At 44.6% G+C, this 288,358-nt stretch overlaps 1 protein-coding gene across 1 annotated transcript; it reads left to right on the top strand.

The window, feature by feature from the left end:
• The first annotated feature begins 82,377 nt into the window (after positions 1–82,377).
• LOC121005625 (E3 ubiquitin-protein ligase DTX4-like) lies at positions 82,378–184,541 on the top strand. Its single transcript, XM_040438399.1, has 9 exons — positions 82,378–82,433; positions 82,910–82,971; positions 83,082–83,234; positions 91,939–92,000; positions 94,362–94,463; positions 103,979–103,996; positions 179,726–179,887; positions 180,193–180,282; positions 184,329–184,541. Exons 1-9 carry the CDS (start codon positions 82,378–82,380, stop codon positions 184,539–184,541), a joined length of 918 nt encoding a protein of 305 aa, XP_040294333.1.
• Positions 184,542–288,358: the final 103,817 nt, after the last annotated feature.

Genomic DNA, 288,358 nt, shown 5'->3' with positions numbered 1-288,358 from the left:
TAGATTTAAAGTAGGCCTGATATAGCAGAAACTACTAATTTTGAGAATGTCAAATTTGGGAATAGTTTTTCAACCCAGAACAAAAACTGTGCTTTTACGGTCACTACAAATAATTTGACCAGCTAAAACAGTACAGATTTGGTTGAATATAAATGTGAGGCCTATTTTTTACGCGCTGTGTGACAGATATACCTTTAATCACAGAATTAGACTTGTATCTGCACGGTAGCGTGTGTGTTAAGTTTTTCAGAATGACACTATCAGCACCTTGAATCTAAGATATCCTTTTTGGGATAGATTTAAAGTAGGCCTGATATAGCAGAAACTACTAATTTTGAGAATGTCAAATTTGGGAATAGTTTTTCAACCCAGAACAAAAACTGTGCTTTTACGGTCACTAAATATAACTTGACCAGCTAAAACTGTACTGATTTGGAGGAATAGAAATGTCAGGCCCATTTTTTAGGCGCTGGGTGACAGGCTCAACTTGCCCCTGATGTAGTATATGGCCAAAAAATAACCACACTATTGATGGTTAAATGCACTTGGGTGACACAGGCTCAGCCTGCACCTGATGTAGTATATGGCCAAAAAATAACCACACTGTTGATGGTTAAATGCACTTGGGTGACACAGGCTCAGCCTGCACCTGATGTAGTATATGGCCAAAAAAATAACCACACTGTTGATGGTTAAATGCACTTGGGTGACACAGGCTCAGCCTGCACCTGATGTAGTATATGGCCAAAAAATAACCACACTGTTGATGGTTAAATGCACTTGGGTGACACAGGCTCAGCCTGCACCTGATGTAGGATATAGCAAAAAATACCCACACTATTGATGGTTAAATGCACTTGCCACAAAATGGCCGCCGATCACCCCAGAAAAAAGTGATATAAAAACGCTCTGGGCAGCCAAAAAAATTGAGCAATTCAATATCAGCACTTCAATGATCCACAGCTGGAGATCGATCACTGAATTAAGTCTTTTGGAGGAGTTAATCACTGCCTAATATCGCCCTAACGTCCCAGCAGCAACCTCTCCCTATGCTTGAATCAGCAGAGTGACGTGCGATCCCCGCCCGAATCCCCTTGAATAATCGTTGGCATCTAGTGGGTATACCAGGGTGCCAGCACATTGCTGGCACCCTGGTATAAACGGCTGACATATGCGATGCGATGTCAGCCGTTTAACCCTTTCCATACAGCGGTCCATACGGAACGCTGTATGGAAAAGGTTAACAGCTCAGGGAGCTCCCTCCCTCTCCCATCGGGGGGTTGCAGTGCCTTTGAAGCCCCCCGATAGAGAGGGAGAGAGCCCCCAGACAGCCCCCCGCAGCCCCGTGCTCAACCTTCCCCGTCTGCGAAGTTCTGAACACTACTGAGCAGACGGGGAAGGTTCCCATGGCAACAGGACGCCGTCTCAGGCGTCCTGCTGTCCATGGTGCTGAACAGATCTGTGCTAAAAGGCATAGATCTGTTCAGAAAAAGTGTAAAATACAGTACAGTACAATATATATTGTACTGTACTGTATTATACAGACATCAGACCCACTGGATGTTCAAGAACCAAGTGGGTCTGGGTCAAAAAAAAAGTGAATAAAAGTGAAAATAAAGTAAAAATCAAAAAACACATTTATCACTGATTAAAAATGAAAAAAATAAAATTCCCTACACATGTTTGGTATCGCCGCGTCCGTAACGACCTGATCTATAAAACGGTCATGTTACTTTACCCGAACGGTGAACGCCATAAAAATAAAAAATAAAAAACTATGATGAAATTGAAATTTTGCCCACCTTACTTCCCAAAAAAGGTAATAAAAGTGATCAAAAAAGTCGCATGTACGCCAAAATTGTAACAATCAAACCGTCATCTCATCCCGCAAAAATCATACCCTACCCAAGATAATCGCCCAAAAACTGAAAAAACTATGGCTCTTAGACTATGGAAACACTAAAACATGATTTTTTTTGTTTCAAAAATGAAATCATTGTGTAAAACTTACATAAATAAAAAAAAGTATACATATTAGATATTGCCACGTCCGTATCGACCGGCTCTTTAAAAATATCACATGATCTAACCCCTCAGGTGACCACCGTAAAAAAATAAAAATAAAAACGGTGTAAAAAAAGCCATTTTTTGTCATCTTACGTCACAAAAAGTGTAATAGCAAGCAATCAAAAAGTCATATGCACCCCAAAATAGATGCCAATCAAACCGTAATCTCATCCCGCAAAAAATGAGACCCTACTTAAGATAATCGCCCAAAAACTGAAAACACTATGGCTCTTAGACTATGGAGACAATAAAAAAAAAATTTTGTTTTCAAAATGAAATCATTGTGTAAAACTTACATAAATAAAAAAAATTGTATACATATTAGGTATCGCCGCATCCGTGACAACCTGCTCTATAAAATTACCACATGATCTAACCTGTCAGATGAATGTTGTAAATAACAAAAAAAAACGGTGCCAAAAAAGCTATTTCTTGTTACCTTGCCGCACAAAAAGTGTAATATAGAGCAACCAAAAATCATATGTACCCTAAACTAGTACCAACAAAACTGCCAACCTATCCCGTAGTTTCTAAAATGGGGTCACTTTTTTGGAGTTTCTACTCTAGGGGTGCATCAGGGGGGCTTCAAATGGGACATGGTGTCAAAAAAACAGTCCAGCAAAATCAGCCCTCCAAAAACCAAACGGCACACCTTTCACTCTACGCCCCGCTGTGTGGCCGTACAGTAGTTTACGACCACATATGGAGTGTTTCTGTAAACTACAGAATCAGGGCCATAAATAATGAGTTTTGTTTGGCTGTTAACCCTTGCTTTGTAACTGGAAAAAAAAATATTAAAATGGAAAATCTGCCAAAAAAGTGAAATTTTGAAATTGTATCTCTATTTTCCATTAAATCTTGTGCAACACCTAAAGGGTTAACAAAGTTTGTAAAATCAGTTTTGAATACCTTGAGGGGTGTAGTTTCTTAGATGGGGTCACTTTTTTGGAGTTTCTACTCTAGGGGTGCATCAGGGGGGCTTCAAATGGGACATGGTGTCAAAAAAACTGTCCAGCAAAATCAGCCCTCCAAAAACCAAACGGCGCACCTTTCACTCTACACCCCGCTGTGTGGCCGTACAGTAGTTTACGGCCACATATGGGGTGTTTCTGTAAACAGCAGAGTCAGGGCAATAAAGATATAGTCTTGTTTGGCTGTTAACCCTTGCTTTGTTAGTGGAAAAAATGGGTTAAAAAGGAAAATTAGGCAAAAAAATGAAATTCTCAAATTTCATCGCCATTTGCCAATAACTCTTGTGCAACACCTAAAGGGTTAACGACGTATGTAAAATCAGTTTTGAATACCTTGAGGGGTGTAGTTTCTTAGATGGGGTCATTTTTGGGTGGTTTCTATTATGTAAGCCTCGCAAAGTGACTTGAGACCTGAACTGGTCCCTAAAAATTGAGTTTTTGTAAATTTCTGAAAAATTTCAAGATTTGCTTCTAAACTTCTAAGCCTTATAACATCCCCAAAAAATAAAATATCATTCTCAAAATAATTCAAACATGAAGTAGACATATGGGGAATGTAAAGTCATCACAATTTTTGGGGGTATTACTATGTATTACAGAAGTAGAGAAACTGAAACTTTGAAATTTGCAAATGTTTCCACATTTTTGGTAAATGAGGTATTTTTTTGTGCAAAAAAAAAAAATTTTTTTACTTCATTTTACCAGTGTCATGAAGTACAATATGTGACGAAAAAACAATCTCAGAATGGCCTGGATAAGTCAAAGCGTTTTAAAATTATTAGCACTTAAATTGACACTGGTCAGATTTGCAAAAAATGGCCTGGTCCTAAGGTGAAAAAAGGCTGTGTCCTTAAGGGGTTAAGGACCAGGCCATTTTTTGCAAATCTGACCAGTGTCACTTTAAGTGGTGATAACTTTAAAATGCTTTGACTTATCCAGGCCATTCTGAGATTGTTTTTTCATCACATATTGTACTTCATGACACTGGTAAAATGAAGTAAAAACTAATAATTTTTATTTATAAAAAAATAAAAAATGTACCCAAATTTTCTTTTAAAATGGCAAATTATCAAGTTTCAATTTCTCTACTTCTATAATACATAGTAATACCTCCAAAATAGTTATTACTTTACATTCCCCATATGTCTACTTCATGTTTGGATCATTTTGGGAATGATATTTTATTTTTTGGGGATGTTACAAGGCTTAGAAGTTTAGAAGCAAATCTTGAAATTCTTCAGAAATCTTCAAAAACCCAATTTTTAGGGACCAGTTCAGGTCTGAAGTCACTTTGCGAGGCTTACATAATAGAAACCACCCACAAATGACCCCATTCTATAAACTACACCCCTCAAGGTATTCAAAACTGATTTTACAAACTTTGTTAACCCTTTAGGTGTTCCACAAGAATTTATGGAAAATAGAGATACAATTTCAAAATTTTAAATTTTGGGCAGATTTTCCATTTTAATAATTTTTTTACAGTTACAAAGCAAGAGTTAACAGCCAAACCAAACTCAATATTTATGGCCCTGATTCTGTAGTTTACAGAAACACCCCATATGTGGTCGTAAACTGCTGTAGGGGCACACAACAGGGCGCAGAAGGAAAGGAATGCCATCCGTTTTTTGAAAGGCAGATTTTGCTGGACTGGTTTTTTTGACACCATGTCCCATTTGAAGCCCCCCTGATGCACCCCTAGAGTATAAACTCCAAAAAAGTGACCCCATTTTAGAAACTACGGGATAGGTTGGAAGTATTGTTGGTACTAGTTTAGGGTACATAGGTTTTTTGGTTGCTCTATATTAAACTTTTTGTGAAGCAAGGTAACAAGAAATAGCTGTTTTGGCACCGTTTTTATTTTTTGTTATTTACAACATTCATCTGACAGGTTAGATCATGTGATATTTTCATAGACCAGGTTGTCACGGATGCGGCGATACCTAATATGTATACTTTTTTTTTTATTTATGTAAGTTTTACACAATGATTTCTTTTTTGAAACAAAAAAAATCATGTTTTAGTGTTTCAATAGTCTGAGAGCCATAATTTTTTCTGGTTTTGGGCGATTACCTTGGGTAGGGTATGATTTTTGCAGGATGAGATGACGGTTTTATCGGCACTATTTTGGGGTGCGTGTGCCTTTTTGATCCTTTGCTATTACACTTTTTGTGATGTAAGGTGACAAAAAATGGTTTATTTAGCACAGTTTTTATTTTAAATTTTTTACGGTGTTCATATGAGGGGTTAGGTCATGTGATATTTTTATAGAGCCAGTCGATACGAACGCGGCGATACCTAATATGTATACTTTTTATTTATATATGTAAGTTTTACACAATAATATCATTTTTGAAACAAAAAAAAAATCATGTTTTAGTGTCTCCATATTCTGAGAGCCATAGTTTTTTCAGTTTTTGGGCGATTATCTTAAGTAGGGTCTCATTTTTTGCGGTATGAGATGATGGTTTGATTGGCACTATTTTGGGGTGCATATGACTTTTTGATCGCTTGCTATTACACTTTGTGATTTAAGGTGACAAAAAATTGTTTATTTAGCACTGTTTTTATTTTTTATTTTTTACGGTGTTCATCTGAGGGGTTAGGTCATGTGATATTTTTATAGAGCCGGTCTATACGGACGCGGCGATACCAAATATGTATAATTTTTTTATTTATGTAAGTTTTACACAATAACAGCTTTATTAAAACAAAAAAAAAATTATGTTTTAGTGTCTCCATATTCTGACCCATAGTTTTTTTATTTTTTGGGAGATTGTCTCAAGTAGGGGCTCATTTTTTGCGGGATGAGGTGACGGTTAGATTGGTACTATTTTAGTGGGCAAACGCCCTTTTGATCGCTTGCTGTTGTACTTTTTGTGATGTAAGGTGACAAAAAATTGTTTATTTAGCACAGTTTTTTTTTTGTTTTTTTTTACGTGTTCATCTAAGGGGTTAGGTCATGTGATATGGTTATATAGCCGTTCGATACGGATGCGGCGATGCCTAATATGTTTACTCCCCCCCCCCCCTATTTTTTACCAATTTTTTTTTACTTTATTTGGGGAAAATGACGTTTTTGTTCATATTTACTTGAAACTTTTAATTTTTGGGGGGGAAAACTGAATTTTTTGAACTTTTTTTTTCACTTTATTTTTTGTCCCACTTTGGGACTTGAACTTTTGGGGGTCTAATCCCTTTACAATGCATTCCAATACTTCTGTATTGGAATGCATTGGCTGTATGAGTAATACAGTGAGTATTACTCATACAGCTTCCGGCCTGTGAGATCCAGGGGGCTGGATCTCACAGGCTCGTCACCGGAAGGCAGCGCGATGCCTTCCTTAGGCATCGTGCTGCCTTCCATGCCATCGGGTCCCACCTACAGCCTCATGGGGACCCGATGGCACTGCCCGCCGCCGCCAACACAGGGAGGGGGGTCACAGGACCCCCCCGGTCATTTAGCCAAGGTGCCTGCTCAATGATTTGAGCAGGTACTTTGCTCCGATCACCGCCCGCCGGGCGGCGGTGATCGGAAATACACATGACGTTCCAGTACATCATGTGTGCTTAAGTACCAGGACAACATGCTGTACTGGTATGTCATGTGTCCTGAAGAGGTTAAGGAAAGTGCGGTTTGATGCATCCAGTTTTGGGGTGTATTAATAGCAAATATAAGTATGTCCACTCGCCATTCTGCTGTGAAATTACATTGTGATACAGCCAGTTTTGGGGCTTATTTAGTTTATATACAGTTGTGTTCAAAATAATAGCAGTGTGTTTAAAAAGTGAATAAAGCTCAAAATCCTTCTAATAGCTTTTATTTCCATACACAAATGCATTGGGAACACTACACATTCTATTCCAAATCAAAACATGAGGAAAAATATATCAAATTTGTGTTGTTCCTCTAACAAAATTGAATAAAAATGAATATTAGCCTGTTCAATAAAATAGCAGTGTTTGTATTCTTCTTTACAAACTGAAACATTCACTATATAAACTGAAAAATGTTTGAAGATTTTGCTTTCCTTTGAATCACTTAACTAATATTTAGTTGTATACCACTGTTTCTGAGAACTGCTGTATATCTGTGTTGCATGGAGTCAACCAACTTCTGGCACCTGTGAACAGGTATTCCAGCCCAGGATGATTGGACTGCATTCCACAGTTCTTCTCTTTTTCTTGGTTTTGCCTCAGAAACTGCATTTTTTATGTCACCCCACAATTTTTATATTGGATTAAGATCTGGGGATTGGGCTGGCCACTCCATAACGTCAATCTTGTTGTTCTTGAACGAAGATGCTGCACGTTTACTGGTGTGTTTGGGGTCATTGTCTTGTTGGAACACCCATTTCAAGGGCATTTCCTCTTCAGCATAAGGCAGCATGACCTCTTCAAGTATTCTCAAAGGTAACTTTAGACCCTCTTTGATCTTCCTGGAGCTGATTGTTGGCTGAGTCCTTGCCATTTTAATTATTCTTCTATCCATTCAAATGGTAGTTTTTCGCTTTCTTCCACGTCTTTCAGGTTTTGGTTGCCATTTTAAAGCATTTGTGATCATTTTAGCTGAGCAGCTTATCATTTTCTGCACTTCTTTATGTTTTCCCCTCTCCAATCAACTTTTTAATCAAGGTACGCTTCTTCTGAACAATGTCTGGAGAAATGCACTGTAATCAGCATGTACAACATTTGCTGCCTTCCTTCCTTAAATAAGGGCAATAATTGCCACCTGTTTTTCAAAGAATGGATGACCTCACTCATTGAACTCCACACTGCTATTATTTTGAACATGCCCCTTTCAATAAGTGATTGAATGACAGAGAATCAGCAGCATGCACCTGCTAGTAAATTATTTTCCATGTAGAAATATAATTTCTACAAACCGGATTCCAAAAAAGTTGGGACACTAAACAAATTGTGAATAAAAACTGAATGCAATGATGTGGAGATGGCAAATGTCAATATTTTATTTGTAATAGAACGTAGATGACAGATCAAACGTTTAATCTGAGTAAATGTATCATTTTTAAGGAAAAATACGTTGATTCCAATTTTCACGGTGTCAACAAATCCCAAAAAAGTTGGGACAAGTAGCAATAAGAGGCTGGAAAAAGTAAATTTGAGCATAACGAAGAGCTGGAAGACCAATTAACACTAATTAGGTCCATTGGCAACATGATTGGGTATAAAAAGAGCTTCTCAGAGTGGCAGTGTCTCTCAGAAGCCAAGATGGGTAGAGGATCACCAATTCCCACAATGTTGCGCAGAACGATAGTGGAGCAATATCAGAAAGGTGTTACCCAGCGAAAAATTGCAAAGACTTTGCATCTATCATCATCAACTGTGCATAACATCATCCGAAGATTCAGAGAATCTGGAACAATCTCTGTGCGTAAGGGTCAAGGCCGTAAAACCATACTGGATGCCCGTGATCTCCGGGCCCTTAAACGACACTGCACCACAAACAGGAATGCTACTGTAAAGGAAATCACAGAATGGGCTCAGGAATACTTCCAGAAAACCATTGTCAGTGAACACAATCCACCGTGCCATCCGCCGTTGCCAGCTGAAACTCTACAGTGCAAAGAAGAAGCCATTTCTAAGCAAGATCCACAAGCTCAGGCGTTTTCACTGGGCCAGGGATCATTTAAAATGGAGTGTGGCAAAATGGAAGACTATTCTGTGGTCAGACGAGTCACGATTCGAAGTTCTTTTTAGAAATCTGGGACACCATGTCATGACCAAAGAGGACAAGGACAACCCAAGTTGTTATCAACGCTCAGTTCAGAAGCCTGCATCTCTGATGTGAATGGGGTTGCATGAGTGCGTGTGGCATGGGCAGCTTGCATGTCTGGAAAGGCACCATCAATGCAGAAAAATATATTCAGGTTCTAGAACAACATATGCTCCCATCCAGACGTCATCTCTTTCAGGGAAGACCCTGCATTTTTCAACAAGATAATGCCAGACCACATTCTGCATCAATCACAACATCATGGCTGCGTAGGAGAAGGATCCGGGTACTGAAATGGCCAGTCTGCAGTCCAGATCTTTCACCTATAGAGAACATTTGGCGCATCATAAAGAGGAAGGTGCAACAAAGAAGGCCCAAGACGATTGAACAGTTAGAGGCCCGTATTAGACAAGAATGGGAGAGCATTCCTATTTCTAAACTTGAGAAACTGGTCTCCTCGGTCCCCAGACGTCTGTTGAGTGTTGTAAGAAGAAGGGGAGATGCCACACAGTGGTGAAAATGGCCTTGTCCCAACTTTTCTGGGATTTGTTGACACCATGAAATTCTGATTCAACATATTTTTCCCATAAAATGGTACATTTTCTCAGTTTAAACTTTTGTTCCGTGATTTATGTTCTATTCTGAATAAAATATTAGAAGTTGGCACCTCCACATCATTGCATTCAGTTTTTTCCCAACTTTTTTGGAATCCGGTTTGTACCAAAACAGTGATTGATCAGGTTAGTGATGTCTGACTGCTATTATTTTGAACAATTGTATAAGTACTTGCGGTCTAGCATGCTGCATGGGTGAAGAAAGCACACTCCTGGGTCTTAAGAAAGGGAAAAAAAAGATACTAGAGGTGATCACACCATAAAGGCCAAGAACAAAGGGTTAGCTGCCAAGGCCAGAAAACTTCTCCATACACTTAGGGTGGTCAAATTATTTTTAGGGTGGTCAGATTTGATGCCTCAATCAGTAGTTGTGGAGTTGGTGTGAAATAGTGGCCTGATACTACACACTTCAATTATTTGATCAGTTACTGTATTACTATAATTTTTGTGAGCCAAAAGCAGATAAGGTGTAATGCATAGATCTGCACCTGTCCTGTGTTTTTGACCCAAACCTGGTTTGATACTACACATTTTAGGGTATTCAAATTCTTTTACACTTAATTCGATGTGTCAATCAGTAGTTGCAATTGGTTGCGAAATTTCGGCTTGATACTATTTCTCTTTTACCCTTGCAGTTAATGTTACAGTACAGTATGTCAAACAGACAGGTGAGGAGAAGAGATCCACTGCTTCCTCCGGTAGGCGGGCATGTAGCAACGATGATAGAGCTGGGTGAAGAGGGGGCTTCATCATCATCAGGAGATAAGGGTGGCAGCTTGTGCGTGAGGCAGCGGCTGAGCCAGCAGGATGATAGCGTGTCCGTGAGTCAGCAGGGTGGCAGCAGTGTGAGATCTGTAGCCAAACGTGCCCGGGGTAGACTGCCTGCTACGCAGGAGCCTACCTATCCGGAAAGAAGTAGCGGTGCATGGGTTCACGGAGGCAGCGGTAGCAGGCTGTCAGCACGGAGTGGTTGGGGGAAAATGCCATACTCGGCGGTGTGGGAATTTTTTATCAAGCCACTGGAGGACGATCAGCATGGCCCACTCTGTGACTGGGCCACTGTGTTGAAAACCAATGCGATTCCACATGCAATTCCTCATGCGATTCCCACCCTCACCACTCTGTGACTGGGCCACTGTGTTGACGACTGATGCGATTCCTCATGCTATTCCCACCCTTACAACTCTGTTACTGGGCCACTGTGTTGCCATACTCGACGTTGTGGGAATTTTTATCAAGCCGCCGGAGGACAATCAGCATGGCCCACGCTGTGACTGGGCCACTGTGTTGACGACTAATGCGATTACTCATGAGATTCCCACGCTCGCCATTCTGTGACTGGGCCACTGTGTTGACGACTCATACAATTCCTCATGCGATTCCCACCCTCCCCACTCTGTGACTGGACCACTGTGTTGACCACTTATGCGACTCCTCATGCGATTCCCACCCTCACCACTCTGTGACTAGGGCCACTGTGTTGATGACTCATGCGATTCACAACATCACCACTCTGTGACTGTGTTGACTCCTCATGCGATTCCCAACCTCACCACTCTGTGACTGGGCCACTGTGTTGACTCCTCATGCTACTTGTTTCAGCGTGTAACAGAACAGGTTCTTTAGAAATCTATGTGGAATCAGCTGACGACAGTGTAAACGGAGTGCGCATCTTCTTGACGCTAACATTGACCTGTTAAGCTAAGCTTAAACTTGAATTCTTTGGTCAGTTTTAGCCCCGTAACTGATCAAATAAGTGAAGTGTGAAGTTATTCTAAGAGTGACACCTGTAATCTGCGTGTCATACTGACTAAAATGTACTGTTTCACTAGCACAGCGGACTCTCTATGCATGTGTCTGCAATGCAGTGTTCTATACTACTATGCAGGCTCTCAGCAGCCAGGAAATAGCTGTTTTTTAATGCAATTTTTTTTAGAAATTTGCTCATCTCTAGTTTGAATCTCCATTGTTCATCAGTTTCTGGATTAAGTTCAGTGAATACTGAGGTCGATGCCATCATGAATGATCTGTGCACAGTTTGGGCTCAGGCATGAAAGAGCCTGGAAAAAGCTCAAAGCATCGATTATAAACAGGCCAATAAAAAGCGAATTTACTTCAGGTAGAACTTGCATGGCTTTCCACTAAGAATTTGTGCATTCACAAATATCTTTCCACCTTCAATTACCATCCTCATTCACGGTACATAATGTTTTCCATAAATCATTACTTAAAGGGATTCTGTCACCTTCCCTAACCCAAGCACAGCTTACCTTTAATCGGCTGTGCTCTTCTATCTTGTAATCCGTCCAGTAGTTTATGAGAAAAACTACTTTTATGATTATGCTAATTAGCCCTGAAGGTGCCCAGAGGGGCGTTTTGTTCCCCTTAGTGTGCCCAGTAACGCCCCTCTTACAGTGCCCAAAACGCCTTCCTTCCGACTGCCTAACCGCCCACAGCCTCTCATCCCTCTCCTCCCCCTCCCTCACGGCCGAACGAACTCTTGCGCAGGCGCAGTACCCACTGAGGGCTGCGCCAGTGCGATTTGCTGGAGACTGAGGGAAGAGCAAGCATCGGACGTCACTGGGCTCGGCGCATGCCCAGTGAGGAGGATGAAGCTCATGCCCTCAGTCTCCTGCAGATCGCACTGGCGCAGCCCTCAGTGGGTACTGCGCCTGCGCGAGAGTTCCTCACCCGTACGCCGATCACGTGCCTAAACCCTGGCTTTCCCTAAGATGAGCCCTGTGTAGTGAACAGGGCGGTGGGATCACTAGTCCGCACCACTGACACTAAGAGGAAAACACCAAGGAGAGGACAGACAATACAGACAAACATATAATCCCAGGTGGGCGACAACAGCAGACCCCCAAGGCCCAACAGGGATCCGGAGGGTAACACTCTGGAACAACAACCAGGGATCTCAGCTACTCAGCTCCAGTGGGTCAGTATAGAAGTCCAGGCAGGAAGCTCTATATCTAGCAACCAGAGAAGTGGGAGATGGGAATATAAGGAGGTTGGGATTGCTGGACAAGAAACAGCTGAGGAGGAGAAGCTACGGATCCCTGAGTGAGCCAAAAAGGATTGCAAGGCAAGCCCAGAAAGCTACCATTACGAAACAGCACTGTCTTTGTACATCGAACGCGCAGCCACCCGCTGCGACTTCCTGACCCCGGGTATAACGGAGTCAGACGTGGCTCTTGACACCCTCGTGACAGTACCCCCCCTTCCACGAGGGGCCTCCGGACACTCAGGACTAGGTCTCTCAGGATGAGAGGCATGAAAAACCCGAACTAACCTGTCGGCGTTTACCTCAGACGCTGGAACCCACATTCTTTCCTCGGGACCGTGACCCCTCCAATGCACCAGATATTGAAGAGAACGGCGGACCCGACGAGAATCAACAATTTTGGATATTTGAAACTCTAGATTACCATCCACAATAACAGGAGGGGGTGGCAGCAGTGATGGTTCTAGAGGACATACTTTTTGAGTAACGATTTATGGAAGACGTTATGAATTTTAAAAGTCTGAGGTAGCTCCAGGCGAAAAGCCACGGGTTAATGATGGCTACTATTTTGTAAGGACCAATAAACCTAGGACCCAGTTTCCAAGAGGGAACCTTTAATTTAATATTCCTAGTAGATAACCACACATAGTCATTCACTCCTAGGTCTGGACCTGGCGACCGTTTCTTATCAGCCATGCATTTATATTTACCTCCCATATTTTTCAAATTAACTTGCACTTTCTGCCATACAGATGAAAGAGACGACGAAAACCGTTCCTCTTCGGGAACCCCAGAAGACCCCCCTCTTTGAAAGTACAGAATTGGGGATGAAAACCATATGCACCAAGAAATGGTGACTTGCCAGTAGATTCCTGACGGCGATTATTTATGGCAAACTCGGCTAACGGTAAATATGATGACCACACCTCTTGGTTTTCAGACACAAAACATCTTAGATATGTCTCAAGGTTTTGGTTGGTACGCTCAGTCTGTCCATTCGACTGAGGATGGAAAGCTGAGGAAAAGGACAATTGTACCCCCAAACGGGAACAAAAAGCTTTCCAAAACTTAGAAATAAACTGGGTTCCCCGATCTGAAACAACATCGGAAGGGACCCCGTGAAGCTTCACGATTTCACTGATGAATACCTGAGCAAGAGTCTTAGCATTAGGTAGTGCGGGTAACGCAAGGAAGTGTACCATTTTGCTAAACCTGTCCACTACTAGCAAGATAACTGTTTTACCCGCAGACAAAGGTAAGTCAGTGATAAAATCCATTGACAGATGTGTCCATGGCCTATTGGGAATGACAAGTGGCAATAAAGACCCTGCAGGACGTGTATGAGAGACTTTCGCGCGCGCACAAGTAGAACAAGAAAACACAAAATCCATTACATCCTGACGCAACCTTGGCCACCAAAAACGACGAGACAATAGCTCCAAGGTTGCTTTACTACCCGGGTGCCCAGCAAGTGCCGAATTATGATGTTCCTTTAATAATTTGAGACGCAGGTTCAACGGTACAAACAATTTCTCTGAGGGGCAAGAGACCGGGGCGTCCCCCTGGGCCTCTAACACCTTCCCCTCCAGAACAGAGTGTACCGCAGAGACAACCACTCCTCTTTGTAGAATGGGTCCCGGATCACTCACATTACCCCCTCCAGGGAAACAACGAGATAATGCATCTGCCTTGGTATTTTTTGCCCCAGGACGATAGGTAATCACAAAGTTAAACCTGGTAAAAAATAGCGACCACCTAGCTTGTCTAGGGGTGAGACGCTTAGCTGAGTTGAGGTACAGAAGGTTTTTGTGGTCCGTAATCACAGTGACGGGGTGGATTGCCCCCTCTTAAAAGTGACGCCATTCTTCAAACGCTAATTTAATAGCTAATAGTTCCCTATTGCCAATATCATAGTTCTTCTCTGCTGCAGATAGTTTTTTAGAAAAGAAAGCACAAGGACGCCATTTGCCAGGAGACGGACCCTGAGACAGCACAGCCCCCACTCCCACCTCTGACGCATCTATTTCAACAATAAAAGGCTGGGAGACATCAGGTTGAATTAGTACAGGTGCCGAGGTAAACCTCTCTTTTAGAGAGGAAAAACAATTTTAGCGGCGTCAGACCATTTAGAAAAATCAGTCCCCTTCCTAGTCATGTCAGTAAGGGGTTTTACAATCACCGAATAATTTTTAATGAATTTTCTATAGAAATTTGCGAAGCCCAAGAACCGTTGCAGTGCTTTGAGGTTCTCAGGAAGATCCCAATCTAAAATTGCCTGGACGTTCCTAGGATCCATACGGAAACCTGAAGCAGATAATAAATACCCTAGGAACTGTATTTCCTGAACGGCGAAAACACACTTTTCAATTTTAGCATATAATTTATTCGTCCGTAGGACCTGCAGTACCTGTCTGACATGCACCTCATGTGTTTTCAGATCCGATGAATAAATTAAAATATCATCTAGGTATATCACCACAAACCTGCCGATAAGATGACTAAAAATGTCATTAACGAAATGTTGGAAGACAGCAGGAGCATTGGTCAGACCGAAAGGCATGACTAGATTTTCATAATGCCCCTCAGGGGTGTTAAAGGCTGTCTTCCACTCATCCCCTGTCACGAGGGTGTCAAGAGCCACGCCTGACTCCGTTGTACCCGGGGTCAGGAGGTCGCAGCGGTTGGCTGCGCGCTCTATGTAAGATAGGGCTGTTTCCTTATTGTAGCTTTCTGGGTTTGCTTTGCAAACCCTTTTGGCTCACTCAGGGATCCGTAGCTCCTTCTCCTCAGCTGTTCCTTGTCCAGCACTCCCAAACCTCCTTATATTCCCCTCTCACACTTCTCTGGTTGCCAGATATAGAGCTTCCTGCCTGGACATCTATTCTGACCCTCTGGAGCTGTGTTACTGCGTTCTCTGGTTGTTGATCCAGAACGCTACCCTCCGGATCCCTGTTGGACCTTTGTGGACTGCTGTGGTCGCCCACCTGGGTGTATGTGTTTGTCTGTGTTGTCTGTCCTCTCCCTGGTGTTTCCCTCTTAGTTCAGTGGTGCGGAGTAGCGATCCCACCGGCCCGTTCACTATCTAGGGCTCATTTCAGGGAAAGCCAGGGTTTAGGCACGTGATCGCCGCACGGGTGAGGAACCCGTCTAGGGACGTCAGGGCAGTCAGGTGCCAGCTGCAAGGTGAGTCGGGGGTCACTACCTTACCGTCTCCCTTGGGCAGGGCTTTCCCTTTTCCCTCCCTGTGCGTGACGCCGGTCATTACATTATATCTGGCCCTTATTTTTATGTAGGTAAAAAAATTTTTTTACCTTCTTAGAATCCAGTATGGATCAAATTGCTGCTCTGTCCAAACAATTTCATGGCCTGTCTTTGGAGGTGGCAGGATTGAAGGCGTCGGTCCTCCAGCAACAGCAGCAACTACAACTGACCGCAAGCCCAGCGGTTGCTACTGGTAACCAGGTTGTTGCGGAACCCAAGGTCCCTCTTCCTGACAGATTTTCTGGGGGAAGGGACAAGTTTTTGACATTCCGTGAGGCCTGTAAATTATACTTTAAACTGCGCCCTTACTCCTCTGGTAATGAAGAACAGTGGGTGGGGGTTGTTATTTCCCTGCTGCAGGGGGACCCGCAGTCCTGGGCGTTCTCTTTACCTACTGATTCCCAGGCGCTTCGGTCAGTGGATGAGTTTTTCGGGGCCTTGGGTCTCATATATGACGACCCTGACCGAGTCGCACTGGCTGAATCAAGATTACGGAGACTCCTACAAGGAGAGCGGCCGGTAGAGGAATATTGCTCTGACTTCCGTAAGTGGGCTACGGATACCCAATGGAACGACCCGGCTCTCAGGAGTCAGTTCTGCTCTGGGTTATCCGAAAGGGTTAAGGATGCGCTTGCATTATATGAGACCCCCTTTTCCCTTGATGCGGTTATGTCCCTTTCTATCCGAATAGATAGACGCCTTAGGGATAGGTTGAAAAAAATGGAGCCATTGGTAACCCCTCCCAAGCAGCAGTTAGTCTGTACGGACTTAGACCAGCCTATGCAGCTAGGAGGAACTACTCGTCAGGTCCGTCCTCCTGTGGCTCGCCGTAGGCGTGGGGTTTGTTTTTTTTGTGGGGAGAGGGGTCATTTCATTAATGTCTGTCCTTCTTTCCTCAGAAACAAAAGACCGTCGGAAAACTACTAACCCCAGGCTGTGTGGAGGATGTCAGTCGGGGGGTATACATTTCCTCCATACGTACATCGCAATTTGTGTTGCCAGCGGTTATTGTTTTTGGTGATAAGGCAGAGACTATTTCTTTCTTTCTAGACAGTGGAGCAGGGGTAAATTTGATAGATGCCCATTTTGCCCGCACTATGGGTTTGTCTCTCTGTACGCTACAGAGACCTATTCCCATATTTGCTATTAATTCTGCTCCTCTGTCTCAGAGAAACCTCACTCACATTGTCCCTAACTTACACCTTCGGGTAGGGGACCACCATAACGAGTTGCTTTCATGTTATGTTCTGGAGGGGCTTCCCACTCCAGTGGTGTTGGGTCTTCCCTGGTTGGTAGCGCACAATCCAGTGGTGGATTGGCAGGCCAGGGAGATATTGGAGTGGAGTGAGCAGTGCAGAGAAAATTGCTTAAATAGCAATTGCTTAGTCGCCTCCATAGCTACCCTACCTACATTTATTTCGGATTTTGAGGACGTTTTTTCTGAAAAGGGTTGTCAGAAGTTACCACCTCATCGTCCTTATGATTGCCTGGTTAACCTTATTCCCGGCGCAAAATTACCCAAGATCAGGTTATATAATCTTTCAGGTCCAGAGAGACAAGCCATGAAAGATTATATCTCCGAGAGTTTGGCTAAGGGACACATCAGACCCTCTTCTTCACCCGTGCCTGCAGGGTTTTTCTTTGTTAAAAAGAAAGATGGGGGCCTGCGTCCTTGCCTAGATTTTCGCGAATTAAATCGGATAACCATCCGAGACCCATACCCTCTTCCTCTCATTCCTGACCTGTTTAACCAGATTGCAGGTGCTAGGTGGTTCTCCAAACTTGATCTTAGGGGGGCCTACAATCTGATTCGTATTAAGGAGGGGGATGAGTGGAAGACAGCTTTTAACACCCCTGAGGGGCATTATGAAAATCTAGTTATGCCTTTCGGTCTGACCAATGCTCCTGCCGTCTTTCAACATTTCGTTAATGACATTTTTAGTCATCTAATCGGCAGGTTTGTGGTAATATGCCTAGATGATATTTTAATTTATTCGTCTGATCTGAGAACACATGAGGTGCATGTCAGACAAGTACTGCAGGTCCTACGGACTAATAAATTATATGCTAAAATTGAAAAGTGTGTCTTCGCCGTTCAGGAGATACAATTCCTAGGTTATTTTTTTATCTGCTTCAGGTTTCCGTATGGATCCTAGGAAGGTCCAGGCAATTTTGGATTGGGATCTTCCAGAGAACCTCAAAGCACTACAACGGTTCTTGGGTTTCGCGAATTTCTATAGGAAATTCATTAAAAATTATTCACTTATTGTAAAACCCCTTACTGACATGACTAGGAAGGGGACTGATTTTTCTAAATGGTCTGACGCCGCTAAAGTTGCTTTTTCCTCTCTAAAAGAGAGGTTTACCTCAGCACCTGTACTAGTCCAACCTGATGTCTCTCAGCCTTTTATTGTTGAAGTCGATGCATCAGAGGTGGGAGTGGGGGCTGTACTGTCTCAGGGTCCGTCTCCTGGCAAATGGCGTCCTTGTGCTTTCTTTTCTAAAAAACTATCTGCAGCAGAAAAGAACTACGATATTGGCAATAGGGAACTGTTAGCTATTAAACTTGCGTTTGAGGAGTGGCGTCACTTTTTAGAGGGGGCAGTCCACCCCGTCACTGTGATTACGGACCACAAAAATCTTCTGTACCTCGAATGAGCTAAGCGTCTCACCCCTAGACAGGCTAGGTGGTCGCTATTTTTTACCAGGTTTAACTTTGTGATTACCTATCGTCCTGGGGCAAAGAATACCAAGGCTGATGCACTCTCGTTGTTTCCCTGGAGGGGGTAATGTGAGTGATCCAGTGCCCATTCTTCAAAGAGGAGTGGTTGTTTCTGCGGTACACTCTGTTCTGGAGGGGAAGGTGTTAGAGGCCCAGGGGGACGCCCCGGTCTCTTGCCCCTCAGAGAAATTGTTTGGACCGTTGAACCTACGTTTCGAATTATTAAAGGAACATCATAATTCGGCACTTGCTGGGCACCCGGGTAGTAAAGCAACCTTGGAGCTATTGTCTCGTCGTTTTTGGTGGCCAAGGTTGCGTCAGGATGTATTGGATTTTGTGTCTTCTTGTTCTACCTGTGCGCGCGCAAAAGTTTCACATACACGTCCTGCAGGGTCTCTATTACCACTCGTCATTCCCAATAGACCATGGACACATCTGTCAATGGATTTTATCACTGACTTACCTTTGTCTGCGGGTAAAACAGTTATTTTGGTAGTAGTGGACAGGTTTAGCAAAATGGTACACTTCATTGCGTTACCCGCACTACCTAATGCTAAAACTCTTGCTCAGGTATTCGTCAGTGAGATTGTGAAGCTTCACGGGGTCCCCTCCGATGTTGTTTCGGATCGGGGAACCCAGTTTATTTCTAAATTTTGGAAAGCTTTTTGTTCCCGTTTGGGGGTACAATTGTCCTTTTCCTCAGCTTTCCATCCTCAGTTGAATGGACAGACTGAGCGTACCAACCAAAACCTGGAGACCTATCTAAGATGTTTTGTGTCTGAAAACCAAGAGTTGTGGTCATCATATTTACCGTTAGCTGAGTTTGCCATAAATAATCGTCGTCAGGAATCCACTGGCAAGTCACCATTTCTTGGTGCATATGTTTTTCATCCCCAATTCTGTACTTTCAAAGAGGGGGGGTCTTCTGGGGTTCCCGAAGAGGAACGTTTTTCGTCATCTCTTTCATCGGTATGGCAGAAGGTGCAAGCTAACTTGAAAAATATGGGAGGTAAATACAAATGCATGGCTGATAAGAGACGGTCGCCAGGTCCGGACCTAGGAGTGAATGACTATGTGTGGTTGTCTACTAGGAATATCAAATTGAAGGTTCCCTCTTGGAAACTGGGTCCTAGGTTTATTGGTCCTTACAAAATTGTAGCCATCATCAACCCCGTGGCTTTTCGCCTGGAGTTACCTCAGACTTTTAAAATCCATAATGTCTTTCATAAGTCGTTACTCAAAATATATGTTCCACCTCTAGAACCGTCACCGCTGCCACCCCCTCCTGTTGTCGTGGATGGTAATCTAGAATTTCAGATATCCAAAATTATTAATTCTCGTCGGGTCCGCCGCTCTCTTCAATATCTGGGGCATTGGAGAGGTTACGGTCCCGAAGAAAGAATGTGGGTTCCTGCGTCTGAGGTAAACGCCGACAGGCTAGTTCGGGTTTTTCATGCCTCTCATCCTGAGAGACCTGGTCCTTAGTGTCCGGAGGCCCCTCGTAGAGAGGGGGGTACTGTCACGAGGGTGTCAAGAGCCACGCCTGACTCCGTTGTACCCGGGGTCAGGAGGTCGCAGCGGTTGGCTGCGCGCTCTATGTAAGATAGCGCTGTTTCCTTATGGTAGCTTTCTGGGTTTGCTTTGCAAACCCTTTTGGCTCACTCAGGGATTCGTAGCTCCTTCTCCTCAGCTGTTCCTTGTCCAGCACTCCCAAACCTCCTTATATTCCCCTCTCACACTTCTCTGGTTGCCAGATATAGAGCTTCCTGCCTGGACATCTATTCTGACCCTCTGGAGCTGTGTTACTGCGTTCTCTGGTTGTTGATCCAGAACGCTACCCTCCGGATCCCTGTTGGACCTTTGTGGACTGCTGTGGTCGCCCACCTGTGTGTATGTGTTTGTCTGTGTTGTCTGTCCTCTCCCTGGTGTTTCCCTCTTAGTTCAGTGGTGCGGAGTAGCGATCCCACCGGCCCGTTCACTATCTAGGGCTCATTTCAGGGAAAGCCAGGGTTTAGGCACGTGATCGCCGCACGGGTGAGGAACCCGTCTAGGGACGTCAGGGCAGTCAGGTGCCAGCTGCAAGGTGAGTCAGGGGTCACCACCTTACCCTCTCCCTTGGGCAGGGCTTTCCCTTTTCCCTCCCTGTGCGTGACGCCGGTCATTACATCCCTTTCCTTGATACGAATCAGATTGTAGGCCCCCCTAAGATCAAGTTTTGAGAACCACCTAGCACCCGCAATCTGATTAAACAGGTCAGGTATGAGAGGAAGAGGGTACGGGTCTCGGATGGTTATCTGGTTTAATTCACGAAAGTCTAGGCAAGGACGCAGGCCCCCATTTTTCTTTTTTTTTTGTAAACTTCTGTTTATTGAAAAGTACGGGTTAATACAATGCTCAAGTAAAAGAGAAACAACTCTCAATATACGATTAGAATAACATGCATGGCTTTCACAGTACATAGTTCCTTAATCTGATGGTATAAGTATACATGTTAAAGACACTTCTGTTCTTTCCATTCCTTTTCTTTTTTTTTTATAACCTCCCAACATGATCCCTCCCCCTCCACCCCCCTCCCATCCCCCTTCATCTCAGATACTTACTTATTTGTCAGAGTTTTGTTAAACATGTGCCTATTACCATGTACCTATCGAATTCCCAAAACTAACTTCTCACTTTCTACAGTTATGAGACATGTTTCGTATGAATTTGGTACCATTTATCTGATGTTCCCAATTTCAAGTACCACTCTGTATATATGAACGGTCCAATGTGAGTGACAATATCTTGGTCTAGTAAGAATGCTTCTATATATTTTCTCCATTTTTTGAAGAATGTTTCCGTGAGTTTCGTTTTCTTTTGTTCAGTTTCTATCCTTTCTAAAGTCAGACAATTATTAGTCTGCTGAATTACCTCTCCTATACTCGGCACCTTTGGGACCAACCAGTGATTTAATAGGCATCTCTTTTCAGCCAAAAGTAAAATATGAAAAGCTGGTGGGATCTTTGGAAGTAACTCATCTCTCCCCATATGAAACAGTATTATTTCTGGATTCATTGTTAGTTTCAAGTCACCCTCCATGTTTAGCTCATCTAGGAGGGCCTTCCAGAAGATTTGTATCGAAGGACACTCCCACAGCCCATGTGTGACATCGGTATTTGGTGTATTACATTTCGGGCAATGTGTCAACTTTTCTGTCGACATTTGGGAGATTGATTTCGTTAAATGAAAACCATATATTGCCCTATGTATAAGTTTAAAGTATGTTTCCCTCCATACCTCACTCCCTATCACTTTCCTAATAAGATTCCAGCCATCCAGAAGCTGATCCGGTAACATCATATCTGGGAAGAACTTGAGCCAGGATTTAAAAAGTGAGCCATCCCCCAACTTAGAATCAAAATCTATCAAAAGACCATAAATGGTTGACAGATCCTTCTTCGATCCTGCAGAAAGCAAGAGAGTGTCAAAAGCATTGGTCGAAAACTCACTGGACAAATCTCTGACTCTAGATGACACAAATGACATCAACTGACGATATGCCAAGAATTGAGATGTCTCCAGTTGGAATTTCAACCTCAGATCCTGAAAAGAAAAGTATGTACCACTTTCTCGGTTCCAAATATGATCTACTGTGGTTATCCCTTTGTCTTTCCATTTAACAAATTGAGCATTAATACTAAAGGCTTTAAATTCTGGATGATCCCAGAGGGGCATGCTCTTGGACACCTGAAAAGGAAAATTGAACATTTTTCTTACTGTTTTCCACGCTGCTATTGTGTCTCTAAATAATACTCTATGTTTAATGTTGCTGGGTAATTGTGTATATTTGGTGTGAAGGAGGGCAGCAAGACTCCAGGGACGCGCCATTTCCCTCTCGACCTGTATGACCGAGTAGTGAGAAGTATTGTGTATCCAATCCACTCCATGTCTCAGTAGGCTAGCCAAATTGTATCTCCGGATGTCTGGAAATCCCACCCCTCCTCTATCTTTTTGCCTACATAATGTCCTCATCGCTATCCTACTCCTTTTAGATTTCCAAATGAATTCCCTAAACACTTTCTGCAGGTTTTGGATGTCTTTGTGCTTCAGAAGAATAGGCAGCGTCTGCATAGGGTATAATAATTTGCTGAAACTCATCATCTTAACTAGAGAACACCTACCTAGCATTGAGATGGGTAGCTTCGACCAGTTGAAAAGTTCCGTAGTAATTTTTTTAAATAAATGGGGATAGTTAAGTGAGTACAGAGTATCAGGTGTCCTTCCAATCCTTATGCCCAAATATTTAATGTACGTATCCGCAATTTTAACTGGAACGTTACTCAGCATTATCGATGTCCTGCCGCAAGAGGGAGACAAGCTCAACAACTCACATTTGGATTTATTAATCTTAAACCCTGACAGATACCCAAAGTCCTCGAGCAGTTTGAACACAATTGGGAGTTCAGACTGCGGTTGTGATAGAAATACTAAAAGATCATCCGCAAATAATGCGTGTTTGACAGGCTGAGATCCGATACTAATGCCCTTAATGTTCGGATCTTGGACGATCGCCTTGGAAAGTGGTTCTAGAGCAATATTGAAAAGGAGGGGTGAAAGTGGGCACCCCTGCCTTGTTCCCTTTTGAAGTATAAACTGTTCAGAAAGGAATCCCGGAGTTGATATCCTAGCTATTGGGGAGCTATATAATTTGTCTATATATGTCCTAAAAGCGCCACTAAACCCCATCACATCCAATACCTCGTTCAACCATCTCCAGCTTACATTGTCAAACGCTTTTTCCGCATCAATGGCCAGGAAAGCTGGAGATGGGTGACACTGTGGTCTGCCTTTGATGTCGTCCAGGATTGCCAACACTTTGCGGATATTGTATACCGCCGACCTGCCCTTGACAAAACCGACTTGGTGTGGTAAGATAAGTCTAGGTAGAAAGATGGCCAGCCTATCTGCCAAAATCTTGGAGATATATTTTAAGTCGTTGTTGATCAGGGATATTGGACGGTATGAAGAAGGCAAAGTACCATCCTAACCTTCTTTCGGTAGGACTTTAATGTACGCTGTGTTCATGTCCTGCGGTATTTCCTGCCCTTGTAGGATCTTATTATATACTGTCACCAGTATCGGGGCAACTTTCGGATTTAGTGCCTTGTAGAATTCATTAGTGAACCCATCTGGCCCCGGTGCCTTCCCATTACTGGAATTCCCAATGACCCTTTGAACTTCCTCCTCCGTTATCTGGCTGTTCAGAACCTCCAACTCGTCTCGGGATACTGACGGTAAGGATAAGGTATCCAACCATGACTTTCCTTGGATATTCGGATTCATGGTGGAGGCATACAATTCGGAATAGAATGTCTTAAACTTATCTACTACTTGTTTGGGCTTTGTAAGTAATCTACCTGCTTTATCTTTTATTGCTGTTATTTGATTGGAGGGTGTAAATCCCTTTGCTATATTTGTTAAAAGCTTTCCCGCTTTGTTTCCATACCTATAGTATTTTGCTTCCCTCCTTTTCCCCTCTAATTCCTCCTGAGCCAACTATCATGATCCTCTTTGGCCTTCAACCACAGGGATTTATTGGACGGGGAGGGTTTCAAGATAAATTGTGTGTAAGATTTCCTGAGTACTTCGGTAAGTTCTTTCAGCCTATCATTTATCTTTTTCTTCCAGCCTGCAACATGTGCTATTATCCTGCCCCTTAGTACTGCTTTCCCCGCTTTACAAGCTAATTGGATGTCGCTGGAAGGTGAATTTTCATTCCAGTATTCCATCCACCAGTGATTCATCATCTCCACAACATCTTTCTTTTTAACGAAGAAAAACCCTGCAGCCACGGGTGAAGAAGAGGGTCTGATGTGTCCCTTAGCCAAGCTCTCGGAGATATAATCTTTCATGGCTTGTCTCTCTGGACCCGAAAGATTATATAACCTGGTCTTGGGTAATTTTGCACTGGGAATCAGGTTAACCGGGCAATCATAAGGACGGTGAGGTGGTAACTTCTGACAACCCTTTTCAGAAAAAACGTCCTCAAAGTCCAAAACAAATGTGGGTAGGGTAGCTATGGAGGCGACTAAGCAATTGCTATTTAAGCAATTTTCTCTGCACTGCTCACTCCACTCCAATATCTCCCTGGCCTGCCAATCCACCACTGGATTGTGCGCTACCAACCAGGGAAGACCCAACACCACCGGAGTGGGAAGCCCCTCCAGAACATAACATGAAAGCAACTCGTTATGGTGGTCCCCTACCCGAAGGTGTAAGTTATGGACAATGTGAGTGAGGTTTCTCTGAGACAGAGGAGCAGAATCAATAGCGTATATGGGAATAGGTCTCTGTAGCGTACAGAGAGACAAACCCATAGTGTGGGCAAAATGGGCATCTATCAAATTTACTCCTGCTCCATTGTCTAGAAAAAAAGAAATAGTCTCCGTCTTAACGCCAAAATCAGCAACGGATGGCAACACAAATTGCGATGTTCGTATGGAGGAAACGTATACCCCCCGGCTGACATCCTCCACACAGCCTGGGGTTAGTAGTTTTCCGACGGTGTTTTGTTTTTGAGGAAGGAAGGACAGACATTAATAAAATGACCCCTCTCCCCACAGAAAAAACAAACCCCACGCCTACGGCGAGCCTCAGGAGGATGGACCTGACGAGTAGTTCCTCCTAGCTGCATAGGCTCGTCTAAGTCCGCACAGACTAACTGCTGCTTGAGAGGGGTTACCAATTGCTCCGGATTTTTCAATCTGTCCCTAAGACGTCTATCTATTCTGATAGAAAGGGACATCACCGCATCAAGGGAAAAGGGAGTCTCATACAGCGCAAGCGCATCCTTAATCCTTTCGGATAACCCAGAGCAGAACTGACTTCTGAGAGCCGGGTCGTTCCACTGGGTAGCCGTAGCCCACCTATGGAACTCTGCGCAATACTCCTCTACTGGCCGCTCTCCCTGTAGGAGTCTCCGTAATTTTGATTCAGCCAGTGCGACTCGGTCAGGGTCGTCATATATGAGACCCAAGGCCCCAAAAAATTCATCCACTGACCGGAGAGCCTGGGAATCAGTGGGTAAAGAGAACGCCCAGGATTGTGAGTCCCCCTGCAGCAGGGAAATAACAACCCCCACCCGCTGTTCTTCATTACCAGAGGAGTAAGGGCGCAGTTTAAAATATAATTTACAGGCCTCACAGAACGTCACAAATTTGTCCCTTCCCCCAGAAAATCTGTCAGGAAGAACAACCTTGGGTTCCGCAACAACCTGGTTACCTGTAGCAACCGCTGGGCTTGCGGTCTATTGCAATTGCTGCTGTTGCTGGAGGACCGACGCCTTCAATCCTGCCACCTCAAAAGACAGGCCTTGAAGTTGCTTTGACAAAGCAGCAATTGGATCCATACTGGATTTTAAGTAGGTAGAAATAAACATTTAAAAAAAAAAAAAAATTTACCTACACAAAATAAGGGCCAGATATAATGTAATGACCGGCGTCACGCAAAGGGAGGGAAATGGGAAGGCCCTGTCCAAGGGAGAGGGAAAGGTGGTGACCCCTGACTCACCTTGCGGCTGGCACCTGACTGCCCTGACGTCCCTAGACGGGTTCCTCACCCGTGTGCCTAAACCCTGGCTTTCCCTAAGATGAGCCTTGTGTAGTGAACAGGGCGGTGGGATCACTAGTCCGCACCACTGACACTAAGAGGAAAACACCAAGGACAGGACAGACAATACAGACAAACATATAATCCCAGGTGGGCGACAACAGCAGACCACCAAGGCCCAACAGGGATCCGGAGGGTAACACTCTGGAACAACAACCAGGGATCTCAGCTACTCAGCTCCAGTGGGTCAGTATAGAAGTCCAGGCAGGAAGCTCTATATCTGGCAACCAGAGAAGTGGGAGATGGGAATATAAGGAGGTTGGGATTGCTGGACAAGAAACAGCTGAGGAGGAGAAGCTACGGATCCCTGAGTGAGCCAAAAAGGATTGCAAGGCAAGCCCAGAAAGCTACTATTACGAAACAGCACTGTCTTTGTACATCGAACGCGCAGCCACCCGCTGTGACTTCCTGGCCCCGGGTATAACGGAGTCAGACGTGGCTCTTGACACCCTCGTGACACTACTGGACGGATTACAAGATAGAAGAGCACAGCCGATTCAAGGTAAGCTGTGCTGCATGACTGCTTTAAAATCCGATTTTGGATTAGGAGAGGTGACAGAATCCCTTTAAGAAATACTTTCCTCTGATGATTCCTTCTTCTAAATCCCCTGATCCAGTTATAATCCAAGGTGAATTATAGTATGAGGTGCATAAAGTTCTGGACTCTTGGACGGTTCAGGGCTGCCTTTAATATCTTATCCATTGGAAAGGATATGGTTTTGAGGAGAGAACATGGGTCGAAGCTCGAGATGTCCATGCTCTTCATTTTTAAGAGAAAATGTAATCTCTAATTTCCCTCTAAGCCTGCTCTCCCCATTGAGGGTCCGTTGGCCGCTTCTAAAAGGGGCGGTAGCATAATAAACTTACCAGTCCGGGCTCCAGCAACACTATCCTCAGCTTCAGTGCAGCCACGGCAGGAGAGATGCGTTGTTGAGCCACTCCTCCTGGTGACGCAGCCGCATCCTTAGCAAACTTGCACGATGATCTGTTTCTCCCTGCATCGAGCGTGCGCATAGGGAGATAGGAAATGGACTTATTAACAGTCAATCTGCTCAGTCATGTTTAGTTTTCTGTCTGACCTTTATGGAGTGCCAGGCCACCAGACCAATCAGGTTTTGGTGCAGGGACCTAACAATCTATTTTAATCCCCTTCTGCCAGTGATAATCTATTGTGGCTCACTCGCGTGTTCTCCTTTTTTCTGTGTTACTAATTTTCTGATTGCTTCCCAGTGTTTATGACCTTGGCTTGGTTTTGACCATTCTCTGCCTTACGTTTGGTACCTTGCTGCCTTCTGGTTTTGATCCATTTTCTGTCAACTCTGCTTATTGTGTTTGTCTGTCAGCACGTTTGTTTGTCTATCTCTAAGGTAGTGTAAGGACCGTCAACCTGTTGTGGTCTAGCCAATTCGGGCTTGTACTGCAAGTAGGTAAGGACAGAGTAGCGGTTTCAGATCAGAGCCTCAATGTCCTTGTACTTAGTTACACAACAGTCGTAACAAAGGCATTGTTTTTTCTGATACCACAGTGTGTGTATAAACATGGGCAGGCATAACAAATCCGACAGTGCAGTGTGTTTTTAAACAGACTGTTTGTTAACATGCTTTCAGCCATAGCAATATATATATATATATATATATATATATATGCCAGTGTCACTCTACAGCAATTTTCTGGCCACTTGGAGTACGTTTAATTAGATAGAATTGATTTGGACCCAAATCATTTTTTTTACTGATTCGGGTCAAAATGAATTTCAAGAAATTATCTAATCTCTACTTCCTATGGTTTGAAATTTTCATCATGAACAATATTAGTTGCAGTAGAAAGATATCCTAGGCAATTCTTTCCCAAGGTTTTTGTAATGAGAGATGTTCAGGCAGACTGAGAATAATCACAATAATGGAATGAGGGCAGCAGGAGGCATGAGGGGTCATCTGGGTGTATTGTAGTGCTATCCTGGGATCCTGGGATCCCAGCTCAGAATAGCAGGTCAGACAGCCCACTAGCTCATTAAGGATTTTCAGCTTCTTTTACAATTGAATGAGAGGGGGAGGGGAAGAACAGAATGAAAGGAGTTAGCATGGGGAACAGGAGACAAAGCACAAAAGAAGCAGAAGAATCATGGGAGTGTGTGAAAACCTGCTTGTGTATTCAGTATGCATTTAAGAAACAGTGATCCTGCTAACATAAATTAAGCAAAAATAAGGAAAACTGGAGGCTTGGTTCTGGAGACAGATAAGTGGTGAATGGGTCAAGCACTGATTGGTCATTAACTGCACACAAAGGGACCCATAGGTTTGAAAAATCTGTCCCCAAGAGAAGGAGGAGGGGTACTGAACAAAGTGTTTTGCAAGAAGACTGAACAACCCCTGCTACTCTACACTAATCCCCCCCCTTCTTCCTCTTTTCTTGGATATTCCGCCCAACACCCAGCTACATGGGAAACACAGATCAAGCCACTATTACTAAGAATTGGCCCAGGACTGCAAGAAGGAAGGTGCTACAGAGAGGAAAAGTGAAGAAAGCTTGTTTAAACAGAGGGAAAAGTATTGATGAGAGTCTTAAAGGATAAAAGAAAGAAGGGTAGGAAAGTGATATTAGAAAGAAAGATATTGGAGAATATGCAGAAGACTGACAACATGGTAGGATATGGAAGATCAGCCATGAAGACTGTAACTTGTATCTAAAAGACTGAAGATCAACATTTAGAAGACAGGTGTCTTTCATCAGGAAGGATTCTTAACATCCAGAATATGACTAAAACGGAAGTGTGAATTTTCTCAAAGGGTCCTCAACTTGGAACTTTGTACCCTATTTTTATAAAGAAAAAAAAGAAACTTCAAGCATGATGCTAGACAGAGGAGCAGTGCTGGTTTGGGAATGGCAAGACGAGGCGTCGCTGTGGCATCCCTACAGCCCACAGGTGGCTGGTTACATTGAGCAGGTGATAAGGGAAAACCCAAAAGCCTCTTCAGTGAGTCTAGGGGAAGCAGATGCCTCCCTGACACCTTACATCCTGGATTTTATCTCGATGAACCAATTTCGTCTAGATACTGGTGAGTGATCATCAATTATATTGTACTTGCATGCTCTAATGGGACAGAGCACCTTCAGGGGTGGGGTAGAGGCTTCAGCAGGTTTCGATCGACAGGTGTATTGTGGAAGATGAGATAGTATAGAACAGTTATAATGATGCTTTTAGCCAACAATCTGATTTATATCAACAGCTCTAGAAAACCTGTTATTGAATCCCAAGCATTTGTATAATAAGCCACTTGGCTCTTTAAACGAGCATTATAGAGGTTTTGGAACATATTGTGGGAGATTTATCAAAACTGGTGTAAATGAAAACTGGCTTAGTTGCCTATAATAATCAATCAGATTCTACCTTTCACTTAGAGCTTCTTTGGAAATTGTAAGGTGGAATCTGATTGGTTGCTATGGGCAACTAAGACCGTTTTCCTTTACACCAGTTTCAATAAATCTTCCCCATTGTTCTATGTATTCATCGTCACAAGTATGTAAAATAAGTCAACATCCAGAGGCATATATTATAATTACCTATAAGAACCTTCAGGTATAATGATTATGACCAGCTTGGACTACTTTCACATCTGTGTTTATCTTTCCGGTTTTGAGATCTGGCAGAGGATCTCTAAACCAGAAGAAAACGCATCAGTTTGAATAATGCAACCCGCTGCATCCGTTTAGAACAGATCCGGTTATATAATATCAAAAACTACCTGATGACCCGGCGTTGCTCAGGTATTTATTTATTGCAATTTTATATTAAATAACAGTGACTTTAACAATGGCTGTCCCTTTAACAGTGACTGCCCCTTTAACAGTGACTTTCACAGTGGCCGCCCCTTTAACAGTGACCGCCCCTTTAACAGTGACCGCCCCTTTAACAGTGATTTTCACTGTTACCGCCCATTTCACAGTGGCAGTCCCTTTAACAATGACCGTACTGTTAACAGTGACTTTCACAGTGGCAGTCCCATTAACAGTGACTTTCACAGTGGCCTCCCCTTTAACAGTGACCGCCCCTTTAACAGTGATTTTCACAGTGGCCGCCCCTTTAACAGTGAATTCTACAGCGCCTGTTTGTTTAATAGTGGCCCCTGCCCCCCATGCATGTAGCAGTGTACTGTATTTTTCGCCCTATAAGACGCACCGGACCATAAGACGCACCTAGGTTTTTGAGGAGGAAAATAAGAAAATAAATATTTTTAACCAAAAGGTGTGCTTTTGGTGGGTTTGAACTAATGGCGGTCTGTGCATGACACTATTATGGGGGATCTGTGGATGATGCACTGTTATGGGGTGGGGGATTTGTGGATGGCACTGTTATGTGGGGGATCTGTGGATGGCATTATGATGGTGGGGGGGATCTGTGGATGGCATTATGATGGTGGGGAAGATCTGTGGATGGCATTATGATGGGGGGATCAGTGGATGGCACTGTTATAGGGTGGTGGATCTGTGGATGACACTGCTATATGTGTCATCCACAGATCCCCCCATAACAGTCCCATCCACAGACCCCCCCACCATCATAATGCCATCCACAGATCCCCCCCCACCATCATAATGCCATCCACAGACCCCCCCCCATCATTATCCCATCCACAGATTCCTAGGGAGGGACTGTAGTAGGCGGGGAGAGCGGCGGGGCAGTGCAGGCACTGTACTTTATCCCCACCGCTCAGTATGTACTGTATTATACGTAGTGTTAATCATCATATCTAAACTGAATAATGATGCGCTCCCCATGTACTTACCGGTACACATGTCACGCTCCTGTAGTAAGCACTAGCAGCTAGCAGGCAGGCCGGGCGGCCGCAACTCACGGAGTTCACGTGCCTGCACCACCTGCTTCATTCATAAAGTAAGCGGAGCAGGCACGTGACCTCAGTGAGTTACGGCTGCCCGGCCTGCTTGCTAGCTGCTAGTGCTTACTACAGGAGCGTGACATGTGTACCGGTAAGTATAGTACACATGTGGAGCAGGGGGAGCGCATCATTATTCAGTTTAGATTTGATGATTAACACTACGTATAATACAGTACATACTAAGCGGCGGGCCCAGAGTACAGTGCCTGCACTGCCCGCCGCTCTCCCCGCCTCCTACAGCCCCTCCTCCCTTCTAAATTGCCAGCATTCGCCCCATAAGACGCAGGGGCACTTTTTCCCCACTTTTGGGGGGGGGGGGGGGAAGTGCATCTTATGGGGCGAAAAATACAGTAGTTGTGACGTCATACGTCATATGACTGAATATTTAAGGACCTGTGAACTGCTAAAACCTGTGATCAGTTGTTATGGCAACCTGGAGTAGGACCTGCAAGCTTCTATTGGCTGATAAGGGACATGTGACCGTGTGTATGGCAGTTAGGATTTAAGTGAAAGGCTGGCAGGCTTGTATTGGCTAATGCAGGTTATTTTTTTGGGAATATCTCAGGAACTGTACGTCCTAAAGAGCTGAGACCCCCGCAAGATTTCTATCCAGGTAGCAAGGGATGTGTATGCCAAGGTTCGTTGAAATGGATGGTTGCGTTTTTGAGTTTTCGCGGAACATACACACATACATACATACATACACACATACATACATACACACATACATACATACATACATATATTTATCCTTTTTTTTATTTATATATATATATATATAGATAGATTAGCATACTACTCTATGCTAATAAACTATGCTCTGTGTTAGTGTGCCCTAACAGAAGGCTCACAGTGCAGATCACAGCCCAATCACAGGTGGAGTTCCCTTCGATCATGCCACAGTGTAGATTGCTGCATGATCAAAGGGTTAACAGCTGGGGTCAGAACATAGACTCTTAACACTGGAGCACTCAAGCAGCCATTTAACCCATTCATCTGCAGCAATGCCAAAAGACGTCTCCCTCAGATTGAGGACCTGCACCAGCCACCCTCAAAAGACAGTGGGATGTTGTTAAGGGGTTAAGAGATTTGCATTTCCCCTCTTCTTAAGAATCACCAGCAGCAGATGGGCCAACTATAAAGAAAAACTGGGGAAATTGCTGTACTACTTGTTATATTCACATTGAGAACAGTGCCAGTTTCATTAGTAGACAATTAGATATGATGCGAATCACATGAAGTGAGGGAAGTGTTCTGGATAGCTTATTTTTGAAGGGATGCTAGGACATCCGCAATATCCAGTCCCCAAAGCTCTGTGTGCTTTTATTGTTTAAAAAAACGATTTTATACATATGCAAATTAACCTGAGATGAGTCCTGTCCCTGACTCATCTCAGTGACAGGACTCATCTCAGGTTAATCTGCATATGTATCAAATAGTTTTTTTAAACAATAAATGCACACAGAGTTATGGGGACTGGATATTGCGGATGTGCTAGCGGCCATCTAGCAACCCATGTCCTCACAAAATCCCGGTGACAGGTTCCCTATAACCTCTTAAGGACACATAACGTATCGGTACGGCATGTTGTCCTGGTACTTAAGGACACATGATGTACTGGTACGTCATGTATAGTTCCGATCACCGCCGCGGTGATCGGAACCCGATGCCTGCTCAAATCATTGAGCGGCCACCTTGGCTAAATGCGCCGGGGGGGTCCTGTGACCCCCCCATGTCGGCGATCGCAGCAAACCACAGGTCAATTCAGACCTGCGGTTTCGGAAGTTTCTGATCCCCGCAGTCTGTGACAGCGGGGATCAGAAACTTCAAATAAGCTTTATTTTAATGTTTAACCCCCCCCCCCCCCCCCCCGATGCCCTCTTTGTTATCTGCCTGCGGGCGCAGCGGGGGGGGGGGGGGGTGCGGGGAGTGCGGCAGGGAGGGCGGGCTAGGCATGCGATCATCGGCCCGCCCCCTCTCTCAGGATAGCCGAGCGGTTTGCAGAGTGTCAGCACATTGCTGACACTCTGCTTGAAACACCTGACATCTGCCATGCGTTTAACCCCTTCCATGCCGCGGTCCGTAGGGACCGCTGTATGGAATAGGTTAAGAGGGAGGGAGCTCCCTCCCTCTCCCATCGAGGGATGCTGTGCCTTTTCAGCCCCCGATGGGAGATGGGGGGGCCCCCCTCCCTCCCCATCACCCACTGCTCTGCTGTGGCAGCGAGTGATGGTTACCATGGCAACCGGACGCCTTCACAGGTGTCCGGCTGTCCATAGTACTGATCAGAGGCTGTCCATAGTACTGATCAGAGGCTGTCCAAAATGCGTTTCTAATCAGACTTTGTAAAGTGAAAATACTGAACAGTACACTATATAGTGTACTGTACTGTATTATACAGACATCAGACCCACTGGATCTTCAAGAACCAAGTGGGACTGGGTCAAAAAAAAGTAAAAAAAAAGTAAAAATCAAAACATTTATCACTGATTAAAAATGAAAAAAATAAAATTCCCTACACATGTTTGATATCACCGCGTCCGTAACGACCTTATCTATAAGACAGTCATGTTACTTTACCCGCACGGTGAACGCCATAAAAAAAAAAAAAGCTATGATGAAATGGAAATTTTGCCCACCTTACTTCCCAAAAAAGGTAATAAAAGTGATCAAAAAAGTCATATGTACGCCAAAATAGTACCAATCAAACCGTGACCTCATCCCGCAAAAAATGAGACCCTAGCTAAGATAATCGCCCAAAAACTGAAAAAACTATGGCTCTCAGAATATAGAGACACTAAAACATGATTTTTTTGTTTTTGTTTAAAAAATGAAATAATTGTGTAAAACTTACATAAATAAATGAAAAGTATACATATTAGGTATCGTCGCGTCCGTAATAACCTGCTCTATAAAAATATCACATGACCTAACCCCTCAGGTGAATACCGTAAAAAAAAAAAAAGTGTAAAAAAAGCTATTTTTTGTCACCTTACATCACAAAAAGTGTAATAGCAAGCGATCAAAAAGTCATACGCACCCTAAAATAGTGCCAATAAAACCGTCATCTCATCCCACAAAAATCATACCCCACCCAAGATATTTTCCCAAAAACTGAAAAAACTATGGCTCTCAGACTATGGAGACACTAAAACATGATTTTTTTTGTTTCAAAAAGGAAATCATTGTGTAAAACTTACATAAATAAAAAAAAGTATACATATTAGGTATCGCCGCGTCTATAAAAATATTACATGATCTAACCTGTCAGATGAATGTTGAAAATAACAAAAAATATAAACAGTGTTAAAACAGCTATTTCTTGTTACCTTGCCTCACAAAAAGTGTAATATAGAGCAACCAAAAATCATATGTAATCTAAACTAGTACCAAAAAAACTGCCACCCTATCCCGTAGTTTCTAAAATGGGGTCACTTTTTTGGAGTTTCTACTCTAGGGGTGCATCAGGGGGGCTTAAAATGGGACATGGTGTCAAAAAACCGGTCCAGCAAAATCTGCCTTATAATACCGTATGGCATTCCTTTCCTTCTGCACCCTGCAGTGTGCTCGTACAGCGGTTTACGACCACATATGGGGTGTTTCTGTAAACTACAGAATCAGAGCCATAAATATTGAGTTTTGTTTGGCTGTTAACCCTTGCTTTGTAACTGGAAAAAAAATATTAAAATTAAAAATCTGCCAAAAAAGGGAAATTTTGAAATTGTATCTCTATTTTCCATTAAATCTTGTGGAACACCTAAAGGGTTAACAAAGTTAACCTTAAGGGGTGTAGTTTCTTAGATGGGGTCACTTTTATGGAGTTTCTACTCTAGGGGTGTATCAGGGGGGCTTCAAATGGAACATGGTGTCAAAAAAAACAGTCCAGCAAAATCTGCCTTCCAAAAAACATACGGCGCACCTTTCCCTCTACGCCCTACTGTGTGCCCGTACAGTAGTTTATGGCCACATATGGGGTGTTTATACAAACTACAGAATCGGGGCAATAAATATAGCATTTTGTTTTGGCTGTTAACCCTTGCTTTATCCTGGAAAAAATTGATTAAAATGGAAAATTTGCCCAAAGATTTTAATTCTCAAATTTCATCTCCATTTGCCAATAACTCTTGTGCAACACCTAAAGGGTTAACAAAGTTTGTAAAATCAGTTTTGAATACCTTGAGGGGTTTAGTTTCTTAGATGGGGTCAATTTATGGAGTTTCTACTCTAGGGGTGCATCAGGGGGCTTCAAATGGGACATGGTGTCAAAAAAAACAGTCCAGCAAAATCTGCCTTCCAAAAACCATACGGCGCACCTTTCCCTCTACGCCCTACTGTGTGCCCGTACAGTAGTTTACGGCCACATATGGGGTGTTTCTGTAAACTACAGAATCGGGGCAATAAATTTAGCATTTTGTTTGGCTGTTAACCCTTGCTTTGCTACTGGAAAAAATGGATTAAAATGGAAAATTTGCCAAAAAAAATCAAAATTCTGAAATTTTGACACCATTTGCCATTAACTTTTGTGGAACACCTAAAGGGTTAACAAAGTTTGTAAAATCAGTTTTGAATACCTTGAGGGGTGTAGTTTCTTAGATGGGGTCAATTTATGGAGTTTCTACTCTAGGGGTGCATCAGGGGGGCTTCAAATGGGACATGGTGTCAAAAAAACAGTCCAGCAAAATCTGGCTTCCAAAAACCATACGGCGCACCTTTCCCTCTACGCCCTACTGTGTGCCCGTACAGTAGTTTACGGCCACATATGGGGTGTTTCTGTAAACTACAGAATCGGTGCAATAAATATAGCATTTTGTTTGTCTGTTAACCCTTGCTTTGTTACTGGAAAAAATGGATTAAAATGGAAAATTTGCCAAAAAATCTAAATTCTGAAATTTTATCACCATTTGCCATTAACTCTTGTGGAACACCTAAAGGGTTAACGACGTTTGTAAAATCAGTTTTGAATACCTTGAGGGGTGTAGTTTCTGGAATGGGGTCATTTTCGGGTGGTTTCTATTATGTAAGCCTCACAAAGTGACTTCAGACCTGAACTGGTCCCTAAAAAGTGGGTTTTTGAAAATTTCTGAAAAATTTCAAGATTTGCTTCTAAACTTCTAAGCCTTGTAACATCCCCCAAAAATAAAATATCATTCCCAAATTAATCCAAACATGAAGTAGACATATGGGGAATGTAAAGTAATAACTATTTTTGTAGGTATTACTATGTATTATAGAAGTAGAGAAATTGAAACTTGGAAATTTGCTATTTTTTACAAACTTTTGGTAAATTTGGTATTTTTTTTTAAATAAATTTTTTTTTTTTTTACTTCATTTTACCAGTGTCATGAAGTACAATATGTGATGAAAAAACTATCTCAGAATGGCCTGGATAAGTCAAAGTGTTTTAACGTTATCACTACTTAAAGTGACACTGGTCAGATTTGCAAAAAATGGCCTGGTCCTTAAGGTGAAATAAGGCTGTGTCCTAAAGGGGTTAAAGGGACTGTGTCATGTCTTATATAAAAAAAAAAATTTGATTTATTTGTAACAAAGCTCACATGGATCACATGGATCCAGAGCTATCCCCAAATCATTGCTTCAAATACTCTGCTAGATTCTCTGCAGACTGGCAGCTCAGGGAGCATGTCCTTTCTGGGGGGGATGTCCTGCTGCAGCTCTTCTTCTGGGTGGTGGCAGTTAGGCTACTTTCACACTAGCGTTGTTTAAATACGGCGTTCAATTCCAACACCGGAACTGCCCGCCGGATCCGGAAAAACGCGTGAAAACTGATTACATTTGAATCCTGATCAGGATTTTGATCACAATGAAAAAATGCTTTTGAAAAAACGGATCCGCCATTTATGGACTTTAACTTTTTTTTTCAAATTTTTCAGTTTTAACATGCAAAAACCGGATCCGGTTTGACTGAACACACGGCGCCGGATCCGGCGTTAATGAAAGTCAATGGGAAAAAGACCGGATCCGGCGTTCAGTCAAAGTGTTCAGGATTTTTGGCCGGAGGTAAAAATACAACATGCTACGGTTTTCTTAAAAGCCTGATCAGTCAAAAACACTGAACTGAACACATCCTGATGCATCCTGAACGGATTGCTCTCCATTTAGAATGCATTAGGATAAAACTGATCAGTTCTTTTCCGGATTTGAGCCCCTAGGACGGAACTCAGCGCCGGAAAAGAAAAATGCTAGTGTGAAAGTACCCTTAAAGGATGGAACTGAGCATGTATGGCCACCTCAGTAGAAGGACCTGCACATTAATTTAACAGATTAAACACCAGGAGGTCCCTGTCGGGAATAAGGACCGCCTTATCCCTAGTTATTATAATGTTTGCTGTGATATTATATGTTTTATGGTTATATGTCATAGTGTAATATACTCTCTGCAGACTCTCTGGAACCTTTTTTTAAGGGGCTTCCTAACCAGAGAAGGAACAATAATTTGTAGTCTTTCATCACTTGTTCAGGAGGGCGCGGATGTCCCGAAAATCCAGCTCATCACCTCTGGTACGATGAGGGCATCGCATGGACACCAGACATGGCATATCGAATCGCCTTCATCTTATTAAAAGAAGGATCTCCCCTTCCGGGCGTCCTGGACGTGTCGTGTTTGATATGCTAGGATTCGGAACGGTGAGATATAAATTGTGGAAAAGGGCTGGGGCCTGTATCTTCACCAGGGAAACTGGGAAAATATCTTTTGGATATTTTCATACCTGTTCCCTAGATGGCCAGGGGGGCAGGCTGCATGTGTAATGAAGCCCAGCCCAGAGGGGCTGAGTCAGAGGTGTGAGGGAGAATCCCCCTTAGGCCTGCCCCTGGAGGAAAGACATAAAAATTAAATCTCTGGGATATTTGGCGTCCACTCCCCCTCTTCTGGGCTGGCATTAAATGACCCACAAAACACTTTAGGGTTGATAGCTCCAGACCAGAGCGTCACAGGGGGATGGTTTGGTTCTGGGACCAACAGATCCGCCTGGGTTCCAGCTACAAGTAGAGTCCAAACATGGTACCGTTATTTGGTTTCTGTGGTGAGATATGTATATCTCCCTTTCCTGGCATCCCACCACCTAACTAAGACCATGGGCATGTTCATTGTGGCCACCAGGACACAAATATGTATCCGGTTTGTGCCTGTGATGGCCGGGCGATTCATAATTCCTTATAAATTGCCGGTTCCATGCTCTCTGCTAGATTTGATTGAACTGAGGAATGGCTTAGACCCCTTGCAGGGAGGTTTTCCTGCAGGATCTATACTGAATGGGGTGTGAAATTGTAAACAAAGGTGGTCTGCAAAAAGTTCCCTGCCATATGGCTGGGGCTTTGAAGCAGGGCCCTCCTGTGGAGTTCACTACCTCTGCTATCTTTCAGCAAATGGTAGGTTGGGGGACATGGCTGACAGTAAATATTAATCTCTATTCCTCACACCTCCCCTTTTAGAGGGCGCTAGGGGAAGCACATTCCCGCGTACCCACCTCCCATTCGTTCCTGACCCATGGAGTCACCCGGACTGGACTGAGATTGACACTGAGGCCACAATTACTGGTATCAGTCGGTAGTATAAATGGCCGCATGAAGTCGGTTGCCTGTAGTACGCTGGAAAGGGCGTCCTTCAGCGCCTGGTAGGCCGTCTCGCAATCGTTTGTCCAATCAACTCCGGAGGGCAGCTTTTTCCTGGTGCAGTCCGTCAGGGGCCTCGCCAGGCTACTATAGTGGGGCGCGAACCCCCTATAGTACCCAACGGTGCCCAGGAAGGTCATCACCTGGTGCTTGTCCCGGGGGATGAGCCAGGAGGCGCTGGCATCCATTCTCCCAGGAACCGGTTCGAAAGCTTCCCCGCCTGCCCGGGGCCCATCGCTTATGCCCAGCTGGCACTTTCCTGGCGTAAGGGTCAAGCCTGCCTGGCAGATCTGCCCGAGCATCTGCGCCAGACGCTCTCGGGGATCCTCCCATGTAGGACCGAAGACGGAAATGACCTCCAGATACGAGGCCGTGTACCCTTCAAGTCCCTTAAGCAGCTTGACCATCCGCTTGGAAGTGGCAGGGGCATACTTCATGCCCAACAGCATCTAGGTGGACGCTGTCCTTCCGGGCATTTTGGTGAAAAGTTCCTGGAAGGGGCGGCATTCCGGGAGGGCATATCGAATCGCCTTCATCTTATTAAAAGAAGGATCTCCCCTTCCGGAAGTGGCAGGGGCATCAGTTTCACGGTGAAGGCCTTCTGCCTTCCCCGGGCGTGGTCCAGGGTTACCAGGTACATCCTGGCATTGAGCCGCTGGTGCGCAAGGTACGGGCCCTCCCAGGCCGCCTGAAGCTTGTCCTGAGGTATGGAAACCAGTATCCACGCTTGCTGACCAACCTTGTGGGTCCTCTCACAAGCCATATGGTCGTACCCCCGCTTCTGGATGGTCTGGGCCTGCCCCATACTGTCGTGCACCAACCGCGACAAGGCCTGCTCCTTTTCCTGGAAGCGCACAACCCACTCGATGACCGACACCCCCGTCCAAGCCTCATTCTTAGCGGCCCCTTGGTATCTGGCCATCGGAATCCCATGTGCAATCCACAAAAACTCCGCCCTGAACAGATAATGTACCACGAATTGTTGGTCCCTAGGCCACACCTCCTGTGAGCCCTGCTGGACCGTTTCCCGGCACAACCATCCTTGGTCCCAGACCGCCCTCCGGAGGTCTGAATCCAAGGGAGGACGTGCCACCTGCTCCGTGACCTCCATCTGACTTGGCAGCCACTTGGTTGGAAGGAGAAAAGCCATCAGACCTCTAAGGGGCCCCTAGGGCCCCAACACTCCCACTGCGCGTGACAGCAGCTATGGTCGCTGCCACCGCTGGTAGTGCCTGCTTCCCCTTGGCTTCCGACCAAGTTGCCAGTCCAGACGGACTAACCTGGCCCTCTAACATCCCAGTTGTGGAGGAACCCTGCACTGAGGCTTTACCTGGCAGCCCTACTTCTCCTGGGACAGCCCTGACCTCCTTTGCATCCTCCTCCTCCGCAGTTGTCTGCCCCCTGCTTGTCCCCTCAGTAGCCACACCTGAGGACAACAGGTCCCAGCATGCTTGCTGGCCACACCCTTGGGCCTCAGCACAGCTGGCTTGAATGACCCCCTCCCCCTTGAGGGGAGAGGCACACATTACATCCCCCACCCCCACATCCCCATCAGCAGGCATGTTATGAACAATAACAGTGGTGGACATGACATCACATTCTGGGGGATCGGACCTCAGGGTGTCAGCGGCCACGCACTTAGACACAAGCCGCCCCAGGTCTGTCCCAAGCAAAACACTGGCAGGGATATAACATAGTGAACGGTTTCCGGGTTGATGACTGGGATGGGTCCCTCGGGCGCTGGGGACACATGGCTTTGAATTGTCCTGGCTGCTTACACAGGTGGCACAGTCGGGGTTCCCCCACTGACGTGGAAACTGTAGCAGGGGCTGGTGCCAACTTGGGCCTAGGGGCAGGGGTAGTAGGTGCAGTCTTCGTCTTACCCCCTCTCAGCCGAAAGGTTTCCGGGCCTCTGAAGTCCTGTTGTTGGTGTATTCATCGGCCAGGCCTGCCTTGCGGAGGCCCCCTTTGGCTTCCGGTCGCAGAGGTACTGCTGTAGATCCTCCGGGCAATTCCACAAGAACTGCTCTGTGGCGATGAACTCCTTCAGCTGCTGGACAGTGGTGAGCTCCAATACTGTGGTCCATTTGTCGACCGCTCTCAGCAAGGCCCGCATGTGATCGGCCCAGCTCTGGGTAGAACACCGCTGCAAACTCCTGAGCTTTTTCCGGTATGTCTCAGGGGTCAAGTTGTACTGCAGACCAGAGCCTGTTTGATGTCCTCATAGCTCAGTATGGTCTCGCTGGGCAGGTACCCAAAGATTTCAAGGGATTTTCCCCTGAGACGTGGCGTGAGGAATCTGACCTGCACGGTGTGGGGTTTGTCCCTCAAACAGATAAGTTTTAAAACAGCCTGCTGTTGTTTACCCCTGGCTGTGCTGAAGTTGGTGGTGAAGGTGTTACGCTGACCGGATGAGGAGCCGGTAGAGGATGAGGAAGCGGAGTAGGAGGAGGAAGCAACAGGAGGCAAACTGAAGTGCCCTGGAATCCTCGGTGGTCGAAGGACATGCGCAAAACTGCTATCCGCCTCAGGCCCAGCCGCCACTGCATTTACCCAGTGTGCTGTTATGGAGATATAACGGCCCTGACCGTGCTTACTGGTCCACGTAGCCGTAGTCAGGTGCACTTTGCCACAGATGGCGTTGCGCAGTGCACACCTGATTTTGTCCCCCAGTTGGTTGTGCAGAGAAGGGATGGCTCGCCTGAAAAAGTAGTGGCGGCTGGGCATGACGTACTGTGGGACAGCCACCGCCATAAGGCCTCTAAAACTATCCGTCTCCGCCAGACGGAATGACAGCATTTCAAAGGCCAGTAATTTTGAAATGCTGGCATTCAGGGCTAGTGATCGTGGGTGGGTAGGGCGGTACTTCCTCTTCCTCTCCAGCATTTGGGAGATGGAGAGCTGAACGCTTCCGTGGGACATTGTGGAGATGCTTGGTGACCCAGGTGGTGGTGTTGCTGGAAGATCCTCTGTTTGCGGGGTGGCAGGTGGCACTGTCACTCCAGAGGTGGGTGAAGAGGCCGAGACTGCAGCAGAAGAGAAAGCAGGAGGAGCCAGAGACCTTTCTTAGTTTTTGAGGTGTCTACTCCACTGCAGCTAATGGACTCTGCAGGATACAAAAACGTGGAGTGCTGCAAATTTGTATACATCAAACCGATCGGAAATAAAATTTCTATAGGCTCCAGCAGGGCACATTTTTGAGAGTTTCCCTTTAAGACACATAAAAATGGCCCCTGATTAAAATACATGTGTGAGAATTTTTGCCAATGATCCCCCTCTGGTATGTCACTGTCCATGTTGTGCGACTATTTGTGCAGTCATAGTTTGTATTTGGTGGCTGAAAATATGACCTGAAGGTTTTTCAGGTTCGCTAGCTATTAAAGTCAATGGGCGCGATGTGAACGCACGATTCGCGAACATTTGATTGCAAACGCGTGTTCGTGATTTGTCCCAGCCGATGTTCGTCCATCACTATCAACCATAAATTACAAAAATTAGAAGTATACTGTGGGGTTTGCTCTGGTAGACAGGCTAGTGGACGCAGTATAGAGGCAATCACAAAGTCTTTAACTTAAACATGTAACGGTCACGTACACACACACACAGGGGGGAGGGAAGTGACCACTGCGCTCCACCCTTACCCCTGGCCCTGCCTACTTGCCTCGCGAGTTCTAATGACAGGGGACAACTGGACGGCAATCCCTAGCTTGGACTAAGTGCAGGGATGACAGACAGACAAACAACAGAACGTGAACGGACCGAGTCAATACCAGGAAATCTACAAAGTACAAATGGAGCAAGCAGAGAATAGTCAGGAGAAGCCGGGGTCATAAATACCAGGAGAGTCGTAAAGTACCAAAGGAGTCAGCAGAGGATCGTCAGGAGTTCAGCAGGGGGTCAGTACGCCAGGAAAGACAAAATCGCAGGTGGAACCTAAATAACAGGCAATCTGTGGCCAGCAGATTGCCTGTTTATATAGGGAGCTAGAGGGGTCATGTGACGTGGCCAGCGTCACATGACTTCACACAGACTACACAGCTGAGCACCGAGTGATCAGCTCGGTGCTCAGCCCTAAAACCATTAGCATGAATGCAGATAGATGCACACATAGTATTATCAGGAGCGCGGGTGACGCTGGACGCACTGATGATGCGCGCGCGCGCTCTGGACGTGCCCGCCTCCTAGACGGCGCCGTGACAAAACAGTTCGGTGTTTATTCACACATAAGGAAACACAAAATGACCGTTTACAGTCTTGGTGTTGGTTCACACTATGCAATGTCCATAGAAAAAAAATCTTCACCTGATTAGCAGTCTTTCCCCAGCCGTCCACAGTAGTCTTTAGGTGCCTGTTTTCTTAGCATGCAGCATTCAAGCCTTACTTAGACTGCTGGCTGGGTTTTATATAGGACAATAAAGACCCGGCCTGGAGTGTGGGGAGAAGCCACCCACCCAGCACTTTGGCTACTCCCAGTAAGAGTCGCCCCGGATCGGCTTTACAGCCATACTAACAAACAACAGTGTCAACCAGCACTAGCTGCCACTCACACTTAAAACTAGCTGCTATTACCTCATCCAAGGCCGGGAATCTCGGTGACACATATATTCCATCAATGATGGCCCCTTGCGTCTTCCTACATACCTCCCCCCTTTGATCAACCCTGAGGGGGTGAACACTCGCCACACAGTGTACATGGGACAGGGCATCTGTGTTTCCCTGTAACCTGCCAGCCCTATGTTTAATGGAAATTTAAAGTTTTGTAATGACAAGAACCACCTGGTGACCTGAGCATTACTCTCTTTGGCCTCGGTCATCCACTTGAGAGGGGAGTGGTTAGTCACCAGACTGAACTTTCTCCCCAACAGATAATAGTAGAGGCACTCTCTCTCCACAATACTATACCTAGTCTCAGCTGGGGAAAGCTTTCGGCTCAGGAAAACAACAGTATGTTCTTCCCCATTGATGTCCTGAGAGTACAGCTCCGAGGCCTATTTTAGAGGCATCGGTCTGTACCACAAACTCCCTCTTGAAGTCCGGCGTCACCAATACCGGGGACCCACACAGGGCAGTCTTCAAAGTGGAGAAAGCCTTTTCCGCCTGCTCATTCCACTGAACCGTCACTGACTTGCGTCCCTTCAAAACGCCTGTCAATGGTGCGGCGACTGTAGCAAAATTAGGGACAAACCTCATATAGTACCCCACCGGAGAGGGGGAGGGGTTTGTCTTTATGTAAAGTCCTGTCTAAAGCCCACATTCCATGAAGATATAAGTGAGGGACATGAACATGTGGAGTCACTGTGGGTAGAGATACATGGAGCTAAAAACAACAATAAATTACTAATAGGAGTTTACTATAAACCACCTAATATACCAGAGTCCACAGAAAATCTACTACTAAATGAGATAGACAAGGCGGCAAATCATAATGAGGTGCTTATTATGGGGGACTTCAACTACCCAGATATAGACTGGGAAACTGAAACTTGTATATCTCATAAAGGAAACAGATTCTTGGCAATAACTAAAGACAATTACCTCTCCCAACTGGTTCAGGACCCGACTAGAGGGACGGCCATACTGGACTTATTATTAACCAATAGACCTTACAGAACAACAGACGTGCAGGTTGGGGGACACCTGGGAAATAGTGACCATAAAGTAATAACCTTCCAATTATCATTCAAAAGAGCGTTTCTACAGGGAGGAACAGAAATACCAAACTTCAAAAAAGCTAAATTTAGCCAACTAAGAGAGGCCATAGGCCTAACTAACTGGGACAAAGTCCTCAAAAATAAAAATACAGCCACAAAATGGGATATCTTTAAAAACATCCTAAAATCTCATTGTGAGAGGTACATACCGTATGGAAATAAAAGGTTAAGGAACAAAAATAAACCAATGTGGATAAACAGAACTGTAAAGAAAGCAATAAATGACAAAAAGAAAGCATATAAAACACTAAAACAGGAGGGTGGCACGGAAGCACTGAAAAACTATAAGGAAAAAAACAGAACATGTAAAAAACAAATAAAAGCGGCCAAACTAGAGACCGAGAGATTAATTGCCAAAGAGAGTAAAACTAACCCTAAAATGTTCTTCAATTATATAAATGTTAAAAAGTATAAATCTGAAGGTGTCGGCCCTTTAAAGAGTAATGAGGGGGGATTCGCAGAGAGCGACGAGGAGAAAGCAAAGCTGTTAAATATTTTTTTCTCCAGTGTATTCACTGAGGAATATAAACTGTCAGATAAAATGCTAAATGTTGAAATAAATTCCCCATTAAAAGTGTCCTGTCTGACCCAGGAAGAAGTACAACAGCGACTTAAAAAGATCAAAATAGACAAATCGCCAGGACCGGATGGCATACACCCCCGTATCCTAAGGGAATTAAGTAATGTCATAGCCAGACCCTTATTTCTGATATTTGCGGACTCTATACTGACAGGGAATGTTCCACAGGATTAGCGCATGGCAAATGTGGTGCCAATATTCAAAAAGGGTCCAAAAACAGAGCCTGGAAACTATAGGCCGGTAAGTTTAACATCTGTTGTGGGTAAACTGTTTGAAGGTTTTCTGAGAGATGCTATCTTAGAGCATCTTAACGGAAATAAGCAAATAACGCCATATCAGCAAGGCTTCGTGAGGGATCGGTCATGTCAAACTAATTTAATCAGTTTCTATGAGGAGGTAAGTTCTAGACTTGACAGCGGCGAATCAATGGATGTCGTGTATCTGGACTTCTCCAAAGCATTTGACACTGTACCACATAAAAGGTTAGTATATAAAATGAGAATGCTCGGACTGGGAGAAAACGTCTGTAAGTGGGTAAGTAACTGGCTCAATGATAGAAAACAGAGGGTGGTTATTAACGGTACATACTCAGATTGGGTCACTGTCACTAGTGGAGTACCTCAGGGGTCAGTATTGGGCCCTATTCTCTTCAATATATTTATTAATGATCTTGTAGAAGGCTTGCATAGTAAAATATCAATTTTCGCAGATGACACTAAACTGTGTAAAGTAATTAACACTGAAGAGGACAGTATACTACTACAGAGGGATCTGGATAGATTGGAGGCTTGGGCAGATACGTGGCAGATAAGGTTTAACACTGACAAATGTAAGGTTATGCACATGGGAAGAAATAATGCAAGTCACCCGTACATACTAAATGGTAAAACACTCGGTAATACTGACATGGAAAAGGATCTAGGAATTTTAATAAACAGCAAACTAAGCTGCAAAAAACAGTGTCAGGCAGCTGCTGCCAAGGCCAATAAGATAATGGGTTGCATCAGAAGGGACATAGATGCCCGTGATGAGAACATATTCCTACTACTTTACAAATCATTAGTCAGACCACACATGGAGTACTGTGTACAGTTCTGGGCTCCAGTGAACAAGGCAGACATAGCAGAGCTGGAGAGGGTCCAGAGGAGGGCAACTAAAGTAATAACTGGAATGGGGCAACTACAGTACCCTGAAAGATTATCAAAATTAGGGTTATTCACGTTAGAAAAAAGACGACTGAGGGGAGATCTAATTACTATGTATAAATATATCAGGGGTCAGTACAGAGATATATCCCATCATCTATTTATCCCCAGGACTGTAACTGTGACGAGGGGACATCCTCTGCATCTGGAGGAAAGAAGGTTTGTACACAAACATAGAAAAGGATTCTTTACGGTAAGAACAGTGAGACTATGGAACTCTCTGCCTGAGGAGGTGGTGATGGTGAGTACAATAAAGGAATTCAAGAGGGCCCTGGATGTGTTTCTGGAGCGTAATAATATTACAGGCTATAGCTACTAGCAGGGCTGGGACAAGGCCATTTGGTGCCCAGGGCGAAGATGGCAAACTGCGCCCCCCCCGTTTTTAAGAAAGAATCAATGTTGTTTCAAAACAAGAATATACTTAAAGCAATAGAACAAAGGACTGTGGGACTTTGAAAGTCACAGACACTATAAAGTTCCCCCCCATCATCATGTGCCAGTATAAAGTCCCCCCCATCATCATGTGCCAGTTTTGTAATAAGCCCCCCCAATGTGCCAGTAACACTATTGTAAAAAAAAACAAAAAAAAAACACTTATACTTACCTAAGTGTCAGCGATGCGATGCAGCCTCTTCCTGTGTCCCACGCTGTAATGTAAGGCTCAGGCGGCACGATGACGTCATTGCGCCGGCCTCTGATAGGCTGCCGGCCTAGTGCCTGCAGCCAGGGGCGTACATAAAAATCACTGGGCCCCATAGCAGGAATCTAAATTGGGCCCCCATTCCCCTTTTATAGCCCCTCCCTTTGTTCCATGAACTATTCTTGCTGCTGCGTTTTATAATTTATGCCATCAGGGCCGGAATGGGATTACAAAACAGCCCTGGCACACAAAAGAGGTATAATAGATGCACATGTATATTATATACAGCAGTGTACAGTTATGTGAGGTACGCGGTATAATAGATGCAGTGTGTACAGGTATATAGTATATTCCCTAGTGTTCTGATATGTGAGGTACAGGGTATAATAGATGCAGTGTGTACAGGTATATAGTATGTACAGCAGTGTACTGATATGTGAGGTACGGGGTATAATATATGCAGTGTATACAGTATATACAGTAGTGTAATATGTGAGGTACGAGGTATAATAGATGCAGTGTGTACAGGTATATAGTAAATACAGCAGTGTATTGACACCTCGTACCTCACATATCAGTACACTGCTGTATATACTATATATCTGTACACACTGCATCTATTATACCTCGTACCTCACATATATAGTATATACAGAAGTGTACTGATATCTGTACACACAGCATCTATTATACCTCATACCTCACATATCAGTGCACTGCGGTATATACTATATATCTGTACATATTGCATGTATAATACTGTGTAATATATGCAGTGTGTGTGCATGTATGTGTGTGTATATATATATATATATATATATATATATATATACAGAGCAGTGTATTGATGTGACACATAGAAGGTATAATACTGTAGATGCAGTGTTTATAGAAATATGTGGTCAGTTATGCATTATAGTCACTGTGAGGTACATGAGGTAGTGGTAACTGTCTGAAGTAGTATACATGAGTGAGCAATGAGTAAAAACAGGGCATGGAGGGGGGGGGGGTAAATGATGAAAAGTGGAGGACCTCCTCTTACCTCTCCATTCCAGTCTGTATGGATCAATACAGAGCTGTTTGTGAACTTTTAATACTTGCTGTTAGGGGTTGAAGGACCTGTGATGATGTCATCACAGGTCCTGGCAGATATACCTTTGAAACCTAGGAACTACACCATTTTTGGTGCAGTTCCTTTGCTAGATTCTGCAGGACCTGTGATGTTGAAGATGATGTCATCACAGGTCCTGGCAGATGCACTGTTCTAACCTGGGAACTACACTTTACACTGTGCAGTTCCCTTACAGGACCTGTGATGACATCATCAAAGGTCCTTTAGCTTTAGAAAGGTAAACAGGAGTAATTAGGGGGCGGGGCCTCTCCTCCACTTCGGTGCCTGCCTGCAGCCTATCAGAGGAAAGGGAAGGGACACGCCTCTCCCTCCCCTGCACCTCCGCTGGCACAGACAGTTTACAATGGAGATGAGCGCAATGGAAGCGCTCATCTCCCTGTGCCCGGCGGCGGCTGCTCACTTGGGGGGGGGGGGTCATTTTAGTTGGGGGGGCACATGGGGGGGCACAGCATGATGTAGGGGGGGCCGTGGCCCCCTCTGGCCCCCCCCTGGCGACGCCACTGCTGCTGGCACTTCACCTGCGCCCCCCTCCTGTCCGCAAATGGTAGCGCCCAGGGCACCCGCTCCTTCGGCCCCTGCCTTGTACCGGCCCTGGCTACTAGAGAGGGGTCGTTGATCCAGGGAGTTATTCTGATTGCCTGATTGGAGTCGGGAAGGAATTTTTAATCCCCTAAAGTGAGGAAAATTGGCTTCTACCTCACAGTTTTTTTTTTTGCCTTCCTCTGGATCAACTTGCAGGATAACAGGCCGAACTGGATGGACAAATGTCTTTTTTCGGCCTTATGTACTATGTTACTATGTTACCATACCCAGGAACTACTTTACTTGCCGAGTAGTGACAGGTCGGAGCCAATTCCTAATTGCCTCAATTTTCTTCACCTGAGGTTTGATAATTCCGCGCCCAAAGACATACCCCAGGTACTTGGTCTCTTCTAACCCTATTGCGCACTTTTTGGGGTTAGCGGTTAAGTCAGCCTTCCTAAGGGAGTCCACTACAGCCTGTACTTTAGGTAGGTGACTTTCCCAGTCGGTGCTGTGCATACCGACGATGTGGACGGAGTACAATGCCCATTAGCCTTTGAAACGTGGCGGGAGCGCCATGTAGACGAAAGGGTAATACCTTGTACTGATACAGCCTCTCTGGCGTGATAAAAGCCGTTTTTTCCTTGGCAGCCTCCGTCAAGGGTACCTGCCAGTACCCTTTGGTGAGGCCAACACAGAAAAATACCGGGCTTGGCCCATTTTTTCAATAAGCTCATCCAATCGGGGCATGGGTTATGCGTCAAACTTGGACACCTCATTCAGTTTGCGGAAGTCATTAAATAACCGCAATGTCCCATCCGGCTTGGGTATTAAGACTATCGGACTGGCCCATTCACTTTTTGACTCCTCAATGAGCATTAGCTGCACTTCCTCCATGATGGCTTGTCGCTGAGTCTCGGGTACCCGGTATGGTTTTAACCAGACTTCTGCCTGAGGCTTAGTAATAATGTCATGTCGGACTATGGAAGTGCATCCACGAAGGTCTGAGAACACATCCGTGTTCCGACTAATGAACTCCCTGGCTTCCTGAGCCTGTTAAGAGGAGAGGCTGTCAGCAATTTTCACTGTTTTCACTTGCTTCAGACAGAGGGGTCGAAACCGCTTCCCTTAGTAACCCTGATCGTGGGCTGTCTTCCGTACAGGTTTTCCTATCTTTCCAGGTTTTTAGCAGATTCCCATGGTACACCTCCCTGGCTGGTGTACCTTGTAATCTACCTCTCCAATTTTTTTTAAGCACCTTGTAGGGCCACTGCCACCTGGCTAGGAACTTACTGTCTACGGTTGGTACCAGAACCAATACCCGATCACCGAGGTTAGAGGTTAAAGGTTTGGACCCGAACCTGCCGATTATAGATCCTACTCTGGGCTCGCTGCGCTGCCTTCATATGCTCCCTAACCAGAGGTAAAACTGTTTGCATCCATCCTTGCATCTGGGTGACAAACTCAACAACACTTTTGTGCAGTGTGGGTTGTTGTTCCATAGTTAATACGGTTGAAAAAAGACAAACGTCCACCAAGTTCAACTAACTTGATGATACTCGGACGTCCGTAGCTGTTTAATGTGGAGCAACTTACAGAGTTCCCTCATGATTTTGGACATAAACGGGGTCCCTTGGTCAGTCAGAACCTCCTTAGGCAGATCCACGCGAGAAAACATCTCCATTAACTCCTTAGCTATGAGTTTGGCCTTTGCATGCCACAGTGGCACCGCCTCCAGGTACCGAGTGGCGTAGTCGAGGACGACCAAGATGTGTTGATGCCCTCTAGCAGACTTCGGTACCGGGCCTACGAGATCCATAGCGAATTGCTCGAACGGGACCTCGATAATTGGGAGGGGTACCAGGGGACTACGGAAATGTGGCTGGAAGCTCATTATCTGGCAGGTTGGGCAAGACTTACAATATTCTTCTTCCTCTCTGGACACACTGGGCCAGTAAAACCGCTGTAGAATCCGGTCCTGCGTTTTTTGCATTCCCAGGTGACCCCCGAGAACATGCTGGTGGGCTAACTCTAACACGAGTTTGCGATAAGCCTGGGGCACCAACAACTGTTCAATGGATTAAATTCGCAGCTGGTTTACTCGATACAAATTATTATTATTTTTTTATTAGTTCCACCATAAAAGAAAAATACAGGCTTTAGTTACAAGTCTAGTAAATAGGTGTTACAATTTTTCATTTTTCATACAAACAGTGATAACGGAAAATACAGAGATTTTGAGCAGCTCTCACCTGCCAGGGATTCCACTGTTGTAGCACGGAACAGCTCCTTCACCCGAATCAGGAGAAATACGGAAGTATGAAGAAAAAGAGGTTTTTGTCCAGCTTGTAATTGTGGTAATCCAAAAGGCTTCTTTATTAAATATTCAGTATAAAATCCAGGTACAGAAAGCAGAGTCTACATGTTTCGGGCACAATGCAATCTTAGCCCTTACTCATGACTGTTTCAAATACACTGTTGAGTTACTTTTGTAGAGAGGAGGGGGAGGCTCCCTCACCTGGGATAATCAGGTTGAAATTCAACCCCTCCCTTCCACAAATGTGTACCGTTCAACACAGCGCCAGGAACATTGAGTTCCTGGATCTCCGCCTCAGGGGAGACTCCGCCACGGCCTCCATATACACCAGCACTCACAGAAAACCAACATCAGGCAATACAATATTACATGCACAGTCATGCCATCCCATGCATACCATTAGAAATATACCAAAAGGAGAACTGATTAGGGCTAGAAGAAATTGCAGTGATGAGTCGACCTATGAAACAGAGGCGCGAAACATCATAAGTAGATTAACACATAGAGCATATTCAGAAAAAAAGATGGAGAAATGCAGCAGAGATATCTGACATATGAACAGGAACATATTATTGAACACACATGTAGAAACAAAGAGACAAAAAATCAGAGAGACATCTAACCATGAAAGAAAAAATATTTTTGTCACACAATATAGTAAGGAATACACCCAAATCTGTAACATCGTTAAAAAGCACTTCCCAGTGCTAGCGTGTGACAAAATATGGGCATCCATGGTACACAATGGCATCAAATGCGCAGCCTGAAAGGCACCTACCATAGCCAGTTCCGTGAGCCCATCTCTCTTTAAAAATGACAAGTCCCGAACAACACAAACACATGGCTGTCAACAACAGGAAATTATAAATGCGGTCACTCCATTTGCATTTGCTGTAGATCTGTCAAAATTTTGAATCCAGTACCAACGGCCAGGTTATCAAAATAAAATCCTTTTTAAATTGCAACACTACCTATGCGATTTATTGCATAACATGCACAAGTTGCAAGCTACAATATGTAGGATGCACAACAAACGCAATAAAAACACGCATTAGAAAACATATATCAGACATATCGCACCATGAGAACCGCAATATATCTGCGGCAAGTCTCCATTTTGCCATGGTACATGGTGGTGATGTCTCCTATATGTCAGTACAAGGCATTGAAAAGGTTAAAAAACCAATAAGAGGTGGCGACAGAAAAAGGAAACTCTTAAACAGAGAATCATATTGGATTTTCCGACTTGAAAGTCGCCAGCCCCAAGGTCTAAATAAAAAACTGGATCAAATTTTGCAGTATTAATCAACAAATTATTTCTCTTTTTTTCTTCCCTCATTTCCCATTCTCTTTAATCTATTGTTTTATGGACCATATGAATTGTTTTTGGCATGTTTTTACCTATGTACACATTTGTGGAAGGGAGGGGTTGAATTTCAGCCTGATTATCCCAGGTGAGGGAGCCTCCCCCCTCCTCTCTACAAAAGTAACTCAACAGTGTATTTGAAACAGTCATGAGTAAGGGCTAAGATTGCATTGTGCCCGAAACATGTAGACTCTGCTTTCTGTACCTGGATTTTATACTGAATATTTAATAAAGAAGCCTTTTGGATTACCACAATTACAAGCTGGACAAAAACCTCTTTTTCTTCAAACAGTGATAACATCCCCCCCAAAACCCATCCCACCCACACAACATTTCTTAATTAGAGTGGATGTTCGGGTTCGAGAAGTTCGGCCGAACTTCCCGGAAATGTTCGGGTTCGGGATCCGAACCCGACCCGAACTTCGTCCCGAACCTGAACCCCATTGAAGTCAATGGGGACCCGAACTTTTCGGCACTAAAAAGGCTGTAAAACAGCCCAGGAAAGAGCTAGAGGGCTGCAAAAGGCAGCAACATGTAGGTAAATCCCCTGCAAACAAATGTGGATAGGGAAATGAATTAAAATAAAAATTAAAAAAATAAAAATTAACCAATATCAATTGGACAGAGGTCCCATAGAAGAGAATCTGGCTTCACGTCAGCAGAGAATCAGTCTCTTCATGCCATAGCAAAGAATCTGGCTTCATGTCAGCAGAGAATCAGTCTCTTCATGCCATAGCAGAGAATCTGGCTTCATGTCAGCGCAGAATCAGTCTTCATGTCATAGCAGAGAATCAGGCTTCACGTCACCCACCACTGGAAAAGGGCACTGTCACATATTTAGGCCCCGGCACCCAGACAGAGGAGAGAGGTCCCGTAACAGAGAATCTGGCCTTATGTCAGCGCAGAATCAGTCTTCATGTCATAGCAGAGAATCAGGCTTCACGTCACCCACCACTGGAACAGGCCACTGTCACATATTTAGGCCCAGGCACCCAGGCAGAGGAGAGAGGTCCCGTAACAGAGAATCTGGCCTTATGTCAGCACAGAATCTGTCTTCATGTCATAGCAGAGAATCAGGCTTCACGTCACCCACCACTGGAACAGGCCACTGTCACATATTTAGGCCCTGGCACCCAGACAGAGGAGAGAGGTCCCGTAACAGAGAATCTGGCCTTATGTCATCGCAGAATCAGTCTTCATGTCATAGCAGAGAATAAGGCTTCATGTCACCCACCACTGGAACAGGCCACTGTCACATATTTAGGCCCAGGCACCCAGGCAGAGGAGAGAGGTCCCGTAACAGAGAATCTGGCCTTATGTCAGCACAGAATCTGTCTTCATGTCATAGCAGAGAATCAGGCTTCACGTCACCCACCACTGGAACAGGCCACTGTCACATATTTAGGCCCCGGCACCCAGACAGAGGAGAGAGGTCCCGTAACAGAGAATCTGGCCTTATGTCAGCGCAGAATCAGTCTTCATGTCATAGCAGAGAATCAGGCTTCACGTCACCCACCACTGGAACAGGCCACTGTCACATATTAGGCCCAGGCACCCAGGCAGAGGAGAGAGGTCCCGTAACAGAGAATCTGGCCTTATGTCAGCGCAGAATCAGTCTTCATGTCATAGCAGAGAATCAGGCTTCACGTCACCCACCACTGGAACAGGCCACTGTCACACATTTAGGCCCCGGCACCCAGGCAGAGGAGAGGTTCATTCAACTTTGGGTTGCCCCGCAATATAATGGTAAAATGAAAATAAAAATAGTATTGAATGAGGAAGTGCCCTGGAGTAGAATAATATATTGTTAAGGGGAGGTAGTTAATATCTAATCTGCACAAGGGATGGACAGGTCCTGTGAAATCCATGCCTGGTTCATTTTTATGAACGTCAGCTTGTCCACATTGGCTGTAGACAGGCGGCTGCGTTTTTTCTGTAATGACGCCCCCTGCCGTGCTGAATACACGTTCAGACAAAACATAAAAGGCTAGCTCTGGCCACGTGGACAATTTGGAGACCCAGAAGTTGAATGGGGCCGAACCATCAGTCAGTACGTGGAGGGGTGTGCACAGGTACTGTTCCACCATGTTAGTGAAATGTTGCCTCCTGCTAACACGTTCCATATCAGGTGGTGGTGCAGTTAGCTGTGGCGTCGTGACAAAACTTTTCCACATCTCTGCCATGCTAACCCTACCCTCAGAGGAGCTGGCCGTGACACAGCTGCGTTGGCGACCTCTTGCTCCTCCTCTGCCTTCGCCTTGGGCTTCCACTGGTTCCCCTGTGACATTTGGGAATGCTCTCAGTAGCGCGTCTACCAACGTGCGCTTGTACTCGCGCATCTTCCTATCACGCTCCAGTGTAGGAAGTAAGGTGGGCACATTGTCTTTGTACCGTGGATCCAGCAGGGTGGCAACCCAGTAGTCCGCACACGTTAAAATGTGGGCAACTCTGCTGTCGTTGCGCAGGCACTGCAGCATGTAGTCGCTCATGTGTGCCAGGCTGCCCAGAGGTAAGGACAAGCTGTCCTCTGTGGGAGGCGTATCGTCATCGTCCTGTGTTTCCCCCCAGCCACGCACCAGTGATGGGCCCGAGCTGCTTTGGGTGCCACCCCGCTGTGAACAGGCTTCATCCATATCCTCCTCCACCTCCTCCTCATCCTCGTCCTCGTCCTCCTCGTCCTCCAGTAGTGGGCACTGTCTGGCCACATTTGTACCTGGCCTCTGGTGTTGCAAAAAACCTCCCTCTGAGTCACTTCGAAGAGACTGGCCTGAAAGTGCTAAAAATGACCCCTCTTCCTCCTCTTCCTCGTGGGCCACCTCCTCTTCCATCATCGCCCTAAGTGTTTTCTCAAGGAGACATAGAAGTGGTATTGTAACGCCATGTTGGTGGAGTACTCGAAACAGCGCAACAGGGCACACAGGTCTCGCATGGAGGCCCAGTCATTGGTGGTGAAGTGGGTCTGATCCGCAGTGTGACTGACCCGTGCGTGCTGCAGCTGAAACTCCACTATGGCCTGCTGCTGCTCGCACAGTCTGTCCAGCATATGCAAGGTGGAGTTCCACCTGGTGGGCACGTCGCATATGAGGCGGTGAGCGGGAAGGCCGAAGTTACGCTGTAGCGCAGACAGGCGAGCAGGGTGTGAACGCCGGAAGCGCGAACAGACGGCCCGCACTTTATGCAGCAGCTCTGACATGTCGGGGTAGTTGCGAATGAACTTCTGCACCACCAAATTCAGCACATGCGCCAGGCAAGGGATGTGCGTCAAACCGGCTAGTCCCAGAGCTGCAACGAGATTTCGCCCATTATCGCACACCACCAGGCCGGGCTTGAGGCTCACCGGCAGCAACCACTCGTCGGTCTGTTGTTCTATACCCCGCCACAACTCCTGTGCGGTGTTGGGCCTGTCCCCCAAACATATGAGTTTCAGAACGGCCTGCTGACGTTTACCCCGGGCTGTGCTAAAGTTGGTGGTGAAGGTGTGTGGCTGACTGGATGAGCAGGTGGAAGAAGAGGAGGAGGAAGCTGAGTAGGAGGAGGAGGAGACAGGAGGCAAAGAATGTTGCCCTGCGATCCTTGGCGGCGGAAGGATGTGCGCCAAACAGCTCTCCGCCTGCGGCCTAGCCGCCACTACATTTACCCAGTGTGCAGTTAGGGAGATATAGCGTCCCTGGCCGTGCTTACTGGTCCACGTATCTGTGGTTAGGTGGACCTTGCCACAGATGGCGTTGCGCAGTGCACACTTGATTTTATCGGACACTTGGTTGTGCAGGGAAGGCACGGCTCTCTTGGAGAAGTAGTGCCGGCTGGGAACAACATACTGTGGGACAGCAAGCGACATGAGCTGTTTGAAGCTGTGTGTGTCCACCAGCCTAAATGACAGCATTTCATAGGCCAGTAGTTTAGAAATGCTGGCATTCAGGGCCAGGGATCGAGGGTGGCTAGGTGGGAATTTACGCTTTCTCTCAAATGTTTGTGAGATGGAGAGCTGAACGCTGCCGTGTGACATGGTTGAGATGCTTGGTGACGCAGGTGGTGGTGTTGGTGGTACATCCCATGTTTGCTGGGCGGCAGGTGCCAACGTTCCTCCAGAGGTGGAGGAAGAGGCCGAGGCGGCGGCAGCAGCAGAAGAGGCCGAGGCGGCTGCAGAAGCAGAAGAGGTAGCAGGGGGAGCCTGAGTGAGTTCCTTGTTTTTAAGGTGTTTACTCCACTGCAGTTCATGCTTTGCATGCAGGTGCCTGGTCATGCAGGTTGTGCTAAGGTTCAGAACGTTAATGCCTCGCTTCAGGCTCTGATGGCACAGCGTGCAAACCACTCGGGTCTTGTCGTCAGCACATTGTTTGAAGAAGTGCCATGCCAGGGAACTCCTTGAAGCTGCCTTTGGGGTGCTCGGTCCCAGATGGCGGCGGTCAGTAGCAGGCGGAGTCTCTTGGCGGCGGGTGTTCTGATTTTGCCCACTGCTCCCTCTTTTGCTACGCTGTTGGCTCGGTCTCACCACTGCCTATTCCTCCGAACTGTGAAATTCAGTGGCACGACCTTCATTCCATGTGGGGTCTAGGACCTTATCGTCCCCTGCATCGTCTTCCACCCAGTCTTGATCCCTGACCTCCTGTTCAGTCTGCACACTGCAGAAAGACGCAGCAGTTGGCACCTGTGTTTCGTCATCATCAGAGACGTGCTGAGGTGGTATTCCCATGTCCTCATCATCAGGAAAAATAAGTGGTTGTGCGTTAGTGCATTCTATCTCTTCCACCCCTGGGGAAGGGCTAGGTGGATGCCCTTGGGAAACCCTGGCAGCAGAGTCTTCAAACAGCATAAGAGACTGCTGCATAACTTGAGGCTCAGACAGTTTCCCTGATATGCATGGGGGTGATGTGACAGACCGATGAGCTTGGTTTTCATGCGCCATCTGTGCGCTTTCTGCAGAAGACTGGGTGGGAGATAATGTGAACGTGCTGGATCCACTGTCGGCCACCCAATTGACTAATGCCTGTACCTGCTTAGGCCTTACCATCCTTAGAACGGCATTGGGCCCCACCAAATATCGCTGTAAATTCTGCTGGCTACTGGGACCTGAGGTAGTTGGTTCACTAGGACATGTGGCTGTGGCAGAACGGCCACGTCCTCTCCCAGCACCAGAGGGTCCACTAACACCACCACGACCATGTCCACGTCCGCGTCCCTTATTAGATGTTTTCCTCATTGTTCCCGTTCACCACAATTTTGAGAATGGCAAATTTGGGAATAGTTTTTCAACCCAGAACAAAAAGTGTGCTTTTACGGTCACTACAAATAACTTGACCAGCTAAAACAGTACAGATTTGGTTGAATAGAAATGTGAGGCCTGTTTTTTTTTGCGCTGTGTGACAGATATAGGTTTAATCACAGAATTAGACTTGTATCTGCACGGTAGCGTGTGTGTTAAGTTTTTCTGAATGACACTATCAGCACCTTCAATGTAAGATATCCTTTTTGGGATAGATTTCAAGTAGGCCTCATATAGCAGAAACTATTTATTTTGAGAATGGCAAATTTGGGAATAGTTTTTCAACCCAGAACAAAAAATTTGCTTTTACGGTCACTACAAATAACTTGACCAGCTAAAACAGTACAGATTTGGTTGAATAGAAATGTGAGGCCTGTTTTTTTTTGCGCTGTGTGACAGGTATAGGTTTAATCACAGAATTAGACTTGTATCTGCACGGTAGCGTGTGTGTTAAGTTTTTCTGAATGACACTATCAGCACCTTCAATGTAAGATATTCTTTTTGGGATAGATTTCAAGTAGGCCTCATATAGCAGAAACTAGTTATTTTGAGAATGGCAAATTTGGGAATAGTTTTTCAACCCAGAACAAAAACTGTGCTTTTACGGTCACTACAAATAACTTGACCAGCTAAAACCGTACAGATTTGGTTGAATAGAAATGTGAGGCCTGTTTTTTTTTGCGCTGTGTGACAGGTATAGGTTTAATCACAGAATTAGACTTGTATCTGCACGGTAGCGTGTGTGTTAAGTTTTTCTGAATGACACTATCAGCACCTTGAATGTAAGATATCCTTTTTGGGATAGATTTCAAGTAGGCCTCATATAGCAGAAACTAGTTATTTTGAGAATGGCATATTTGGGAATAGTTTTTCAACCCAGAACAAAAAGTGTGCTTTTACGGTCACTACAAATAACTTGACCAGCTAAAACAGTACAGATTTGGTTGAATAGAAATGTGAGGCCTGTTTTTTTTTGCGCTGTGTGACAGGTATAGGTTTAATCACAGAATTAGACTTGTATCTGCACGGTAGCGTGTGTGTTAAGTTTTTCTGAATGACACTATCAGCACCTTCAATGTAAGATATCCTTTTTGGGATAGATTTCAAGTAGGCCTCATATAGCAGAAACTAGTTATTTTGAGAATGGCAAATTTGGGAATAGTTTTTCAACCCAGAACAAAAAGTGTGCTTTTACGGTCACTACAAATAACTTGACCAGCTAAAACAGTACAAATTTGGTTGAATAGAAATGTCAGGTCTATTTTTTAGGCGCTGGGTGACAGGCTCAACTTGCCCCTGATGTAGTATATGGCCAAAAAATAACCACACTATTGATGGTTAAATGCACTTGGGTGACACAGGCTCCGCCTGCACCAGATGTAGTATATGGCCAAAAAATAACCAGACTGTTGATGGTTAAATGCACTTCGGTGACACAGGCTCAGCCTGCAGCTGATGTAGTATATGGCCAAAAAATAACCAGACTGTTGATGGTTAAATGCACTTCGGTGACACAGGCTCAGCCTGCAGCTGATGTAGGATATAGCAAAAAATAACCACACTATTGATGGTTAAATACACTTGGTGATAGGTTGTGCTGGCGCACCACAAGCCACAAAATGGCCGCCGATCACCCCAGAAAAAAGTGATCTAAAAACGCTCTGGGCAGCCTTAAAAAAGTGAGCAAGTCGATATTAGCACTTCAATGATCCACAGCTGCAGATCGATCACAGAATGAAGTCTTTTGGAGGAGTTAATCTGCCTAATCTCGCCCTAACGTCGCAGCAGCAACCTCTCCCTATGCTTGAATCAGCAGAGTGACGTGCAGCGCTACATGAGCCAAGCTTATATAGAGGCTGGGTCACATGCTGCACTGGCCAATCACAGCCATTCCAATAGTAGGCAAGGCTGTGATGGCCTCTTGGGGCAAGTAGTATGACGCTTGTTGATTGGCTGCTTTGCAGCCTTTCAAAAAGCGCCAAGAAAGCGCCGAACACCGAACCCGGACTTTTACGAAAATGTTCGGGTTCGGGTCCGTGTTACGGACACCCCAAAATTCGGTACGAACCCGAACTATACAGTTCGGGTTCGCTCATCCCTATTCTTAATGAACCACAAAACGGGGAAACACCGACTCTGCCCCCGGTTGTTGTGGTTCCCTATCTATTATTAATACATTTTCCCAGGCTCGGGATAGAGTTGGGTTCCGGTGTTGTGTAGTACCAAAATTATCCCCGGAGATATTGAGGTCGGCTATCTCTGGACCTGGCGGCAAGTCCTCCCTGTCTCCCACCATCACACTTAGCGGGGTTGTCTCCTCCTCTTCCACCGAAGTGGAGGTCACCCCTACCGCTGGCCCTTCGGACGCAGAATCCCAGGGTTCTGGTTTCCTCCTGCCTGAGCCAGGCCACTCGGCTAGGGTTACATCTGTCTCCCGGGTATCGGTAACTTTCATATCCGGCCACAGTGCCGGGAAATTGGGGAAGTCTCTCCCAATTATTAGTTCATACAGTAATTTTGTGGCGACGGCCACCTCATGAGTCCACCTGCCGGCCACCGTTGATAGAGAGACCAGGGAGGTGGGATTGTCTTTTAAGTCCCCATGAATTCACACAACGCTGACCTTTCGGCCAGTATACTCGATGGGCCGTACCAGGGCAGCTCTTACCAGGGTCACCAAGCTCCCTGAATCCAGCACTGCCACTGCCAGAGTGTCCCCCACTTCCACCTGGCACAGGTGGCTATTGTCTACAGTCTCGGAGTGGTGGTCGCCATAGTTGGTATCCATGGGTTCACCCCGATGAAGACAGTCGGCCAATATGTGTCCAGGCTTGTGACACCACCAGCAAACCACCGGGGCTGGGTCTTCAGGGGATACATCCCGGGCGGGTTTGGCTGGCACCGGCCACCCGGTCTGGGGTGGAGATTTCTGAAGTTTGATTGGCCCCCTCCCAAAAGAACCCCCCTGCACATTTCTGGTGGCCTCGTAGCGCTCCACCAGGTCAACCATCTAAGGCATTACCAGGAGACACCTGGCCGATCCAGTGCTGGAGAGGGTACCGCAAAGCCCTCAAAAACACATCCGCCAACAGACGGTCCAGCATAGCAGTGGGAGTCAATATGTCAGGCTGCAGACATTTCTGCAACCAGTGTAGCAAATCATATTATTGTAGTCTAGCGGGTTCAGCCGAGTTAAATTCCCACTGGTGCACCCGCTGTCTCGCCAGGATCTCACTTTTTACGGTAGGGTAGTCGGCCGCTTGATCATCGGGGAGATCAAAAAACGCTTGCTGGGGTCCAGACGCCAGGAACAGAGCGACGACCTCAGCCCACTAGTCTCGGGGTAATTTCTCTCTCACGGCCACCTTTTCAAACATCACCAGATAGGTCTCGACGTCATCTGAGGGGGACATCTTAGGGATCGCCGCACGGGCAGCTTTCTGGGCATCGTGGACGTTCTGGGACGATCCGGCCGCTTGCAACGTCATTACATGTTGTAATAGCAGCTGGTTAGTTTCCGGCTGCTGCTTGTTAGCCTCCCGCTGCTGCAACATGCACTTGTGCAGGGAAAAACTAAAAAACTTTTTGGCCTTCAGGCCTGCCTCACCTGGTTAGCAGTCTTTCCCCAGCCGTCCACAGCAGGCTTTAGGTGCCTGTTTTCCAGCATGCGGCTTTCAAGCCTTTAGCACGGCACCAATTCACAGATCCCAAAACAGAGTCTTTACAGCTTCCCTGTCACATTGAGGATCATCCACACCCAGCTGAGACTGCTGGCTGCCGAAAAACAATATCCTCAATTCCCAATCAAACCTGTCTGGTATCATCTACCTAAAATTCATAAGTCACTGGTAAAACCCCCCGGGAGCCCAATCGTAGCAGGGATTGGCTCGGTCACCGAGCCACTATCCCAATATCTCGATTGGTTATTGCGCCCTTTGTTGGAAGGGATACCCTCTTTTTTGAGGGATACCAGTGACTTTTTGACAGCAATAAAAGAGATAGAATGGCATGAGGAATTCCTTTTAGCATCTATTGATGTTGAAAGTTTGTACACCAGAATTCCTCAGAAACTCGGAGTAGAAGTGATTGAGGTATATGGGAAAAAGTGATATTCTTGTGGATTTTATCACAGACTCCCTTTCCTTCATACTTACACACAACGCTTTCTTATTTAATGATTTGTGGTACTATCAAAAATCTGGTACAGCAATGGGGACCCCCATTGCATGTACCTTTGCAAATTTATTTTTAGCACATTTTGAATCTAAATTAGTGTTTTCAGTCAAAAATCCCTTTGTCAGATATATCAAGGCATTTTTTAGATATATCGATGACGTGTTCATCGTTTGGGCAGGTAATGAGGAAAGCTTTGCAGCCTTTGTGGATTACCTAAACCGCGAAAACGATATGAATATGCTGTTTACCAGCAAAATCAATTCCTCAGAATTTGAGTTTTTGGATGTCTTGGTGAAGGTGGTAGAGGGTTCCCTGGAAACCACCATATTCAGGAAACCCACCTCCACCAATGCATTATTGCACTTCAATAGTTTCCATCCCCCACATGTGACTTCTGCCCTCCCCTACAGTCAATTTTCCCGTTTAAATAGGATCATATCTAGCGATATCGAGTTTTTAAAACAATCTAAAACAATGAAAACGAGGTTTCTAGAAAGGGGCTACTCAGAATCCAGCATTGATCAAGCCTTCCGTAAATCTGCAGATAAAAGATCTGCAGGTGACTTTGATCTGAAGTCTATCCGCAGGCGCAGAAATATAGAGCCACAAGAAGTAAAAAATCCCGTCTCCGACACGGTTCCTAGTAGATCAGTGTTCACATTTGATTTTTCACCCATGGCGCAGCAAATAAAAAATGCCATATTAAATAACTGGCACTTTTACAAAGGGATCCCACCCTTCAAGAAAAAGTGGCTAGTAGACCTGTGGTGGGCTTCAGACGAAGCAGAACCATAGGGAGCATGATCACACAGAGCCAGTTTAAATGTAATGTGAACAAAAATTGGCTTGAACGCTGCGTCCCTGAGGGCAATTTCAGGTGTGGACACTGCTCAATGTGTTAACAGATGCGGAGAGGTGCACATTTAAAAATCAGAACCATAAAACACAGAGTGAGGGACTTCATTAATTGTAGGTCCACCTTTGTAGTTTATGCTCTTTTCTGCCCCAGCGGCCAATTTTATATTGGACAAACTTTCAGACCCCTTTTCGTTAGTTTCAGAGAGCACAAGTATAGCCTTAAAACAGAATTTGGAGCCACTAGATTAATCCAACATATGAAAGAATCGCACCAAAACCGCGAGGACCTCCTACAGATTGCAGGTCTAGAAATAGTGAAATTACCGCCTCGTGGCGGAGACATAAAAAAGCTTCTCCTAAAGAGAGAAGCATTATGGATCATCAAGACAGAAGCGATGGGACCATTAGGTTTTAATGATAGGAATGATTTATTTGTTTTTGTTTGACACACTGTGATTTTTTGGTGCAATAGAGTATTGAATGAGTTAACACTGTGTTCCTCTATGTGATGCGGTGGGGGGAGTGGCCTGACCTGACCTTTATAGGTCGGTCACTCACCTCCACAGCATGAAAGGCATGATGAAGCGCTCTTAGCGTGAAACAGCTGTAGCCGTACCTCCATTTGACCTATGTGCACAGACCTGCCTGTACCCTATTTTATAGAAGCCTAATAAACTGGACGTTTTATCTTGGAATTGGTGAGTGCCGCTGTCTCCTTTTCATCTCTCCTCTGAATACACCATCGTGTCTATCTCAGCAGAGCACCACTGTATCCATTTGCTGAATCGCATTACCTGTGTCTTCCTTGCAATCCTGCATACTGGTCAGGTGTAGCAGTACCGGCAGCGCTTTCTCCTCTTGATTGTTGCTTCCTACAATACATTTTTTTTTTATTTGCACAAACAATAAACACAAAACTTAATTTATAATATTGCATAAAAGCTAGCTTGCATTTCTCAAATTCTTTAGCCAGGACTGAAAGTGAGGGAGGCCATGGCTGAAGAATATGATACATTGTGTGCAATTTTTAATCAGATTAGTGGGACATTAGCAAACTTATATTAATACAGAATCAGAGCTTTTTCTGGCACTTAGATATTGGTGGCCTATTGTCAGTATAGGTCATAGAACATAGAAACATAGAAACATAGAATGTGTCGGCAGATAAGAACCATTTGGCCCATCTAGTCTGCCCAATATACTGAATACTATGGATAGCCCCCGGCCCTATCTTATATGAAGGATGGCCTTATGCCTATCCCATGCATGCTTAAACCCCTTCACTGTATTTGCAGCTACCACTTCTGCAGGAAGGCTATTCCATGCATCCACTACTCTCTCAGTAAAGTAATACTTCCTTATATTACTTTTATACCTTTGCCCCTCTAATTTAAAACTGTGTCCTCTTGTGGTAGTTTTTCTTCTTTTAAATATGCTCTCTTCCTTTACCGAGTTGATTCCCTTTATGTATTTAAAAGTTTCTATCATATCCCCTCTGTCTCTTCTTTCTTCCAAGCTATACATATTAAGGTCCTTTAACCTTTCCTGGTAAGTTTTATCCTGCAATCCATGTACTAGTTTAGTAGCTCTTCTCTGAACTCTCTCTAGAGTATCTATATCCTTCTGGAGATATGGCCTCCAGTACTGCGCACAATACTCCAAGTGAGGTCTCACCAGTGTTCTGTACAGCGGCAAAAGCACTTCACTCTTTCTACTGCTTATACCTCTCCCTATACATCCAAGCATTCTGCTGGCATTTCGTGCTGCTCTATTACATTGTCTTCCCACCTTTAAGTCTTCTGAAATAATTACTTCTAAATCCCTTTCCTCAGATACTAAGGTCAGGACTGTGTCAAATATTCTATATTCTGCCCTTGGGTTTTTACGCCCCAGGTGCATTATCTTGCACTTATCCACATAAAATTTCAGTTTCCAGAGTTCTGACCATTCTTCTAGTTTTCCTAAATCCTTTTCCATTTGGCGTTTCCCTCCAGGAACATCAACCCTGTTACATATCTTTGTGTCATCAGCAAAAAGACAAACCTTACCAGCGAGGCCTTTTGCAATATCACTTATGAAGATATTAAACAAAATCGGTCCCAGTACAGATCCCTGTGGAACCCCACTGGTAACATTACCTTGTTTTGAATGTTCTCCATTGACTACAACCCTCTGTTGTCTGTCACTCAGCCACTGCCTAATCCACTCAACAATATGGGAGTCCATGCTCAATGACTGCAGTTTATTGATAAGTCTTACTAAAATCTAGATATGCGATGTCTACTGCACCTCCACCGTCTATTATTTTATTCACCCAGTCAAAAAAATATCAGAGCAGTGGGGGTGACACCAATCAGCTTTTTGGGTAGCCTCCCAGCACCAGACAGTAAACAACGGATGGCGCTGAAAGCAGAAGACTCAATCCATTGTGTACTGGCTGTACTGGGGTACTGCAGTTCAGCTCCCAACACTGGAAACACATACTTATGTCCATACAGTATATATAATAAATAGAGTATTTCACTAAAATAGCAAAGGGTTTCTCCACCATGAATCTGTGGTTAGGTTTTTTACAAAATGACATTTGGAAAATGTTGGCATTTGGCATCTTTTGACATTGTAATGTTTGAAGTCACTGGGCTAGCTGTTCAGTATGAATGCATTGCATTCACTAAAATAAACAGAAAAGGGTGTTGTCCACCATTGATCTATGGTTAGTTTTTAAGCATCATGTGAAATGCGACAGAACATTTTGCTAAATTGAAGCACAAGAAAGTGACTGATAGCATCCTCAGATCATCATAAATCACTTATGAAGACAACGGTGTGTAATTACAGTGGGATGCGAAAGTTTGGGCAACCTTGTTAATCGTCATGATTTTCCTGTATAAATCGTTGTTTGTTACGATAAAAAATGTCAGTTAAATATATCATATGGGAGACACACACAGTGATATTTGAGAAGTGAAATGAAGTTCATTGGATTTACAGAAAGTGTGCTATAATTGTTTAAACAAAATTAGGCAGGTGCATAAATTTGGGCACCACAAAAGAGAAATGAAATCAATATTTAGTAGATCCCCTTTTTGCAGAAATTACAGCCTCCTAAACGCTTCCTGTAGGTTCCAATGAGAGTCTGGATTTTGGTTTTGAAGGTATTTTGGACCATTCCTCTTTACAAAACATCTTTAGTTCATTCAGGTTTGATGGCTTCCGAGCATGGACAGCTCTCTTTAAGTCACTGTGGCAAACCCAGCCACTGTATATTGTCATTCCTGTATGTACGATGTTATTGCATATGTGTATACCACTTTAAAGACCAAGCGTATATATGTTTTGTGTAATATGGTTCAGGTGGGCTGTACGTTCCTATGCTGGCTGCATGAAAACCGCCAGCATTCATGCAATTGTATGTTGTTATGTGAGGGCACCCCAGGATAGCTATTTTATTGTATTTGTGTATTCTGAGTGCCATTCACCTAATGATATGCCCTCAGACTTGAGCTATCTGGGAATATGTTAAATGTCTGTGTTTGCTGGGGAGGGTGTGTGATATTGTGTGTTTGGGTGGTGATTTCTGTCCGGTTGTTACCACATGTGTATTGGTCCTGAGAGATAATTGGATTACATCCTCGGGTGTCTCCAGGGCAGAGAGGAGGAAACCATGATGCATTGTGGGGATGTGTTGTGTCGGTGTATCCTGAGTTGCTGCATATCTGTCCTGTGTCGCAGTCTTCCTTCTGGTCCACTAGGGGCGTGTCCACCAGATGGGGAGCTGCATAAATACGGGCGGGTAGCCCTCAATAAAGTGTTCCTGTTTTACATTCAACATAGAGCCTCGTCTCATGTGTATGGGGATTGCTATACGCTGTATACTCCCCTGGCTATAACCCCTAGTTCTTGTAAGAGCTTGCTCCTGGTTCCTGTCTCTGGATTTAAGAGAGGTTCACCCACTGGAGCCTGGAGCCTTGTCATAGGTCCAGGGTGGGTAGGAGACGGCGAGACCTCCACCAAGCTTCGGCGGTTTCGTGGGGTCTGCAGTGCTGAGGTGTCAAGTGGAGTGCTTGGAGTCCTCTGGAAGCACTAGGAGCATTATCGACGGAGGGTACCCGGTCGGGGTGCTAGGCGTTCCGTTACAGTTCTTGGGAGGGAAGGATTGTATGCTGTACCGGCCTATTGGATCATTGCCTGCTTTTCCTGTCTACCAGCGGGAGACCATGTGGATCGTGCTACCCCTCCGCTACAGTCACACCACAGATTTTCAATTATATTCAGGTCTGCGGACTGGAGATGGCCATTCCAGAATGTTGTACTTGTTTCCTCTGCATAAATGCCTTAGTGGATTTTGAGCAGTGTTTAGGTCGTTGTCTTGTTGAAAGATCCAGCCTCGGCGCAGCTTCAGCTTTGTCACTGATTCCAGGACCTTGGTCTCCAGAATCTGCTGATACTGAGTGGAATCCATGCGTCCCTCAACTTTGACAAGTTCCCAGTCCTCTGCACTGGCCCACACAGCCCCCACAGCATGATGGAACCACCACCAATATTTTACAGTAGGTAGCAGTGTTTTTCTTGGAATGCTGTGTTCTTTTTCCTCCATGCATAACGCCCCTTGTTATGGCCAAATAACTCAATTTTAGTTTCATCAGTCCACAGCACCTTATCCCAAAATGAAGCTGGCTTGTCCAAATGTGCTTTAGCCCACCTCAAGCGGCACTTTTTGTGCTGTGGGCGGAGAAAAGGCTTCCTCTGCATCACTCTTGCATACAGCATCTCCTTGTGTAAAGTGCACCGAATGGTTGAACGATGCACAGTGACTCCATCTGCAGCAAGATGATGTTGTAGGTCTTTGGTGCTGGTCTGTGGGTTGACTCTGACTGTTCTCACCATTCGTCACTTCTGTCTATCTGAGATTTTTCTTGGTCTGCCACTTCGAGCCATAACTTGAACTGAGCCTGTGGTCTTCCATTTCCTCAATATGTTCCTAACTGTGGAAACAGACAGCTGAAATCTCTGAGACAACTTTCTGTATCCTTCCCCTAATCCATAGGTGAACAATCTTTGTCTTCAGGTCATTTGAGAGTTGTTTTGAGACCCCCATGTTGCTACCTTCAGAGAAAATTAAAAGAGGAGGGAAACTTACAATTGACCCCCTTAAATACTCTTTCTCATAATTGGATTCACCTGTGTATGTAGGTCAGGGGTCACTGAGCGTACCAAGCCAATTTGAGTTCCAATAATTAGTTCTAAAGGTTTTGGAATCAATAAAATGACAACAGTGCCCGTGCCCAAATTTATGCACTGCTTATATAGCACACTTTCTGTAAATCCAATAAACTTCATTTCACTTCTCAAATATCTATCACTGTCGGCGTGGCTATCACATACGTGACACAGAGAGAGGGAACGAGGAAGGCCCTGCCCAAGTGAGAGGGAAGATGGTGACCCCTGACTCACCTGGCGGCTGGCACCTGGCTGCCCTGACGTCCCTAGACGGGTTCCTCACCCGTACGCCGATCACGTGCCTAAAGCCCTGACTTTCCCTGAGCTGAGCCCTAGGTAGTGAACAGGGCGATGGGAACACTAGTCCGCACCACTAACTCTAAGGGAAAACACCAAGGGGAGGACAGACAACACAGACTCAACATATATTCCCAGGTGGGCGACAACAGGAGACAACAATAAGCCAAACAGGGATCCGGAGGGTAGCACACAGGAACGACAACCAGGATTAACCACTCCAGTGGGTCAGTATAGATGTCCAGGCAGGAAGCTCTATAACTGGCAACTAGAGAAGTGTGAGGGGAGAATATTAGGAGGTAGGGAGTGGCAGACAAGAAACAGCTGAGGAGGAGAAGCTACGGATCCCTGAGAGAGACAAAAAGGATAGCAAGGCAAACACAGAAAACAATCACTAAGAAACACCGTGATCTTTAGATATAGAGCGCGCAGCCACCCGCTGCGACTTCCTGACCCCGGGTATAACGGAGTCAGACGTGGCTCTTGATACCCTCGTGACAGTACCCCCCCTTTCACGAGGGGCCTCCGGACACTCAGGACCAGGTCTCTCCGGATGAGAGGCATGGAAAGTCTGAATTAACCTGTTGGCGTTTACCTCTGACGCTGGAACCCACATTCTTTCCTCGGGACCGTAACCCCTCCAATGCACCAGATACTGAAGAGAGCGGCGGACCCGACGAGAATCAACAATTCTGGCTATTTGAAACTCCAGATTACCATCCACAATAACAGGAGGAGGTGGCAGCGGCGATGGTTCTAGAGGTGGAACATACTTCTTGAGTAACGATTTATGGAAGACGTTATGGATCTTAAAAGTCTGAGGTAGCTCCAGGCGAAAAGCCACAGGGTTAATGACGGCTACTATTTTATAGGGACCAATGAACCTAGGACCCAGTTTCCAAGAAGGAACCTTCAACTTAATATTCCTAGTAGACAACCACACATAGTCATTCACTCCTAGGTCCGGACCACTAACTCTAAGGGAAAACACCAAGGGGAGGACAGGCAACACAGACTCAACATATATTCCCAGGTGGGCGACAACAGGAGACAACAATAAGCCAAACAGGGATCCGGAGGGTAGCACACAGGAACGACAACCAGGATTAACCACTCCAGTGGGTCAGTATAGATGTCCAGGCAGGAAGCTCTATAACTGACAACTAGAGAAGTGTGAGGGGAGAATATAAGGAGGTAGGGAGTGGCAGACAAGAAACAGCTGAGGAGGAGAAGCTACGGATCCCTGAGAGAGACAAAAAGGATAGCAAGGCAAACACAGAAAACAATCACTAAGAAACACCGTGATCTTTAGATATAGAGCGCGCAGCCACCCGCTGCGACTTCCTGACCCCGGGTATAACGGAGTCAGACGTGGCTCTTGATACCCTCGTGACAATATCACTGTGTGATATATTTAACTGACATTTTATATTTAACTCCTATATGATATATTTAACTGACATTTTATACGGGAAAATCATGCCGATTAACAAGGTTACCAAAACTTTCGCATCCCACTGTATGTAATAAGCTCACAGCTCACCTGTGTTTAACACATTTTCCCCTTAAACAAGAGAAGTCCGGATGAATGGAAAAATGTGGCACATGGTTGTAAGAACTTCCATAAAGCTATTACAAATGCTAGTAATCAGGAGCAGACTAAGACTACCATAAATAAATGTCTGTGAAGCTCTGTGGAACATGCCAGCACTATATAAAGGAGTATGAAGACAAAAAACACCACTCAATGAACAAAAACGGAAGGAGCAAAAAAAAAATGTATGTGTCATGCATTTCATATTTCCCGTAAACAGGGCCAAAGCTAAAGGCTCATGGCCCCTGATGTAAGCGTTCAGCTTGGGCCCCCCAAGTGCTTTGAACTTTCCTGCGGCCTGAGGCAAAAATTGAAACGGCAATCCCCCCTCCCAATGCCAAATTCTTGACCTAACCCCTTCCCTCCATTCAGAGGACTAACTTGAACATTCTGGGCCCCAGTGCAAAATCTATAACAGATCCCTCCTAGCATGCACTTTCTATAATACCGGTGTCTTCTTAGGTGGCACAAGCGTCTTTGGTTCCCTCAGGCCCCTGGGCCTGGTACCTCTGCACCCGTTATAGATACGTCACTGCCCATAGACCTTCATCTAACACTTGGAGCTATTGTTATTATGAGAAAAAAAAACACAGGTTCAAAAATGGTTTGGCCAGCCATAGGCCCCCTGAGAGCCCTGGGCCCCAGACAGACACATATGTTATAATCTGCCATTGCTAGTAGTCTCTATGCCCTAATTTACCACTATCGGGCATCCATTCCTGTAACTATAGTTTCAGCATTAAAGAGGTTATGCCATGACTGATGTAAAAAATGAAATAATATATTACATGACAATCTCTTTCTAACAAAGCTAGAACCAACGCTGTACAGCAAATGGATCCAGAGCTCCCCTCGTTCCTTGCCCCAGTTGCTCCACTACATTCTCTTTGGGCTTATTGCTCGTGGGGCTTATTGCTCGCTTTATAAGACGCACCTGATGATAAGACGCACCTAGGTTTTTGAGGAGAAAAATAAGAAAAAAATATTTTGAACTAAAAGGTGTGCTTTTGGTAGGTTTTGAACTAATGGTGGTCTGTGGATGCCGCACTGTTATGAGGGATCTGTGGATGACGCACTGTTATGGGGGATCTGTGGATGATGCACTGTTATGGGGGGATCTGTGGATGACGCATTGTTATGGGGGGATCTGTGGATGACGCACTGTTATGGGGGGATTTGTGGATGACGCACTGTTATGGGGGATCTGTGATTGATGCACTGTTATGGGGGGATCTGTGGCTGACACTGATGGGGGATCTGTGGATTACACTGATGGGGGATCTGTGGATTACACTGATGGGGGATCTGTGGATTACACTCATGGGGGATCTGTGGATGACACTTATGGGGCTCTTTGGATGACACTTATGTTATCCACAGATCCCTATAAGTGTCATCTACAGATCCCCCATCAGATGCATCAGTGTGGAGGGAGGAGGCGGAGACACTCATGGCGGAGCCCGGTGCAGTGATTCTACTCTAATACACCGGGCCCCGCAGCTGTTAAGTACATTCAATCCGATCCATATCTTAATGTATACCGCACTGTTCTGTACTTACTGTAGTACAGTATGTATAGCATTAAGACGACGCAGACCGGCAGCTCCCTCAGTCATGCGCCGCCTGCCGCAGCTCCCTCCTCATGCGCCGCCTGCCTGCTTATCTCACTTTATGAATGAACAGGCAGGCGGGGCAGGCGGCGCATGAGGAGGGAGCTGCGGCAGGCGGGGCAGACGGCGCATGATCGAGGGAGCTGCCGGTCTGCGCCGTCTTAATGCTATACATACGGTACTACAGTAAGTACAGAACAGTGCAGTATACATTAAGATATGGATCAGATTGAATGTACTTAACAGTTGCCGGGGCCCGGTGTATTCGAGTAGAGTCACTGCACCGGGCCCCGCCTCCACCCTCCACACTGAAACTTCACTGGCAGCACTGTACAGCATAGCGGCCAGCGAATTATCCGCTTTATAAGACGCACTGCCATTTTCCCCCCACTTTTGGGGTGGGGGAAGTGCGTCTTATAAAGCGAAAAATACAGTATTTGCTCTAAACTATTGTGGCCTTTCCTATGACACCTTCTTTTTCCATTGTCAACACTGTTGAAAATAAATCCTTTATAATATGCAGTAAAGTAAATCAATAAGAATGAAACAGAGCAGAAATATAGAAAATATGTGTGGTGCACTAAACAAAACATAACTGATAGACCCTATAAATTAATATGCTTTAAATGTTACCACAAGTCAGGTAATTTGTAACCTAGATTGTTGAATAACAAATGATTTTTAACTTTGCCTTGGAAGAATATACTTGATTTCTCTCTGATGCCCTTCAGGGTAGGCGCCATCTTGGATTCTGGGACACAGTATGGGTAACAGCAATTTTTTTTTAACTATATTTGATTTGTTTTACCACTTGCAGATCATTGTATTAGGCTTGTGATTTTCTTTGCACTTTATGATTATCCTTTTATTTGCATAGTGGAATCTCTTTGTTTACATACATGCACACAGCTAGTATTGCCAGTCCTGTCTGTGTCCCTCTTCTTCCAAAGATGTCACATTTCTTGCAAATCCTCTTTTTAACTGTTTTTAACTGTTTTAGGTTTGTGTATGTAACCATAACCATAGACATGAATAATTGTTTGGTCTAAAAGTAATAATGCAACATATGGTATGGTTTGTTGTTGTTTTTGGTTTATGTAGGAATTAGTCTTTCTTGTATTGCTGCAAGTTTAATAAACAAAAAGGGGATAGATCTTTTCAAAATGGAGTGTTCTTAACGACAAGTTTTCAAGGTCAGAAATCTGTCAGCAATTTGTCATGAATACCCTAACAAAAAACAATATTCATGGTTTTCAACCAATATGCTTTATAAAAAAAGAACAGTTCAATCAAAACAGGTGGTTGCGCTTCCAGGTACAAGCTGTAGTTTTCAAGTGTGTATAGGAAGATGCAGCAATCTCTTCCAGTGCAGCCGAACATCAGAGTTCCACTAAGGAGTAGTCTTGATCAACAACGACCCTTCTGTGGCTTTTAGAGTTTGCAGCACATAGTGAAGACCCACCAATTTTCCATAAAATAACACTTTTTTATTATATTCACAAAAGTATAAAATCAACAGGCTTTGAACAATCGTCAGTACACGTCCATATTCACAAGACTGCCCAACCCAGGTCTCGCCAAGAAAGCTTCATCAGGGGCGATTATGACTCCCTCTTTTGGGCGTTCTATTTATATAGGGGGAGGGGGATTGTCAAAAAAAGGGAACACTCCCCTCCCACTCCCCATCACATTATAAATAAAGTAAATTTAAAACAGCCTATTTTTCATATAAAAACAATACATTTCTAGTTTTTCTCCAAAAACTTTATATATCGGATAGAACATTGTATTCCTAAATAACTGCAATATAGCATTTATAGAGTCCCAAAGACAACTCTTAATCCCTACTCTCCTATTCTTTCAATGTTACCTAACTATAGAGCGAATCATTTCACTAACTTGGTCAACAAACATTCATTGCCTGTGTTATGTGATTTTCTCTATTCAGTCATGTTCACATAATGCAGCTTGGCCAATAAAACATCTCCTCCCATCCAGCGTATTTCCCATTCATAAAAATACTATCATGTGAAATCAGTCAGCCAATACTCTTCCACTATCAGCTACTCCCACTACTACTATCATTCAATACCAATTCTTATTCACAAAAATACCACGTGGTGTGAAGCAGCCAACAAGAGAAGCCTCTCGACGCATTTCTCCCATACTTCAGCAGCATAGCTCAAAACTACATTTACATCACCGTTATTCTACCAGACAAGGTTTTAGATCAAAATCAATATTCAAACCAAGGGGTTGCAGAGTTTTCATTTGATATATCCATTCAACTTCCCACCGATTGATATTCATTAGCGGGTCTCCCCCTCTCCAGTTAGATTTAACCTTTTCGACTCCCGCAAACCACAGACCCCTTGGGTCTTTTCCATGCATTTTTTTAAAATGCACGGACACTCTGTGACTCTGCAGACCCTATTCTATATTATTAATTTGTTCTTGAATCCTTGTCTTGAGCTTCCCCCTGGTTCTTCCTACATAATATAATCCACAGGGACAATTAAGGAGGTATACTACCCCCATATACTCACAAGTAATTTCACGCTTAATAGCATACTGCACACCACATTTAGATGTTACTTTCTGTATATGCCTTATCTTTTTATCTTTCTTGGTGCGATTTCTGCACGCAATGCATTAACCGCACCATGTGAATTGATTTCTTTTCTTTCTTTCAACCTTAGTGGGGATATAATTATATACCAGAGTGTCTAGCAAATTAGGAGCTTTTCAGTAGATTACTTTTTTTTTTTTTTGGGATATGCGCCCCTAGGGTCGTTCTTTAGAACTGACCAATTCTTTTGTAATGTATTTTTCATCGGCCCTGTGTTTGCACTAAACTGAGTAAACAAAGTAAACCTATAATCCCTTTCTTCCTTATTTTCTCTCCTTTTTATATCATTTGCTTTCATTTCTACAGTGTCACTAATTCTTTTTAACTCACCTCTATCATAACCCTTCTCCTCAAAGCGCTCTTGTATAATTTCACTTTTTTCTTTAAAATCCCCATGCTGCTGTATTTCCTCCGTCCAAAACGCCGTTAAGTGACTGAACTGAAAACATCCTGATGCATCCTGAACGGATTTTTCTCCATACAGAATGCATGGGGATAAAACTGATCAGATCTTTTCCGATATTGAGCCCCTATGACGGAATTCAGTGCCGGAAAAGAAAAACGCTAGTGTGAAAGTACCCTTAGAATTGGTATTGAATGATAGTAGTAGTGGGAGTAGCTGATAGTGAAAGGGTATTGGCTGACTGATATCACATGATGGTATTTTTATGAATGGGAAATACGCTGGATGGGAGGAGATCTTTTATTTGCCAAGCTGCATTATGTGAACATGAATGAATGGAGAAAATTGCATAAGATGGGCAATGAATGTTTGTTGACCAAGTTAGTGAAATGATTCGCTCTATAGTTAGGTAACATTTACGGAATAGGAGGGTAGGGATAAAGAGTTGCCTTTGGGACTCTATAAATGCTATATTGCAGTTATTTAGGAATACAATGGTCTATCCGATATACAGTCAGGTCCATAAATATTAGGACATCGACACAATTCTAACATTTTTGGCTCTATACACCACCACAATGGATTTGAAATGAAACGAACAAGATGTGCTTTAACTGCACACTGTCAGCTTTATTTTGAGAGTATTTACATCCAAATCAGGTGAACGGTGTAGGAATTATAACAGTTTGCATATGTGCCTCCCACTTGTTAAGGGACCAAAAGTAATGGGACAATTGGCTTCTCAGCTGTTCCATGGCCAGGTGTGTGTTATTCCCTCATTATCCCAATTACAATGCTATTTGCATTTGGAATCTGTTGCTGTCAACTCTCAAGATGAGATCCAAAGAGCTGTCACTATAAGTGAAGCAAGCCATCATTAGGCTGAAAAAACAAAAACCCATCAGAGAGATAGCAAAAACATTAGGCGTGGCCAAAACAACAGTTTGGAACATTCTTAAAAAGAAGGAATGCACCGGTAAGCTCAGCAACACCAAAAGACCCGGAAGACCACGTAAAACAACTGTGGTGGATGACCGAAGAATTATTTCCCTGGTGAAGAAAACACCCTTCACAACAGTTGGCCAGATCAAGAACACTCTCCAGGAGGTAGGTGTGTGTCAAAGTCAACAATCAAGAGAAGACTTCACCAGAGTGAATACAGAGGGTTCACCACAAGATGTAAACCATTGGTGAGCCTCAAAAACAGGAAGGCCAGATTAGAGTTTTCCAAACGACATTGTAACGGGGTGCCGAAGGCACACTCGGTCTCCCATCAGCCGCAGACCTGCTGCTTAGCTTCGGGAGCGAGGATCTGTTTTTGACCTCGTTCCCAGGCCGGCTAAAGACGAATGGAAGACGGCGTTCAATACTCCGGCAGAACACTTTGAATATCAGGTGATGCCTTTTGGACTCAGCAATGCCCCAGCTGTGTTCCAAAACTTCATGAATGACATTCTTAGGGAGTTCTTAGGTAAATTTGTAATTGTCTATCTTGACAACATTTTGATATTCTCTCCTGACTTCGAATCCGATGTGTCTCATGTTAAACAAGTATTAGAGGTGTTGAGGGAGAATCAGCTATCCGCTAAACAAGAGAAATGTGTCTTTGGTCTACAGGAGATTCTGTTTCTAGGGCATGTTCTGACTCCTCACACCTTAAAGGCCTTACAACGGTTCTTAGGTTTCGCCAATTACTATCGTAAATTTATTATGAATTTTTCCGTAATTGCTAAACCGTTGACCGACCTTACTAAGAAAGGGGCGGATTTGGAGAATTGGTCTACTGAGGACATTTCTTCATTTGAAAAATTAAAAAAGGCATTCAGTAGCGCTCCCATTCTGATCCAGCCTGATCAGGAGAGACCTTTTATTGTGGAGGTGGACGGCGCAGGGGACGGCGCAGAAGCAGTCCTTTCACAAGGTCCTGCTAGCCTCACTAACCTGAGACCATGTGCCTTCTTCTCCAGGAAATTCTCTCCCACGGAGAGAAACTACGACATAGGGAATAGGGAGCTGCTGGCCATTAAATGGGCATTTGAGGAGTGGAGGCATTTTCTGGAGGGGGCAAGGCATTGTGTAACTGTTGTCACTGACCATAAAAACCTTATGTTTCTCAAGTCTGCTAAGAGGTTGAATCCCCGTCAAGCCAGATGGGCTCTGTTTTTTACTCATTTAGATTTTTCCATTACGTTCAGGCCGGGAAGTAAAAATGTGAAGGCGGACGCATTATCTCGGAGCTTCCATGCTTTTCAACCTACTGAGGTACCACCTGAATCCATCCTACCAGCAAAAATCTTCATAGCAGCTCTAACCCAGGATATCTCGGCTCGCATTAGTTCTGAACAACATCTGGCACCGGTATCCACCCGAACAGATAAGTTGTTTGTTCCCGTACTATTTTGTCTCCAGCTGTTGGGTGAGTGTCACGATTCTGCCTTTTGTGGACATCCGGGTGTTGAGGGCACTAAGGATCTGGTTTCTAGATCTTATTGGTGGCCCACTCTAACTAGGGATGTCAAGTCCTACGTGTCAGCCTGGGAGGTTTGTGCCAGGTCCAAGACACCTAGGACTCACCCTGCTGGTAACCTACGACCCCTACCCATTCCCAGTAGACCCTGGTCCCATATCTCAATGGACTTTATAACTGACCTACCGCCGGCGGAGGGTAAGACTGTAGTTTGGGTAGTGGTCGATAGGTTTAGCAAGATGGTCCATTTCATTCCCCTGTCTAAACTCCTGAATGCCAAAACCCTGGCGTCTATTTTTGTGAAAGAAATTGTTCGATTGCATGGTATCCCGGAAAATTTTGTTTCTGACAGGGGTGTGCAGTTTGTGTCCAAATTCTGGAGGGCCTTCTATCAAAAATGTCAAATTTCATTGTCTTTTTCCTCTGCCTACCACCCTGAGAGTAATGGGCAGACTGAACGCCTTAATCAGTCTGTGGAACATTTCTTGAGGTTGTATGTTGCTGATGACCAGCAATTATGGGTGAAATTTCTTCCATTGGCTGAATTTGCTTTGAATAACCGTGTCAATTCTTCTGCTGGGGTTTCACCTTTCTTTTGTAACCATGGTTTCCATCCCCGTTTTCATTCTGGGTCATCCGTCTCCTCCTCTAACCCTGAGGCGGATAGGCTCTCCTCTGAACTGTGCACAGTTTGGGCCCGGGTTCAATCAAACTTAGAAAAGGCTTAAAGTTCTCAGAAACTCAAGGCCGATAGGAGACGTTCAAGGGGGTGAATTTTCAGGTTGGGGATAAGGTATGGTTGTCCTCCAAGAATCTCTCTCCTAAGGTAGTTTCTAAAAAGTTTGCTCCTCGTTTTATTGGACCATATACGATCACGGAGGTGATTAACCCGGTATCATTTAGGTTGAAGCTGCCCGAGTCATTCCACATTCATAATGTGTTCCATAAATCTCTACTTAAAAAATATTTTAAACCGGTAGTACCATCGAAAGCCTCGCCTCTGCCGGTTCTTGTTAATGATGCTGTCGAGTATGTGGTGTCTAAAATAGTGGCTGTCAGGAAGGTGCGTAATTCCTTGCAGTACCTGATTCACTGGAAGGGGTATGGACCTGAAGAGAGATCTTGGGTACCTGCCAGGGAGGTTCATGCTCCTAGACTTGTTCGAAAATTTCATTTAGAACACCCTGAAAGGCCATCGCCTGAAGTCTTGGGTCCGGTGGCCCCTCGTAAAAGGGGGGGGTACTGTAACGGGGTGCCGAGGATCTAACGGGGGAGCGAGGATCTGTGTTTGACCTCGTTCCCAGGGCGGCTTTGCTAGCTGGGAGGCTCCTTCCTTGCTCCTTGGTCTGCCTTGAGCGCCGAGCTGATCACTCGGTGCTCGACTGGTTGGTCTGTCGGTCATGTGACGCTGGCCACCGGTAAGCTCAGCAACACCAAAAGACCCGGAAGACCACGTAAAACAACTGTGGTGGATGACCGAAGAATTATTTCCCTGGTGAAGAAAACACCCTTCACAACAGTTGGCCAGATCAAGAACACTCTCCAGGAGGTAGGTGTGTGTCAAAGTCAACAATCAAGAGAAGACTTCACCAGAGTGAATACAGAGGGTTCACCACAAGATGTAAACCATTGGTGAGCCTCAAAAACAGGAAGGCCAGATTAGAGTTTTCCAAACGACATTGTAACGGGGTGCCGAAGGCACACTCGGTCTCCCATCAGCCGCAGACCTGCTGCTTAGCTTCTGGAGCGAGGATCTGTGCTTGACCTCATTCCCAGGGCGGCTTTGCTAGCTGGGAGGCTCCCTGCTCCTAGGTCTGCCTTGAGCGCCGAGCTGATGACTCGGTGCTCGACTGGTTGGTCTGTCGGTCATGTGCCGCTGGCCACGTCACATGACCCTCACTCACCACTATAAATACAGGCAGCCTGCTGGCCACAGGTTGCCTGTTAATTTAGGTTCCTGGCAGTTGTTGGATACCTGTCTACTTACCTGATCCTGTTCCCTGACGATCCTTTGCCTGCTCCTCCTGTACTGTGCATCCTTCCTGGTATATTGACCTCGGCTTCCACCTGACTATTTTTTGCGGACTCCTTTGGTACTTCTCGACTCTCCTGGTATTTATGACCCCGGCTTCTCCTGACCGTTCTTTGCTTATTCCTCTGTACTGCGTTGTCCTCTTGGTTTTGACCCGGTCCGTTCACTATCCGTAATTTGTCTTGTCTGTCCTTCCCGCACGTATACTAAGTTAGGGACTGCCGTCCAGTTGTCCCCTGTCATCAGGACTCGTGAGGCAAGTAGGCAGGGCCAGGGGTGAGGGTGGAGCGCAGTGGTCACTATCCTCCCCCCTGTGTGTGTGTGTGTGTACGTGACCGTTACAGACATCTAAAAAAGCCTTCACAGTTCTGGAACAACATCCTATGGACAGAGGAGACCAAGATCAACTTGTACCAGAGTGATGGGAAGAGAAGAGTATGGAGAAGGAAAGGAACTGCTCATGATCTTAAGCATACCACCTCATCAGTGAAGCATGGTGGTGGTAGTGTCATGGCATCGGCATGTATAGCTGCTAATGGAACTGGTTCTCCTGTATTTATTGATGATGTGACTGCTGACAAAAGCAGCAGGATGAATTCTGAAGTGTTTCGGGCAATATTATCTACTCATATTCAGCCAAATGCTTCAGAACTCATTGGACGGCTTCACAGTGCAGATGGACAATGACCCAAAGCATACTACAAAAGCAACCAGAGAGTTTTTTAAGGGAAAGAAGTGGAATGTTATGCAATGGCCAAGTCAATCACCTGACCTGAATCCGATTGAGCATGCATTTCACTTGCTGAAGAGAAAACTGAAGGGAAAATGCCCCAAGAACAAGCAGGAACTGGAGACAGTTGCAGTAGAGGCCTGGCAGAGCATCACCAGGGATGAAACCCAGCATCTGGTGATGTCTATGCGTTCCAGACTTCAGGCTCTAATTGACTGCAAAAGATTTGCAACCAAGTATTAAAAAGTGAAAGTTTGATTTATGATTATTATTGTCCCATTACTTTTGGTCCCTTAACAAGTGGGAGGCACATATGCAAACTGTTGTAATTTCTACACCATTCACCTAATTTGGATGTAAATACCCTCAAATTAAAGCTGACAGTCTGCAGTTAAAGCACATCTTGTTCGTTTTATTTCAAATCACTTGTGGTGGTGTATAGAGCCAAAAATGTTAGAATTGTGTTGATGTCCCAATATTTATGGACCTGACTGTATAAAGTTTTTGGAGAAAAACTAGGAATGTATTGATTTTATATGAGAAATAGGCTATTTTAAATTTACTTTATTTATAATGTGATGGGGAGTGGGAGGGGAGTGTCCCTTTTTTTTTTACACCCCCCCCCCTATATAAATAGAACGCCCAAAAGAGATGTGTACTGACGATTGTTCAAAGCCTGTTGATTTTATACTTTTGTGAGTATAATAAAAAAGTGTTATATTATGGAAAATTGTTGGGTCTTAACTATGTGCTGCAAACTCTAAAATCCACAGAATGGTCGTTGTTGATCAAGACTACTCCTTAGTGGAACTCCGATGTTCGGCTGCACTGGAAGAGATTGCTGCATCTTCCCATACACACTCGATAACTACAGCTTGTACATGGCAGCGCGACCACCTGTTGTGATTGAACTGTTGTTTTGATGTGAATTGGGCCCACTTCACACAGAGGTCTGCGACGCCATTGGAGATCTGAATAACGCAGTGGTGACTTTTTGATTTGAAATTTGTTTTAATTTGTTTTTATATTGATAAAAAAAGAAGACTGAGTATACAGGTACTGTATAAAACCACATGTAGAAAATACGGCAGGTTACTATGTTTATGATATGGTGGGATGAAAGACCCTGGGTGTCCCTGCGCTGTCAGAGGATGCGCTTAATTTATGACGAAGCTCATGCAAAGATGACCATGCACCTGATAAAGCTGTAAACCAAGCAACCATTTAACCTTCCTGTTCATTCCATACATATGCATGCTTGGCATGTTCGGCAAATAAAGATATAATGTGTATGGCCAGGTTTAGAGGTGTCACCACAACATAGCATTTGGAAGAACAGTTTGATTGTAACACCTACTACAAATAATGCTTTCTCCTTTTGCTTTTACAGAGTGTGTTGAATGTTTATGCTATTAATATTGTTATTAATTTACATACTCACCATTATTTTATTTTTATGCAGGTACTCTCTTTCCAGCAAGAAGAGTGAGTTTTCCTCCTTCCAGCGCACCTGGGAAAGGCATAGTGTGGGAAAGGGAGCGGCTCCCTGGACAATGGTTCCCTTTTGAAACCCAGTTATCAGTATTGATCCAAGAAGCTTTTGAGAGACAGCAGCCAGGTGTTCATCTTGGAGAGCTCTGCAGTAGCTCCCATATATGCTTCAGAACCATGACTCAAGTAGAATTTTCTTCACAGAAGAGAATAAGAGTCCGTGCTCGAGCTCAGACTCCCTATCCTACAGCTGGAATCGTATGTAATTATGATAATTTTCAGCCTGTGATGCCCCAGCTTATAAATGGAAATTTAAAATGTGGGTCATATTATACTTACAAAATCCCTGTGAATCATAGTCAGGAGGTACTAAACAAATTGCTGATGAACACCAACCATGGTCGTGTGAACTCTGATAGAGCTAAACCTAGATCCAACAAAAAACTAATGAACATCGACGATGCTATTGTGAACACAAGCCAGACATTAGCAAATTCAAACAATGTGTTACTTAACTGCAACCAGGTGAATATGAACTCACACCAACTGACCGTTAACTCCAGACATGACCCTATGAGCTACTATTATGGGATGGCCGATACGGGACACATGTTGGGTAATTCAAATCATGAAATCACAGACTCTGATCAGATATTAATGAACTTCAATTCTGCAGTGGTAAATTATAGTAATGGACCATTACAATCCAATTATGGACCTGGAAAGTTTAGTGATCCTTTAGTAAAATGTAACCGAGATGTAAAAAATACCAGTGATGAATTAATTAATTTTGAAGCTAGCATAATAAACCCAAATTCTCATTCCTCTAATTGTAATACAAAGCTACCTAATTATAGTCCTTGGTCAGAGAAAACTAATTTGCTGCTTGACTCTAATGCAGGCAGTCAACCACATTGGGCACCCATAAATCATGATAATTGTAACCCTGCATTAGTCAGATCTAATTCTAAAAGAGAAGATTCTAGACCTGGACTTGTATGGCCAGATTCAAAGCACAAAGACGTAAGAACAGAACAAGTAATGTCAGAGTCCTTAAATACTTCAAATTCTAGAACTGAAGAATATAGAAATGAAATTTGCAGATCAATATCTAAACCAGAAGAAACAAGACATGAATTTCTCCAATCAAATTCTAAACCTTATGAAATGTCTTTATTTACTGGGGCTAATTCTCACCCCCCTGATAGTAGACCTGTATTGGTCAGGTCTACTTCTAAGCCTGGATATGACAGATCTAACTCAAGACAAACAGAATCTAGACCAGTGCTAACTAGATCAGAATCTTGGCATGATGATTCTCACTCTGCTATACAGAATTCAGAGTGTAGAATTATAGGCTCAAAACTGAGGTTTGTGAGATCTCAGTCAAGATCTACTGACGCTACACCTTGTCTACCAAGACCCTATCTTGGCTTCAGACACTCTAAATCTACTTCAGCTGGCAGAGGTATATCTCAATTAACTTCACTGAGAAGAAGTAAGAACCTCCCATCCTGTAAATGTCCACGGTGTTTTCTGGTACAGAGTATAAAATCATCCAGTTGGCCACAATGTCAGTTAGAAATGAAGGGATCATTGCATGATGGTCATCAAAGTTCAAAGGTCAAGAACTTCACTAGGTAATGTTTCGTTATTTCTTAGATGTCTTAAAGGGGGTTTCCGAGATTTTGATACTGATGACCTATCCTCAGGATAGGTCATCAGTATCTGGTCAGTGGGCGCCTGACACCCAGGACCCCCGCCGATCAGCTGTTTGTGAAGGTATCAGCGCTCCTGTGAGCGACACAGCGTTCTCCGAGCTTACCAAGTACAGCCACTATGCAATGTATGGTGCTGTGCTTGGAAAGCATGGAGAAGGCCATGGCGCTCACATGAGTGCTGGTGCCTTTTCAAACAGCTGATCCTCAGGGGGTCCCGGGTTTGGACCCTCACGATCAGATACTGATGACCTATTCAGAGGTCAAAATCTTCGAAAACCCCTTTTAAGTATTATTTATATATATATATATATATATATATATATATATACACATACTAAATCTAAGAGTTTGAGATGTTCATGGTAAAGGATTTTTATATGTTTTTCAATTTTCAGGGCACCATCACTGCCTCTCTGTAACGTACTAGGCTCGGGAATTGTCCCACCGGCTCTGGCAGGTAACAATATTATGGAAAAGCTAAAGTTTTTAAAACATGCAGAAATAATAAAATAAACGCAATACACAGCTCAAAGCATCACTAATAATTCTTTATTGCTTTTATACTAGGCATTAGTAGTCTTCTGATGAGTGCAGCAGGACTTCCAGTCTGTCTTTCAGTTCCTGCTTCTCCTATTTTCCTTCCACCGCCAGTAAAAAAAAGAGATTTACGCCCAGTTCCTGGAATTCAAGGGACCAGTCGAAAAATCACTAATAAGAAAGGTGAGGAGCATCTTCAAAATGTTTTCTTGTACTGGAAATCTTTTATCCACACAAATGTTGTTAATAGTAAAGGTTGTACAGTAAAAAGGACTCTAAATCAAATAACATAAGGGCTTGCACAAGAAGTTTATTGGAAACAGAAAAACTTCTTCTCTTGAGCAAAATGTGATTCTGTTCAATTTGAGCATAAACTCAGCATCATTATCTTGTATAGTTTTCAACTGTTTCAAAGTGTGCTACAAGCAATCCAAGGATTATTGTCTTAAGTGGAGCAAAAAAGTTTAATAAAAATTAAATGAAAGTCTCCTCCCTCCCCCCCAAAATTACTGTTTTTCATTAAAATAAATGTTATTTTTTAAAATATGGTTCAATAATATAAAAAAATATTTGTTACTGCTGCAATTGTAATGACAGGTGGAATATAGATGACTATTTATACTGCACAATGTATTTGATGTTTTATTCCATATCTCCTTCAACAAAAGATAAATATAGTATTTTAATATAATAGTCAATAAATTATATATAGCCCCAAAATACTAACAATAAAAACTGTAACATAAAAAATACATAAAAAGCCCTCACATCAACAGTGAGATAAAAAAAAAAAGTATAACTAACCAAATGCAGTTTCTCCATAAAACATGTTTTTATTGTGCAAAACTACTACATCTTAAAAAATACATATTTGGTATAAGTACCTTCTTACCACTCCAAAGAATAAAGCTAACTTATTTTAACAACACAGTAAACATTGAAAAAAAAATCCCAAAGAACAGAATTGGCAGTTGCTGACTTTTTTACATTCTTGCCTGAAAAAAAGTCAAAGCTAATTAATAAACTATTAGTCCCCAAAGTGGTGCAACTGAAAAATTCAATCACTTGATCCCAAACATCTGGCCAGTAAGTGGTTAAAGGGGTTGTCTAGGTTCTGAGCTGAACCCGGACATATCTCCTTCTTAAAGGGTGTTCCAGGGGCAGAATATTGATTATCTGTCCTCAGGATAGGTCATCATGATCTGATCGGTGGTTGTCCAACTCCCGGCACCCACACTGATGAGCTTTTTGAAGAGGCCTTGGTGGTCTAGGCTGGAGCTGCAATACCAGGCCAACACTTGGGATCACCTCTGGCTAGGGGAAACAGCCATACTGCAAGGGTTTGGACTGGTAGGTCCCACTACCAAACCTACCCACCAGTCCAAAGAAATCCAGCCTAGGACAGAATCTAAACAAACCCGTCTCAGCAAACTACACTTTGCTGAAATCACTGCAGCTTTCTGGATTGCATTTATCTCACCCAGGATTGTGGGTGAAATATACATGCCTTCCGGTACTTTACCGTACACTTTATCATAATGGTTATCCATGCAACATACAGTGACATGCAAAGGTTTAGGCACCCTGGTTAAAATTTAGGCTACTTTAACACTAGCGTTTTTGCTGGATCCGGCAGGGTTCAGCAAAAACGCTTCCGTTACTGATAATACAACCAACTGCATCCGTTATGAATGGATCCGGTTGTAATATCGTTAACACTGCCAAGACCGATCTATCATGAACTCCATTGGAAATCAGTTTTCTATTGTGTCAGAGAAAACAGATCCGTCCCCATTGACTTGCATTGGGGGTCATGACGGATCCGTCTTGCTCTGCATCCCAGGACGGAAAGCAAACTACAACATGCTGCCGTTTGCTCTCTATGAAACCCAACTAAACCGAACGGAATGCATTTTGGAGCATTCCGTTCTGTTCAGTTTAGTTTTGTGCCCATTGACAATAAATGGGGACAAAACTGAAGCTTTTTTTCCGGTATTGAGCCCCTATGACGGAACTCAATACTGGAAAACTTAAACGCTAGAGTGAAAGTAGCCTTACTGTGAACAGTTCAGCAATTTGAAGATGAAGTGATCTCTAAAAGGCATAAAGTTAAACATGAAACAGGCTTTTCAACATTTTAAGCAACATAAGGCTACACTGACGAGCAAAAGGGTAGCAATATTTTGAACTTTTAACTTTTAGGCTCACCATCTCACCATCAACTACAGCTTTGAACGAGAGACTACCATCATTTTATAGACAATCATCTTGGCTATCTCATACATAAATTGGACTTGCAACTATTCAGCAAATGATTATTTATGTAGATTATTGTCATGTCAAAGTTCAAACTATTGTTACCCTTTTGCTCATCAGTGTATTATACTTCTTTCCGTGTTTGTGTGGTCCGTCATGGACGGATCCATTCAGATAATGCAACCGTCTGCATCCGTTCAGAACGGATCCGTTTGTATTATCATTAAACTATCCAAGACGGATCCGAGTTGAACACCATTGAAAGTCAATGGAGGACGGATCAGTTTTCTATTTTGCCAGATTGTGTCAGTGAAAACATTTGGCTCAGTTTTCATCAGACGGGACACCAAACTCTGCAAGCAGCATTTTGGTGTCCGTCTCCAAAGCGGATGGAGACTGAACTGATGCAAACTGATGCTCTGTGCGATTCCTTTTCAATTTAGAATGCATTAGAATGCAAATTGATCTGGTTTGGACCGCTGTGAGAGCCCTGAATGGATCTCAACAAATGGAAAGCCAAAACGTGAGTGTGAAAGTAGACTTATTTAGATTTTGTGAAAAAAGGAAAGGAGTACCATGCAAAAGTATGGAAACCGAAGGAGATTTCAGCACTCAGACAGCTTTGACTGAGGCGTCAGATCTTCAATAGCCTGTTAGGGTTAAGGCTTGTTCACAATCATTGTTAGGAAAGGCCAGATTATAAATACCCAGGCTCCCTCCACCTTGTCCCAAAAAAGAGCAATCATGGGTTCTTCTAAGCAGCTGACTAACATTTGAAAATTAAAATGGTTGAGGCCCACAAAGCAGGAGAAGCAATAAGAAGATAGCAAGAGCTTTTTCGGGTTGCCATTTCCTCAGTTTGAAATGTCATTAAGAATGGCAGTTAACATAAATAGGATGAGCGGACCGCTGATATTCGGGTTCGACTGGTTTGACCTTAACTGAGTTTCGAAGTTCGGTTCAGGTCCCGAACTTGACCCCGAACACCAAACCCCATAGAAGTCAATGGGGACACGAACTTTGGGGCACTTAAATGGCTGTACAAAGTCTAGAAAAGAGCTAGAGGGCTGCAAAAGGATCCAAAATGGGGATAAGAGCAGTACAATTGCCTCGTAAACAAATGTGGATAGGGAAATTACTTAAAATAACATAAAATACATAAAAATAAAAAATTATAATCTTGAACCAGGAGGTAGAGGTCCAATTGGAGTAGGAAGTTGAGGAGGCGTGGATGTGGCAGTGTAGGTGGAAGAGGTAGAGAAGATGGAGGAAGAAGCCAACACGGTTTCTGTTTGTTTAAATGTGTCTATTATTTCTGTGCTTTGATTTCTAGCCATTGTTTGGGGTTTGGCCAGTATACTTCTCTACTCTGCCAATATAAGACATAATATTGAGCCAGGAGTTGGAGGTCCAAGTGGAGAGGAAGGCGGACGTGGGCAGTAGATGGCGGGGGAGGAAGCCAACAATGTTTCTGTTTTGTTTTTTTATCTGTACCTCTCCCTCCAGCACTGGATAGTGCCATTTCACATAGGTGTTACATCCTAATATAGAACACTTCGACTTTTTAATCTCAACTGCGGCACAGTGTCTGATGAAGGCGTGCAAACCAAAAACGTTCACACACTGCCGTTTAATTGAATGTACCAAGCAATTAATATACTGAGAAAATTAAAGACAAACTCAAGAATGAAAACAAAAATTCTGCTGTGATTTTATGTCCACTTTATTTTTTACATGTGTCTGTTAATTTTGTGTGCGACTTTAGCAATATTTTTGTAGTGCGACAGGTAAACTTCTCTACTCCAATATAATACATAGTATAAGACATAATAATCTTGAGGCAGGAGGCGGAGGTCCGAATGGAGAAGGCGGACGTGTGCGGTTAAGGCGGACGTGGTGGTGCAGGCGGAAGAGACGGAGGAGGTCACCAACTTTTTTTGTTTTGGTTTGTGGAGGCCCCAAAACGTTGGGAAATAGCAAAGAGAACACACAAACTGCTCTGAGTATAACAATAGCTGGGTTGCGGCCAGGTGGGGAATGCCATCAGTGGCGCATCTACCAGCGTGCGCTTGTACTCGCACATCTTCCGATCACACTTCCAGTGGTGGAAGTAAGGACGGCACGTGTCCTTGTAGCAGGGATCCAGCAGGGTGGCCACCCAGTAATGGTAAGAATGAGGGCATCTCATCGGTCGTTGCGCAGGCACTGTAGCATGTAGTCGCCCATGTGTGCCATGCTGCCCAGAGGGCAATCGACTGTCCTTGTTGGGAGGTGTATCGTCTTGTGTCCTCTGTATCCCCCCAGCCACGTTCTAGTGATGCCCATGAGCTGATTTGGGTGGACAGTTTGGGTACACTGGCCGCTGTGGTGCAGGAACCCACCCTTTGAGCCACCTGTGAACGACAGGCCTGATAACCGTGGAAATGATCCCTGTTTCTCCTCCTTTCCTCCTGTGGCCACATCCACATCCATCAGCGACAGAAGTGTTTTTTTTCAAGGAGACATAGAAGAGGGATATTGACGCTGATGATGGCGTCATCACGCTGGTCATGTTGGTGGAGTACTCGAAACAGAGCAACACAGCACACACATCCCGCATGGAGGCCCACTCGTTGGCATAGTGACTCACCATATGTGCTGCAGCTGAAACTCCACTATCGCCTGCTTCTGCTTGCACAGTATTTCAGCATATGCAAGGTGGAATTCCACCTTGTGTTTACGTCACTTATGAGGCGGTGAGTGGGAAGGCAGTAGTTATGCTGCAGCGCAGACAGGTGAGCAGCAACAGGGTGAGAATGGCGAAAGTGCACACAGATGGCCCTCAATTTCTGCAGCAGCTCTGACACATCGGGGTAATTTTCAGGAACCTCTGCACCAGCAAGTTCAGCACATATGCCAGGCAAGGGATGTGTGTCAAACCGGCTAGGCCCAGATCTGCTATGAGATTGTTGTCCATTGTCGCACACCACCAGGCCGGGCTTGAGGCTTAGCACCACCAACCACGCATCAGTCTGTTCTCTCATGCCCGCCTACAGATCCTGCGCAATGTGGTTTTTTTTCCCCCAAACATATGAGTTTTTAGAACAGCCTGTTGTCGTTTTCCTCTGGCTGTGCTAAAGTTGGTGGTCCAGGTGTTGCCTGACGTGATGAGAGGGCGGTAGAGGAAAAACAGGAGAGGAAGCGAAGTAGGAGGCAATAGGAGGCCACCACGAAATGTACAGCAATCCTCCGTGGCTGTAGGACATGTGCCAACCCGCTTTCCACCTCAGGCCCAGCCGCCACTACATTTACCCAGTGGGCAGTTAGGGAGGTATAACGTCCCTGCCCATACTTATTGGTCAACGTATAAGTGGTTATGTGAACCTTGCCACTGATGGTGCAGCACACACCTGATTTTTTACGCCACTTCTTAATTTTGTCTGGTGAAGTAGTGACGGCTGGGAACCATGTACCGTGGGACAGCTACCATCATGACGTTTATAAAACTGTCTGTCTCCACCAGATGGAATAGCAGCATTTCAAAGGCCAGGAATTTTGAAATGCTTCATTCAGGGCTTGCCGGTGGGTAGGGAGTACTTTCTCTCCAGTGTTTGGGGGATGGACAGCTAACCGCTTCCATTGGAGATTGTGGAGATTGCTCAGTGATGGTGGTGTTGTTTTTGTGATATTTTCTCTTTGCGGGGTGGCAGGTGCCCCTTGTCGCTCCAGAGTGGGAGGAAGAGGCCAAGACTGCAGCAGAAGAGGCAGCAGGAGGAGCCTCAGATCTTTGGGGTTCTTTCAGGGTCTATTCCACTGCAGCTGTGCTTTGCAGTTAGATGCCGGATCATGCAGGTGGTGCTCAGGTTTGGAAAATGTATGCCTCGCTTCATGCTCTAACTGCACAGCGTGCAAACCACCTGTGTCCTGTCGTCAACACACTGCCTGAAGAACTGCCCCACCAGGGAACTGCTTTGCACTGTCTTTGGTGTGCTAAGTCTCTGGGGCAGTTGGGCAGTAGCAGGCGGCTAGGGGATGGCCGCTCTGCTTTTGCACCTTGTTCCCTCTATTGCTGTGCAGCTGGTGCTGTGTGATCCCCACGTCTTCCTCCAAACTGCACACGTCACTGGCATGACCTGGATGTCATGTGAGGTCTAGGACCTAATCATCCTCTACATCATCTTCCACCCACTCCTCACCCCTGCCTTCCGGACCATTCTGCACACTGCATAAAGCCGCAGCAGTTGAAACCTGTGTTTCGTCATCGTCAGAGTGGTGCTGCGGTGGTTCTCCCATGTACTCATCCTCAAACGTAAGTGGTTGGGCATCAGTGCACCCACCAAAACCCACCAAAACCCCACCAGCAGTCTTTAAAAAACATAAGTGACTGCTGTATGACTTGGGGCTCAGACTGCTTGGCTGATGTGCAAGGGGTTGAGGCGAAAAACAGATGCCCATGGGCCGCAGGTGCCAACTCTGTGCTTTCAGCAGTGGACCGGGTGGAAGACAATATGAAGAAACTAGAGGCACTCTCAGCCATTCAATCTTTCACCGACTCTACTTGTTCTGGCCTCACCATTCTTAAAACGGTATTCTGGCCTGCATGCAACGGAGGAAGGTGTTTCATTTGGGCGTGTAGCTGGCACAGATCGACAATGTCCTCTCCCTACAGCAGGAGCTCCACCAGCAGCACCACGACAACTATTATATTTCCCTATGACTGTAACAAGTAAAGGGTTTTGCACCAAAAAAAGTAGGCATGTCTCACCAACACAATTAAAAGACTGATTAACTATTATATTTCCCTGTGATGGTGGCAACTAAAGAGTTTTGCACCCCAAAAAAAAATACATATGTGTCACTAACACAATTAACAGACTGATTAACTATTGGATTTCCCTGTCACTGGTGCAAATGTGTTGCATTGCACCCACATAAATGCCTAAAGATTACCCACAGAGTTATCTAAAATAATAAAAGCCAAACACTGTCCCTCAGTGCAGCAGTGTCTTGTCCGTACACTAGTCAGAGCAGAATGGCGGTGCACCATGTGATCCGGCATTCATGCATGCAGGGTCGCAAGGTGCACCAGCCAATCACAGCCATGCCAATACTAGGCAGGACTATGATGGCTTCCAAGTGCCCACAGCTTGAATGCTTGTTGATTGGCTGCTTTGCAGCCTTTCAACAAGCTTTATTTTAACTCTGACACGAACACGAAACACAGACTTTTGTCCAGGTACCCCGGGACATCGTAATGTTCGGGTACTGACCCGAACCGGTTTGCTCTCCCTAAACAGTACCATTGGAGGTCAAGAGATAGTCTGGAAAGACCAAGAATACTTTCAAGAGGACAGCTGCTCATATGATTGGTAGAAAGGCAAATGAGAGCCCACCCCACTTGATTGCCTAAGACCTTCTGTATATATTTAGCAGATTTCTGGAGTGTGGTACATTGTTCTACTGTTCAGCAAAATCCTGCACAAATATGGCCTCCATGGAAGAGTCATCCGAAGAAACCTCTCCTGTGTTTTCACCACAAATTTTTGTATCAGAAGTTTACAAAAAGAACATCTAAACAAGCCTAATTGCATTTTAAAAAAAGTCCTGTGATCGATGAGGGTTAAATAGAACTCGTTGGCCAAAATGAGCAAAGGTATGCTTGGAGAAAAAAGGGCTCAGAATTTCACGAAAAGAACACTTCTCCAACCATAAAGCATGGGGGTGGATTGAATCATACTTTAGGGTTGTGTTGCAGCCAATGGCATGGGGAACATTTCACGGGTAGAAGGAAGAAGGGATTCAATGCAATTCCAGCTAATTCTGGAAGCAAACATAACACCAGCTGTAAAAAAGCTGAAGATGAAAAAAGGATAGCTTCTACAAATAGATAATGATCCTAAACATAACTCACAATCCACAATAGACTACCTCAAGCTGAATATTTTACCATGGCCCCTGATCTGAACATCATTGAAAATCTGTGAACATCTCCAGTATGCAGAGTCAGTCTATCCTTTCCATTTTTTGTATACATCCTCCTTGTGAGAGCATATTTGTCGTTGTACTTTTGTTCTTTTATTAATAACAACAGATTTGAATTTTTTTTATCTGTGAACAGACCTCAAAAGAGCAGTGCATGCAAGACAACACAGGAATCTAATCTCACAGAACTGGAATACTTTTGCAAGGAAGAATGGATGAAAACAAGAATTAAAAGACTCTTGGCTGGCTATAAAAAGTGTTTACAAGCTGTGATACTTGCCAAAGGGGATGCTACTAGGTGCTAACCATGCAGGGTGGCCTTTTTGTTTTTTGTTATTTTGAAAATGTAAAAGATGAAAATAAAAAATTGTTTTGCTTAAAATACAAAGGGAATGTGTCATCTTTAACTTTATGCCTTTTGGAGTTCATTTCATCTTCAACTTGCTTCACAGTAACAGTATTTTGATCAGGGGTGCCCAAACTTTTACATGCCACTGTAAATGCATAAATATTCCAGTTTTCACATTATCTGCTGATGCATAAACCAATAGGCTGGCCTTCTCTTTATTCTGTAGCTTTGCTGTTTAAACTGGGTCATCACAGTGTGGGAAATTTATGGAAGGTCACTTTTTTCTTTTGCCAATGGTATTTCTTCATTTTTATATAATAGCAAAAAAGCCGGAAGAAATCATAAAACAGTTCTTGCAAAGAGTGAGGAATTCTCCATTAGAGGTATGAATTGTTTCGTTGATGTAACTCTTTCTGTTCTTAAAGGGAAACTGCCCCCAGTGTTATGCTGCTCCAGCGCATGTCATGAGCTTCTGACTTTCTTCACCCCCTGCCACTGATTGACAGTTTTATTACCAACTAAATCAGAAACTCATAAATATTCATGACTAATCGGCTATATTCATGACTATACAAGATTTTAGCAAATTTAAAGGGATACAACATTTTGCTAAGGGGGCCTGTCACTAGTTTATTTTGCCCTTAGTTATTATTGCATTCTACTTATTTTGGGCTAAAAAAAACATGTTCCAAATGGTCTTCTATAGCCTTCAGTTGCCACTGACTATGCGGACTGTTCTTTCTGTTTTTTTTTTTTTTTTTACTGAAATCCATCATATAGCTCAGATGGCTCAATATGTAGTCATTGGGGGAGATTTACCAAAACTGGTGCAAAGGAAAACGGGCTTAGTTGCCCCTAGCAACCAATCAGAGTGAGCCTTTCCATTTCCATGGGAGCTCTGAAAAATGAATAGTGGAATCTGACTGGTTGCTATGGACAACGAAGCCAGTTTTCATTTGCGCCAGTTTTCATTTGCACCAGTTTTGATAAATCTCCCCCAATATTTATAGTGTCCTGACAGCCCATAAACACTCATTTAAGTTATTTTCTTACCAAACTAAGACTGTAGCTTAAAGGAGTGTTATGAGCTGTCAGTAGAAAAGGACTACAGATCCAGATGCCACAAACAATATTGTACAGTTTTCAAACCAGCACCTGGATCTGAATTATTTAGTATTTGCATGTAATTAAAACTATAGTACAGTCACTGAGTTATTTAATAAAATGTATCTGTATAGTGCCACCTGCTGTCGTTTTTTTTCCTCTTATTTGTTTTTCCTGTTCACTGAAATGGCCGCACACGCTTAGCTTCATCCTTAAGGCCCCTTGCACCATGTTATAAGGGAAAATAATAAAATATACAGAACACCTAACCCAAACCCGAACTTCAGTGCACCCGCACGATAAAAACTGAACATCGGAACGCAATCGCAGTCAAAACTGACTGCAATTGCATACCTACTCGCACGATTTTCCCTGATCGCACTAGTCTGCGATCAGGGAAAATCGTGCGAGTAGGTATGCAATTGCAGTCAGTTTTGACTGTGATTGCGTTCCGATGTTCAGGTTTTTATCGTGCGGGTGCACTGAAGTTCGGGTTTGGGGTTAGGTGTTCTGTATATTTTATTATTTTCCCTTATAACATGGTTATAAGGGAAAATAATAGCATTCTTAATACAGAATGCTTACTAAAATGTGGCTTTAGGGGTTAAAAAAAAAAACTCACCTCATCCTGTTGTTCGTGCAGACGGCATCTTCTTCTTTCTTCTTCTATCAGGACCTGCCAAAAGGACCTTTGATGACGTAATCGCACTCACCAAGTGGTGAGCGCGGTGACGTCAGCGCAGGTCCTGTTGAATGAAGATTCTATCTTCATTCAGCAGGACCTGTGCTGACATCACCGCGTTCACCATGTGGTGAGCGCGGTGATGTCAGCGCAGATCCTGCTGAATGAAGATTCTATCTTCATTCAGCAGGACCTGCGCTGACATCACCACGCTCACCATGTGAGTCATCAAAGGTCCTTTGGCAGGTCCTGAAAGAAGAAGATGTCGGCTGCGTGAGCAACAGGATGAGGTGAGTTAATTTTTGTTATATTTTTTAACCCCTAAAGCCACATTTTAGTAAGCATTCTGTATTAAGAATGCTATTAGTTTAGGTGCATTTTTTGTTAGCCTGAGCTACTAGTGTTTGCACCAGGGTCCCTCCTGACCCCAATAGGTCTGCTACCAACTACACTGAGACTATCCCAGGAGCTAGTGGGCTGGATTTTTCCCTGCAGCAAAGTCCAGATCCCTGTACAGAGGTTAAAGAGTGAATAACAGGGGAGTACCAGAATAATGACCTAAGGCACTGTCTACAGTCACTGATCCGTGACAAGTAAAAGGGGGATGACAGTGAAATATACAGTCACATTAATAAGCAGTGGTAAGGTTTGCCCCCTTTACACACTTACTGATTAGTCCCATGGGAGCCCTTTTTTGTGTCAGATCCATAAATTTTAGATTGATAATGGAACCTAACAAAATCGGCAAAATCTACTGACAAAATTCAATGTTTGTGGCTACCTATAGTTTTGTAGTTTGTACTGATGAGGTCTATCAAGTTCAAATAAATAGTTATATTAATGATAATATTGAGTTTGCAGTGGCATTATGTATGGTTTTGTATTTTACATTATTTTATACTTTTATACAATTTTGTTAATTTATAGCATACTGTACTTGTGTTTTTTTTACTACTAGGACTGTACTCTCTGTAGAAAGACTTTGACAGAAGGAGTAGTTGGCAGATTATACCGATGTGCTCATGCGTACCATGTGTGCTGCTTGGCATCTCTGTACAAGGTATGAGACCACTAAATGGCTGTTGCTAAAGTTATAAACTATACAGTAAACTTGGCCAGATGTACTACAGTCAGAAGAGGACTATTATTGGCAATAGACTTTAAGTGGTACTAGATACGACGTACTTCCATTTGTTCTAATATAGTCACAATGTGTAATGTATCTGTGAAATACCTAAGGGTTATTTTTAGAGATGAGCGAATTTTTTAAAAATTTGATTCAACCGGTTGGCTGAATTTTTTTTTTAAATTTGTTTCAATCCGAATATATTCGTGGCGAATTGCTTTAAAAAAACGTATATTTCCTGGCTGCAGAGAGCCTATATAGTGGTGTAGAACACTGTGCCTTGCAGTAACACACATAGGGAGTCTGCTGTGGTAGTGAAATAATAGTCAGTATGACATGCAGATGACAGGCGTTGCTCTTAGAATCACTGCACACTTCACTTATTTGAGCAGTCATGGGGCCAAAACTAACCAAATGACTCAAGTATGAACTCAGCCTTACAGGTCAATGTTAGCGTCAAGAAGAAGTGCACTCCTTTTACACCGTTGTCAGCTGATTCCACATAGATGTCTACAGAACCTGTTCTATTAAATGCTTATACAAGTAGACAAACTGAAAAAAAAAAGTGCTTCATCAACAAGTATGGATTGACGACCAGTGTCGGGGTGACCACGATGGTAATGCATATTGATCATGAAATGTATGGGGATATGGCTGATACTGGAGGAACAGTCCAGCAAACAAGCTGACTCCAGCTCATTCCTACAGTGCAGGCTACACAAATACAGCTGGTCGGGACAAGCAACACCGGAAAATCTTCATAAATAAGCCTTAGTATGTGCAGGTCTCACAGCCGCTGTAACAGAAAGGTAAGAAGCGGTATAACATGTAGTAAGCACTGCACGGATCATGTCTAAAACATGTAAGACATTCAGGGGGTCCCGAACATTGTGGACAAGGTCCGAGATGAGAGTCGTCCATGTGTTCAATACTGGATGTTATTGATGGCCAGCTCCGTGATGAATCTCAGCACTTGGATTAGTTAGTCCTTACTGAGGAACTTCACTTTCCTTCACAATGCGCTAATGCCACAGATGCGGTTACCTTGAAGAGCTGGGTTGCTGATAAGTGGATTCTAAAGTGTCTGAAGAAATGCGAGTAAAGACATTGGAATAAATTGTCCACTTCCTCCAACGTGACCTCGTCCTTTGATCCTATGAATATCATTTCATAAAGTCTTGAAGTCCTCTGCGTGGATGGCATAAGAAAATGTCCATGCGAGGTTCGATGGGCACAGAGAAAACAAGCTCTGTGGCCGACACTGATCCAGACACGTCATACCTGGTCCACATCGCTGCTAGCCAAGTAAGGTCCTGAGAACTGATCACTAGCTTACCGAAACAACAGTCAAAGTTTATTTGGAACCACGTCCCTATGATAGCCGTGTGCGCCTCAGAGCCATTATACAGGAAGAGTGGGAGGCTAGTAAATGTCTCTGGTAACACCTCCAATAGATTGTCCTCTTTGTATGTCCCGTAGAACCAACCTGTCCACACAATACGGTCTTGCCTTGGTGAGTGGAGGCTTGGAGGAAATCTGTATGACCACAGCCAGTGGATCTCTGTCCTTTCCTTTGAGTCCAGGTAAACAGGAAAATTTGGCTTTAAGGTTCAGCTCTGAGCCCACTTCAATGGCAAGACCCTTCTGCTTCTTGACAGCTATGTGGGCAGTCAGGTGCTTGGAATACTCTTTCAGTCTGGTGTATGACAAATTATACATCGGTGTCACACTGTACAGAGTCCATTGTTTTTGAAGGAGCGAAGCAGCCTGTGCCGGATCAAGAGTTTCCTCCAAGGGGGTGCACTGCGTGATTTTTCTTTTAGACAAGCTTTGCGATGCAGACCGTCAACGTTCAGAGGTCAAGCTTCCGGATACCTCGAGCTGTAAAAATGACTGCTCCTTCGTGCTGATGACCTACTTCTGGGGGTTAACACCCCATTGGTAGGTGTTTGCATATCCTTGCGATAAATTATGTTCCTGTTCATTGACTGTAAACAGAGATTTTGACAGACAAATGTATCAAACTCTGCCGCCATCTTTCTAGGTGCCTTGTCGACAGTCCCCTGAACAGCCAGATTTACCAGCATCTCTTCCAGGACATGAAGCAGTGGAATGACGTTGTTCATCTGTAGTCCTGGTGACTGACAAATAACGTGGCCTCCTCAAAGGGCCTGAGCAAACGGCAGGTGTCACGCATGAGCTGCCACTGGCTGACATCGAAGTTACACAGGGGAGTACTCCTGTCCGCTTGGATCATCAAGAAATCGTTGATGGCATTTCTCTGTTTGTATAGTCGGTCCAGCATATGGAGGGTAGAATTCCAATGGGTGGAAACGTCACATATCAGCCTATGTTGGGGGATGCCGTTCTGCCACTGCATCTCAAGGAGGGTGTGCTTTGCGGTGTATAAGTGGCTGAAGCGCATGCATTTTAAGGATGTCTTGCAGATGTGTCAAAGACTTCAGGAACCGCTTGACAACCAGATTGAACATGTGTGTCATGCAGGGCACATGGCTCAGACCTCCTTGACGCAGCGCCGACACCATGTTCTTCCCGTTGTCGGTTCCCATGGTTCCCATTTTGAGTTCTCGCAGAGAAAGCCAGGATTCGATTTCTTGATGAAGGACATGGAGCTGTACCTCCCCTGTGTGACTCTGTCCACCCAGGCAAACGAGGTATAGAACAGCATTACACCACCGTGCCCTGCACATGTGGTGCACTGTGAATTGTCCCTGCAGTGAAGGATGAGGAAACGGTGGAGAATGAGGAGGTAGAGGCGGACATTGTTGCAGGACCAACGGCGTGAGAACATGCAGGTGGAAGAGCGTCACCTTGCCAAGTTGCTGGTGTGGCTGGGCAGGAACCACATTTACCCAGTGGACCGTAAAGGACATATATTGTCCTTGACCATAGTTACAGCTACCGACCAATTTTCCCAAAATAGGCTGTATAACAAGCAAATTTCACCACTGAATGGCTAATCGACATAATTCGGTTCATACAGAAGATCTACAATCACCCATTAATTTTCCCCATAAAGACTGTTTCACAAAAACATTTCACCAATGAATGGCTAATCGACGTAATTCGGTTCATACAGAACAAAGTCTACAATCACCCATCAATTTTCCCGTATTCTTTTTCCTATTAATACACCCCAAAAAATAAATATAAAAATCACAATTCACTGCAGAACGGCTGATAGGACGTACGTACAGTATCTATCCTATTAATACACCCTGTAAATAGCTGTAGTACAATGGAACTTCACCGCTGAACTGCAAATATTTTTTCCCACTAATACACACCAAAAAGGGCTGTAAATTTCTCACTTCAACACTGTTAAGGGAAATATTAATTATTGATATTTTGGATAATACCAATAATTAATATTCATAAATAGGCGTAAGTCGTCTAGTGATGACTCCACCTATTTATACCTTAAATATAAACTAACTATGTTAGTCAGCCAATTGTCTAACTAACTGACTACCTCTGATTGCCTATATACTACACTGAACTGCACTATACTAAATGCGCCTTACTACTATACTACGGCGGCGACTACTAAAAACACTATACGCTGTATTATTGACAATAAGGAATATTTATTACACGATACAATTATACAAGTCTAATAATATGCTATATCTATATATATTTATAGATCAATGGATATAAATATATATACATATAGGCGTACACACCTGTCACGGATGATGTTGCAGATAGCTGTAACTTATGAATAAACGTCCGACTGGCTTGATCCCAAACAAAGGAGCATATAGGTGAGCCCTATAAAACCCTAAGAGCTCTCCCTGACTGCTATGCCCATGCAAGGGTCTCAATGGTAGACGATTGCATGCCCCACGTACCTAAGACTGTGTGACACCTGAAAACCCTATAATAGTGAGGGGACACGACCACCGGCTCCCTGCACTTAATACGGACAGAGTCAGGGTCACCTAGAATCAAGCCAGCAAGGAAACACAATACATGAAAAGACTTATCTGAGTAAACAGCAGCAGCAGCCTCCAGCAGTGAACACTTCATCCAGGAAGTAGTATAAACCGCAAAGTAAGGCAGTATGGGAGGGAATATAAAGGGAGGCGATTAGTCTAAATAGGTGACACCTGGGAGAAGGAAAGGAGATAACAAAGTGAAACCAAAACAAAGAACATCATGCAAAAGGTAGAGAAGGACGTCTACCAGAGCTTCTCACAGAACTGGCGGTGACAACACCGCAGTAAAGTAACAGTACTACAATAAACACAGTATTATTAAACACAATCCTAACTACACTACCCTATTCCCAATTCCACCCCACACACTATCTATACATTACACTTACATACACACAAATATCAGCAACCCACCCGCCTGGCTACTCACTGTCCCTATGGGGCAACAAGGGGATAAACACAATTGTGGCACTGCAGGGGTTAATACTTGCAGGCCAGGGAAACAGGGATGTAGCTGGACAGCAAGGGCTAACTGTGCAGGGGTAACCTAAAAAAAAGGGTTAACAATGTAGCCGCAGTGAAGGGGTTGACACACTGCTGTAGGGGTACAAGGCAGCAGCAGTGAAGGGGTTACTGCTGCAGCTGTTAATGCTGGGGCTACACACAGGGAATGCAGGGGTTAATGCTCTGCAGGGACAGGGCAATGCAGGGGTTAATGCTCTGCAGGGGCAGGGCAATGCAGGGGTTAATGCTCTGCAGGGAATTGCAGGGCAGAAACTGCAGCAGCAGGGGAAAGCGTACTGCAGGGTTGATGCAGGGGTGTCACAGGGAGAAGGATTGCAGGGGTTCAGGGCAGCAGGGGTTAAGAAGGAAGCAGGGCAGGGAAAACTTGCAGGGGCTGTCTTAGTGCTGTCTGGAATCTTCCTGTTCTCCTGCCTCTAACACAGCGCAGCCTGCCTCCTCAGCTCTTCTGCTTCTGGGAGGTAGGTCGGGACTCAGCTCTTCTGAGCCCCGCACACGCTCTCCTCCTGACCGCTGCCAGGTCCACGTGGGCTGGCGCGGAGATATGACATCACCGCACCAGCCCGCGCTCCCAGGATCCTTTGATCCTCCCGCCTGTGGAGATATTGCATACCCCTGGCATGGTAATTACAGCGCCGGAGGTAAGCGGCACAAAGGGGCATGGGAATTCTTTGTTCCCATGTCCCTGTTTAGGCATACCATCTCCGGCACTGCCGGAGATGGTGACAAAGGGCAGAGGATCTTTATTGATTCTCTGTCCTTTAAGTGGCCGAAACTGGACATAATTGTCCAGTTGTCGGCCTCTCCTCAGCTGGGGGGGCACCACGATTGGGGGTCATTCTCCGGCCAGCAATATCTAAGTATACACATCTATATAGATACTTGGGGCATATCTATATACATGTATATACACATACACCAACCTGGGGCAGTATTTGGCCACATTTAGGTATATACAGTACAGACCAAAAGTTTGGACACACCTTCTCATTCAAAGAGTTTTCTTTATTTTCATGACTATGAAGGCATCAAAACTATGAATTAACACATGTGGAATTATATACATAACAAACAAGTGTGAAACAACTGAAAATATGTCATATTCTAGGTTCTTCAAAGTAGCCACCTTTTGCTTTGATTACTGCTTTGCACACTCTTGGCATTCTCTTGATGAGCTTCAAGAGGTAGTCCCCTGAAATGGTTTTCACTTCACAGGTGTGCCCTGTCAGGTTTAATAAGTGGGATTTCTTGCCTTATAAATGGGGTTGGGACCATCAGTGGCGTTGAGGAGAAGTCAGGTGGATACACAGCTGATAGTCCTACTGAATAGACTGTTAGAATTTGTATTATGGCAAGAAAAAAGCAGCTAAGTAAAGAAAAACGAGTGGCCATCATTAATTTAAGAAATGAAGGTCAGTCAGTCAGCCAAAAAATTGGGAAAACTTTGAAAGTAAGGGCTATTTGACCATGAAGGAAAGTGATGGGGTGCTGCGCCAGATGACCTGGCCTCCACAGTCACCGGACCTGAACCCAATAGAGATGGTTTGGGGTGAGCTGGACCGCAGAGTGAAGGCAAAAGGGCCAACAAGTGCTAAGCATCTCTGGGAACTCCTTCAAGACTGTTGGAAGACCATTTCAGGGGACTACCTCTTGAAGCTCATCAAGAGAATGCCAAGAGTGTGCAAAGCAGTAATCAAAGCAAAAGGTGGCTACTTTGAAGAACCTAGAATATGACATATTTTCAGTTGTTTCACACTTGTTTGTTATGTATATAATTCCACATGTGTTAATTCATAGTTTTGATGCCTTCATAGTCATGGAAATAAAGAAAACTCTTTGAATGAGAAGGTGTGTCCAAACTTTGGTCTGTACTGTATACAATATAATTCTGGGGCATAAATGGGCAGCAATAAGCTTCACCAGGGAAAGAATTCTTTGGTCATCCACCACAGTTGTTTTCCGTGGTCTTCCAGGTATTTTGGTGTTGCTGAGCTCACCGGTTCGTTCCTTTTTTTTAAGAATGTTTCAAACAGTTGTTTTGGCCATACCTAATGTTTTTGCTATCTCTCTGATGGACGCACAGCCAGAAGAAGCGCATGTAGCGCGAAACGGCCGCGCTGTTCAATGCGTGTCTCTGAATTGTCCGCCCCCTGCCTGATGTAATACTGGATTAATAAAGCTGCTGATTCTTTGACTACACACTGGTGAGTGCCGCTGCTTTTGTTCTGCTCTACATTACCTCTATTTCGCATCTTACCTGCACAGCTGAGCACCTCCGATCGTGTGTGTCCTCTCCAGCCACGCACAGCGCTTGATTCATGTGCGCTCAGCCGGAGTAGTGGTGCCGCCCCCTACTTCACTTGTTACAATCTCTGATGGGTTTGTTTTGTTTTTTCAGCCTTATGATGGCTTGCTTTACTGATAGTGACAGCTCTTTGGATCTCATCTTGAGAGTTGACAGCAACAGATTCCAAATGCAAATAGCACACTTGAAATGAACTCTGGACCTTTTATCTGCTCATTGTAATTGGGATAATGAGGGAATAACACACACCTGGCCATGGAACAGCTGAGAAGCCAATTGTCCCATTACTTTTGGTCCCTTAACAAGTGGGAGGCACATATGCAAACTGTTGTAATTCCTACACCGTTCACCTGATTTGGATGCTGACAGTCTGCAGTTAAAGCACATCTTGTTTGTTTCATTTCAAATCCATTGTAGTGGTGTATAGAGCCAAAAACATTAGAATTGTGTCGATGTCCTAATATTTATGGACCTGACTGTAAATGCACCGCTGAACGGCAAATAAGCCCTTATTTTTTTCCACTTATACACACCACAAAAGGCTTTAGAACATATAACTGCACCGCTGAACAGCAAAATATTTTTCTTTTGCCACTAATACACGACAAAAAGGGCTTTAGAACATATAACTGCACCGCTGAATGGCAAATAGGCCCTTATTTTTTTACACTTATACATACCACAAAAGGCTTTAGAACATATAACTGCACCGCTGAACGGCAAATATATTTTACTTTTACCACTAATACATGGCAAAAAGGGCTTTAGAACATATAGAGTTGTGTTCAAAATAATAGCAGTGTGTTTAAAAAAGTGAATAAAGCTCAAAATCCTTCTAATAGCTTTTATTTCCATACACACAAATGCATTGGGAACACTACACATTCTATTCCAAATCAAAACATGAATAAAAATATATCAAATTTGTGTTGCTCCTCTAAAAAAAAAATTGAAGAAAAGGGAATATTAGACTGTTAAAAAAAAATAGGAGTGTTTGTATTCTTCTTTACAAACTCAAACATTCACTATATAAACTGAAAAATGTTTGAAGATTTTGCTTTCCTAAACGAATATTTAGTTGTATACCACTGTTTCTGAGAACTGCTGTACATCTGTGTTGCATGAAGTCAACCAACTTCTGGCACCTGTGAACAGGTATTCCAGCCCAGGATGAATGGACTACATTCCACAGTTCTTCTCTATTTCTTGGTTTTGCTTCAGAAACTGCATTTTTGATGTCACCCCACAAGTTTTCTATTGGATTAAGATCTGGGGATTGGGCTGGCCACTCCATAACGTCAATCTTTTTGATCTTGAACGAAGATGCTGCACGTTTACTGGTGTGTTTGGGGTCATTGTCTTGTTGGAACACCCATTTCAAGGGCATTTCCTCTTCAGCATAAGGCAGCATGACCTCTTCAAGTATTCTGATGTATTCAAACTGATCCATGATCCCTGGTATGCGATAAATAGGCCCAACACCTTAGTATGAGAAATATCCCCATATCATGATGCTTGCGCCACCATGCTTCACTGTCTTCACAGTGTACTGTGGCGTGAAGTCAGTGTTTGGGGGTCATCTGGCAAACTGTCTCCGGTCACTAGATCCAAAAAGAACAATCTTACTTTCATCAGTCCACAAAATGTTTCTTTAGGCCAGTCAATGTTCTCTTTGGCAAATTGTAACCTCTTCAGCACATGTCTTTTTTTCATCAGTGGGACTTTGCGGGGGCTTCTTGCAGATAGCTTGGCTTCACATAGGCGTCTTCTAATTGTAACAGTACTCACAGGTAACTTTAGACCTTCTTTGATCTTCCTGAAGCTGATTGTTGGATATTGAGTCCTTGCCATTTTGGTTATTTCTCTATCCATACGAATGGTAGTTTTTCGCTTTCTTCCACATCTTTCAGTTTTTGGTTGCCATTTTAAAGCATTTGCGATCATTTTAGCTGAGCAGCCTATCATTTTCTGCACTTCTTTATATGTTTCCCCTCTCCAATCAACTTTTAAATCAAGGTACGCTGTTCTTCTGAACAATGTCTGGAGTGACCCATTTTCCTCCAATTTCAGAGAGAAATGAACTGTAACCAGCATGAACAACATTTGCTGCCTTCCTTCCTTAAATAAGGGAAATAATTGGCACCTGTTTTTCAAAGAATGAATTACCTCACTCATTGAACTCCATACTGCTATTATTTTGAACATGCCCCTTTCAATAAGTGATTGAATTACAGAGAACTAGCAGCATGCATGTCATGACTGTTGGGTCTGTTGGGTTTCTATTACTCCACTACATCTGCTAGCAAATTATTTGCCATGTAGAAATATCATTTCTACCAAAAACAGCGATTGATCAGGTTAGTGATGTATGACTGCTATTATTTTGAACACAACTGTAACTGCACCGCGGAACGGCAAATATATTTTACTTTTGCCACTAATACACGACAAAAAGGGCTTTAGAACATATAACTGCACCACTGAACGGCAAATATATTTAACTTTTGCCACTAATACACAACAAAAAGGGCTTTACAACATATAACTGCACTGCACAAGGCCAAATAAGACGTATAAATATTTCCTTGTAATAAACCCTGTTAATGGCTGTATCAGCACTTGCACCCCAATAACAAAAGCAGTTTGCTGAAATGACAGAGCTGTATAATGGCAACAAGGTGTAATAAGATTGTTCCTATTACCCAGGCTGTAACTTCCCCTACTGAAATTGAACCCTGTTCAACATAAATGCTGTGGAATGATTCCTCCCTATCCTTTCCTTACACTTTGGATAATCTTTTCCCTGAACTTGTAAATGAAGTGTCCCTAGCGCATGCTGACATCTCTCCCTTCACTAAGTACACTGGAAAATGGCAGAATCCAAAATGGCTGAGGCTATTTATAGGGTTGTGACATCACAGGGCTGGCTGGTTGCTGATTGGCTGCATGCATGGCATTATGGGTGATCCCGCCTTCCCAGAGTTCCTTGCTCCATGTCCTCACACATGCAGCAGCCATTTTAGGAAAAAATGCGATTAGTTACCACGAAGCGTGAGGAAATTCAGATTCGGTGCGAATCAAATTTTTCCTGAAATTCGGATCGAATTCCACTTCGTCAACTTCGATTCACTCATCTCTAGTTATTTTACTAAAGGTTGAAAATGTTGATCTATATACTTAGAGAGATTTTATGTCAACGATCCTATCCCTGATATGATTGGTCTTCCAGGTGAATTAATCAAACTTTTTTGTATCTTTGGGATACAATAGAAAACATGTGTCTGTTTCTCTGTTCCCAAAATAAAATCATACTCCTGTTTGTTCAGAATCCCCTTATGTAACACTCCTATACACAATTGAGTTAAGTTTCCACTATATTGATTAATGGGGTCATGATTTACGGTAACTTCTTGTAATTGTTAGTGTCCAATAATTATCTGGAGCATTCCTGTATATACGGTATTTGTCCATGTCTAAGATGACAATCTCTCCTCCTTTATTGGCTGGACAGATTGTGATCCCCTTATTAGACTTCGTGACCAGTCTGTTTTAGGCCTTACTGACCAAGCATTTTTCTTCCTTTTTTCATCATCGCGTTCCAAAAGCTATAACTTTTTTATTTTACCGTCTATATAGCTGTATTCGGCTTGTATTCGGGACAAGTTGTAGTTTTTAATGGAGCCATTTTGGGGTACACATAACTTTCTGATTCACTTTTATTAACTCTTTCTGGGAGGGAGATGGGAAAAACAGCAATTTTGCCACCTGCGTTTTTCCGTTATAAATTTTTCGGTATTAATAACATAATACGATTACAGTGATACCAAATACATATTTATTTATTTTTTACGTTTTACTACTTTTGTGCAATAAAACCCCTTTTTTAAAATAAAAAAAAATACACTGCTCAAAAAAATAAAGGGAACACAAAAATAACACATCCTTGATCTGAATTAATTAAATATTCTTCTGAAATACTTTGTTCTTTACATAGTTGAATGTGCTGACAACAAAATCACACAAAAATAAAAAAATGGAAATCAAATTTTTCAACCCATGGAGGTCTGGATTTGGAGTCACACTCAAAATTAAAGTGGAAAAACACACTACAGGCTGATCCAACTTTGATGTAATGTCCTTAAAACAAGTCAAAATGAGGCTCAGTAGTGTGTGTGGCCTCCACGTGCCTGTATGACCTCCCTACAACGCCTGTGCATGCTCCTGATGAGGTGGCGGACGGTCTCCTGAGGGATCTCCTCCCAGACCTGGACTAAAGCATCTGCCAACTCCTGGACAGTGTGTGGTGCAACGTGACGTTGGTGGATAGAGCGAGACATGATGTCCCAGATGTGCTCAATTGGATTCAGGTCCGGGGGAACGGGCGGGCCAGTCCATAGCATCAATGCCTTCGTCTTGCAGGAACTGCTGACACACTCCAGCCACATGAGGTCTAGCATTGTCTTTCATTAGGAGGAACCCAGGGCCAACCGCATGTCATGCCCCACTCTGACGATGTGCGGAGGTCGGCCAGGATAGCAGCACGAGTTTAGTATTTGTTTTGGTGCCGTGCTGGATCCGCCTCTCATCAGGTGCACTGGGTGGAGTCATTAGTTTAAATGGTCTCCAGCTAAGTGCTCTGAGTGGATTATACTAATCATTTTGGTCAGGGAAGTTTGGAGGGAAGGTTGGCTGTCAGTTCCTGCTCTCAAGAGATAAGTGTCATTTCTAGTTTGGTTGTTGGTGTCATCTTTTCCCATCCAGGTTCTGTGCGAGCAGGCTGCTCCTATCTCCCCACTTCACCATCTCAGGGAGTTCAGGGTTTTGTCAGTCCAGGCTGGAGGACACAGCACACATTGAAGGGTCTGCCTGTGGGCTGAGCAGTGCAGGGAAAGAGGTCAGGGATAAACTAGGAGGTGACCCTTCCCCTGTCTCTCGTCCAGAGCCTGGTTGGTGTGTTATCTTTTATACTGTGCACGTCCGCCGTGACATTATAATCCGCCATACTGTGACTGCCATTGCTCAGCGTTTAAGTGATGGCGTCAATTGATGTACTGGTTGACCGCATGCAGGGTTTGTCCCTGGAGGTTGCGGATCTGCGTAGTACGGTCACACAGTGTCAGAGGGTGTTGGCTTCAGGTACAGGTCAAATTGTTGGAGAGCCTAAAGTCGCTCTTCCTGAGAAATTTGCAGGGGGTACTGATGATTTTTTCCGTTTCAAAGAGTCATGTAATTTGTACTTTCGATTGTGCCCATTTTCATCAGGTAATGAGGATCAGAGGGTGGGTATCGTCATGTCTTTGCTTAAAGGGGACGCGCAATCCTGGGCTTTTTCTCTGCCGCCCGGGTCTCTGGCCCTCCGGTCGGTGGAGGAATTTTTTAAAGCCCTGGGATTGATTTACGATGACCCAGATCGAGTTTCGGTGGCAGAATCAAAATTACGTAACTTACTACAGGGTAAACATACTGCTGATGTTTACTGCACAGAGTTTAGGAGGTGGGCTACTGAGTCGGGGTGGAACCACCCCGCGTTACGTAGTCAGTTTTGTCAGGGGTTATCTGAAAGGTTGAAAGATGCTCTGGCTTTTCATGAATACCCAGATACTTTGGAGAACGCAATGTCTTTGGCTATACGTTTGGATAGATGTATCAGAGAGAGGTGTAAGGGTCCCTCCGTGCAGGGGATTCCTCCCGCGTCTGGTTTTGTTTCACCAGCTGCCCAGGGTGATATTGCTTGTTACTCTGGGGTAGGGGAGGAACCCATGCAGTTAGGTCAGATATCTTGCCATTCGGATAGTAGAGACTTTCGTAAAGTGCACAATCTATGTTTCTATTGTGGGAAGAGGGGTCATTTTGTTTTTTCTTGTCCGTATATTGAACCACAGGGGGAAGAGATAAAGAAAAAAGAGAAAAAAAAAAAAACTCCCCTCACACTTAGTAGTATGAATGGTGTGGTGGAGCAGACTGGTATGCAAGTTCCCTGCAGTTCCCGTTTTCTCCTTTCAGCTATGGTGGCGCTAGAGTCTAGAAATGTGTTTGTTGATGTTTTTCTTGATTGTGCTGCTGGGGTTAATTTAATTGACTTTCTGTTTCTTGAGGGTCTGGGACTAAGTACTTGCACGTTAGAGAACGAGATTCGTGTTTTTGCTATTGATTCTTCCCCTCTTTCTCAAGGGAGCCTTACTCACGTTGTTCATGGTATTCATTTAAGGGTGGGTGATTCACATGCTGAGATTATTTCCTGTTTCGTTATGAAGGATTTGCCAGCTCCAATAGTTTTGGGGTTGCCATGGTTGTTCAGACATAACCCAATTATAGACTGGCAAGCGAGACAAATCATTGGTTGGAGCAAGTTTTGTTCGGATAATTGTCTTGTCACATCTATTTCTCAAGTGTCCGTTATGGCCTTACCTCAGTATCTCTCTGATTTTTCGGATGTCTTTTCGGAGGGTGGGGCTCAGGAATTGCCCCCTCATCGTGACTATGATTGTCCAGTGAATCTCATTCCGGGGGCTAAGTTGCCTAAGTCTCGGCTCTACAACCTCTCTCAACCCGAGAGAGAGGTCATGCGAAAGTATGTCGCCGAGAGTTTGGCAAAGGGTCATATTAGACCATCTAAGTCTCCAGTGGCTGTAGGTTTGTTCTTCGTGAAGAAGAAAGATGGATCACTGAGACCGTGTTTGGATTTCCGGGAGCTGAACCGTATTACAGTCCGGGATCCCTATCCCCTGCCTTTGATCTCTGATCTTTTTGATCAGATTGTGGGAGCCAAGGTGTTCTCCAAGTTGGATTTGAGAGGAGCATACAATCTGATCAGGATCAAGGAGGGAGATGAGTGGAAAACGGCCTTCAATACGCACGAGGGTCATTTTGAGAACTTGGTAATGCCTTTTGGGTTGACGAATGCGCCAGCGGTATTTCAGCGATTCGTCAATGATATTTTTCATCACTTGGAGGGGAGGTTCGTAGTAGTCTACCTAGATGACATTTTAATTTATTCTCCTGATCTGAAGACCCATCAGGATCATGTGAGACAGGTTTTGACGATCCCTCGAGAGAATAAGTTATATGCCAAATTGGAGAAATGTTTGTTTGCGGTGCAAGAGCTTCCATTCTTAGGATACATGTTTTCTGATTCCGGTTTTCGTATGGACCCCGAAAAGGTCCGGGCGGTTCTGGAGTGGGACCGACTGGAGAATCAGAAAGCTTTGATGCGGTTTTTGGGGTTTACGAATTATTATAGAAAATTTATTTTGAATTATTCCACGCTAGTCAAACCTCTTACTGATATGACCAAGAAGGGCGCTGATGTCTCTGTCTGGTCAGATGAGGCATTGCAGGCCTTTTCGGCTATTAAGGAGCGTTTTGCGTCTGCTCCCATTCTGGTGCAGCCGGATGTATCTCAGCCATTCGTGGTCGAGGTTGATGCATCAGAGGTAAGGGTTGGGGCGGTGCTTTCGCAGGGTCCTTTTCCTGGCAAGTGGGTCCCGTGTGCCTTCTTCTCCAGGAAGCTCTCGGTCGCCGAGAGGAATTATGATGTTGGAGATAGGGAGTTGTTGGCTATCAAGTTGGCCTTTGAAGAATGGCATCACTGGTTAGAGGGGGCTTCTCATCCTGTTACTGTGTATACAGACCATAAGAATTTGGCTTACCTGCAATCTGGCAAGCGTCTGAACCCTAGACAGGCCAGATAATCATTGTTTTTTACCAGGTTCAATTTCGTGGTTACCTTTCGCCCAGGGGTCAAGAACGTCAAGGCAGATGCCTTGTCTCGCAGCTTCCCTGGGGGAGGTGATTCAGAAGATCCAGCGCCGATTTTGGCGGATGGAGTGGTGGTCTCCGCTCTGTACCCTGAATTAGAGATGGAGGTATTGGGAGCTCAGGAGGGGGCTCCTGGTTCGTGTCCCCCAGTGAGGTTGTTTGTTCCTGAGGGCCTACGATACAAGGTGTTCAAGGAACATCACGATACTGTTCTCGCTGGACATCCTGGTGGTAAGTCCACCTGTGATCTGGTGTCCCGGAGGTTCTGGTGGCCAGGGTTGCGTAAGAGTATTGAGAATTACGTGACAGCTTGTGAAACCTGCGCTCGGTCAAAGGTTGCTCATACTCGACCGCCTGGTTCACTTCTTCCATTGTCTATTCCATTTCGTCCTTGGACGCATTTGTCCATGGACTTTATTACGGACCTGCCGAGTTCCTCCGGGAGAACAGTGATTTTGGTGGTAGTCGACCGTTTCAGTAAAATGGCTCACTTTATACCACTAACAAGTCTGCCTAACGCTAAGACTCTTGCGCAGATTTTTGTGGATAATATTGTGAAATTGCACGGTATTCCTTCGGATGTGGTCTCTGATAGGGGCACGAAGTTTGTCTCCAGGTTTTGGAGGGCGTTCTGCTCTCGACTTGGCATTCAACTTTCTTTCTCGTCGGCTTTTCATCCACAGTCGAATGGTCAGACGGAGCATACCAATCAAAACCTGGAGACCTACTTGAGGTGCTTTGTGGCTGAGAATCAGGAGGACTGGTCCTCATTCTTGTCCTTAGCAGAATTTGCATTGAATAACTGTAGGCAGGAGTCCACGGGTAAGTCGCCATTTTTTGGCGCATACGGTTTCCATCCTCAGTTTGGTACCTTTTCTGGGTCTGGTTCCTCTGGGGTGCCAGAGGAGGAGAGATTCTCTTCTGCCTTGTCCTCTATCTGGCACAGGATTCCACGGAATTTGGAGAGGATGGGTGAGAGGTATAAACGAATGGCTGACAGGAGACGTGTGACTGGTCCGGACCTGTGTGTGGGTGATCTGGTGTGGTTGTCCACTAAGAATATCAAGTTGAGAGTGCCATCTTGGAAACTGGGTCCAAGATTTGTTGGTCCATATAAAATTTCTGCGGTGATCAATCCTGTGGCGTTTCGACTGGATCTGCCGCAGACTTGGAGGATGTGGGTTCCGGCGTCAGATGTCAACGCCAGCCGACTGGTGAGGGCCTTTCATAGGTCCCATCCGGATAAGGTTGGTCCAGGGTGTCCGGAGGTCACCCGTAGAAGGGGGGGGGTACTGTCATGCCCCACTCTGACGATGTGCGGAGGTCGGCCAGGATAGCAGCACGAGTTTAGTATTTGTTTTGGTGCCGTGCTGGATCCGCCTCTCATCAGGTGCACTGGGTGGAGTCATTAGTTTAAATGGTCTCCAGCTAAGTGCTCTGAGTGGATTATACTAATCATTTTGGTCAGGGAAGTTTGGAGGGAATGTTGGCTGTCAGTTCCTGCTCTCAAGAGATAAGTGTCATTTCTAGTTTGGTTGTTGGTGTCATCTTTTCCCATCCAGGTTCTGTGCGAGCAGGCTGCTCCTATCTCCCCACTTCACCATCTCAGGGAGTTCAGGGTTTTGTCAGTCCAGGCTGGAGGACACAGCACACATTGAAGGGTCTGCCTGTGGGCTGAGCAGTGCAGGGAAAGAGGTCAGGGATAAACTAGGAGGTGACCCTTCCCCTGTCTCTCGTCCAGAGCCTGGTTGGTGTGTTATCTTTTATACTGTGCACGTCCGCCGTGACACCGCACCAGCATATGGTCTCACAAGGGGTCTGAGGATCTCATCTCGGTACTTAATGGCAGTCAGGCTACCTCTGGCGAGCACATGGAGGGCTGTGCGGCCCTCCAAAGAAATGCCACCCCACACCATTACTGACCCAATGCCAAACCGGTCATGCTGGAGGATGTTGCAGGCAGCAGAACGTTCTCCACGGCGTCTCCAGACTCTGTCACGTCTGTCACATGTGCTCAGTGTGAACCTTCTTTCATCTGTGAAGAGCACAGGGCGCCAGTGGCGAATTTGCCAATCTTGGTGTTCTCTGGCAAATGTCAAACGTCCTACACGGTGTTGGGCTGTAAGGCCAACCCCCACCTGTGGACGTCGGGCCCTCATATCACCCTCATGGAGTCTGTTTCTGACTGTTTGAGCAGACACATGCACATTTGTGGCCTGCTGGAGGTCATTTTGCAGGGCTCTGGCAGTGCTCCTCCTGTTCCTCCTTGCACAAAGGCGGAGGTAGCGGTCCTGCTGCTGGGTTGTTGCCCTCCTACAGCCTCCTCCACGTCTCCTGATGTACTGGCCTGTCTCCTGGTAGCGCCTCCATGCTCTGGACACTACGCTGACAGACACAGCAAACCTTCTTGCCACTGCTCGCATTGATGTGCCATCCTGGATAAGCTGCACTACCTGAGCCACTTGTGTGGGTTGTAGACTCCGTCTCATGCTACCACTAGAGTGAAAGCACCGCCAGCATTCAAAAGTGACCAAAACATCAGCCAGGAAGCATAGGAACTGAGAAGTGGTCTGTGGTCACCACCTGCAGAACCACTCCTTTATTGGGGGTGTCTTGCTAATTGCCTATAATTTTCACCTGTTGTCTATCCCATTTGCACAACAGCATGTGAAATTGATTGTCACTCAGTGTTGCTTCCTAAGTGGACAGTTTGATTTCACAGAAGTGTGATTGACTTGGAGTTATATTGTGTTGTTTAAGTGTTCCCTTTATTTTTTTGAGCAGTGTATATATCTGTTTTGCATTGCCGCTTCCCAAGACCCATAACTTTTTTTTTTCTTTCTATGGAGTTGTGTAGGGGCTTGATTTTTGTGGGATGACTTGTATTTTTCATTGGTATCATTTTAGAGTAAATGACGCTTTTTGATCGCTTGTTATTAAGTTTTTTCGGTGGCAACTAAGAATAAATTAGCAATTCTGTCTTTTTTTACAGCGTTGACCGTAGGGTATAATTTACATGATATTTATGTAGTCCGGGTCATTACGGATGCAGCAATACTAAACATATGGGGGAACTCTTTTTTTGCAATTTTTTTCATTAAAAGCGTATTTTCAATGGAAAAAAATAGCGTATTTTTTAATGGAATTTCATAAATGTGTTTTTTTTTCTCTTTTTTTCTCACTTAATAGTGCCACAAGGGGACTATAACAAACAGCATTTTGATTGCTTTTAAAATGCATTGCGCTATCCCTATAGTGCATTGCATTTTAATGGCAATGATGTTCTAACATTGACCAGCAGGCTGCGCCAGAGAGGCGCAGCCTGCTGGAAATTACTCAAGGCTTTACTGTACCTTCATAGGGGTTTAGAAGTATAATAGGAAATTGTGTTTAAAAAACATTATTTTAAAATAACCATTTGGGAAACTGTTACAAGCAAGCAAATTTAAAACCCCAATTCTAAAAAAACTCCCTAAGCAGGAAATAGGCCAAGAGATCACAGCATTCAGAGGGCAGTGAATGCAGATATACTTAGGTTGAAAGTCCCTAAAAATATAGTTGAAATTAGTAATGAGCGAAGTATTTAAAAATTATATTCAGCTGCTTCGCCGAATTTTACTAAGTAGTTGGTGCAGACAGTCATTGCACCCCTCAGACTTCACGCTCATAAATGATCTCGACATCTGATATAAATAAGAGAGTGCAAAATAAAAAAAGAATACGTAACTAATACATTTGCTCGCGACTGGCTGGCCGCCGCCATCTTTCTTGAAGGTCTGGTGCGAAATCTCGCGTGTCCCGAGATGACGTTATCATGCTGGCCGGCGTGACATCATACGGCACTGCCCACTGGATTTTTGCCAAGATCTTCAAGCAAGATGGCGGTGGCCGGCCCATCACGAGCAAATGGATCAGGTAAGTATTATTTAGTTATTCATATTTTTCGCCCCATAAGTCGCACTTACCCCCACCCCCAAAATGGGGGGAAAATGCCCCTGCGTCTTATGGGGCGAATGCTGACATTTTTACATCGCTGGCTGCGATGTATGCGAGAGCGGGGAGGGACTGGGGGCCGGCAATTGCGGCGGGGCGGTGCAATTACTGTAGTCCGGCCCCGCCGCTCCAGTGCTGCACTATACAAATATAAAATCTCTCATTCAATTAAAAGTGATTACACATGCCCCCCTACTCCTAATATTACCGTACATCCTAACAGCTTCTGTAGAATGCAGGCAGGCAGGCCGGGCGGGCGGCAGCGTAACTCCTGATGTCACGTGCCTGCGCCACCTACTTTATGAATGAAGCAGGCGGCGCAGGCAAGTGAGTGACGCGCCAGCCGTGTGGCCTGCCTGGGTTGTACAGAAGCTGTTAGGATGTACGGTAATATTAGGAGTGAGGGGGCATGTGTAATCACTTTTAATTGAATGAGACATTTTATATTTGTATACTGCAGCACTGGAGCGGCCGGGGGGGGGGGGATCTGTGGATGACAGTTTTATGGGGAACATCTGTGGATGGCACTGTTAAGGGGTGGGGGGTCTGTGGATGGCACTGTTATGGGCTGGGGGGTCTGTGCATGGCACTGTTATGGGGTGGGGGGTCTGTGGATGGCACATATATAACAGTGCCACCCACAGATCCCCCATAACAGTGCCACCCACAAATCCCCCATAACAGTGCCACCCACAAATCCCCCATAACAGTGCCACCCACAGATCCCCCCTGTAACAGTGCCACCCACAGATCCCCCTGTAACAGTGCCATCCACAGATCTCCCCTGTAACAATGCCATCCCCAGATCCCCCCATAACAGTGTCCGTCACAGATCCCCCATAACAGTGCGTCATCCACAGATCCCCCATAACAGTGCATCATCCACAGATCCCCCCATAACAGTGCGTCATCCACAGATCCCCCCATAACAGTGCGTCATCCACAGATCCCCCATAACAGTGCCATCCCCAGATCCCCCCATAACAGTGTCCTTCACAGATCCCCCCATAACAGTGCCATCCACAGATCCCCAGTAAAAGTGCCATCCACAGATCCCCAGTAATAGTGCCATCCACAGACCACCATTAGTTCCAAACCCACCAAAAGAACACCTTTTGGTTAAAAATATTTTTTTCTTATTTTCCTCCCTAAAAACCTAGGTGCGTCTTATGGGTTGGTGTGTCTTATAGGGCGAAAAATACGGTACAGTATTTCAGTTTAAATTGCTACCGTAAGGCATGAGGAAATTTGGCTTTGCGGCAAATCGAATTTATCCTGAAATTCAGAACGAAGTCCACTTTGTGGACTTTGATTCGCTAATCACTAGTAACATTCTTTCTCAACTGAAATTAAATCCATAAAACAATTACAGTCCAATAAGGGGATAACAATCCATCCAGCAGATAAGGGGGGAGGGATTTAGATCTTAGACACGGACAAATATATACAGGAATGCAGGCAGGAAATTACTGTTTAGAGATAAACAGATGTGAAAGGCGCACTATAGAGTGAGTACAATAAAAAACTATGAATTACAGACATCCCTGTGAATTGGAGGCTCACCTTTTGTGGTTGTGCTAGTTTAGCCACGGGTCTAATTTTCTGTTGTATCCCCAAGATGCACTGAAGTTTAATTAATCCACCTGGAAGACCGATCATATTGGGGAAGTATATAGATCATTCTTTAGTAAAAACCAATTCCTAGCTGTTTGAAAGATACATTACAATTAGTGACTGCATTAAAACAAATGGAAGTACAACAGGGTTGGGTGCTGGGTACATTGGACGTTAGCTTAGACAGTAGTATACCAGTGTCCAACATTATCAAGGCATTGAGGTGACAAATGGGAAGCTTTCAGTTAGAAGAACTTCACTTTATTTTGGAGGGGATAGATTTAATTTTGAATCATAATTATTTTTGGTTTAAATCTAAGCTTTATCATTAATGTGCCGGGAACACCATGGGCACAAGATTCAGGACCAGTTATGCCAATCTGTTTATGGCCTCCTGGGAACAGAAGACCATATTTCCTAGGCTGGGGGTGGGTCTCCCGCTCTGGTGCTGGTACAATTGTTGGGTTTTTGGATTTGGTGGTGACTATAGTGGGGTAGAAATTGATCTTCGAAACATTTCAAAAACCAACACTGGAAAATAGCTTCATTTTTAACTCTAGCTGTCACTTACCTAAATGGCTTTTAAGTGTGCCTGTGAGCCAATTCAAGTGACTCAAAAGAATTGTATAATGGCAGTCCGGTTTGAAGATGAAGCAGCAATTATGAGATAAAGGTTATTTGGAGAATAAATTAGATGAAGCATTGGAGAAGGTACAGGGGATGAATCGACACATATTGAAGGAAAAAAAAACAAATTGTAAGAGCTGGTAAAGGAACGACCAGAATAGTCCTACTGTTTAAGATACAATATAAACAAAGAGCAAAAAATCCTAAACAGAGACTGGCAATTACTTGGTCAGGATAAACTGTTGGGGTCTTTTCCCCCAAAATATCCAACAGTGATATACATGAGAGTGCCAAATTTAGGTATCACAGTGCACCCACAGTAAGGCAGCCAGTAAGAAAACAGGATATGGCATCTTGGATGAAAGCTTTTTTCAAATGTAGAAGATGTAATAACTGTAAAGTGACCAAATTTTGCAGAAAAATAGAGGATATACTGTACGTTCTTTCACATCTGTGTTTATATGGAAAATTGAGGAACTATTAACATATGATGAAACCGATGTGATATATCTAGCACAGTGCCCGTGTTCAAAAAATATATATAGGTCGTACATTACAGACCTTAACTGCCCAACTCTCCTGCCTGAGCTCAGCTCGGCTGTGGGAAAAGTACTTAACTGATCTGCCTGAAGTGGAAGGGGAGGGCTGCTGTAGCTGCTGATATCTCTTGAATGGTAAAAGTTAGAAGCATGTGCATGGTCTTGTTTGAAAGCTGGCATTTCAGGCTTTCATTCAAGACCATACAAGCTAAAGGGGTTAAAAATGTAATTGTGTGCCCTGAGTTGTGCACCAACAAGATTTACAGCAGACAAAAAATGGAGAGCTCATCAGGGTAAAGCCCGACCTGCTATCAGCCAATAGCTCTTGCAGTAAATATCTAGAACGATGGTCAGCTCACAAGTAATCAATACAGTATTTATTACTATTACTAGATTCACACAAAAACTTAAATAAAATTAATACGTATAAAAATGTATAAATTAAGTCACGGTCCCTCATATACCTGTCCCTCACGCAACCTAAAATTAATATGCTGTAATTCATATGCTGCGATTTTTCCATATCCCGCTCCTGATTTATCAGGTAAATAAGTATTTAATCTTGGGTTTAATCCTCTTATTATAGAGCGTACTTGTGGTATGTTCATACAGAATGTCATGCGATAGTGCGCTTTTTACTAAACTCCAGTGCAATTATGTATAGAGCTGGTCCTATGTCATCACTAGTAGAGTTGAGCGAACACCTGGATGTTCGGGTTCGAGAAGTTCGGCCGAACTTCCCGGAAATGTTCGGGTTCGGGATCCGAACTCGACCCGAACTTCGCCCCGAACCCCATTGAAGTCAATGGGGACCCGAACTTTTCGGCACTAAAAAGGCTGTAAAATAGCCCAGGAAAGGGCTAGAGGGCTGCAAAAGGCAGCAAAATGTAGGTAAATCCCCTGCAAACAAATGTGGATAGGTAAATGAATTAAAATAAAAATAAAATAAATTAAAATTAACCAATATCAATTGGAGAGAGGTCTCATGGCAGAGAATCAGGCTTCATGTCATAGCAGAGAATCAGGCTTCAAGTCATAGCAGAGAATCAGGCTTCATGTCATAGCAGAGAATCAGGCTTTACGTCACCCACCACTGGAACAGGCCATTGTCAGATATTTAGGCCCCGGCACCCAGACAGAGGAGAGAGGTCCCATAGCAGAGAATCAGGCTTCATGTCATAGCAGAGAATCAGGCTTCAAGTCATAGCAGAGAATCAGGCTTCATGTCATAGCAGAGAATCAGGCTTCACGTCACCCACCACTGGAACAGGCCATTGTCAGATATTTAGGCCCCGGCACCCAGACAGAGGAGAGAGGTCCCATAGCAGAGAATCAGGCTTCATGGCATAGCAAAGAATCAGGCTTCACGTCACCCACCACTGGAACAGGCCACTGTCAGATTTTTTTAGGCCCCGGCACCCAGACAGAGGAGAGAGGTCCCATAGCAGAGAATCAGGCTTCATGTCATAGCAGAGAATCAGGCTTCAAGTCATAGCAGAGAATCAGGCTTCAAGTCATAGCAGAGAATCAGGCTTCAAGACATAGCAGAGAATCAGGCTTCATGTCATAGCAGAGAATTAGGCTTCACGTCAGCCACCACTGGAACAGGCCATTGTCAGATATTTAGGCCCCGGCACCCAGACAGAGGAGAGAGGTCCCATAGCAGAGAATCAGGCTTCATGTCATAGCAGAGAATCAGGCTTCATGTCACCCACCGGTGGAACAGGCCATTGTCAGATATTTTTAGGCCCCGGCACCCAGACAGAGGAGAGAGGTCCCATAGCAGAGAATCAGGCTTCATGGCATAGCAGAGAATCAGGCTTCACGTCACCCACCACTGGAACAGGCCACTATCAGATATTTTTAGGCCCCGGCACCCAGACAGAGGAGAGAGGTCCCATAGCAGAGAATCAGGCTTCATGTCATAGCAGAGAATCAGGCTTCAAGTCATAGCAGAGAATCAGGCTTCATGTCATAGCAGAGAATCAGGCTTCACGTCACCCACCACTGGAACAGGCCATTGTCAGATATTTAGGCCCCGGCACCCAGACAGAGGAGAGAGGTCCCATAGCAGAGAATCAGGCTTCATGTCATAGCAGAGAATCAGGCTTCAAGTCATAGCAGAGAATCAGGCTTCATGTCATAGCAGAGAATCAGGCTTCACGTCACCCACCACTGGAACAGGCCATTGTCAGATATTTAGGCCCCAGCACCCAGACAGAGGAGAGAGGTCCCATAGCAGAGAATCAGGCTTCATGTCACCCACCACTGGAACAGGCCATTGTCAGATATTTTTAGACCCCGGCACCCAGACAGAGGAGAGAGGTCCCATAGCAGAGAATCAGGCTTCATGTCATAGCAGAGAATCAGGCTTCAAGTCATAGCAGAGAATCAGGCTTCATGTCATAGCAGAGAATCAGGCTTCACGTCACCCACCACTGAAACAGGCCATTGTCAGATATTTAGGCCCCGGCACCCAGACAGAGGAGAGAGGTCCCATAGCAGAGAATCAGGCTTCATGGCATAGCAGAGAATCAGGCTTCACATCAACCACCACTGGAACAGGCCATTGTCAGATATTTAGGCCCCGGCACCCAGACAGAGGAGAGAGGTCCCATAGCAGAGAATCAGGCTTCATGTCATAGCAGAGAATCAGGCTTCATGTCACCCAACACTGGAACAGGCCACTGTCAGATATTTTTAGGCCCCGGCACCCAGATAGAGGAGAGAGGTCTCATAGCAGAGATTCAGGCTTCATGTCATAGCAGAGAATCAGGCTTCATGTCACCCAACACTGGAACAGGCCACTGTCAGATATTTTTAGGCCCCGGCACCCGGACAGAGGAGAGGTTCATTCAACTTTGGGTTGCCCCGCAATATAATAGTAAAATGAAAATAAAAAAAGGATTGAATGAGGAAGTGCCCTGGGGTACAATAATATATGGTTAAGGGGAGGTAGTTATAAATGTCTAATCTGCACAAGGGATGGACAGGTCCTGTGGGATCCATGCTTGGTTAATTTTTATGAACGTCAGCTTGTCCACATTGGCTGTAGACAGACGGCTGCGTTTGTCTGTAATGACGCCCCCTGCCGTGCTGAATACACGTTCAGACAAAACGCTGGCCGCCGGGCAGGCCAGCACCTCCAAGGCATAAAAGGCTAGCTCTGGCCACGTGGACAATTTGGAGACCCAGAAGTTGAATGGGGCCGAACCATCAGTCAGTACGTGGAGGGGTGTGCACATGTACTGTTCCACCATGTTAGTGAAATGTTGCCTCCTGCTAACACGTTCCGTATCAGGTGGTGGTGCAGTTAGCTGTGGCGTGGTGACAAAACTTTTCCACATCTCTGCCATGCTAACCCTGCCCTCAGAGGAGCTGGCCGTGACACAGCTGCGTTGGCGACCTCTTGCTCCTCCTCTGCCTTCGCCTTGGGCTTCCACTTGTTCCCCTGTGACATTTGGGAATGCTCTCAGTAGCGCGTCTACCAACGTGCGCTTGTACTCGCGCATCTTCCTATCACGCTCCAGTGCAGGAAGTAAGGTGGGCACATTGTCTTTGTACCGGGGATCCAGCAGGGTGGCAACCTAGTAGTCCGCACACGTTAAAATGTGGGCAACTCTGCTGTCGTTGCGCAGGCACTGCAGCATGTAGTCGCTCATGTGTGCCAGGCTGCCCAGAGGTAAGGACAAGCTGTCCTCTGTGGGAGGCGTATTGTCATTGTCCTGCGTTTCCCCCCAGCCACGCACCAGTGATGGGCCCGAGCTGCGTTGGGTGCCACCCCACTGTGAACATGCTTCATCCTCATCCTCCTCCACCTCCTCCTCATCCTCGTCCTCCAGTAGTGGGCCCTGTCTGGCCACATTTGTACCTGGCCTCTGCTGTTGCAAAAAACCTCCCTCTGAGTCACTTCTAAGAGACTGGCCTGAAAGTGCTAAAAATGACCCCTCTTCCTCCTCCTGGGCCACCTCCTCTTCCATCATAGCCCTAAGTGTTTTCTCAAGGAGACATAGAAGTGGTATTGTAACGCTGATAACGGCGTCATCGCCACTGGCCATGTTGGTGGAGTACTCGAAACAGCGCAACAGGGCACACAGGTCTCGCATGGAGGCCCAGTCATTGGTGGTGAAGTGGTGCTGTTCCGCAGTGCGACTGACCCGTGCGTGCTGCAGCTGAAACTCCACTATGGCCTGCTGCTGCTCGCACAGTCTGTCCAGCATGTGCAAGGTGGAGTTCCACCTGGTGGGCACGTCTTATATGAGGCGGTGAGCGGGAAGGCCGAAGTTACGCTGTAGCGCAGACAGGCGAGCAGCGGCAGGATGTGAACGCCGGAAGCGCGCACAGACGGCCCGCACTTTATGCAGCAGCTCTGACATGTCGGGGTAGTTGTGAATGAACTTTTGCACCACCAAATTCAGCACATGCGCCAGGCAAGGGATGTGCGTCAAACCGGCTAGTCAAAGAGCTGCAACGAGATTTCGCCCATTATCGCACACCACCAGGCCAGGCTTGTGGCTCACCGGCAGCAACCACTCGTCGGTCTGTTGTTCTGTACCCCGCCACAACTCCTGTGCGGTGTGGGGCCTGTCCCCCAAACATATGAGTTTCAGAATGGCCTGCTGACGTTTACTCCAGGCTGTGCTGAAGTTGGTGGTGAAGGTGTGTGGCTGACTGGATGAGCAGGTGGAAGAAGAGGAGGAGGAAGCCGAGTAGGAGAAGGAGGCAACAGGAGGCAAAGAATGTTGCCCTGCGATCCTTGGCGGCGGAAGGACGTGCGCCAAACAGCTCTTCGCCTGGGGCCCAGCCGCCACTACATTTACCCAGTGTGCAGTTAGGGAGATATAGCGTCCCTGGCCGTGCTTACTGGTCCACGTATCTGTGGTTAGGTGGACCTTGCCACAGATGGCGTTGCGCAGTGCACACTTGATTTTATCGGATACTTGGTTGTGCAAGGAAGGCACGGCTCTCTTGGAGAAGTAGTGGCGGCTGGGAAAAACATACTGTGGGACAGCAAGCGACATGAGCTGTTTGAAGCTGTCTGTGTCCACCAGCCTGAATGACAGCATTTCATAGGCCAGTAGTTTAGAAATGCTGGCATTCAGGGCCAGGGATCGAGGGTGGCTAGGTGGGAATTTACGCTTTCTCTCAAATGTTTGTGAGATGGAGAGCTGAACGCTGCCGTGTGACATGGTTGAGATGCTTGTTGACGGAGGTGGTGGTGTTGGTGGTACATCCACTGTTTGCTGGGCGGCAGGTGCCAACGTTCCTCCAGAGGCGGAGGAAGTGGCCGAGGCGGCGGCAGCCGCAGAAGAGGTAGCAGGGGGAGCCTGAGTGAGTTCCTTGTTTTTAAGGTGTTTACTCCACTGCAGTTCATGCTTTGCATGCAGGTGCCTGGTCATGCAGGTTGTGCTAAGGTTCAGAACGTTAATGCCTCGCTTCAGGCTCTGATGGCACAGCGTGCAAACCACTCGGGTCTTGTCGTCAGTACATTGTTTGAAGAACTGCCACGCCAGGGAACTCCTTGAAGCTGCCTTTGGGGTGCTCATTCCCAGATGGCGGGGGCCAGTAGCAGGCTTTCGTCTCCCAATCCCTAGATCCTCCGGAGTCTGTGAGAGCCCATTCTACTAGGGCTGTCTCCACCTCTGTTGCGGAGAGAAGACTTCTCCCCTCAGAGTTGATCTGTAAGGCGGCCTCCTGGAGCTCTGAGTCAACCTTCATCTCCCATTATAGGATAGATGCTAGGATGGCAGAGTTTTCGGCTTTTGGGCAGACAGTTCTTAGTTCTGCCAGGCATAAGGACCCTCCCTAGGGGATTCTCCTTGCTATCTCCCCATCTGTGCTGCTGGTAGGACGTAAGGGAATCGTTAATTTCTAACGATAATTTGTTTTCCCTTAGTCCTAACAGCAGCACACAAATATCCCACCCTAAATACATTATGCTTGTTAAAAACTCGTTGGGCTGGGGGGTGATCTCCTCCCTTTCAGGGAGCTGAAGATCGTTTATTGGTTCTTGGGCTCATTAAAAATTCCGCCGGTCCTACCAGTCCACAGGGGCAGTTAACCCCATCTGTGCTGCTGTTAGGACTAAGGGAAAACAAATTATCGTTAGAAATTAACGATTACCCACCCCCATTCCGTTCTGAATGAGCCAGGTTAACTTCAGTCCTGGTTCTCTCTCTTAGCATTTCCCCCTCCCTGCCAACCCCCAGCCCGAATACCCCTCAACTCCTTATGTTTTCTTTAATCCATAGTTGTACCGCATGCACTTTATCAAAAACACCGTTTTTACTTTCCCATTCAATCCTGAGTTTAGCCGGGAACATCGAGTATTTCACATTATTTAAACGCAAGTTTTTTTTCACATCAATAAAACTACTTATTTCCTTTATCGTCTCTTTTGCACAGTCCGAAAATAGCATTACTATTGCGCTCGAATATTTTAGTTTCCCTTTTTTCCTTGACCTACACAATATCTCCTCCTTATCCCTAATCGATAACAAATTAAAAAGTATAGGTCTCGGTCTCATTCCAGGTGCAGGTGGCTTTGACGGTATCCTATAAGCCCGTTCCACAAAATTTTTATAATCTGAGATGTCCTGGCCCAGTTGTTCCGTCAACCATGTTTGTATAAAAGCGCAGAAGTTGATTTAATAACAGAACTTCATGATTATAGAACCAGCAACCAAACAATTAGTACCATAAAGTCAGTGGCAAATGCTTAACCCCTTCAACCCCGGGCCTGTTTTCACATTCCTGCCCAGGCCATTTTTTTCAAATCTGACATGTGTCACTTTATGTGGGGATAACTTTAAAACACTTTTACTTATACGGGCCATTCTGAGAATGTTTTCTCGTCACATATTGTACTTCATGACAGTGGTAAAAATAAGTAAAAAAAAAACTTTATTCATAAAAAAATACTAAATTTACCAAAAATTTTGAAAAATCAGCAAATTTCCTAATTTCAATTTCTCTACTTTTATAATAGATAGTAATACCTTCAAAAATAGTAATTACTTTACATTCCCCATATGTCTACTTCATGTTTGGATCATTTTGAAAATGACATCTTATTTTTTGGGGACGTTAGAAGGCTTAGAAATATGGAAGCAAATCTTGAAATTTTTCGGAAAATTTCCAAAACCCACTTTTTAAGGACCAGTTCAGATCTGAAGTCACTTTATGATGCTTACATAATAGAAACCACCAAAAATGACCCCATTTTAGAAACTATACCTCTCAAGGTATATAAAACTGATTTTACAAACTTTGTTAACCCTTTAGGTGTTCCACAAGAATTGATGGAAAATGGAGATGAAATTTCAGAATTTCACTTTTTTGGCAGATTTTACTTTTTAATCCATTTTTTTCCAGTAGCAAAGCAAGGGTTAACAGCCAAATAAAACTCAATATTTATTACCCTAATTCTGCGGTTTACAGAAACACCCCACATGTGATCGTAAACTGCTGTACGGGCACACGGCAGGGCGCAGAAGGAAAGGAACGCCATATGGTTTTTGGAAGGCAAATTTAGTTGAACTGGTTTTTAGATGCCATGTCCCATTTGAAGCCCCCCTGATGCACCCCTACAGTAGAAACTCAAAAAAGTGACCACATTTTGGAAACTACTGGATAAGGTGCCAGTTTTATTGGTACTATTTTGGGGTACATATGATTTTTTTATTGCTCTATATTAAGTTTTTTGTGAGGCAAGGTAACAAGAAAATGGATGTTTTGGCACCGATTTTATTTTTTATTTTTACAGCGTTTACCTGAGGGATTAGGTCATGTGACTTTTTTATAGAGCAGATCGTTACGCACATGGCAATACCTAATATGTCTAGTTTTGAAGCAAAAAATAATCATATTTTAGTGTCTCCATAGTCGGAGAGCCATAGCTTTTTTATTTTTTGACCAATTCTCTTAGGTAGGGTCTAATTTTTTGTAATATGAGGTGACGGTCTGATTGGGGGGGCATACGCCTTTTTGATTAGTTGATGTTGCAATTTTTGTGATGTAATGTGACAAAAATGGCTTTTTTTTTACAGTTTGATATATTATTTTTTTACGGTGTTTACCTGAGAGGTTAGGTCATGTGATATTTTTATAGAGCTGTTTGTTACAGATGTGGTGATACCTAATATGTATACTTTTTTTATTTTTTTTCACTTTAGCACAATAATAGCAGTTTTGAAGCAGAAAATTATCATATTTTAGTGTCTCCATAGTCTGAGAGCCATAGCTTTTTTATTTTTTGACCGATTCTCTTAGGTAGGGTCTCATTTTTTGCGGGATTAGGTGACGGTCTGATTGGTACTATTTTGGGGGGTATACCCCTTTTTTGATCACTTACTGTTGCAATTTTTGTGATGTAATGTGACAAAAATGTCAATTTTTTTTACACAGTTTTTTTTTTTTTACGGTGTTCACCAGAGTGGTTAGGTCATGTAATATTTTAATAGAGCTGTTTGTTACGGACGTGGCGATACCTAATATGTATATTATTTTTATGGATTTCACTTTAGCACAATAATAGCAGTTTTGAAACATACGCCTTTTTGATCGCTTGGTGTTGCACTTTTTGTGATGTAAGGTGACAAAAATGCCTTTTTTTTAGGCCTCATGCACACGTGTGCATCCGTGGCCGTTGTGCCGTTTTTTTTCGCGGACCCATTGACTTTCAATGGGTCCGTGGAAAAATCGGAAAATGCACCGTTTTGCAGCCGCATCCGTGATCCGTATTTCCTGTCCGTCAAAAAAATAGGACCTGTCCCATTTTTTTGACGGACAACGGTTCACGGACCCATTCAAGTCAATGGGTCCGTGAAAGAACACGGATGCACACAAGATTGGCATCCGCGTCCGTGATCCGTGGCTGTAGGTTACTTTCATACAGACGGATCCGAAGATCCGTCTGCATAAAAGCTTTTTCAGAGATGAGTTTTCACTTCGTGAAAATTCAAATCCGACAGTATATTCTAACACAGAGGTGTTCCCATAGTGATGGGGACGCTTCTAGTTAGAATATACTACGAACTGTGTACATGACTGCCCCCTGCTGCCTGGCAGCACCCAATCTCTTACAGGGGGCTGTGATCCTCACAATTAACCCCTCAGGTGCTGCACCTGAGGGGTTAATTGTGCATATCATAGCCCCCTATAAGAGATCAGGGGCTGCCAGGCAGCAGGGGGCAGACCCCCCTCCCTCCCCAGTTTGAATATCATTGGTGGCCAGTGTGCGGCCCCCCCACCTCCTCTATTGTAATATCATTGGTGGCCAGTGTGCGGCCTCCCCCGCCCCCCCTCCCTCTATTGTAATATCATTGGTGGCCAGTGTGAGGCCCCCCCCGGGCCCCCTCTATTGTATTAATATCATTGGTGGCCAGTGTGCGGCCTCCCCCCACCCCGATCATTGGTGGCAGAGGAGAGTTCCAATCGGAGTCCCAGTTTAATCGCTCTGGGGCTCCGATCGGTAACCATGGCAACCAGGACGCTACTGCAGGCCTGGTTGCCATGGTTACTTAGCAATATTACAATATTAGAAGCACTTACCTGCTGGCTGCTGCGCTGTCTGTGACCGGCCAGGAGCTCCTCCTACTGGTAAGTGACAGATCATTAAGCAATGCGCCACACAGACCTGTCACTTACCAGTAGGAGGAGCTCCCGGCCGGACATAGACAGCGCAGCAGCCAGCAGGTAAGTATGATGCTTCTAATATTGTAATATTGCTAAGTAACCATGGCAACCAGGTCTGCAGTAGCGTCCTAGTTGCCATGGTTACCGATCGGAGCCCCAGAGCGATTAAACTGGGACTCCGAATGGAACTCTCCGCTGCCACCAATGATATTACAATAGGGGGGGCAGGGGGGGCCGCACACTGGCCACCAATGATATTAATACAATAGAGGGGGGACCGGGGGGGGGCCGCACACTAGCCACCAATGATATTACAATAGAGGGAGGGGGGGGCGGGGGAGGCCGCACACTGGCCACCAATGATATTACAATAGAGGCAGGGGGGGGGCGGGGGAGGCCGCACACTGGCCACCAATGATATTACAATAGAGGGGGGGCCGGGGGGGCCGCACACTGGCCACCAATGATATTACAATAGGGGGGGCAGGGGGGGCCGCACACTGGCCACCAATGATATTACAATTGAGTCGGGGGGGCGGGGGAGGCCGCACACTGGCCACCAATGATATTAAAATAGAGGGGGGGCAGGGGGGGGCCGCACAGTGGCCACCAATGATATTACAATAGAGGGAGGGGGGGGGCGGGGGAGGCCGCACACTGGCCACCAATGATATTACAATAGAGGGGGGGCCGGGGGGGCCGCACACTGGCCACCAATGATATTACAATAGGGGGGGCAGGGGGGGCCGCACACTGGCCACCAATGATATTACAATTGAGTCGGGGGGGGGCGGGGGAGGCCGCACACTGGCCACCAATGATATTACAATAGAGGGGGGGCCAGGGGGGGCCGCACAGTGGCCACCAATGATATTCAAACTGGGGAGGGAGGGGGGTCTGAAGGGTTAATTGTGCTGATCACAGCCCCCTGTAAAAGATCGGGTGCTGCCAGGCAGCAGGGGGCAGTCATGTACACAGTTCGTCGTATATTCTAACTAGAAGCGTCCCCATCACTATGGGAACGCCTCTGTGTTAGAATATACTGTCGGATCTGAGTTTCACGATGTAACTCAAATCCAATGGTATATTCTAACATAGAGGCGTTCCCATGGTGATGGGGACGCTTCAAGTTAAAATATACCATCGGATTGGAGAAAACTCCGATCCTATGGTATATTAACTCCTGACTTTACATTGAAAGTCAATGGGGGACGGATCCGTTTGAAATTGCACCATATTGTGTCAACGTCAAACGGATAAGTCCCCATTGACTTGCATTGTAATTCAGGACGGATCCGTTTGGCTCCGCACGGCCAGGCGGACACCAAAATGACTTTTTTTTCATGTCCGTGGATCCTCCAAAAATCAAGGAAGACCCACGGACGAATAAACGGTCACGGATCACGGACCAACGGAACCCCGTTTTGCGGACCGTGAAAAAAAAACGTTAGTGTGCATGAGGCCTTACACTGTTTTTATTTTTTTATGGTGTTTATCGGACAGGCTGGATCATGGGATATATTTATAGAGCCGGTCATTACGGACGCGGCGATACCTAATATGTGTGTTTTTTTTTTTTTTTTCTGTTTTTTATTATAAAATAAGTTTTTTTTTTTATTTTTACTTTATTTTTTACTTTTTTTACTTTACTTTATTTATGACATTCACTTTTGGGGGTCTGATCCCCTCTGCAATGCATTACAATACATACACTAACAGGTTGCCTAGGAGACCCAGCCTGAGGCTGTATCTCCTCGGCTCCCGTAGAAGGCAGATCCGATGCCGTGCAAGGCATTGGGCAGCCTCTGTACGGCATGCGGGGGCTCGATGCGATCGTTCACCTGACACAAACCTCTTCTATGTCGCAGTCAGCGCGGACCGTGGCATAGAATGGGTTAATCCGCCGGCATCGCTTTTACAGCGATGCCGGCGGATACAGCAGGGGCCCGGCTACCACGGACTGCCGGGCCCCTGCAGTGATCATGCGCGCACCGCTCCAGTGCCCGTGCGATCACTATGACGTACTATTACGTCAAATTGCGGGAACTCAGTGCTTCCCATGACGTAACAGTAAGTCAAAGGTCGAGAAGGGGTTAATTAGTAGACCTATGTTATTTTATTAGTTCATAATATCCATAATGGCCTATAGTTAGTTAATTCAGTTAGTAAAGTTACTTCATAACATGAATTCCAGCATAGAAAAATAAACCCCTAAAATAACACTTTAATGGTATACGTTAACCACCTCAGCCCCCAGTGCTTAAACACCCTGAAAGACCAGGCCACTTTTTACACTTCTGACCTACACTACTTTCACCGTTTATTGCTCGGTCATGCAACTTACCACCCAAATGAATTTTACCTCCTTTTCTTCTCACTAATAGAGCTTTCATTTGGTGGTATTTCATTGCTGCTGACATTTTTACTTTTTTTGTTATTAATCGAAATTTAACGATTTTTTTGCAAAAAAATGACATTTTTCACTTTCAGTTGTAAAATTTTGCAAAAAAAAACGACATCCATATAGAAATTTTGCTCTAAATTTATAGTTCTACATGTCTTTGATAAAAAAAAAATGTTTGGGTAGAAAAAAAATGGTTTGGGTAAAAGTTATAGCGTTTACAAACTATGGTACAAAAATGTGAATTTCCGCTTTTTGAAGCAGCTCTGACTTTCTGAGCACCTGTCATGTTTCCTGAGGTTCTACAATGGCCAGACAGTACAAACACCCCACAAATGACCCCATTTCGGAAAGTACACACCCTAAGGTATTCGCTGATGGGCATAGTGAGTTCATAGAACTTTTTATTTTTTGTCACAAGTTAGCGGAAAATGATGATTTTTTTTTTTTTTTTTTTTTTCTTTCAAAGTCTCATATTCCACTAACTTGTGACAAAAAATAAAAAGTTCTATGAACTCACTATGCCCATCAGCGAATACCTTGGGGTCTCTTCTTTCCAAAATGGGGTCACTTGTGGGGTAGTTATACTGCCCTGGCATTCTAGGGGCCCAAATGTGTGGTAAGGAGTTTGAAATCAAATTCAGTGAAAAATGACCTGTGAAATCCGAAAGGTGCTCTTTGGAATATGGGCCCCTTTGCCCACCTAGGCTGCAAAAAAGTGTCACACATCTGGTATCCCCGTACTCAGGAGAAGTTGAGGAATGTGTTTTGGGGTGTCATTTTACATATACCCATGCTGGGTGAGATAAATATCTTGGTCAAATGACAACTTTGTATAAAAAAATGGGAAAAGTTGTCTTTTGCCAAGATATTTCTCTCACCCAGCATGGGTATATATAAAATGACACCCCAAAACACATTCCCCACCTTCTCCTGAGTACGGAGATACCAGATGTGTGACACTTTTTTGCAGCCTAGGTGGGCAAAGGGGCCCATATTCCAAAGAGCACCTTTCGGATTTCACTCGTCATTTTTTACTGAATTTGATTTCAAACTCCTTACCACACATTTGGGCCCCTAGAATGCCAGGGCAGTATAACTACCCCACAAGTGACCCCATTTTGGAAAGAAGACACCCCAAGGTATTCCGTGAGGGGCATGGCGAGTTCCTAGAATTTTTTATTTTTTGTCACAAGTTAGTGGAAAATGATGATTTTTTTTTTTTTTTTTTTTTTCATACAAAGTCTCATATTCCACTAACTTGTGACAAAAAATAAAAACTTCCATGAACTCACTATGCCCATCAGCGAATACCTTGGGGTCTCTTCTTTCCAAAATGGGGTCACTTGTGGGGTAGTTATACTGCCCTGGCATTCTAGGGGCCCAAATGTGTGGTAAGGAGTTTGAAATCAAATTCAGTGAAAAATGACCTGTGAAATCCGAAAGGTGCTCTTTGGAATATGGGCCCCTTTGCCCACCTAGGCTGCAAAAAAGTGTCACACATCTGGTATCCCCGTACTCAGGAGAAGTTGAGGAATGTGTTTTGGGGTGTCATTTTACATATACCCATGCTGGGTGAGATAAATATCTTGGTCAAATGACAACTTTGTATAAAAAAATGGGAAAAGTTGTCTTTTGCCAAGATATTTCTCTCACCCAGCATGGGTATATATAAAATGACACCCCAAAACACATTCCCCACCTTCTCCTGAGTACGGAGATACCAGATGTGTGACACTTTTTTGCAGCCTAGGTGGGCAAAGGGGCCCATATTCCAAAGAGCACCTTTCGGATTTCACTCGTCATTTTTTACTGAATTTGATTTCAAACTCCTTACCACACATTTGGGCCCCTAGAATGCCAGGGCAGTATAACTACCCCACAAGTGACCCCATTTTGGAAAGAAGACACCCCAAGGTATTCCGTGAGGGGCATGGCGAGTTCCTAGAATTTTTTATTTTTTGTCACAAGTTAGTGGAAAATGATGATTTTTTTTTTTTTTTTTTTTTTCATACAAAGTCTCATATTCCACTAACTTGTGACAAAAAATAAAAACTTCCATGAACTCACTATGCCCATCAGCGAATACCTTGGGGTCTCTTCTTTCCAAAATGGGGTCACTTGTGGGGTAGTTATACTGCCCTGGCATTCTAGGGGCCCAAATGTGTGGTAAGGAGTTTGAAATCAAATTCAGTGAAAAATGACCTGTGAAATCCGAAAGGTGCTCTTTGGAATATGGGCCCCTTTGCCCACCTAGGCTGCAAAAAAGTGTCACACATCTGGTATCCCCGTACTCAGGAGAAGTTGAGGAATGTGTTTTGGGGTGTCATTTTACATATACCCATGCTGGGTGAGATAAATATCTTGGTCAAATGACAACTTTGTATAAAAAAATGGGAAAAGTTGTCTTTTGCCAAGATATTTCTCTCACCCAGCATGGGTATATATAAAATGACACCCCAAAACACATTCCCCACCTTCTCCTGAGTACGGAGATACCAGATGTGTGACACTTTTTTGCAGCCTAGGTGGGCAAAGGGGCCCATATTCCAAAGAGCACCTTTCGGATTTCACTCGTCATTTTTTACAGAATTTGATTTCAAACTCCTTACCACACATTTGGGCCCCTAGAATGCCAGGGCAGTATAACTACCCCACAAGTGACCCCATTTTGGAAAGAAGAGACCCCAAGGTATTCGCTGATGGGCATAGTGAGTTCATGGAATTTTTTTTTTTTTGTCACAAGTTAGTGGAATAGGAGACTTTGTATGAAAAAAAAAAAAAAAAAAAAATCATCATTTTCCACTAACTTGTGACAAAAAATAAAAAATTCTAGGAACTTGCCATGCCCCTCACGGAATACCTTGGGGTGTCTTCTTTCCAAAATGGGGTCACTTGTGGGGTAGTTATACTGCCCTGGCATTTTCCAGGGGCCCTAATGTCTGGTAAGTAGGTAAATGACCTGTGAAATCTGAAAGGTGCTCTTTGGAATGTGGGCCCCTTTGCCCACCTAGGCTGCAAAAAAGTGTCACACATCTGGTATCTCCGTACTCAGGAGAAGGTGGGGAATGTGTTTTGGGGTGTCATTTTACATATACCCATGCTGGGTGAGAGAAATATCTTGGCAAAAGACAACTTTTCCCATTTTTTTTATACAAAGTTGGCATTTGACCAAGATATTTATCTCACCCAGCATGTGTATATGTAAAATGACACCCCAAAACATATTCCCCAACTTCTGCTGAATACGGAGATACCATATGTGTGACACTTTTTTGCAGCCTAGGTGGGCAAAGGGGCCCAAATTCCTTTTAGGAGGGCATTTTTAGACATTTGGATACCAGACTTCTTCTCACGCTTTGGGGCCCCTAAAATGCCAGGGCAGTATAAATACCCCACATGTGACCCCATTTTGGAAAGAAGACACCCCAAGGTATTCAATGAGGGGCATGGCGAGTTCATTGAAAAAAAAAAATTTTGGCACAAGTTAGCGGAAATTGATTTTTTGGATTTTGTTCTCACAAAGTCTCCCTTTCCGCTAACTTGGGACAAAAATTTCAATCTTTCATGGACTCAATATGCCCCTCAGCGAATACCTTGGGGTGTCTTCTTTCCAAAATGGTGTTATTTGTGGGGTGTTTGTACTGCCCTGGCATTTGAGGGTCTCCGCAATCATTACATGTATGCCCAGCATTAGGAGTTTCTGCTATTCTCCTTATATTGAGCATACAGGTAATGAGATTTTTTTTTTCCGTTCAGCCGCTGGGCTGAAAGAAAAAAATGAACAGCACAGATTTCTTCATTCGCATCGATCAATGTGGATGAAAAAATCTCTGCCAAAAAAAGAAAAAGGAGGGGAAAGGCGTCTGCCAGGACATAGGAGCTCCGCCCAACATCCATGCCCACTTAGCTCGTATGCCCTGGCAAACCCGATTTCTCCATTCACATCAATCGATGTGGATGAATAAATCATTGCCGGGATTTTTTTTTTTATATATACAAAGTGTTTGCCAAAGTATATGAACACCGCCACCTCCTCAGCTCATATGCCTCGGCAAACGTATCTTTTACTGCAGAGGAGAAATCTCGTCTTGCAGCGCCGCATACACCGACTTGCGTGTAATCTGACAGCAGCGCAATGCTTCTGTCCGAATGCACATCAGTGCTGCAGCTAGTCGATCGGTTGGTCCACCTGGAAGGTAAAAAAAAAAAAAAAAAAGAGAAAAAACCAGGCCGCAACACAATAATTTTATTAACTTTGGAAGAGAACATAGAAACTTTAACTTTTTGAACTGAACATTAACCTTTTTGCTTACTGGTGTTTTTTTTTTTTTTGTTTTTTTTTTACCTTTATAGAACAAACCTCTCCTTCCCCATGGGTCAATGTGCAAAGCGCAAATCGCCCAAAGATGTGGCGAAGTACGTTATGCACTTTGTCCCATGTGAAAGGAGACGTTTGCAGCAGCTGTGAGTGAATGGGCCCTAATAGCCCTGTGTGCCTGTCCTGGTGAGATGTGATCCCTATGCTAGGTGTACCTGTGTGTGGTACTTCCGGAAACACTCTCCTAAGCATAGGGCAGGGTGGTCAGGGCAGTCAGGACAGAAATAGCGGGTGTCACGCCTTATTCCACTCCTGCTACAGACACGACATCTTTTTCGGGGTGACGGTTGGATTGAGGTACCAGCAACGACATTGGGGAAATGTCGCTCGTGTAGACGGCTAACTACACTGGTGGATGGGGCCACGGAACCTTCTGGATACAGGAGGTTCTCGATGATCTCTTCCTGGAATTTGAGGAAGGATCGTGTTCTCCCAGCCTTACTGTAGAGAACAAAACTATTATACAGCGCCAATTGAATCAAATATACAGACACCTTCTTATACCAGCGTCTGGTTCTGCGGGAAACTAAATACGGAGACAACATCTGGTCATTGAAGTCCACCCCTCCCATGAGCAAATTATAGTCGTGGACTGAGAGGGGCTTTTCAATGACACGGGTTGCTCGCTCAATTTGGATTGTCGTGTCTGCGTGAATGGAGGAGAGCATGTAAACGTCACGCTTGTCTCTCCATTTCACCGCGAGCAGTTCTTCATTACACAAGGCAGCCCTCTCCCCCCTTGCAAGACGGGTGGTAACAAGCCGTTGGGGGAAGCCCCGGCGACTAGGTCGCACGGTGCCACAGGCGCAAATCCGTTCTAGAAACAAATGCCTAAAGAGGGCCACACTTGTGTAGAAATTGTCCACATAAAGATGGTACCCCTTGCCGAATAAGGGTGACACCAAGTCCCAGACTGTCTTCCCACTGCTCCCCAGGTAGTCAGGGCAACCGACCGGCTCCAGGGTCTGATCTTTTCCCTCATAGACACGAAATTTGTGGGTATAGCCTGTGGCCCTTTCACAGAGCTTATACAATTTGACCCCATACCGGGCACGCTTGCTTGGGATGTATTGTTTGAAGCCAAGGCGCCCGGTAAAATGTATTAGGGACTCGTCTATGCAGATGTTTTGCTCGGGGGTATACAAATCTGCAAATTTCTGGTTGAAATGGTCTATGAGGGGCCGAATTTTGTGGAGCCGGTCAAAAGCTGGGTGGCCTCTGGGACGGGAGGTGGTGTTGTCGCTAAAATGCAGAAAACGGAGGATGGTCTCAAATCGTGTCCTGGACATAGCAGCAGAGAACATGGGCATGTGATGAATTGGGTTCGTGGACCAATATGACCGCAATTCATGCTTTTTAGTTAGACCCATGTTGAGGAGAAGGCCCAGAAAAATTTTAATTTCGGAAACTTGGACTGGTTTCCACCGGAAAGGCTGGGCATAAAAGCTTCCCGGGTTTGCGGTTATAAATTGTGTGGCATACCGGTTTGTCTCTGCCACGACTAAGTCCAAGAGCTCCGCAGTCAAGAACAGCTCAAAAAATCCCAGGGCCGAACCGATTTGAGCCGTCTCAACCCGAACTCCAGACTGGGCGGTGAAAGGGGGAACTACAGGTGCGGCTGAAGTTGGTGACTGCCAATCAGGGTTTGCCAGCACCTCAGGGACTCTAGGGGCTCTACGGGCCTGTCTGTGCGGTGGCTGCGACGGGGTAACTACTGCACGTGCCACCGTACCAGCTTCAACTGCCCTTCTGGTGCTCGCTACTTCACCATGTTGTACGGCAGTGCTGGTACTAGGTCCAGGAAGGGCTGCGCTGCTGGTGTATGCCTCACCACGTGATCCGGCAGCGACAGCCCCACTCTGCTGCTCTTGAAGCGGATCCTGCGTAACCTGTGGTCTAGCGACACGGGGCCGGGTACGCCTGGTGCTATCAGGGACCTCAGCCTCCTCGTCCGAACTTTGGGTCAGAGAGCCACTGCTTTCCACAGGTTCATATTCTGACCCGCTAGATTCGTCAGATGAGGGTTCCCACTCCTCATCCGACTGGGTCAGAATCCTGTAGGCCTCTTCAGAAGAATACCCCCTGTTTGACATTTTGGACTACTAAATTTAGGGGTATTCCCTGAGACTACCCAAGAAAAAAAGCAAACCTGTCTTACAAAGGGGAGGCTAGCGAAGTACCGGAGGCCGCTGCGGTTGATAAAAAATATCAAAACTGATTTTTTTATCGCCGCAGTGCGTGTACAGTGAATGTGCAGTGATCAAAAAACAAAAAATTTTTTGTCACTGCGGCGGGGCGGGCGTGGGTGAACGCACGTGTGGGCGACCGATCAGGCCTGATCGGGCAAACACTGCGTTTTGGGTGGAGGGCGAGCTAAGGTGACACTAATACAAGTATAGATCTGACAGTGATCAGTTTTGATCACTTACAGATACTATAAAAGTACAAATGCTGATTAGCGATACGCTAATCAGCGAATAAAAGTGACTGCGGTGCAGTGGGCTGGGCGCTAACTGACGCTAACTACCTAACCAAGGGGCCTAAACTATCCCTAAAACCTAACAGCCAATACTAGTGGAAAAAAAAAAGTGACAGTTTACACTGATCACTTTTTTTCCTTTCACTAGTGATTGACAGGGGCGATCAAAGGGGTGATCAAAGGGTTAATTGGGGTGCAGGGGGGTGATCTGGGGCTAAGGTGTAGTGTTTGGTGTACTCACAGTTCAGTCTGCTCCTGTGCTGGATCCAACCGACGAAAAGGACCAGCACAGGAGCAGACAAGCCATATAACAGATCATATTTACTAATATGATCTGTTATATGGCTTGTGATTGGATTTTTTGAAAATCGCCAGCCTGCCAGCCAATGATCGTTGCTGGCAGGCTGGTGACGAAATTGTTCTTTAACTTTTGCCGGCCCGCGATGCGCATGCGCGGGCCGGCAATACCCGAAATCTCGCGTCTCGCGAGATGACGCACGGATGCGTCCAGGAGGAATGAATCAACCACCTTCCGGACGCATCCGTGCGTTAGGCGGTCGGGAGGTGGTTAAAAGGATCCCATTAGGGTCCACTATATGCAAACTAAATAGTATACAAACAAAATAATGTGACCGATACCCACATCCAGCAAAAATTGATCACCTGGGGTGCGGGAATAATTGTCCCTATATCTACCCCTATCCTAATACCTCAGCCCAGGGAGGGCTCCTGATGGTGGAGGCCCCCTGTCCACGTACCTAAACTACTACCCCTTACAGGTCCCTATAAGGGTGTCGCAGGAATGGTTATAAATTGTCCCAGGTATGAGGTATGGATATTGAATTACCATATATATAGGTCAGCTGGATGGAGAAAAAAGGAAAACACAAAACATATAGTACAGACACATACAGAACATATGATTAATCAGGGTTGACGTTATAGTCATACGCCTTAGCTACCTCGACGCGTTTCCCCCTAGACAGTGCTAGGGGATCATCAGGAGGTGTAATAAAACTATTGGTCTATACAAAAATAGATGTAACTAGATAAATGCTGGCACAAAGCCAGGTCACAAGGAGAAAGTGCTCCAGGATAAATGCCGGCACAAGTGAGATAATCGCTCTACATTCAATTGATACAGGGGGATATGATCAAGCTCATAGATATACTTGATGACATAATTACAGGCCAGTGATATGCATATTGTTGGTACTCGTGCCTGCTTCAGACTCCATCCAAGACAGATAGTATTATCCGCATCCTATATGGGGCAGAAAATAATCATAAACCAGGGTCAGTTCAGTGTTTATCACCTAGATATATAAAGAGTCATTGGTCAGTGCAGACTCACGATTCAGTAGATGGGGAGGATCCCAGTAAGATATTGTTTCTGTTATTCCCCTGTCATAGTTTCATGATAAGATCCACACTGAAAACAAGATTCATCATCACCAATGATACTAACACTCAGTAACCACTAACGGGTCAGAGACTTCTGGTTGAAAAGGACAAGGTATCTTAAACTTACATTTTGGAGTCTTCCCTCTGCTCTGATTCCCCCTGGTAGGCGATTTAAACACTGGTGCTACGGCTGTATTTAAAGAGCTACCACTTCGCGCCATTGGTGGCTAACTTGGTTTCCGATTTAGCCCCATTTCCTGTTGTTGGAACGCATATGCGTTCCAACAAGCGCATGTTCCGATTACTGGAGGCAGAGCTATGCAGTCAGTGCTGCGCCGCCCTTCTGGTCTCTGGAACGCATATGCGTTCCAAGGAGCGATTTCCGGTCTTACAACCTCCCTCCAGTTCCTGTATGAATAATCCTGTGAGACGCATTGCGCTCCATATGGTATTCTCGTCCCGATTTTCAAAACTATGTCTATGTCGATCCAATTGGGCCCTAACTAAGCATGGAAACTTTTATTTAGAGCTATAGTATATTTTAATAAGCCTATAATTATATATTGTACTATAGTGCTTACCCTGATTACTCATCTATATAGATAGAGGCGCACCTTACATGGGCATATATGTTTAAGTTGCCCACGTCCTATCCAGCACACCCAGAGTTTATTGGGATATATAAAGGGATAGAATGGAGGGGACATAGTATTGGGGGGAGGGTAGAGACAGTAATCATGAAGCGCCCTTCATTTACTATAACGGCAATCATATGGATATATGTGTGGTATATCATAGTGAGAAGTCTCAAAATACATTGCGGCATATTTCACAATTAATCCCGATGTATACATTCTTAAGGAGAATAACCACGATTTGTGGTTATCTCAGGACAGTGATCTGGTAGTGAGTCACTAATGTCCAAATTAATATAACATAATATTTCATGCTTTACGCATGTGGTCTAATTTTCAGTACATTTTATTCGATCATATGATGCTCGGCTTATGGGAACGGAATAGGGATAACACGGACGAGGCCACATCTCATAGGAAACAGGCAAACGTCAGCCTTTCATTAATGCCTGAAGGTGCCTGAGATCTGAATCTATGGATCCAAACACATTCCTTCTGCAGTATTTTGTTGTCCCAGTTCCCACCTCTAGGTGAAGGTGGTATTAACTCCAATACAGAGAATTTTAGACATAGAGGATCCCCCCCATGTACATCGTTGATATGCGAGGCTACTGGAGTGACTTTTTTGTTAATAACATCGTTAACATGTTCACAGATTCTCCTACATAGCTCTCTTATCGTCTTCCCTATATAATCTTTAGGACAGGGACATTGACAGATATATATGGCCCCTTTACTGCGACAACTGCAGAAGTCCCTGATGTCAAATACCTGTCCGGTGGCTGTGCACGTTATTGTTTTGGCAGTAGAGATGTATTTACATGCCTTGCACGCCCCGCATTTGAACATGCCTAATGGTTTGCGGTCCAGCCAGGTACCCTCCCTCATAGGGGGAGCGTAGTGGCTATGGACCAGACGGTCCTTGAGGCTTTTGCCTTGCCTATAGCTGACACATGGTTTCTCCGTTAGGATACCTGATAAATCTTGGTCCATTCGTAGTATGGGCCAATATCTATTAAGCACCTTCATGACTTCTTGGTTAGCTGAGTCATAAGTGGAAATAATACGGGGTGGTTGCATCTTATTTGGGTCTCTTGGTTTCGGGACCAGGAGCTTAGTGCGATCCTGGACTGCTGCATGCTTAAAGGCTTGATTCAGGTGTTTCTGCGGATAACCCCTCTCTTTGAATCTTAATTGCAATTTCCTTGCTTCACTAAAGAAAGCTTGATTGTCCGAGCAATTCCTTCGTGCACGGAGATATTGTCCCCTCGGTATCCCTCGTTTAAGGGGAGCCGGATGGTGGCTATCCCAGTGCAGGAGGGAATTGGTAGCGGTCGTTTTTCTAAACATGTTGGCCGTTAGCCTGTCACCATTAATCGTGACACGTACATTCAGGAAAGCAATTGTCTTCGGGTCAATCTCTGATGTAAATCGAAGACCAATATTGTTCACGTTAAGCTCAGTGATGAACCTAATGAATTCGTCCGACCTACCTCTCCAGACCAAAAACACGTCGTCGATATACCGTGTCCAGACCAAGATTTTGTCTGTCCACCACATGTTCTGGTCTGGAAAGATATGTGTGTCCTCCTACCAGCCCAGGAAGAGGTTGGCATAAGAGGGGGCACAGGTACTCCCCATTGCCGTCCCCCTGAGCTGGTGGAAGAACCGCCCATTGAATAAAAAATAATTATGGGTCAGCACGAATTCAAGAAGCCTAAGTCCAAAGGCGCTATGTTCCCTGCAGAATATCCCCCTAGTCCTTAGGAAATACTCAACTGCATGGAGCCCTTTATCGTGAGGTATAGAACTATAAAGGGACTCCACGTCAATGCTGGCAAGGAAACACCCTGGGTCCAAGTTGATAGTGTCAATCTTATTGAGAAAGTCCATCGTGTCCCTAGTATATGCAGGTAGGGACACGACGAACTGACCCAGGACACGGTCAATAGAGATACCATTGTTTTGAATAAGGGAATCAACCCTTGAGATAATTGGTCTACCCTTTAATGGACTAGTCCCCTTGTGGACTTTGGGGAGCCCATAGAAGGTAGCGGTACAAGGAAACATCGGTAGGAGAAAATCATATTCCGCAGGGGATATTACTTTTTTGAGGATACCCTCATCTAATATACTTTTCAGTTCGGTTTTAAAGTGGATGATAGGGTTAGAGGATAGGGTACCATACCCCCCCCCCCCCCCTGTCTTTCAGCAGGTCCATGCACATCTGCACATACAGTGACTGGTCCAGGATCACCAAGTTTCCTCCTTTATCGGAGGGCTTTATAATTATTTATTTGTCCCGTTCCAGTGACTGCAGTGCAGACATCTCCACCCGTGATAGATTATATTTTGTGGGCCGCATATGCTCAAGTTTCTCAAGATCTGATATTACCATCTGAAGAAAGATCTCTATGCATTCGTAGTTAAAAGGGGGCGGCGTACTTTTGCTCTTTTGTTTAAGATCCGTATATGGACCATGTCCTGGGTTTCTTCTACCCTCTTCCTCAAGATCCATCAATATCTGAAAGTCAGCGTAATCGGAAACGTCAAGTCCCAGACTGTCACAGGTTTGTTTGTTAGATTGTTTAAAGAACTTCTGCCACTTCAGGCGCCTACCAAATAAATGTAGGTCGTTGGTCCAACTGAAAAGGCAAAAGTTTGTGGTTGGTACAAATGACAAACCTTTTCTCAATACCTCAGTTTCAACCATATTCAATTCACGGGAAGTAAGGTTAATAATTTGAAGACCATCCGTTACATTTTGTCTGTTCGTCCCCGCTCCCGCAGTTGATAGGGAGCCTGGGCCTTCTCTAAAAAAGAGGGTACAGACTGAGAAAGAGATGGCAAACTGGAAGAGGGAGATAGGGGTAAAGACAGAGGCACGGCGGAGTATTGAGACCCTCCACGTGGCCATCTCCTACCGCGTCTCCTTACACCGAAAGATTTACCTCTACCGTAGGTACGGTATTGGGGTTTAGTGTCTGATGACTCAATGTCAGAGGAGGAAATTTCCTTTTAACGTATACCATTAAAGTGTTATTTTAGGGGTTTATTTTTCTATGCTGGAATTTGTGATATATATACACCCCACTACATCAATGTTTATTGATTCTGCTGGAATTTGATACTTCATAACATGGCATAGTATCAGTTCCTCCTTCCACTTCAAAATAGAAAGTAGCGAGGCTCCCAGGCTGTTTCCAGCTCATATACCTCCCGCTTGTCTCGATTTTTTTAATTTTTTCCGATTTCCCTCCTTTCCTCCTTCCTTTAAAGCAGACGGGGTAACAAAGCTGTACTTTAGGTCACTCGCCTCAATCCCCCTTCATTAGAGCCGTCTCTGGCTCATCCCCCCAACCCCCAGTCCAGACCAGCAATTAATACACCAAGCTCTTACACCTCCTGACTTATTTTTCCGCAGCAGATAACATTCCTCCTTCTCTGTCCTTTTCCCACTTTACACAGGCTTTCAGGGGGAGGGGTGCCCCACCTTCCTGAATTCTAAATATAAAATATATATATATATATATATATATATATATATATAAATAAATAACTTACCCGTCATTTAATCACTACTTTTGTGGATGCGTTTCTCTCCAGGAAGCTGCATTGATGTGTGAGATACAATAACTTTTTAAGCTGCAGTCCCATGTAAATCCGTAGATATCACATTATGGGCTAATGAACAGCTCCACTCTGCTACATCTAATAAACCTAACCCTGATTTATCTAACACATATCTCCATTGAACAGGACCTAATGAGGTTGATTTCAGTCTTGGGCTGTAGATTGTGTGCCTCGTTCATTTGAAACACAAGTGCTAGTGTATTGTACATTATAATGGACATAAATAGAGAGATAGATAAATATATATATAGATAAAGTAGATAGATACATAAATAGATAGATAGACTGATAGATAGACAGATAGTTAGCAAAGAGGAGGAAGGAGAATAATGTACAATAATGTTATACTGCCGCTCATCGCGAGCTACTTTAGGACTGTGATGGAAGAAGGGGGATGAAAGGGTTAATGGGCATTATGACAGGAGGTCAGGGGGACGCTCCAGAACATCCAGGGTCAATAAAAAAAAGAAAAAATAAAAGAAGGAAGTATCTCTGCTTCCTAAAGAATGAGGACTGCCATTTTCTTTTCCGACTGGTCCTTATACACCCAGAGTTGTGTTGTCATTGGTTCCAGGAGTCACATGCCCTCCCCTGGCTATTCACATAAATAAAACTAGGTTTCATTCAAAGAATACAGCATAGCCAGCCAATGAGCTAAATGTTCCCACGGTCATGAAAGCCAATCACAGGGCAGTTTTATTAATGTGAATGGCCAGGGGAGGGCATGTGACTCCTGGAACCAATGAAAACAGGCAGGCAGAAACAGTGCCTTTTTTTTATTTATTTTTTTGACCCTGGATGTTCTGGAGCATCCCCCTGACCTCCTGTCATAATGCCCATTAACCCTTTCTTCCATCATAGTTCTACAGTAGCTCGCACTGAGCGGCAGTATAACATTATTGTACATTATTCTCCTTCCTCCTCTTTTCTATCTATCTGTCTATCTATCTATCTATCTATCTATCTATCTATCTATCTATCTACTGTATCTATATATATATTTATCTATCTATGTATCTACTGTATCTATGCATTTATCTATCTCTCTATTTATGTCCATTATACTGTACAATACACTAGCACTTATGTTTCAAATGAACGAGGCACACAATCTACAGCCCAAGACTGAAATCAACCTCATTAGGTCCTGTTCAACGGAGATAAAGTGGGTTAGGTTTATTATATGTAGCAGAGCTGAGCTGTTCATTAACCCATAACATGATGTCTACAGATTTACATGGGACTGCAGCTTAAAAAGTTCTTATATCTCACAGATCAATGCAGGCAGCTTCCCGGAGAGAAACGCAGACTCAGCTCTGCTACATCCACACAAAAGTGGTGATTAAATGATGGGTAAGTTATTTATTTTTAATATATATATATTTTATATTTAGAATTCAGGCAGGTGTAAATATGCATATACTGTACGTACACAAAAATGTGCATCTTCATATACATATGTGCACAAGCATATAGAGGGACACTCACATCTGTATTCACCTTAGATTTTAATATTTGAGGCAAACCATGTTAGGCATGATAAACAGATGATACCTCATTGCAATGATTAAAAATACTGATAAGCTGCTGTGGATAGGTGGGTTAGGAGGAGGTGACTTGGATTGACAGCCTGGGGAAGCAGAGTGTGAGAGCGGAGGATTCACAGCGCTCCAGAGGAAGATATCAGATTGCTGATGCCTGGTTATAAGAGGAGAGTTTGTTGTGATGTTAGCTTACTGATGCAAGGTTGTATTGGAGCATGAAATGGAGTAGTGATATTGCGGTGAAAGGGAGAAGAGTGATGAATTGATGGACTGTTGATATATAAATAATAATAAACCTATAACGAGACCTAAAAGGGCCCGCATAGAGACAACTAAATACCTATTCACACACTGCGTACTTGCCCACCAATAATCAATCACAGACTAGAAAGTACACAAAATATACATATATCTTTATTAATTGTCACCATAAAAATTACATAGTACATTCTAGAAGATTATAACATAGAAATCCACAAAGTACATGAAAGAGGGACACTCGGAAGGGAACTGGCTGCGTGGGAATAATATAGAACAATCAATAATGGGTAGGTATTTCATTAAACAATACAAAGAGTGTACATATATGTATACACTGCCCCACTTAAAAAAAAAAGTGGCTAGACCAAAGGGCCCCTACAGGCACCCTGAGGTGGAGTGACACCCTTTTTTAATTTTCATTTGTTGGGTATATACAATCTATTAGTCTGTTAGGCTGTTGGACAATGGTGATAAATATGTGGTGATATGGCCTGTAGGGGCCCTTTGGTCTAGCCACTTTTTTAGAAGTGGGGCAGTGTATCATATATGTACACTCTTTGTATTGTTTAATGAAATACCTACCCATTATTGATTGGTCTATATTATTCCCACGCAGCCAGTTCCCTTCCGAGTGTCCCTCTTTCATGTACTTTGTGGATTTCTATGTTATAATCTTCTAGAATGTACTATGTAATTTTTATGGTGACAATTAATAAAGATATATGTATATTTTGTGTACTTTCTAGTCTGTGATTGATTATTGTTGAAATATACAGTAGATGCATTGGGGAATGATAGTGAATTAACTATATGGATGGATGGTGACTGTTGCTGTGAATAGCGGATGGTGATGAAATAGGGTGGCTGATGTAGATAAATTAAACTGGTATTAGGAAAATGGGATGGAGATAAATATTGGAAGGATGAGAATTTGATGAAATTAAAGTATCAGGTCGCTGATGTTTGATGTGGGGGGGAAAGGTATATGGCATTATTGGTGCTGGTTTGTAGCAAAGAAATTATATGGTAAAATGCAAGGGCTTTAAAAGTGGGTAATAGTATGGCTGTATGAATGGAAAATGAGGGAGATGTATGAATGGAAAATAAGTGGTGAATGAATTTGGATGGCTGATGTAAATATATGAATTAATGAAGAGAGGAATGTTGAATCAATGGGCTGTTGATATATTGTAAGTGTGCAATATTATATTAATAATATTTTATATTTATGTTATTATAAATGTGAACTTAACATCAAAAACAGTGTGAACCTTATTGTAGGGGGTCATGGGGGCTACCCCTGGACTCCTAGGGGTGCTTGTGTCAATGAGATGAGTATGAACATATGAACTCCTACACTTGCGTCTGCGCAAGGGACCAGTCGGTGGGGCCACATCTACATGCTGCATAATCAACAAAAGGAGTACTTAATAGAAGGGATCAGCTATGTCTGTGCAGATACAGTACTCTAAATCTAGGAGATTCAAACCCAGCGGCATACTGTTGATCGGCTGAATTTGCGCTTATAATCAGAGATTATTGGATATTTGTTCTACTAAGCAGCTGAATAATCAACAGAATAATTATTTTACTTTATTTATTTATTTAAATCTACATACCTTTATCGATTTCTTTTTTTGCTAGCAAGATTGTGGATAATAACATTCATCTACGTATTTAATACGGCACAATAGTGATTGCTATTCCTCTGCTCAGTGCAGAAGTCACTATAGGATTTATAATATTGCACACTTACAGGATAATAGGCTTTGCCAGTTATACCTGTGAGTCTGCAATCTGTTTAGCATAAAGTAGATCTATGTTATACTGTAGCTCCTAGATATTTTTACCATTTATGATTATTAATATCAGTGATATTAATATGGCACAATAGTGATTGCTATTACCGCATTAAACCAGTAGGGAAATTATATATATTTTTTTTATTTAGTGGCCACTAAAAGACTAACTAATCGGAGCGCGATGTTAAATCAATGGCCGGCTTCCTATAAAACGCAAATGTCACTTTAATTAAAATACATATACCATACAAGTATCACTAAATCTGGTTATTGCCACCTATTATTTCAGTCCCATATAAGACGCGATTGTATTGCACAGAAAGCGGGTGTAGTAATTTGTTTATATGGTTATTCTGTTCATTTTTATGATTTTGTGATGCTTGTATGGTATATTTATTTTAATTAAAGCGACATTTGCGTTTTATATGAAGTCGGCTATTGATTTAACATTGCACAATACAAGCTAAGCAGGTGTAGTGTAGTGTAATGTAATTTCGTACGTTAACACTGCCATCTATTGGCCTTGTTGTGTATTGCAGTTACAGTTCAGAGTGAAGTAGGAGAACTCGCGCTTAGTAAGTAACGATATGCGAAAATTAGGAGCGCAAGCGATACTACATCTGTATGACATACAAGGCCTTTCACAATTTGTCCCCTCCATACATCTGTGACCTGATCTCCCGATACCTTCCCACATGCAATCTCCGATCCTCACAAAACCTCCTTCTCTACTGTCCTCTTTTCTCCTTTTCCCACAATAGCCTCCAAAATTTCTCCTATGCATCACCCATACTGGAACCCATGGAACTCTGTACCCCAACATATCAGACTCTCACATACTGTGGAAACCTTCAAAAGAAACCTGAAAGCCCACTTCTTCAGATAAGTTTACAATCTACAGTAATCCTGCTGCTACTATACTACCATGACAAGCTTTAACCTCACCTACTGTATGTTTCTCCAGTCCTCTCTCCTTCTGTACCAGTTTGTAACTCATCTAGTTCATGCTTATTGTACTTGTTTTTGATTATTTATTTATACCTGTTTTCACATGTACAGCACCATAGAATGAATAGTGCTTTAATAATAGTTAATAATAATTAGTAGTAGTAGGCCACAGATCTTCATGGCTCCCAAAGAGTAAAACATTATTATTGGGGAAGAAGAGGATGAGATTGTTGACTGGATCGCTCACTTCTGCTATTCCGATCACAGCTGTCACCGCCAGTTCTGTGAGAAGGTCTGACAGACGTTCTTCTCTACCTCTTGTATGATGTTCTTTGTTTTGGTTTCACTTTCTCATCTCCTTTCCTTCTGCCAGGTGTCACTTATTTAGACTAATCGTCTTCCTTTATATTTCCTCCCATACTGCCTCACTTTGCGGTTTATACTACTTCCTGAATGAAGTGTTGACTGCTGGAGGCTGCTTCTGCTGTTTGCTCAGATAAGTCCTTTACTTTATTGTGTTTTCTTTCTGGCTTGATTCTAGGTGACCCTGACTCCGTCCGTATTAAGTGCAGGGAGCCGGTGGTCGTGTCCCCTCACTATTATAGGGTTTTCAGGTGTCACACAGACTTAGGTACGTGGGCATGCAATCGTCTACCATCGAGACCCTTGCATGTGCATAGCAGTCAGGGAGAGCTCTTAGGGTTTTTTAGGGCTCACCTATAAGCTCCTTAGTTTGGGATCAAGCCAGTCGCTCGTTTATTCATAAGTTCCAGCTATCTGCAAACTTCACCCGTGACAACAGCAGGATGATGTGGAGGTTGCACATGACACTGTGCCTTGGAGCCAGGGGTCACAGCATTCCTTCTGCTCCTCCTCCTCCTTACATCCCCAAAGAAGCCTTTCAGTTGCCTTCTCTCTGTCACTACTGTCTCCTCCTAGTGGGATGCCTTCTTTTTACCTAAGAAGAGGCAACAAAACTCCACCACGCACTATGGGATATAGTCAAGAGAGTCTCCCTGTTGATGAGGTTTGTGAAAACAGTCAGCATTTGGACTGCCATGAGAAGTGGGTTCAGGAGGAGGCAAGGGACCCCATGAATAACTGTGTTAGTAGCGGCTGTAGTGGCAGCTTTAGTCATGGTGGAGGTGGTAGGGACAGTGGTAGTGATAGTAAATACAGAGGCAATACAGGGCCAAGTATAGAGCAAGGAATCTGAAGGGAGGCCAAGGAGCTCACAATGACAAATCGCAGTCTGAGAAAAGTGATGGGGAGGGTGATGTCTCTGATAATGACTGTGTGTTACATAGGACCTGGGAGCCAGATCGGGGTGCTGAGGGGGAAGTAACATCAAAGGAGGAGCGTGGTGGTAGCAGCAGCAATAAAGAGTAGAGGTAATGTAAGGCCAGAACATCCCAAAACACTGCCAGATCTGCTTCTATTGTGGTAGGCTCGGGAACTGGAGATGCCACTGATACTGTGGGCACAGACCCAAAATGTGCCATTCCTAAGCCAAACTCAGCTGCTGCTATGTCTGTGGGAGTTTCTTTCTTCACACTGTCGAAGAGAAAAGCATTGCCATCTGCAAGATCTGCAGGATGAAAATAAGCCATGGGAGTTCAAACACAGGCAGCATAGCTCTATTGCAGCACATGATGCAGCATCACCTGTTACTGTGGGAAAAAAAGAAGTGGCCAACAGCTAGTGCTCCCGGTCTCCTTTGTGGAAGCCAGGCCACATCCACTTGCAGTACAGAGTCCTTGTCATCCTCATAATCACTTACTGCTTCTCCCAATCAGATTCAAAATCCGCTCTAGTTATCGATAACAGTATGTGTGAACAGGAAACAATTCTACACACCCAGCAATCCGCTGGTGCACAGGAGTAGTATAGCCTCTGGATGGTTCGTCAAACTAAAAGTGACACGCCCTTTTCCCAGCCCATAACCCAGGCCACTCCGCCCACAGACCCTCCCAAATGCCACCCATTGACCTCCCCAAACCACACCTAAACACCGCCCATTCAATGCCCCCTTATTCTGTTAGATCTGATATCACGTCAGTAATTCAATTAAGTTTTAATATCTTTAAAAATAAAATGATATTAAGTTTGTATTAACATCTCACTAAGCCATTATAAATATTGACAATGGCTAATTGATCCGTCTATCTTCCTAAAGCTAAAGTAGCTTTGATGATGTCACGACAGGTCCTCGAAGGGGAACTGGTGCAGTCCCTTTGTTAGATCCTGCAGGACCTGCGATGGAAATTAGCTTTAATTATATACGATCGTGTTTAATAAAATTAAAGGCGCCTGTGATTTAAGCAAAATATTTGATCACTGCATTTAACACAGATATGTAGCATTTATAAATATTAACAATAGCTAATTGCGGCACCAAACTTTCCCAGGTGCCGATAACACGTTGAAGCTATATTCGTCCTTAGCGTCTTAATACAGATTTGTCTTTTGTCCTGTCACAGACGCAGCAGCTGTGGCAGAAACAACAGAAGGTGCGGGTGCCGATTCTGTCTTCCCATTTTGCCCTATATAATAGCCGCATCTATCACAGATATTCAACATATCTATCTAACACAGACATGTAGCATTTCTAAATATTAACAATAGCTAAATGCGGCACCCAACTTTCCCGGGTGCCGATAACACGTATCTATCTTCTAATAAGCCATCTGTCCATCAATTTGTACAAACACCTACCAAATTTAGAAGTCCACAATGTTTATACATGTGTTACGAGACATAGTCAACCTAATGTACGGGCAGCTGTGACAATAGCAAACAGTTGTCAAAACATGCTCGGACACGTCCGAATATCTTTAAAAATAAAATGACATTAAGCTTGTATTAAACTCTTTATCAGGCTATTATAATTCTAATAATCTCATCTATGAAATTTATAAAACCTAAGCTATTATTAATCTCGTCTATGAATCTTATGAAAGCCTAAGCTATTATTAATCTCTTCTAGGAATCTTATAAAACCTAAGCTATCTCTTATCTATCTAGCACATCTATCTAAATAGGGGTTATTCACATTTGTTTGTAATTAATGAATTATGGATCACTTATGAAATCTGTGATTTTGTACATTCAATTATTTGCACATTTTGGATATTTCATATATGAATGTATACACATTATATGTATTATATTATACACTCTTTTATATGTATTTTTAATATTATAATTATGCACTTTTAATATTATTTTACTCGATTGTTTAAATTATCCAATAATCACATGTGTGGTATAAAAATATGTAATTTGCACCATGAATTTGTCACTGCTTGAGAAAGGTTCCAGAGGGAGAACCAAAACGTTGCATCTAGTGAAATAAACACGTATCTATTTTTGGGAAGTGCCGTGTAATTTCCTTTTTTATTTATGGTTTCACGGGAGAATCACCGCCACAGCTGCTGGCACCCCTTTTTCTACTTTGTTCTACTATTGTTTGCAGTGCTGCCCAGCCGCTTTGACTTATCTATCTATCTATCTATCTATCTATCTCGGTTCTATCTACAGTTGTGTTCAAAATTATTCAACCCCCAATGCTGTAAAGGGTTTTAGGGAATTTAGTGTACATTTGTAATTGTGTTCAGAATGAAATCTTACAAGGACTTTTTAAAGAACCAAATGCAACTAAAATGACATCAATTGTTTTTGTAATACAATATTAAATGTTTTTTTTGTGATTTCTTCATTGACACAATTATTCAACCCCTTAAAGACTACCACTCTTAAGAACAGAGGTTCATTCAAGTGTTTTCGATCAGGTATTGAAAACACCTGTGGATGTCAATGAGCAGCAATCAAGCATAATAAGCACCAATTAGGCAGATTTAAAAGGACTGTGATACTCAGCTCCTTCTAGACATTTACTGGTGTGTTTACAAACATGGTGAAGTCAAGAGAATGGTCCAGGAAGACAAGAGAAGAGGTGATTTCTCTTCACAGGAAGGGCAATGGCTATAAGAAGATTGCAAAGATGTTAAACATACCAAGAGACACCATAGGAAGCATCATTCGCAAATTCAAGGCAAAGGGCACTGTTGAAACGCTACCTGGTCGTGGCAGAAAGAAAATGCTGACTTCGATTGCTGTGCGCTACCTGAAGCGCAAAGTGGAGAAAAGTCCCCGTGTGACTGCTTCGGAACTGGAAAAAGATTTGTCAGATGTGGGTACTGAAGTTTCAGCTCAGACAATAAGGCGAACACTGCGTAATGAAGGCCTCCATGCCAGAACTCCCAGGCGCACCCCCTTGCTGTCTCCAAAGAATAAGAAGAGTCGACTGCAGTATGCCAAAAGTCATGTGGACAAACCACAAAAGTTTTGGGATAGTGTTCTGTGGACTGATGAAACAAAATTAGAACTGTTTGGGCCCATGGATCAACGCTATGTTTGGAGGAGGAAGAACAAGGCCTATGAAGAAAAGAACACCTTGCCTACTGTGAAGCATGGTGGGGGGTCAATCATGCTTTGGGGCTGTTTTGCTTCTACAGGTACAGGGAAGCTTCAGCGTGTGCAAGGTACCATGAATTCTCTTCAGTACCAGGAGATATTGGATGAAAATGTGATGCAGTCCGTCACAAACCTGAGGCTTGGGAGACGTTGGACCTTTCAACAGGACAATGATCCCAAGCATACCTCCAAGTCCACTAGAGCATGGTTGCAGATTAAAGGCTGGAACATTTTGAAGTGGCCTTTTGCAGTCACCAGACTTAAATCCGATTGAGAACCTCTGGTGGGACTTAAAGAAAGCAGTTGCAAGGCGCAAGCCTAAGAATGTGACTGAACTGGAGGCTTTTGCCCATGAAGAATGGGCGAAGATACCCATAGATCGCTGCAAGACACTTGTGTCAAGCTATGCTTCACATTTAAAAGCTGTTATAACTGGAAAAGGATGTTGTACTAAGTACTAAGATTGAATGTCACTTGGGGGTTGAATAAAACTGATAATGATGTGAGCACAGAAAAGATATTTGTGGTTATTTCATTATAAATGTTATGTTATATTTGTCTGACTTACAAGTGCCTCTTTGATTTAATTGTAAACAAGATGACTGAAATCAATGTCAAACTGGCCAAAACACTCAATTTCAGTGGGGGTTGAATAATTTTGAACACAACTGTATCTATTTACATAGTAACATAGTATATAAGGCTAAAAAAAGACATTTGTCCATCCAGTTCGGCCTGTTATCCTGCAAGTTGATCCAGAGGAAGGCAAAAAAAAAAAAACTGTGAGGTACAAGCCAATTTTCCCCACTTAAGGGGGAAAAAATTCCTTCCCAACTCCAATCAGGCAATCAGAATAACTCCCCGGATCAACGACCCCTCTCTAGTAGCTATAGCCTGTAATATTATTACACTCCAGAAATTCATCTATCTATTTATATATTACCGTATATACAGTATAAGACGAGTTTTTTGGCACATATTTTTGTGCTCAAAAAGCCCCCTCATCTTATACTCGAGTCTAGGTCTGTATTATGGCAACTTACATTCCCATAATACAGACCATGGCATGTTGGGGGCCGGAGAAGCTGTTACTTACCTTTACAGCTGCTCCGGTCAGCTCCCAGCACGTCCGCGCGGCACCTCTGTTAAGCTCCCAGTGTAAATCTCGCGAGACACGCGGGCCGCGAGATTTACACTGGGAGCAGACCGCGAGATTTACACCGGTTTTTGTACTGTTAAAGTTATTGTTGATACCATATTGTTTTTCTTTGAAATAAATATTCAAAAACCTTTAACCTACTGATGCCTCAATTAATGTAATTTTTTTGGTATCTATTTTTATTTTTGAAATTTACCAGTAGCTGCTGCATTTCCCACCCTAGTCTTATACTCGAGTCAATAATTTTTCCAATTTTTTGGGGGTAAAATTAGGGGCCTCGGCTTATATTCAGGTCGGCTTATACTCGAGTATATACGGTATCTATAATAATATTATAAATATTGACACTATCTAACATCTAATATCTATCTATCTTTCTATGTATCTGGCTATCTATCTATCTATCTATCTATCTATCTATCTATCTATCTATCTATCTATCTAATATTTATCTAATATCTATCTATCTAATATTTATCTAATATCTATCTATCTAATATTTATCTAATATATATCTAACTCATACCCATATCTATCAAACTAGCTATCTTTCTATCTATGTTATATTAGGAAATTATGTTTAATTATATATGTAACGAACTCGATTAGGGGTAGCGTGTCGTTCGTTTGCTTTTTGCCGAACGGACCTTGGTTGCAGTAATTCCCTAGTCCCTAAAATCCCTCAGAGTTAGGCCTCATGCACACGACCGTTGTGTGCATCCGTGGCCGTTGTGCCGTTTTCCGTTTTTTTTCGCGGACCCATTGACTTTCAATGGTTCCGTGGAAAAAACGGAAAATGCACCGTTTGGCAGCCGCATCCGTGAGCCGTGTTTCCTGGCCGTGAAAAAAATATGACCTGTCCTATTTTTTTCACGGCCAACGGTTCACGGACCCATTCAAGTCAATGGGTCCGTGAAAGAACACGGATGCACACAAGATTGGCATCCGTGTCCGTGATCCGTGGCCGTAGGTTAGTTTTTATAGAGACGGATCCGAAGATCCGTCTGCATAAAAGCTTTTTCAAAGCTGAGTTTTCACTTCGTGAAAACTCAGAACCGACAGTATATTCTAACACAGAAGCGTTCCCATGGTGATGGGGACGCTTCTAGTTAGAATACACTACAAACTGTGTACAAGACTGCCCCCTGCTGCCTGGCAGCACCCGATCTCTTACAGGGGGCCGTGATCAGCACAATTAACCCCTTCAGGTGCCGCACCTGAAGGGGTTAATTGTGCTGATCACGGCCCCCTGTAAGAGATCAGGGCTGCCAGGCAGCAGGGGGCAGACCCCCCCCCCCCCCCCTCCCCAGTTTGAATATCATTGGTGGCCAGTGCGGCCCCTCCCCCCTCCCTCTATTGTAATAAATCGTTGGTGGCACAGTGTGCGCCCCCCCCTCCCTCCCGCTATTGTAATAATTCGTTGGTGGCACAGTGTGCGCCCCCCATCGCCCCCCCCTCCCTCTATAGCATTAACAACATTGGTGGCCAGTGTGCGGCCTCCCATCTCTTCCCCCCCCCCCCCCCCCCATCATTGGTGGCAGCGGAGTTCCGATCGGAGTCCCAGTTTAATCGCTGGGGCTCCGATCGGTAACCATGGCAACCGGGACGCTACTACAGTCCTGGTTGCCATGGTTACTTAGCAATAGTACAATAGTAGAAGATTCATACTTACCTGCTCCAGGCTGCTGCTGCGATGTTCGTGTCCGGCCGGGAGCTCCACCTACTGGTAAGTGACAGGTCTGTGCGGCGCATTGCTAAATGAACTGTCACTTACTAGTAGGAGGAGCTCCCGGCCGGACACGAACATCACAGCTCCCAGGTAAGTATGAATCTTGTACTATTGCTAGTAACCCGCTGCCACCAATGATCGGGGGGGGGGGGGGGGGGGGCGCAAGATGGGAGGCCGCACACTGGCCACCAATGTTGTTAATGCTATAGAGGGAGGGGGGCCAATAATTGCCACCAACGATTTATTACAATAGAGGGAGGAAGGGGGGGGGGGCCGCACACTGTGCCACCAACGAATTATTACAATAGAGGGAGGAAGGGGGGGGCGGGGGGGGGCACACTGTGCCACCAACGAATTATTACAATAGAGGGAGGAAGGGGGGGGGGGCGCACACTGTGCCACCAACGATTTATTACAATGGAGGGAAGAAGGGGGGGGGGGGGCCGCACTGGCCACCAATGATATTCAAACTGGGGGGGGGGGGGGGGGTCTGCCCCCTGCTGCCTGGCAGCCCTGATCTCTTACAGGGGGATATGATAGTACAATTAACCCCTTCAGGTGCGGCACCTGAGGGGTTAATTGTGCTGATCACGGCCCCCTGTAAGAGATCGGATGCTGCTAGGCAGCAGGGGGCAGTCATGTACACAGTTTGTAGTATATTCTAACTAGAAGCGTCCCCATCACCATGGGAACGCCTCTGTGTTAGAATATACTGTCGGAAATGAGGTTTCACGATCTAACTCATATCCGACAGTATATTCTAACATAGAGGCGTTCCCATGGTGATGGGGACGCTTCAAGTTAAAATATACCATCGGATTGGAGAAAACTCCGATCTGATGGTATAAAAGGGACTCCGGACTTTACATTGAAAGTCAATGGGGACGGATCCGTTTGAAATGGCACCATATTGTGTCAACGTCAAACGGATCCGTCCCCATTGACTTGCATTGTAATTCAGGACGGATCCGTTTGGCTCCGCACGGCCAGGCGGACACCAAAATGACTTTTTTTTTCATGTCCGTGGATCCGCCAAAAATCAAGGAAGACCCACGGACGAAAAAACGGTCACGGATCACGGACCTACGGACCCTGTTTTTGCGGACTGTGAAAAAAAACGTTCGTGTGCATGAGGCCTAACATGCAGCATCCACAGGAACAGTATAAATCCCACAACGATCACAGATACCCAAACACCAGCCGAAACATAATGAAGGGTAGAAGAAGACTGCCTGAGCTGCCAGATGCAGCTCTTTTTATTACGTGCTCCCATGCAGGGGAGGGACACACACATTATCTCACAGTAGCCAATAAAACAAGGGTTACAGCCCACACAAAATCCTCCCCTCTGCCTGGGATACAATTTCCCTACACAATGGGAAATGTAATTATCACAGGCAGAGAAATACAGTTTTTACACATATACTATAACTTTAAAACTATTTATCACATTCCCATAAAAATTACATATTCACAATCAATCCATTCAGGGGAACAACATATTAAAAAAGGGCACGAATCAGACCAGGGGTTCCGAAGTTAGTAAAAGTATTTTTGGGGCCTGGCTGTAAGCATGCTATCCGGCCCAGACCGGTTTTACAGAGCACTCTATCCTGGAGACAATTGAGAAGTAAGTCAATTATCTCTCAGGACAAAGGGAAATCGCCAATACACACAGGGATTGCTATACGCTGAAGATTTGCTATACTCCCCTGGCTATACTATTAGCTCTTGTAAGAGCTGTTCCTGCTCTCTGGATTTAGGAGAGGTTCACCCACTGGAGCCTGGAGCCTTGTCGTAGGCCCAGGGTGGGTAGGAGACGGTGAGACCTCAACCAAGCTTCGGCGGTTTGTGGGGTCTGCAGCGCTTACGGTGTCAAGTGGAGTGCTTGGAGTCCTCGGGAAGCACTAGGAGCATCCATCGATGGAGGTACCCGGTCGGGGTGCTAGGAGATCCGTTACATTGGTGGCAGCAGTGGGATGGCATCCTAGTGAGAGGAGAAGCAGCTCGGAGACACCGTTCGTGGATTGACAAAATTGAGGGCAACGCTAGTATCCATACAGCGCCCCTGGCTACAGCAGCAGGATGGAACCAGCAGTGGCATACGATGAGGAAGACCTGGATGGCCGGGATGCATTAAGGAAAGGCATCTGGTACCAGGCCCTGGGTAATGTACAATACCAGCGAGGTGAGAGTCTCCCCAGTGGAGAGCAGCGATTGCAGAAGCGACGGCGGCTCGTGGGGTCTGCAGCGCTTACGGTGTCAAGTGTAACTTGGAGTCCTCGGGAAGCAATAGGAGCATCCATCGATGGAGGTACCCGGTCGGGGAGCTAGGAGATCCGTTACAATATACAAACGGAAAATACAAATGTGATAGCACTCTGCATCCAGCATTCAGCCCTGCCTCCATGCTGGATGAGGCATTGGTGTACATTTTGGCCAAAGCATAATAAGCCACTCACCACGTCAAGGTCGCCTCTATTGAGTGGTCCCTAACACTAGTTCCTACCTGCTTATGGACCATGACAGCCACACAAAGTCCAGGGAATGCAGGTCAGCATGCACGCCAAGCACACTCTGCTTTTAACCCCGTCCGGTGCCATTACAGCTTTCATCGGATCCAGGGATGCAAGTACCAACATGCATGCTGAGCCCACCATATACTTCTCCTGGAGCCAAATGGCTACTGGTAGGTTCTATATAAGCAGACTCAGTTTTATACTGACTTTAAAACCAGCCTCCAGGACAGATTGACTGGTCAGGTGTGCATGACCCCAAGGAGATCGCCACGCCTCCAATATATACTACAAAGAAAAAATGTGGGGGATTGAGTCAGCACAACCTGTATGTAGGTGCACATCACTATAGCGAAATACATATACAAACGGAAAATACAAATGTGATAGCACTCTGCATCCAGCATTCTGCCCTGCCTCCATGCTGGATGAGGCATTGGTGTACATTTTGGTCCCTAACACTAGTTTAAAGTCAGTATAAAACTGAGTCTGCTTATATAGAACCTACCAGTAGCCATTTGGCTCCAGGAGAAGTATATGGTGGGCTCAGCGTGCATGTTGGTACTTGCATCCCTGGATCCGATGAAAGCTGTAATGGCACTGGACGGGTTAAAAGCAGAGTGTGCTTGGCGTGCATGCTGACCTGCATTCCCTGGACTTTGTGTGGCTGTCATGGCCCATAAACAGGTAGGAACTAGTGTTAGGGACCACTCAATAGAGGCGCACCTTGACGTGGTGAGTGGCTTATTACGCTTTGGCCAAAATGTACACCAATGCCTCATCCAGCATGGAGGCAGGGCAGAATGCTGGATGCAGAGTGCTATCACATTTGTATTTTCCGTTTGTATATGTATTTCGCCATAGTGATGTGCACCTACATACAGGTTGTGCTGACTCAATCCCCCACATTTTTTCTTTGTAATATACAATCGTGTTTAATAAAATAATATTATAAATATTGGCAAGTAATAAAAATTTCAAAACCATGTTTTGCTATGACGTGTAAAAACAGCATCGCTGTATGTAACTATTTGTAACAGAAAACAGTATTTATAAAACTTTGAGAAGAAGTACTGGATGTGGCGCACAGTACTCACTAAGACCAAACTGAGGTGCACTCAGAAAAGAGGACTCACCCTATCCTCTTGAATTCAGATACGTAAAACAAAAAAGAACCTGGGCACTCTCTAGATAATCGGACCACAAATAATTTATTAATACACAAATAAATTAAAACACAAGTTAATTAAAATGTCCGCTTCCTATACTATAATTTAAACGTCCTATAGATACTCCTAAGAGACAGGAATATTACATATCATCGAAAAAATCCTAAAAGTACAAATAGTGTGGAGGCAAATGCAAGATCAAATAGCCACAAGTAAAAAATAATATTCAGAAAAACAATAATATGAGGTGGATGGGTTCCAATTGATAAATAGTCCCAAATATACTTAATGCTGTAAAAAATATCCCGGGGAAAAAATCAATGAATGTTCCTGGTATAATGTCACAAATAGTATCCTGTATGCCAAATGGAAACAATGTGTACATACACACAGAGGTAGCGGCGTCCCGCTATATAAAATCGCCAGCGGTGTCCCACTGGGGAAAACTTTCTTGTGCTCCTTGTGACAGCCTGCTGAAAGAATAAGAACAGTCTTACCATGTAAATGAATGTCCTACAACTGCTCAGCTAGATGGTCCTATGTCTGTCAGACCAGTGTTCACGAGCGTCTCTCGTCCCCGTTCTCCCGCGCTGGTGGTTTGTTTGGCACGTGCAGCTAGACTCCGGCTTGTGTGGTTAGTCTTGCGCGGTATTGTTCAACCTTTCATTCGCGCGGCGGACGGTATTTTAAATATAAGGCAGGCTAGTCACATACATCGGATGGCCATACAATTTGGGGTCCTGGCTAAACGCGTTTCGGGGTATCTGGTCACCCCTTCCTCAGTAGCTATCAGACCCCTTGGATAATCCTTTCCTTTATAGTTCGTGGGCTACTTCAAAACCCAACATGAATTTTGGGCAAATAGTTGGTCTTTCCGCTTATTTTTGTGCTTCATATTCTTGAGTATTTGTAAATCTTCGTTTAAAAAGATACTCACCCCATAGTAAATTATCACCTAGGGGATGTATCTGATATTCCACCTCATGATAATCATATGTGTCTATCCCCAAAAATAGCATGAACGCAACCTTCTGTATAAAGAACCTCCCATACACCTGTTTATGGGTATCCATTACCTCCATATTACTCAAAAACGCATCAGAGCCTATGCGGCACCAATTCGATTCTGTTGCGGTTTTTCATATCTTCATGCTAAAGTCAATCCTATATCCATTTGGTGTTATATTAGGTAATACATAAAAAATAGATTAGGAAATAAATACCTTTTTTTAAAAAAAATTCAACAAATTGCTCATAAAACTTTCTCATAAAATTTTTTCCATAAAAATTTCATAGTTATGAAAATATACGTGTATAATTCCTAAATCTAAATACAAAACTGGATGAATGACTAAATAAAAAAACTGACTATTTATACTTTTAGGATTTTTTCGATGATATGTAATATTCCTGTCTCTTAGGAGTATCTATAGGACGTTTATATTATAGTATGGGAAGCGGACCTTTTAATTAACTTGTGTTTTAATTTATTTGTGTAATAATAAATTCTTTGTGGTCCGATTATCTAGAGAGTGCCCAGGTTCTTTTTGTTTTATTTATAAAACTTTGATTATGTATCTATCTATCTTTCTTTGTATCGGGCTATCTATGTATCTATTATCTATCTATCTTTCTATGTATCTGACCATCTATCTATCTAGCTATCTAATATTTATCTAATATATAGCTCATATCTATATCTATCTATCTATCTATCTATCTAATCTGTCTTTCTATCTATTTATCTATTACCTAACATCTATCTAGCTATCACATATCTATTTATCTATCTATCTATCAAGCTATTTAGCCATATATCTATCAATCATCTATTTATCTATCTATTTATCTTCTAATATGCTATATATCTATCAATTTGTACAAACACTTTCCAAATGTAGAAGGCCTAACCAGACCACCCCACACTGTTTGGACATGTGTTCTGACGCGTCAAAAGCCCCAAAAAACTGAATAACCGTCCTAATTAAATTTAAACATTTGTCAAAGCATGCCAGGACACATCCTAATATGATATAGTCAGAACACACGTTTTAATATCTTTAAAAATAAAATGATATTAAGGTTCTATCAAGCTCTTTTTATCACACTATTAAAACCCTATTAAACCCCTTTTTATATCTTTTTAGATTTTATTTTAGCACTTTTTATTTTGACATTAGATAAATTTTATTGTAGCGCTATTTTTCAATATTTTTGCACTTTATTTTAACATTTTTCATTTTACCAAAACATTAGACTATTCATATTGTAGAACTAATCTTCAATATTTTTTATATTTAAATTTTTATATCTTTTTTACATTTTATTTTAGCATTTTTATTTTAGCATTAGGGTACTTTCACACTAGCGTTTTTCTTTTCCGGCACTGAGTTCCGTCATAGGGGATCAATACCGGAAAAGAACTGATCAGTTTCTTCCCCATGCATTCTGAATGGAGAAAAATCCATTCAGGATGCATCAGGATGTCTTTAGTTCAGTCACTGAACGGCGTTTTGGATGGAGGAAATATCGCAGCATGCTGCGGTATTATCTCCGTCCAAAATTCCGGATCAGTTGCCGGAATGCCGGATCCGGCATTAATTTACATAAAAATGTATGACTTATATCAAGGAGTAAGGTTTGTACACAAACATAGAAAATGATTCTTTACGGTAAGAGCAGTGAGACTATGGAACTCTCTGCCTGAGGAGGTGGTGATGGTGAGTACAATAAAGGAATTCAAGAGGGGCCTGGATGTATTTCTGGAGTGTAATAATATTACAGGCTATAGCTACTAGAGAGGGGTCGTTGATCCAGGGAGTTATTCTGATGGCCTGATTGGAGTCGGGAAGGAATTTTTTATTCCCCTAAAGTGGGGAAAATTGGCTTCTACCTCACAGGGTTTTTTTTTGCCTTCCTCTGGATCAGGCCGAACTGGATGGACAAATGTCTTTTTTCGGCCTTATGTACTATGTTACTATGTTAATCTGGCTACTTAATGACTGTTGTTGAGGCGCTATTACGCCCTGTATGTGTAATTGTAGCACATTTTTTTTGAAAAAATTTCAATAAAAAAAACTTTTGTGATAAAATTTACATAGAAATGTATTAGTGCGAGATCCGGCATGCGCAGACCGGTAAAAATGTGAAAAAATATATAACGGGTCCGTTTCTCCGGATGACATGCGGAAAGACGCATCTGTTCTTGCAATGCATTTGTAAGACGGATCCGTCTATAAATGCTTTCAGTTTGCATGCAGATTGCGACGGAACTGCTTGCCAGATCACTCTGCCGCAAGTGTGAAAGTAGCCTAAGAAGAATTTTATTGTAGCGCTATTTTGCAATATTGTTGCACTTAAAAAATTAAAGAATTCTAGCTATAACCGAAAGCAGGGCCGCTCACCCAATATCACGTTGTGACTAGTAAGATTTACTGCATATTTGACCTCCAAAACTGCCATATGAAAAATCACCCTAGATACAGTATAAGCACTGAAGATACATGACATAAAGTAGAGATCATTGGGGGAGCACAGTGGTTTCTGCAATACCTGTAATTCATCCACCTGAGAAACACTACAGTTAACATTTCCAAAGCCTGAAATGACTGATAACTGGTAACAATAGACTATTCTCCTGCCCCACAGTCATCTTATCACCTGAAATAACTGGGGATCAATAGCTTGTATTTACAAAACACATGGTGAGAAGAGAGTCTGCAAGGTTAGTGGCCCTTTAAGGGGCTGGTGTGATCAACAGCCTCATTACTACACCTGTGGACACTGGAGCTACCATTTTTATTTTAGATATATTTATTTTATTATGTATTTTGTATTATATATTTTTATTAGGTACTTTTAATACTTAATATTTATTGTTTATTTTTATATGTATTATTGTTTACATATTATTTATATTTTAGCTTTATATTTTTATAAAAAATTTTATTATGCAGCTTTTATTTTTTATTTTAGGTATTTTTATATTTATTTATAAAATGTTTTTATTTACTGTTTACATTTTTTATTAATATTTTTAACATTTACTATTTAGACTTAAATATTTTACAATAAAATTTTAGATTCATATTTTTCTATATTTATTATTTATATTGCAGCTTTATAATTTGTATTTAGTCTGGACTTTTTGTATGTTATATTTATTTTTATATTTATTATTTTAAATAATTTTTAATTGTTTTACATTTTTATATTTAGATTATGACATACACTCACCTAAAGAATTATTAGGAACACCTGTTCTATTTCTCATTAATGCGATTATCTAGTCAACCATTATCTAGCAGTTGCTTCAATGCATGTAGGGTTGTGGTCCTGGTCAAGACAATCTCCTGAACTCCAAACTGAATGTCAGAATGGGAAAGAAAGGTGATTTAAGCAATTTTGAGCGTGGCATGGTTGTTGGTGCCAGGCGGGCCGGTCTGAGTATTTCACAATCTGCTCAGTTACTGGGATTTTCACGCACAACCATTTCTAGGGTTTACAAAGAAGGGTGTGAAAAGGGAAAAACATCCAGTATGCGGCAGTCCTGTGGGCGAAAATGCCTTGTTGATGCTAGAGGTCAGAGGAGAATGGGCCGACTGATTCAAGCTGATAGAAGAGCAACGTTGACTGAAATAACCACTTGTTACAACCGAGGTATGCAGCAAAGCATTTGTGAAGCGACAACACGCACAACCTTGAGGCGGATGGGCTACAACAGCAGAAGACCCCACCGGGTACCACTCATCTCCACTACAAATAGGAAAAAGAGGCTACAATTTGCACGAGCTCACCAAAATTGGACTGTTGAAGACTGGAAAAATGGTTTCTTGAACATGACAATGAGTTCACTGTACTAAAATGGCCCCCACAGTCACCAGATCTCAACCCAATAGAGCATCTTTGGGATGTGGTGGAACGGGAGCTTCGTGTCCTGGATGTGCATCCCTCAAATCTCCATCAACTGCAAGATGCTATCCTCTCAATATGGGCCAACATTTCTAAAGAATGCTATCAGCACCTTGTTCAATCAATGCCACGTAGAATTAAGGCAGTTCTGAAGGCAAAAGGGGGTCCAACACCGTATTAGTATGGTGTTCCTAATAATTCTTTAGGTGAGTGTATTTATTCTTTTAATATTTTACATTTTATTTTTGTTTTTGTTGTTGTTTTTCCACATTTATTAGTTATTATTTATATTTTAATGATATTTATATTTTTCCACATTTATGATTTATTATTTACATTTTTATATTAGTATTTTTCCACATTTATTATTGTTTACATTTTTATTCACTACTGTTACCTGCGTTTTATATTTATTATTGTTTACATATTATTTATATTTTAGCTTTATATTTTTATTAAAAAAATTTATTATGTCGCTTTTATTTTTTATCAACTCCAGTGTCCATAGGTATAGTTACATACAGCGATGCTGTTTTTATATGCCGTGGCAAAACATGGTTTTGAAATTTTTATTACTTGCCAATATTTATATTACTTTATTAAACACGATCGTACATAATTAAACATAATTTCCTAATTTGCTAATATAACATAGATAGATAGATAGGTAGATAGATAGATATGGGTATGAGCTAGATATATATTATATAAATATTACATAGATACAGAGGAAATAGATAGAAAGATAGATATATATGAGATAGATATTAGATAGATAGATAGATAGATAGATAGATAGATAGATAGATAGATAGATAGATAGATAGATAGATAGATAGATAGATAGATAGAGATATTAGCTCCTACTATTAGGAAACGAGAAAAAACATCCATAACTACACCTTGGATGACCCTAAAGGGGTTCTACAGGTGTGGTACCTGTGGGAGTTGTAAAACAACTAAATTCCCCAGGAAAACCACATAAATAACCTCCCGAACCAACTCAAACGAATGAGAGATAATTTAAATATTGTCATGACAGTGAAGCCGTTATTTATATGTGGAGTGTCCATGTGCGAAACAGTACGTGGGTCACACTAGCAGGACCCTCAAAATCAGGGTCTCCGAACATATAAATAACATTAAGAAGGGTTATGATAAACATGTGTTGTCTAATCATTTTAAAATACATCATGCCAGTGACCCAACAGGCTTAAAGTACGCACCTCTCCAGATTGTTAAGAAAGACTGGAGGGGAGGCGAATTCATATCTAAAATGTCCAGGTACGAGTCTAAAATGATTTATGAACTTGGAACCATAACACCTAGGGGACTAAATTCTGAACTCGAAATCTTCGGATTTCTATAGATGGTTCGGTGGCAGGGTTACATGACGTGTCGATGCCAGGCTGTATTACCAGCGCATTGACACGTCCTGCATCCTCCCACTGAATCCAGTCATTCCATCGGTGGAAGTCAAACCCCGCTGGATTAATGTGTATTGATTTTGCCTATGATACCGCCATAATGTAATATTACCATCAGACATAATGCTGCTAGCATATAGTGTGCAACACTAATATATCTGAGAAGAATAATGTGTATTTTATGAACCAACGTGAATTTGATATAGCATTGCTCAGTATATAGAAATGTTAGTCACGGTCCGGTCCAGGTTTTGATTCTAACTTAGACTCCTTATAAGGAGCAATATGTCCCCCTTTCTCCATTCAATAGTTTCCCACTAAGGAAGAAACCCATGTGGTATTGAAATGCGTCTGGCTAGAAGACTGCACCCCATCACAATTTGTGATATACCTCCAGAACAGCAAAATCCAGAATATCCATTCTGATGATTGAAAAGTGGAAGTGCGCATGCGCGAAGTTCTGAACATCGGAGCAAAACAACTTGTGGTGCTGGGAGCGTCCGGAAATCTGCATTGCGCAGACGCGCAGTGTCGTCAACCGCTGAAGGACACACGTGGAGCTGTGAGCGTCCGGAAATTCGTACTGCGCAGGCGCGCAGCGTTGCTAGTAACCAGAAAGTATCTGTGGAGCTGCCGATGTACGAACTGCATACTAACAGTCGTCACCTTGCAGATCATTACCAACATTGGGTAAGAAGCGCATAGCGCTACAAAAGAAAATCACCCACCACATTACTGTCACGAGGGTGTCGAGGACCACGCCTGACTCCGTTATAACCGGGGTCAGGAAGTCGCAGCGGTTGGCTGCACGCTCTATTTAAGATAGGGCTGTTTTCCTTATGGTAGCTTTCTGGGTTTGCTTTGCAAACCCTTTTGGCTCACTCAGGGATCCGGAGCTCCTTCTCCTCAGCTGTTCCTTGTCCAGCACTCCCAGACCTCCTTATATTCCTCTCTCACACTTCTCTGGTTGCCAGAGATAGAGCTTCCTGCCTGGACATCTATTCTGACCTTCTGGAGCTGTGTTGCTGCGTTCGCTGGTAGTTGGTCCAGAACGCTACCCTCCGGATCCCTGTTGGACCTTTTTGGTTTATTGTGGTCGCCCACCTGGGTGTATGTGTTTGTATGTTTTGTCTGTCCTCTCCCTGGTGTTTCCCTCTTAGTGATAGTGGTGTGGACTAGCGATCCCACCGGCCTGTTCACTATCCAGGGCTCATATTAGGGAAAGCCAGGGTTTAGGCACGTGATCGCCGCACGGGTGAGGAACCCGTCTAGGGACGTCAGGGCAGTCAGGTGCCAGCCGCAAGGTGAGTTAGGGGTCACCACATTTCCCTCTCCCTTGGGCAGGGCTTTCCCTGTTTTCCTCCCTGTGCGTTACGTCGGTCATTACATTAAATTTTTTTACCTACTTAGAATCCAGTATGGATCAAATTGCTGCTCTGTCCAAACAATTTCATGGCCTGTCTTTGGAGGTGGTAGGATTAAAGGCGTCGGTCCTCCAGCAACAGCAGCAATTACAACTGACTGCAAGCCCAGCGGTTGCTACTGGTAACCAGGTTGTTGCGGAACCCAAGGTCCCTCTCCCTGACAGATTTTCTGGGGGAAAAGACAAGTTTTTGACATTCCGTGAGGCCTGTAAGTTATATTTTAAACTGCGCCCTTACTCCTCTGGTAATGAAGATCAGCGGGTGGGGGTTGTTATTTCCCTGCTGCAGGGGGATCCGCAGTCCTGGGCGTTCTCTTTACCTACTGATTCCCAGGCTCTTCGGTCAGTGGATAAGTTTTTCGGGGCCTTGGGTCTCATATATGATGACCCTGACCGAGTTGCCCTGGCTGAATCAAGATTACGGAGACTCTTACAAGGAGAGCGGCCGGTAGAGGAGTATTGCTCTGAATTCCGTAGGTGGGCTACGGATACCCAATGGAACGACCCGGCTCTCAGGAGTCAGTTATGCTCTGGGTTATCCGAAAGGGTTAAGGATGCGCTTGCATTATATGAGACCCCCTTTTCCCTTGATGCGGTTATGTCCCTTTCTATCCGAATAGATAGACGCCTTAGGGACAGGTTGAAAAAACCGGAGCAATTGGTAACCCCTCCCAAGCAGCAGTTAGTCTGTACGGACTTAGACGAGCCTATGCAGCTAGGAGGAACTACTCGTCAGGTCCGTCCTCCTGAGGCTCGCCGTAGGCGTGGGGTTTGTTTTTTTTGTGGGGAGAGGGGTCATTTCATTAATGTCTGTCCTTCTTTCCTCAGAAACAAAAGACCGTCGGAAAAACTACTAACCCCAGGCTGTGTGGAGGATGTCAGCCGGGGGGTATACGTTTCCTCCATACGTACATCGCAATTTGTGTTGCCAGCGGTTATTATTTTTGGTGATAAGACGGAGACTATTTCTTTCTTTCTAGACAGTGGAGCAGGGGTAAATTTGATAGATGCCCATTTTGCCCGCACTTTGGGTTTGTCTCTCTGTACTTTACAGAGACCCATTCCCATATTCGCTATTGATTCTGCTCCCCTGTCTCAGAGAAACCTCACGCACATTGTTCATAATTTACACCTTCGGGTAGGGGACCACCATAACGAGATGCTTTCAGGTTATGTTCTGGAGGGGATTCCCACTCCGGTAGTGCTGGGTCTTCCCTGGTTGGTAGCGCACAATCCAGTGGTGGATTGGCAGGCCAGGGAGATATTGGAGTGGAGTGAGCAGTGCAGAGAAAATTGCTTAAATAGCAATTGCTTAGTCGCCTCCATAACTACCCTACCTACATTTATTTCGGACTTTGAGGATGTTTTTTCTGAAAAGGGTTGTCAGAAGTTACCACCTCATCGTCCTTATGATTGCCCGGTTAACCTTATTCCCGGCGCAAAATTACCCAAGACCAGGTTATATAATCTTTCGGGTCCAGAGAGACAAGCCATGAAAGATTATATCTCCGAGAGCTTGGCTAAGGGACACATCAGACCCTCTTCTTCACCCGTGGCTGCAGGGTTTTTCTTCGTTAAAAAGAAAGATGGGGGCCTGCGTCCTTGCTTAGATTTTCGCGAATTAAATCAGATAACCATCCGAGACCCATACCCTCTTCCTCTCATTCCTGACCTGTTTAATCAGATTGCGGGTGCTAGGTGGTTCTCCAAACTTGATCTTAGGGGTGCCTACAATCTGATTCGTATTAAGGAGGGGGATGAGTGGAAGACAGCGTTTAACACCCCTGAGGGGCATTATGAAAATCTAGTTATGCCTTTCGGTCTGACCAATGCTCCTGCCGTCTTTCAACATTTCGTTAATGACATTTTTAGTCATCTAATCGGCAGGTTTGTGGTAATATACCTAGATGATATTTTAATTTATTCGTCTGATCTGAAAACACATGAGGTGCATGTCAGACAGGTACTGCAGGTCCTACGGACGAATGAATTATATGCTAAAATTGAAAAATGTGTCTTCGCCGTTCAGGAGATACAATTCCTGGGTTATTTTTTATCTGCGTCAGGTTTCCGTATGGATCCTAGGAAGGTCCAGGCAATTTTAGATTGGGATCTTCCTGAGAACCTCAAAGCACTACAACGGTTCTTGGGCTTCGCGAATTTCTATAGGAAATTCATTAAAAATTATTCACTTATTGTAAAACCGCTTACTGACATGACTAGGAAGGGGACTGATTTTTCTAAATGGTCTGACGCCGCTAAAGTTGCTTTTTCCTCTCTAAAAGAGAGGTTTACCTCAGCACCTGTACTGGTCCAACCTGATGTCTCTCAGCCTTTTATTCTTGAAGTCGATGCGTCAGAGGTGGGAGTGGGGGCGGTGCTGTCTCAGGGTCCGTCTCCTGGCAAATGGCGTCCTTGTGCTTTCTTTTCTAAAAAACTATCTGCAGCAGAAAAGAACTACGATATTGGCAATAGGGAACTATTAGCTATTAAACTTGCGTTTGAGGAGTGGCGTCATTTCTTAGAGGGGGCAGTCCACCCCGTCACTGTGATTACGGACCACAAAAATCTTCTGTACCTCGAATCAGCTAAGCGTCTCACCCCTAGACAGGCTAGGTGGTCGCTATTTTTTACCAGGTTTAACTTTGTGATTACCTATCGTCCTGGGGCAAAGAACACCAAGGCTGATGCACTATCTCGTTGTTTCCCTGGAGGGGGTAATGTGAGTGATCCGGTACCCATTCTTCAAAGAGGAGTGGTTGTTTCTGCGGTACACTCTGTTTTGGAGGGGAAGGTGTTAGAGGCCCAGGGGGACGCCCCGGTCTCTTGCCCCTCAGAGAAATTGTTTGTACCGTTGAACTTACGTTTCGAATTATTAAAGGAACATCATAATTCGGCACTTGCTGGGCACCCGGGTAGTAAAGCAACCTTGGAACTATTGTCTCGTCGTTTTTGGTGGCCAAGGTTGCGTCAGGATGTATTGGATTTTGTGTCTTCTTGTTCTACCTGTGCGCGCGCAAAAGTTTCACATACACGTCCTGCAGGGTCTCTATTACCACTCGTCATTCCCAATAGACCGTGGACACATCTGTCAATGGATTTTATCACTGACTTACCTTTGTCTGCGGGTAAAACAGTTATTTTGGTAGTAGTGGACAGGTTTAGCAAAATGGTACACTTCATTGCGTTACCCGCACTACCTAATGCTAAGACTCTTGCTCAGGTATTCGTCAGTGAAATCGTGAAGCTTCACGGGGTCCCCTCCGATGTTGTTTCGGATCGGGGTACCCAGTTTATTTCTAAATTTTGGAAAGCTTTTTGTTCCCGTTTGGGGGTACACTTGTCCTTTTCCTCAGCTTTCCATCCTCAGTCGAATGGACAGACTGAGCGTACCAACCAAAACCTTGAGACATATCTAAGATGTTTTGTGTCTGAAAACCAAGAGTTGTGGTCATCATATTTACCGTTAGCTGAGTTTGCCATAAATAATCGTCGTCAGGAATCCACTGGCAAGTCACCATTTCTTGGTGCATATGGTTTTCATCCCCAATTCTGTACTTTCAAAGAGGGGGGGTCTTCTGGGGTTCCCGAAGAGGAACGGTTTTCGTCATCTCTTTCATCGGTATGGCAGAAGGTGCAAGCTAACTTGAAAAATATGGGAGGTAAATACAAATGCATGGCTGATAAGAGACGGTCGCCAGGTCCAGACCTAGGAGTGAATGACTATGTGTGGTTGTCTACTAGGAATATTAAATTGAAGGTTCCCTCTTGGAAACTGGGTCCTAGGTTTATTGGCCCTTACAAAATTGTAGCCATCATCAACCCCGTGGCTTTTCGCCTGGAGTTACCTCAGACTTTTAAAATTCATAATGTTTTTCATAAGTCGTTACTCAAAAAATATGTTCCACCTCTAGAACCATCACCGCTGCCACCCCCTCCTGTTGTCGTGGATGGTAACCTAGAATTTCAGATATCCAAAATTGTTAATTCTCGTCGGGTCCGCCGCTCTCTTCAATATCTGGTGCATTGGAGAGGTTACGGTCCCGAGGAAAGAATGTGGGTTCCTGCGTCTGAGGTAAACGCCGACAGGTTAGTTCGGGTTTTTCATGCCTCTCATCCTGAGAGACCTGGTCCTGAGTGTCCGGAGGCCCCTCGTAGAGAGGGGGGTACTGTCACGAGGGTGTCGAGGACCACGCCTGACTCCGTTATAACCGGGGTCAGGAAGTCGCAGCGGTTGGCTGCACGCTCTATTTAAGATAGGGCTGTTTTCCTTATGGTAGCTTTCTGGGTTTGCTTTGCAAACCCTTTTGGCTCACTCAGGGATCCGGAGCTCCTTCTCCTCAGCTGTTCCTTGTCCAGCACTCCCAGACCTCCTTATATTCCTCTCTCACACTTCTCTGGTTGCCAGAGATAGAGCTTCCTGCCTGGACATCTATTCTGACCTTCTGGAGCTGTGTTGCTGCGTTCGCTGGTAGTTGGTCCAGAACGCTACCCTCCGGATCCCTGTTGGACCTTTTTGGTTTATTGTGGTCGCCCACCTGGGTGTATGTGTTTGTATGTTTTGTCTGTCCTCTCCCTGGTGTTTCCCTCTTAGTGATAGTGGTGTGGACTAGCGATCCCACCGGCCTGTTCACTATCCAGGGCTCATATTAGGGAAAGCCAGGGTTTAGGCACGTGATCGCCGCACGGGTGAGGAACCCGTCTAGGGACGTCAGGGCAGTCAGGTGCCAGCCGCAAGGTGAGTTAGGGGTCACCACCTTTCCCTCTCCCTTGGGCAGGGCTTTCCCTGTTTTCCTCCCTGTGCGTTACGTCGGTCATTACAATTGCAAAGGCGGCAAAGCGACTGGATATGTAAGTGGATCTACGCCCCATTAGTAACAAGTATTTAACGCACACACTACTGTGTACTAATACACTAGACACTCACTTAAGCCCCATAGAACTTTCCATTATTCTGTTGGAAGTATACCATTTAAGAGAATCACAACAAAAACAACAAAGGGTTGCAGTCTAGAATATATATAGTAAGCTGCAAGAGCTCCGCAGCTTAATAGAAAGGAGGGAACGTGACTACTATAACCACACTGCTATTTGTTTTTATTTGTGTTTGTTTTTATTTTAGACAACATTTATAATTTCTTTTTGATTTTATAACTGCATTGTTCTTATACAGGGAGTGCAGAATTATTAGGCAAGTTGTATTTTTGAGGATTAATTTTATTATTGAACAACAACCATGTTCTCAATGAACCCAAAAAACTCATTAATATCAATGCTGAATATTTTTGAAAGTAGTTTTTAGTTTGTTTTTAGTTTTAGCTATTTTAGGGGGATATCTGTGTGTGCAGGTGACTATTACTGTGCATAATTATTAGGCAAATTAACAAAAAACAAATATATACCCATTTCAATTATTTATTTTTACCAGTGAAACCAATATAACATCTCAACATTCACAAATATACATTTCTGACATTCAAAAACAAAACAAAAACAAATTAGTGACCAATATAGCCACCTTTCTTTGCAAGGACATTCAAAAGCCTGCCATCCATGGATTCTGTCAGTGTTTTGATCTGTTCACCATCAACATTGCGTGCAGCAGCAACCACAGCCTCCCAGACACTGTTCAGAGAGGTGTACTGTTTTCCCTCCTTGTAAATCTCACATTTGATGATGGACCACAGGTTCTCAATGGGGTTCAGATCAGGTGAACAAGGAGGCCATGTCATTAGATTTTCTTCTTTTATACCCTTTCTTGCCAGCCACGCTGTGGAGTACTTGGACGCGTGTGATGGAGCATTGTCCTGCATGAAAATCATGTTTTTCTTGAAGGATGCAGACTTCTTCCTGTACCACTGCTTGAAGAAGGTGTCTTCCAGAAACTGGCAGTAGGACTGGGAGTTGAGCTTGACTCCATCCTCAACCCGAAAAGGCCCCACAAGCTCATCTTTGATGATACCAGCCCAAACCAGTACTCCACCTCCACCTTGCTGGCCTCTGAGTCGGACTGGAGCTCTCTGCCCTTTACCAATCCAGCCACGGGCCAATCCATCTGGCCCATCAAGACTCACTCTCATTTCATCAGTCCATAAAACCTTAGAAAAATCAGTCTTGAGATATTTCTTGGCCCAGTCTTGACGTTTCAGCTTGTGTGTCTTGTTCAGTGGTGGTCGTCTTTCAGCCTTTCTTACCTTGGCCATGTCTCTGAGTATTGCACACCTTGTGCTTTTGGGCACTCCAGTGATGTTGCAGCTCTGAAATATGGCCAAACTGGTGGCAAGTGGCATCTTGGCAGCTGCACGCTTGACTTTTCTCAGTTCATGGGTAGTTATTTTGCGCCTTGGTTTTTCCACACGCTTCTTGCGACCCTGTTGACTATTTTGAATGAAACGCTTGATTGTTCGATGATCACGCTTCAGAAGCTTTGCAATTTTAAGAGTGCTGCATCCCCCTGCAAGATATCTCACTATTTTTGACTTTGACCCATTTTGCCAAAGGAAAGGAAGTTGCCTAATAATTATGCACACCTAATATAGGGTGTTGATGTCATTAGACCACACCCCTTCTCATTACAGAGATGCACATCACCTAATATGCTTAATTGGTAGTAGGCTTTCGAGCCTATACAGCTTGGAGTAAGACAACATGCATAAAGGATGATGTGGTCAAAATACTCATTTGCCTAATAATTCTGCACGCAGTGTATTGCTAATTGGCACATCCATGTTAGTACATGAGTGGCCAAATACCAGGCACGATTTTATAAGTTAGAAATAAATAAGATTTAGTTAACTTCTTGTGAGCTGGCCTTTCTTTGTAGATATTTATAATATTATTATAGATAATAGATAAATAGATAGAAAGATAGATATGAGATAGATAAATAGGTGCTAGATAGATAGCTAGATAGATAGATATTGTCAATATTTATAATATTATTAAATACGATAGTATATAAAATACGATACTATATAAAAAAATATATTTATATTTGTATATTTTTAAAAGATAGTTATATAGACAGATAATAGCTGAATAACTGGGTAGATAGATAGATGATAGATAGATAGATATAACATCTGGTAATTGAGTAATATTAAATATAAAATCTGGTAGTTAGAGATGTCCCGAATAGTTCGCCGGCGAATAGTTCCCGGCGAACATAGCTTGTTCGCGTTCGCCGCGGCGGGCGAACATATGCGATGTTCAGTCCGCCCCCTATTCGTCATCATTGAGTAAACTTTGACCCTGTACCTCACAGTCAGCAGACACATTCCAGCCAATCAGCAGCAGACCCTCCCTCCCAGACCCTCCCACCTTCTGGACAGCATCCATTTTAGGATCATTCGGAAGCTGCATTCTTAGTGAGAGGAGGTCAGTGTAGCTGCTGCTCATTTAATAGGGAAATCAATAGCTAGGCTAGTGCATTCAGTGTCCACTACAGTCCTGAAGGACTCATCTGATCTCTCCTGTAAGGACAGCACCTCAAAAAGCCCTTTTTAGGGCTAGAACATCAGTCTGCTTTTTTTTTTCCCCCTGTGTAATCTAATTGCAGTTGCCTGCCAGCGTGTGTGTCAGGCTCACAGCGTATACTGTGCCCACTTGCCCAGTGCCACCACTCATATCTGGTGTCACAATAGCTTGCATTTAAAAAAAAAACAAAACTTTTTTGACTGTAATATAATAGCAGTCAGTTGCAAGCACGCGTGTGCGTTTCAGGGCCTTCCAGGGCACAGTGTCACACCAGTGCAACTCATATCTGGTGTAACAGTGGTGTACATTAAAAAAAAAAAAAACTTTTTTGACTGTGAAATAATATCAGTCAGTTTCCTTCACACGTGTGCGTTTCAGGGCCTGCCTGATAGGGTATGTAACAGGGATTAAACTGATAAGAATAGAACAACATAACACACCACAACTATCTGGTGGCACATTAGATTGCACGCGCAGTGCCCCAAATTTGAAGTAGGAGGACCGACCAAGCATCTTTTTCCATCTCCCCGTTCCTAAAATCGATGCCATATACACGTCCCCTGATAGGGGACATAACAGGGATTAAACTGATAGGAATAGTACCACTTAACACACCTTATAATAACGCAGAGAGAGGCAACGCAGAGAGAGGAGTCTGAAGAAGAGGAGTCAGAGGAGGAAGGTGGCTTTGAGGAGGTGGAAGACAAACCACAGCAGGCGTCCCAGGGGGCTTGTTGTCACTTTCGGGGACCCTTGGTGTTGTACGTGGCTGGGTGGATGTAGAGACCTTCAATGACATCAGTGAGGACAAGGAACGGGACATGGCTAGCTTGGTATCCAACCTTGTGCAAATGGGGAGTTTGCGGTTGTGCAAATGGACTGTTTGCGGTTGTTTGCGGTGCGTTAAACGGGGAGTTTGGTCTGTCACTGTGAAGCGGGCGTAACCCTTACACTACCTGATCGATACAACATCATACCTGATGTTTTAAAGCACGTTATTCCAAACAATTTAGGAATGTTAGGTGATTTATGCCCTTTATGGATTAAAACCAGACTCTGCGTCAACTATGTAATTTTCCATGGGAGTTTTGCCATGGATCCCCCTCCGGCATGCCACAGTCCAGGTGTTAGTCCCCTTGAAACAACGTTTCCATCACTATTGTGGCCATAAAGAGTCCCTGTGGGTATTAAAATTCGCCGCTCGGTTCGCCCGTTTGTGAACATTTGCGAAAAATTTGCGTTCGCCGCTCGCGAACGGAAAATTTTATGTTCGCAGCATCTCTACTGGTAATTGAGTAACATTAAATATTAAATCTGGTAATTGAGTAACATTTTGCCATGTCCTTGCACAGCGTATAGTTAGATAGATATGAGAAGGATATCTATGATAGATATATTTAGATAGATAGGTAGATAGATATGCGATATAGATGGATAGATATATATGTGATAGATAGGTAATAGGTAAATAGATAGAAAGATGTGAGCTAGATATATAGAGAGATATGCGATAGATAGCTAGATATATTTAGATAGATTTGCTAGATACATGAGAGATAGAAATTAGATAGATAGATAGATAGATAGATAGATAGATAGATAGATAGATAGATAGATAGATAGACAGTGTTGTTGCAGACCTAGGGTCAGTCACGTGTTCAAGGTGAATGACGTAGATGGAGGAAAATGACAGAAGTCAGCACACAGGTTAAAATTCTGCCAGGATTCCAAATTGGGAGTGTTCTAGGCCCTTTATTTATACCCATTCCAAGGGTGTTAACTCTTAAAGTATTGACATAATTTGTTTGCAAATATTCCAACAATGACTTCTGATTGGTACACAAATAATCTACTAAAGGGTAAATTGCAGAGACTTATGGTTTTTTTTTTAGCAAGAAATGCACATTGCTTGTCTTATCGTAACACACTTGCCAACTTCTTTAGTTTTAACTTATGTCATCTTCATCTTCTTATAGGCACACAGAAATGTAAACACAAAAGTTCCCTATGAAATGAAAGTCACAGGAAAGCTGGATACTTCTTTAACAATAGCTTAGGTTTTATAGGATTTCTAGAAGAGATTAATAATAGCTTAGGTATGTATAAGATTCATAGATGAGATTACGAATAGCTTAGGTTTTATAAGATACATAGATGAGATTAATAGAATTATAATAGCCTGATAAAGATTTTAATACAAGCTTAATATCATTTTATTTTTAAAGATATTCGGACGTGTCCGAGCATGTTTTGACAACTGTTTGCTATTGTCACAGCTGCTCGTACATTAGGTTGACTATGTCTCATAACACATGTATAAACATTGTGGACTTCTAAATTTGGTAGGTGTTTGTACAAATTGATGGACAGATGGCTTATTGGAAAATAGATACGTGTAATCGTCACCCGGGAAAGTTGGGTGCCACAATTGGCTATTGTTAATATGTATAAACGCTACATAAATGTGTTAGATAGATATTTTGAATATCTGTGATAGATGCAGCTATGAAATAGGTCAAAATGGGAAGACAGAATCGGCACCCGGGAAAGTTGGGTCCCGCGGTCGACGTAGCTTCTGTTGTTTCTGCCACAGCTGCTGCGTCTGTGATGGGACAAAAATATCAAAGCAAAATGGGGGAATGTTTTCCTCCTGCCAAAAGGGGGGCCATATTATTTTATTACCAGGAAACACTGACACAGCTTTCAGCAAGCAGACATCTGACACCAGCAAGTCTGAGGACCCTCATTGCCCCCGTAGAGTCACCCACCTCCCGCTGTCTCCACTACCACAAGCAACAGAAACCTCAGCAGCAGTCAGTTCAGTATCATCAACATGATGGAGAAATTTTTCAATGTGCTACGTCAGGCTGAGGCAAATAAGCAAACAGAGACCTACCACCTCAATGCCCAGGTTCACTCCTACCTACCTCCTACCTGGACTCTCCCAGGTACATACCATGTTCCCTTACCCCATGGGCATCTGTTCAGGCAGATTGGAACTGTGGCCAGAACTGGCCCAGTATGCTCTCTGTTCTCTCTTGCTCAGCCTCCAGTGTCATCTCAGAAAAGGTTTTAAGTATGGCAGGAGACGTTGTGACACCTAGACGGACCAAGTTGTCATTTGTTAGTATCCAAACCATCACTTCTGTCAGACTTAACGAACGAGGCATGGATGCATGAGGATTTTCAAACTCCTCCAACTGAGGCTAATGAATAAATCTGCCCTCGCTGATGGGGCCACTTCTTGCCACTGCCACTGCATGCCTGCCTACCATCATGTTCTGTACCATATGGTTGCTGCTGCTGCCGTGATCATGCCAGTGTGCTGTCTGCCTTCCTACCATCATGTTTCGTACCATATGGATTCTGCTGCCTCCACTGCCACAGCTGCTATTCCTTGTTGCTAATCATATACTGCTGCTTCCATTACTCCTACTGCAACTATCATTACTGCTACACAGTCACTACTACTACTGCTACACACATCTACTGCCTTGTCTGTTCCATGCTGTGCTGCTACTACTACTATTGTTGCCACATGCCACTATTACCCCATCATTTTTGCATCCACATTGTACTGCTTCTGCTCAAAAAATAATGAAGGGTGGTCCTATGGGGGTAGTGCGTAAACACCCCCCAACTAAACTACTCGTAAATAGACAAGAAAATGTAGAAAAAGGGGTAGTGACGTATTAAAACCTAACTTTTAATAGGATAATTATGAATCCCAACTGGGAAATGGACCCCTACCTGACAAACAAAACACAGACACAGAAAAACAGGGGACCTGGTGTGGCCGGTCACCCAATGGTCAAATAGACAGAAGCGTCCCGGGAAGGAACGGGGCGCAAGTGTTATGACCAGTGAACGTGAACAAAATAACAATAGTAATGGAGACCGTGGCATGTGCCGTGGTCTATAAACATGCCATAGAGGCAAAATTAAGGGTAGGTCTTACCGGAAGTTGGGCAAGAGGACCAGCCGGTCCAATGCCCTTAAGGGAGGTGTCCTTGCGTATGAATGCGTCCCCCAGTAGTGGTCACTTTGTCAGGAGGGCCGCAGGGAAGGAACTGTCCCTGGTGTTGCCCTACTTGGCCTAAAACTGCCCTAAAGTGCCTACTAATACGGGGTCCAATCCCTGCAAGGGGTGGCCCCGTCCGGAACCTAGCCCTAAAAACAATGACCCTAAATAGCCCTGTGAGGACAGGGGAGAGGGCCCTGTGGGGCTCAAATGGCCTGGTTCAGCAAATGAATGAAGAGGGAGGGGGATTAAACGCTAGTGTGGATAGATGTGCAATGTATCATACACTAGTATAGATAAATACTCTATGTCCCTACGCGTTTCGTTGAAGAGTAAAAAATGCTATATGTATCCTATGGTGTAGGAACTATAGGTGATTGCCTATGGCAAACCCCACAACTCGTCAGGGGACAGGGGTAGAGGGTACAGTATGCCTCCCCACTCGCTACCTATCTGTATGGTCAAAACAGAAATGGGGGAGGGGAGGGAGGAAGTACAAGAGTACCAGGATGGCGCAGACTTAGCTGGACTAAGTAGTCCTAGATAACCCAGAAACCTACAGAGTGAAAAAAACACATACAAAGTGGTATAATCAGTCTGGGGCGCACATTACCTAGATACAGTTGCATGGCATGGCCTGTTAGATAGTATTACTTACTGTTAGGTGTGAGGGTCATGGGAATTCTCATCACTGGATGCGGCACTGCGGATATAGGTGCCGATCATCTGTCAGCGTCTGTCAGCGCATAAAGGCGCGCTGAAGGGTTTAAATGTGAGGTGGAGAGGTACAGGGCGCATGCGCAGTAGGCGCAGCCGCCGCTCACGTGCCTAGATAGGTGTCACGTGACGCGGACGGGCGCGTCTTTAGTTGCGCATGCGCAGATGAAAGAGCTGGCAGCCGCATCGCAGCGCAAACTCACCACGTCACGCCGTCCCATACAGGTCATGTGATGGGGGCGTGACCGTGGCGGATCGCTGCAGGAGCTGTCCAGTGGTAGGTATGGGAGTGGCTGCTATATGTGATAGTACAGCCCCTGCAACACCATACGTACCAGTGCTGGGGGAAAGAAAGTAACAATCCTCACCAGCATGGGACCAGGGAAGGGGACTTAATTGGCAGTCCGGTGACGGGTATAGGTAGAAATAGTAGCGATATAAGCTAAACAGGCGTTAACCCAAACCATCAGAGGAAAATGTCGGCAGATAGCCGCTACAGGTTGGAAATAGAACAATCAAACAGGGGGCATAGCTAAAGTGTGTCATCCACCTGCGGATATAATGATATGACGCAGGGTGGCTGACAGGTAGAGCTGATCTGCACCCGGAGGAATCGGCCCAAAGTGTATCCACCATATGTGGGGACACCAATGGGGGCCAGGTTGTGGAGATAAGCATAATAGGGGATGGACTCCCAAAGGATGCAATGGGAGGGAGGAGAAGGGTACAGACAAACTATACATAGTACACACAGCAGATAACAGCGCTTAGGGCAGCTGTATACTAGTGATGTGTCAATAGTGAGCTGACTTATAGGGGAGGTCACAGGAAACAGCCAAACTGTAATTGGTCGTTCAGGCCGAGGGGTTGGGTGGTTTTAAGTTTAAAAATCCACCAGCACTCTCGCTGGAGGATCTTTTTGTCCCAGTCTCCCCCTCGTGGTGGCTTCCTGATGTGCTCTAGGCCTATGAATGTTATGACGGACATACGTCCGTCGTGGACAGAGTGGACACTCTGTCCACGACGGACGTATGTCCGTCATAACATTCAGCGCGCCTTTATGCGCTGACAGACGCTGACAGATGATCGGCACCTATATCCGCAGTGCCGCATCCAGTGATGAGAATTCCCATGACCCTCACACCTAACAGTAAGTAATACTATCTAACAGGCCATGCCATGCAACTGTATCTAGGTAATGTGCGCCCCAGACTGATTATACCACTTTGTATGTGTTTTTTTCACTCTGTAGGTTTCTGGGTTATCTAGGACTACTTAGTCCAGCTAAGTCTGCGCCATCCTGGTACTCTTGTACTTCCTCCCTCCCCTCCTCCATTTCTGTTTTGACCATACAGATAGGTAGCGAGTGGGGAGGCATACTGTACCCTCTACCCCTGTCCCCTGACGAGTTGTGGGGTTTGCCATAGGCAATCACCTATAGTTCCTACACCATAGGATACATATAGCATTTTTTACTCTTCAACGAAACGCGTAGGGACATAGAGTATTTATCTATACTAGTGTATGATACATTGCTCATCTATCCACACTAGCGTTTAATCCCCCTCCCTCTTCATTCATTTGCTGAACCAGGCCATTTGAGCCCCACAGGGCCCTCTCCCCTGTCCTCACAGGGCTATTTAGGGTCATTGTTTTTAGGGCTAGGTTCCGGACGGGGCCACCCCTTGCGGGGATTGGACCCCGTATTAGTAGGCACTTTAGGGCAGTTTTAGGCCAAGTAGGGCAACACCAGGGACAGTTCCTTCCCTGCGGCCCTCCTGACAAAGTGACCACTACTGGGGGACGCATTCATACGCAAGGACACCTCCCTTAAGGGCATTGGACCGGCTGGTCCTCTTGCCCAACTTCCGGTAAGACCTACCCTTAATTTTGCCTCTATGGCATGTTTATAGACCACGGCACATGCCTCGGTCTCCATTACTATTGTTATTTTGTTCACGTTCACTGGTCATAACACTTGCGCCCCGTTCCTTCCCGGGACGCTTCTGTCTATTTGACCATTGGGTGACCGGCCACACCAGGTCCCCTGTTTTTCTGTGTCTGTGTTTTGTTTGTCAGGTAGGGGTCCATTTCCCAGTTGGGATTCATAATTATCCTATTAAAAGTTAGGTTTTAATACGTCACTACCCCTTTTTCTACATTTTCTTTACTGCTTCTGCTCCCATTTAAAAGGGAAAATTTTTCCAGCTAGAACATGCCACTCTTCTGACAATTAGCACTCATGTGTTTTTGAAAATTTGTGTGCATAACTATGGGCAGGGCATTCTGCTCCTGTTAATGCATAATTTTTGGACGCTTGTGCATAACAAGCCACTTTTTCTTCAGACAGTTAACACTTGTGTATGCCGTGTATAAATACAGGCAGGCCTTCTAGCCCTGTTAAGGCCTTATTTTTGGAAACCTGTGCATAACAAGTCACTCTTTCTTCTGACAATTAGGGCTGTTTCACACGAGAATGTCCAGTGCAGGAATCACGCTCCATGTGTAAGCGTGATACTCCATTCTGGACACTGCATTCTTGCAGGAGTGCAAGGCATTATACTAATTTATAATGCTATGTGACTTTGCATGACCTTACTTTTACATAACCAAGCTGACCTAAAGCTGTCACTATGATTCTGTAGCAAAAAATGTCACGCAGAGGCACATAGCATTATAAATCAGTGTAATGCCGTGCGATCTTGCAACACCAGCAAGTAAGATCATGCTCACACATGGAGCCTGATTCCTGCAATGGACATGCTCTTGTGAAACAGCCCTTAACATTTGTGCGTGACTAAATATGAGCAGGCATTATGCTCCCATTGAGGCATAATTTTTTAGATGCCTGGTCTAAAAAAGCCACGTTTTTTCCTATAACACTGTGTATTTAAACACCACCTGACCCCGATAGGGGATAACTTTTGAAGTTTCCTAACATGAAAAACCATAACACTAGTAACATCATATTGTGTATTTAAACACACTATTTGTTAACACAGTCAAATACGCTTGAGCAAATCAACATTCGGATCATAGATCTGAAGTTGATTCGTTCAGATACAGGGGCGTAAAAATTAGAATATCGTGCAAAGTTAATTTATTTCAGTAATACAACTTAAAAGGTGAAACTAATATATGAGATAGACTCATTACATGCAAAGCGAGATATTTCAAGCCTTTATTTGTTATAATTTGGATGATTATGGCTTACAGCTTATGAAACCCCAAAGTCACAATTTTGAGGTACCCTTTGTTAAGGGGATATGGATTAATTAGCTGACTACAGTGTGACACTTTGAGCCTAGAATATTGAACCTTTTCGCAAAATTCTAATTTTAAGTTGCATTAATGCAATTCCTTTTAATTTGCATTACTGAAATAAATGGACTTTTGCACGATATTCTAATTTTTCGAGTTTCACCAGTATATGAAGACTGAATATGCCATATACTGTATGAGCTAGAATAGATTTGAGTCTAGGCTCATGGAGTGCCTGAGGAAGCCCTTAATTTATGACGAGGTATGCTCTTTGTCATAAATTAAGCATGTGCTCTAGGCAGCACAGGGGGATATCAATAACGGTGTACAAATGTCAGTCTTGATAACTGACCCGCATAGTGCTTAATTTAAAACAGATCCTTTAAGCAATCCATGTACTTTCATTTAACAACATGCATTTGAATCAATTTAAATAATTTTTTACATTTTGTTTTCTACCTGAACAGAATGGTACTTTACGCTGTCCAAGTTGTCAAACATTATATGGTGTGAAGATAGGGTCTCAGCCTCCAGGGAAGATGACTTTCTATGTTATTCCGCATTCCTTGCATGGGTATCCTGACTGCGAGACTATACACATTATTTATCATATTGCTCCTGGAGTACAGGTACTATGAAGAACATGCATTTTAATCTAGAAGCCATATCTAGATTATAGTAGTATACAGTATTTCTAAATTTACTTTAGTGTATGTTTTTGGTTATGGTTTTTGTGATTTTGCTAGACATAGCAAATATTATTCCAAGTAATTACACATTTACTAAATTAACCCAATGGGTTAATATATTGTGCAAGGCTTTAAATACCTACCCGAGTCATACAAATGACAAACCAACTATAGATCATATCATGTTTGCTTTGAGTGATGTTGAAATGATACCTTTCAAAACATCTTTTATTTTGTAACCTTAGGGACTAGGCCAGCCTCATCCGGGAATGAAGTTTATAGCTCCAGACTTTCCACTCCACTGTTACCTCCCTAACACGAAAAAGGGGAGAGAGGTGAGTGTGTCATATTAGGTCCAGCAAATTACCTATTGTCTGAGCATTGTTTTAAAGAACAGTTCCCTCATAAGTGAAAACAAAAAAAATAGTCCCTGCGGTTTTTATAGTATAGAACAAGTGTATTCAACCATTTCTTAGTTATCTACAGTAGGTCTAGCCGATGTTTGATTTGGAAAGATTTGGGAACTACTTTCGGTGGCTATTAGATTGTTTAGGGGTTGGTAGACTGCACCAAATTGCACTTTAACTTAAAGGGATTCTGTCACCTCTTTTTATCCTATAGAGATGCGGACAGATCGCCGTAATCTCGCAGTGCGCGAGCCTGCACATGCGCAGTTCCTTCCCTGAGGCTGATGCCAGCACAGGGAAGGAACACTATGCCGGCACTGCGCATCGCGAGATTACAGCGATCTGACTTTGTGAGCAAGGAGGAGATTCCTAGTTACAGGCGGTGCTGGGCTCCTTCACAGCGGGGCGTGGCTGGGTTCCAGAATGGTTAGTACAGCCCCTTGGGCTCCTTACCAGGCTGATTAACATATATATAAAATAATTTTTTACACTCAATAAAACCACACAGAGCTATGGGACAGGTATATTGAGGACATGCTAGCGGCGATCTAGCCGTGCATGTCTGCATCTCTATAGTGTAGAAAGAGGTGACAGAATCCCTTTAAAGGGAATCTGTCACCACATATACCAATATTAATCTAGCTGACATGTGAGATGTGCGTTTGTCAGCAGAATGCAATGCTGTTTCTCCCATCTCCATAGGTGGCTGCAAAGTTAAGAAAGTAGCTGTTTTATAATATTTTAATTAGCCCCCTTGGTGCAACAAGGCCAGTGCCGTTCACACCTGGCCCTGGAGTTTTTCATGGAGAACATTCCATGCACACACTGTACATGGATGGAGGCCACTAGGTGCTCCATCGCTGTACAGTGCATGCACTGAATGCACTCCTGCAAGACTTCAGGACCAGGCCTAAATATGTTTCCATAGCTTAGGAGGCAGGAAGCTGCCTCTGGGTGCAGCAAGGTGCAATGGCACCACCCTTGTTGCAACAATGGGCTAATTTAAATATTATAAAACATCTATTTTCTCAACATTTTGGCCACCTATGGAGATGGGACCAACAGCATTACATTCCCCTGACAAGCGCACATCTCATATGTCAGCAGAATTAATGCTGATATATGTGGTGACAGATTCCTTTTATAAATTAACAGATAAGATATGCCCTAAAATCGATTATAACTCGATTATAACTCTATACTTGCTGTCGAGTGTTTGGGACTTTTAATTTACAGTTCCAGGATTTCAAAATGACACATAATCTACCTCAATCACACCATAGTTAGAGTGGTCAAAACATGGAATGCCCTACCCCAGGAGGTAGTGAAAGCAGACATTATGTCAACAAAAAAGGGAATCTGCCACTTATGTTGCTGGGTTCTAACAGGTCCAGCGCATGCCAATACGTCCCGATATTCACGAGGTCATGGCTCCCCCCGCCCACCTACCTCAGATTAACAGTTCTTTTTCCATATGAATCAGCAGCAGTTGGGGGGGGGGAGCTATGCTAAACTCATGAATACGGGAACTTGTTCGGCACTGGAGCTGTTTAGCACAAGATTTTCGCAAAATGCCTGGGTCAATTAAAGAAAGTGACCCAACATTTAGCTCACGGGAACTGTCATTAGTTTATGTTGACCTTAGTTAGGATAGATTCCCTTTACAAAAGCAAGCAAGAAGCTAATAAGTGCTAATAGTAAATGGCATTGATGGTTATTAATCTGTTAACTGAGCTTCATAGACCTGTGCCTTTTTTTTAACCAAACAATGTAATCCATAGCAATAAGCCTATGGTAGGTGGGCATAAATGACAGACAACTGTATGAATATGGGAAAGTTACCCAAAATAAATAAAGTAATATTTATCTGATCACTAACCAGTCAATAGGTAGTATGCTCCTTTTAAGCAACACTGTATTTTGTAATCCACTTATTTAAATTGTTTGATCACATTACCTACCTGTGCCCTGCTAGAGCAGTCAGCAGAATTGAGTCACTTTTAACCCCTTATTGACCACAATATTCCTTTTTACGGCAGTCACTATGGGGCCTTGGGCTGGGCCGCCGTGGAGAGAGGAGCAGGGTCTTGGGTCTCACATGAGAGCTGCACTCTTGTTTTAATGGCCTGGACTGGCAGAAGTGCCGATCCACGCTGTTTAACACCTTAGATGCCACAGGAAATAGCATCTAAATGGTTTAGAGGGTTTTAGAGCCCCCTATTGCCACCCCAAAAATGATATCTTGGAGGAGGGCTATGTCTGTGCATGCAGGCTGCAGCCTAATTAAGGCCCCAGGCCTGTCTCTAGTGTGTTCTAACAGGCCAGGCCTCGTAGGCACGGCCTGCTGGTGGATGTCCGTACAGCAACGACAGTATCAAAAGATTGCCTAAATGCTGTAAATAGAAAAAAAAAAGACAAAACTGCTGCTTTTGCTTTTTCGCCACAAAAAAAATTCATAAAAGACAATCAAAAAGTGATACCAATAAAAACTACAAGTCATCTGTCAAAAATCTAACTCTCACAAAGCTCTGTAGAAAGAGGTATTGTTTTTAGTGGGACAAGTTGTAGTTTTTAAAAGCACAATTTAAAGGTACATATAACTTGCAGATTAAGGGTACATTCACACGACCGTATGTGTTTTGCAGTCTGCAAACTGCGGATCTACAAAACACGAATACCAGCTGTGTGTGTCCCGCAAAATGCAGAACACACGGCAAGCCCAATGATAAAAATGCCTATTCTTGTCTGCAATTGCAGGGCTGTGGAACAGAAGTATGGATGCAGACTATTAAAATTAATGGGTCCGCATCCGTTCAGCAAAATTGCAGAACAGATGCAGACCCATAAAAACGGCTGTGTAAATATACCCTAACTTTATTAACTCTTTCTGGGGGGAAAGGGGCCGATGGAAGAAACAGCAAAACTGCCACTGAGTTTTTACCTTGTAAATGTTACCATATTCATTTTCTAGCATAAATAACATAACAACTTTATATATGGGTCAGTATGATTACAGCGACACCAAATATATACAGTGTTTTTTACATTTTGCCACTTTAGCACAATAACTTAAGAAATGTTTTTGTATCACTGCATTCCAAGACCCATACCTTTTTTCATTTTTTTTTCTATGGCGCTGTCTGAGGCCTTGATATTTTTGTGGGACAACTTGTACTTTTTATTGATATAATTCTGGGGTACACTTTTTGATTGTTTCTTGGCAAATAAGCAAAAAACTGCTATTCTGGCATTTTTTTTGTTAGTTTTTTTACAGACTTTGGGTCATTATGGGATGTGGCAATACCAAATATGTGGAGAGGTTTTTATTTTTTCAATTTTCTTATTTTTTATTTAAGAGCTTTATTATGTCAATGGCAAACATTTTATATTTTTTTAATTGGATTTATTTTTATTTTAATAAAATTTTTTAACAATTTATTAGTCCCAAAAGTGGACTGTAACAGGCGTTTTTTTTTAATAGTGTCTATAATGCTTTGTACAGCTTATGCTATATAATGCATTATACTGTCGGTGCTATAATGACAGTCACCATCAGGCCAGAGAGGTGCAGACTGATGCGAAACATTGCGGGCAGGCCTGGGGTCTTCATTAGGTCCCAGGCTGCTGTGCACAGAAATTGGCACCCCATAATCAAATTCATAGGGTACGGATAGGTATGGATAGGAGGCAGAGGGAGTCCGCTCTCTCTCTGTAACTGCTTAGATGACAAGGCATTTGAGGGGTGAAACTGCCTAGATCAGCGCTTCTACTGATTTGGGAGGTTAGAGCAGGAGCCTGACCCTTATGTAAGGGATGAGCTCCTGCTCTCCTCTCCGCTGCATGGGAGACCCGTATTGGTGGTCACTAAGCAGTCAAATTACATCATATTGCTATTTTACTCAGTTAAAAGCTCTGCAGGCAAGGGGGTTTTACCTCAATGTGAAGTCCTGACTCTAGTCTTTATTTCTTTGTAGGTCCTTCTTCTTTTGATAAAAGCATGGGAAAGTCGTCTCCTCTTTCCTGTCCTTCCCTCACGTACTTCTGGCATCATAGACTCTGTGTCTATTTCACGAATCCCGCTCAAGACAGAGTTTGGATCTAATGTAACTGGGAAAGGATTTCCAGACTCACATTATCTGGACAGCGTCTTGTGTCAGCTTCTGGACTGGGGGATGTCAGCGGACTGACCTTGTATATCAAAAAACGTGTGACATACCAGCAGAGTTTGCTTAAAGTCATTGGAATGGTTACATTAACCAGTCATTCTTCAAGTATTCAGTTGTCTGCTTTTAGTGCAGAACAGAGTAACAGAGTATTATATATGTGGGTGTTTGCATATATATATATATATATATATATATATATATATAGTGGGGATTCGCTCTGATACACAGGATAAGCGGATGCAGTATAGAGGCACAAACCAGTTCTTAAATCAAAAGTTCAGTTTTTATTCACAAAACAAAAAGTCACTTTCAAGCAAAAAGTCACCTTGCAGTATTGGTGTTAGTTCACACCAGGCGGGCTGTTCTGCCACAAAAAGTCCATCAGCAGGCTTTAGTCAGCCTGTTTCCTCTCACACTGGTCTCAGTCCTCCACCCCGACACAAGCCTCAGATCCCAACACAGAGAGATTCCCTCTGCTGATCCAAGCTGTCTTTTAAAGGTGTTGCCAAAAACCCGGACTAGCACCCGATCTCCAGTTCGGTAATTGACCCACCTGGCTGCAAAGCACACGCTGGGAGGAAAATACCTGTTTTCCCAGACCATACCCCTCACTATGTCACAATATATATACACATGTATTTTTCTTTCTCCCAGAGTGGGAGTGGAGATGGTGTAAACTTAGACAAGCTGTCTAGACATGCACCAAATTCAGCACAGTGGCTTTGGCCATTTTTGCTGTGAATTTTCAGATAGAATTGTGGTTGATGCAAAAATGTGGCAATAATAGGTCACACTCCATTTTACACTAAGCCACACCAGTCTTCTGTTACTGCATCATGAGCAAGGCACAGTGGATTTTTCTAAAAGGAAATGTGCCAGATTATGCTAATTTGCCCCAATTGTTTAGCACAATTTACCACAAGGTCTAGGTCACAGTACATGTGGGCCATTTATTTGAGTTATTATAAAGGGATTGCTCATATTATAAAGTTTAGGCTTTTTATTTGTACTTTATATACATTAAGTCCTAAATGGCATATATATAATTAAAATCTTTTCACCTTCATTACTATAAATATATTCATTTTTCAGAAGCTGATTAATACTACAGAGCGCAAATCGTTTGGGAGACAATAGTTGCTAGAGGTACACTGCCTAGCTGCGTCAGCCTTTTATATGAGCTTGTCAAGCAGAATTTCTCCAGCAACTAGTACTACTACACATATTAAAAAGATTGTCTAGTTTGGATAAAACAAGGACCACTGTGACCACTCTGGAGAGAAAGTAAAATCCAGTGATGCCTGTGCATTTTATGGCCTCATAGATATTATAAAGTCTATAGTTAGTATTAGTCAAATAAAACAGTATACAATCTACAAAGAATAAATGCAGTTTTTTCATCTGCTAGCTCTCTCTGTCTCTAGGAGATGCATCTCATCTTAGTGTGGCTATTTAATAGGGGTTATCTCATCTCAACATTTATGGCATATCACTGGGATATGCCACAAATATCAGATAGGTGCAGATCCAACCTATGGAACCACAGCAGTTGTACTATGGGACTTCCAGAAATAGCCAAGTGTTCTAGCTCGCCTGTTTTTGGTAGTCTTACAGAAGTGAATGGAGAGGATGCGGCACGTGGTGTGCTCTCCTTCACTTCAGAGGCCCCTTTCTGGAGATAGAACTGGGTCCCAGAGGTGGAACCCCCACGTATCTCACATGTATGTCCTATCCCAGTGGTATCCCAAAAATGTTGAGTCAACCCCTTTAACTTAAAAGAGTAGATTATTCTTTTTGATCTAACCATAGTCTGTTGTGACTAATATTTAAAGTGTAAGTTTAAAATACTTTGTTTATTGGATTATTGAAAATGTGATTTATTTGTATACCAAGCTACATTCAAATGTCTGCTATTTGCCACTGGAAAAAGACAGTGGCTTAAAGAGGACCCTTTGCCTCTCCTGACATGTCTGTGAAATAACTACTTTTATTTCCCATGTTATAAGAATTCTGGAGCATCTATTCTTATTGGCTTTGTGTTTTACCATTTGTTTAATATTCCTTTGAAGAGTTATTAATTAATTGCAGGCAGTTTGCTATAAAGGTCCAGCTTAGGGTACTTTCACACTTGCGGCAGAGGATTCCGGCAGGTAGTTCTGTCGCCGGAACTGCCTGTCGGATCAGTCAAAACGTATGCAAACTGATGGCATTTGTCAGACGGATCAGGATCCTGATCCATCTGACAAATGCATTGAAATATTGGATCCGTCTCTCCGATGTCAATCGGAAAAACAAATCCAGCATTTATTTTTTTCACATTTTTTGCGGTCTGAGCATGCACAGATCGCAATGCCGGATCCATTTTGCCAGATCAATTGGGTCCGGATCTAGCATTATTGCATGTCGAGTGTTTTGGAATTCTGGACGGAGATAAAACCGCAGCATGCTGCGGTATTATCTCTGTCCTGAAAAGTCAAAAAGACTGAACTGAAGACATCCATATGCATACTGAACGGATTGCTCTACATTCAGAATGCATTAGGATAAAACTGATCAGTTCTTTTACGGTATTGAGCCCCTAGGATGGAACTCAATGCCGGAAAAGAATAACGCTAGTGTGAAAGCAGGGCCGGTGCAAGGATTTTTGCCAACACAAGCGAAGGTACATTTTGGCGCCACCCCACTCGCAGCTCACCTGGCCCTGGTCCCGTCTGCAGCAGCTAGCTTCTCCTCTGTGTGGTCCTGGTATCTTCGCTCTGCTTCAGACAATCGCTGGTTTGAGGACCGTATTTTTGGCCCTATAAGACGCACCGGCCCATAAGAAGATTTAGAGGAGGATAATAAGAAAAAAATATTTTCCATTACAACTCAGGTCAGACCAGCAATCAGACCCCCAATGTTAATCAGACCTCAGCTCACAGCCCCAATCAGACCCCAGTGTTAATCATACCTCAGATCCGACCCCCAATGCTAATCAGACCTCAGATCAGAACCCCAATGCCTCAGATCAGCCCCCATGTCAGCCATCAGCCCCCCATTGTCTGCCATCATACCCCCATGTCAGCCATCAGCCCACCATGTCAGCCATCAGCCCCCATCCATCAGCCCCCATGTTATCCATCATGCCACCATGTTAGCCATCATGCCCCCATGTCAGCCATCATGCCCCCATGTCAGCCATCATGCCCCCATGTCAGCCATCATGCCCCCATGTCAGCCATCAGCCCCCCATGTCAGCCATCTTCCCCCCATTGTCAGCCATCATGCCCCAATGTCAGCCATCATGCCCCCATGTCAGCCATCATACCACCATGTTAGCCATCATACCCCCATGTCAGCCATCATGCCCCCCCATGTCAGCCATCATGCCCCCCCATGTCAGCCATCATGCCCCCCCATGTCAGCCATCATGCCATCATGCCCCCCATGTCAGCCATCATGCCCCCCCATGTCAGCCATCATACCCCCATGTCAGCCATCATGCCCCCCCCCCCCCATGTCAGCCATCAGCGCAAATAAAATAAAATAAAAATAACTTACCTCTCCTGCTCCTGGACGCCACCGCTACTGGGTATTTTAAAAAAAGTTTCTCCCCCCCCCTCCCCCCGTATCTGCGCCCTAAGGCAGCCGCTTTGTCTGCCTTATTATAGCAGCGGGCCTGTGTGAAAATACCCTTAGTGTTTCAAGTTAAAGTTTTTGTCCCTGCACAGTCTTCCACTGGTGGCACTAATTGGATAGTGTCAAACTGTACAAAGACACAGACCCCACTGGTAAAACCCAGCTAAACCTTCACTGTAAAGTGATAGCAATTCATTCATAACTTCTAGACGAGTTAAAAGGGTTTTCCAAGACTTTATAACTGATGACCTATCCCCAGAATAGGTCACCAGTATCTTATCGTCGGGGTCCAACACCCAGGACCCCAGCAGATCAGCTGTTTGAGAAGGCACTGGCACTCCTGTGGGGCACTTCTATGGAGTTGAGCTGTGCTTAGGCCACATGACCGATAAACATGCCGCCACTGGCCTAGGAAAAGCTAAAAGCGCTGCTGCCTTCTCAAACAGCTGATTGGCCTGCGACCCATCAGATACTGATGACCTATCCTGAGGATAGGTCATCAGTCATAAAGTCTCGGAAAATCCTTTTAATAAAAAACATGGCAGAACACAGAGACATAAGAATAGATGGTTCAAAAGTTTTATTAAGGACTCATGCACACGACCGTATGTATTTTGCGGTCCTCAAAACACGCTACCGCAAAAAAAACAGATGACATCTGTGTGATGTCTGTGTTGCATCCTTTTTTGTTGCGGATCCATTGTAACAATGCCTGTCCTTGTCCGCAAAATAGATAAGAATAGGATATATTAAATTTTTTGGAGGAACAGATATGCGGACATACGGACACAGAAATGCACACACAGTCATTTCCATTTTTTTCCAGCCCCATTAAGATAAATGGTTCACTTCCGGTTCCGGCGCCGACATGTGATGCAGCAGAGTGCGAGAGCTCCTCGACTACGCATCCATATCGCATGCCAGATTGCCCGTGTTCATTCTTAAAAGAACGCAGGAGACCTGTCTGAGACGGTGCATGGACCATTTCTTCTTGAACATGGGCAAGAAAACTAAGAGCAAAGAAGCATCCCCACTGCCAATTGATGACGCTGAACTTTCCAGCAGGGCGCCAAGTCCACAGGAGGGGAAAGAACTACCAGAAAAGGTGGGAGACCCATCAGAGTTTCAACATCGGGATATGCCGATAAACCACATAGATTACAAGAAACTAGACATTGAGGTAGCTTCCCATCTTGCCTCTGATCTGCAAGAGACTTTAGCCAACTCTATAACAAATGCCATGCAGCAGCTACAGCATACGCTACAACAACATGACACCCGTATAGAAGCGGCAGAAAGTAGGATTCAAATAGTGGAAGACACCACAGAATCGATACTGCACAAACTACAAAACACTCTTGCAGATAACAAACGGCTATGGGATAGATTGGAAGACCTAGAAAATAGGTCTCGATGCAATAATCTGAGAGTGGTGGGATTGCAAGAATCTATACCTCCAGGGGATTTACTTAAAATCTGCGAACAAGAACTACCACGTCTGCTGGGCATTTTGCGCCATTGCAAAGTTGAAAGTGGGTCCAGATCTGCGGGGCACAGACCGCCAGCCAGCCATACCGAGGCAGGTCATAATGCGCTACCTCGATTATACAAAGAAGCCATTTTCAGAGCTTTCAAATAAAGCAAGGAACCTGTTATTCTACGGGGGATGAGGATGCTTTTATTCGGGGACTACTCGGTTGAGGTCACCAAAAAGTGCAAAGCTTTCTCACTTCTATGCACCCAGCTGTATTGCAGACACACGAGGTTCGCGCTCATCTACCCGGCAACTCTAAAGGTCTTCAGGGCAGATGGCACCGCCACAACATACACTACCCTTGAGGAAGCCTACAAAGAACTGGGAGAAGAAGACCCGAAGATCGTGCCATAGGAGGATAAAGAAGGCCCGAGCTTCCGACGCACACAGACAAGATGGAGTCCAGAACATCAAAAAAGATCATACAATACTCTGCGACTTCCAATGGAGCAAAGACGAGCAAGAATGTGCTCCAGACAATGCTGAAGGGTCACCTTATTACCTACCTGGACTCTTAGATGAAAATAGCCGCGGCGCCTAGACTTCGCTGACGACACGGAGAGTCAGGTTTGGGGTCGCGAGGTGGGGCCATGGATGGGTGATTCCGTGATATAGATAAAGGCTAGTTTGGCCGGCCGTGGAAGCCTGAGGTTGAGAAAAGGAGACAGGAAACCCCCTATTCATCCATCTATTTATATACGTTATTACCGGTGGCATTTAATATGTATAACAAATAATATGTACATTGCTCTCCTGTCTACTAGTAGTCGAGGCAGGGAACTCTTAAATAGTTGAGAGAGTACTAATATTGTAGCCTCAACACATGCAGAAAAAAGTGAGGTCCGCGAGAGCCATGGAGAGGTCTCAAAGAATTTTTTTGGCACCCTCCGCTCTAATGTTACTTTTGTTATGTACCGTTTATGCTTTTGTTCTTATACCTATGTTGGGGGGAAAGGGGACTGTTGGGAACCTATAGGATGTCTAAAGGTATCTACAATTACTTCATACTTTATACATAGAATACACTAGCATGAGAATTGCATCTTGGAATGTAAAGGGGTTGCGTTCCCCACAAAAACGCAACAAAATCCTCAGGCACTTAAAGCACTTGCACAACGAAATAGCACTATTGCCAGAAACACACCTTCAGGCTGTACATTTGACTACAGGGGCAGGCGAGATCAGTCTATATAGCGTGTATGGACCCAATGGGGTAAACAAACAATTTTTTGCAGATCTGGCCGTTATGGTAGAAAGAGACCCTACAGCGTCCCGAATAGTGGAGGAGGGGGGACTTTAACACAGTGATTAATAGCTATGAAGATAGGAAGGGGGCACGCAAACAATCAACAACACCACATTTCCATGATGGGGTTCTGGTCCAGAGATACAGCTTTATTAGATGTCTGGCGAACCGCTAACCTGGATGCCAGAGAGTTCACATTTTACTCCCCGCCCCCCCCCCTCACGACTCATGGTCTCGAATTGACTTTTTCCTAATTGCCGAATCTCTACATGCAAGAGGGATTGACCCCTTAATACATGACATGATAATCTCTGATCACTCCCTCATATCCATAACCCTTCTGGAGCACCACCCGAGAGGAAGTGATTATTTGTGGCGCTTTCCCTCTTTTCTGTCCAAAGATGAAAAATTCTGAGATATTTTGCGGGGTTGGTACCTTGAATTCAAAGAGGATAACACAACCCATGTAGATGTGCCCTCTGTCTACTGGGACACAGCTAAGGCAGTCCTCAGGGGACGAATATTGGCATACACAAGAGGAGAAGGATTAAAAAACAACTTCAGGAGATCAGTCAAACACTGCGCACCACATATACAACCTATCAAACCGCACTATCCGCTCAAACCAAACACCTTTGGCAGACAGCGAGACAAGAATATGAGCTGTGGTACGAATGTAGGATGCAGCTAGACATGTCATACATGGAAGCTAGATTTTTTAGAGGTGGCAATAAATCTGGCCACTTACTGTCTGCCCTTATTAAAAACTCCAAGCGACAGCAACATATCCGAAATCTGACGGACGTTCACTGAGTAACTAACAGACACCCTGACAAGATAGTTTCCATCCTAGGGGACTACTATGCTGCACTATATCAACACCCGGGCACTGCAGGCCACATGTCAGACTTCTTCCTAAAATGCACATCTCTCCCGTCCCTCTCACAGATACAACTTGAGGAACAAAATACATCCATCATAGAAGATGAGGTACTCAAAGCCATAAAAAACGACACCTACATAAGGCCCCGGGACTGGACGGATATACAAGGGAATTCTACAAACTATTAGGAGAATAACTCAAGGAGCCCCTCACTAGGGTCCTTAATGGCTTCCTGACAGGTACCCCCTATCACTCTCAGACAACATGGCATACATAAAACTAATCCCAAAACCTGGGAAAGATCCCACGCAACCTTCATCCTACCGCCCCATATCATTGATAAACGTTGATCTTAAAATTATCGCCAAAATCATGGCTGATAAGCTCTCCTTAATTATCCCATGTCTTATAACTACATCCCAATCAGGGTTCATTAGAAACAGATCTGCGGTATCCAATATAAGGAAGGTGCTGACAGTGTTAGACACTGTACAGTGGTCATCACACAGCCTCCCCGCACCTTCGCTGGTAGCAATTGACGTGGAAAAGGCATTTGATAACGTCAGATGGGATTGGTTGGAGGAAGTGCTAGATGCGATGAAATTCTCCGGCCCCTTTAGGACATTTATCTCTGTTCTCTATGCGGCCCCTAAAGCAAGGATGTCTATCCCGGTTAATCCTCTCTGCGCCCTTCACCCTACATAAAGGCACCCACCAAGGGTGGCCCCTATCACCCTTACTGTTCAACTTGCCTTTAGAGCCTCTTGCGCGCATATTAGAGGAAGGAGACATTTTCAGAGGAATTAGGGTAGGAAGAAAAGAAGTATGCAAGTCTCTTTTTGCGGATGTCCTCCTCCTCTTTATGGCAGACCCGCTAGAAGATCTTGAAAAAGTCCTAAAACTTTGGACCGGTTTCCGGGTTCAGGGTCAACATAGATAAATGCAAAATACTGCCCCTGGGCACTGGTTCACTGAAATCTCGCCTGTCCGACAGCTGTGGCCAAATCTCAGTGGCTGACTCATATATCACCTACCTGGGTATCAAAATAGGGAAAACAATAAATTCCTTATACCGACTAAATTATTTTCCCCTATTCAAAATTATTGCCAAGGACCTACAGAGATGGCGCAGTCTTCCACTGTCCCTGATAGGCAGAAGCCATTTAATCAAAATGGTTTGCTTTCCAAAACTACTGTACCCCCTCCAGACAATTCCGATGCTACTAAAGCACTCGGATATAAAGGAGCTCCAGTCGGCCTTCACGACCTTTTTATGGGCGGGGAAGAGACCTCGGATAGCCCTTAATAAATTAATGTTGCCTAGAAGCAACGGAGGCTTAAATTTGCCCAACCTTAGACTGTACAATATCTCATGTCTATTTAGACACTGCATAGATTGGATACACAAGACCCACCATTATTCTAACTACCTGCTGGAACAACAATTGGCAGCTCCGTGGTCATTGGTTAATCTACTACATTCAAGGAGAAGTGTACTACCAGCACATCTGAAACACTTGATCATCATCAGGGATACCTTGATAGCCTGGAAAGAAACACGTAAACTGAGTAAGAGACCCTTTCTGGCTTCAAGGGAAATAGAGTTATGGCATCACCCAGAATTCCCCCAGGGGACACATAGCAAGATGTTTGAGACATGGAGGGAAAGGGGAATTAACACCTTTCTGGATTTGTTACAGACCTCAGAGGTGAGATATCTCACATTCACGGAACTCTGTGACAGATACAAACTTAACAAAGCACACTTTTTGCCATATCACCAGGTAACTCATTTCTGCCGGCAAAGGCTGCTAAATCCCTCCATAGAATGTAGCAACACCACATTGATTAACTCATTAGGATCTGCCAACTCCAAGCAGACGCTTTCACATATTTACCAACTTATAAGGGAGCCAGACAACAAAAAGGTGGAAGCTACCCTTAAAAAAAAAATGGGAAAAGAAACTTAAGATCAAAGCCACACCTGAAGAGTTTTTACAGGGATGGAACAGAGTGTGCAGAGCAGTTCCATGTGAAAAGTGAAGGGAGTCACATTACCGTTTGATGCACTCAGCCATATATGCATTTCATTTCCCTGGTAGACTGGATAAGCCTGATCATCTTGGGGCATGTCCTAAATGCGGATTGGAAAGAGCAGACTTGACACATTGCATCTGGCACAGCCCATGGGAGCAGGACCTGAGCCTAGCTCCAGAGCCTCTGTGTCACGGCCATGGCTATGACCGTGACTCCTGAACCGCATGCGGTTGTCAGCGGTTTTCATTGGTGTTCAATCACAGGTGAGGGCTGTGGTATTGGCCTCACCTGTGGTTGCCGCTGGCAACAGTATGTATGTGGCAGCGTAGCAGGCTGAGCTGTGCCATGCAGCTCGCTACGCTGCGCATGCGGTTTTGTGTGTGATGTGTGGATGTGTGCACTGTGTTTTATGTTATTGTGTGCACGTTCCCTTTAAGTGGTGTTTTCCCTTCCCTGGTGTTGGAAGGGTTAATCCCCTTCCTAGTGTGTGTGATCACTGGGTGTGTCCGACTGTGGGGTGTGGCTTCTTGGCCTATAAAGCCTCACTGCTTTTGCAGGCCTTCAGGTTGCTTCAGCCATGCTTAGCTGAGAGCAGCCTCATGTATTTATTACCTGCCAGTAAGAGCCACCCCTGTGGTCATAAACCTTAATGTCATAACCATATTGTGCTTAAGTTATTTCCAGTTATGTGTGATGTCCGTGTGATGTTTTATATGTCTCCCTTTGTGCAGCTATGGATCTGGGTCCCAGTGTGGGGATGCGTTTATGATCTGCACCCTGCTAACACAGGGATCCAGTCAGCAAGGCTGTGGCAGGTAGGTGGAACTCTGGTTCACCTGCCATATCCATAGAGCTGTTTATGTCTCCCCTTTTCCTGCAGCTTGGCCGTTGAGACTCCTGCTCCTCCGTGTCTAGGAGGAGTGGGCTTGTCTTACTCAGCTCCTAGGTGAGGGTCATCTTGAGGGCCAGCAGGGACTTTTAGGTTCCGGAGCATGGGCCCTCCTACCATCAAGGTTGGCCCATGTAACTAGGAGCTAGGGTCAGGTTAGGGATGCCTTAGGAGGTGACCTGCTCCCTAATCCTGTCTACATGGCCAAGCAGCCGAAACATCACCGGGCTCCACACGGCTGAGGATTTCCCCCATCCTCAGCCGTGACAGTATGACCACAGTCGCTCTTACGTGGCGCTCCCTCGAAAGAGGGTAAAGCATGCACCGCTATCTGCGGATGGGGTGTATGCGCGTTCTCCGGAGGGAGAGCGTTATGGGGCTCACCATTTACGGCGCGGTGAGTGGCATTCCCCGCCATTCCTCGCTCACCGTTGTCCGTGTTGGTATCCCCTTTGTTTGTCTTTCCCCTCCCCCCCTCCCATTGTTTCCTATGCCTCACCAACCTTCCCCTTTTGTTGTTGGGAGGGGCTTTGAGGGGTGGGAGTATGCATTCCCTCGAAAGAGGGTGTAGCATGTACCGCCGTCTGCGAAGGGGTACATGCGCGCTCTTCGGAGGGAGAGCGTTCTGGGGGTTTCGCCTCTGACGGCGCGGTGAGTGGCGTTTCCCCGCCATCCCTTCACCGTTGCCTCGTGTGGCGTCCCCCTGATTTTACTACACGTGGTGTGTGTCTGGTATGCGGTATGCATACCTTCGAAAGAGGGTGCAGCATGCAGTGCCATATCCTTGTGGCCTGCATGCGCGTTCTCCGGAGGGAGAGCGTTCCTGGGGGTTCTCCGTTAACGGCACGGTTGGTGGCTTATTCCCCGCCACCTTACCGTCCGTGTTGGGGATCCCTCGTCCCTCTCCATGTTCCCATCTCTGGTCGTCTGCTGGCAGCACTCCGTAAGTGGTCCGGCTGCGTGCTGGTTAGGAGTGTCTGCTGGCAGCGACTGGAGTGGGGACGTGAGTGGAGAGTCCCCTCGTCCATCTCTCAGTGGTTCTTTTCTCTTTGTTGCTGGTGCGGGCTGCAGTCCTCGTCGGACTGGCTAGTGTGAGCCGGGAGAGGATGCAGCTGACAGCGACCCCTTTTTAGAACCGGCACTGAGAGTGGACGTCCCCTTCTCCTATCCCCTTGTCTGAGTCCCTCACGTGTCTTTTTTGGGTGGGGGGGCTTTGAGGGGTGGGAGTGTCACGGCCATGGCTATGACCGTGACTCCTGAACCGCATGCGGTTGTCAGCGGTTTTCATTGGTGTTCAATCACAGGTGAGGGCTGTGGTATTGGCCTCACCTGTGGTTGCCGCTGGCAATAGTATGTATGTGGCAGCGTAGCAGGCTGAGCTGTGCCATGCAGCTCGCTACGCTGCGCATGCGGTTTTGTGTGTGATGTGTGGATGTGTGCACTGTGTTTTATGTTATTGTGTGCACGTTCCCTTTAAGTGGTGTTTTCCCTTCCCTGGTGTTGGAAGGGTTAATCCCCTTCCTAGTGTGTGTGATCACTGGGTGTGTCCGACTGTGGGGTGTGGCTTCTTGGCCTATAAAGCCTCACTGCTTTTGCAGGCCTTCAGGTTGCTTCAGCCATGCTTAGCTGAGAGCAGCCTCATGTATTTATTACCTGCCAGTAAGAGCCACCCCTGTGGTCATAAACCTTAATGTCATAACCATATTGTGCTTAAGTTATTTCCAGTTATGTGTGATGTCCGTGTGATGTTTTATATGTCTCCCTTTGTGCAGCTATGGATCTGGGTCCCAGTGTGGGGATGCGTTTATGATCTGCACCCTGCTAACACAGGGATCCAGTCAGCAAGGCTGTGGCAGGTAGGTGGAACTCTGGTTCACCTGCCATATCCATAGAGCTGTTTATGTCTCCCCTTTTCCTGCAGCTTGGCCGTTGAGACTCCTGCTCCTCCGTGTCTAGGAGGAGTGGGCTTGTCTTACTCAGCTCCTAGGTGAGGGTCATCTTGAGGGCCAGCAGGGACTTTTAGGTTCCGGAGCATGGGCCCTCCTACCATCAAGGTTGGCCCATGTAACTAGGAGCTAGGGTCAGGTTAGGGATGCCTTAGGAGGTGACCTGCTCCCTAATCCTGTCTACATGGCCAAGCAGCCGAAACATCACCGGGCTCCACACGGCTGAGGATTTCCCCCATCCTCAGCCGTGACACTCTGCTCTTTCACATCTTCACAGAAGAACCCAAACCACAAATAATAGTGGATATAGCATTGCTATTAGGTTTGAGAAGTCTCCTACAACATTAGTTGAAACCAAGCACACAAAAACTAAAAGAGGTGATATCTTAGATGACACACTATATGTACATAGATAAACTAGAAACAGAAACGCAGAAAGAAAGGAAGACCAAGGGTTTCTTCCGCAAATGGAGGACCTTTATTAGAAAACATATTCCACAAACAGAAATCACATCCCTCATGATACCTTTCCAATACATGGAATGGTATGCCAGGGAATCGCTGAAAGTAACACTGGGTAACCTGTCTGTCGGGATGTAATACGTGCACAGATACTGTTATACATTCCATACCTCATTTTTCCTTGTTTCCTAGAGGAAAGCGGGGGGTTACTGACAGATATCCTTGGGATTTCGGGAATGGGAGGGGGGTTATGGTTATACTACTGTGATTTATGTCTTATGGTTTATTATAATGTTATAGAATGTTTTATGAAAAGAAAATATGTCTCACTCATGACATATATTGGAAATTGTACCTATTTTCATTGTGCGGTGAACATCAATAAAAAAATATTTCTCAAATAAGATAAAAGGTTTAGCTTTCTGACCTGTGAAAAAACGTAACAGAAGAAAAATACGTTCGTGTGCATGAGCCCTAACAGGGAGGATGCAAGTAGTTGCTGAAACAGACATGTGTGGAGAGGTTACAGGTCCTCTCTAATATAACCCTGCCTGTCAGACCTGTCTCACAATATATCTGTCACTTTACACATAAATGGAGAATTACACCAAAAACTCCAAATCAGTGAATTCTAAGTGCTTGAGCTCTCGCTCTACATTTTTTCCTGATTTCTTTTAACAAGAGAAAAATGAAGTGTTTCCTTTCTACTTGTCTTCTGTTTTGAATCAGTTCCTGGACTTTGGCAAAATAAAACTGCTGTAGCTGCAATGTATGAACATAGTCCTATTTTCTAGGATACACTATAATATTAAAGGGAGTCTGTCACCACAATTTACCCTTATACACTGCTTACATAGCACTGCAGCATAACTATACATGAGTCAAATGGTACCTTTGTTCTTTTTTTTTATGTTCAACAGAAGCAAAAACGCTATTTTATTCATATGTAAATGAGGGCTCGCAAGTGCCCAGGGGTGGCGTTCGGGCTGTAAGTCAACCGGCTGCTCTGCCTTCTTCTCAGATAACTCCTCCCCAGCCTATTGCTTGGCTCGCCCTGTGAGCTCCTTACGTCATCCAGTGTACTGGCCGAGATCCTGCCGACGCAAACTGCCTTCTAAGCTGTCTCTGAGGTACAGCTCGGCAAGGAGTCTATCAGAATCCCTTAGACTGTGATTGCAGTCTATTGTACAATTCACCAGAAGATTGCATGTACTGTACAAGTAGGGAACTAAAAATGAAAGTAACATTTTTTAGTTTTTTTTTTTTACTTAAAAAAAACACAAAAATATAAAAAATTCAAATCACCCCCCTCCCCTTTTTAAATTTTACATATAAAAGTGAATAAACAATAACAACAACAAAAAAGTATCTCCATTTACAAAAATGGTATAACATATCACATTTTTCCTGTGTGGAGAACACTGTAAGAGAAAAAAATAAAAATGCATGATTTTCTATTTTTTGGTCACCTTATTCCCACCAAAAAATCGAAAATCCAAAAAAACGTACATACCCCGAAATGGTACCTTTTGTAATATTATTTTTTCATCCCACCAAGGGTAAAAACATGCAAAACTGGCTATAGAACTCACACTTCTTTATCCCAGACCACAACTTTGATGGGTCTCCCAGTTGGTGACCACACTTTAATATCAAGCTGTTTCCCAGCAATACAGTGCTGCTGGATAACTTCATAGAAGTCACAGGTTATATTTATGGCATACCATTATTGCTGACATTGTTTGAAGATGATTTGGGGGGGTTTGGTGTGCATCCTGAGGACATCATTTTCAATTATCATAAATCCTTTGTTTCAAAGACTGTCAATAGATCCAAGATAAATTTCAGATGTTACTAACAATGAATTCCTTTTCATGTTTTGTTTATTGCTATGTACAGTTGTATTACATTTTTGCGTAGGTCACTAAAATACCCTTTACCTTGTTTTTCTTTAGTTAAATTGTCTTGAAATGTAAAAATAAATACAGATTATCTTGTGTCCACAAATTGTAGAAACCTTTTTGTTAAAGGGTATGTGTAATCAGAAAATTACCTTTTGTTTAAATCACATTTTTATGTTTAACATATTTAAAATAATTTTTGATGTTATTTTTCATTTTCCATGTCAATATCTACATTTAAACAAAACCATAAAATCCTGCAGTTTTCTCACTGGACAATAAGCCTAATAACAGGTGCCACATCTTCATATGTACAGTTTTCTGCTTATCTGTCATTCTACTCCTGTCTATAATGATATCACCTCTGTGTAGTGATAAGACAGGATTCACCATTTACAATAGTTTCTTAATGCTTTCTAAATGCTGTTAAGTACAGCTTAGGGCAGCAAGAGGACCACCCCAATAATCATGTTCAGGAAATAGAAGTAATAAATCTGTAATCAGAAAATAAAAACTGTTAGAAAAAAAGTATATGTATTGTTACCTGGTTTTAACTGGCAGATATAATTTTTGGTGACACATTTCTATTAAATGTAAACTGACAAATAACCAGAAATTCACTATCCTATGTAGCACTGGATGCAGGTCCATTCTGGAAGTAATATTACACAAAGGTGAATACATCTACAATTAAATAAAATTAAATAAATGTGTGATTTCATTCTTTTGTGTATACTTTCAGTCACCCATTGCACTACAGATTTTGTTCTGCTTTTTATTTTGAATCTTTTGAAAAACAAACACTTATGGTTCAATATATTTTTTGACTATTTTTGTCTGGCTTATTAAAATTGTTTTCTAGTTTGCATTAGAGATGAGATGAGAGATTCAGTTCGCAGAATTTTTTCGGTTCAGACCTGAATTGATTCTACCCAAACCAAAGTGACTCCAGTTGCCCAGAAATTAGTATATAGCACCCTCTAGTCTCCTAGGACTCAGAATTTTTTGGAAAATATATATTTTTGTAAATTTTTTATAAATTCTTGCTCTTTCTCTCTCACCTCCTAAAGCTCTTGAACGCAATGATAGTAATAGCAAATCATGTCTGAGTGACACTGACATACATAGCTATGGGAAAACGCATGTTTGACGGCATTAAGAATTTGTTTAAAAACACAGTGCACCATGCACATGTTATGCTTTTTCAAATTGTCCCTTACACGGGCAGATAGTGTTTTAACACACATAGTGTTATGAGATTAAAAAAACAAACTGGATTGTTGGGGGACAAAGCATCCAAAAACTATGCCTTAATGGGGTTAGAATTCCTGCCCATATGACACACACAAGTGCTACTTGTCAGAAGAAAGAGTGGATTGTTGGGATCCGCCCTCCAAAAATTATGCCTTAACGGGGGCAGAATGCACGCAAAAGTGATACCTGTCAGAAGAAAAAGTGGCTCGTTCTGAACGAATTGGAGCAGCAGCAGTACAGTGTGAATGTGGAAAGGGCAGGGCAATAGAGGCACATGGTAACAACAGTAGCAGCAGCAAGGCATGAGACATACAAGGAAGTAGATCGGCTGTCTATGGGTAGTGGTTGTAGTAGTAGTAGTAGCCGCAGTGGATGCGTAGCGTTAATACTGATTATAATATATATATAAATATATTATAGAGGTCACAGTGGTCTGCTGTTTCCTCTGAAAGACTTCAGGCCTACTGCCTGTAGCCTATCAGAGGCTGGCACAGGCGGATCGATGACATAATCATCATCGAACCGCCTAACCAGGGGAGCGTACAGCTCAGAAAACAGGCCAGAAGAAGCCTGCACTCAAGGACAGCCGCATGGAGGTACAGATGTAGCAGGGGTAACACACACACTCAACTCAAATTTCTTAACTCATCGCATTATCTTGAAACAAAAGCCATTGAAAAGCAATTGCTTAACACATTTAGTTGCATTTAGTTTAAAAAACATCTCATAAAGCATGTGTGTTAACCCTGCTACATCCGTAAGTATTTCAGTTTATTATTTTTTATTTGGCAGCATGTTGGTAGGCTACTATGTGGGCATTGTTTCTGCTGGTGGCACTAAATAGGGGAATTTTGTACTTTTACATATAAGGGGGCATTTTTCTGTACTGGCACACACTATGGGAACATTGGCTCTACTGGGGCCACTAAGAGGGTTTTTTGTACTATCACACATTTTAAGGGAGCATTTTTTGCACTGGTACACATTTTAAGGGGGTGTTTTTTGCACTGGCAGACATAAGGGGGTGTTTTTTGCACGCATTAAAAGGGCCTATTTTTTTGCTGGCGCAGATTATAAGGGGGCATTTTTTGTACTGGCATGCAATACACATTATAAGGTTTTTTTGTATTGGCAAACATTATAACGGTATTTTTTGTACTTGCACACATTACGGGGCATTTTTCTACTGTACATTAATGTAATGTATAATGCACACATTATAAGGAGAATTATTACTACTGGGGGACTATGGGGAACATAATTACTAGTATGGGCACAATGTGGGCATTTTTACTATTGGAGGCACTGTTAACACTAAGTGCACTCTGGCAGAGAATAATCACTACTGGTGGGACTTTGGGGAGTACTATTACTGTGGGGGGGGGGGGGGAACCATGCACAGTATCAGCTTAGCACAATTATTTTTGGGGGACACTAAGTGTATATGGCACTATTAGTGTCAGGTGCATTATTTGCTTAGTTATTCTTAGGGCACTGTGTGCCAATAATTATTGAAGGGGGTACTATCTGCGTGGTACTAGTATTTTCAGGGGGAATGTTTCTGTAGTATAGTACAGCAGGCATAATACTGAAGGTGGCAGTATGGGATGTTCAGAACTAGGGAGGATAATGTAAAAGTAGGAAACTAAGATGGCTGAAAGAAATCATCATGACAGTCTAGTCTGAATGGGGAAGATGATGAAAGAGAACATCTACATCAGAAGAGACCTCACAGGATACAAGAGGTATGTGTTGCTGTATTACCCTGTATGTTTTGTAGCACTGTATGCAATGTTTTCCAAGTATGTCTTTAACAGTAAGACTGAAGGGAATGGGTTAGGCTAAGAATTTGGCGTGGGGCATAGTTGCTTCAATTTTCGCCTCAGGCAGCAGAAAGGCTAGGTTCACCTCTGCCCCTTGCCACAAAGAACTGAGGGTAGAAGGGCCCAAGCTGAACTCTTGCAACAGAGTCCGTAAACCTTTAGCTATGCCCCTGTTGGTGGCAGTAGGGGATTAGAAGCGAGAAGTAGAAGCTGTGATGATGGCTACAGCAGCCATATGGTACATGTTGGCAGGCAGACAGGTGCAGTGGCATGATTGTGACAGTTGCATAATGGCAGCAGCAGCCATACGGAACATGATGGTAGGCAAGAAATATGATGGCAAGCAGGCAGACGGCAACAGTGGCAAGAAGGGGCACCATCAGCAAGACCAGATTTATTCATCGACCTCAGCAGAAGGAGTGTGAAAGTCCTCCTGAATCCAGGTTTAGTTATTTATGACAAAAGTGATGTATTGGACAGAGACAACTTGGTCCTCTTGGGTGTCATCACATTCCTTGTGACACTGAAAACCCTCTCTGAGATGACACTGGAGGCTGGGCAAGAAAGAAGACAGAGCATACTAAGTCAGTTCAAGCCACTGTTCTAATCTTCCTACTCAGAAGTCCATGGGGTCCGGGAACAGGGTATGCACTGGATACAGGCCAGAGTCTAGGTAGGACTGAATCTTGTCATTAAGGAGGGAGGTCTCTGCTTACTGATTTGCCTCAGCCTAGCATGATGCATAAAAAAAATATTCTGTCATTTTGAGGAGACTCAAATGGCTGCTGTTGCTGCTGCTGCTTGTGGCAGCGGGAGTTTTCCTCTCTTTCAGACATGTGGGCAGCAGGCGTCTGATCTCCGAAAGCTGCAGCAAACTGCGTACACAGTGTTTCCTGGTAGTAATGTAATTTGGCCTCCCTTTTGGAGGGAGGAAAAGATTCCCCTATTTTGCTTTGATAGGGAGGGTCTAAAAGCATGGCTATCCAGTAATCATCAGACTGCTTGATGTGAATTATGCGCCTGTCAATGTAAGCAAGCAAGCATTCAGTTCGCCATTCTGACCAGCTTACCTGAGGTGCCAGTTCTTTCTCGCTCCGCTCCCAATGAGAAGATTGGATGTCAGGGGCAGATTCACCATAATCATCATCCTCCACCTCTATGGGGTGGACAGCAAGATGAGCTAGCTGTTTTTCTTCCGCCATCGTCCCTTGCTGCCTATATGTCAGCATCTGTTCTAAGATAAATATGAGGGGAATAAGAGCGTTCATGTTTGCTCTTTTTTTGTTCCAAGTGCCACTGTCTCTACCACTTCCCCTACCATCACCACCATGACTAAGGCTGCCACTATTATCACTACTACCACAGCAATGCATAGGGTCATCCACCTCCCCCTGACCCTCTCCTCATGACATTCCAAATGCTGACTGTTCTCACACAACCCATCAACAGGGAGAGTCTCTTAACTATCTCCCGTAATGTGTGGTAGGGTTCTGTTGCCTCTTATGAAAAAAGAAGACACCCCAGTAGGAGGGGGCAGTGATGACAGAGGATTCAACTGATAGGCTGTTCTGAGGAGGAAGAGCAGGAGGAATGGTATGACCCCTGCCTCCAAGACTCCGTATCAGACTCAGAAGTGACCTCTACAACATCCTGTTGTGACTAAGAGGAGGAGTGAGCCATCCAGTCGACAATCTTATCCTTTTTGTCTTCAATAATAATGTTGCATCTTTCAGGAGCCAGTAAGAACTGTGGCCTACTATTCCTACTAAGGCCTCTTTTACACTTGCGTTGTCCGGATCCGTCGCGTACTCCATTTGCCGGAAGTGCCCGCCGGATCCGTAACACCGCAAGTGAACTGAAAGCATTTGAAGACGGATCCGTCTTCAAAATGCGTTCAGTGTTACTATGGCACCCTGGACGCTATTAAAGTCCTGGTTGCCATAGTAGTAGTCAATGCAAAAGTATTGTACGAGTCTTACTGAACACGTTGTTTTGTAAAAGAAGCCTTCAATAATTGTACCAAATTTCACATTCATAACACAAATTACAACTGTGTGATACTGCATCACAATGTCTAGTTGAATAGACGTTTATCAACACTGCCAAAAAATTGCATTGTCACACCCCAGTGTTAGTTAAGAGCCGGTATGGATCACGTCATCCATGCCCGTGGGGCGCCCTGACGTCACTCTGAAGCGCCCCGGGAGCCGCACGGACGGTAAGTATACTGCTCCCCCGCTCCCCACTACACTTTACCATGGCAAAGAGGACTTTAGCGTCCTGGCAGCCATGGTAACCATTCAGAAAAAGCTAAACGTCGGATCCGGTAATGCGCCGAAACGACGTTTAGCTTAAGGCCGGATCCGGATTAATGCCTTTCAATGGGCATTAATTCCGGATCCGGCCTTGCTGCAAGTGTTCAGGATTTTTGACCGGAGCAAAAAGCGCAGCATGCTGCGGTATTTTCTCCGGCCAAAAAACGTTCCGTTCCGGAACTGAAGACATCCTGATGCATCCTGATACATCCTGAACGGATTTCTCTCCATTCAGAATGCATGGGGATAATCCTGATCAGGATTCTTCCGGCATAGAGCCCCGACGACGGAACTCTATGCCGGAACAGAACAACGCAAGTGTGAAAGAGCCCTAAGGCTACTACTGGATGGATCTCTGGTACTGCTACTACCCACATTCTGATTATGGGAGGACAAGGCCTGGGTCTTTTGTTGTGCACTCCTCCGTTTTCCAGACATTTTTTTATGAGGCCTATGAAAAGTCACATTTTTCAGATTAGTAAATGGTATTCCCAAAATTGCAAGTTTTTTTCGAAAATTTTAAGACAGAGGTGCAATTAAATGTCGCAAATGTGAACTACACGCTCAGATGCAGTAATACCAGCTCTTAACTAACACTGGGGTGTGACAATGCAATTTTTTGGCAGTGTTGATAAACGTCTATTCAACTAGACATTGTGATGCAGTATCACACAGTTGTAATTTGTGTTATGAATGTGAAATTTGGTACAATTATTGAAGGCTTCTTTTACAAAACAACATGTTCAGTAAGACTCGTACAATACTTTTGCATTGATGGTACACAACAGGCCTTTTCAACTAGACACCGTCATGCTGTATGCATTAACTTGTGTATCATTTGCATTACAGAAGTGAAATGTGGTAAAATTATTGAACATGTTTTTCACAGAATTACTTGTTCACCTTAACTCTTGCAATATTTTTACAGTGAAAAAGTGATTATTCAAGACATCTTTTCAACTAAACGCTGTGATGAAGTTGCCAGAAGATAAGATGACAGTAGCCTGACTCAAATACACCAGATATTGGCCAGTTCTTACTGTCTCCCCTTATTATACCTCTAATTCCCAAATATTCTCTACCTATAATCTTCTTATACTTTACCACCCTATCACTTTTTTTCTCCCTACAATTTTCCTATACTGTCCCTCTCTATCACCTATTCTCTCCCTATAATCTTATTATGCTGTCACTAGTTGAAATTTCAGCACAGCTTCCTGCCAGATTACAGGTTTACAGAATAATAAAGTTCTGCTCATTCTGCAGAAGCACATTCCTGTCTGCTGCCCCCCTAAATGGATGATCTATCAGCCTGTGAGCCAATCAGGGCAAGCCCCCCACCCCACTTCCTCCCAGTGTCGTGTGAGCATCCTTCTTTTTCCTCCCTCATGGATTTGTCTGCTAATTCTTACAGTGTAATGGTGCTGCATGCCTTTTTATATGATTTTTCAGAAATGCAGCTCAAAAGTCTAACGTAGTGACCTTTTGTTGCCTGCTCTAACCTTGGATTAGTTTCACAGAAATGCACGGACTCTGCCTGCCCTGATCTCTACCTGTTAACTGACTACGAGTATTGCCTGAGCTCTGGGTGCTTCGCAACAGTATCTCTAACTCCCCTGGGTCAGCTGCCAAGTATACTCACTGGAACTACTCCAAAAGGCAGCAGCTTGGTGGGTCCTCTGCAGCGAAAGCCAGATCATTGTATAGGGGTTAAAGGGTGAAAAACCAGGGGATCACCAGTATAAAGTCCTTAGCACTAGCCTAAAGTCAAACTGATTAGTTGGTACAGTGGGTCAACATCCACTGCCCATTACAAAGGATAATGGGACTGGACCATTCATTCTTTGACTCCTCAATAACCCAGAGGTCCAACATCTTTTTGACCTCTTCAAAGCAACTCATACCTGTGGCTCTTTGACAATATTATGTTTAATCAATGAGGTGTGAATACGTAACTCTGAGAACACAACACAGCACAAGGGGTGCTGACTGCTGACAGAGTCTCTCTACCATTCCATGGTTTAACCACCTCCCGACCGCCTAACGCAGGGATGCGTCCTGCGGGCGGCCGGGTTATTTCTCGTTGACGCATCGGCGCGTCATCTCGCGAGATGCGAGATTTCCTGTGAACGCGCGCTCACAGGATCGCGAGGTAAACGAGTTGATCTACAGCTTGTCAGCGGCGATCATTCGCTGGCAGGCTGTAGATGCGATTTTTTTTAACCCCAAAAAGGTATATTAGACGCTGTTTTGTTAACAGCGTCTAATATACCTGCTACCTGGTCCTCTGGTGGTCCCTTTTGCTTGGATCGACCACCAGAGGACACAGGCAGCTCTGTAAGTAGCACCAATCACCACACTACACTACACCCCCCCTGTCACTTATTAACCCCTTATCAACCCCTGATCACCCCATATAGACTCCCTGATCACCCCCCTGTTATTGATCACCCCCCTGTAAGGCTCCATTCAGACGTCCGTATGTGTTTTGCGGATCCCCGCAAAACACGGACACCGCGGATCCGCAAAACACGGACACCGGCAATGCGCTTTCCGCATTTTACGGATCCGCACATTGCCAGAACTATATAGAAAATGCCTTGCGGACAAGAATAGAACATGTTCTATAGGCTCTACAAAAAATGCAGTGTTCGCCCGATCAGGCCTGATCTTGTGCGCACACCTGCGTTCAGTCCGCCCCACCGCAGTGACAGAATTAATTTTTTTCTGATCACTGCAAAAACACTGTAAAATCGCTGCGGCGCTATAAAGATCACTTTTGAGGGGCATGGCGAGTTCATAGAAGATTTTTTTTTGTGGCACAAGTTAGCGGAAATTATTATTATTTTTTTCTTACAAAGTCTCATATTCCACTACTGAAGGGAATGGGTTAGGCTAAGAATTTGGCGTGGGGCATAGTTGCTTCAATTTTCGCCTCAGGCAGCAGAAAGGCTAGGTTCACCTCTGCCCCTTGCCACAAAGAACTGAGGGTAGAAGGGCCCAAGCTGAACTCTTGCAACAGAGTCCGTAAACCTTTAGCTATGCCCCTGTTGGTGGAAGTAGGGGATTAGAAGCGAGAAGTAGAAGCTGTGGTGATGGCTACAGCAGCCATATGGTACATGTTGGCAGGCAGATAGGTGCAGTGGCATGATTGTGACAGTTGCATAATGGCAGCAGCAGCCATACGGAACATGATGGTAGGCAAAAAATATGATGGCAAGCAGGCAGACGGCAACAGTGGCAAGAAGGGGCACCATCAGCAAGACCAGATTTATTCATCGACCTCAGCAGGAGTGTGAAAGTCCTCCTGAATCCAGGTTTAGTTATTTATGACAAAAGTGATGTATTGGACAGAGACAACTTGGTCCTCTTGGGTGTTATCACATTCCCTGTGACACTGAAAACCCTCTCTGAGATGACACTGGAGGCTGGGCAAGAAAGAAGACAGAGCATACTAAGTCAGTTCAAGCCACTGTTCTAATCTTCCTACTCAGAAGTCCATGGGGTCCGGGAACAGGGTATGCACTGGATACAGGCCAGAGTCTAGGTAGGACTGAATCTTGTCATTAAGGAGGGAGGTCTCTGCTTACTGATTTGCCTCAGCCTAGCATGATGCATAAAAAAAATATTCTGTCATTTTGAGGAGACTCAAATGGCTTCTGTTGCTGCTGCTGCTTGTGGCAGCGGGAGTTTTCCTCTCTTTCAGACATGTGGGCAGCAGGCGTCTGATCTCCGAAAGCTGCAGCAAACTGCGTACACAGTGTTTCCTGGTAGTAATGTAATTTAGCCTCCCTTTTGGAGGGAGGAAAAGATTCCCCTATTTTGCTTTGATAGGGAGGGTCTAAAAGCATGGCTATCCAGTAATCATCAGACTGCTTGATGTGAATTATGCGCCTGTCAATGTAAGCAAGCAAGCAAGCAAGCATTCAGTTCGCCATTCTGACCAGCTTACCTGAGGTGCCAGTTCTTTCTCGCTCCGCTCCCAATGAGAAGATTGGATGTCAGGGGCAGATTCACCATAATCATCATCCTCCACCACTATGGGAGTTTGTGGATCCACAACAGCTACAGGGTGGACAGCAAGATGCGCTAGCTGTTTTTCTTCCGCCATCGTCCCTTGCTGCCTATATGTCAGCATCTGTTCTAAGATAAATATGAGGGGAATAAGAGCGTTCATGTTTGCTCTTTTTTTGTTCCAAGTGCCACTGTCTCTACCACTTCCCCTACCATCACCACCATGACTAAGGCTGCCACTATTATCACTACTACCACAGCAATGCATAGGGTCATCCACCTCCCCCTGACCCTCTCCTCATGACATTCCAAATGCTGACTGTTCTCACACAACCCATCAACAGGGAGACTCTCTTAACTATCTCCCGTAATGTGTGGTAGGGTTCTGTTGCCTCTTATGAAAAAAGAAGACACCCCAGTAGGAGGGGGCAGTGATGACAGAGGATTCAACTGATAGGCTGTTCTGAGGAGGAAAAGCAGGAGGAATGGTATGACCCCTGCCTCCAAGACTCCGTATCAGACTCAGAAGTGACCTCTACAACATCCTGTTGTGACTAAGAGGAGGAGTGAGCCATCCAGTCGACAATCTTATCCTTTTTGTCTTCAATAATAATGTTGCATCTTTCAGGAGCCAGTAAGAACTGTGGCCTACTATTCCTACTAAGGCCTCTTTCACACTTGCGTTGTCCGGATCCGTCGCGTACTCCATTTGCCGGAAGTGCCCGCCGGATCCGTAACACCGCAAGTGAACTGAAAGCATTTGAAGACGGATCCGTCTTCAAAATGCGTTCAGTGTTACTATGGCACCCTGGACGCTATTAAAGTCCTGGTTGCCATAGTAGTAGTCAATGCAAAAGTATTGTACGAGTCTTACTGAACACGTTGTTTTGTAAAAGAAGCCTTCAATAATTGTACCAAATTTCACATTCATAACACAAATTACAACTGTGTGATACTGCATCACAATGTCTAGTTGAATAGACGTTTATCAACACTGCCAAAAAATTGCATTGTCACACCCCAGTGTTAGTTAAGAGCCGGTATGGATCACGTCATCCATGCCCGTGGGGCGCCCTGACGTCACTCTGAAGCGCCCCGGGAGCCGCACGGACGGTAAGTATACTGCTCCCCCGCTCCCCACTACACTTTACCATGGCAAAGAGGACTTTAGCGTCCTGGCAGCCATGGTAACCATTCAGAAAAAGCTAAACGTCGGATCCGGTAATGCGCCGAAACGACGTTTAGCTTAAGGCCGGATCCGGATTAATGCCTTTCAATGGGCATTAATTCCGGATCCGGCCTTGCTGCAAGTGTTCAGGATTTTTGACCGGAGCAAAAAGCGCAGCATGCTGCGGTATTTTCTCCGGCCAAAAAACGTTCCGTTCCGGAACTGAAGACATCCTGATGCATCCTGATACATCCTGAACGGATTTCTCTCCATTCAGAATGCATGGGGATAATCCTGATCAGGATTCTTCCGGCATAGAGCCCCGACGACGGAACTCTATGCCGGAACAGAACAACGCAAGTGTGAAAGAGCCCTAAGGCTACTACTGGATGGATCTCTGGTACTGCTACTACCCACATTCTGATTATGGGAGGACAAGGCCTGGGTCTTTTGTTGTGCACTCCTCCGTTTTCCAGACATTTTTTTATGAGGCCTATGAAAAGTCACATTTTTCAGATTAGTAAATGGTATTCCCAAAATTGCAAGTTTTTTTCGAAAATTTTAAGACAGAGGTGCAATTAAATGTCGCAAATGTGAACTACACGCTCAGATGCAGTAATACCAGCTCTTAACTAACACTGGGGTGTGACAATGCAATTTTTTGGCAGTGTTGATAAACGTCTATTCAACTAGACATTGTGATGCAGTATCACACAGTTGTAATTTGTGTTATGAATGTGAAATTTGGTACAATTATTGAAGGCTTCTTTTACAAAACAACGTGTTCAGTAAGACTCGTACAATACTTTTGCATTGATGGTACACAACAGGCCTTTTCAACTAGACACCGTCATGCTGTATGCATTAACTTGTGTATCATTTGCATTACAGAAGTGAAATGTGGTAAAATTATTGAACATGTTTTTCACAGAATTACTTGTTCACCTTAACTCTTGCAATATTTTTACAGTGAAAAAGTGATTATTCAAGACATCTTTTCAACTAAACGCTGTGATGAAGTTGCCAGAAGATGAGATGACAGTAGCCTGACTCAAATACACCAGATATTGGCCAGTTCTTACTGTCTCCCCTTATTATACCTCTAATTCCCAAATATTCTCTACCTATAATCTTCTTATACTTTACCACCCTATCACTTTTTTTCTCCCTACAATTTTCCTATACTGTCCCTCTCTATCACCTATTCTCTCCCTATAATCTTATTATGCTGTCACTAGTTGAAATTTCAGCACAGCTTCCTGCCAGATTACAGGTTTACAGAATAATAAAGTTCTGCTCATTCTGCAGAAGCACATTCCTGTCTGCTGCCCCCTAAATGGATGATCTATCAGCCTGTGAGCCAATCAGGGCAAGCCCCCCACCCCACTTCCTCCCAGTGTCGCGTGAGCATCCTTCTTTTTCCTCCCTCATGCATTTGTCTGCTAATTCTTACAGTGTAATGGTGCTGCATGCCTTTTTATATGATTTTTCAGAAATGCAGCTCAAAAGTCTAACGTAGTGACCTTTTGTTGCCTGCTCTAACCTTGGATTAGTTTCACAGAATTGCACGGACTCTGCCTGCCCTGATCTCTACCTGTTAACTGACTATGAGTATTGCCTGAGCTCTGGGTGCTTCGCAACAGTATCTCTAACTCCCCTGGGTCAGCTGCCAAGTATACTCACTGGAACTACTCCAAAAGGCAGCAGCTTGGTGGGTCCTCTGCAGCGAAAGCCAGATCATTGTATAGGGGTTAAAGGGTGAAAAACCAGGGGATCACCAGTATAAAGTCCTTAGCACTAGCCTAAAGTCAAACTGATTAGTTGGTACAGTGGGTCCACATCCACTGCCCATTACAAAGGATAATGGGACTGGACCATTCCTTCTTTTACTCCTCAATAACCCAGAGGTCCAACATCTTTTTGACCTCTTCAAAGCAACTCATACCTGTGGCTCTTTGACAATATTATGTTTAATCAATGAGGTGTGAATACGTAACTCTGAGAACACAACACAGCACAAGGGGTGCTGACTGCTGACAGAGTCTCTCTACCATTCCATGGTTTAACCACCTCCCGACCGCCTAACGCAGGGATGCGTCCTGCGGGCGGCCGGGTTATTTCTCGTTGACGCATCGGCGCGTCATCTCGCGAGATGCGAGATTTCCTGTGAACGCGCGCTCACAGGACCGCGAGGTAAACGAGTTGATCTACAGCTTGTCAGCGGCGATCATTCGCTGGCAGGCTGTAGATGCGATTTTTTTTTAACCCCAAAAAGGTATATTAGACGCTGTTTTGTTAACAGCGTCTAATATACCTGCTACCTGGTCCTCTGGTGGTCCCTTTTGCTTGGATCGACCACCAGAGGACACAGGCAGCTCTGTAAGTAGCACCAATCACCACACTACACTACACCCCCCCTGTCACTTATTAACCCCTTATCAACCCCTGATCACCCCATAAAGACTCCCTGATCACCCCCCTGTTATTGATCACCCCCCTGTAAGGCTCCATTCAGACGTCCGTATGTGTTTTGCGGATCCCCGCAAAACACGGACACCGCGGATTCGCAAAACACGGACACCGGCAATGCGCTTTCCGCATTTTACGGATCCGCACATTGCCAGAACTATATAGAAAATGCCTTGCGGACAAGAATAGAACATGTTCTATAGGCTCTACAAAAAATGCAGTGTTCGCCCGATCAGGCCTGATCTTGTGCGCACACCTGCGTTCAGTCCGCCCCACCGCAGTGACAGAATTAATTTTTTTCTGATCACTGCAAAAACACTGTAAAATCGCTGCGGCGCTATAAAGATCACTTTTGAGGGGCATGGCGAGTTCATAGAAGATTTTTTTTTTGTGGCACAAGTTAGCGGAAATTATTATTTTTTTTTTCTTACAAAGTCTCATATTCCACTAACTTGTGACAAAAAATAAAATCTCACATGAACTCACCATACCCCTCACGGAATCCAAATGGGTAAATTTTTTTTGACATTTATATTCCAGACTTCTTCTCACGCTTTAGGGCCCCTAAAATGCCAGGGCAGTATAAATACCCCACATGTGACCCTGTTAAAGGGGCTATTAATTATTGATATTTATGCAAATCTCAATAATTAATATTCATAAATAGGGTGAGATCGTCTAGTGATGACCCCACCTATTTATGCCTAAATTAACAACAAATCACTACTGATTGCCTTACTTTACACTGTACTACCTGCGGCTATTGCTGCGGCGCCTTACTACTACAAAAGACTACACACTGTGCTTAAAGAAAAGGTATTTATTAACACACTATACGTCACAGTATAAAATATTTGCTTATAACTATATATATCTATATCAAGGGAATATATATATATATATTTATAGCCGCACACAGCAATATAAGTACACACACTATAAACACACTAATACGGTTCTAACTACGCTAACACAGCCCCAAGTCCTCCCCAAAATCTAACTACAAATTGCAATAATACACATACATACACCTTACCAGCAGCCCACCCAATCCTGACTATATACTATCCCTACGGGGAATAACAAGGGGTTATTACGGACACTGCTGCTGCTGGGGTAAGCAGGGCAGCCGTCAAGGGGTAGAGGCACAGGGGCAAAATCAGGGTAACAGGGGATATGAGGGATCTACAATCCTGGGGGTACACAGGGGACCAAGGGTTCAGGGGGTAAGGGTAAATGAGATACAGAGGAAGGTAAGGGTTATAGGGGGATTAGGGGGATCCCAAGGGTTAGTTGCAGTGGAAGGTAACCAGGGTTATAAGGGGATTAGGGGTATACCAAGGGTCCAGGGGGGGTACGTTGGTGGTAGTGAGGGTTGGTTGTATGGGAGGCGTTGGTGGTATAGGGGGAGTAAGGGTTAATAATATCGTTGGTGGTATAGGGAATAATAGGGGTTAATAATATCGTTGGTGGTATAGGGAATAATAGGGGTTAATAATATCGTTGGTGGTATAGGGAATAATAGGGGTTAATAATATCGTTGGTGGTGTAGGGAATAATAGGGGTTAATGATACTTAGGGTCTTATGCTCATTGTCCAGGGGGGCTCGTTTGTCCAGGGATGATCCTCTCCGGCTGGGGCTCATTTCCAAAAGTGCCTCAGCGTAGCGCCGCCGGACCATTTAAGTTCGAGCCAGAACACGTGGGCCGGCGCGGTGACGTCATATCATCCCAGAGCGCGCTTCCAGGCGGAGGGTTCCTTTGATCCTCCGCCTGTAGCGCATCTGCATACCCTGCAACGCGATAATTATCACGCCGGAGGTATGCAGATAACAGAGGGAGGGACGTTTGTTTCTCTCTCTCTGTTATGTTAACTATCCCCAGCAGCTGGGGATAGTTAAATACCAAAAGGCATCGGATCTCTATTGATCCTATGCCTTTTGAGGTCACCAGAGACTGGACATAATTGTCCAGCCATCTGGTGACCTTCTCATACCCTGCAGGGATGCAGGAGGAGGGGGGGGGGGCACATCTTGTCCATACTATATGTGTATGGATGCTTGGGGCACATCCATACACATATATATACACACATCAATCTACTGGGGGGAGATATATATATATTCATGGATGTTTGGGGCACATCCATAAATATACATATACACACACATAGGTAAAACAATAAGCCCATCTATATATATATACATAGAGATGTATGCCGCCAAGGGGGCCTACAGACATCTCCATGTATACCCACAGGTCCCACCTGGACGGGCCAATAGACAAGGACCAATATATATGTATATATGTTGAGGCATACATACATATATATTTAAATATAACACTTCCCTCAACAATCCTCCTGTTGTCGGGAATACGACAATAACATTTTGGGGGAAGGGTTGGGATGTATTTGCCCCCCTCAATCGCACTCTTGGTGACAGTTCAGGAAGGACTGAAGTAATATGGCCCTTAGGTACCTAGACATCACCCATCATGATTAACACCTCCGACCTGCCCTTCACCAAACGTCTCCATCCACCGAATACACCGTCTTCTTCTCTTTGGATAACTTCCTTAGCATCTTACATTATGATCCTCAGGTGTCAGCCACTCCCTATGTAGTCTATTTCTGACTCCGGAATGGCTTCACCCTCGCCGTCTGTCACGAGGGTATCAAGAGCCACGTCTGACTCCGTTATACCCGGGGTCAGGAAGTCGCAGCGGGTGGCTGCGCGCTCTATATCTAAAGATCACGGTGTTTCTTAGTGATTGTTTTCTGTGTTTGCCTTGCTATCCTTTTTGTCTCTCTCAGGGATCCGTAGCTTCTCCTCCTCAGCTGTTTCTTGTCTGCCACTCCCTACCTCCTTATATTCTCCCCTCACACTTCTCTAGTTGCCAGTTATAGAGCTTCCTGCCTGGACATCTATACTGACCCACTGGAGTGGTTAATCCTGGTTGTCGTTCCTGTGTGCTACCCTCCGGATCCCTGTTTGGCTTATTGTTGTCTCCTGTTGTCGCCCACCTGGGAATATATGTTGAGTCTGTGTTGTCTGTCCTCCCCTTGGTGTTTTCCCTTAGAGTTAGTGGTGCGGACTAGTGTTCCCATCTCCCTGTTCACTACCTAGGGCTCAGCTCAGGGAAAGCCAGGGCTTTAGGCACGTGATCGGCGTACGGGTGAGGAACCCGTCTAGGGACGTCAGGGCAGCCAGGTGCCAGCCGCCAGGTGAGTCAGGGGTCACCATCTTCCCTCTCACTTGGGCAGGGCCTTCCTCGTTCCCTCCCTCTGTGTCACGTATGTGATAGCCACGCCGACCGTGATATTATAACTGGCCCTTACTTTTTGAGAAAAAATAAAAATAAAAATTTATATAATTTTTTGTTTGTTGTTTTTTTTTCTCTCTCTCTACTTAGAATCCAATATGGATCCTATTGATGCCTTGGCAGAACAGCTTCAAAGCCTGTCTTTGGAGGTGGCAGGATTGAAGGCGTCTGTTCTCCAACAACAGCAGCAAATGCAGCAGACCGCACCCCCAGCGGTTGCTATGGGTAACCAGGTTGTCATTGAACCCAAGGTTGCTCTTCCCGACAGATTTTCTGGGGGAAGGGACAAATTTGCGACGTTCCGTGAGGCCTGCAAATTATATTTTAAGTTGCGCCCTTACTCCTCAGGTCATGAAGAACAGCGGGTAGGGATTGTCATTTCCCTGCTTCAGGGGAATCCGCAATCCTGGGCGTTCTCGTTACCCCCTGGTTCTCAGGCTCTTCGGTCAGTGGAGGGATTTTTTGGGGCTTTGGGTCTCATATATGATGACCCTGACCGAGTCGCCCTGGCTGAGTCGAAGTTACGGAGACTCCTACAGGGAGATCGGTCAGCAGAGGAATATTGCTCAGAGTTCCGTAGGTGGGCTACGGATACTCAGTGGAACGACCCGGCTCTCAGGAGTCAGTTCTGCTCTGGGTTATCTGAAAGGGTTAAGGATGCACTGGCGCTGTATGAGACCCCCCTTTCCCTTGATGCTGTTATGTCCCTCTCTATCAGAATAGATAGACGTCTTAGGGAGAGATCGAAAATTCCGGAGCAATTGGTTACCTCTCCCAAGCAACAGTCAGCCTGTACTGACTTAGATAAGCCTATGCAGCTAGGCGGAACTTCTCGTCAGGTCCGTCCTCCCGAGGTTCGCCGTAGGGGGGGGGGCTTGTTTTTTCTGTGGGGGGAGGGGTCATTTCATTAATGTCTGTCCCTCCTTTCTCAAAAACAAAAGACCGTCGGAAAACTACTAACCCCGGGCTGTGCGGAGGATGTCAGCCGGGGGGTATACGTTTCCTCCATACGAACATCTCAATTTGTGTTACCAGCGGTCATTGTTTTTGGTGTTAAGACGGAGTCTATTTCTGTTTTTCTAGACAGTGGAGCAGGGGTAAACTTGATTGATGCCCATTTTGCCCGCACTATGGGTTTGTCTCTCTGTACGCTGCAGAGACCTATTCCCGTATTCGCTATAGATTCTGCTCCTCTGTCTCAGAGAAACCTCACCCACATTGTTCGTAATTTACACCTTTGGGTAGGGGACCACCATAATGAGTGTCTTTCATGTTACGTTCTGGAGGGCCTTCCCTCTCCAGTGGTATTGGGTCTTCCCTGGTTGGTAGCGCACAATCCAGTGGTGGATTGGCAGGCCAGGGAGATATTGGAGTGGAGTGAGCATTGCAGAGAGAATTGCTTAAATAACAATTGCTTAATCGCCTCCATAGCTTCCCTACCTACATTTATTTCGGACTTTGAGGACGTTTTTTCTGAAAAGGGTTGTCAGAAACTACCACCTCATCGTCCTTATGATTGCCCGGTTAACCTGATTCCCGGGGCAAAATTACCCAAGTCCAGGTTGTATAATCTTTCGGGTCCCGAGAGACAAGCCATGAAAGATTATATCTCTGAGAGTCTGGCTAAGGGACACATCAGACCCTCTTCTTCACCCGTGGCTGCAGGGTTTTTCTTTGTTAAAAAGAAAGATGGGGGCCTGCGTCCTTGCTTAGATTTCCGTGAGTTAAACCAGATAACCATCCGTGACCCATACCCTCTTCCTCTCATTCCTGACCTTTTTAATCAGATTGCGGGTGCTAAGTGGTTCTCCAAACTTGATCTTAGGGGGGCCTACAATCTGATTCGTATCAGGGAAGGGGATGAGTGGAAGACAGCTTTTAACACCCCTGAGGGGCATTATGAAAATCTAGTTATGCCTTTCGGTCTGACCAATGCCCCTGCTGTCTTCCAACATTTCGTTAATGATATTTTTAGTCATCTCATCGGCAGGTTTGTAGTCATATACCTAGATGATATCTTAAATTATTCGGCTGATCTGAAAACACATGAGGTGCATGTCAGGCAAGTACTGCAGGTCCTACGGACGAATAAATTATATGCGAAAATTGAAAAATGTGTCTTCGCTGTTCAGGAATTACAGTTCCTGGGATATCTATTATCTGCTTCAGGTTTCCGCATGGATCCTGGGAAGGTCCAGGCAATTTTAGATTGGGATCTTCCTGAGAACCTTAAAGCCCTACAACGGTTTTTGGGTTTCGCTAATTTCTATAGAAAGTTCATTAAAAATTATTCAGTGATCGTTAAACCCCTTACCGACATGACTAGGAAGGGGACGGATTTTTCCAAATGGTCTGACGCCGCTAAAGATGCATTTTCCTCTCTAAAGGAGAGGTTTACCTCGGCACCTGTTCTAATTCAACCTGATGTCTCCCAGCCTTTTATTGTCGAGGTAGATGCGTCAGAGGTGGGAGTGGGAGCTGTATTGTCTCAGGGTCCGTCTCCTGGCAAATGGCGTCCTTGCGCTTTCTTTTCCAAAAAATTATCTTCTGCGGAGAAGAATTATGATATTGGAAATAGGGAACTGTTGGCGATTAAACTGGCGCTTGAAGAGTGGCGTCACTTCTTAGAGGGAGCAATCCACCCCGTCACGGTGATTACGGATCACAAGAACCTTCTGTACCTAGAATCGGCTAAGCGTCTCACCCCTAGACAAGCTAGGTGGTCGCTATTCTTTACCAGATTTAACTTTGTAATCACCTATCGTCCTGGGGCAAAAAATACCAAGGCAGACGCATTATCTCGTAGTTTCCCTGGAGGGGGTAATGTTTGTGATCCGGTACCTATTTTACAAAGAGGAGTGGTTGTCTCTGCTGTACACTCTGTTCTAGAGGGAAAGGTGTTAGAGGCTCAGAGGGACGCCCCGGCCTCTTGCCCCTCAGAGAAATTGTTTGTACCGTTAAACCTGCGTCTTGAATTATTAAAAGAACATCATAATTCGGCACTTGCTGGACACCCGGGTAGTAAAGCAACCTTGGAGCTTTTATCTCGTCGTTTTTGGTGGCCAAGGTTGCGTCAGGATGTAATGGATTTCGTGTCTACTTGTTCTACTTGTGCACGCGCGAAAGTCTCTCATACACGTCCAGCAGGGTCTTTATTGCCACTTTTCATCCCCAATAGGCCATGGACACATCTGTCAATGGATTTCATCACTGACTTACCGTTGTCGGCGGGTAAAACAGTTATCTTGGTAGTAGTAGACAGGTTTAGCAAAATGGTACACTTTATTGCGCTACCCGCACTTCCTAATGCTAAAACTCTCGCTCAGGTGTTTATCAGTGAAATCGTGAAGCTTCACGGGGTCCCTTCCGATGTGGTTTCGGATCGGGGAACCCAGTTTATTTCTAAGTTTTGGAAAGCTTTTTGTTCCCGTTTGGGGGTTCACTTGTCCTTTTCCTCAGCTTTCCATCCTCAGTCGAATGGACAGACTGAGCGTACCAACCAAAACCTAGAAACATATTTAAGGTGTTTTGTGTCTGAAAACCAAGAGTTGTGGTCATCATATTTACCGTTAGCTGAGTTTGCCATAAATAATCATTATCAGGAGTCCACTGGCAAGTCACCATTCCTTGGTGCATACGGTTTTCATCCCCAATTTTGTACTTTCAAAGAGGGGGGGTCTTCTGGGGTTCCCGAAGAGGAAAGGTTTTCTTCATCTCTTTCATCGGTATGGCAGAAGGTGCAAGTTAACTTGAAAAAGATGAGTGGTAAATATAAATGCATGGCCGATAAGAAACGGTCGCCAGGTCCGGACCTAGGAGTGAATGACTATGTGTGGTTGTCTACTAGGAATATTAAGTTGAAGGTTCCTTCTTGGAAACCGGGTCCTAGGTTCATTGGTCCCTATAAAATAGTAGCCGTCATTAACCCTGTGGCTTTTCGCCTGGAGCTACCTCAGACTTTTAAGATCCATAACGTCTTCCATAAATCGTTACTCAAGAAGTATGTTCCACCTCTAGAACCATCGCCGCTGCCACCTCCTCCTGTTATTGTGGATGGTAATCTGGAGTTTCAAATAGCCAGAATTGTTGATTCTCGTCGGGTCCGCCGCTCTCTTCAGTATCTGGTGCATTGGAGGGGTTACGGTCCCGAGGAAAGAATGTGGGTTCCAGCGTCAGAGGTAAACGCCAACAGGTTAATTCAGACTTTCCATGCCTCTCATCCGTAGAGACCTGGTCCTGAGTGTCCGGAGGCCCCTCGTGAAAGGGGGGGTACTGTCACGAGGGTATCAAGAGCCACGTCTGACTCCGTTATACCCGGGGTCAGGAAGTCGCAGCGGGTGGCTGCGCGCTCTACAGGGAGTGCAGAATTATTAGGCAAGTTGTATTTTTGAAGATTAATTTTATTATTGAACAACAATTATGTTCTCAATGAACCCAAAAAACTCATTAATATCAAAGCTGAATATTTTTGGAAGTAGTTTTTAGTTTGTTTTTAGTTTTAGCTATTTTAGGGGGATATCTTTGTGTGCAGGTGACTATTACTGTGCATAATTATTAGGCAACTTAACAAAAAACAAATATATAACCATTTCAATTATTTATTTTTACCAGTGAAACCAATATAACATCTCAACATTCACAAATATACATTTCTGACATTCAAAAACAAAACAAAAACAAATCAGTGACCAATATAGCCACCTTTCTTTGCAAGGACACTCAAAAGCCTGCCATCCATGGATTCTGTCAGTGTTTTGATCTGTTCACCATCAACATTGCGTGCAGCAGCAACCACAGCCTCCCAGACACTGTTCAGAGAGGTGTACTGTTTTCCCTCCTTGTAAATCTCACATTTGATGATGGACCACAGGTTCTCAATGGGGTTCAGATCAGGTGAACAAGGAGGCCATATCATTAGATTTTCTTCTTTTATACCCTTTCTTGCCAGCCACGCTGTGGAGTACTTGGACGCGTGTGATGGAGCATTGTCCTGCATGAAAATCATGTTTTTCTTGAAGGATGCAGACTTCTTCCTGTACCACTGCTTGAAGAAGGTGTCTTCCAGAAACTGGCAGTAGGACTGGGAGTTGAGCTTGACTCCATCCTCAACCCGAAAAGGCCCCACAAGCTCATCTTTGATGATACCAGCCCAAACCAGTACTCCACCTCCACCTTGCTGGCGTCTGAGTCGGACTGGAGCTCTCTGCCCTTTACTAATCCAGCCACGGGCCCATTCATCTGGCCCCTCAAGACTCACTCTCCTTTCATCAGTCCATAAAACCTTAGAAAAATCAGTCTTGAGATATTTCTTGGCCCAGTCTTGATGTTTCAGCTTGTGTGTCTTGTTCAGTGGTGGTCGTCTTTCAGCCTTTCTTACCTTGGCCATGTCTCTGAGTATTGCACACCTTGTGCTTTTGGGCACTCCAGTGATGTTGCAGCTCTGAAATATGGCCAAACTGGTGGCAAGTGGCATCTTGGCAGCTGCACGCTTGACTTTTCTCAGTTCATGGGCAGTTATTTTGCGCCTTGGTTTTTCCACACGCTTCTTGCGACCCTGTTGACTATTTTGAAAGAAACGCTTGATTGTTCGATGATCACGCTTCAGAAGCTTTGCAATTTTAAGAGTGCTGCATCCCTCTGCAAGATATCTCACTATTTTTGACTTTTCTGAGCCTGTCAAGTCCTTCTTTTGACCCATTTTGCCAAAGGAAAGGAAGTTGCCTAATAATTATGCACACCTAATATAGGGTGTTGATGTCATTAGACCACACCCCTTCTCATTACAGAGATGCACATCACCTAATATGCTTAATTGGTAGTAGGCTTTCGAGCCTATACAGCTTGGCGTAAGACAACATGCATAAAGAGGATGATGTGGTCAAAATACTCATTTGCCTAATAATTCCGCACGCAGTGTATATCTAAAGATCACGGTGTTTCTTAGTGATTGTTTTCTGTGTTTGCCTTGCTATCCTTTTTGTCTCTCTCAGGGATCTGTAGCTTCTCCTCCTCAGCTGTTTCTTGTCTGCCACTCCCTACCTCCTTATATTCTCCCCTCACACTTCTCTAGTTGCCAGTTATAGAGCTTCCTGCCTGGACATCTATACTGACCCACTGGAGTGGTTAATCCTGGTTGTTGTTCCTGTGTGCTACCCTCCGGATCCCTGTTTGGCTTATTGTTGTCTCCTGTTGTCGCCCACCTGGGAATATATGTTGAGTCTGTGTTGTCTGTCCTCCCCTTGGTGTTTTCCCTTAGAGTTAGTGGTGCGGACTAGTGTTCCCATCGCCCTGTTCACTACCTAGGGCTCAGCTCAGGGAAAGCCAGGGCTTTAGGCACGTGATCGGCGTACGGGTGAGGAACCCGTCTAGGGACGTCAGGGCAGCCAGGTGCCAGCCGCCAGGTGAGTCAGGGGTCACCATCTTCCCTCTCACTTGGGCAGGGCCTTCCTCGTTCCCTCCCTCTGTGTCACGTATGTGATAGCCACGCCGACCGTGATACCGTCTTTAGATCACTCCACTCAGCGACCGTGTTCTTTCTCTTTGCCAGTGTTGTTCTTCTGGCGTCCGTTACCCCCAATGTCAGTGCCAGTCTTTCGGTGTCAGTCACTCCCAATGATTCCGGAATGACTTTACCCTTAATTCATGTAACACCTCCTTATGGGGTACGGACGGCCGTAGGCTGGCCTTTTAACACAAGTACGACTTTCATCTTGATTGAAGACTCAGTTGTTGGAGAGGTTCTCCCATCGACAGATACGTAGGTTTTTACAAGGCAGGTCAGAATTTCTGGTAAGAGGTGATGTCATAGTACCTAAATTCTACCTGCGGGAAGGAACCCCGCACAATCACCATTCAGTCCAACCCTTACAAAAAGTCACCATTGTCAATGTTAAAGTGGCAAATACCTTAGTAAATGAGGGGCCTGACCCTAGGGAATCTACTCTTCCCCACTCACACAAACAGGTCACATCCCTCCCAATACAGCCCAATTCAATTTAGTGTGTACCCATAGAGACTCATGCAACCTGGACTATCTCTCTGCACCTCCAAAGACGCCGGTAGGTAACAGACCCCCGTGTCAATGGGAAATGACTATAGGATGCAAGTGTGCGTCCAGCCATATTGTAGTATGGCTGTCGCACACCTGCACCTAGAGTGTCCGTGGGTACACAAGGAACTCACATGCAAATAATAAATAGAAATCTATACAAAATATAATGAGGTCACAGGGTGGCCTAGGATTACATCCCGAACCCTCATACGAAAATCTACTACAATACGATATATATATATACACACAATGCTATGAGGTCACAGGATGGTTTTAGATGTTCATCCTGAACCCTCATAGGAAAACCTACTACAATACAATATATATATATATACACACACACACATACAATACTATGAGGTCACAGGATGGTTTTGGGATTTTCATTCCGACCCTCATAGGAAACAGTATGTCCATACAGTCTCTGGCTTCAGGACTTTGTTGGAGCTAAGTCCTGAGCCTCCTACGATTAACTTCGTGAAGTTCTGTCTGGTTCTGGTTTAGTTGGTCCGCAAGTCTCTTGACCCTCCTGTAGATTAGACACAGTCCCGTGTACATGACGATTACCAGAACCAGAAGAACTATCACCGGGTGTATCAATAGGTTGAAGAAGGATGTTGCCTTTGGACTGTAGCCGAATAGACTTTCCCACCAGGAAACCTTGGAGTCTTTGTCCAAGGCGGTAGTGATTGTCGTTATTTTATTCTTGTCGTGCGTCAGTTGGATGGTGGCCTGTTTCTCTGTTTCTCAAAGATTCTTAAGTATTTCGTCCTCTTGGCTGAAGTCTAGAAGGAGGTGTTTGAGTTCTATCCCAAAGCCAAGAGGAATCTTCTGGAGTCTCACAGGAACGTCAGGGCGGATGTCGAGTCTTTTCTCCGGGGTGATTGGTGTCCTTCCTTGTAGCTCTGCGACATCTAAACCTAGGATGGGACTAAGGGTGCAATACGCTCCAGGGAGGAGTTCTCCTCTCTCGGTGCAATTAGTCCCATAGATTATATAAGACATATTTTGCCTTTGGTACCAACACCAATACCCCTGTCCCAAGTATTTAGGGGAGGAGGGCATTGGGCTGGCCTTCATCTCACAGGACCCCTCGGTGCTCCAACACTGGTGTCTTAGCACCCGATCCTGACTACCTTGACAGAGGATAGCATCCTCTATCTTCCGAACATCCCTCTGTGTCTAACAGATAAGGATGGCCTCCCTCATAGGTTAGAACGCCCGAGGGAAGCTGTGGATGAAGCACCGTCTGGTTATTTATGACAATCCCTAAGTTAACCGCACTGTAACCCTGTCTAAGATGGCCAGATACAGGAGCCAATGACGAAGCAGTGCAAGTGAGATTCCTACAGCCGTGCCACTGGACTACCCACCAGTTGGTGTGATTGGCTGCAAAAGGAGATATAAGAGGACTTAAATGGGAAGTGGCCGCCGTACAATGATGATACAATATGTTTAAGGTTGTCCAAGAGTTCACTTTGGACTTGCGTACACGCCAGAGCAAGCTGACCTCTATCCTGTTCCTCCAAGAGACCCACAACTAACCTTCTAAACGTATCTCGTAGAGCAGAAGATAGAGAGGTAGTGGCATCTATGTGCGAATGCTGCAAACCCTCTAAGACGTGGTTTACATCAAGCTGGGTCTTGAATCCTTCCCCGGTGTGTCGCACAACATCCCCAAGTTTACCTCTCAGGACTTACATATCCATAGTGTTCAGGGTGCCCACTCCTAATGCACCTCCGCCTAGTCCCATGGCTATCAGATCTCTTCTTCCTCTGTGATTCCTGTGTACGAGATCGTCCTTTCTTATCTCTTGCCCCGCCTCTATCCAACCTCTTATCATGTCAATTTGGTTCCTCAAAAAACTCCCCACATCTGTGATCCCACTGATCAACTCTGAAGTCATCTACGGAAATTCTCCAATTTCGAATTTTGTCCCCGTGATGATCTTCCATGGGGATGACAGTTGAGGAGCTATAGGATCTGCCAATTGATGGATAGGGGCATTGCAAGAGTCTGAATGCATTTTTACAGGTTGGAGACCTGTCGCTTCATAGGGGATCCTCACCACTGTTACACAAACTTGCCCTCTACCTCTGAACGGATACCATTGGTCACTTTTTCCAACCTGTAACACTAGTTTTCCTACGGGTTTGGATTTAGACAGATAGACTCATTGTATAAATGTCCAGCACCCTTCATCTACTGCCTCGCAAAAACGCCATCTAAACGAACCATCTATATTGATGTCAAAGTTAAAATCCCTTCCACTGGGGTCTTTCCAATCGGAAGACACATACAGTACAGACCAAAAGTTTGGACACACCTTCTCATTCAAAGAGTTTTCTTTATTTTCATGACTATGAAAATTGTAGAGTCACACTGAAGGCATCAAAACTATGAATTAACACATGTGGAATTATATACATAACAAACAAGTGTGAAACAACTGAAAATATGTCATATTCTAGGTTCTTCAAAGTAGTCACCTTTTGCTTTGATTACTGCTTTGCACACTCTTGGCATTCTCTTGATGAGCTTCAAGAGGTAGTCCCCTGAAATGGTTTTCACTTCACAGGTGTGCCCTGTCAGGTTTAATAAGTGGGCTTTCTTGCCTTATACAGTTGTGTTCCAAATTATTCAACCCCCAATGCTGTAAAGGGTTTTAGGGAATTTAGTGTACATTTGTAATTGTGTTCAAAATGAAATCTTACAAGGACTTTTTAAAGAACCAAATTCAACTAAAATGACATCAATTGTTTTTGTAATACAGTATTAAATGTTTTTTTTGTGATTTCTTCATTGACACAATTATTCAACCCCTTAAAGACTACCACTCTTAAGAACAGAGGTTCATTCAAGTGTTTTCGATCAGGTATTGAAAACACCTGTGGATGTCAAGGAGCAGCAATCAAGCATAATAAGCACCAATTATGCAGATTTAAAATGACTGTGATACTCAGCTCCTTCTAGACATTTACTGGTGTGTTTACAAACATGGTGAAGTCAAGAGAATGGTCCAGGAAGACAAGAGAAGAGGTGATTTCTCTTCACAGGAAGGGCAATGGCTATAAGAAGATTGCAAAGATGTTAAACATACCAAGAGACACCATAGGAAGCATCATTCGCAAATTCAAGGCAAAGGGCACTGTTGAAACGCTACCTGGTCGTGGCAGAAAGAAGATGCTGACTTCGACTGCTGTGCGCTACCTGAAGCGCAAAGTGGAGAAAAGTCCCTGTGTGAGTGCTGAGGAACTGAAAAAAGATTTGTCAGATGTGGGTACTGAAGTTTCAGCTTAGACAAAAAGGCGCACACTGCCTAATGAAGGCCTCCATGCCAGAACTCCCAGGCATGTCTCCAAAGAATAAGAAGAGTCGACTGCAGTATGCCAAAAGTCATGTGGACAAACCACAAAAGTTTTGGGATAGTGTTCTGTGGACTGATGAAACAAAATTAGAACTGTTTGGGCTCATGGATCAACGCTATGTTTGGAAGAGGAAGAACAAGGCCTATGAAGAAAAGAACACCTTGCCTACTGTGAAGCATGGTGGGGGGTCAATCATGCTTTGAGGCTGTTTTGCTTCTACAGGTACAGGGAAGCTTCAGCGTGTGAAAGGTACCATGAATTCTCTTCAGTACCAGGAGATATTGGATGAAAATGTGATGCAGTCCGTCACAAACCTGTCACTACCAGAGCTTTGGGACGTTCTCACAGCTCTGTTTCTCCACCCCTGTGATTATGTCACTACTAGAGCTGGGAGGAGTTCTCACTGCTCTGTTTACTTTTGGTTTCCTTCCTCCCAGCTGTTCCTCATGCGTTTGATTTCCCTCTCTTTATATCACCCCTCCTCCTATTGTAGGGCGTGGATTATAGTTCTCATTTCAGTTGTAGCTCTTGCTTTAGTATCTTCACTTGTAGCTATCAGTTCACTGGACCTGTGTTCTGCTGCAGCAAGCACTCCGGATATTGCCAGCTGTCCTTGGATCCGTCTTCTCTGCGGCTGCAACACCTTCAGCTAAGTGTACAGACATTGTTGTGTACCTGATTATTTTCTGACTGGATCTGAGGTGGCCACGGTTCCCTCCATATACTGAGTAGGGCACCGGTGGCCGTGCCCCTTCCACTATTGTAGGGGTTACAGTGGTCATCAGTCTTAGGCACGTGGGCATGCCTCGTTCCGCCATTTGGATCCGGGCATGTGCTTTAGCAGCATAGGGAGAGCTTTGAGGGTCGAACAGGGGTCACCCTTTATCCTCCCTAGTTTGGGTCCGGTCAGTAGCTCTTTTACTGTGTATACTATTGTTGCTCACATACAGTCGTGACATTATAATCCACCAAAACCGTCCTTTTTTGACATGGATCCGCTTTCTGGCCTGGTTGACCGCATGCAGGGTCTTTCTTTGGAAGTAGCGGATCTCCGTCAATCTATGACTCAGCTTCAAGCATTGGGCTCTGCTACGGCTCATGGAGTCTGTTGCGAGCCAAAGGTCTCACTTCCAGAAACGTTCTCCGGGGGCAGTGAGAATTTTGTTCGCTTCAGAGAGGCATGCAAACTCCATTTTTGCTTGTGTCCCCACTCCTCTGGTAATCAGGAGAAGAGGGTGAGGATTGTCATCTCCCTGCTCAGGGGTAATGCTCAGACTTGGGCTTTTTCGCTGCCATCAGGGGATCCCTCCCTTCGATCCGTGGAAAGATTTTTTGTGGCCCTGGGGCAGATTTATGATGACCCGGATCGTGTTGCTCTGGCCGAATCTAACTTACGTGTTTTATGCCAGAACAAACTGTCTGCGGAGCTTTATTGTTCTGAATTTCGGAGATGGGCAGCTGATTCGGGTTGGAATGATGCTGCACTCCGGAGTCAGTTCTGTCATGGTCTCTCAGAGAGATTGAAAGATGCGTTTGCTTTCCATGAGAGACCAACGTCCTTAGAGTCTGCCATGTCATTGGCGGTACGCCTTGACAGGCGTCTAAGAGAAAGAAACGAGACCTCTCTGTCCAGCCATTGTCAGTCTAGGGGCAGTGGTGCGGACTCATTCAGTGTGCAGGGGCCTCATCCTGTCTCGCTCCCCTCTGAGGAGGAGCCCATGCAGCTAGGTCGACTTGCCCCTGATAAAAGAGGATTTAGTCCTCAGAGTATGGTGTGTTTTTGTTGTGGGGGCATAGGTCATTTGGCAAATGTTTGTCCGTCTAGGAGATTCTTGAACTGTACTAAGAGTGATAATAAGAGAAAAACCTCAAAAGGTAAATCATCAAACTCTGCTTCATCTGCTACTTTGGGCAAAGTTGATGTAGGAATTGATGCTTTTCCTCTGACCTGCAGTTCCCGTTTTCTCCTGTCTGCCAGGGTGGCGCTAGAGAGCAAAGTCATTTCTTGTGAGATTTTTGTCGATAGTGGAGCGGCCGTCAATCTTATTGACACTCAATTTGTAGCCATGCATGGTTTTCAGGTTTGCACATTAGAAAAGGATATACCTGTTTTTTCTATTGACTCTGCTCCACTCTCACAGAGATCTCTGAAGGGCATTGTTCACAATATCCGTCTAGCTGTAGGTGACACTCATGTGGAGGATATATCTTGTTTTGTCCTTAACGGATTGCCTTCTCCTCTAGTTTTGGGGTTACCCTGGCTCACTAGACATAACCCCACTATTGATTGGCAAGGAAGGCAAATAAATGAGTGGAGTGACTTTTGTAGAGAGAATTGTCTCACAGCGACTTTTGCAGAGGTGTCTACTAAAACTGTGCCATCATTTCTCTCTGATTTCTCGGACGTGTTTTCCGAGAGCGGTGTTCAGGAGCTACCTCCTCACCGGGAGTTTGACTGTCCCATTAACCTCATTCCCGGCGCCAAGCTGCCAAAAGCACGCCTCTACAATCTCTCACAACCGGAAAGAATCGCAATGCGAACTTATATCTCTGAGAGTCTCGAGAAGGGGCATATTCGTCCCTCAAAGTCACCTGTGGCCGCGGGTTTTTTTTTTGTTAAAAAAAAAGATGGCTCTCTGAGACCTTGCCTAGATTTTAGGGAGCTGAACCGTATCACGATTCGCGATCCCTATCCCCTTCCTCTGATCCCGGACCTCTTCAACCAAATTGTTGGGGCCAAGGTGTTTTCCAAATTGGATTTGAGAGGCGCGTACAACCTGGTCAGGGTCAGAGAGGGGGATGAATGGAAAACGGCCTTTAATACCCCTAACGGGCATTTCGAGAATCTCGTTATGCCTTTCGGCCTGATGAATGCTCCGGCCGTCTTTCAGCATTTTGTTAACAGTATTTTCTACCATTTAATGGGGAAATTTGTATTGGAGTATCTTGATGATATTTTGATTTTTTCCCCTGATGTTCAGACCTATCAGGATCATCTTTTTCAGGTTCTGCAGATTCTGCGGGAAAATAAATTGTACGCCAAGCTGGAGAAATGTCTTTTTATGGTATCGGAGATTCAATTTCTGGGTTTTCTCCTCTCTGCTTCTGGTTTTCGCATGGATCCGGAGAAGGTCCGTGCTGTACTTGAGTGGGAGCTTCCTGAGAATCAGAAGGCATTGATGCGCTTTCTGGGTTTTGCGAACTATTACAGAAAGTTCATTTTGAATTATTCCTCTGTTGTCAAACCCCTCACTGACATGACAAAAAAGGGGGCGGATTTTTCCTCTTGGTCGGAGGAGGCGCTTGCAGCCTTTTCTAAGATTAAAGAGAGTTTTGCGTCTGCTCCCGTCTTGGTGCATCCCGATGTTTCCTTACCTTTTATTGTTGAGGTGGATGCTTCCGAGGTGGGTGTGGGTGCGGTTTTGTCCCAGGGCCCTTCTCCTGCCAAATGGCGACCCTGTGCCTTTTTCTCTAAAAAACTCTCCCCGGCAGAGAGAAACTATGATGTGGGAGATAGGGAGTTGTTGGCCATCAAGTTGGCTTTCGAGGAATGGCGCCATTGGTTGGAGGGGGCCAGGCACCCTATCACCGTTTTTACCGACCATAAGAATCTGGCATACTTGGAGTCGGCCAGGCGTATGAATCCGAGACAGGCCAGATGGTCTCTGTTCTTCTCCAGATTCAATTTTGTTGTTACATTCCGACCTGGGATAAAAAATGTGAAGGCTGATGCTCTCTCTCGCTGTTTTCCGGGAGGAGGAAACTCCGAGGACCCGGGTCCCATTTTGGCGGAGGGGGTAGTTGTTTCTGCTCTATATTCCGATTTGGAGGCCGAGGTCCAGGCTGCCCAGACTGAGGCACCTGCCCGTTGTCCTTCTGGGAAGTTGTTCGTGCCTCCTGAGCTACGTCACAAACTCTTTAAGGAGCATCATGATACGGTTCTTGCTGGTCACCCCGGGAGTAGAGCCACGGTAGATCTCATTGCTCGGAGATTTTGGTGGCCGGCTCTTCGTAAGTCGGTGGAGGGTTTTGTGGCTGCTTGTGAGACGTGCGCTCGCGCTAAGGTCCCTCGTTCACGGCCTTCAGGTTCCCTTCTCCCGTTACCCATACCTTCCCGCCCTTGGACACACCTGTCCATGGACTTTATCACGGATCTTCCTCGTTCCTCGGGGAAGTCGGTGATCCTGGTGGTGGTGGACCATTTTAGCAAGATGGCTCATTTCGTACCTTTCCCTGGTTTACCCAATGCTAAAACGTTGGCGCAAGCTTTTGTCGACCATATTGTTAAATTGCACGGCATTCCCTCTGATATTGTTTCCGATAGAGGCACGCAGTTTGTGTCCAGGTTCTGGAAGGCTTTCTGTTCTCGCCTGGGGGTTCGGCTGTCCTTCTCTTCTGCTTTTCACCCGCAGTCGAATGGTCAGACTGAGCGCCTCAATCAGAATCTGGAGACATATTTGCGCTGTTTTGTGGCAGAGAACCAGGAGGATTGGTGTTCATTTCTCCCTCTTGCTGAGTTTGCTCTGAACAACCGTCGTCAGGAATCTTCTGATAAGTCACCATTCTTTGGTGCATATGGGTTCCATCCGCAGTTTGGGACATTCTCGGGAGGGGCTCTTTCTGGTTTACCTGAGGAGGAGAGATTTTCCTCGTCTTTGTCTACCATTTGGCAAAAGATTCAGAGTAATCTTAAAAAGATGAGTGAGAGGTATAGGCGTGTGGCTGATAAGAGACGTGTGCCTGGTCTGGACCTGAATGTGGGTGATCTGATGTGGTTGTCTACAAGAAACATTAAACTGAAGGTTCCCTCCTGGAAATTGGGTCCCAAGTTTATTGGGCCTTATAAAATCTTGTCAGTCATCAATCCTGTTGCCTTCCGTCTTGATCTTCCACGGGTTTGGAAGATACATAATGTATTTCACAGATCTCTCTTAAAACCATATGTCCAGCCCACGGTACCCTCCTCTTTGCCTCCTCCTCCGATTTTGGTTGATGGCAATCTGGAGTTTGAGGTTTCCAGAATTGTGGACTCTCGCATTGTCCGCGGTTCTCTTCAGTACCTCGTTCATTGGAAGGGTTATGGTCCTGAGGAGAGGATGTGGGTTCCGGTGTCGGACATTAAAGCCACTCGCCTCATCAGGGCATTTCATAGGGCTCATCCTGAGAAGGTGGGTCCTGGGTGTCCGGAGTCCACCCGTAGAGGGGGGGGTACTGTCACTACCAGAGCTTTGGGACGTTCTCACAGCTCTGTTTCTCCACCCCTGTGATGATGTCACTACTAGAGCTGGGAGGAGTTCTCACTGCTCTGTTTACTTTTGGTTTCCTTCCTCCCAGCTGTTCCTCATGCGTTTGATTTCCCTCTCTTTATATCACCCCTCCTCCTATTGTAGGGCGTGGATTATAGTTCTCATTTCAGTTGTAGCTCTTGCTTTAGTATCTTCACTTGTAGCTATCAGTTCACTGGACCTGTGTTCTGCTGCAGCAAGCACTCCGGATGTTGCCAGCTGTCCTTGGATCCGTCTTCTCTGCGGCTGCAACACCTTCAGCTAAGTGTACAGACATTGTTGTGTACCTGATTATTTTCTGACTGGATCTGAGGTGGCCACGGTTCCCTCCATATACTGAGTAGGGCACCGGTGGCCGTGCCCCTTCCACTATTGTAGGGGTTACAGTGGTCATCAGTCTTAGGCACGTGGGCATGCCTCGTTCCACCATTTGGATCCGGGCATGTGCTTTAGCAGCATAGGGAGAGCTTTGAGGGTCGAACAGGGGTCACCCTTTATCCTCCCTAGTTTGGGTCCGGTCAGTAGCTCTTTTACTGTGTATACTATTGTTGCTCACATACAGTCGTGACAAAACCTGAGGCTTGGGAGATGTTGAACCTTTCAACAGGACAATGATTCCAAGCATACCTCCAAGTCCCCTAGAGCATGGTTGCAGATTAAAGGCTGGAACATTTTGAAGTGGCCTTTTGCAGTCACCAGACTTAAATCCGATTGAGAACCTCTGGTGGGACTTAAAGAAAGCAGTTGCAGCGCGCAAGCCTAAGAATGTGACTGAACTGGAGGCTTTTGCCCATGAAGAATGGGCGAAGATACTCGTAGATCGCTGCAAGACACTTGTGTCAAGCTATGCTTCACGTTTAAAAGCTGTTATAACTGGAAAAGGATGTTGTACTAAGTACTAAGATTGAATGTCACTTGGTGGTTGAATAAAACTGATAATGATTTGAGCACAGAAAATACATTTGTGGTTATTTCATTTTAAATGTTATGTTATATTTGTCTGACTTACAAGTGCCTCTTTGATTTAATCGTAAACAAGATGACTGAAATGATCAAAATCAATGTCAAACTGGCCAAAACACTCAATTTCAGTGGGGGTCGAATAATTTTGAAAACAACTGTAAATGGGGTTGGGACCATCAGTTGCATTGAGGAGAGGTCAGGTGGATACACAGCTGATAGTCCTACTGAATAGACTGTTAGAATTTGTATTATGGCAAGAAAAAAGCAGCTAAGTAAAGAAAAACGAGTGGCCATCATTACTTTAAGAAATGAAGGTCAGTCAGTCAGCCGAAAAATTTGGAAAACTTTGAAAGTAAGGGCTATTTGACCATGAAGGAGAGTGATGGGGTGCTGCGCCAGATGACCTGGCCTCCACAGTCACCGGACCTGAACCCAATCGAGATGGTTTGGGGTGAGCTGGACCGCAGAGTGAAGGCAAAAGGGCCAACAAGTGCTAAGCATCTCTGGGAACTCCTTCAAGACTGTTGGAAGACCATTTCAGGGGACTACCTCTTGAAGCTCATCAAGAGAATGCCAAGAGTGTGCAAAGCAGTATTCAAAGCAAAATGTGGCTACTTTGAAGAACCTAGAATATGACATATTTTCAGTTGTTTCACACTTGTTTGTTATGTATATAATTCCACATGTGTTAATTCATAGTTTTGATACCTTCATAGTCATGAAAATAAATAAAACTCTTTGAATGAGAAGATGTGTCCAAACCTTTGGTCTGTACTGTACCTACCCCGGTATTCCTCATTCATAGGGGTACCGTCCATCCATACATCCACTGTAGGGGTATCCACCCCATTGCACACTAAATCCCAACTCCAGGGATTAGTGTCCAATGTTACCATCTGGGTATCTTGTTCCACAGAACAATAGGTGACAAAATAGTATCCAGTCACCTCCTGTACACAATTGTCTCTCATGATGGTGATCATAAAAGACCGTATGGATGGAGATCCCTTTAACTGAGCATACCTGGGATCCTTGGCATCTCTGCGTACTTTTAAAACGGTGGCTCGGTAAAAGCCTTCCAGTTTTACCGGACCACTCTGGTCATTCCATAGGGCCTGGCGAGAGTTACTGCAGTTTAACTTTAGCATTATTATACTGGTTCATATGTAATCTGTGGACACATGTCCCTGAACATAACTGGATTCCCTAGTGATAATCATCTGGGAATCTCTTAACATACAATAAGCTTTTAGGGTGCCCTTTACCGGAATGGGTCTGTCAAAATATGTCCTTACCCTCAGCCCATCTTGGCTATCCCTCCTTATGAAGGTAGCTTTAAGTATATGCCAGCCACTATACTCTGCCCCAGTGACATCCTCAGGACTCAGAACCCCCTCCTTGGTACACAACACTGTGGTAGTGTTGGCTTCCACTTGCTTGTAAGGATGCAAGTGAGGGTCCTTAGACACCCATCTTAAAGATCTCATAGGAGTAGGGTCAGAGTCCCGAAAATGTCTGAAAATCTTTGAGGCAGAGGGCATGTAAATTATGTTGTATGGCAGACACATTCTCCACAGGGGTATAATGTTGAATTACACCTTGGGCAAAACTCTCCCTCTGGAAACCATACAGATACCACTGTCCTGGTGTAAAGGAAAAGTTCGCGTATGGTTTCAGGATTTTGCCCTCCAAACATTACACCATTAAAAGGCCGGGTTTATCAATAGATATGTTAGCCATACCATTATTAACTCCCAGGCCCTCCCCCGCAGAGGTTGAGCCTGCCATTATCATGCTTACCACCAGTGCCACAAGCTGGAGATGTGCCATGTTCAGAGGATTTCTATATCTTTTCTGGTTAGTCGTAACCTTGGTGAGTCTCCCTCCCGTGATCTGTTAATTCAATGTGAATGTATTTAGTTTCATGGATCCACCCTCGACCCACCAAACCCCCCCCCCCATCACCCAACTCTGCGAGGGTTTACGTTATTGAGTTGGGGAGGCTCGGGTGGCCTTGGCCTGGTTGATATGGATCCATAAAACTCCCTGCCGCCTGCGTGACTTTTTCTTGGTCGTCATCGGCCTTTGCACCTTCAGCATGGTGTCACCCATTACTTCAAGGACCTGATAGGGTCCTTCCCAGTTTGCATCCCAGGGGCCGGCCCGACTGAAGATTTTCACCATCACCAGCTCTCCTACAGAGGGCATCAGTGTTTCCCCCTGTAGATACGGTCTGTGCAGCCGTATCGCTGCATGAGGCAATAACTCCTTCAGGTTTAGTTGAACCTGTTGGAGAAACAGGTCTCTGGTGATGGCGTTCTTCACTGGTTCTGACACTAGGGGTTCATTGGGCAGGCATAGTGGCATTTTGCGTCCAGTCATTAGTTCGAACAAAGTGATAACGGTACTGGTAGCCTCGGTAGCCCGGATTCCCATTAGCACAGCTGGCAGAGAGGTTACCCATGAGGAACCTTTCTCCAGTAGCGCTTTAGAAAGTCGTGTCTTTATAGTCCGGTTCATCCGCTCCACGATGCCCCCAGACTGAGGGTGGTAAGGCACATGAAACCTTTGCTTTATGTCTAAAAGACCACAAAGCGCTTCCATTACCTTACCCGTGAAATGGGTCCCTCTGTCTGACTCTATCAATCTGGGGATACCCCATCGTGACAGAACCTGTTCCCAGAGAACACGGGCAGTGGTTGTAGCCGAATCATTAACCGTGGGGATGGCTTCTACCCACTTAGAGAAGACATCCACTACCACCAGTGCGTAACGATAGTTACGACTTCCTGTTGGTAAAGGTCCTATAAAATCAATTTGTAGTGCGGACCACGGACCATCTGCAGGAGGAACTCGCTGCAACACCGGCTTCAGGGCTGATGCCCTTGGGTTGACCTGAGCACATACCAGGCACTGATGTGTAACTTCCTCTACTGCTCTCTTTTGGAGCATCCTTTTTCAGCCCCCTGGAGTACCCCTGACTGCGGACCACTATATGGAGAGATCTCAGGATGGGATAAGTACAGCATATATATGAGTTCTATCGTCATTACCCTGTCCCCTCCTGCACTATTGTACTGGTCTACTAAAGTGGAACACCGCCTCGGGGTGCTCCAGCAATTTTGGTTCCTTTCTTTCATCTTTTTTGAAAAGGGCCATGTAGCCGCTTCATTATAGCAGCAACTTATTTTCTCTATACCTCTTGATATAGTCTCCTGATGAACCTTTGAATGAAGGGGAAACGCGTTGAGACTTTGTACTGAGTGTAACACTCCATGTTGTGAGACTTTGTACTGAGTGTAGCACTCCATGTTGTTGGTAGAGTGCTACCCATCTGGATAAATTGTTTGTATCAATCCATTTCACATTCAGCATGTTCCAACATGGTTGATAATCGAATTACACCACTGTGACTATCATCTTTGAGATTTTGCACTGAGTGTAACATTTCATGTGGTTGGTAGAGTGCTATCCATCTGGATGAATCGTATCATTTTATTACACTTTAGCACTCCCCAACATGTTTGATAACTGATTTACACTACTGTGACTATCATCTTTGCTGTGATTATCATCCACATTGACTGCTGTGGAATAACCGTTGTTCCTACCTGTCCTTTTCTACTACTGTTGATGCATGATCCGGACATTTATATGAGATTTCAAACGGAGTGCAATACTCCATATTGTTGTTAAAGTGCCATCTATCTTGATAAATTGTCTGCATCTTCTTTTTCGGCATGGTCCAACAGGGTTGGCAATTGATTACATTGCCGTGACAATTATCTCTGTTGTGATTTTCATATCCACTGACTGCTGTGGAATAACCGTTGCTCCAGCTATGGAATAACCGTTATTCCCACTTGTCTCGTTTAACCAATGTTGATGCATGATCTGGATATCTACAGGGAGTGCAGAATTATTAGGCAAGTTGTATTTTTGAGGATTAATTTTATTATTGAACAACAACCATGTTCTCAATGAACCCAAAAAACTCATTAATATCAAAGCTGAATATTTTTGGAAGTAGTTTTTAGTTTGTTTTTAGTTTTAGCTATTTTAGGGGGATATCTGTGTGTGCAGGTGACTATTACTGTGCATAATTATTAGGCAACGTAACAAAAAACAAATATATACCCATTTCAATTATTTATTTTTACCAGTGAAACCAATATAACATCTCAACATTCACAAATATACATTTCTGACATTCAAAAACAAAACAAAAACAAATCAGTGACCAATATAGCCACCTTTCTTTGCAAGGACACTCAAAAGCCTGCCATCCATGGATTCTGTCAGTGTTTTGATCTGTTCACCATCAACATTGCGTGCAGCAGCAACCACAGCCTCCCAGACACTGTTCAGAGAGGTGTACTGTTTTCCCTCCTTGTAAATCTCACATTTGATGATGGACCACAGGTTCTCAATGGGGTTCAGATCAGGTGAACAAGGAGGCCATGTCATTAGATTTTCTTCTTTTATACCCTTTCTTGCCAGCCACGCTGTGGAGTACTTGGACGCGTGTGATGGAGCATTGTCCTGCATGAAAATCATGTTTTTCTTGAAGGATGCAGACTTCTTCCTGTACCACTGCTTGAAGAAGGTGTCTTCCAGAAACTGGCAGTAGGACTGGGAGTTGAGCTTGACTCCATCCTCAACCCGAAAAGGCCCCACAAGCTCATCTTTGATGATACCAGCCCAAACCAGTACTCCACCTCCACCTTGCTGGCGTCTGAGTCGGACTGGAGCTCTCTGCCCTTTACCAATCCAGCCACGGGCCCATCCATCTGGCCCATCAAGACTCACTCTCATTTCATCAGTCCATAAAACCTTAGAAAAATCAGTCTTGAGATATTTCTTGGCCCAGTCTTGACGTTTCAGCTTGTGTGTCTTGTTAAGTGGTGGTCGTCTTTCAGCCTTTCTTACCTTGGCCATGTCTCTGAGTATTGCACACCTTGTGCTTTTGGGCACTCCAGTGATGTTGCAGCTCTGAAATATGGCCAAACTGGTGGCAAGTGGCATCTTGGCAGCTGCACGCTTGACTTTTCTCAGTTCATGGGCAGTTATTTTGCGCCTTAGTTTTTCCACACGCTTCTTGCGACCCTGTTGACTATTTTAAATGAAACGCTTGATTGTTCGATGATCACGCTTCAGAAGCTTTGCAATTTTAAGAGTGCTGCATCCCTCTGCAAGATATCTCACTATTTTTGACTTTTCTGAGCCTGTCAAGTCCTTCTTTTGACCCATTTTGCCAAAGGAAAGGAAGTTGCCTAATAATTATGCACACCTAATATAGGGTGTTGATGTCATTAGACCACACCCCTTCTCATTACAGAGATGCACATCACTTAATATGCTTAATTGGTAGTAGGCTTTCGAGCCTATACAGCTTGGAGTAAGACAACATACATAAAGAGGATGATGTAGTCAAAATACTCATTTGCCTAATAATTCTGCACGCAGTGTACATGCTGTGAGTATTATCTTTATCTTGACTGCTGTGGAATAACCGTTACTTCTGCTCGTCTTTTCTCAACTATCGTTGATGCATGACCCGGACATCCATATGGGTCTTTTTGCTACAAGGGCCTTTTAAGGACAGACAGGCTAGGCACGGGGACGGAGTGTTCCCACCATCAGGGTGCATCTCCGGGCTGAGATAAGTCCAGGGACACCTTAGGGATACACCAGAGACCCGGATGGTTAGTCCTTTGGGTGCACCATCACGATTAGCCACCCTGTCTGTCACTTTCATTTGGCCTCCAGTGTCTGTTTGTAAGTGTTGTATGTTTATTAGTCCCCAGGTGAGGGATTGTGGAATTTTTAACGTCAAATTAAAAGTTATATTTTAGGTAGTTGGCCCCTGTGATTAACTTCCTCTACTGTGTTGGACATTCCCGGCCAGTATAATTTGTCTCTCAGGAGAGACAAGAGTTTATCCCGGCCAAGGTGTCCAAACAGTTGGTGGTTCAATCTGGTTAGCCCTGCTTGCAGATGCTGCGGAACCACGGGAAGAGGAAGTTGCTGTGTACCGGTATCATAACACAGGATCCCTTGTATTGACCAGGGATGCTGTGGAGATGTGAGGGGTGTCATTAGAAGAGGATCTTTGGCTTGTTCCTCCTCAAATGACACCGGGCCTTTATTTAGGTTGGTACGAACTGCAATCTGGTAGGCTGGTAGCGGCTCAGTGCCTGTTTCCCGAAGGATCCCAGACACTGCCACTAGTTTGGCCAATTCATCCGCCTTGTTGCTACCTAGCGTCAACGGCTCATCCCCTTTCTGATGCGCAGGGATTTTTATGATGGCTGCTTCCGCCGTGTGTGCCATGCCCCATTCCCAAAGTTCTTTCAGTACCAACAAATGAGCCCGAGGTTTGTTTTGGCTGTCCACAAATCCTTGTCTTTTCCATGTGTCCAGGTGAGAGAACGAACTACATATGAACTGTCGCTATATATAGTTCGTTTCCCTGGGGGTTGAAGAAGCAAGGCTTCCTTGACCGCCTCCAGTTCTGCCCGCTGTGCCGACATTTGACCTGGTAACTTGACAAGACTCTGGGTACCTGTGGTCTGATCCAGCACAGCAAAACCTGTGACATAGGTCCCATCCATGTAAAATCGAGAGCCATCAACAAAGATGACTCTGTCTTCTGGATGTTTATCGGTCCTGAAAATTTGTGGCGCGTTGATATGCGCTGGTTGGCCACAGTCATGTTCAGTTCCAGTTAGGTTCAGTAACTGGGACAAAACATACTTGGCTTTGTGGTTCACCTGCAGACTCCGGCCACTGAGATCCATAATCCACCTCCCGAATCTCTGTTGGGAGACTCCAGGGAGTGTATCACGGAGCAGGAGGGCCAATGGAGAGTGTGGAGTCTGCAAAGTGAAGGGCCTGAAGCCTACAATATGCTCGGTGGTTTTGACGGCATAGTGTATGGCTGCCAGTTGTTTGGCACACTCATCGAACCCTCGTTCAACGGGCGAAAGTAACCTGGAGAAGTATCCCAGCGGTCTAGAGTCATACCCTATCTGCTGTAGGAGGACCGCTGAGATAGACTCCGTCCCTGCATGCACCTGTATGGCTATTTCCCCTTCAGGATGGGGGGTGGCCAATACAGGGGCAGAGGAGAGTGTCACGGAACCATGAACCAGACGTACAACAAGAGATAAGTGAAAATAAGAAGGCTTTATTGAAAATAAAGCTGTAAAGCAAAAGTCCAAACGGATGGTGAAACCGAGCAGAGTCTTTGCGAAGCCAGAGGTCAGGAACCAGAAGGGTAGTCAGACGAAGCCAGGATCAGGAACCAGCAGGGTAGTCAGACGAAGCCAGGATCAGGAACCAGCAGGGTAGTCAGACGAAGCCAGGATCAGGAACCAGAAGCAGCAGCAGTCTTAGAAGCATGTGAACACAAGAGGACCAAGCAAGGAACTGAAGCCACAGACCTCCTATATATATGAGCAAGGCATCCAGCTCCTCCCAGTGGGAAGGAGGAGCCGCAGGGTGGAAGGCTACAAGAAACCCAGAAACCAAGATGGCCGCCAGCACATGTCAAACGAAGGAGAACAGCAAGAAGGTAAGACCATGACAGTACCTCCCCCTCAAGGGCCCCTCCTCCGCGAAGCACAAAACGGTTTCTGAGGGAAGCGTGCGTGGAAGGCTCGGAGCAAGGCAGGAGCATGGACATCTGCGGAGGGAACCCAGGAACGCTCCTCTGGACCATAACCACGCCAATGGACCAAAAACTGCAACCGACCGCGGACCAGGCGTGAGTCCAGGATATTGCTCACCTCATATTCCTCACGATTGCCCACTTGGACCGGACGAGGCCGAGGAACCGAGGAAGTGAAACGATTACACACCAGTGGCTTCAACAGGGAGACATGAAACACGTTGGAGATCCGCATGCCAGGAGGAAGCGCAAGGGCATAGGCTACCGGGTTTACCCTGCGAAGCACTCGGAAGGGACCAACAAAGCGAGGCGCCAGCTTGGGAGTGGGCACTCGAAGGTTGAGGTTGCGGGTGGACAACCATACACGGTCTCCGACCTGGTAGGAAGGAGCAGGCGCTCGTCTGCGATCAGCCTGGAGTCTCTGGCGCTGCGCAGAGACCTCAAGGGACTTCTGGATCTGTACCCAAGAAGCACGTAGGACGGAAAGGTGATCCTCCACAGCCGGAATATCCTGGGGAGAGAATACCTCCGGTAACACGGCAGGTTGGAACCCATAATTGGCCATGAAGGGAGACGTCCCAGAGGAAGAGTTCACCGCCGTGTTCCTGGCAAACTCAGCCCAAGGCAGGAGGTCAACCCAATTGTCTTGGTGATCGGAGACATAGCAACGAAGGAATTGCTCCAAGGCCTGATTGGATCGTTCTGCGGCCCCATTGGACTGAGGGTGGTAGGCCGAGGAGAAGGAGAGATGAATCCCCAACTGGGAGCAAAAGGCGCGCCAGAACCTGGACACCAACTGACTCCCCCGATCCGACACAATCTCCTTGGGCAAACCGTGCAACCGGAAGACCTCCCTGGCAAAAATCGTGGCCAACTCTTGTGCAGAGGGTAACTTCTTGAGAGGAACACAGTGGCACAATTTGGAAAACCGATCCACAATCATGAGAATGACCATATGGCCTCGGGATGCAGGGAGGTCCACAATGAAATCCATCCCCAGGTGTGACCATGGGCGCTCCCCGGTGGCTATGGGTTGCAGAAGGCCCAACGGAAGGTGCCGAGGGGACTTACTCTGGGCACAAACGGAGCATGCCGCTACATATGCGGCGATGACGGAACGTAGGGAAGGCCACCAGAACAGACGTGAAACAGCCCAGGACAGCTGATTCTTTCCAGGATGCCCCGCGGTCTTGGAGTTATGGTAGGTTCGCAACAACCGAGTGCGCAACTCCTCAGGCACAAAACATCTGCCGTTGGGTCTCCCAGAGGGAGCACCAGATTGAGCCGCCAAAATCTGCTCACCCAGGGGAGAGGTCAGGCTGGTGCGAATGGCGGCCAGGATCTGATTCGGAGGTATGACCGAAGTCGGAATCGACTCCTCCCTGGACAGCTCGGAGTACTGCCGTGATAAGGCATCCGCCCTGATGTTCTTGGAACCGGGTAGGTAGGAGACCACGTAATTAAAACGTGACAAGAACAGAGCCCATCTGGCCTGACGTGGTGTCAATCTCTTGGCCTCAGAAAGGTAGGTCAGATTCTTGTGGTCCGTCAGGATGAGAACCGGAACCACCGAACCCTCGAGCAAGTGCCTCCATTCTTTAAGGGCCTGCACGATGGCCAATAACTCCCTGTCACCAATCTGATAGTTGCACTCCGCGGAAGACAGTTTCCGGGAGTAAAACCCACAAGGAAGCAGAGGACCCTCTGGTGTTCTACGCTGAGACAGAAGGGCGCCTACTCCCGTCTCAGACGCGTCCACCTCGAGGACAAAGGGCAACCCCGGGTTGGGATGCGACAGAATCGGAGCCGACACAAAGGCGGACTTTAGGGCCTCAAAAGCTCGGATGGCCTCGAGCGGCCAGACCTGGGAATTACTGCCCTTCCTGGTCAGATCCGTGAGAGGCTTGGCCAGCATGGAAAAGTCCCTGATGAACTTCCGATAATAATTGGCGAAGCCCAAAAAGCGCTGCAGGGAACGAAGACCACTGGGCTGGGGCCACTGTAAGACAGCCGAAACCTTCTCAGGATCCATGGAGAACCCCTCAGCGGAAATGATGTAACCTAAGAAGGTTACCTGGGATCGGTGAAATTCGCATTTCTCAAGCTTACCGAACAGCTTGTTCTCTCGTAACCGTTGCAACACTCGTCTGACATCCAGAATGTGGGCCTCCATGGATTCAGAATATACCAAGATGTCATCCAAATAGACCACCACACACTGCTGCAACAGGTCACGGAAAACATCGTTGATGAATTCCTGAAAGACTGCGGGCGCATTGCACAACCCAAAGGGCATAACCAAGGATTCGTAATGACCGGTCCTGGTGTTAAACGCGGTCTTCCACTCATCGCCCGCCTTGATCCTTACCAGGTTATATGCCGCCCTCAGGTCGAGTTTGGTAAAGACCGTGGCCCCTTTAAGGCGATCGAACAGCTCGGAAATCAAGGGTATCGGGTAAGCGTTCTTGATCGTGATGCGATTGAGACCCCTGTAATCGATGCAAGGCCTCAACTCACCGCCCTTCTTTTTCACAAAGAAAAATCCAGCCCCTGCCGGGGACGAAGATTTGCGAATGTGTCCGCGTGAAAGCGCCTCCCTCACGTACTCCTCCATGGCCTCATTCTCCGCTACCGACAGTGGATAGACTTTGCCACGAGGAGGAACGGCACCAGATTGTAACTCTATGGCACAATCGTATGGGCGGTGCGGAGGTAGGGCAACCGCGCGCACCTTATCGAATACATCCCGGTACTCCTCGTATTCAGGAGGCAACAGAGAGTCCGAGGAAGTACACAGCAACTTGACAGACCCATGGATGCAACTAGCCCCACACTGCGGTGACCACGAGAGGATCTCGACCGATCTCCAATCGAAAGTCGGATTATGCTTCTGGAGCCAGGGGTACCCCAAGACCACCGAGTAGTGTGGAGACGAAATAACCTGGAGGCAGACCGACTCTCTGTGAACGGCACCAATGGCTATCCCCACTGGAAGGGTCTCATGAGTCACGTGTGGCGGCAGAAGGGGTCTGCCGTCTATCGCCTCAAGAGCCAGTGGGGAACCTCGAGCCTGCAGAGGAATGGAATTGGCGGCAGCGAACACACTATCAATGAACAAACCACCAGCACCAGAGTCCACCAACGCCTGGGTCGTCACCGAGCCCCCGACCCAGGAGAGGACAACAGTGATCAGTGGTTTGTCAACACGGGAAACCGGGGACGAGGAGACTCCACCCAAGATCTGCCCCCAACAGGATCTCAGGTACGAGCGTTTTCCCGGACGGTTCGGACATGCCAACCGAAAATGCCCACCGAGACCACAGTACATGCATCGGCCCTCGCGTCTCCGGAGTGCCCTCTCCCCCTCGGACAGGCGAGCAAACCCCAGCTGCATGGGTTCACCCCCAGACAAGTCATCCCCAGGAGGCGTGGGAGGAGAGGGAGGCACGGGTGGGACAGCAAACGTAGGCACCAATCTGTTAGAAGACCTCCGCAGGTTCTCCTTAAAGGAAGGTCTCTCCCTGAGTCTGGTGTCAATCAAAATCAGGAAAGAAATAAGAGACTCGAGCTCAACTGGTAGGTCCTTAGCTGCAACCTCATCCTTCAAGGCATCCGAGAGACCATGAGAGAAAGCAGCGACCAGAGCCTCATTATTCCAGCCCACCTCTGCTGCCAGGGTACGAAACTCAATGGCGTATTCAGCTACGGATCGTGAACCCTGTCTGATGGACATAAGGAGCTTCGCAGCAGAGGCAGCACGAGCCGGCACATCGAATACCTTCCGAAGAGAAGCAACAAAACCGGAAAACTCGGCAACCACCGGATTGTTGTTCTCCCATAAAGGGCTGGCCCAGGCCAAGGCCTTGTCCGAGAGCAGCGAGATCAAGAAGCCCACCTTTGATCTCTCAGTGGGAAAGGCATGTGGCAGCAACTCGAAATAAATGCCCACCTGGTTAAGGAAACCTCGGCACTGAGTTGGCTCTCCCCCAAAGCGCTGTGGAAGAGGGGCAGAACCGGTCATACCCCGAAACACCGCAGGCGCAACAACAGGTGTCGGGGTAGACTCTGGCGCAACAACCGGAGCGGCAGTAGGAGCGAGCCCAGGAGCGACAACCGACCCATCGGCAACGGGAGCGAAATGAGCCGTGCGTTCAAGCAGGGTTTGCAATGCCACAGCGAACCGACCCAACAGGTGATCCTGCTGATCAAGTCTGGCAACCAGCGTGGGTAGCGAGGATGGCCCTGTACCGTCAGAATTCATGGCTTGGTCCTAATGTCACGGAACCATGAACCAGACGTACAACAAGAGATAAGTGAAAATAAGAAGGCTTTATTGAAAATAAAGCTGTAAAGCAAAAGTCCAAACGGATGGTGAAACCGAGCAGAGTCTTTGCGAAGCCAGAGGTCAGGAACCAGAAGGGTAGTCAGACGAAGCCAGGATCAGGAACCAGCAGGGTAGTCAGACGAAGCCAGGATCAGGAACCAGCAGGGTAGTCAGACGAAGCCAGGATCAGGAACCAGAAGCAGCAGCAGTCTTAGAAGCATGTGAACACAAGAGGACCAAGCAAGGAACTGAAGCCACAGACCTCCTATATATATGAGCTAGGCATCCAGCTCCTCCCAGTGGGAAGGAGGAGCCGCAGGGTGGAAGGCTACAAGAAACCCAGAAACCAAGATGGCCGCCAGCACATGTCAAACGAAGGAGAACAGCAAGAAGGTAAGACCATGACAGAGAGGTCCCTTTTCAAGGTAGAAAAGGCCTCTTCCTGTGCATCAGACCAACCTTTGATTGAGGGGTCTTCTCCTCTGAGGAGTTCATAGAGGGGTTTCGCTTTGGCAGCAAAATCCTCTATGAACTCCCTCATGAAATTAGCAACTCCCAGGAATTTTCTCAAATCCTGTAGAGTGCCCGGCCTAGGTAACTTTACCATGGCTTCCACTCTGGCTGCCACGATTCCTTTGGCTCCAAAAGAAATTTGGACTCCAAGGAAAGTCACCTCTGTTCTGGCCAAATTTGCATTGTGGGGACTCAGCTTGAGTCCTGGCTTGGCCAGGAGTCCCAATAGCTCTTTTAACAGAACCAAGTGTTCTTCTATGGTTTCTGTGTGTAAGAGCAAGTCATCCACGTATTGCAGAAGGCATCCCGGCCGTGAAAATACACTGAGAACGGCCGCCAATGCCTGGTGAAAATACGTGGGAGTACACCGAACATGTACTGTTTGTCCCCTACTGTAAAGGCAAATTTGTACCTACAGTTTTCAGTGAGTTCAATTGAAAAGAACCCATTGGCAACATCTATGGTCGAGAATATGCGACTTTTGCCTCTTATTCTGGCCATGATGTCGGGAGTCTGTGCCACCACTGGAGCGGACATTGGGGTGTATTTGTTAAGGACCCGGAGGTCTATGGTAAGCCTCCATGCATTGGTGTCCTTTTTCTTTACTGGCCAGAGGGCATTGTTGCATTTAGAATTGCCCTCTATGACCACCCTCCTAGTTTTCAATTCCTGGACGGTGTCCAAAATTGAATGGGTGGCTTCTGGCGGAAAGCGGTATTGTCGTTGAGGTGGAGGGTCGGGGCCTTGTATGTCCACCTGAACTCCAATCAGTCTGCCACAATAGTTTTTTCCCTGGGCCCACAGATCGGGGTACTCATACACAATAGGCTCAAGGTCTGGATTATGCAAGATCTCAGGCCATTTGTGTTCGAGTACTTCAGTAGAGTTATGTACTGTTGGCAATGGTGGTCCCAGAAACTGGCGTTGGATGACAAACACCTTGGATTGTCTGGGACCCTTCCATACAATACTATTTGCCAGATCTAGGATCCACCCATTTTGTGTCATTACGTCGGTTCCAATAATGTTGTCAGAATCGGGGTAATACCACATGGGGATCCTAAGGGTCATGTAACTGGTAATCTGGACGATTACTTCTTCTATTCTGTGGGCCTTCACCCCCCCTTGTTGGTGATCAAATCCGATCACCACACACTGAGGGCTGTTGGGATGTAAATCATGTTTGACATTGGTAATGGAAATTTCCGCACCAGTGTCAAGCATGATTTCAGCGTCCTGATTTTTGATTTTGGCTTTTATGTGGGGTCTCCCTGAAGAATCCAGTATGATGGGACATACTGGCGCCAGATCTTTAGGGATCCCTGATCTTCAATCAATTTCTACCAGACTCCCAGTAGGTACCTGTGAGGTACATACTGCCACTTGTGGGTTCTTACTATGGGCCCTTGGTGTGGATTTCGGGGATTCCACACCCTTTACCGAACGCGCTGGAACATTCACAACAGCCACACGTTTTGGTGTCTGGACCTGTGAATGTCCCAGATATTCCCCCACTGGTTTGGCATAATTAGGTTTCATCTTGAAACCGTTATTATTGCCCGTTCTCTCAGGATTTGTCCGGTTATTACGTGGCCATTGTGGACAATTCCTCTTTATGTGCCCGTATTGTAAACACAGGAAGCATCGAATGCCTCCTGTCCTTTCCAATGGCGGGGCCGTGGGGCGAACAGCTGAATTAACCTTTGTGTGCTGTACCCGTTCATCTTGAGATGTATCGTGTACAGGCGCACGCTCCGTCACTTTGACGGATTTCTTATTGAGCAGTGTATCCTGTCTGCTCTGTTCAATAATCATAGCAGCATCTGTGAGGGATGGCTCCCTAGCTGCACTCAACCGGATTGCAGTGTCAAGGTATGGGAATTTTTCCACAAACATACGTATCATACCCTGTGGAATTCCGATACCGTGATCCTTTGTAACCCTTCTGTACATTGCTTCAAACCGACTACACATAGACAGAGGTTCGTCATGTATAGTGGGTCTGAACTTCGACAGGATATCTGGAGTGACGTCCCAATGGCCCGTTGCCAGTCTCATGAGTATGGAGAGACGTTCCTCCTTGTCATAAAACTGTCCAATCATGGGTTGCATCCTCCCCGTTACCTCATACCTATGGTTTAGGTGTGTAGGTAACCATAACTTGAATAACTCCATGCGATATTCGGGAGCCACTGAATACTTGTTACAGTGACCCTCGAAAATATCACATGAAGTAAACGGATCTACACTGGGATCATATTTTGGGATCTCCTTGCAAATCCGTAACAGGAAGTTTATCCTTTCCATACTGGAATGGTTAGGATAAAAGTCTTCCTGTCTTTCCGGACGCGTTGGCAGATTGGAAGTGGTAAATGGCCAACCACTTTCCTCTCTCCAATCGTTGTCCTGTTCCTGGGATCGGTTGCTATACCTATTCTCCCTGGGTGTTTGGGTGAAAGGTAGCGTCTGTTCCACCTGTCCCCTAGTGTCTACTGCGTCGGATGTTTGATCCGTGGGAGACCTTGGCGCCGGCGCCGCTGTCTCCGCCTGTGCCGTTCCCGAAACATAAACCTGTTTCGTGGGCAACATGCTATTAGCACCAGGCCGTGACAGATTCGAGATGACCTGCTGTAAATCCGCAATGGTTTGCGTTTTCGCAGCCAGGTCCTCTCGAAGTTGAACAATCATGCTATCCATAGATACCGTATTGTTCCTAAACTGATTTATCTCAGTGTACAGTCTGAGCAGTTCCTTGTCCATGTCAGAGTAGAAACTCTCCTTGTCCGAGAGTCTAGACTCTAACACGCAAATCTCTCTGCCCCTCTCGATCGTACACTTGGATTTCTCTTGTAATTGTGTTTGTAGTGTGTGTAACTGTTTAATGTTCTCAACACAACAATTGCAGTGAAAGTTTGCCGTGTTGGAAACTTCCACTGCCTTTGTTGTGCTGTTAAGTGTTTCAAGATGTTCTGGCTTCCAAATGATATCCTCAAAGGTGTGAACCAATTTGGCTAACATTTGGAGCCATTTTTTTGTTTTTTTGAACACACTATGATTAATGCAGAGTTTATCATGAGCGTATGCCTGGTCCAATAAAGTGGACCATAGCAGCTCAGGGGATTTGTAAGTGATGGGGATGATGGGGTTGTATGTGCTATGTTTGCTGAGGTGTTGCAGTGTGGAGAAGTTCATACTTACTTTTTGACGAGAGGCCATCTTCATTGGTGTCGTTGTTCGTTGTACTGTGTTGCAGCTTGGAGGAGGTCCTTCAATATTCGGAACGCCTTCTCCCGATCAGCCAGACGACTTCTGTTCGGCTTCAATGATGATGGTTCTCTCTTCAGTGGTGTATGTGATGACTTCTCTCCAGTCTTCAGTGGGCATGTAAGGGAATCAGAAAATATTAATACACAAAAATTAGAAAAGATTTTAGATTCTCTGCTGTAGAGTTTGCTCTGTGTCTAGCTCTACCTGTCCGAACCTTCAGGCTATGGACGCTCAGAATCCACTGACCGCGTCCCTCCCACCTGATTAGTTCACAGCGTAAGCGATTTTTCTCCCCACAACCAAACACAGATACAAATTCCCAGCAGTGGGCCTGGCTCGCCAATGTTAAAGGGGCTATTAATTATTGATATTTATGCAACTCTCAATAATTAATATTCATAAATAGGGTGAGATCGTCTAGTGATGACCCCACCTATTTATGCCTAAATTAACAACAAATCACTACTGATTGCCTTACTTTACACTGTACTACCTGCGGCTATTGCTGCGGCGCCTTACTACTACAAAAGACTACACACTGTGCTTAAATAAAAGGTATTTATTAACACACTATATGTCACAGTATAAAATATTTGCTTATAACTATATATATCTATATCAAGGGAATAGATATACTGTATATATTTATAGCCACACACAGCAATTTTAGTACACACACTATAAACACACTAATACGGTTCTAACTACGCTAACACAGCCCCAAGTCCTCCCCAGAATCTAAGTACAAATTGCAATAATACACATACATACACCTTACCAGCAGCCCACCCAATCCTGACTATATACTATCCCTACGGGGAATAACAAGGGGTTATTACGGACACTGCTGCTGCTGGGGTAAGCAGGGCAGCCGTCAAGGGGTAGAGGCACAGGGGCAATATCAGGGTAACAGGGGATATGAGGGATCTACAATCCTGGGGGTACACAGGGGACCAAGGGTTCAGGGGGTAAGGGTAAATGAGATACCGGGGAAGGTAAGGGTTATAGGGGGATTAGGGGTATCCCAAGGGTTAGTTGCAGGGGAAGGTAATCAGGGTTATAAGGGGATTAGGGGTATGCCAAGGGTCCAGGGGGGTATGTTGGTGGTAGTGAGGATTGGTTGTATGGGAGGCGTTGGTGGTATAGGGAATAATAGGGGTTAATAATATCGTTGGTGGTATAGGGAATAATAGGGGTTAATAATATCGTTGGTGGTATAGGGAATAATAGGGGTTAATGATACTTAGGGTCTTATGCTCGTTGTCCAGGGAGGCTCGTTTGTCCAGGGATGATCCTCTCTGGCTGGGGCTCGTTTCCAAAAGTGCCTCAGCGTAGCGCCGCCGGACTATTTAAGTTCGGCGGCGCTTGCTCCCGAGGCAGCCCGTCCTGTGGCCTGTCCATAACACGTGGGCCGGCACGGTGATATGACGTCACCGCGCCGGCGCGCGCATCCCAGAGCGCGCTTCCAGGCGGAGGGTTCCTTTGATCCTCTGCCTGTAGCGCATCTGCATACCCTGCGGCGCGATAATTATCGCGCCGGAGGTATGCAGATAACAGAGGGAGGGACGTTTGTTTCCCTCTCTCTGTTATGTTAACTATCCCCAGCAGCTGGGGATAGTTAAATACCAAAAGGCATCGGATCTCTATTGATCCTATGCCTTTTGAGGTCACCAGAGATTGGACATAATTGTCCAGCCATCTGGTGACCTTCTCATACCCTGCAGGGATGCAGGAGGAGGGGGGGGGGCACATCTTGTCCTTATACTATATGTGTATGGTATTCAGGAGAAGTAGGGCAGTGTGTTTTGGGGTGTATTTTTACATATACCCATGCTGGGTGAGAGAAATATCTCTGTAAATTGACAACTTTGTATAAAAATTTTTTAAAAGTTGTCATTTACAGAGATATTTATCTCACCCAGCATGGGTACATGTAAAAATACACCCCAAAACACATTGCCCTACTTCTTCTGAGTACGGCGATACCACATGTGTGACACTTTTTTGCAGCCTAGGTGCGCAAAGAGGGCCAAATTCCAATGAGTATCTTTACGATTTCACAGGGCATTTTTACGCATTTGGATTCCAAACTACTTCTCACGCTTTAGGTCCCCTAAAATGCCAGGGCAGTATTAATACCCCACAAGTGATCCCATTTTGGAAAGAAGACACCCCAAGGTATTTCCTGAGGGGCATGGCGAGTTCATGTAAAATTTTATTTTTTGTCGCAAGTTAGTGGAATATGAGACTTTGTAAGAAAAAAATAAAATAATCATCATTTTCCGCTAACTTGTGCCAAAAAAAAAATATTCTAGGAACTCGCCAAATGCGTAAAAAATGCCCTGTGAAATTCTAAAGATACTCATTAGAATTTGGGCCCCTTTGTGCACCTAGGCTGCAAAAAAGTGTCACAAATGTGGTATCGCCGTACTCAGGAGAAGTAGGGCAATGTGTTTTGGGGTGTATTTTTACATATACCCATGCTGGGTATTCCAATGAGTACTTTTAGGATTTCACAGGGCATTTTTACGCATTTGGATTCCAAACTACTTCTCACACTTTAGGGCCCCTAAAATGCAAGGGCAGTATAAATACCCCACAAGTGACCCCATTTTAGAAAGAAGACACAAGTTAGTGGAAGACTTTGTAAGAAAAAAAAAACAAAAAAACATTTTCCGCTAACTTGTGACAAAAAATAAAAACTTCCATGAACTCACTATGCCCATCAGTGAATACCTTAGGGTGTCTACTTTCCGAAATGGGGTCATTTGTGGGGTGTTTCTACTGTCTGGGCATTGTAGAACCTCAGGAAACATGACAGGTGCTCAGAAAGTCATTTTTGCACCATAGTTTGTAAACGCTCTAACTTTTACCCAAACCAATAAATATACACTTATTGCATTTTTTTTTATCAAAGACATGTAGAACAATAAATTTAGAGAAAAATTTATATAGAAATGTAGTTTTATTTGAAAAATTTTACAACAGAAAGTGAAAAATGTAATTTTTTTGCAAAAATTTCGGTCAATTTTGATTAATATCAAATAATGTAAAAATGGCAGCAGCAATGAAATACCACCAAATGAAAGCTCTATTAGTGAGAAGAAAAGGAGGTAAAATTCATTTGGGTGGTAATTAAGTTGTATGACCGAGCAATAAACCGTGAAAGTAGTGTAGTGCAGAATTGTAAAAAGTGGTCTGGTCATTAAGGGGGTTTAAGCTAGGGGAGCTGAGGTGGTTAAAGGGTAACTGCCATATATTTATTTTTATTCTAATGTGTAGGGACAGAGGGATAGTGATAGGGAACATTTTTCAAATATACTTTATTTAGAGCACTTGTACATCCATATGAGAAAACGAGCTCTGAAATGTCCGTTAGCAGCACTCTCTCATGCCAAGGCATATCCGTCTTCACTGCTGCTCACTATATATTTCTAGAAATGAACCTATATTATAGTCTATTCTACTGTGAGGGACTTTGAAGAGGAAGGCTACAAAGAAGAAGAATTGTAAATAATAGAGAAAGGCAGGGAAAGCATTCAGTCAGCAAGTAAGACTTGTGGAGCTGAGGCGGGTTTGCCTGGCAGTCTATTGTAGCTGCAGTTACTGCCATATAACACAGCTGCAGCTGTTACAGAACATCAAAAGTAGATACCTACAAGGACATTTCTAATAGTTTTGGTCATACTAACTGAAATACAGTTGTTGTTTTTTGTGAAGGGGGGGATAAGTTCAAAACTGTACAACACGTGTTTTACCATCCAGAGGATAGATAGCATTTGAAATCTCAGTGAAAATGTGAACTACTAGTCTGAAATCCATATCAGAGCATCTGTAGGCAGTTAATTATTTTTAGAGTTTGGGAAAAGAGCATATTAATTGAGTCTTACTATACACAGGGTAGTGATTATATCTCTAAATGATAATATGAAATACTAGTCCAAAATCCATGTCAGTGCATCTGCAGGCGCTTCAAGTTTATTTATTTATTTGTTTAATAGGGTTTTTCCGAGACTTAAAGGGATTCTGTCACCAGGTTTCACCCCTGTCAGCTAAACATATGCTGATGTTCAGGGCCTCATCAGGATTCCTAATGTGGGCTTCTAAATGTGATCCGTAGCCTTATTTTGCTAAAAAACAGGTTTTACTAACCTGTCACTCAAAGAAATAAGGTGCCCAAGGGGATGTCAAGGGATGCAATGTCCCGGCCGCACCCACCGCCGTTCGTGCCCAGCGCCGCCTTTCCAGACTTCTGCACCGCCTCCTAATCTTCTGTGCCGCCTCTCGCTCTCCCTCCCTCCCCCCTCCTTCTGCTGTAAGATCTCGCGCGTGCGCACAGGGCTCTGAGAGGCTGGCGCCAGAGTGCAGGTCATACCTGGGTTGAGCGAAGTGCCGGCGCATGCGCACTTCACTTTAAGAAGCCAAATCGAGAAGTCCGCACGGGCGCATCAGGCAGAGCCCTGTGCGCACGCGCGAGATCTTACAGCAGGAGGAGGGAGGAGGGGGGAAGGAGGGAGAGCGAGAGGCGGCACAGAGGATTAGGAGGCGGTGCAGTCTGAAAAGGCGGTGCTCGGCACGAACGGCGTTGGGTGCAGCCGGCACTTTGCATCCCTTGACATCCCCTTGGGCACCTTATTTCTTTGAGTGACAGGTTAGTAAAACCTGTTTTTTTAGCAAAATAAGGCTACGGATCACATTTAGAAGCCCACATTAGAAATCCTGATGAGGCCCTGAACATCAACATATGTTTAGCTGATAGGGGTGAAACCTGGTGACAGAATCCCTTTAAATACTGAACGGTGGAGGTGTGGTGCAGATTTCTCCCTGCTCACCAAGCACAGTGCCATACATTGTACAACAGCTGTGCTCGGTATTACAGCTCAGCCCCATTAACTTCTAGGGGGCTGAGCTGCGCCTAGGCCATGTCCAAAATCCATGCTGGTGCATAACCAGACAGTTCAAATTTATTTTTCTTCTTTGGGAAAATTATATACGTGTGACTTATAATAAAAAGGCAGTAGTTAATATATTAAATAAATAGCAGTAATGCAGTAGCGCTGCGAATCAACGACACACCAAAGATACACCGGATAAATGTACCCCCGTAATACACCCCTCCGAATGGCCTGATAATACTATTAGTGCGGAGATAAAAAATCTCCTCAGCAGGCCAAAGGAGAGCAAGCATTATAATAATCATACAGGTGATATCATACAAAACAAGTTGCAGTAGTTATTGGGAATAATATACGATGTCAGTATCAAAACATAAGACACACACATGTGCCAAATCCATCTGGAACCCAAATAACACCAACAGGCATGTAAACACCAGTTAAACATGTAATGGGGGACAAACCTTAGAGCCTTGGTGAGCGCACCCCGACGCGAGTGTCCCCCATTACATGTTTAACTGGTGTTTACATGCCTGTTGGTGTTATTTGGGTTCCAGATGGATTTGGCACATGTGTGTTTCTTATGTTTTGATACTGACATCGTATATTATTCCCAATAACTACTGCAACTTGTTTTGTATGATATCACCTGCATGATTATTATAATGCACGCTCTCCTTTGGCATGCTGAGGAGATTTTTTTATATCCGCACTAATAGTATTATCAGGCCATTAGGAGGGGTGTATTACGGGGGTACATTTATCCGGTGTATCTTTGGTGTGTCGCTGATTCGCAGCGCTACTGGATTACTGCTATTTATTTATTATATTAACTACTGTCTATTTTGTTGTCTTTTATGAGGTTATTTATTAAAAATGTGTTATCCATGTATATGTGTGTTCTTGTTTGTTGGGTATATTGAGTATTTGCTCACACATAATCCTTCATCTTTGTGATGATTGTTTTGGTTATTACAATAAAAAGGGTAGCAGTTTATACCAGTCTGAGTGATAATGTGAAATACTAGGCCATAATCCGTGTTGGTGCATCTTCCGACATTTCAAATTTATATATTTTTTTGTTTTGTTTAAGTTTTGGAAAATAGCATATTAATGTGTTTTTCAAGACAAAGACGTGTCTGAATGAAACACTAGGCCGAAATTCATATTGGTGCATCACCAGACACGTCACGTGTCAGTGTAGTAGTGGGGAAATAATTGCATAATAGGTTGACAACTTGTGTTTTACACTAGAGAGAGCTTTTTTATGAATCTACATATTTTAACACACAAAACACATTAGGCCCAAATCTGTGCTGAAACAGCATTTTTTTCAAAGTCAACCATCAGTAGCAGTGTCTTGTGGAAAGGGAAGGATATCATACTGTGCCTCCCTATCTTTAATTCCAGAAAACAGATTTGCTAACGTTCCATACTACGAAAGAACCAGCACCAGAATGTGGGTAGTAGCAGCAGCAGCTATCCGGCCAGAAGCAGTAGAAGTAGGCTGCAGTTGTCCCTGCTGGGTTCGGAAAGGTGCAATATTATCAATGAGGCGAAAAAGGATGCGATTGTGAATTGGATGGGTCACTCCTCCTCTCAGTCACAGCTGGATGACATGGAGGTAACTTCTGAGACTGACACCATGTTGTGGAGCGATAGGTCACAGCGTTTGTTCTTCTCCTCCTCCTTGCAGACCCAGAGAAGGCTCTCAGTGGAGTCCACGCAGTCTTTACTGCCATCATCTAGTGGGGCACTTTCCTTTTTCTAAGAAGTGGCAAGAAAACCCTACCATGGCCTACAGCAGATAGTCAAGATAATCTCCCTATTGACAACTTGGGTTAGAGCAGTCAGCGTTTGTATTCCCCTAAGGAGGAAGTTCAAGAGGAGGCTGCAGATCCCATGCATAGTTGTGTTGGAGGTGGTAATAGTGGCACCTGTAGCCACAATATTGGTAGTGGGGCAGCAGCAATGGCATGTGCCGGGGGAGGGGGGCCAAGGAGCCCACCATAATATCTCATAGTCAGATAAAAGTGGCAGGGATGGAGAAGACTCAGATGATGATTGCGTGTTGGACAGGACCAGGGAGCTGGATCGAGGTGCTGAGGAGGAGGCAACATTAGAGGAGAAGGGTGGTTGCAGCAATAATGAGCAGAGGTGATTGCAGTAGCCGGGTTTGGGGTGGCCCCAATGCTACGCTGGGCCCCCCGTACACCGTTGAGGTGTCACCACATGTTGCTGCTCTCTGGAAGGGATGGTAAGGTGTGGAGCACCCCAATGGGAAATAAATCCATAAGTCAGTGTCTGCAGTAAACCAGTGTCCTTCTTTATTGGAGGAATTCAGGTACAAAACAATACAGGCGAGGCATTGGGCTGGCTTCTCCAGTCTCCTCCTTGGCAGAAGAGGGGTTTAATGCTGAGGAAATGCCTGAGATAGCTGTCTCTCTCTCTCTCTCTCTCTCTCTCAGAAGGATGGCATCCTGGTCAAGGGCCCATGGTCTGTAACTCAGTGGTCCAGGTGGCTAGTGACCCATGGTATGTGGCTCAGCGTCCCCATCTCAGCGTCTTCTTCTGGTTACTCATGCAGGCTGGCATGAGTCTACTCTCCAAGCCTCCTAACTGCAGCACACTAGGGGCCCTGACTGCTCTCCTTATATACAGCTTTTGCTAGACTAGAAACTTCTCGTGGGAGGTGTGGAGTGGAGAAACTCAGCACAAACAGATACATTGTTTCAACTCCCGTCTGGTATAGACTTACATTAAAGCTTCAATGATGCTCAATGGCAATGACACAGCAGGTTTTCCAGACAAAAACAAGTTTCCAGACATAACAACATAGCTAAAATCAGACATTTAAAAGGTCAGGCTGTCTGCTTCTGGTGGTAAACAAGTCTGGGTTTTTCCCTCCAAAACCGGGTGGTAAACATGTCTGGGGTTTTCTCTCCAAAACATGGTGGTAAACAAGTCTGAGTTTTTCCCTCCAAAACATGGTATTCTTTAAATCCTATGGCAGCTTTGGAAAATTACCAGCTTCTCAATCAAAGTCCTAACAGTATGTCAGTATTCATTAATCATTTCCACAGAGCCATATAAATACAGTGATAATGAACAGCATATATATCACAACATATAAAATGCAGGTACACAGTATTAAACAGTATAAGTTAACCCTTTCAAGAGAAATAAAGTTAGAAGTTTTAACTTGGCATAGGGTATATAGGCAAATGTCCACAAATGTCAAAGTACTCCCTGCTCTAGGGCACTAGATGACATACCTCCCAAAGAACAGCAAGGGCCATGTCTGCTTAAGAATCTGGTGATACCGCTGACACTGTGGGTTAGGCCCAAAATATGCTAGAGCTAAGCCAAGATCAGCTGCCTCTATCTCTGAGCGAGTATTTCCCTTCTAGCAGTTTTTCTCCACACTGTCGGAAGACAAAAAGTATTGCCCTGTGCAAGCTTTGCAAGAGCAAAAAAGGCCAAGAGCAGCCAAATACAAATGTAGGCACCACAGCTCTATTAATTCTCATGTGTATGGGCAAGACTAAGGCTGTAGTGCTGTCTCGGAAGTGTGTCCACAGCACCATTGGTAGTTGAGGAAAGTGGTGCTGTCTCGGAAGTGCGCCCACAGCACCACTGGTAGTGCTGCTTCAGAAGTGTGCCCACAGCACTGCCGTAATTCACCAGGTGTGTGAGCACCTGGATAGTGAATTACAAGGAGCCACCCATAGGATGGGGCTACAAAGAGTATGTGTTCCTCTAGAAAGGAAGCAGAGAAATGGGTCTCTGAAATAGATATTGTGCAATGTGCAAAGGGCACGGAAGTAACCAAAGACTCATAAGAGAACTAACAGACAATTTGTATGACCAACTGTATGAATGTGTATTATTGTCAGTCTTATGAGACATCTGTTAGGGCTGGGGATGAGCGAATCGACTTCAGATAAAACATCTGAAGTAGATTTGCATAAAACTTCATTTCAATACTGTACGGAGTGAGCTACTACTGTAAGGTAGTTAGGGCTATACATAGTAGTGGGGAATTCTTCATCTTTTTAGTGGGTTGCAGTACGGTAGTACCAAAGAAATTCATAAGGTCTGGTATTCTGTTTTATGACATAAATTTTCATTTGAACAGATACAGAGTCTATAGGGATGCAGATTTGTAAAATTATGATAATTGCACCTGTCTGCTAGTTAGGGACATAGAGATCCAGGGGAGTCAGACTCGGTGCATAAAAAATATGAAGTTTTGTGGACCTGTGGAAACGTCTGGCCCTCTTGTCCTGCTGGCTTTAGCTGTTTCTATGGTAAAGTTTTGATTCCTCTGTGTTTGCTTCCCTGCTTTGGTTTCGTCTCGCCTCTTCCACTCCTTTTTGTCTCTGTTGTGTGTGTCCAGCCCTGGATGAAGTTGATCCTCCTGATCTCCTTGGGATCTACGCAGCTGTGGTGAGACTTAATTATATTGGATATTAGTTTTTTCCTTTTTCCTTTTCCTTTTTTTAATGCAATTTAAACCTGATTTAAAAGGGGGGAGGAGGAGGAAAAAAAAGAAGAGAATTCAGTAGAAGAGAATAAGTGAAAGAGGAAGGAGAAAAAGGAGGGAGAAGAGAAGAAGGAAGAAAAGGGAAAAAATATATAAAATATGGCCCCTAAACAAAATAGACGGTCAACAGACATGTCCTTGTCCAAAGCAGGACAGAGACCTGTAGAACTCGCAAAAATTGATCAATTTTTAAAATCGCCAACTGTAAATACAAGAACTGAACAAAAAGGGAAGCAGGAGGCGAATCTGAAAAAAATTACTTCAGAATCCAGATTGGAAGAGGTATTAGACGACCTTTTCCATGACGGAGATGAGGAAAGAGTGGGCAAAACAGACACTCCTATGGGGGGAGCCTTTTCCACTAGAAGAGACTCTAGTCGCGGTCAAAAACAAGGTGATGCAAGATATTGCATGGCAGCTGGGGGAAGTTCAGTCAGATGTATCTTTAATAAGAGACGATGTAACAAAGACCTGTGAAAGAGTTATTGCCATAGAAAAGACTCTGGGCTCCAAGGAGCATGAAGTAAAATTACTAAAATTGCCACCCTGAAAGCGAACTATAATACTCTACATAAAAATCTTGTGGATTTGGAGGATAGGTCGAGATGATCTAACGTAAGAATCTTGGGACTACCCGAGGGTGAGGGTATGATACAGTACTTAATACTTGAGAACTTTGGAAGTGATCGTATCTCACCTTTATTTTTTGTGAAGAGAGCCCATAGGATTCTGGGTGGTAAACCTACTCCAGAAAAGGCACTCCTGGCAAAGATCCTTGTTTCCTGGGACAGAGACATGATTCTAAAGAGGGCCAGGGAGTGCCCCCCTATTTTATATAATGGTGTGAAACTGTCTTTTTTTCCGGATTTTTCAAAGCACACTCAAGATAAAATATGTACTTTTCTGGCTGTTAAAAACGTTTACAGGGCAAGGACATTAAGTATTTTTTTTATACTCCATCTCTGGCTACGGACTGGTTAGACCGGAATAATGTTTAAGTAGTGGTGAATTCCTATTGAATTTAGTATTTTTTTTCGGAGGCGGGTCTAGTGGGGAGGGGGAGGCATGGTCCGAGTAGAGATGTCTGCTTTTTGTTAGTGGTGGATCATGAGGTGGAGGGGTGGTGGATTGGGGGACTGGGAGGGTTGCGATGCGTCTCTTAGGGAGGATAGGGGGGGTTGGGGTTCTAAAGGGGGTTTGGAGAGACAGGCGGTGTTTGACTTAATTCAGAGATACCTACCAGCAGTTGTTTGTTTGTTAGAGACTAGTGTTAATCGAGCACCAAAGTGCTCGGGTGCTCGAGTAGAACACTTTTCGATGCTCGGGTGCTCTACAGAGCACCTGAGCACAATGGAAGTCAATGGGAGAAACCGAGCATTAAACCAGACACCCCCTGCTCTCAAGAGGGGAGGGTGCCGGTCCCACTGAGGTCTATGCAGAAGATTTCTGTACAGTGAGGGAATCCCCCACTGCGAGTCCGCGGCTTAGGAGTCCTTGCTCTGACTGCTATGTCCTTATATGGAGTCAGTGCTTGTATTTAAATCTAATTTAGCCTCTATTTCTGAAAAGTTTCTGCCAGGATTTGAACTCACAACCTTCTAGATTAGAGGCAAGGACTTTAACCACACAGCTATAAAGCTGAATGATAAACCGTGTCACAAAAACCTCAGTAGTATGTCATGTAGTAAGTATTCCTATACAGCAGAAGTATCATTTCATATTTCACTACAGGTTAACATCTAGCTGTATAGCATAGTGGTTAAAGTTCTTGGCTCTAATGTAGAAGGATGTGATTTCAAATCCCAGCAGAAACATTTCAGAAATAGAGGCTGAATTAAATTTATATATTTTTTTGTAATTGTAAAAAAGGTATGGCACAAAATAAATGTGTAATTACAAAAAAATTATAAGAATATATATATATATATATATATATATATATATATAAATAAAATCATACTTCTGATATATATATGAATGCATAATATGTGGGAAACAACTACTGATGTTTTTAGCCATAATATATTTACATATATTATAATATATTATACATTCTAAATATATAATAATGTATGTAAATATATTATGGCTAAAAACTTATATTTATACAGTCCTGATCAAAAGTTTAAGACCACTTGAAAAATGGCAAAAAAATCATATTTAGCATGGCTGGATCTTAACAAGGTTCCAAGTAGAGCTTCAACATGCAACAAGAAGAAATTGGAGTGAGACAAAACATTTTTTGAGCATTCAATTTAATGAAAACAACGAATAAACTGAAACAGGCTGTTTTTCAGCTGATCAAAAGTTTAGGACCACACCTCCAAAAAAAAAAATAAACCCCCCAAAACAGAAATCCAACTTCCAAACATGAACTCAGAAATGAGTAGCTCCGCCGTTATTGTTTATCACTTCAAAAATTCGTTTCAGCAAGCTTGATGCAAGCGTTTCCATGAGGTGAGTGGGAACATTTCTACAAGTGGTGAAGACGGCCGCACGAAGGCCATATACTGTCTGGAACTGTTGTCCATTTTTGTAAACTTCCTGTAACGGTCGCGTACACACACACACAGGGGGAAGGGAAGTGACCACTGCGCTCCACCCTTACCCCTGGCCCTGCCTACTTGCTTCGCGAGTCCTAATGACAGGGGACAACTGGACGGCAATCCCTAACTTGGAGTAAGTGCAGGGATGACAGACAGACAAACAACAGGACGTGAACGGACTGAGTCAATACCAGGAAAGCTGCAAAGTACAAATGGAGCAAGCAGAGAATTGTCAGGAGAAGCCGGGGTCATAAATACCAGGAGAGCAGAGAAGTACAAGAGGAGTCCTAAGAGAGTAGTCAGGTGGGAGCCGAGGTCACAATACCAGGACGGATGCGCAGTACAGGAGGATCAGGCAAAAGGATGGTCAAGGAACAGGATCAGGTAAGTATTCAGCAGTCCAACAAATACCAGGAACCTAGAAATTAACAGGCAACCTGTAGCCAGCAGGCTGCCTGTATTTATAGTGGGGAGTGAGGGTCATGTGACGTGGCAAGCGTCACATGACCGACAGACCAACCAGTCGAGCACCGAGTGATCAGCTCGGCGCTCAAGGCAGACTTAGGAGCAAGGAGCCACCCAGCTAGTAAAGCCGCCCTGGGAATGAGGTCAAACACAGAACCTCATTCCAAAAGCTAAGCAACAGTTCTGCGGGCAATGGGGGACCGAGTGCACCTTCGGAACCCCGTGACACTTCCCTTGCCATCCATCCCCAAAGGTTCTCAATTGGATTTAGATCAGGGGAACCCGCAGCATGGGCCAAAAGAGTGATGTTATTCTCCTGGAAGAAGTCCCTTGGAAGAAGTCCCTGCGGGCATTGTGTACTGTGGCGTTGTCCTGGTGAAAAACCCAGTAGTTACCACACAGACGAGGGCTCTCAGTCATGAGGAATGCTCTCTGCAACATCTGGACATAGCCAGCGGCCGTTTGACACCCCTGCACTTCCTGAAGCTCCATTGTTCCACTGAAGGAAAAAGCACCCCACACCATTATGGCGCCCCCTCCACTGTGGCGCGTAGAAAACATCTCAGGTGGGATCTGCTTGTCATGCCAGTAATGTTGGAAACCATCAGGACCATCAAGGTTAAATTTTTTCTCATCAGAGAATAAAACTTTCTTCCATCTTTGGAAGACATGTTTGGTGCTCTCTTGCAAAGTCCAAACGAGCAGTTCTGTGGCGTTCAAGGAGACGAGGTCTTTGAAAAAGTTTTTGGTTTCAGATGCCGTCTGATGGTTATGGGGCTGCAGTCAGCACCAGTAAGGGCCTTAATTTGGGTCGAGGATCGTCCAGTGTCTTGACAGACAGCCAATTGGATCCTCCGGCTCAGTGCTGATAAAATTTATTTGGGTCTTCCACTTGACTTTTTTGTTCCATAACCCTCAGGATCATTTAAGAAATTCCAAATGACTGTCTTACTGGGTCCCACCTCAGCAGCGATGGCGCGCTGTGATAGACCCTGCTTATGCAGTTCAACAACCCGATCACATTCAAAAAGGGAGAGTTTTTTTGCCTTAGCCATCACAACGTGTGACTACCTGACAGAAAATGACAATGAATCCACATCTTTGCACAGATTTGGCCTTTTAAAGGCATGTGGTCCAAAAATTTGGATCAGCTGAAAAACTGCCTGTTTCAGTTTAATCGTTATTTTCAATTAATTGAATGCTCAAAAATGTTTTGTCTCACTCTCATTTCTTCTTGTTGCACGTTGAAGCTCTACTTGGAACCTTGTTAAGATCCAACAATGTAAAATATGATTTTTTGCCATTTTTCAAGTGGTCTTAAACTTTTGATCAGGACTGTACAGGTATTCGGCCGAAAACTGTGATGTGTCGAGCATCGCGATGCTCGAGCCGAACTGGTGTGGTTCATCCATAAAAAGATCGACTTTGTCTGCGAGTCGTCCTCTATCGACAAGCAGGGGAGATATGTCTTTCTCTATGGGAAATTTTTTGGTATTTCATGTATTCTAGCATTTATTTATATTCCTCCCCTTTTTTCTCTTTATGTACTCAACTCCTTGTTATGATTAATGGAACAACGGACAGATTGTCTGACATTAGTTAATGGGGACCGGACTTCCATGAATGAAAATGCCCGTAAACTTAATCAGGGGTCTCCTCTGGCAAGATTCTGTGAAGAGTCTGGTTTTGTAGATGTTTGGAGCTTTCTTGGACGGGGGAGAAGGGTCTACTCATGTGTGTCTAAATCGGGGAACTCGATGTCCAGGATCGACTTGGCTTTAGTAAATCGAAAATATTTGAGATATATTACACAAATGAAATACGAAGCCAGGTCGCTCTCGGATTATGTCCCAGTATCCCTTGAGCTTTGTATGCTTGGGGATAGTCAGGGGGTAGTTCCGCCTTTTAGGTTGAATTCCTACTGGTTATCTATAATAGATACTCATGAGAGGTTGACACAAGAGATGGTGTATTTTTGGGAGGTTAATTATAAATCAGTTAAAACACAACTGGTCTGGGATGCCTTTAAGGCCTTTACTAGGGGACTTTTTATTAGCAATATTGCTAACTTAAGAAAGAGATACGAGATGAAAGAGAGGGCTTTAAAGATGTCCTTTGTGGGATGAATTAGTTTTCTAGGAAGAAAACAGAGGAGAATAGAAGGATGAGTTAAGAGTATTCCGAATTTCTCCTTGATAAGGCTCAGCAAAGTTTGTTCTTTAGGGGACAAAAACATTTTTCTGAAGCAGGTCATCCGGGAAAATTTTTGTCCAGGGTAATATCAAATCAAGATTAAAAAAAAAGATATTCTTAGTAGGGATGTCCCGATACCATTTTTTTAAGACTGAGTACGAATACCGATACTTTTATTTAAAGGGTTTCTGTCACCCCACTAAAGTGATTTTTTTTTTTTGGGCTAGTTAAATTCGTTATATAGCGATATATTAAAATATAATAGTGTTACTTACTTTGATCCAGCAGTTTAGTCAAAAAACGAAGTTTTATCATATGCAAATTCGGTCTCTACCAGCAAGTAGGGCGTCTACTTGCTGGTAGCTGCTGCAGAAATCCGCCCCCTCCTCTTGTTGATTGACAGGGCCAGCCGGGATCTCCTCCTCCGGCCAGCCCTGTCGGCATTTCAAAAATCGCGCGCCCGTGTTGAATCTGCGCAGGCGCTCTGAGATGAGGAGGCTCGTCTCCTCAGAGCTCCCTCAGTGCGCCTGCGCCGATGACGTCTTCTATTTCGATGATGTCATCGGCGCAGGCGCACTGAGGGAGCTCTGAGGAGACGAGCCTCCTCATCTCAGAGCGCCTGCGCAGATTCAACACGGGCGCGCGATTTTTGAAATGCCGACAGGGCTGGCCGGAGGAGAAGATCCCGGCTGGCCCTGTCAATCAACAAGAGGAGAGGGCGGATTTCTGCAGCAGCTACCAGCAAGTAGACGCCCTACTTGCTGGTAGAGACCGAATTTGCATATGATAAAACTTCGTTTTTTGACTAAACTGCTGGATCAAAGTAAGGAACACTATTATATTTTAATATATCGCTATATAACGAATTTAACTAGCCCAAAAAAAAAATATCACTTTAGTGGGGTGACAGAAACCCTTTAAGTACTCACCGATACCAATTACCGATACTAATTTTAACAATAAAATACACACACATGTATTTTCTGACCACTGACCAACCAAAAGGCCCAAAAACAGAACTATAACATTCCAAGGAGACGTTATACTGAACGGGGACAGCCACAAGGTGACGTTATACTGTATGGGGGCCACAAGGAGACGTTATACTGTATGAGGGCAGCCACAAGGAGACGTTATACTGTATGGGGGCAGCCACAGGGAGACGTTATACTGTATGGGGGCAGCCACAAGGAGACGTTATACTGTATGGGGGCAGCCACAAGGAGACGTTATACTGTATGGGGGCAGCCACAAGGAGACGTTATACTGTATGGGGGCAGCCACAAGGAGACGTTATACTGTATGGGGGCAGCCACAAGGAGACGTTATACTGTATGGGGGCAGCCACAAGGAGACGTTATACTGTATGGGGGCAGCCACAAGGAGACGTTATACTGTATGGGGGCAGCCACAAGGAGACGTTATATTGTATGGGGGCAGCCACAAGGAGACGTTACACTGTATGGGGGCAGCCACAAGGAGACGTTACTCTGTATGGGGGGCCACAAAAAGACGTTACTCTGTATGGGGGCAGCTACAAGGGGACGTTATACTGTATGGGGGCAGTCACAAGGAGACGTTATACTGTATGGGGGCAGCCACAAGGAGACGTTATACTGTATGGGGGCAGCTACAAGGAGACATTATACTGTATGGCGTCAGCCACAAGGAGACGTAACACTGTATGGGGGCAGCCACAAGGAGACGTTACACTGTATGGGGGGCCACAAGGAGACGTTATACTGTATGGGGGCAGCTACAAGGAGACGTTATACTGTATGGGGGCAGCCACAAGGAGACGTTATACTGTATTGGGGCAGCCACAAGGAGTCGGCTCTCAAGTGAACCGAAGGTCAGGAGGGACTCGCTCCTGGCAAACACAGCTCTGCTGCAGTGAATGCAGTGGAGCAGACTGTGATGTCATTACAATGTATAGTTATTGCAGGGACTCAGAGAATCGTCTGAGAGTGTATTAGTTAAAAGAATCGAATGAGTCAGAGACTGTGTCACCGAGTCCCTGCCAGACTTCCTGCTCTGCTACATGCACCCTGTACACACACAGCTCCACTACATGCTATGCTAATAATGCCCCCCCTTCCCCCCGGACGGACTTACAGGGAGCCGCAGAGCAGGAAGCCTGGCAGGGACTCGGTGACACAGTCTCATAACTAATAAACTCTCAGACGATTCTCTGAGTTCTCTGAGTAGTTTGAAATCAAAATGTGTAAAAAATGACTGGTGAAATCCGAAAGGTGCTCTTTGGAATGTGGGCCCCTTTGCCCACCTAGGCTGCAAAAAAGTGCCACACATGTGGTATCGCCGTACTCAGGAGAATTTGGGGAATGTGTTTTGGGGTGTCATTTTACATATACCCATGCTGGGTGAGATAAATATCTTGGTCAAATGCCAACTTTGTATAAAAAAATGGGAAAAGTTGTCTTTTGCCAAGTTATTTCTCTCACCCAGCATGGGTATATGTAAAATGACACCCCAAAACACATTCCCCAACTTCTCCTGAGTACGGAGATACCACATGTGTGACACTTTTTTGCAGCCTAGGTGGGCAAAGGGGCCCATATTCCGAAGAGCACCTTTCGGATTTCACTGGTCATTTTTTACACATTTTGATTTCAAACTTCTTACCACACATTTGGGCCCCTAGAATGCCAGGGCAGTATAACTACCCCACAAGTGACCCCATTTTGGAAAGAAGACACCCCAAGGTATTTCGTGATGGGCATAGTGAGTTCATGGAAGTTTTTATTTTTTGTCACATGTTAGTGGAATATGAGACTTTGTAAGGGAAAATTTTTTTTTTTTTAAAAATCATAATTTTCCGCTAACTTGTGACAAAAAATATAAAATTCTAGGAACCCGCCATGCCCCTCACAGAATACCTTGGGGTGTCTTCTTTCCAAAATGGGGTCACTTGTGGGGTAGTTATACTGCCCTGGCATTTTCCAGGGGCCCTAATGTGTGGTTTGTAGGTAAATGACCTGTGAAATCCGAAAGGTGCTCTTTGGAATGTGGGCCCCTTTGCCCACCTAGGCTGCAAAAAAGTGTCACACATGTGGTATCTCCGTACTCAGGAGAAGTTGGGCAATCTGTTTTGGGGTGTCATTTTACATATACCCATGCTGGGTGAGATAAATATCTTGGTCAAACGCCAACTTTGTATAAAAAAATGGGAAAAGTTGTCTTTTGCCAAGATATTTCTCTCACCCAGCATGGGTATATGTAAAATGACACCCCAAAACACATTGCCCAACTTCTCCTGAGTACAGCGATACCAGATGTGTGACACTTTTTTGCAGCCTAGGTGGGCAAAGGGGCCCACATTCCAAAGAGCACCTTTCGGATTTCACCGGCCATTTTTTACAGATTTTTATTTCAAACCACTTCTCACGCATTCGGCCCCTAAAATGCCAGGGCAGTATAACTACCCCACAAGTGACCCCATTTTGGAAAGAAGACACCCCAAGGTATTTCGTGATGGGCATAGTGAGTTCATGGAAGTTTTTATTTTTTGTCACAAGTTAGTGGAATATGAGACTTTGTAAGGGGAAAAAAAATAAAATCATCATTTTCCACTAACTTGTGACAAAAAATATAAAATTCTAGGAACTCGCCATGCCCCTCACGGAATACCTTGGGGTGTCTTCTTTCCAAAATGGGGTCACTTGTGGGGTAGTTATACTGCCCTGGCATTTTCCAGGGGCCCTAATGTGTGGTAAGTAGGTAAATAACCTGTGAAATCCTAAAGGTGCTCTTTGGAATGTGGGCCCCTTTGCCCACCTAGGCTGCAAAAAAGTGTCACACATGTGGTATCGCCGTATTCAGGAGAAGTTGGGCAATGTGTTTTGGGGTGTCTTTTTACATATACTCATGCTGGGTGAGAGAAATATCTCAGCAAAAGACAACTTTTCCCATTTTTTATACAAAGTTGGCATTTGACCAAGATATTTATCTCACCCAGCATGGGTATATGTAAAATGACACCCCAAAACACATTGCCCAACTTCTCCTGAGTATGGCGATACCACATTTGTGACACTTTTTTGCAGCCTAGATGCGCAAAGGGGCCCACATTCATTTTATGAGGGCATTTTTAGACATTTGGATCCCAAACTTCTTCTCACGCTTTAGGGCCCCTAGAATGCCAGGGCAGTATAAATACCCCACATGTGACCCCATTTTGGAAAGAAGACACCCCAAGGTATTCAATGAGGGGCATGGCGAGTTCATAGAATTTTTTTTTTTTTGGCACAAGTTAGCGGAAATTTTTTTTTTATTTTTTTTTCTCACAAAGTCTCCCTTTCCGCTAACTTGGGACAAAAATTTCAATCTTTCATGGACTCAATATGCCCCTCACGGAATACCTTGGGGTGTCTTCTTTCCGAAATGGGGTCACATGTGGGGTATTTATACTGCCCTGGCATTCTAGGGGCCCTAAAGCGTGAGAAGAAGTCTGGAATATAAATGTCTAAAAAATTGTACGCATTTGGATTCCGTGAGGGGTATGGTGAGTTCATGTGAGATTTTATTTTTTGACACAAGTTAGTGGAATATGAGACTTTGTAAGAAAAAAAATTATAATTTCCGCTAACTTGGGCCAAAAAAATGTCTGAATGGAGCCTTACAGGGGGGTGATCAATGACAGGGGGGTGATCAATGACAGGGGGGTGATCAGGGAGTCTATATGGGGTGATCACCCCCCTGTCATTGATCACCCCCTATAAAGCTCCATTCAGATGTCCGTATGTGTTTTGCGGATCCGATCCATGCATCAGTGGATCCGTAAAAATCATATGGACATCTGAATGCAGCCTGACAAGGGGGTGATCAATGACAGGGGGGTGATTAATGACAGGGGGGTGATCAATGACAGGGGGGTGATCAATGACAAGGGGTGAGCAGGGAGTCTATATGGGGTGATCACCCCCCTGTAAGGCTCCATTCAGATGTCCGTATGTGTTTTGCGGATCCGATCCATGCATCAGTGGATCCGTAAAAATCATACGGACATCTGAATGCAGCCTGACAGTGGGGTGATCAATGACAGGGGGGTGATCAATGACAGGGGGGTGATCAGGGAGTCTATATGGGGTGATCACCCCCCTGTAAGGCTCCATTCAGATGTCCGTATGTGTTTTGCGGATCTGATCCATGTATCAGTGGATCCGGAAAAATCATACGGACATCTGAATGCAGCCTTACAGGGGGGGTGATCAATGACAGGGGGGTGATCAGGGAGTCTATATGGGGTGATCACCTCCGTCATTGATCACTCCCCTGTAAGGCTCCATTCAGATGTCCGTACGTGTTTTGCGGATCCGATCCATGTATCAGTGGATCCGTAAAAATCATACGGACATCTGAATGCAGCCTTACAGGGGGGTGATCAATGACAGGGGGGTGATCAATGACAGGGGGGTGATCAGGTAGTCTATATGGGGTGATCACCCCCCTGTTAGGCTCCATTCAGATGTCTGTATGTGTTTTGCGGATCCGATCCATGTATCAGTGGATCCGTAAAAATCATACGGACATCTGAATGCAGCCTGACAGGGGGGTGATCAATGACAGGGGGGTGATCAGGGAGTCTATATGGGGTGATCACCTCCGTCATTGATCACTCCCCTGTAAGGCTCCATTCAGATGTCCGTACGTGTTTTGCGGATCCGATCCATGTATCAGTGGATCCGTAAAAATCATACGGACATCTGAATGCAGCCTTACAGGGGGGTGATCAATGACAGGGGGGTGAACAATGACAGGGGGGTGATCAGGGAGTCTATATGGGGTGATCACCACCGTCATTGATCACGCCCCTGTAAGGCTCCATTCAGACGTCCGTATGCGTTTTGCGGATCCGATCCATCTATCAGTGGATCCGTAAAAATCATGCAGACGTCTGAATGGAGCTTTACAGGGGGGTGATCAATGACAGGGGGGTAATCAATGACAGGGGGTGATCAGGGAGTCTATATGGGTGATCAGGGGTGATCAAGGGTGATCAAGGGTGAAAAAGGGGTTAATAAGTGACAGGGGGGGGTGTAGTGTAGTGGTGCTTGGTGCAACATATTACTGAGCTACCTGTGTCCTCTGGTGGTCGATCCAAACAAAGGGGACCACCAGAGGACCAGGTAGCAGGTATATTAGACGCTGTTATCAAAACAGCGTCTAATATACAGTGGGGGAAATAATTATTTGACCCCTCACTGATTTTGTAAGTTTGTCCAATGACAAAGAAATGAAAAGTCTCAGAACAGTATCATTTCAATGGTAGGTTTATTGTAACAGTGGCAGATAGCACATCAAAAGGAAAATCGAAAAAAAAACTTTAAATAAAAGATAGCAACTGATTTGCATTTCATTGAGTGAAATAAGTATTTGAACCCCTACCAACCATTAAGAGTTCTGGCTCCCACAGAGTGGTTAGACACTTCTACTCAATTAGTCACCCTCATTAAGGACACCTGTCTCAACTAGTCACCTGTATAAAAGACACCTGTCCACAGAATCAATCAATCAAGCAGACTCCAAACTCTCCAACATGGGAAAGACCAAAGAGCTGTCCAAGGATGTCAGAGACAAAATTGTAGACCTGCACAAGGCTGGAATGGGCTACAAAACCATTAGCAAGAAGCTGGGAGAGAAGGTGACAACTGTTGGTGCGATTGTTCGAAAATGGAAGGAGCACAAAATGACCATCAATCGACCTCGCTCTGGGGCTCCACGCAAGATCTCACCTCGTGGGGTGTCAATGGTTCTGAGAAAGGTGAAAAAGCATCCTAGAACTACACGGGAGGAGTTAGTTAATGACCTCAAATTAGCAGGGACCACAGTCACCAAGAAAACCATTGGAAACACATTACACCGCAATGGATTAAAATCCTGCAGGGCTCGCAAGGTCCCCCTGCTCAGGAAGGCACATGTGCAGGCCCGTCTGAAGTTTGCCAATGAACACCTGAATGATTCAGAGAGTGACTGGGAGAAGGTGCTGTGGTCTGATGAGACCAAAATAGAGCTCTTTGGCATTAACTCAACTCGCTGTGTTTGGAGGAAGAAAAATGCTGCCTATGACCCCCAAAACACCGTCCCCACCCTCAAGCATGGGGGTGGAAACATTTTGCTTTGGGGGTGTTTTTCTGCTAAGGGCACAGGACAACTTATTCGCATAAACGGGAAAATGGACGGAGCCATGTATCGTGAAATCCTGAGCGACAACCTCCTTCCCTCTGCCAGGAAACTGAAAATGGGTCGTGCATGGGTGTTCCAGCACGACAATGACCCAAAACATACAGCAAAGGCAACAAAGGAGTGGCTCAAGAAGAAGCACATTAAGGTCATGGAGTGGCCTAGTCAGTCTCCGGACCTTAATCCAATCGAAAACCTATGGAGGGAGCTCAAGCTCAGAGTTGCACAGAGACAGCCTCGAAACCTTAGGGATTTAGAGATGATCTGCAAAGAGGAGTGGACCAACATTCCTCCTAAAATGTGCGCAAACTTGGTCATCAATTACAAGAAACGTTTGACCTCTGTGCTTGCAAACAAGGGTTTTTCCACCAAGTATTAAGTCTTTTTTTGTTAGAGGGTTCAAATACTTATTTCACTCAATGAAATGCAAATCAGTTGCTATCTTTTATTTAAAGTTATTTTTTCGATTTTCCTTTTGATGTGCTATCTGCCACTGTTACAATAAACCTACCATTGAAATGATACTGTTCTGAGACTTTTCATTTCTTTGTCATTGGACAAACTTACAAAATCAGTGAGGGGTCAAATAATTATTTCCCCCACTGTACCTGTTAGGGGTTAAAAAAATCACATCTCCAGCCTGCCAGCGAACGATCGCCGCTGGCAGGCTGGAGATCCACTCGCTTACCTTCCGATCCTGTGAGCGCGCGCGCCTGTGTGCGCGCGTTCACAGGAAATCTCGGCCATCGCGAGATGACGCATATATGCGTGACTCTGCGCTGGGCTGCCGCCTCCGGAACGCGATCCTGCGTTAGGCGGTCCGGAGGCGGTTAAAGGACCTGCTGAGATCATTTCAGTAATCGTCTTGTTAACTCAGGTGAGAATGTTGACGAGCACAAGGCTGGAGATCATTATGTCAGGCTGATTGGGTTAAAATGGCAGACTTGACATGTTAAAAGGAGGGTGATGCTTGAAATCATTGTTCTTCCATTGTTAACCATGGTGGCCTGCAAAGAAACGCGTGCAGCCATCATTGCGTTGCATAAAAATGGCTTCACAGGCAAGGATATTGTGGCTACTAAGATTGCACCTCAATCAACAATTTGTAGGATCATCAAGAACTTCAAGGAAAGAGGTTCAATTCTTGTTAAGAAGGCTTCAGGGCATCCACGAAAGTCCAGCAAGCGCCAGGATCGTCTCCTAAAGAGGATTCAGCTGCGGGATCGGAGTGCCACCAGGGCAGAGCTTGCTCAGGAATGGCAGCAGGCAGGTGTGAGCCCATCTGCACGCACAGTGAGGCGAAGACTTTTGGAAGATGGCCTGGTGTCAAGAAGGCCAGCAAAGAAGCCACTTCTCTCCAAAAAAAACATCAGGGACAGATTGATCTTCTGCAGAAAGTATAGTGAATGGACTGCTGCATATTCTCCGATGAAGCCTCTTTCCGATTGTTTGGGGCATCTGGAAAAAGGCTTGTTCGGAGAAGAAAAGGTGAGCGTTACCATCAGTCCTGTGTCATGCCAACAGTAAAGCATCCTGAGACCATTCATGTGTGGGGTTGCTTCTCATCCAAGGGAGTGGGCTCACTCACAATTTTGCCCAAAAACACAGCCATGAATATAGAATGGTACCAAAACACCCTCCAACAGCAACTTCTTCCAACAATCCAACAACAGTTTGGTGAAGAACAATGCATTTTCCAGCACGATGGAGCACCGTGCCATAAGGCAAAAGTGATAACTAAGTGGCTCGGGGACCAAAACGTTGACATTTTGGGTCCATGGCCTGGAAACTCCCCAGATCTTAATCCCATTGAGAACTTGTGGTCAATCCTCAAGAGGCGGGTGGACAAACAAAAACCCACTAATTCTGACAAACTCCAAGAAGTGATTATGAAAGAATGGGTTGCTATCAGTCAGGAATTGGCCCAGAAGTTGATTGAGAGCATGCCCAGTCGAATTGCAGAGGTCCTGAAAAAGAAGGGCCAACACTGCAAATACTGACTCTTTGCAAAAATGTCATGTAATTGTCGATAAAAGCCTTTGAAACGTATGAAGAGCGTGTAATTATATTTCACTACATCACAGAAACAACTGAAACAAAGATCTGAAAGCAGTTTAGCAGCAAACTTTGTGAAAACTAATATTTGCGCCATTCTCAAAACTTTTGGCCACGACTGTACAGTCATCTCGAGGTGTTTCCCGTTCCATCCTGTCTTTAGACGCCTCCAAGGCGTTTGAAAGGGTGGAATGGGGATTTCTATGGAAGGTCTTGGGAAGGGTGGGATTCGGTAAGAGGTTCATAAGTATGGTTAGGCTCCTGTATAATTCTCCTATAGCCAAGTTGAACCTGAACGGTAGTCTCACCTCGAGCTTTATGTTAACTAGAGGCACTTGCCAAGGTTGTCTATTTTCTCCGCTCTTCTTTGACATCTATATTGAGCCCCTGGCATTAAGTAATGGCAAGATACTAGGATTGAGAGTTTTGAAGTGTTGGGATTAGAAGATCGGATGTGGACGATGTTCTGTTTTTTATAAACTGTACTAATTCAATTCTTCCAAGAATCATCTTTAAAGTTAATTCCTTTGGTGAAGTCTCTGGTTTTGATATTAATTGGTCAAAGACCTCCCTTATGTTATTAGATAATTTTGAATACCTGAATGAGGGGCCCTTTTCGATATTTAGGGTGGTTGACTCATTTCAGTATCTAGGCATGACAATATCCCGTAGGATTGAAGATTTTATCCAACTCAATCTGATTCTAGTGATAAGTAAAGTGAGATCCAAAATTACAATATGGCATCAACTACCTTTGATTAGAGCCGATAGAATCTCCCTGGTTAAGATGGTGATCTTGCCTCAACTTCTTTATATCCTTAGGAACTCTCCAATTTGTATTGAGAATAAGTTCTTAAAGCTTATCGAGAGGCTGATCAATGATAATTTGAAACATAGAAACATAGAATGTGTCGGCAGATAAGAACCATTTGGCCCATCTAGTCTGCCCAATATACTAAATACTATGGATAGCCCCTGGCCCTATCTTATATGAAGGATGACCTTATGCCTATCCCATGCATGCTTAAACTCCTCCACTGTATTTGCAGCTACCACTTCTGCAGGAAGGCTATTCCATGCATCCACTACTCTCTCAGTAAAGTAATACTTCCTGATATTACTTTTAAACCTTTGCCCCTCTAATTTAAAACTATGTCCTCTTGTAGCAGTTTTTCTTCTTATAAATATTCTCTCCTCTTTTACCTTGTTGATTCCCTTTATGTATTTAAAAGTTTCTATCATATCCCCTCTGTCTCGTCTTTCTTCCAAGCTATACATGTTAAGGTCCTTTAATCTTTCCTGGTAAGTTTTATCCTGCAATCCATGTACCAGTTTAGTAGCTCTTCTCTGAACTCTCTCCAAAGTATCAATATCCTTCTAGAGATATGGTCTCCAGTACTGAGCACAATACTCCAAATGAGGTCTCACTAGTGCTCTGTAGAGCGGCATGAGCACCTCCCTCTTTCTACTGGTAATTCCTCTCCCTATACACCCAAGCATTCTGCTAGCATTTCCTGCTGCTCTATGACATTGTCTGCCTACCTTTAAGTCTTCTGAAATAATGACCCCTAAATCCCTTTCCTCAGATACTGAGGTTAGGACTGTATCACTGATTTTATATTCTGCTCTTGGGTTTTGATGTCCCAGGTGCATTATCTTGCACTTATCAACATGAAATTTTAGTTGCCAGATTTTTGACCATTCATCTAGTTTTCCTAAGTCCTTTTCCATTTGGTGTATCCCTCCAGGAACATCAACCCTGTTACAAATCTTTGTGTCATCAGCAAAATGGTAACAAGACCTTGGTCTGAATATACTCCATTGACTACAACCCTCTGTTGCCTGTCCCTCAGCCACTGCCTAATTTGTGGGGAATAAAGTAAGTGAGGTTGAAACTGGACTATTTTTTTAAGCCGTTGGAGCAGGTAGGGGTAAACCTTCCCTATTTCAAGGGCTATTTTATAGCCGGGCAGTTATGGCTATTTTCTGAGTGGGAGAAAAGTGCTTTGTGTAAGATCTTGGTGGAACGATCCCCATTTGATAATATATTCACTTTGTTGGAATCCGGGTGTTTAATTAAGGTTGAACAAGAGTATAGAGTGACTGGAAGGTTATTCTGCAGATTTTGGACCACTATTAGAAGATAGATGTGGATAAAGGGATCTCTTTGGTGCACTCCTATTCGACACCATTTTTATTTACAGGGTGTTGATCATTTATGTGGAGATAAGTTTTGGCAGAATAGTAATATTAAGTATATTTCACAAGTTGTAAGAAATGGAGAGGTACTTTCCTTTGCTGATATAGCACAATTGGGGAAATTAGGTGATTTAAGTTGGTTTAGATATTTTCAATTACGTTCAGCACTTTCTAGTTTAAAAGAAGCTCCATTGTTGTAGATTTACACTTCTTCACTATTAAACACAGTGATAGAGGGCTCAGGTCAGAAGGGTAAGATCTCTCAATTATATAAATTATTAGTTAAGGCACTATTTAGTCAGGTTGTTTCCCCAGGCCAGAGGGCCTGGGAAAATGACTGTCAGGAATGGGAAAATATATTTGCTGGTTTAAGACTAATATTGCACAACGCGAATCACATCTTGGTGCAACTTAATATCTTTCACAGAGAATACATTACCCTGAGTTGGCTTAACAAATGTGGTTTAAGAGAAACCTCGAATCTGACTCACAGATGGCAGATTTTTTACATATGCTATGGTCCTGCCCAGATTTAAAAGTGTAGTAATTCCTTTTTTACCAGAGTGCTGTATTTCGAGGGATCTATCTAAGGTCAAAATTGCTATAAGTACCAAAAGATCCTTTTGAGTAGAATCCTGTTTTCAGCCAGACTCCTGATTATTCGAACATGGTTTTTACAGAATACTCCAAGCCTTAGTGACTGGTTATCTCTGGTCAATAAGGTTAAAAAATACAAAAACGTCCTATATAACCAAAGACACTGTGACCAAAAATGGTCCAAGATATGGGAAGGGTGGAAATGGTAGGTCTTCTCTTACTCCTCTCTTTTCCTTGCTTCCCCGCCCCATCCCTTAATTGCTGTATTTATTAAAATATTTTTCGTTTTCATTTTTTCTCTTTTTAAACGCATTGCAAACTGAGGGGGGGGGGGGTAGGTTTGGGTGATTGGTTGGGAATAGAGGAGGGAGAAAAAGGGGGAACATGAATTATGATATTTTTGATTATGTATGTATTTTTTGTAATTTTGTTGTTTCTAAATAAAATGTATTAATAAAAAAAACATTGCACCAAAACAGATTCAATCAAAAAGTCGTATGTACCCCAAAATGGTAGCAATAAAAATGTCACCTCATCCCACAAAAGATGAGCCCCACACAAGACCATAGTCAGAAAAATAAAAAAATATGGATCTATGAAAATTGCAACACGAAAAACCTGTTTTTTTTTTTCTAAAAATGCTCTTATTGTGTATAATGTAAAAAAAATAATAAAAAATACATATTTGGTATCACTGTGTCTGTAACAATTGGCTCTGCAAAAATATCACATGATCTACCCATCAAGTGAATGGTGTAAAATACAAACGAATAAAAATTATACCAAAACAGTTTTTTTTTTCAACTAAACTCACCTCACAAAAAACATAATATCAATCAATCAAAAAGTTGTACCCCAAAATGATAGAAATAAAAACGTCACCTCGTCCCACAAAAAACAAGCCCTCACAGAAGACTATAGCCAGAAAAATGAAAAAAAAAATATGACTAAGAAAAAGGCAACACAAAAACATGATTTTTTTTTATTTTATGTTTTTATTATCTAAAATGTAAAAAAAAAAAACCTAGACATATTTGGTATCGTTGCTTCATGATCTACCCCATCAAGTGAACGGTGTAAAAAGAAAAATAGAAAAATGACACGAAAATGTGACTTCACCTCCCAAAAATTAGATAAAAAGCAACCAGAAAGCCAAATGTACCCCAAAATGGTGCCAATAAAAACTACAGCTTGTCTGGCACAATATAAGCCTTCACGCAGCTCATTCAACAAAAAATAAAAAGAGTTATTGCTCTTAAAAACCATGACAGAAAATTCCATGTTAGAAAATCCAGATGCCGCTCCTTCCCTTTTGAGCCCTGGCATATCCACAAATACTAGAAGAAAAAATATCCACAAATAGCAGTTTACGACCACAATTGGGGTGTTACTGTATTCAGGAGAAAGTGGGTAGCAAATTGGGGGGATATTCTCCTGTTATCTTTTGTGAAAAATAAAGTTTGGGCCTAAAGCACCATTTTCTTGTAAAAAAAAAATGTTATGTAATGTAATGTCATTTTTCCTTTTCACACCCAAGAATTAAAAATTCTATAAAACAGCTGTTGAGTGAAGTGCTTGCTACACTCCTTAAAAATTCCTTGGGTGGTGTAGTTTCCAAAGTGTGGTAACTTTTTCACTGTGGGGTTACCTCAGGGCCTCTTCGAATGCAACATGGTGCCCAAAGACCATTCCAGCAAAATCTGCCCTCCAAAAACCATATGACACTCCTTTCCTTCTGTGCCCTGTTGTGTGCCCACATATTGTACTTCATGACAGTGGTCAAATTGAGTAAAAAAAATTCATTTTTATTTATAAAAAATACCAAATTTGCCAAAAATTTGGAAAAATTTTCAAATTTCCAAATTGCAATTTCTCTACTTTATAATAGATAGTAATAACTCCAAAAATATTTATTACTTTACATTCCCCATATGTCTACTTCATTGTTTGAATTATTTTGTGAATGCCATTTTATTTTTTGGGGACGTTAGAAGGCTTAGAAGTTTAGAAAAAAAAACTTTTTTCAGAAAAAATTTTTCAGAAAATCTCCAAAACCGACTTCTTAAGGACCAGTTCAGGTCTGAAGTCACTTTGTGAGGCTTACATAATAGAAACCACCCAAAATTGACCCTCTTTTAGAAACTACACCCCTCAAGGTATACAAAACTTATTTTACAAACTTTGTTAACCCTTTAGGTGTTCCACAAGAATTAATGGAAAATGGAGATGAAATATCAGAATTTCACTTTTTTGGCAGATTTTCCATTTTAATAAATTTTTTCTACTAACAAAGCAAGGGTTAACAGCCAAACAAAACTCAATATTTATTGCACTGATTGTGTAGTTTACAGAAACACCCCATATGTGGCTAAAACTGCTGTACTAGCACACGGCATTGCGCAGAAGGAACGGAACGCCATATGGTTTTTGGACAGCAGATTTCACTGGAATAATTTTAAGCTGCCATGTCACATTTGAAGACCCCCCTGAATCACCCGTAGAGTAGACACTCCAAAAAAGTGACCCCTTTTTAGAAACTACACCCCTCAGGGTATTCAAAACTGATTTTACAAACTTTGTTAACTCTTTAGGTATTCCATAAGAATTTATGAAAAATGGAGATTAAATTTCAGAATTTCACTTTTTTGGCAAATTTTACATTTTAATCAATTTTTATCCACTAACAAAGCAAGGGTTAATAGCCAAACAAAACTCAATATTTATTGCCCTGATTCCGTAGTTTACAGAAATAACCCATATGTGTTCGTAAACTGCTGTACGGGCACACGGCATTGCGCACAAGGAAACGAACGCTATATGGTTTTTGGAAGGCAGATTTCACTAGGATAATTTTAAGCTGCCATGTCACATTTGAAGACCCCCTGATGCACCCAAAGAGTAGAAACTCCCAAAAAATGACCCCATTTTGGAAACTACGGGATAAGGTGGCAGTTTTGTTGGTACTATTTTAGGGTACATATGATTTTTGTTGCTCTATATTGCTCTATATTATGTTGCTCTATATTACACAGACGCGACAATACCAAATAAACTTTTTTGGGTTGTTTGTTTCAGTCTTATGTAGGGGCTTTTTTCGGTATGAGATGACGGTTTGATTGGTACTATTTTAGGGTGCATATGACTTTTTGATCGCTTGCTATTACACTTTTTGTGATGTATGGCTTTTTTATTAAATTTTTTTATGGTGTTCATCTGAGGGGTTAGGTCATGTGATATTTTTATAGAGCAGGTTGTTATGGACGTGTCAATACCTAATATATATACTTTTTTAAATTTATTTACGTTTTACACAATAATATAATTTTTGAACCAAAAAATATATCATGTTTTGGTGTCTCCTTAGTCTGAGAGCCATATTTTTTGGGGGTGCGTATGACTTTTTGTTTGCTTGCTATTACACTTTTTGTATTGTAAGGTGACAAAAAATGGCTTTTTCTACACCGTTTTTATTTTTATTTTTGAGGAGTTAGGTCATGTGGTATTTTTATAGAACAGGTTGTTACAGACACGGCGATACCTAATATATCTACTTTTTAAATATTTTTTTTTTTACATTTAACATTTTTACATATAAGCATTTTTGAAACAGAAAAAATCATGTTTTAGTGTCTCCATAGGCTGAAAGCCATAGTTTTTTTATTTTTTGGGCAATTGTCTTAGGTAAGGGCTCATATTTTGCGGGATGAGGTGATAGTTAGATTGGTACTATTTTGGGGGGCATACGCCTTTTTGATCGCTTGGTGTTGCACTTTTAGTGATGTAAGGTGTTTTATAGCACAGATTTTATTTTTAAAAATTTACGGTGTTCACCTGAGGGTTTAGGTCATGTGATATTTTTATAGAGCCAGTCGATACAGACACGTCGATACCTAATATGTCTACTTTTCTTTTTTTCCCTATTTTTTTACAATTTTACTTTACTTTATTTTGGGAAAAGGGCGCTTATTTTATTTTTTTACTTGAAACGTTTAATTTTTTTGTAAAACTTTCTTTTTTCGCTTCTTTTTTAACTTTATTTTTTGTCCCACTATGGTACAGGGTCTGATCCCTGTTTCAATACAGCACAATACATCTGTATTGTGCTGTATTAAACTGTCAGTGTCTTACACTGTAAGAAGCTAACAGTTGCCTAGGGCTGGATCTCCTGGGCTTCCGTAGCTGGCAGTCCCGATGTCTGTCAAGGCATCAGGGCTGCCATAGCAACCTCCAATTCCCCGTCACCGCAGAACGGGGACCCGATGGGAATGTACAAGCTGCCGCAAACCCCCTGTATGCTGCGGTCAGCATGACCGCGGCATACAGGGGGTTAATCCGCCGGCATCTGTGTTTTCACCGATGCTGGCAGATACAGCAGGGGCCCAGCTGTCAGTATCTGATCGCGGCAGCAGTTGTGCGGCAGCATGTTAACCCTAGGACGAGAATGCTCGTCCTATTGCGTTAAGTACCTGCAAGTTAGGATGAGCATTCTCGTCCAAGGTCTTGAACGTGTTAATTCCTTTGGAATACCTAAAGGGTTAACAACAGTGGCATAGCTATAGGGGGTCGCAGCTGTCGCACTTGCGACCGGGCCCCTAAGTCAGTAAAGCCCTGACTCATGGAGTGCTCTGACATGTACTGTATAATTTGAGCCGGTGGGGGGTTTACGCAAAGGCAAAGGGGGGAGCGCGCACTCACACAGACACCCGGCAGTTCTAGTCACTGCCGGCCGGGCTGTATCCAGAGTGAAGCAGGGCTCCAGCGCTCCCCCTGCTGGCTGCACATCGCACTGCTGGCTGTGGGAGGAGCGCTGAAAGACCGGGAATGAGTGTGGGAGCACGTCATCAAGGACTCAGGTAAGCATGTGTTTTTAGTTTTTTTTCCCCCTAAAGCTGCAGACTGGGGGAGGGGGGAAGGAAGGCACTGATGATGATACCCCCTGTGCAGTGTGTGGTTCCCTCCCTGGTACTGATGATGATGATGGTGCCCCCTGTGCAGTGTGTGACTCCCTTCCTGGCACTGATGATGATGGGTGGGCATCTCTAATCTGGCATAACTACTGTGAGGGGGCACATATCTGGGCATCACTACTATGAAGGGACGCATATCTGGACTGGTATAACTACTGTGAGGGGCACATATCTGGGCATAGCTGCTATGAAGGGACACATATCTGGTATAACTACTGTGAGGGGCACATATCTGGGCATAACTACTGTGAGGGGCACATATCTGGGCATCGCTACTATGAAGGGACACATATCTGGTATAACTACTGTGAGGGGCACATATCTGGGCATAACTACTGTGAAGGGCACATATATGGGCATAACTACTGTGAGGGGGCACATATCTGGCTACAACTACTGTGAGGGGGCACATATCTGGCTACAACTACTGTGAGGGTGCACATATCTGGGAATATCTTCAGTGAGGAGGCACATATCTGGCTACAACTACTGTGAGGGGGCACATATCTGGGCATCGCTACTATGAAGGGACACATATCTGGTATAACTACTGTGAGGGGCACATATCTGGGCATAACTACTGTGAGGGGCACATATCTGGGCATAACTACTGTGAGGGGGCACATATCTGGGCATCGCTACTATGAAGGGACACATATCTGGTATAACTACTGTGAGGGGCACATATCTGGGCATAACTACTGTGAGGGGGCACATGTCTGGGAATATCTTCAGTGAGGGGGCACATATCTGGCTACAACTACTGTGAGGGGGCACATATCTGGGCATCGCTACTATGAAGGGACACATATCTGGTATAACTACTGTGAGGGGCACATATCTGGGCATAACTACTGTGAGGGGGCACATAGCTGGGCATCGCTACTATGAAGGGACACATATCTGGTATAACTACTGTGAGGGGGCACATATCTGGATATAACTACTGTGAGGGGGGCACATATCTGGGCATAACTACTGTGAGGGGACACAAAAGTGGGCATAACTACTGTGACAGGAACAAAGGTGGGCATAACTGCTGTGAGGGGCCACAAGAAGGACATAACATTAGTACTGTGAGTGGCCACAATGTGGGCATTAGTACTGTGTAGCAGCATTTAGGGGAAATGTCCTAAATTACCCTGCTATACATTAGCATGGCTCGGTCTTACAGGACCAGCACAGTGCCCCCTGCTGGTGATTTCACAAGGGAATTCACCATCCCTTCCTTATGTGATTATTCTTTTTTTCTCTATCACCGCAGGGACCTTGTTTTGGATCCAGTGGACATAACGCCGACGCCAGGGACACCCTGGCTGAGGTAGAACCAGATTTTATTAGGACTGGGTGAGTGTAGCCTTGCATTGGGCTTAGTGTTAAAAAAAAAAGTTTGCACTGGGGCCTATAACAGTCTAGTTACGCCCCTAGTTAGCAACATTTCTAAAACCAGTTTTCAATAGTTTGAGGGGTGTCATTTCTTCTTTTTTCTTTGTGACTAACACTCTCTGGAGGATCGGACCCCCTTTCCAGGAGAGACACTCCCTGCGGCTGCAGTCCTGTGGAATTGAATTCTAATTGGATCTACAATAGAGTTGTGCCTATAATTTAGCACAACCCGACAAGGTGAGCTTCTCTCTTGTTATAATACCTTAAAGAGGACCTTTCATCTGGCAAAACATTGTGAACTAAGTGTCATAATCTGTACAGTGGCACCCAGGGATCTCACTGCACTTACTATTATCCCTGGGCGCCGCTTCGTTCTCCTGCTATGCCCTCCGGTATGTTGGGTCACTTGGTTATAGTAGACGGAGACTTAGGGGACTTGGTTATAGTAGGAGGAGACTGCCCTTTTTCTCCTGGGCGTCGTCTTCTCCTAGGCTGTAGCGCTGGCCAATTGCAGCGCAGAGCTCACAGCCTGGGAGTTTTTTTTCTCCCAGGCTGTGAGCTCTGCGCTGCGATTGGCCAGTGCTACAGCCTAGGAGAAGGAGACGCCCAGGAGAACAAGGGCAGTCTCCTCCTACTATAACCAAGTGACCGAACATACCGGAGGGCATAGCAGGAGAACAGAGCGGCACCCAGGGATAATAGTAAGTGCAGTGAGATCCCTGGGCGCCACTGTACGGATCATGACACTTAGTTCACAATGTTTTGCCAGATGAAAGGTCCTCTTTAATCTCCTCGAACGTACTATCCTATTGTGCGCCCCTTCTCTCTCTTCCACCACTCCACTCGCGGTCTGAGTGGAGCGTAGAGACGTCTTCCTTCTCAGCAATTTCTAAAATGGGGTCATTCTTGGATTGGTTCTATTATGTAAGACTTTCACACTAGCGGCACGGACCTCTGGCAGGCTGTTCCGTCGGGTGAACAGCCTGTCGGATACGTCCTGCCGCTAGTGACCCTGTGCCTCCGGACTGCCGCTCCGTCCCTATTGACTATAATGGGGGCGGTGGCGGAGTTCTGGCACGGCAGCGCATGGCGAGAGGCTGCCGGAATAAAACTAAGACATGTCTGACATTTATTCCGGTAGCCTTTCGCCGTGTGCTGCCGTGCCTCGCCGGAACTCCGCCCCCGCCCCCATTATAGTCAATGGGGACGGAGCGGCAGTCCGGATCCGACAGGCTGTTCACCCGACGGAACAGCCTGCCGGAGGTCCGTGCAGCTAGTGTGAAAGTACACTAAGCCCCACAAAGTGACTTCAGAACTGAACTGGTCCTTAAAAAAGTTTAATTAATTAATTAATATTTTATGAGGCATCACTATCTGTCTTAAAAGCAGAGAGATTCAAATTTAGAAAACAGTGAATTTTTTCAAATTTTTGTTAACTTTTGGATTTTTTTCATTAAATAAAGGTAAAACATATTGACTCAAACTTACCATTTACATGAAGTACAATGTGTCACGAGAAAATAGTCTCTGAATGGCTTGGATAAGTAAAAGCGTTCCAAAGTTATTATTACCACATAAAGTGACATATGTCAGATTTTCAAAATTAGGTATGGTCAGGAAGGGGGTAAATGGCCCGGTCTGGAAGTGGTTAATAGGAGAGAATGTCAGTTCGATGTAATAAGTATCAATGATGATGTAGTTAAACCCCTGATAGGAATATCACTATCATTGTACCGTCCATTGTGTCCTCTGTAATGTATAAATATACAGTAGATTCAAAGTTGATGAGCTCGGTTTACATTTGAGCCAATACTATGTCGGTTACAAAGTGAATATAGATTGCTTTCGTTCTCTGAGTGTGAATACACCAAGAGAAAGGTATAATATATTGAAAGTGGATTAATGAGATTAATAGTTCTTGCGAGGCTTGTTATCTGTCCTGGGAACCAGAGAAAGTGTGGGCAATCTTAGTGTATCCATTTTTGTTACAGCATGTAACTTAGTTGAGTGCATGAAAGGTAAAGCAGCAGCGAAAGGTTGTGAAACAATGAAAGTAAGTGATTCAACTAAGGCTACTTTCACACTAGCGTTTTTGCTGAATCTGGCAGGTTTCAGCAAAAACGCTTCCGTTACTGATCATACAACCATCTGCATCCGTTCAGAACGGATCCGGTTGTATTATCTTTAACATTGCCAAGATCTGTCATGAACTCCATTCAAAGTCAATGGGGGACGGATCCGTTTTCTATTGTATCAGATTGTGTCAGAGAAAACAAATCCATCCCTATTGACTTGCATTGTGGGTCATGACGGATGCTCCTCATCCCATGATGGAAAGCAAACCGCAGCATGCTGCAGTTTGCTCTCCGGTATGAGAACACAACCAAACAGAACGGAATGCATTTTGGAGCATTCCGTTACGTTCAGTTCAGTTTTTTCCCCATTGACAATGAATGGGGACAAATCTGAAGCATTTTTTTTCGGTATTGAGCCCCTATGATGGAACTCAATACCGGAAAACTTAAACGCTAGTGTGAAAGTAGCCTAAGGGCTCTTTCACACAAGCGGATGCCGTGCGGGTAATCTGCTGCGCGAAAGAAAGCCAAGCCCCGTTCCGGAGAGGAGAGACACGGAGCATTAACATGATTAGTAATGCTCCATGACTCTCTGTGATCTTTTTACTACAAAATCACAGTGAGATTAAATTGTCACTGTGATTTTGTAGTAAAAAGGTCACATAGAGGCAAAGAGCTGTCCGGAACGGGGCTTGGCACTCTTTCACGCAGTGGATTCCACGCACCAGATCCACTCATGTGAAAGAGCCCTAAGGCTTGAAATGTTGGTAATGAGTTGTTTTTAGTTTGTTTAATACAGATTATACACAAGAAGAAACAGAGCAAAGATTAAAGGAGTTATCCGATATCATAAACAGCCCGCCCATGTGCTGGGCCCCTCACAGGTAATATACTTACCCCGCTCTCGGCTCCCTGCAGTGCTCCTGGTCCCCGCACTGCTGCTGCTGCTTCTCCCTGTACGCGGATGAAAACATCTGGAGTCAGGGGGGATCAGCCGGTGGCAGGTGGGGATGAGCCTCCCTAGCATCGCGGGTGACGCTAGGGAGGTTCGTCCCCGTCTGCCATTGGCTGCTTCCCCCCCGACACTGGATGTTTTCATCCGTATACAGGAAGAAGCCGCGGCAGCGGTCCGGGGACCAGGAGCGCTGCAGGAATCCGGGAGCAGGGTAAGTATATTCCCTCTGAGGGGCTCGGCACATGGGGGGCTGTTTATGATATCGGATAACCCCTTTAATTATTCTCTTTCAGCAAAAAAGAGAAAACTGTACCTTTATACAGTATATATACTTAAGTAATAAGTGATTTTATCGATTGTATATAAAATTGGATATCACTTATATAATGACTAAGTCCACATGGCATTATGTTGATTTTATTTTATGTGTTTTCTGTTTGTCTAACTTTCTGTTTGTAGGAGATAACATGAGAAGAAGTTGACATCATGTGCCAGAGGCCAGGCAACTGACATCATAGTCAGTTCTGGGTGTGATATGCATGTCTCCAGGAAAGCTGTATAAATGTTTCAGGGATATGGACAAAGAATGGGTGTGCCTATAAGCAGCTGTTTGTGTGTGTGAAGTTTGTAGCTGGAGCAGAATGAGAATGGTTGATACTGTAGCAGTGCGTAGAGAGAAATCACTTCCAGTACCTCTTTATAAGATTTCATGTCTGTTATGAGTTCAAAGAACTCCTGTGTGTTAATGTGATGGAAGCGTGTCCTGTAATGTATTGTCAGATTTGTTTGTTTCTGTGTTTTTTTTTTTCATATGTCGAATGTGGAAGGCTTCTTATGAGAACAGTTCTCTAGAGTTGTATGTTTATGCAGAGATGTACTTAGAAATCAATGGGCCCCATAGCAAGAATCTGAATTGGGCCCCCTAACCCTGCCCACTATCCACACCTGGCCCATCCCAATGCTTGTCCTGGCTCCTCCCCTGCCACACCCTAATTTGCCAATAAAGAAATGTATACATACTGTGAGGCGGTGACAGGAGTAATCTATGAGGGGAGATATGTGTCACCCAGAATGTTGCAGGAAGCATTCTAAAGCGGCTTGCTTACCAGGAATGTGCCACCAAGGTGCCCGGCCTTGGTGGAGTAAAAGCCCTAGTCTAGGTGTCCACTAAGTTAGCTGGTGGACACAGAAAATAGTGTAGCTGGTTCAGCTAGTTCAGGGTGGGCTTTTACTGGGAACAGGCAATGTGTTGGGTGGGTGCCTGTTCCCCAGGTTCCAGTCCGGGACTTGAGGCATGCTCATGTACAGGGATCCTATTTAATCCTGCTGCTGGATATTAGGTGTGTTTCAGTCTGGAGGAAAGGCAGACAGTGTGAGGTAACACTGTCAGAGTGTGCAACGACTGCTTGACCCGGCTGCGATCCGGATGTACTGGCTGTACTTTTGATGAAAAAGCCTAAATAAAGAAGACTTTTGTTGAACGTTTTGGTCTCCCTGCCTCTGTACATTGGTCAAGTGAGTACGGTTCCGCACAAGTGGTGTCGGATGCGGGCAAGTGACCAGTGAGGCAAACACTATTGTGCATGTCCTTCATAAAGCCAGCTAAGTTTTGCCATAAGACAGCGGATCAAATGGAGGCAATATACAGCAGCTGGTCCGGGCTAATGCCCAACAAGCCGAGTGTAATGCACAACAGCAAGCAGCGAATGCCTAGCAACAACAGACAAACAGCCAGTTGATTCAACAGATGGCGGCCATGCAAGAGACCCTACGAGCATCCCAGCAAGGAACCGCACCTGCAGTGACCCCATTTCTGTCTGCTGCCAGAGATAAAGTCCGGTCAGCGCTGAGGAAAACGAGTCCTGAGGACGACAGGGAGGCCTTCCTCGCGGTATTTGAAAGGACGGCGGAGCGGGAAAACCTGCCGTCTGAACAGTGGGCTGAAGTGGTGGCACCGATCCTGGTTGGAGACGCCCAGAAAGCCTATTTTGACCTCAGTCGTGAGGACGCCCAGGACTATGAGAAACTTAAAGGTGAGGTCTTGGCTCGGATGGGGGTTAACACATATGTGCACACACAAAGGCTGTATCAGTGGGCTTTTTCAGAGACCCGGCCCGCCAGGTCTCAGGCATATAACTTTCTGCACCTGGTGAAAAAGTGGCTCCAGCCGGAGACCTTAAGTCCCTCACAAATGATTGAGTGGGTGGTAGTGGACCATTTTGTGCGCACGCTGCCGAGGGCCATACAGCGCTGGATGGGCCAAGGAGACCCAGGCAACCTTGATCAGTTGGTTAACCTGCTCGAGCGGTATATGGCAACCCAGGACTTGATGCGGGACTCTGCTTAGTTGAGAGAGACACGCCAGCCCCCCTCCCAGACTAGGGAGCTTGGAACAAGGGCCTGGTCTTCTATGGAGCGGAACGCTACACAAACTCCGGTGAGGCGAGTCCCGGGGACCCGCGAGGCCACTGTGATTCGGTGCTGGCGCTGCCAAGGCCCGGGACATGTTGCGGCTAACTGGCCTATGACTTCTGAACCCATGGACTGCGGGTTTGCTTGCCGGTCCTCGTTCTATGCACAGCCTGTGTGTATTGCTGACCCTCTGCTGGCCGCTGATACGCCTCCCTTGTGCCAGGTTTCTCTTAATGGGTACCTGGTCAAGGCACTGTTGGATTCTGGGAGCCTGGTAACCCTTGTGCATGAGTCACTGATTTGAGAAGAAATACCAGGAAATCAGAAAATAGCCATAGTCTGTATCCATGGAGACCTCCGGGAGTATCCCACAACGAGGGTTACGCTGTCCGCGTCAGGCAGGGAAGTACAACATGTTGTCTGGGTGGGGCGACATCTCCCTTATGACGCCATTTTGGAAAGAGACTTACCCATGTTCTGGACACTGTGGAAGAACGGTACGCATTCTCTTAGGGGGGGAAACTGTTCGGACCCTAACCCAACGACCCTGATGTTGGGGTACCAGCCATAGGGGTCACCACCACGGATAGAGAGTGTAATCCCGATAGGTTTCCCCTAGAGGTGTTGGCTGGTGAGACAGTAGAGACCCCATCCATCCAGGAACCTGGAGGTGTCCCGAGAAATGTTCGGGACAGCCCAGCTCCAGGATCCTACATTGATGCGGGCGAGAGAAGGGGTAACCGTAATCAATGGTGTGGCTCAGCACCCAGGAGAAGAATCTGTGTTTTCCCACCTGGCATTTAACCAAGACCTATTGTACAGGTTGGATAAGGTGCAACAAGAGGTAATAGAGCAGCTGGTGGTGCCCCAGCCTTACCGCCGGATGGTGTTAGACTTGGCCCACACGCATGTCCTAGGAGGTCATCTGGGGGTAAAAAAAGACCCAAGAGCGAATACTGCAGCGTTTTTTTTTGGCCCGGGATATATGAGGAGGTATAACCAGCCCCCAGCCCTATTACCGTAGCCCATTGGTACCTATGCCAATCATAGAGGTACCGTTTCAAAGGATAGCCATGGATCTGGTAGGCCCCATAAATAAGTCAGTCAGAGGTCACCAACATATCTTGGAGGTTTCAGATTATGCTACCAGATATCCTGAGGCAATTCCACTGCGCTATACATCGGATAAGCTTATAGCCAAATAATTAATGGGCATGTTCTCTCGGGTAGGGATACCAAAGAAGATCTTGACAGACCAGGGGACTCCCTTTATGTCGAAGGTCATGAAGGAGCTCTGCTGATTGTTAAATGTTAAACACTTACACACGTCTGTTTACCATCCCCAAACAGACGTACTTCGAAAGGTTTAACAAAACTTTAAAGACCATGCTCAAGAGAGCCGTGTCCAAAGATGGGAAGGACTGGGATCTTTTACTGCCGTATGTATTATTCGCTGTGCGAGAAGTGCCCCAGGCCTTCACTGGGTTCTCGCCCTTTAAACTATTGTACGGCAGACATCCTCGGGGGTTGCTTGACGTAGCTAAAGAAGCATGGGAGCAACAGCCCACCCCACACAAGAGTGTTATCGAACACATAGAGAAAATGCGAGAAATAATAGGGACAGTTCTGCCGATTGTCCGGGAGCATATGGAGGTGGCACAACTGGCCCAGAGCCGGGTATACAATGGGCCGCCCAGGTAAGGACTTTTAACCCGGGCGACCGGGTACTGGTACTTGTGCCCATGGTCGACAGTAAATTCCTTGCTAGGTGGCAGGGACCCTACGAAGTGATGGAGAAAGTAGGACCAGTGAACTACAAGGTATACCAGCTGGGTCGGCGAAAGCCAGAGCAGGTATACCAGGTTAACTTACTAAAGCCCTGGAGAGATAGGGAGAGTCTGTTTGGGAACAGCCCACTCTCTGTCTTGACTACGGGAAAGGCTCCAGGGGCCACCAGTGATCCCGGAGAAAGCCTCCTCTGTGGTGAAGATAGCAGATGACCTGTCTACTAAACAGGTTCA

This window comes from Bufo bufo, chromosome 6 (genome assembly GCF_905171765.1).
Source record: "Bufo bufo chromosome 6, aBufBuf1.1, whole genome shotgun sequence".
Classification (NCBI taxonomy): Eukaryota; Metazoa; Chordata; class Amphibia; order Anura; family Bufonidae; genus Bufo; species Bufo bufo.
The sequence above is the reverse complement of the archived record's forward strand: the minus strand, read 5'-3'. Positions and strand labels throughout refer to the sequence as shown.

Bases quoted from the DNA above. Each gene is read 5' to 3' on its own strand.
- LOC121005625 (XM_040438399.1), top strand. From the start codon at position 82,378: ATGAAGGGATCATTGCATGATGGTCATCAAAGTTCAAAGGTCAAGAAC. The intron at 82,972-83,081 runs GTAACAATATTA...CTTTTATACTAG, and splicing joins TGTCCCACCGGCTCTGGCAG to GCATTAGTAGTCTTCTGATG. The intron at 179,888-180,192 runs GTACTATGAAGA...TTGTAACCTTAG, and splicing joins ATATTGCTCCTGGAGTACAG to GGACTAGGCCAGCCTCATCC.